Source organism: Tinamus guttatus, unplaced genomic scaffold (assembly GCF_059628265.1).
Source record: "Tinamus guttatus ecotype Peru unplaced genomic scaffold, ASM5962826v1 Tinamus_guttatus_pri_ptg000064l, whole genome shotgun sequence".
Taxonomy (NCBI): domain Eukaryota; kingdom Metazoa; phylum Chordata; class Aves; order Tinamiformes; family Tinamidae; genus Tinamus; species Tinamus guttatus.
In genome coordinates, this window is record NW_028288598.1 from 291,085 (window position 1) to 576,541 (window position 285,457).

Sequence of the window (285,457 nt, forward strand, 5' to 3'; positions counted from 1 at the left end):
GATCGGGCGCCACGTGACCCGCGCGGTGCCTGCGCGGCCCGGGCGCGTATTGTCCGCAGCGGCGCCGGCCCGTGAGCGGGGCAGCGGCGCGCGCGCGGGCGGCTCCTCCCCCCGCCGCGCGGCCTCCTCCCCGCCGCGCGCCCCCGCGGCGCTAAGATGGCTGGCGGTGGGCGGTGAGGGCCGCGGCGCGCGGGGAGCCGCTGCCGGCCGGGCGGGAGCGGCGCCATGTCCGCCTTCGCGCTGGAGGAGACGCTCGAGGCGGACTGGGTGGCCGTGAGGCCGCACGCTTTCCAGGAGCACGAGAAGCACAAGTTCGCCTTCATCGTGGCGTGGAACGAAATCGAGGGCAAGTTCGCCATCACCTGCCACAACCGCACGGCGCAGCGGCAGCGCAGCGGCACCCGGGAGTTGCGCCGCCGCGGCCCCGCGCCCGCCGCCCTGGCCCGCAGCCCCGCGCGCCGCCGCGGCGCCGAGCCCGTCCCGGCGCCGCGGAGCCCACTGCGCGCGCGGACCAGCCCGGCCCGCGGCGGTGCCGAGGCGGCCGCCGAGGACATGGAAGTGCTGGAGCTGGACAGGGAGGAGGCGGCCGACGCGGAGCCCGCGGCGGAGGAGTGCAGCTGGGCCGGCCTCTTCTCCTTCCAGGACCTGCGGGCCGTGCACCAGCAGCTGTGCTCCGTGAACTCGGAGCTGGAGCCCTACCTGCCCGCCTTCCCCGAGGAGCCCTCGGGGATGTGGACCGTGCTCTTCGGGGCGCCGGAGCTCTCCGAGCAGGAGATGGACGCGCTCTGCTGCAAGCTGCAGGTTTACCTGGTGCACAGCTTGGATACGTGCGGTTGGAAGATCCTCTCGCAGGTGCTCTTCACCGAGACCGACGACCCCGAGGAGTATTACGAGAGCCTGAGCGAGCTGCGGCAGAAGGGCTACGAGGAGGTGCTGCAGCGGGCCCGCCGGCGGATCCAGGAGGTGAGACCACCCCGTGCTCCACGTCCTCCACCTCCACGTGGCCTGGATGCTCTTTCCTGCTGTGTAGCTGAAAAATAAAACTTGGAGAGTATAAGAAAATGAGGATTAACCCTTCCCAAGATATCTAGATGCAGATCTGCTTGGTTGTCCAGTGTGGCTCAGCACTTGGTTACGTGCAGTAGAATTTAGAGGTTTGTGACCGAGAACCTGATGGATTTGGCAAGGTCTCACTGCCAGACTTGTTTTGAGTTGCACCAGAGCAGGTTGGAGCCAGGATTTTTCTATTTAATGGGAGCAGCAGTGTGTAGTGTTTGACAGCACAGTTGAGATTTCTTAAGCCAACAGTTCTAGGTTCTAATGTGCTCTCAATCTAGTATTTCAAGTGAGATGATGCTTCCAGTGGCAATGGAATAACTACACTTACATTGAGCTGGTATTTTAAGACTAAGCTACCTTGGAGTTAGGATTTTACGAAAGCAAACTGTCTGGTCCTAGCAAGTTTTACCCTATTGCCATTGCCAAGCAGCATCTGTTACAGTACCTGGACATTTCAAGTCATACTTGTTCGTTTGCTTTATGCTGTTTACAGCGAAGCTGTTGAGGATGTTGGTTGTTCTAACATTTCCTTTTAGACTGTGAGATTTTTTCCCACTTCTTTGTGGACTGAGATACTTGGGGATCCAGATTTTCACAGTAGTTATGAGAATTTTACTCTTGCCTTTGTGTTTGTGTAACCTTTGTCGAGAATGTACAGAGGGTGATTTAGACAAGGCTTTTAATTTTGCAAATGCCATCTAAGTTCTATTGTACGGATATAAACTGAGGTTGGCTGCTCCAGTTGCTCATATATTTATCCTCCCTTTATTTCATGTTCAAAAATAGTAGTGAACTTCTTGGAAATGATTATCAAACTCAAAATGCATTTTTTTTTTCTAGAACCACTGATTCAAAATTACTCTGCAAGAACTGTTTGTTATGTGGAACATTTCAAGTTCTGTTAGCACCAGCGGCAAGGGGAAAAATGGTTATTGGTAGGTTATGCAAGCTTCATCAAGGATCAAAATGTTGAAACTACAGCATCTTAGTCCCAATTAATATTTAGAACTTGGCACACATACGTGTATTTGGCCATAGGGCCACCTTCCTTCTCCATGGTAACCAATCCAGTAGTGCACCTAAAGCCAGTACAGCAGTACTTCTGACACTGTTTATTGTGTAAATTGACACTTCTTTAATTAAAGGTAGTTCATGTTTAAGAAGGGAAACCAATAGAGTGACCTGCTCTTTCCCTTTTGACTCTCGGGTTTCTCTTTTTCTTACCTCTTAGTGGTTTACTTTGTTTGGGATGTCTTTCTTTTGAGCAAATAGTAGTATCATTTGTCATTGCAATTCCAAGAAAGTGAAGCAATGGATGATGGGTATTGCTGGGTATTTCTGACATAAGGTTTTTCTTGGTATCAAGAAACAACTACAGAATCAACATTTAATCTTTTTTATTTATTTACTTTTCTATCTGTATTTGAAATCAGCCTGTTAGCTGTTGAATTCCTGCAATTTTAAGTGAGTTTGCCTCATGTTAGAACTTTGGGAAGAAAGGACTAATGTGTTTTCATTTGCAACTGAAAAAGATATCCAATAATACAGAAGGTCTTCCTGAATGTAAGCTTCTTAAAAGAGCAAGTTTAGACCATGAAGATTTTGGGCATAACATTTCCAAATAGCTTCTGGGCTTCATAATTTAATATATCTGCTTTTCCAGGGCAAGTTTCTCGGTGCAATTAATGCACTTGTAAAATGCTCGCACAGTCAGTTCATTATGTTCTTTGGGATGGAGAAGCAAAGTGAGCAGCAAAATCTTCTGCTTTCATTGTTTCAGCATCCCCTGCTTGGCCATCTGCTGTGTTTCGTAAGTTAGACACTAGCCAGTTTATTTTCACAGCAGTTAATAATTGCTGCCCTTTGTAATAGGCATTTCTATCTATTTCAATTATAAACCTTTAATAAGCCGGAAAAATGTTGCAAGTAGAAACAGATGCAAGATCAGGAAGGAAAAAATAGAGTAACTTTATAACCTGGAATTATTTTCTTCTACATAACTTGCCTTTTTGAAATAACACAAGTTTTTATTTTTTGAAGTAGAGCGTTAATTCTGAAAAAAATAAGGATAGTTAATTTATGCTGAAGCAGAAGCTTTTACCTATAGGAGGAAACTCTTCTCTAGCTTTTTTTTGAATACTAATACACATTTTTTTTGAGTCCTCATTCATTAAGTTTATGCTTCTTCAAAAAATTAATCAGATGCTTAAGTAGAAGACTAAGCTCCCAAATGTAAACAGGAGAAAGAATCAGTTAATAGCTAGATAAAAGAAAAAGTTATTATTTTAATAAAGAGGATGCCACTTGAGTCCCCATTTGGGATTCCAACCTCTTGGTCAGTATTACCAATATTTAAAAGTTCCTTTCTTTTCTCTGTCACTGCCAATTTCCTGGCTGTTACAGTTTAGAAGGAGCTTCTGTAGGACAAGTGTCCCTGCTTGTAATTTTCTCCCTAGCGGTAGCAAAGATTGTGCAGTGTCTCTTTAGCAGTGCTATTTTGGAAGGAGGTTGAATGTGGACATCGTTATGCTGAATAAAAAGTGTTGTTCTTTGTGTAATTTAAAATATGGTTGAGGGGTTGATGACTTAATCCTGCCTGCAAATGTAGCCCATCACATGTTTTTGCTTTTATTCGCTTCTGCCTAGCGAGTCGTGGGTCCTGGAAGCCTCTCTTTGCACTACATGTGTTCTTCAACAGCTCTGAATTAATGGGACCTGTGAATGCCTCTGTTTCCTATAGCTCTTAAGCACCACAGTTGTGTGAAGTTTGGCAGATGACAGTCTATAGGACCTTGAATGCCAGTTACAGAGACTTTGTGTCGTTTTACTGTTGTTTGGGAAAGTCTTGGAATTGTGATGTTTGCAGGCAGACTGAAAAGTCACCCAGCATCTCCTCACTTGCTGTATGTGTTCCTTTAATTGCTTTAATAGAAACACTTTCAGTGCAGGGTTAAATTCTGAAGGCATTCTGAGACCACCGTGTTTTTCTGTGGTTAGTTTAAGGCTGTTGGGAGTGAGGACCTATTGATATTTTTAAACTCTTTCCCTTGTATACTAGAAGGTTTTGTTAAGCATGAGAAAAGCCCTAGAGACTTTAATTAGATGTTGATAGGCTTCATTTTACTTTTGATTCAAGGAGTTAGAAAGATTATTTTCCATTTAACCTCTATGAGTAACAACTCACTGTTGTATGAGAAGAAAATATTATTAGAAAGCAGTGTTGTCACTTTTTTCCCGTTCTTATTTGGTGTGTACACTTTTTTTTTTAATGACCTTTGCATAGCTTTAGTAAAGAAGTTTGGTTTTGAATGAATGAACTAGGATTGTCAAATCATACAAATTGATAAGGAGCTAGTCCACTTGTAACTGATAGAATTGCACAGCTGCCAATTTCAAAGGATGTCAGCACATACTTTGTGTTCATCAAAAAAACCCTAAGTAATAGCCATGGTTGAGCCTTTGAGCCTCTTCTGATATTCAGTGAAAATAAAGTTCATGATGCGCTCTCAGCAACTAAGACACTGCTCCTTGCTTCTGTGCATTCAGTACTAAAATGAATATGTCTATGTTAGGTAGCAGGCCACTGCAAAAATAACGTGACTTTTCCATATTAAAGTAGCTGTTTCCACTGGGTGATCTACTGTTAGGTGCAGTGCAATTCAAAGACTGGGCTTTTTGTTTGTTGTGAGATCTGTATGTTAACTGCAGTGATTGGATTTAGAAAATATATATATATATATATATATATATAGTGAGAAAGCAGAACACTGGTTCAAACTTAACTTTGCAAACACAGAAGGTTAAAAGAAGATGTACCGTTGATATTTTCTTTCTATTCATGTGAATAGAACTAGATTAATACTGAACCTTCTGGAAATCCTTCCAATTTTTGTTCGCAAGCTTTCTGTCCGTGCTCATCAGCTGCAGTGACAACAGTTGTTTTCAGTAAAGCTGTTTTGGTTCTTTCCTGAACACTTGATAAACAAGCTGTTTAAGTAGGTTGTGCTGTAGGTTAGTGCTAACCCAACCTTAGCATCTCTTGGCAGCTGTAGGGAGAGCTGTGTGGAATTGAGAGCAGTCTCCAAGCTCTTAGGAAACAGCCGCATGATAATAATACTCCAGCTAGGACTTCTGTTGCTGTCCGACCAAAGATGTTTTTCTCAGTGTTTATCCTTGCCAGTCATCATCTTTTTATTTATATAAAGCTGCAGTTGGAGCCACTAGCAATTATTTCTGGCTGTTTTGACCTAGTCCTAAGTTAATAAGAACTTTAAAGGCTTTGGCATCTCTGGAGGCTGGAAGTTCGCACCCAGCTTATGCAGTAAGCATGAAAGCCAGCAGCAAGAATACTGTGCTGTGTTTTTGGGTAAGCACAGTGACATGCGCACCGTTTCCAGAAGTGAAGGCAAAAAGCAAAGTCACATAGATATTGTTCTTGATAGAAAGGGTTTTATGTCACTTGAGATTCCTGGGCCCTTATAGCAGAAAGGGTGAACAGAGCAACAGCTTAATCATATGATGAACGTAGAGTTACCAAAAGTCTTAAGATGTGATTGCATACCATTCTAAAATACATGCTTTAAAATGGCTTCTAGCATTAAGTATGTAAAGGAAATCAGACTACATTACCACATTACTCAGTGTTTGCTTCTTTCCTTAGCTTGTGAAGTATAATCTTCTAAGCCTTATGCAAATTACTATTTATCCTTTAATTAGATTTTTTAAATCATTTGTCTGTCTTCTGCTTGAGATCCTCATGATTTTTTTTTCTATTGCTGCTTGCTTTTAATTCTTGTTTTTTTTAGGTAGCATCAAATTGCCTCAGAGATCCATGGACTGGTGAATGTGGGCTAATTAGAGTTTTGGCTACTGATGTTGTTTTTCTCAATCTTTTTGTATTGTCTCTTTTCCAGTCTCAGTGGGATACTTCTAGATTTTATGTAATTTTTTTTTTCCTCTTTCTGTAAGCCACATATGGGAAACATATGTGGATAGACTTCATGTGTTGTTTTATTAATGCCTTGTTAGTTTGATGAGAGCTAGCTGAAGATGATCCCAAACACTACTGTATTTGAAGAGGGTGGAATGCTTACAGTAATGTGCATTATTTTAAGACATAAAGAAGTATAAATGATATATACACAAAAAAAGGAAAACTCCTTGAAGAATTTGCTTGCCTAGCAATACTTAAGTTTCACATCAAAAATAATCGTAGTAATATTAATAAATACATAGCTATACAGCTCAATGTGACCAGTAAGTCTGATGCTAATTTTTAGAAATTAAAGAAACAGCTTGCTAATCTCATAGTTCTTGTCCCTATCCAAATACCTGAGAAGTAGGAATAAAATAAAATATGAACTTTATCTGCACTGGGGTCGAGAGACAATTTCTGTCTTGTGGTCAGGAGAGTATTCTGATGACAAGATCAAGTTATTTCATGTTTCAGATAAAAATGTGAATTGTTTATTTCACAAGGACCTTTTTTCATTTCCTGTTAAAGTTGTTCTAGTTGATATGTAGTTTATGTAGTTGCAACATTTTTATATGCCAGAATATTCTGAACTGGAACATATAGCCCATGTAACCAACACTCTGTTACCTTTATACTGCTTGGAATTTACAGCCCACTACACTTTGTAGTGTTTAGATCTGGTCTTGGCCTTGTGGGTTTTTTTTTTTGTGTTGTTTTGTTTGTTTGTTTTCTCCTTCATATTTACCTTAACTTTGCCTTCTTGCATATATATATATATATATATATATTTTTTTTTTCCAAGCATTATTTTCTTTCTCCCTTATATATGAAATGTCCTACAGGACTCAGGCCATCGGGTCAGTGCCTTTCAACATTGCTTTATTATTTATTTATTTATTTTTTTTTTTAACTTTTTCTACCCCCTTATTTCTGGTTGAGATGGTGTTACACGGGCCAGTTTAGCATGAGGAAATAGATTATTTCTAGTAATTACATCTCTTTACGTTTCTTTTTATAATAAAGGCTTACAGATGATCAGTGGCGATTTTTTAGCTTATGTGTATGTGCTCATATATATAATATTGCTGGAGAAGCAATAGAGCTGGAGAAGCCTCTGAAAAGCTGAAATCACCATTTTCCTGTAGGTAGCCATGTGATCCTTCTTGGGGAGTGCTTTTAGCATCCCTTTCTTTAATATTAGGAGAATTGTAGCATTATAGTCCACAAAGAAATCTCTACTGTACAAGAGAATGCTAGTCCAAGTAGGAACTCTGTCCAACTAAAAATAAATCCGTGGAATTCCTTCTTTTTTTTTTTTCCAGGAGACAGAAACATAACTTTAGGAGATGTGGTAGGGAGAGAGGGAAAAAGGAGCAGGGAGAGGGAGGGAGAATTATGATGTCCTTAAGACCAATTTTGATTAACTTTTTGATATATCACATGAATGCACAGTAGTGGAGGTTGTCAGAGACTTTGGAGATGGTCTGGTCCAGCCTCGCTGCTCAAGCAGGATCAGGAATTGCGTGCATTTGGGTTTGGAATCTCTCCAAGGATGGAGACTACAACCTCTCCAAATAATCTGTTTCAGTGTTCACCTGCTGCCACAGTGAAAAAGCGTTGTGATGAGGTGGAATTTCTTGTTCTTCGATTTGTGTCTATTGCCTCCTGTCCTATCACTCAGTGGGCATCTTCCCACCAGATATTTCTAAACATTGATAAAATTCCCCAAGTCTTATCTTCTGCAGTCTAAACAGCCTTAATCATCTTCATGGCCCTTCATTGGACGTGCTCTGGGAGGTCCATGTCTTTCTTGTAGGGGAGCACAGAGCTGCACACAGCGCTTTGGATTGAGTGTTGAGTAGAAGGAAGAATATATTTGAGCAGGTGCTCAGAATGCTGCTTGGTAGTAGAGTGAGGTTATGTTATGAGGTACCAAGTCTGCTGCTTTAGATGCTGAAGGTATCTTCTAAATGTAGCTCAATCTACCTTGTCCTTTATTTTCTGCATGGAAGAAACAACTTTTCAGATTTGGCAATATTATAGTTCTGCTATGGGGGTACTGAGCAACAGTAGAAAAAACATGGAACATTTATTGAACTTTATTAGATGAATCTGTGCCTAGATTTTTTTTTTTTTTTTTTTCAATTTTGGGTAATTCCAGTGCGAGGTGCTAGTAATATAAAAGCTATTCATCATTTCTTCCTTCTGTCCCAGAAAACAATCAGAAGTAATTACAAAAAAAATCAGATTATTTTTAAATTTTTGTCACAAATTAATGTAAATTTACTATATAATAAACACTTGTAAATAAGATTCTGTTGCCATAAGCATTTCACTATGTTAAAAAACAAATGTTCAAAGTTTTTATACTGATCTTTATTAGAAGACTGAGAATTTTTAAGGAAAGGAGCCAAAGCTAATATGCATTGGAACAGTGTATTTGAATTACTCATGCATCTTTTAGGGTACTAGCATCACTATAACCACTCAGAACAAAGATCTTCGAATCGTTCCCTGAAAACCCCTACTTCAACCGCAGTGCTGTTTAATAGCAACCATGTAAGAAGGTTTAAGAATGGGAATGAAAGAGTTATCGTGTCCTCAAGGAAAGTAATAGTATGATCTCATCTAGAAATCTGATGGTGATATCTGCTAGAGCATGGGTTAGTATTTAAGAAAAATTACTGTAGCCCTTGGATAACTGGAAACATGATTATAAAAGTAGTCCAAATCTTTTGGACAGGAAGATTGGATGATCTCATAGCATCTTCTAGTCATAAATGCTATAAATTAATGTGGGAAATGTGTTTTTGTTTTAGTTAGTTGTTGAAAGTTGGCTGACTTTTCTGAAGGAGATGGGCTTAAATATAGTTAAACCAAACCATTGTTAAGTTATCTTAAGAAACTATTATTAATCTTAGAAGTTTTAATTAAGAGTGCTAAATTCCTCCCTAATATAAAAATTACTTACCCCACCAGTACTAGGCTTTTCACTTGCAATTTCTCCACAAATGTCTCCTTGTTTATTAGTTCTTGCTTTTCATCTGTGTCCTTTCTTCTTAATAACTTCCTGTTAAAGGTTTGTTTGTGGAGTTGGATTTTACTTTTTGATTAGCTGATGTGAAGACAGCTCCCTTGGCAGACTGGTATCTGAAACTCCTCAGCTGTTTAGAGCACATGTAAAATATCTGATCATGTATCTGCTTCTTACTTTGTTGACTGTTACAAAAATTTTTACAGAGGTTGTTTTCAGTTGAAAATCTTCTGTTGGTAAGATTTCCTCTGGATTTTTCTGGATTTCCTCTTCATCTATTTGTTCCTGTTTGTGGTATTTGTACAGTGTAACCACACATTCCACCAGTGGAGTGGAATGGTAAGGCATTTTTTTATAATCTGTGAAGCAGACAAACAGTACCCATTCAAAAAAGTTTGAATGGTTTGTGGACATTAATTTAGTTTTTGGCTACAAACCACTAGAAATAAATGACTTCCGATAGTAGAAAGTAGCATTTTTTGGTCTTTGAAGGACAGCAATATTTGTTTACAATCATGTGGTGTTGCAGAAGATATTTTAAATATTTTTTTCACTTCACAGTAGTATAATTTAGCGAAGATTTCACATGTGGAAGGGAAGAATTTATGATGGGAGTTTAAAAAAATCCAAAGTGCTTGAAATATTGGGAAGAATTTTATTAATAGATAAGCTGTATGTATTTCAACTGTGTTTTATTGTGCTTCTTATATCTCTTTGGCTGCTATTTTTTTTCTTTTACATTTTTACATGAAAATTTATATCAGAAATACTAAGCGCCCACACTAGACATGACTAGGTTTTGTTTTTCCTACTTTTCATCTGTGTATCCTTCCCCTTGTTTTCCTGTGAAAATAGGAACAAAAAAAACCAACCCAAATGAATACCAACACAGAACACAGTTCTGATAGTAATTTAAATTGCTCTCTTCTGAAATGTTTTACTGTTAGAAAAGTGATTTAATAGCTTGCTAATTAATGCTATTTGCTGTTAGAGTGGGAGGAAAAGTAGTGTGCACAATATGGGATTTCAGGAGTTTTTTGATACCTTATTTAGCTTTTTATTAGTTAATAATACTAGACTGTGAATGTAGGGGGTGTTGTTGTTGGGGTTTATTTTTAAAGTTGCATTCAGCTTTTAAAATAATCAGTAGTTTGTAAACTTTCAGAATTTGGTTTAACCGTGCTTGGCATTGTTTCCTTCTTACGCCCGACTCTTCCATGCCTTTGGATAAGGTACAGTAGAGGCTGGATCCTTCAGTGTGCGTGTTGCACGTGCCCTTCAGAGTGAAGGCCATTACAGTCTGTCTTTTCTTGGCGTATTTTATGGCATAGCATGCACATTTACTTCAATGCGCGTTCTCACTCTTCTGGGTTATGGGTGTTTTTGGTCCGACTCCTGCAGGAAAAGTCAGAGCTTATTAGGATATAAGTAGAGTGCAGCTGTTTGCCAAGCCTTCAGGGTGAGGTGTGCCTCCAAGTCTTTTGGTTCAACGTTACTGTGTTTCAACTGATCGGTGATTCATTAATGACTTTATTGTTTAGTTATTTTGCCCATTTCCAAAGGGAGGAATAGGAGTCCGAGAGTTAACTTTGAAATAGTGAAAACTCCTCTATCTCATTCATCAAATTACATTTTAATGTGAATTCTTATTTCTAAGTTACTGACAGCTGGGAAAGAAACATGGCACTCCTGTGGAACCAGCCCCTGTTTGCTCTGATTTATATAGCTTGTTTGTGCTGCACCATTCCAAGCAATGAAACAAACAGCTGTCTTGTATTGGTACCAGTTCTTCAGAGGCCTTCACAAGATAGCATGAAATGTTCTGTGAGAGTGCTCTCTTTCTCTGATCCTAAACCCCTACCCGTATCTTGTTTGTTTGCTCTTTCTTTCATAGAATATCTGCAAACTTTGATGAACTTGTTTGCTATATATGCTTCTGGTTTGGTTTGATTATTTTAATTAACTTAGCGCTTCTGTAAACAGCTGTGCAGAAACCCCCACTCAAACCCAGGCATTCCCCTTTGCTCCGCGTTGCCAGATAGTTCAATCCCCCGTCTTCAAAAGCCTCCTTGGAAAAATTGGACCCTTTAGCATTTTGTCCGCTGAGTAGGTGGATGATTGCGCTGAGCACCAATTATAAACTCTGTGGTTTCCAAATCAGCTTTGTGTGGACCTCACTGGCTGGTCTCTTCCTGAGACTGATGCAGTGCTGCGCCCAGCGCTTTTCAGGCTGTTAATGCTGCCTCATTTGCTTCTGCCACCCCAACTGTCAGCAGCTTTTGCATTCTCCTGGATGGTTTCTGTCCCAAACAAGAAAGTCTGTTTTAGAGGATCTGTATCAGAGAGTCAGGTTTGGGTCATTACCGGGATATTCGGCTGCAAAAGTAATGCAAATATTCTTTTTAAATAAAAAAGCAAAAGGGGTTAATGATAATGCAGTCATGCAGGCAGAAAGCTGAAAGTTCTGGCAAAGCTTGATCTTTCAGCGACAGAAAGTAACCTTTTAAATAAGGGATCCTGTATATAAGAGAGGGGAAATATAAATTGCCTATAACATAGATTCCATATAGTTGAACATGCTGCTGATTAGCAGGAGCAGTGGGTGTGTTTGTTTTTAGTAAGAATGTTTTTGTTTTAAAAACTTTTTAAAAGTTTACTTTTTTAAAAAAGTAAAACTTTTTAAAGAAGAGAGTTTTAACAGAGAACAGAAACACTTTTAAACATTTTCTAATAAATCATCTTACAGTTTTCTAATATATCAACTTACAGTCTGAGTTCACTTGCTGAAATATTGCATTCAAATTCTACACACTCTGGAGTTCTATTTCTTTGGATTTTATAGGCTGGAGTTCTCTGTAGCCTATTGCTAGCTTATCAACAGGAGGATTTGATGTTTTTATACTTAGGACTGCTGTTTGGAAAGGATGTGAGTGTCTTAACTGCTTCATCTACAGCACTGTGCTTCTGCATTTCTTTCAAAGTTTTATAGTGTTTTTTTTTTTTTTAAATTACTGAAGACAGAAATAATCTCTGTTCAATACTTCAATACTTCTGCTGTTAAATTGAAGAAAAAAAGGTGTTTCCTGTGTGTTAGAGTCTATTTGCATAATGCCTGCCCAAAATACATTGTTCACAACTAAATGAATCCATATAACATCTATGAAACAGGATTCTTAAAATAAATGCAATATTGAATGGGTCTAGCGCTAGTTAGGCCTGTAAAGGATGTTACGTTTCCCTCCTCCACCCGCTTCTTTTAATAATATAGTTAAAATGTTGGAAAGTCAGAAACTCATCCTGAGGCTGTTGAAGTAAATGAACAGCAACACTGAATGTCTGTGCTGGGAATTAATCATCAGTGGGACATAAAGTATGCCACAAAAATTGTTCATTTATTTTTATGCTAATACACTGGAAACTGCACAGTTCTGAGGTACCAGGTTGATTTAAGCATTTGGCCAATTTAACTTATGTCTCTGTCTTGCTAAATGGCCCTAGCTGAGTTTGGTACATCTGATATGGTGTTTCCTCTTGGTACTGACTGTGACAACTTGAACATACTTAATAATGGCACTCGATGCAGCTGAGTATACTGAGAATATTTCAGACAGATGAGCATCCAACTTTAATGAACGGGTAGCAGATACATTGTATTTATTCCTTAGTGTCCTTAACCTGTGTTGAGTTTAAGCAAATCTGAATTGTGAGTATGTGCTTTTGAGATGATGATGATGTAAAGGTTGAGAGATTGACCTTCAAAGTCTGAAAATTACATAAGAGGAAAATTAATTTCAGATAGTCTTGCCTTTGTAAGTACATCAGGTACCTTCCTTATATCTCTTCCAGATTAGTTTTAGTAAAAGAGTTTTAGAAGAATTTTTTTTGGAAGTCATAAAAGAATTACAGCTGCATGTGATGCCTGCCCAGATAAATGCCCAAAATAGATGCAAAGCAAACATGTAAATATAAAAAAAAAAAGTAGTAGTGAATTTGTACTAATAGGAATGGGCAGATATTTTAGGAAGCCCTGTTTTTGTTTGTTTGGCTTTTTTATGAATTAGAAATGTTAGTATTTTAAAGTTTAAATTTTGGCAATTTCGTTAAAAAAATATAATGGAAATGTTGCAGATTTGAAGTTTGGCACCTGAACTCAGGTAATGTCATAGAGCGGCAGGTAAGGTTGGCAGAAATGTAGATCATTATTTTGTTTCACACGGGTGTGTGTGCGGTCGCACTGATGTGGCGGGGAGTTCTGTGGGTCCAAAGTTCAGGCAGGCCAGAAGAAAACAGACCTAGAAAGATCAAAATGTGATTTTTCTTGTCTTTGTCTTCTTTCTTATCACTCCTCCTTTCCCCCACCCCAGTCAAGAGTAGGAAACGTATGAAATAGCACATTTGATTAATTTGTCCTGGGTTGCTTTTCTTGCTGTCTGTTTTTGTGCTCACATTTATTAACTTTTGAAGACCCTGGGAAAGCAGTGACCAGTCAGAGCAATGAGCATTTTGTGTTAAGATGAGAGAGAGAACAACTAGAGAGAGAATTAAAGAAGTGCACATACTTGACTGGCTTAGCTCAAGGTGTGGGTGGGTGTTAAGACTTTCTTTGTATGTCTGAGGGATGATTTTGTGGGTGAGGGAAGATAACAGAAGAGGATAAGCAAATACAAGTTATTTTGTTGTTGTTTTTTAGCAAGAGTGTTTGAACACATTCACTGAACTGGGATTTTTATCACTTTACGCAGCTTCTGGAGAAACATAAGAACACAGAAAGCATGGTAGAGCTGCTTGAATTGTATCAGATGGAAGATGAAGCCTACAGTAGTCTGGCAGAAGCTACCACAGAACTGTATCAGTACTTACTGCAGCCCTTTCGAGATATGAGGGAACTTGCAATGCTTCGAAGACAGCAGATAAAGGTATGGACGTATTAATATTTCCACATGAATATGTTAATATTTTCCATATTAATGGTAAAATCGTACCGTTTCTTTAGCTTTAAAATTGTACTCTAGACACTTTATTAATGGAGAAGTTTTATTTTTGAGAAGTTATTGCTTGTAAACTTTTGTCTATTTTAAAATACATCTTTAGACAGTTTGAAGGCCTTCTCTAGCTCTCCGAAACTTTGCACAGAAACACCACACCACACACACCACAAAATATATTTGTGTCTGTGCATATAAGGCTATGCACATATGAACATGTATACACAAATCTGTTGCATTTTACAGTGTGCTGGGATTTTTCCTTTGTCTAGAGAGAAATGAGTTAAAAAAAAACCCTAGACACTACTTTTACTATATAGTAAATGCAGTGAAGGTTTCATCACTAAATGTTGTCCCTGTTCCTTTTGGTTCCTGCACGCAGAGGAGCGTTTGGGAACAGCTAGCACATCTCTACATACGCAGCTGAATGTCACTCCTTGAGCTTCCTGTGTTCAGCTCACTAAACTGATTGCAGAATTGCATACGTGAAGCCTATAACTTTGATTGCTGGAAAAATGACTAATATCTAAAAGAGAGGCACATGCTGTTCTCTTTAAGATTGCTTATACAGTAGCTTATTTTCCATTTTAGTCAGAGATAATATGGTAAAGCATTAGGAGTTGGTGCTTCTCATGTTGTAAAACGCTTAAAACATGGAGAGTGCATTAATAACATGTAATTTGTTGTAACTTAAGAAATAGTGTTTTTCTTAGTGCTTTGAGTATAAAATGATGGAGGCAGGTGGGAGGATTCAAGATTACAAACTAATTTTATGTTGACCTTTTTCTGTGTCTATAACTAAAATAAATTTTCAGAAAGTTCAGCAACCTGAAATTAACCCTGTGAATTTATGTAATGGTATTTGAACTCGTAGCATTTCCCCTGTGTGAGCAGTGTCAGTGCATAGAAATTGTGGTGTCTGTCTTTTTCAGATGTGTTGTTGAGTATTATGAACAAATTACTTAATAAAAAGGTTTGTTCAGTGCATGATGAAATAGTCCCCTTTTTTTTTGAATTTGTAGCATAGAATTTTTTTTTCTGTCAAGCAAGAAAAGATACATATCATATTGAATATGGAACAAAACCAAACTCGTTGATATCTTGATTTTTCAGTTTTAAAATATCTTCCATTTGTTTGTTTCTTTTTATTGTCCTTGTAATAGTAACTTTGGTAAACTTCAGAGACATGTCCTGGGGTTGATTTCTTTAGTAGTAGATTGTTGCATCAAATGTAGATTGTTCTCTTCCTAACTTGGCAATTTTTGAGCTGTAAAGCTTGGTCATCTGTGTTATGTGGTAGAGAAGGATGTCATCTCTTGTTTTTCATTTCACTGTCTGAGAGAAAGCAGTTCTTGTATCTAGGATGACAAAATGTATACTGTGCTGTGTAGCTAGGGTAGAGGAATTGGTTTATAAATAGAGCTTGTACATGAGATGGTTTGTATTAACTTGCAGCATATGTGTTTCTGGAAGGCTTAGAAATGCAACAGAGCTCCACAGGTTTTGTAAACCCGTAGGGCTGGGGCTGGCTCTGTTCTCCGGCTTCCCAGAGGTGCTTCTGAAGTGTCAGACCTCAGTGAAACAGAGCTGTGGACGTACAGAACCGTTTAAATAAAGACTTGCAAGGAGAGAGATACAATTGGATGGTAGGGTAGGGTAAGGAGAGAAGAACGTGCAGAGTGAGTTGCTAAAATCCAAGGAAAAAATATTACAGGGATAGTTCGGCTTGAATACAAAATGCTGTATTTATTCAAGATTGCGTATTAGGCATCAGGAGCTGGAAAACTGGTGATGGAGTATTTCTCCCAAAAGGTGGAAAAAGCTAACTGTGGTCTGGTGCCTTTGAATTCACACAGTTAAAATCTGAATTTTGTCAGATATTCCATTACAAAATTATGGAGGGAACAGGCCACTTCTAGTAGCTGGCATTTGACTGAAACTTACTGACAGATTGAGCCTTAAGCCCTTTACGACCACAATATAAAGTGGTCTTTGATACATGTTACAGGTCTGATTGCTTTTTCAAAAATGTCTTTCAGAAGAATAACTTCACAGGTCAAAATAACCCAAAGCCTTCTACATATGTATGGCTGTGTTCACCACCCTTGAGAGAGAGAAAAAAAACTTTTTTATTTTGGGTTTTTATTTTGGCAGTACTTCATGGACATGGTGACCTAGGCACTGTGTCTCTGATCAAAACCCAAGTGTTGTCAAGGAGTGGCTTTCCTTTGTTAAGGCATTTTTTAAAATGTTCTTGGTATTAGGCTAAAATAAAACATAAGGTAAATTGCTTCACAGCCAACATATGGGTGCCAGCAAAACTTTGCCATAAGCGTTCTTGAAGGGCTGGGTTGAACTGGGTTTGCTCAGCTGAGCACTGCCACAGTCTGTACAGGTGAGAGGCTATGGTCGCAATCACCTCCATGCAGATTTGGGAAATGAGAACATGAAAAGGTAATCATATCCTATGTGCTTAAAAGCACTCCTAGTTTCATTAGAAGCATTTTCTTTATCTTTTGTCTCTACTAATGTTGAGGTTTAACATTGGAATAATAGGCTAGAGCAGTAATTAGCTTGATAAATAGCTTAATATAATTTACTTTTTTATTATAGAATTGTTTATTAGTCTGTGTTACTCTCCCAAGCTCCACAGAAAAATCTAACTTCGGCTGAAATATATACCAGTTTTGTTTTTATATTTAACGGTGAACTGCAGTAGTATTGAACCTCGTTGCAAATTTGACTTTGATTTGTTTAAAATGAAATAGTTTGAAACAAATTATGTTACATTTAGCATTTTAACTGTCATGGAGGAAAGGACTCACACTTTGAAAACAAGTTCAAAGCAAAAGATAAGTTTAATCATAACAATAGCTAAAATGATGAGAGAATATTTTTTTAAAACTCTGATGGTTTACTAGGTTTGAATGAAAACTGAATACCTGTTCCATTCTTATTATGAATCTCATGTGAGTGATATTTATTAAAAAAATCCATTGCCTATGCTTGGAAAATCAACTGAAGATGTTTTAGGGAGGGGAATGTTTTCAAACACTGATAGTCTTAAGTTCTAGCCTTGCTCCCAGACATCAAATAGATGACCTCTGTATTGCAAAATCCACGATCTTTTTTTTTTTTTTTTTTTAATTTAGGTCTAGAATAGTTAATGTCTTAGCTGATTTTTTCAACTAAGGGTGTTCTTAAATGTTGCATTGTCTTTGAGTGTGTACTCATCTTGCAGTAAATATGTGAAAGCAAAGCTGCCTGTAAGACCCATTAGAGGACACTAAAGCAGCAACAATAAAATGTCAAGGTTACTTGCGTGCCAGTAAGCTCAACCTTGTTCCTCACTTTGTGCAAACAGGTAGTTACAGACTGGTTAATGACTTGCTGGCAACAATTACACAAAAAAAATCTAATTAAAAAAACTTAAAGCATTACTCAGAGGACAGAGTAAAACACTGAAAACTTGATAATTCATAGAGTATATCTGTAGTTGAGAGTGTATCCTCACATCATTAGAAATTATAGTTAGATAGATTTGGATTTTGAAAAACTTGCAGAGCTGGGGAGAAATGGTAGTCTAAGTTTATGCAAAATGCCTGGATTTGTAATGAAGCTAACAGATATTTTTTGAAAGCATTCTTTTCTTATTTGAGAAAATTGGTGTAATAGGAAAGGTAGTATGCCAGTCTCTGTTTGCATTCCCTATTGGACTCTCCTGGAGATTTATACAGCTGCTCTTTCTGTGAGTTCATATCCGAATGTATCCTTGATTTTTGAAACTAAGATTTTTTTGATCCTTTTGAGGAAAGGGTGCTGTAAACTGGCAATATGATGACAGGCTGGCCCGTGACCTGAGTCAGTGAGGAATGTGAGCACCTGAGCGCTGACCGCAAAACCCTGGCGCAGAACGGTGTTTGGAGTTCCCTTACAAAAGGCCTGGCAATAAAACAGCAATTTCATTGTCAATAAGTGTAAAGGAATGCATGGGTGGACACTGATGACAACATCTGTAGGTGTTGTCACTTACCCATTCATATGCCCTTAATTAGCTATTACACCTGAGGAAAAGATATGAGAATTAGTGTGTGCTGGGGGGAGCTCTCTGAGAAGAGCTTGCTGTTCAGCGTCTTTTAAAGGAAAGTAAAGGTTTTGAATTATTAATAAAGAACTTCATGCCTCTGCATACATCCAGGATATATTTGCATCTTAAACACTGTATAGTTTTAGTCTGTCCTGCTCAGAAGGATACGGTAGAATCAGAAGAGTTAAAGGATATCAAAAACGATCATAAGGATGTTACTAATAGCCCCAGCACAGAGACAGAATAAAGTAGATCACTTTTGTTTGGAAAGAGGTAATTCATGGAAAATAAGAGATTTATACAATTGTGAAGGAAATACAGAATGATTTCTTCCACAACTTTCTATGCTAAAGGATGCATCCTTCTGCCCCTATTTAAATTTTGGTGCTTTAAAATAGCCTGCAAATAAAAGTAAGCCAAGTATCCCCGTTCTCTTCCTCACAGTGCCCTTTACTAAAGGGACGTTGCTTGGTCTGTGGCAATAATTTCCATAGTTTAATTATGAGTTCAGAAAGAGGCAGCCCCACCAGTTATTAACTATGATTAGTATTCTGCTCAGGAAGCCTCAAAGCTGGTCTGTAATGGAAGCTGGGAAATATCAAACAATCCATCACCTTGTTTCTTAAATTTTCTCCAAGGATTAGTAATAGTTGGAAGCAAGTGCTAGGACAATCTTGGTTCTGATCTAAAATTAGAATATTGGAGGAAATGGAAAGGAGAGATGCAGAGTCTGAGTATGCTTTGAAAAAGTTGCCTTGCAAGGGTTTTAAGCATGTAGAAAATACAAATTTTGTGTGTTCCTGGAGAAGGAAGGAAGAGACCTTCCAGTAATATTCCACAGGTTGTGGAGGGCCAGAAAACAGTTAAGGTCTTCATAAGTTCTGCAGGTCCATGTTATCTGAATCTATTAGCAAAATGAAATCTATTTGTTGTTGTTGTTGTTTGTTTATTTTTAAGCGTAGTTGTCATCTTCCCATATCTTGATACAGATACTGCAAAACCCTTATCGCTTGTACTAGTAGTTCCAGTAAGAACTGTAGACCCTCCAGTGTAAGTGAATTTGCAGTTTGCGTTAACATGGAAGTGAACGTCAGTAAGTCAATTTTACAGCAAAATGCTTTCACTTAATGTAAGTTGGGGCTGTACGTATGGAATTATAATATACTTTGGGAATTAGTCCTGGGTTCCTGTGGGGAGCATCGCTGAATTACAACCTGTAAGACCATCCTGGGGGTGTCTCAGTGCAGATGATAAATCTGAGATGCTGCCTGGCAAATAGGTTCGGGAGGCTGCGTCGTGAATGGCTGTCCTGCCTCTTAGACCGGGTCAAAGAAAGCTTATGAAATGCTTGTGCTAAAACACTTTTTCTAGATGAAGATATTTTTCCTAATATATTGCCTCTGTCATCTGTAATGTGCTCTCAGCTTGCTTTTATTCTTTCCTATAATTAACCAACCTGTTGGTATATCCTATTTTTTCTCCTTTTTGCCTATTATGAGTCCATCTAGGAGAACAGTAATGAAGGGAACTGTTGAAAGGTGACAGATCCCTTCCTAATCACAATGCGACCTATCCTAAATATATTTTCTGTCATTCTTGCCCTTACTGTCCCAGCTGTCTTCAGAAAGTGCCTGGAGGGTGCTGAAGAGCTTTTGTTTAGATATAAGCTATCTGACACGTAACCAAGTTCTGTAGTGGCAGGCCTGTTTCACATGTGCTGTCCATATGCTTACTCTCCTCTTTACGGTGAGTGTCCTTTTTGGGAAAATGATTACCAGAAAGAGAACTAGAGATATGGCTATATGATCTCCGCTGAAGTCGAGATAGACGACATCCGCCACTCTCCCCTCATCTATCCAGCCGGTCATTTCATCATAGAAGGCTATCAGGTTAGTCAGGCAAGATTTCCCCTTGGTGAATCCATGCTGACTACTCTTGAGCGCCTTCTTGTCCTCCATGTGCCTGGAGACAACAGCCAGTATGAGCCGTTCCATCACTTTTCCAGGGACGGAGGTGAGGCTGACTGGCCTGTAGTTGCCTGGGTCCTCCTTCTTGCCTTTTTTGAAGACTGGCGTGACATTGGCCTTCTTCCAGTCCCCCAGCACCTCCCCCGTTCTCCAGGATCTTTCAAAGATGATGGAGAGCGGCTTAGCTATGGCATCTGCCAGCTCCCGCAGCACTCTGGGGTGCATCCCATCAGGGCCCATGGATTTGTGGGTATCGAGGTTCCTTAGGTGCTCTCTGACCCAATCTTCCTCTACCCAGGGCAAGTCTTCCTCTCTCCAGGCTTCTTCTCTTGTCCCTAGGGCCTGGGGCTCTAAAGGGCTGCCCTTGGTAAACACCGAAGCAAAGAAGGCATTCAGCAACTCTGCTTTTTCTGTGTTTTTCATAACCAGGGTACCCACCCCATTCACCAGTGTTCACCCATTTACCAAAGTTTCTTAATTTTTAACTAAGATTATTTTTTACTGAATCAAAAATAGATACGTTATATTTAAAGGAAGTAGTATTTAGATGACAATGTGATTTAGTTTTTCTTTCCGCACTCTATTTCTGTCTTTTGGTACCTTCTCTTAGTCATGTTGAAGTTGAACAATAGTTACCCTAATTATATGTTACTGCTTATTGTATAAAACATCCCATGCTCTTTTTATGGACTGTAAAAGCAAAAGATGCTGGCATCATAAAGGTGCAGTAAGCAAAGCCTAAACATACTCATGTGTTGCAAGCAGTACTGGAATGCACGTAAGAGCTTAATGAGGGTTACTCCCTTCAGATTTATTCATTAAAAGGGATTATTTATTAAAGGGGAATATAGAACAGAAATTTCAAAATTCATGGACTTGTTCATGTTGTTGCTTAATGGCCAATGTGTTTTTCCCATTTCCTCATTAAGTTTGTAGCTGGGTTAAACTGTAGATTTGAGAGTAGTTTCTTCCTGCATTGCACGAAGGGGTTGCAGGTGAAGAGGCAATTTGCAAGTTTGAGAAAATGGATCTACCTGCCAAATATTCCTTCCAAGGAGTTACGGCATCCATAGAAGGGTCTCGCTGTCTTCTCCCCAGCTTTTGTCCCTATTTCAACAGTCACCTTCCCTTAATTAAGGCTCTAGGTCTTACCTTTAGGTTCCTGTAATAAGGCACAACTCAAATTATTTATCTTTTATGTGTAAGGATCTTAATTAAATCTTAATTTTGAATCGCATAAAATGTTTGGGCGTATTTAGATGTTTGCTGCAGTGGTGCTGTATAGGGCAGTTAGTATTTTACCACTGACTGTTCTTCATCTCTTTTTTCCTCTCTTCAATGTTTATCCTCCTGCATAAGGCTGTGACAAGCACAGATTTCATCAGTGACTGAGATAATCTAATTGTCTAGGTAGGCTGCACTTGAAAACTGTTTGTTTTTCCCTCTTCCCTTAAGCAATTGGTGATTGTCTATATATACATTCACAGTATAGCTCTGCTTTTTCTGCCTCTCCAGTGTGTGCCAGGTGCATGGCCAAAAGAGGCTCTTTACAAGCTCTCTATTGCTCTCCGTCTTTCAGTTTGCATTGGTTACTTGGCTTAGGCTGTGAAGAATGCCAGTAGTCACCTTTTGGATGGTTACTCTCAGTATTTTCTTTTGCACTTGGACCTTACTTTTAAGGACTTGGTTACATGTCGGAGAAATTAAATCAGAAGGGAAGAGAAGCTGGGCGCAGCTGGGCCCAAAAGTGGCTGTTTCCAAGGGACCAAAGAGGACTTTGCAAAATTGGCTGCCATTGGGAAAGTCAGTTGCTAATGAAAGCAAAGCTGAGATGTGAGGGCTGCCTTAAAGGACACAGTGCGAAGTGTGTTCATTGAGTACCACACAATGAAATCCTCTCCTTTGAAGTGAAAATTAAAGCAACTTGATTGCTTTCCTTCCCTTGCATTATAATGTGTGGCTGCTCTCAGTGAAACAGTGCTTTTGCTGAGGATACACAGTGCTGGCTCCGGTGGGCTGATAGGCACTTTGCTTCCATGGATATTGTTGATTCGCTTGACTCCTTGCAGGTTCCATGAGTTGAGGTGGCTTAGGCTGGCAGCAAGCGGCCCACTTAATTATCTTATAATTAAGTACGTTGTCCAAAGGGTGACAAATGCCTCACTGAGGACAAATCGCTGGATCAGCCCAAGAGCCTCCTCTGAGCATTTTGCATCCCTTAATTCCCAGGACTCTGTTCCTTAAACTTGCTCCATCCTCCATCGGAGGGAGGCTTTGGAGGCAGGGGCAGACACAGTGTGTGTTTTGGGGGAGATGGGCCCTCTCTCCTGTCTTACCCGAGCTCTCTTCCCTGAGCTTTGTAACGCAAGGCCAGTGAATGAAGGCACGGCTGAAATATTTGGGATTAGAGCTGAAGAAAGAAGGTCCTTCCCTTTCTGTCTCTTGTAAATACCTGCTCTTGGGGACAAAGATACGGTTGTACTTTGTACGTCATCAATCTCCAGTGCGCGCTCTGTGTGAATAATGTTTTGGCAGGCAAAACAGTATGAAGAACTGTTACTTTGAGTCTTTCTATTCTCTTAGAAATAACGACTGACAAGAATGTTACTCACATTACTCAGTGATCCTGTATCACTTCCAACATCAACTTTACCTAGGAATAGAGGAGGAGGATTTTCATGTTTTTTTTTTTTAATTCCTGTTTTTAAATGTTCGTATTTCATAATTTTCAGTACTTAATAAACATTTACTTAACTAGTCATTCACTGACATATACGTACACTTTTATTTGGAAATTTTCCTATCTGTTCAGTTATAGGCATTCTGTGTGGAAATTGTGGATTATTTGTGTTTCGTCTAGTTGCACAATAAGCCGTCTAGTAAAGTCAATGTTCAGCTATTGCATGTTTACATTTTTGTTTTGCCCATTGCCTTACAAAGCATATGGAAAACATATTGCCTTCACAATATTTTAGTCTGCTTTTTATTATTATTATTATTTTCAGTAGTTGGTGATCAGATAGCAGGCACTGTGCATTTTTGCTTCTAAAAGTCATCTTTCTTAGAAATGGGTTAAGTGGAAATTCGAAGGTGGATCCTGAATAGTCACTTAAAACACTTGTGTATGTAGTTCGATTTTTGAGACCAGGTTGAAGTTTTGTAAAATTAACATAAAAATTTGCTTCATTGGAACTTCAGATTAAAATAACAACCTGGATGATGATGATTTTTTTTCTGTTTTGTTAACAGTCTGCATTAGTGGGATGTCTTCTTGAGTGATACTAAATGAAAAATATTCAAAATTAAGGCTTTGGTCTGGCAGGATCAGACTTATTTGTTGTCTGCAGTGGGGACTGCTTAGGGAGAATGAAGATTATAACCTTAACTTGAAGGGACTGTGGGGGGAAAAAGAAGTCAATTTGGGGAGAGAAATTCATCTGTTTAACAATTAAAAAACTGAAGCTTTAAGGACTTTAGATAGTCATCACTTCAAAGCAAAATTGTTTTAGTTTTAGCAATGAAAAGATGTTTAAATTCCCAGTCACTAGGAAAATGTGTGTGTGTGTGTGTGTATTTTCCTTTCAGTAGAAATGCTGGTTGTTTGCTGGTAGTTCCTCCCTGCTCCTTTTTCTCCTTCTTTCTTTGACTTCCTTTCCCTTCCTTTCTCTGCCTTCCCACCTTTCTACTCCCTAACTTCTCTCCTTCCCCTTCTTCCTGAAACAGATTACTGTTGGCAAAATAGCAACAATTCCTTGTGTTGTTAATTATGGATTGCTTTATTTCAGATTTCAATCGAGAATGACTACCTAGGGCCCAGAAGAATTGAGAGTCTACAAAAAGAGGATGCCGATTGGCAGAAAAAAGCCCATGTGGCTGTGCTTTCTATTCAAGATCTTACAGTTAAATACTTTGAAATAACAGCTAAAGCACAAAAAGGTATTTTATTATTTTCTACTGTCCTGTACTTCAAATAAAAGATCTTTATTGTTTAGCATGTTCCTTATTGTCCTATGTGATTCTCCTCCCCCTTCCAGAATTATTCCTCCCCGAGAAAAAGGCAGTCATTGTTGCCTATTATTTTTTTAACTGTGTGTCTACTGAGTCTTTCACAAATGACCCTTCCCAGAACATCACCAGAAGCAGAGTAGCATATTTTCAGTAAAACTTCCAACCACCCCCTCAGTGTGATTGCATTAGCTGCGCTGTTCGTCTGCAAAGGATGTGAGAGCCAAATTCCCTGCTGGATTTTGCCCTCAGTGCGGGAGGTGGTAGACCACCATAGCAAGTGTTCAGTATCCCTATATCTCCTTTCCTTTTCCTGTCTCCTCTGCCTTTCATAGCTGTAAACATTAAGCAGCAACTCAGTTTGTCTACTCAGTGAGAACTGCTCTGTTGTTTAGAAGTCTTCATGGCATTTCTATACTTGAAGAGTGCAGCAGTTTTACTGAAGAGTTGCTCAGTTAAACCAGGGCATGCGACTTGTATGTCTGCACTTTTACTTATATCGTTTTGACTTAAATCCTAAGTTAATTAGGGCAAATAAACCCAAGGATGTCGTTTTGTGTTACTTAGTGTGGTTTAACTGTGCACTCCCGCTGCAAGCATTTGTGTCCCCCCCTCTACCCTGCCTGAGTGCCGGTTCCTGTCTCTTTCTTTGAATTAGTAACAATGATGATGCAACCCAATGAAGGAGCTGTATATACCTGAAATAAAATCTTTACTGATGAATAGTATGCTTCCTAGATCTTCCTAGATCTGCCTCAAAGGAAGCAGTCAGTGCAAAGAAAGAATACTTTCAGTTATACCCCAATTGAAATGAAATGAAACTGCACCTTATTTTCAAAAAGCAACTAAACTAGCCCAAGCATGTTGGAATCCATTTAATTAGAGCACATTTTCAATGTTTTTAATTAAATTGACTCCTTTTCTTCTGTAATGCCAAGTAAAAGCCCTTATTTAGGGGCTTTTAACGAATGTATTTTTACTATTACTTAACTTTCGTTTTGTTCACATATTGTTTTTATGTACAGGATTTTATTTTGTAATGTCACAATTGTTGGGAAAAAGCACAGAGAAATAAAATGCCTGGAGAATATTGACAACTGTAGACCTTTCCCTACCTTTTTTGTTTTGCTTTGCTTTTTGGCCTCCTGCTAGTCTATCACAGTGAGGTCTTACATGCAAAAATAATAATAGAGAGCAGAAGGGAAAAATACAGGTGAGAAGAGTAATGAGTGATTTTTTTTTTTTAAAAAATGATCTTTATTTTTATTTTCTTTATCTTTTTACTGCATATAGTGTTGTATTTTCTAACTCTTAGGGACTAGATGCTGCTCCTTTTGATCATGTGACTTTTATGGCTTTGCAGAACTAAATACACAGAATCACAGGATTGATCTGTATATTAAAAATGGCAAAAACTTCATGTGTGTCAGCCTAGGTGTTGTCTGGGGCTTGAGAAGGGCAGGTCCAAGTTAGGCAAAGGGCTACTGCTGCTCTGAAGTCTTCCTGGAGAAATTCTGCTTCATCTCTGCATAGCAAGGCTATATTGTACTTTGCTTAGTTAGTTAAAATTAATGCTATGAAGAAATCTGCTTTTTGAGTTAAGAAATAGATGCTTTTGTTATTGAAATTTAAATCAGTATTCTTATAGTGTTCAACTTGAGAATCAGCTGAAGTTTTAACTTTAAATTGTAATTCTTATTTCACTCTATTACAGATTTCTATTAAACTCTAAGATTGCACTGTAGAAATTGTCAAGGGCAATTGGAGATGAGTAAGCAGTTGATTGGGGCTCTCAGAAACAGGGAAAATCTGGGGTGCAGTTTAAGAACATATGCAGTTTAAGAAGCATATGCTGCACAGGTACTTGGAGTGTTTCCTTTTTGGTAAAATAAAGCAAAACAAAACAAAAAAGGAATTAAAATAAGATGGCCAACAAATAGCTAGTTGTCTATTTACAAGAATCCCAACAATACTTACATCTTGGATACGAAGGCTTTTAGTCAAATGAGTAGTTTTGCTAAGGGACCTTTATGTGTTTTGGATGCACATGTGTGCAAAGTCTTGCACTAGGATCACTGATGATCTGAGAAGTAAACCGCTAAACTGACTTCCTTTTCCTCCCGTTTTGTAGCTGTGTATGATCGGATGCGAGCAGACCAGAAAAAATTTGGTAAGGCAGCATGGGCAGCAGCAGTGGAACGTATGGAGAAGCTGCAGTATGCTGTTTCTAAGGAGACCTTGCAGCTGATGCGTGCCAAAGAAATCTGTTTGGAGCAGAAGAAACATGCACTGAAAGAGGAGGTAATTTTTCATTCCAATAAATAGAAAAAATGCAGAAGAATATAAACCACAATAGAGAAGGATTCAGGGCTGATGCACTTTGAAATAGAAAAGGCATGTCATTATCTTTCTAAAATAAAAACCTACATTTTTATTCCCTCTTCCCCCCTTCCATGTAGGAAATGGAGTAGCATGACATTTTTGTGCTACTTCTGTATGTTTTCCTTTCACCTTTTCCTACTTACTAATAAAACCCAAGGGCATTTTAACATCTTCTAGAGATACTTTTTTTGCATATTAACAGCTGTTGCATTTTTATTGTTAATTTTTACAACTATGCACTGAAACAAATATAATGGGAAGAAGGAGTGGGAACATAAATCTGCAGCTATGTCACCTCTACACTTGAACTCTGAGGCCTGAATATTTTTTTAGAGTGATTTTGACATTCAAGATAGAAAGTATCTGAACATGAATACACGCAAGCACTTGCCTCCTCTATTGCAGTCCCTTTTTCTGCTTACTATAACCACTAATGCAGTGTCCTGGAGAGATAGGTGCTAGCAAGAGTTTTCACAAGGAAGGAGACAGCATATGTTAAACTGTGTTTGAATATCTGGCAGAAAAAAAAAAGTACACGCTTGTTGGGTTTCATGACATCTACTCTGAAGCAAAAATATTTCTCTGCCTCTTCTAAAATTCTTTATCTTTTGAATGTCATATTCTAAGAATTTATTAGTAATTTATGTTTTATCCATATAGATACTTTGTTTTTAGAATGCTTTTCAAATGCTTGTCAGTCAGCAGAATTTCAGTGAAAGAGTGGCTCTTTTATGAAAAGATAATAGCTCAAGACTTCAACACTGTACATTTGTTAAGCTGATAGAACTGTGTGCTTTAAATGGAGCTTTTGTAGAAGTAAGTGGTTTTGCTTGTGCAGATTTCATAGAGTATATTAATCAAGCACTTTTTCTTTCTTGAAAGTGTTCAACACATTTTCTAGGTACCATGATAAGCAAATTATCTGCCTCTTTCCAACCCGAATGATAATAAAATGTATTTTATTGTGTTGATTACTTTAAATAGCCCTTTATGAATAAATTCCATTTGCAGAAGCTGCATCTTTTGATTTTGATTTTAATATACAATTTTCCAAGGTCTGTGTAAAAAATTCTTAGTTTAGCTGGAGAAGATAGAGATTAGCATAAAAACTGCCAAGTTGATAAGGCCTATGTAAAACTGCAGGTAGGAGCAATCTGTGTTGGAAGGGGAATTGTAGAATAAGATTGAAGGAAAGTTTGTTAGCGAGTTCTTCAAGAATCAGTCTCTGAATTGACCTTCATGTTTAATACTGATGTTGTCACAATAAAGGTAGAATCTGTTGAGGCAAAGCTGGGAGGCTCCTTTATTATAAATAATTGAAATGTCGTAGCATGCTGCAAGAACTGCATAATCCTAAAGACTAACACTCTAGAAACAGAATAAAATTACAAATTGCAAAGTGCAGCATTTGAAAAAATTAATTTAATTAAGAAAAGTTATTTTTTTTAAATCTATGGCATTACATAGGGATTCATCAATTAGCAATAATAAAGAAGTGCAAGTATCTGGAGATCCTGCTTGAAAACAGAGTGATCATGTATATGTATATGCCGTACCATACAGTAGTAGCCAGAGATACTGAGTTAACTCTAAATTTGCCTGTGTTGATAATGGAAATAACAGTTAAAGTCCAGTAGCACTGGCCAAAATCATTAACAATTTCTGAGAATTTTTCTAACCAGTAATAGTCGTGATTCTCCTGGCAGCACTGGATTTTATCTTAAATAGATCTTCCTGCTGCCCCTTTTCCCTGACTTGTTTAAAGAGAAGTCCTCTGCATGCTCATCTTTTACTTTGTTGGATAAAGCAAGCCAAGGTAGGCCCCGTATTCACCTGACTGTCCTGCTGACCCTTCTCTGTAGTTGCTCCACTTCCCACTTGTTTCTTCACTAGAGGTAACCAAAATTACACGCATTATTCGAGAAGAAAAGCCAGTGCCATGTACAATACTAGCAATATCTCTGCTATTTACCTCTTGGATTAAAAACTAAGGAGACACCATGTAGAAATCATGTCGCCTTCAGCTCTAGGTAGGTCTACTGAGACACACGACTGCCTGTTCCTCTTCCTTGCACTGCAAAAATGTTGTTAGGGAATTTTATAAATTAGGAAGATCTACTTGGAATTACCTGTAGCTTTTGGGAAGAGGAGCTGGTTGGCTGCCCTTTGACTTTTTTTTTTTTCTTTTTTCTTTTTTTTTTCCTTTTGAACCTTCATGGATGTTATTTACTGGGTAAAATCCCATAAAACTGTAGAAGTTGGCAGTTGAAATTTAAGGGAGTCCTCTTTTTACTATTTCTCTTATTTTTTACCACTGTAAGAAATTATGTTAAAAAATAAAACAAATACGAATATGTGCTTTTTTTTCTCATATATGACTTGTTTAAATACTACTGCAGTTGCAAGTTTAAAAACTGCTTTAAAAATGCTGAGTGAGTGATAGTGTCTTAAGTTTTCTTAAAAGACCAATTTTAAGATCTTGAGATTGTATTTACCACTGATGAACCTCCATACACAGGAGAATATTGAGCATTATTATTTTCCTGATTTGTACCTCTTAAATTCCATCTGTTGTTGTTGTGAGTTGTGTTTGAAGGGAATGAAATCTTTCCTTTTGAGGTAGACCAGAATCTATTTTTGTGGTCGGGTTGCCAAGTCTTGTTCTCATGACAGTAAACAGAAACATGAAATCACAGTGAGAGCACTTTTGCAATTCTCTGAACTATGTAAAATAGTTGGGACAAATGGAAGTGAATGGCTGGACATTTAAATTCCAACAAGGCCCTTCTTGCAGGCATAGGCTTCAGTAACTCATGTTTTTTGTTGGTTTGCTTTTTTCACCTTTAAAGGTGGGAAGTACTAAAGATTCAACTTTAGGTTTTATTTTAAACAGTAAATATTCTGCAGCATTTTCATAGAGAAAATTATTTTTCATCAAAGTACTTCATTACTTTTTTTTTTTTTTTGGTAGGGAGTACAAAATTCTAAGGGTACACTACTGTAATATGCTTCTTTCCTGTATATTGAGCATGTTCAAAGATTTACTTGCTTCCACTGACTTCAAGGACTTAAGCACATTCTGGAATTCATGACTGTCATTTAACTTTTGCCTGCGTTGAGGCTTCAGCAAAAATAAGAATTTTATTAATAATTCTATTCACAGGGCATGGTCAGATGTCTCTAGCAAACTGACTTTTTTTCCTATAGGAAATGAATAGTGATATTGGTAGAGATGTAATATAATAGCTTTCAGAAAAGTGTGTTTTACTTCTCCTGTATCTTTTCTAAACTGTTTTTGGACAGTTGCTTGGAAAGGCTAACTAGCAAACTGATTTTCAAATTTCAAATAATTTGAATTTGAGGAAGTGAAATAATAGCTTGATTTTTGTAGGTGCTGCATTCTGGGAAATATAATGTTTTTATGTAAGTGTGCTTGAATTGTTATTTTTAAAAAGAGTTTAGGAATGTTTTTGCCTTTTTCACTTCCAATGCTTGAGTTGGCAAACTAAAATTGGCAGTAAATGCACCCTTTTTTTCTTTCCTTCAATGCTACATAAAATGTTTGTATAATATTATCCATTTCAAAGGATTTTTTTTTTTACTTTTTGATTGAGGTAAAAAGAATATTTTAAGTGGTTATTGCCTTTTTTTTTTTTTTTTTAAGGAAAAATCTAAATTTTAAGCACCTAAAGTAAAACGTGAATACATTCGGTAGATAAAACTTCTGGTAGTAGGGGGGTTCTATTAATAAGAAAGTATGAGAAAATTACTCATAACCTGCTCTGGTCTTAATAGCAAAATACCAGATATTCGCTTCTTTTGAAATTGCACAGTTGGAACCTAATTTACTTTTATATTGTTTTTACTGGCTAATGACTAGGTAATTGTTTTTAAAGAGCAGGAAGGAGGTCAAATTCCAGTATTTAAAAAGGCTTTTCTGTTCGGACGACTTTGTGAATCATTGAGGTTCAGTTCCCATTTTCTCAGAGAAAGATGATGATCTAACTCAGCAGAGGTTAGAAAATCAAAACCAAATTCCTTCTCAGGGCAAACTGTTAAGCCCCTTTGTTATTTATTTATTTATTTTCCTATAGAGAGGAAGATAAAAGCTGGGTATTCCTTTAAAGAGATTAAAGTGATGAAAGACTTTCCTTAATAGGAAAGGTTTTGGTTAAAAAATAATAGAAAAACGACCTGTCAGAGGAGCCACTATTACTGTTAAATATGTACGAGCACCGTTGGTTCAATAGGTTGTCTACTCATCATGTTCTGCAGCTCCTCAGAGAGTAGCAGCGATGAGTTAAAGTGAATGCTTGGACTGAGTCCGTGTTACGGGAGGTGCATTAAAACATGACTTTTCGTTTTATCCCAGCAACAGCAGATGACTTAAAAGACTGGATTATACATAATAGAAAATGTCATAGTAGCTATTAATATGAGTAATAGGATTTTTTTATTGTGAACTGCAAGTGAGTCAGGCTGTAGAAGACAGCGGATGAGAATGACCCCAAATGAGCTAATGGCAGTGAAGACCAGTCAAGAGGAGTGACGAGTGTTGATGCTGAATATTGGCACAAGGGAATTGGCTTGGGGCAAACTGATTGTAAATACCCTTGGAAATACCGAAGAAAACTTCTGGCAATGAGAAGTGAGGATTTGGAGCAGCCTTCCAATAGGAATAACAAATACTTCATTTTCCGGAAGCTTTAAAGTTTTAGTTTGTTTTTTACAAAACCAGCGCAACAATAACAATGTAGAAACTATTTTAACAATGCATTTTGTGAAATCAGTTAATTTTAGTTGGATGTTCTGAAAGTGTTCTGTGATGGTGGAGAGCTGGATTGTGTGCCGCTTGCCTCTCTGTGCCATAGTTCCCTGTTTTCCTATCAACCTTGTCTCGAGGTCTCTTGTAGGTGTGTTTATACCTTGTCAGAGACTTTCTGTGTTAATTTCTTTATCTTTGGCAGGTTTGTAGGTGCCATAGAACTATGTTTTGCCATAAGAATGGCATAACCATTAAGAAAATGCCATAATAATAATAATGCCATAACCAATAAGAAAATTAACTTGCTGTTGAAATTCTCTGCTTAATGTGACTGAGGTAACAAAGCCCTTAAACACTGTTATGTAACTTAATACTAGAGAGATTAAATTATTTGCTTGAGTTAATGCAGGAAGTTGAGGCATGGCAGGAAGTTGAACTCAGATCTCGTAACTTCTAGTTCTTTGTCCAACTGCAAAATGCAACTGCAAACAATGCTGAAACCTTCCCCATACTCCTGAAGCTAGAGATTTAACACATATATAATAACTCTCAAAAAGATTTAATACAAATTGTTTGAATCAGAGGTCACCTTCTTTTTTTTTCTTTCTTTTTCCATTCTTTCTTTAGCTTGAGAGGCTATTTTATCGTAGCAGAAAGAATTTCCCATTGCCTTTTCACTCAAGGTGAACCTGGAGTTGTTGTACCCCTAAAACAGAGCAGTCATCTGGCAACATGCGTCCCGTTTGCCTGCGAGGCTGCTACATGGTGGTGGTTGGGCAGCTCCTCTCCCCGGCAGGCAGACACGGGTGAATCTGAGAGAAATATTGAGCTACTGTAACTGGAGTAGCTGATGCTTTTGAAGATGCCCAGTTTGCATCTCTATGCAGTCTGTATGCAACATCTGTGGACTTAAATTTGGGATCATCTTGTTTAAGGAGAAAATGTGTGCTTGCTTTCTCAGCCGACAAAGCACAAGTTCTTGGTTGTAGTAGAAGGTTGCATGGCATTGTATTAATTCGCTGAAAAAAAGATATTTTTGCTATATTACATCTTTTGCAAAAAAAGAGGAAATCCTTTAAAAATGCCAAATACTACGATTCCATGCTTGGCAAATTAATACTGTCCCTCTTTTATGGAGGAAAAAAAGGAAGTATGGGAGGGAAATATTTAAGAGAGTTGGTTCTTTTATCCTCCTGGAAACTAGTCTCTTAATCGCTACAAGCGTGTGCCATCCATATGTCACTTGCTGTCTTGGTCACAACTAGTAACTTAGTAAGGATGCAGAACAGTAAACTGGCATAAAAATATGTCTTTGTGTCCCCATAGATGGACACACATAAATTATGTAACATACATTTATTGATCCTTTTGGGATAACATACATAAAATGCATTCAGTAAATATGTCATGAAGTAAAAGCTTTGGCTTTAAAAACAGTTTTAATTTTAGTACTCCAGATGCTGTTAGCAAAAAAAAAAAAAAAAAGTTTTAGACTTTCTGGATTGAAAATGATACTAATTTAATTTTATTTACTCAGAGGATCAAGTACTGCAGTAAAAAGTTCATGAGATTATTTCATAGTGTACTTACTGTATGACTTGACAGTTGCAAAGAGTGGCCCAATGCCATAGATTCTACTACTATCACCTCTATATATGTATGTACTCTTATATAACAAGTATTAGAGATGTATGAACCTACATGACTGATCAAAAACTGTTTTCTGTCCTTGTGTGTATTTTTCCGTGTTATTTTTAGTGTCCTGTCTAAAGAACACTATCTGGCTAAAGTCATACCTGAGTTGTGATTTTGTTCTTCTGATATCCTAGAACTGTGTGTTTATTTTCTCTTTACGTTTAGATGCAAAGTCTGAAAGGTGGCACAGAAGCCATAGCCCATTTGGACCAGTTAGAAGCTGATTATTATGATCTACAGCTTCAGTTATATGAAGTGCAGTTTGAGATCTTGAAATGTGAAGAACTGCTGCTGACAGCACAACTTGAAAGCATCAAAAGACTGATGTCAGGTACCTCATGTATGATGATTAGCATGTAATTGGTTTTAAAAAAAAGTCTCTTAACAGGCCTCCAGTAAAGTCTGTAGGAATGAAACAAGAAAAGTGGGGGGTTTTTTTGTTTGTTTGTTTTTACATTTGAACAGCACCTTTGGAAAAGGCGTGCTTAATTTTGATACTAAAATCCCTATAGGGTTTGTTTACGTGCTGACTGGAGGAAGAAGCTGAGAAGGAAGGGTGTACCTTGTTGAGGCAGTAATAGCAAACCTTAAGAGTCCTCAGAGATTAAGCCTGTTGTAAAACAGCAAAGATCATTTTTGAGTTGCTACTTAGGTTTTCCTCAGAAGTTTAAAAAAAAAAAAAACCCTTCCAAAAAAACCCTCCAAAACCTGTCTTAAAAGGAAAAAAAAAAATCCCCATTCAACTAATCAGCCAACCTCCTGGTGGCGATTTATTGTTCATTAAACTAGTTTTTTCTTGGCTGTTTTAAATTTATAAAGTATTTTTTTTAATTAAAGGCAGCTGTTTACTTTAGAAGTAATTACTGCTTTTAACAACTTACAGCTATACCCATAGGATAGAAAATGAAAAATGCCTTTCTTAACCGTGTGGGACTTTGTTTGCAGGAGATGAAATTATCTCTTTGGAACTTGCTCAAGGGAGGTAGGGGTAGAATAGTTGTGAAAAAAAGTCACATTTAAAAGGCTGGGTCCAAGCTATTCTGTATCTAGTCTGAGTGAAGGCATCTCTCAGAAATGTAGATCTCTTTTAATATGTTGTATCTCCTCTAGAGTCACGGAGAAGGACTGCCTTGCATTTCCTGCTGCTCTTGCATTCTAAAGCGTAGTTATAACAAGCATTTATTAGCCTGTTCATCGAACACATTTGTATGACTTGAAATATGTGCATCTTGGAGACCTGTAGAAATTGTTGGTGTTCTTTTCTCATTAACTCTGTTGGCTCTGCAGTGATTTATCAGAGAGTTTGGATTCTGTTCTGATCTGTGCAAAATCAGCAGAAGAGCAGGATGAAGTCCTAGCAGAGAAGCCCAAGAGGCACATTTGATTTGCCTGCCAACTTGCATTTGCAAGTTGTAAGTTAGGAATAGAACATTTTCTTGCAAATCAGCACATGGATCTTAAAAGTGCCGAATGATAATAAACTGCAGAGTTAGAAACTGCCGCATTAATCGAGTGCCTGCACTTAAATTCTCAAAACGTAAACTTACTAAGTTAGAATTTTAGATCTTATCCTATCCATGCAAACTATCCTTGCATCTTATAAGATGGATTCTATTTTTGGTAATTGCAGTGCTGTCAACAGAGAACATGGTAGTTGATTGCTGTTTGGTTTTGGATGGCCCTTGTTTTGTTTGGTTGTGCTTTTTTTTTTTCTTTTAAACAAATGCAAATGCAGTGGACCTTGCCTAAATGGGGAATTATTTTATCTGGTTTATTTTAAGTGTTTGAATTATTATCAGTTTAAGCACGTGCCAAATATATATTAATTTCAAAAGCTCAAACACTGTTTGAGGAAAACTTGGAATTTTTGATGGAGGACGCAATAGAATTGCCAAGTTTTCTCAGTTATTTTGGCATTTCTAAGCCCTGTTAACCATCACATTTTAGAGCTTCAATATTGCGCTGGTCTATAGCTAAGCTAGTAGGGTTTCATTTGTAAATTCTTGTATTTCTCTTCTGACTATATGTTTTCTTTAGGAAGGGATCTTTTGTTTTGTTTTTTACTCGCTGATGTCTCAAAGGAGGTTCTAATGACTTGGTTACCTAACTACGGATGAAATAGTCATTTTTATGTTGAATGTATAGAAGTAAAGACTCAAGTAGGTCTGTTTCTATTAGTTTTTACTTACGATTAATATACTCCTGTTCTTCCTTTTCTGTTAGTATAATCATGTCTTCTGCTGAGCTGAAAGTAGCAGTAGCACAGTCTGAATACTGTTCTGTGACTGTCTGAGTTGTGGTAGCAGAAGACACCTTGCATACAAGTAACATGAATGACAACTTTTAAAAATGGATAGGGCTCTGAAAAACAAACCCGCCCTTCTCTCCAAGTTTCCTAGGAGTAGGAAGAAGCCAAAGTTGGAGTTTTTTTGAAAGACAGGTGATTGAGAAGTGAGAAGGTGACAGTGGAATAACACTCTTGGTGTGTAACAGTGTGTAGCCCGGTTGGCTCACCACTGAGATGGGGAACAAGAAACCTTTGCTTCTCCTTCATCCTGGCATCCTGCAAGGATTTCTAGTTCTCATTCTTTTCCCTCTTGGCAAGAGACGAGAAGCCAGCATTAGCATTAGAGATGAGCTTGATGTTATGCTGAATGCTTCACTCGGGAGGCTGGGTATTGATAAAACCGTTAGTATTGACCTCCTTTTCGAGCATGTAATGCTTTGAAGGGTGGCCTCGAAGTTGCCCTCCCACTGCTGCCTCTGAGCAGAAGCAGTGACTGAGAGGTCAAAAACCTCTTAAAAGAGAATTTTTAGTGTTGTTGTGTGGTCTAACTTCCCCCCATGAAATAAGAGAAGGTTGTGGACGAACCTTCCCTCCCATGCCTAAAGTTCTGTGAAGAGCCTGTATGTCCTGACCTATGTAGTGAAGACCAGAATATTACTGGGAATCACAGGTAGCTAGTTAAGAAACCTGAAGACACATACACAAACATATATTCACAGTTGCTTTTGTGTTTTAATAGTTTGAACTTACCTGAATAACAAACTGTGCTTCATTAATGTAGTCCCTGGAGCCTTACCGTTGTTGCCCTTTAGCGCTGTCACTCGCCTCTTTCTCTCGAATGTCTCTAACATTCTTCTGCATTAAATATTGCCACTCAGTGGGGAAGTTTTGCTGTTGAACAAAATAAAATGTTAATCAAATACAAACTATTGATTTGACTTTTTGTTACTGACATTTTTAAAACAGAGAAGAAAGATGAAGTGGTGTATTATGACACTTTCGAAAGTATGGAAGCCATGCTTGAAAAAGAGGATATGGCAACATCTGTGCATCTGCAGAAAGAGGAGTTGCAGAAATTGCAACAAAAAATCCGCCAGCTGGAAGCAAGGCGTGGACGGATTTCAGCCAAGAAAGCCTACCTCAGAAATAAAAAGGTACTTTCAATTTCAAAATTCTATCATAATTTTACAAATTTTGTGAAACTTGTGAGGATTGCTATTCGGATACAGCTTCTAAGTCTCTCAGAGTTTTCATGGATTATACTTATTCAGTAAAAGTTGTTTTACACTGCTAAACAAATACAATGGTATGTTTTTATCAAACTGACTTATTTAGAATTCAGTATATTACTTTAGCTTTATTGAAATTTTTAATGAGTTAGAACTGCGGGAGCAGAACAGGAAAGGAAATCAAAAGTTACTAGTTTCTATTAATGAGAATACTTTCTTGTGGAGATGGTAGCATATTTTTATAGAGAGCAAATATATATTTTTTTTAATTTGAAGACAATCTTCAAGAATATTGTCTTACTAATGAGTCAGTTATTTTCATTCTCTCATCTCTTAACTTAGGTATTGTGCCATTGATTCCCTGTTTTTCTACATTTGTCAAACATTAAATCCAATATATGTTCTTCATTTGTAAAACTAGGTTGTGTTTTAAAGTACTTTGTGCTATTTACTTAGTGCAAAAAATTCTTGCATAATGGCTAATGTTTTGAAATTTTATATCAAGTGTAGGTAAATATGTTCATTCCTTTTTCTAGAATGACTTATTGTTCCCAGCAGTTTGCAATTACATCAGTATGCATTATTAACGAGGAGGGAAGCTTAAAAAATATAATAGATCAAAATTTTTAAGATGGCAGCGTAATCTCTTTTAGAAAATATGTTTTTCACCTGGTGCCATACAGTAAAAGTCCATGCAGAATTCTCTTTTAAGACTACCTTCTGAATTTGGAGCAGGGCCTGGTATGATTGTCTATTCCGAATCCTATGGGAGATCACACTTCTGTAAATACTGTAAATAGTTTCAACAGACTCGGGGTAAAGATATCTCCTCCCATTCATAACTAATACCTCTGCATCTAAATCTCAAGCCTAGCAGAGGAGATAAAGCACTTACTAGAAGCTGGATGTTGCTCCATACTCACTTATGGGGGAGTAAGTAGAAGTACCAGTCACTGAATGCCCTAGTTAGATGCTTAGCTTTCAGCTACCAAAGGAAATACAGAACAGAAAAATTGCAGGGGGAAATCAAAGGTTTGATTTGTGCAAAAAGGATAAGCATAATCAGTTGTTCTGTGACCTTTTACAGTACTTGCTAGAGAGAAAAGAACATAGCCAGTTCTGTGAATATTTATGTTAAACAGGTATTTACTGTAGCTGCTACTACGATTTACCTGGAAAATCAAGAGTCTTGTGTCTTTCCTTCAAAAATAAGCATTATATCTTGAATTACTATTGCAATGGTATGGCAAATCATGTTGTTAATGCACCTTACTTACCGCGGCTGTTGTGCTTAGTTGCACTTCAGAAGCCTGTAAAAAGATGAAGTTCTTGTTCAGAAGAGTTTGTGGTAACTCGCACATGCAGAGCGCTGGTGTCGACGGGTGCGCGGGAAGGTGGATGGCGAGAAGGAGTGAGGCTGGGGGGTGGTGGCCATGAGGAGGAGGAACGGGCTGTTGAGGGTGGATTTGGGAAGCGCGAAGGCCCTGTGGCAAAGCTCCTTCCTGAAAGTATGTCTGTCCCCTGCGGTGAAGGAACGCGTGCTGGTGGGCTGAGAGCCCGAGAGCCTGCTCAGGGCCTTGCAGGTTGGGTTCTGGGCTGTGCCTCATTTAGCAGGCTTAAAATATACCTTAAGAAAGCATTTTGGTGTTGGTTAGTGGGGTTTAGGTGCCCCCTTTACATGCTCTTTCCTTCTGCTTTTTAGAAATTCTCTGCCCTTTTTTTCCACCTGATGCTTTTTATTTTTTAATTCTGTTGTCAAATCATTTTAACAAACTTTTTTTTTAATTATAAGTTTTGGATTAAGCTCTTTTGCTAGAGCGCTTGTTCTGTTGTGATTTTGAGCTACGGAGCCGGCGCTGCTGAGTCGGTGCTTTCACTGAGGTGGATGCCCCATGTTTTGCCATGCCGTGGGGAGCACGGACTTTTCTCTCCTCCTGATTCCTCACCCTGAGCCCCGTTTGCGTTTGTGGAGTGATCGTTTCCTGATCCTCCTGTGTGTCGGTGCAGGCGAGCTAGTTATTCAAGAACCAGATTTCAGCAGCCATCTCATTATCGTGCCGCGTTTCGGGAAGGCCTGTGCAGGGCCTCGCGCACAGACGGCATCTCTTGCGGTCACGGTTCCCCCTCTGCTGGCCACAAACAGCCAAACAGCTGGAGAGCCCAGAAGGAGGCGAAGTGAGGTCGCAGAAGGTGTCTGGGGAAATGTCTGGGCGAAGAGAGGTCGCAGAAGGTGTCTGGGGAAATGTCTGGGCGAAGAGAGGTCACAGAAGGTGTCTGGGGAAATGTATTTGAAGTTGGGTTAGCGCGTACACAGGAAAACTCTTCCTCCTCGTAAGCGGCTGGGAAAGTGGCTGGCTGGGGGAGTCGTGTGAGGTACGTTCCTAGCATGTGCGAGAGCTCTGCACCAGGGCAGAAGGGTCGATCATCCCCCTTTCTGTTTTTCTTTCAATCCTTTGCATTTTGCCAGTGTGAGATTGTTGAATTATGGTCAGCTGGTTGTCCACCTTCATCCTCCAGATCATTCTCTTTCGTGCTGAAGTGTTCCTCTTCCCCTGCTATTTGCAGTTGCTCTCGCCCGCAATTAGAGCCCTGTGCTTATCCCTAGGAAAGTGCAGCCTTTTTTTAGACCCTTTCTGTAATTACTGCAGATGATTCAGAACTCTAATCTCGTGCTGCAATGTGGCTTCAGCCCCTGCCTAGGTTTTTTGCTTCATTTCAAATCATAGAAACCTAATTACATTTATGTAGGTCATTTCTTTCTTAGTATAAAGTCAATATGAAATACGTTTTTGTCCAGCTTATGCTCTTTTTTTAGAGTAAAGTTGTAGCCTCTCGGCTCTTCTGGCCCTGCTGCAGTATGAGGCAGGGGGCTGGTGCCCCCAGTGCTGCACGTGCCCCTGTTTGGACCCAATTTGCTTGCCCAGGCTGCCCAGCTTCCCAGCCCGCAGCTCTGCCCTGTGCCCTGTCGAAGGTCTAGCTCTTGTCTGCTCCTGCGGGTGTCTTTTCTTTGCAGCTGATGCTTGGTGCTGTTCGGGTTTCCTGTGCAGTCTGCCTGAAGCTTGGGTGTCGCGGCTGCTCTGGTCAGCTATTGTAACTCGTCCCGTTGCCTTCTGAGTTTGATCCTGTTCGCAGGCAAGGCAGCAAATGCTTGCTTTTGAACCTGACACCTCAAATGTGGATTTTGTGTAATAAGGGAAGCTGTTTGTGCGTGCATAAAATTCTAACAGTTTCATCTATGTTTGTACTTGCAGGCTGGTGGTACATGCAAAAGATGAACTGACAGTTGTAAATGGGAGGCTGCCTAAACAGCCTTCTGTTTCACAAAAACAGAAATATATAGTGTATTTGACTTTCCTTGGGTTACTATTATTCACATTTACTAATATACGGAGCTGCATGTGGATTTTATGATCCCCCAACTATCTGACAAATCATCAGGTCTTGCCACTTCCCTACTGCTGCTCAAGAGCTGCTGCTTGTATGTATTGTTTTGGCAGTTAAAAGTAGTAAAAGTTTGGATTTTGTCTTGATTTTACGTTTCATGGTGTTATTTCTAAGGTAGACTAATGAGGTTGAACAGCTTTTTTGGTTGTTTTTTTTTTATATATATATATTTAATTTCTGTTTTCCCAAATCTTAGTGTGTTTTGCTAAATGCTGCATTTCATATTGCAAATTGATATTTGAAATACAGTATGCTTTGTAGATAACATGTTGTGTCTCCACAGGAGATCTGTATCGCAAAGCATAATGAAAAGGTCCAGCAGCGTCACCAGGGCGAGGAGCAGTACAGATTGCACCATGCTGTGCACCTGGTAAGTCTGTTCGCCCTGCTAGTTAGGTTAGCCTTGGCTAATTGCCTCTATTCCTCATTATACTTCCATTAGCACTTTTCAGTGATGGCCGTTTAAACAGATGAAGTGTGTCCCTGACCTTTGGACCATGGACTTCTGTACCGTGTTGTGCTGGTGAGAGGATGTATGTAGCTCTGTTAGGATGACACTGAACCTAAGCAAATAAAACAGTTCATTAATAGCAGGTTTGCAGTCTAAGTCATTACTGTGAGGCACTTGCAGAGCTTGTTAACATTTGCACGTAAATGATTCTGGACACCTCTGAGTTCATTATGGATATGGTGAAATGAGTAAAGAAACCTTATGAAATTACTTTTGCATGGTGGTTAAGATTGTTCATTATTTTTCTTTCACTGGCTTTTTAGAAAAACAAAAAATATTGTATTATGTAAAATATGTAGTTTCAAAAATGTACTCCATTTTTCTCTGAGCAGTCTCATCATGGAAAGTAAGCTACATAGTCCAGCTGTTGTTGTGTATAATCAGTCTTATCTTAAAGGATATTCAAGTTCTGGGTGAGGTCCTGGGAGCTCATAGGGTATCAATATTTAATAATGACTACTTTGTCAGAGATGCACTGAAATCCAAGTCTTTTTAATTAACGCTTCAGTTAGATTAGTGAAGTGATTCTGTTTCATTCTTAGACATTTTCAACATTGATATGTTTGTCCAGAGAGTCAACTGCATTATTTATGCTATGAAAAGGCTGCTACTGAAAGACAATGTAAACTGGCTCCTCTTGCAGGAACTTGGAACAATAAAGCAAAGGACTTTGCTGTATAGACTGTAGTTCATTTATCACTTTTGGAATAAGAGTTGCCAGTGCTGGCAACTTTTTCTTACTTCTCAGGCACTACGATTTTTTTTTTTTTTAAATTACTTATTCCATGAACTTGGCAGCTTGCATTATACTAAAAACCCTTATGTCATTTTAAGTTTTTTCATTAATAACTTGACTGAAATTTTCTACTATTATTTTAAATAGGCTTTCAGCCACTTGCATTCATGAAAAAAAAAACAAACAAATCCAAAGAATTGCAAATTCACTGTTTTTGTATTTAAAAAAAAAAAGAACATCAAGATCAAGCCTTTGTTTCAGGAAAGGTTCAACCTGATTGCCTGTGAAACACTCAGGTGTGCTGGTAGGAGCACTAGCCTTTCTTCTTGCTGTGATCTTTTCTTTATGCTTCCTTTGTAACTTTTTTAACCCCCCCCTTTTTTTGTTTATTTTTCACTTTTTTGTCCTGGCCTCTTTTTGTTTTCATATCCTCTTTTCAGCCGTGTGCTCCTCTTTCACTCCCTAAAGCCTCTATACTTACCCCCTTTGAAAGCAGAGAAATTGGACCTTTATAAGGATACCAGGCAAGTCACTGGCCTATGAATGTGGTAGGCAAAGGCTGCTTTTATGTTGGCCAGGTGAGAATGTATGTGCACTAAGGTGATCAGAGCTGGCAGTGGTAAAGATCAGCCTTTAATAGTAACACTTAATGCCATGGGCTTTTTAAGAATTGATGCTGCTCTTTTTGCTTAGAAAGTTTTTTTTACAGTCATCTGGATAACTTCTGAACTCACAAATCCACAAATCTTTCAGTAACTAGTGTCCACCTGCAGTAAATCTGACTGAAGAGCAGTGTTTCCCCTCAGAGATGAGGTAACTTTGCTTACATTTTGTGAAAACGTATGACTAGTTAAAGGAGGTGGATCCAGATGAGTGTTTTCACTGAAGTAGGATCCCCAGACAAGGAAACCAAGTAACTGGTTTGGCTGGGAGGAAGAGCTTCAAACCTTTATTCAGACAAGATTACAGAAAATCAGGCTGCATTGAATAATGATTTGTTCATTAAATACAAAATTTTAGTTTACTATTACAATGTATCTGTAATAATTTTCTTCAAAAAATTTGGTAAATATTAGATTCGGAGTTTTGTGACACTTTGTCCTGTGGCTTCTTGCACTACAAAAACACTAAGACTACTTGTTTTTAATGGGTAGCCTTGTGATTATTATTCTTTCGTTCCTGGCGTGAGAGAAAATGAGCTCTGGTTTGCTCTCTGGCTTATTTGTATCATGTTAGTTTATACTACTTTTCAGAATAATATTCTACCATGTCTTTTGTAGCTTATCATCTCTTAAGGTAAAAGGTTCCAGTACTTTTCAGTCTTTATTGAATTTCGTGTTTCTTTAAGGGTATAAAATATATAATGCATAATAGCTGTTTCCTTTTAAGGAGAAGGGCAAAGCTTCAAAGTTCAGAAATAAGTCTGTTAGAGAAGAGATTGTTAGGCAGTTCCTAACAATTAGAAGAGTTATTTTATTATTACCTTTTTTCATTTTAAAATGTAGTATTGGAAGTAGAGTTTGTTTTCCATTGCTTACATGTTTCCCATATATTTTTTCAGAAGAGAGATCAACTACAAGATGAAGAGGAAAGAAAGAGTTCCTGGGTTAGCCAAGAGCGACAGAAAACACTGGACAGACTTCGCACATTTAAACAGGTAAAGGTTCTTCTTTCTTCCATTGTCTTTTGAAGAAGAAATCTTCACTGCATTCCAGGAGCATAAAAAGTAGTTGAGTGAATAACTGTTCTGTAGAAAATTTACCAAAGAATATGACACTGGTTGCAGTGAAGTTCTCTGTCCATGGCTTCCCAGTGTTGCCATAAGTTTCTGTTTCCTACCATATATATGCACAGTGACCAGGCATTTTGCACTCTTTCCTAGCAGAAGGATGATCCAAAAGATATTTCACACAAAGAGCATTATCATTTGGCATAACCCGCCTCACTCCCACTGATTTTCAGACCTGCACACCAGATAAAGAATAGAACATGGTGAGAAGGAAGGGGAGGTTGTATGGGAGTATGAGGTTTTATTACTGGGAAGTTGTACTGCTCAGCAAAACACCATTTACACTCTTATTCTTTGTAAGACTTTCGAATTACACAACCTTTGTAAATTAAAGCAAGGTTACTTATTACAACAGCACTGTTAATGAATTTACTGTATATATGTGTGTGTGTGTATATATATATATAAAATGATATAAACATATATGATATAAACATATTCACATATGTTTATATTGATATGAATTCTGTTGCTTTGGGCTTGCCACAGTGTTTAAGATTTCTTAAGACCTGACTTTGAGAAACAGTTTTTACTTTTGCATAAGAATGGCTAGGGGTGAAACTCTAATGTGAAAAGACAGACTGCAAATTTAGGAACTGAATTAACAATACTCTGGAAATTCTCAAAATGTTTGATATTTTCAAGACGTACCTTATTAAGTAGCAAGATTCATATTAAAAATCAGCCAGATCTCTGTTGTGGCTTAACTAAGAAAAAAAATTAAGAAAATGACTTATTTTGATGTAAAAACAAGGATATTCTTGCTTTTTTTAACCTTTGGAACAAAATGAAAGAAAATATTTGAGAGATTTGCTCATCAGAAGGGCAAAGCCTAATGACAGTTATTTAATTATCAAAAATAATGTGTTGCATGTACTTATCTAATTGTAAAAAAAAATGCTTCACTTCAGCGGTACCCTGGGCAAGTAATACTTAAATCAACCAGACTACGCCTGGCTCATGCAAGAAGAAAATGTGCAGGCAGCTCAATACCCACTATAGATCAGCCTCAGTCTTTGCCAGCGACCGTCCAAACCCAAAAGAAGAACGAGGAGGTGGAATTGGAAAACACAGTCCAGCCTTTGCAAGCGCAGGAGCCCCGAAGCTTGGAACAACTTGCAGGTGTTTTGTTACCTCCCCATGGCATTACCTCCGAACTGCCCCATGCTGGGACTCCTCCTCACGCCGGCAGTGAGCTCCAAGCAGAGACTGTGACTGTAGTACCCCTTCCTCCTCCTCTGCCTCCGCCACCTCCACCGCCACTCCCACCGCTGCCTTCCAAGGAAGATGGCAGTAAATCCCCGGAGAAGGCGGAGAGCCTTGGGAAGCCGCGGAGCGAGGAGAAGGGCGTGCAGCACACTCCCGGCGGCCCCGCCGCCCACCTGCTTGACAGCAGCCAGCTGGTCAGTGCCAAGAAGAAGCTCAAGAAGACGGGTGATCTGGAGGGTTTGCAGAGGAGGAGAGGTAATGCTCCTTTTGTTACAGTGTGTTTAGCTGAAATGCACCGATTCCCCTTTTGAATTGTTATCTAGAAAAGTGTATGCTCTGACTAGTCATGCAAAAAAGCAAGTTAGAGTTGGAAGATCAAAAACGTGCTGCAGAATCGAGGTGAGTGCATAGAGCACAAGGCTGAATTGGGAGATCTGTTACAAACTCCATATGTGATTCTGTACTGATTACTTTTAACCATCTGTTATCCTTTATCACATATATAAAATGGCTGGAGGAAATATAGCAAATATGAAATGAAATTATATCCTTCCTCTGGATAGGATTGTCAGTACCTCCAGCTGCACTCTATCCATTGCTCTGTTTTTCCGTAAGTTTGGAATAATGTTCCAAACCTCTTTAGAAGTCTCTCTTCTTTGACAAATGAATGTATTAAGACCTTTCTTCTCCCCTTCAAACATACAATCCTTTTCTTCTTCAATTTCAAGGTTTTTTTATCTTGTCTATTCCTGTAAGTACCCTTAGTCAGATGGACAAAGTCCACTCACAAATGCAAAGTGTTTTTAAAAAAGTATTGTACAACAGACATAGAAGAACTGGAGATGGATACTGATCTATTGATTTGATACGTTGCATTTTGTGTGTGCTGTCCTGTGCTATGTGGTGTGCAGTGTTGCACCGTGAGTATTACGCCACATTCTCTGACATAGAGATCTTCCAGCTCTTCAAAGAGCTAAACCTTGATTTTATTTCTGCACAAACCTAGTTTCAGGTTGGTGAGAAAGATAGTGATAAAATAACTGTTACTTTTCTGCTTTCAATAATTATGAGGGATTTGTTTGTATAATCCACTTTTCACTTGGTAATGAGGAAGATAAGTGTGGAGGCTAAAACCAAAATACGACTACAGAATCCTGAAATTGAAAATACTGGTTTCCTTTATACTTACCAAACTATTAAATTAATTGCACGTAGCTACTTTTATTTCTACAGGAAAAATAACTGAAGACCGTGACTGAATAAATTTAGTAAAAATAATACTGAAAGTCTTTTGATTTACTGCAGTGAGTTCCCCGATGGATGAAGTATTGGCTTCCCTGAAGCGTGGTAGCTTTCACTTGAGAAAAGTTGAACAGAGAAGTCTCCCTCCTTTTCCTGATGAAGACGATAGCAATAACATCTTGGCACAGATCAGGAAAGGCGTGAAACTGAAGAAAGTGCAGAAAGATGTTTTGAGAGAATCTTTTACAATTCTGCCTGATACTGACCCTCTGACAAGGAGCATCCATGAAGCATTGCGACGAATTAAAGAAGCATCACCGGAATCAGAGGATGAAGAGGAGAGTTTGCCTTGCACAGACTGGGAAAATTAACCTGTAATTAACCTAAGTTTTTTTTTTTAAAAAAAAATATTTCTTCAACACTTTTTGTATAACAATAGCTGCTAAGCCTCAGGTTGTGCGTTCTAGAAAACTTAGTATGAATGCAACTAAACTATCCCTGACCTCCAAACTGATAAAAAGTGCAAATATGAACTTAGTATCACTGACTTTTTGGAAGAGTTTAAGATTTGTAGTAAGAAGGAAAACTTCTAAGCACTATCTTAGCCTTTTTCTTTGTCTGAGCACTTTTGCTGAATATTAACAGATCTGCTCCTGCGAAAAGCTCTATTTAGTAAATTGAAGGAACTATTTGCAGCTTAAAAAAAAAACTTTAAAAAGCTTTTAGGTGACCATGCAGCACAATCACTCTTGAACACACCCTGTACTTCAGGTATTTTCTAACTGCTTCTGGCACTGTAAAAGACATAGTGTGTTTAAACACTTCAGTCTGAATAGTCCCAAATTGAGGCTGACTATATTCGACCACTGTACACACTGAAATCTCCTTGGTTATCATCCTTTGTGGCTGGCTCTTTGTTTTCAAATCTGCCAACGCTTTGACTTCATTGAATTTTGGGAATATAAACAGTAAATTTGCAAATACAACTTCTACTTCTGCTGTTCATGCAAATCCCACCAGCTTACACTATATTGAACTTCAGTGCCTGAAAGTAGAGATACTCGACTTGAGCAGATTAAGTTAATGAGTTCAGAACAAACCAAAAATTGGCAAGGGATTAGTTTTCATAATTAAAGCAGCACTAGTAGCACAAAGAGACTAAATTGCAATGCATACACCCTTCCTCTGTGGTAGTTCTTTCCTGCTACTGGCACCTGGATGAAATTAATTGTAAATAAAGAGTTCCAGTAAACTTTTCTGCAAATACCTAAATTTTGGAGAAAAAAGAGATGTATGACAATCTGTTAAGAATTTAAAAAGCTGTTTTTAGAAATCATAGAATGTTTAGAAAGAATGGAAAATGAACATAAACATTGCAAAGTACCTAGCACTAGGAAGAAGATAAAATGTTTCTGAATGTTTGCAGGGAGGCAGTTCTACCCTGGTTGGTTATTAGTGGAGCTGGGGAGTTACCGTGTAGAGTGTACAGCAGTTGGATGTACCCCATCATCTCTGGTGCTTTGTGTGGATTTTAACATCCCATGTTTCAACCTGTCCATTGGTATGCTATTTCAAAACAGCATTCTAATTTTTTTAAAAAGGAAAATAAATGGTGTGTTGAAGTAGCTGTTGATCATCCTAATACTTTAATGCTGTTTAATTACAGCATGCTGCTGCTGCTGCAGCAAATGTACTGCTAGTTTGGAAAATCCAGGAGTAGAATAGTATTTAACTCTTGCTGAAACTCCCAGTGGATCTAAAAATGCAAGAATATATCCAGGAGTGGTATGAATTCATTTAATCTAATTGGTGGGCCTCTGAACATTTTCCAGTGGCAGTACATTCTCGTTTAGAAATCTTATGTATTCACTGCTGGATAATACCCCTGCATGCGGGTTTGGCCTTTTGCAGGCCCTTAGGAGGAAGTGCAGGCTGAAAGGGGCTGCTGTGAGGTGCCTCCAGGGCCCCAGTAGCTGCCTGGTTTTCAGGACATTTCTGTGTCGAACGTCAAGTGTTCTGCCAGGCCTCAGCTTGGGCCTTTTCCCCCTGTCCTGCTGGTGCGGAGGTGCGAGTGGGCTCCCTGCAGGACTTCCACACAGCTGAGACTTGCTTTCTCTCACCAGCTTCATATGTTGTTAGGGAAATATGGGTCATTTAGGTTATTTATTCTTAGGTTATTTAACAGATAGTGCAGATGATTAAAAAAACATTTGGATGACAAGTCAGAAAGTAAAGGCTTGCCCATGAATGCAAGTGCATGAAATAATCTGATTTTTAGAAACAGACTGAAACACAGTCCTAGTGAAATTCAGCTAAATAAATACTTTTCACATAAGTGTGTGCGCTTGCTTAAGCATACAAAGTGATTACCCAGAATTCATTACAAAAGAATAAAAATCTATTAAGTTTGTTGTAGAAATGTTGTTGTGGTTTTTTTTTTTTTTTAAACTTTAAGGTTAGCAGTTTAATATCACACTTTATTAAGAAGATTGTGCTGATTTTTAAATCATATGCTCTTCTGACAAAGAAACACTTCTATAGAGATTTTTAGAAAACTGAAAAGTTATACAAAAGTGTATGGGCATGTACATTACATAGTTTAATATATATGTTTAATATTTATACATCCTTCCTGGCTAAATATAGAGCAGTTATTTGCCTTGAGAATTAAAGTTAAATCTGGTTTTTGATGTATGTTTATCAATGCAGAAAGGGTCTTCAAGTACGTGCAGCAGTGGGAAAGGAGAGTATTAGTAGTGCAGGAATGAAGTGAAGTCTTCAGTTACTGAGATGTGAAGACAGAATAATGGTAACTGCTCCAGGCAATCTAGTTATCCCCTTTGTTACCTGTTTTAGGGAGAAATTAACTCACAAAGCTACATGACTGCCTTTTTGAGGCAGTGGAGCAGTTTGTTCCTTCAGTCACAGGTCTAGTCCTCGGATGAGGTGTGGGAGGCCTCAAGCTCCAGCCCAGGGCTCTGCTCCGCTCTGCACTGCATGCCCGGGGTTGCCTGGTGCCTGGAAGGAGGGGGTTTGCTCTGCTGTTTAGCTTTTCAGCAGTTCCTTCTGTTTTGTTCTGTTTTCTTAAACAGGTGATTCACAGCCACTGAAGTGAGAAAAGCAACCCCAATGGAAGATTACTTTCCCTCTTCATTTCTGAAAATTCAGACCCAACAGTTTTGACCATCAGTTCCACAGTAGGCTTTCTTTGGCAAAGAAATAGACTTTCTTTGGCAAATGATTCAGTATGTGGTGGTGGGGGGAAAACAGCCTGAAATATGGATTTTCAGGTCACTTTTTTCTTTAGTTTCTTCAAAAACTCCTGGGTTGGACAGCAAGCTAAGTTGTTTAGATGTGCATTTTTTTTTATAAACAAGAGTGGAAGATGTTTGGGATGCTCACCCAGTTCTTAAGCACTTTTAATATTTGTGTGAATAATGAACGTATGGCCAGTTAAGCGAGAAGGGCTTTTGGAATGGGGAGAAAACTTGTTGTGAGAGTAACTTCAGTTAAAACATCAAAACAGCTGTCACGCCTCCCCTTCACTGCACTGAATACACTATCTGCTTGAAAACTGACTGAATAGCTCCTTGCAGCAAAGCTTGCTATGCAGCAGTGCAATATTGCAGAAAAGAGCAAAACTGCTCATTTACCAGGATAGTTGCACTACAGTAACTGAAATTCAGTATTGTGCAACTACAATGTTTTTTCTTCTTAGTGTGAAGAAGCATATGTCAGTATGAAAACTAACAGGTTACTACAGTGTAAGGAGAGTTAAGGGTTGAATTCAGTATGTATTCAAGAGCGTGTTGTTTCCAGTGTGGTGCATTTTGCAAGGCATACTGCAGCTCCTTTCTAAAGGACATATGTAGTCTTACACCTTTTCAAAGTAGACATTTTCATGCTTTTTTTAAAAAAATATTTAGCTATGCTGAACGAAGTTAATTATACTTTAATCATTTGTTATAAGAAGCAATATTTTGTAATTTCATACTTAAAATTATTTTTCTGTCTTGGTTAGAAATGGCTTTTGTTTGATTATTGTAAGTAGCCTTCTTTAGAAAAGATCAAAGCGCTTAATACTTCAGTTGTGAAAATTATGCTTCCCTTGTTGGTTTTTATTATTCCCTTTAGTGACCACAAAAATATTTCTCTTTCATACCCCAGAGCCTGTTGGCTGAAAAACAAGGTCGCTTTTGATCTTGGATTTTTTTTTTTTTTTTTTTTAAGGAGAGTTGTACCTTCCTCTGCAGTGTCTACTTAGTCATGAAATTTAAGGTTATTTCTAACAGCTGCAGGCAGCTACTCTTACAGTATTACAATTCTAAGAGTTATATCAGTACAAAGATAAAAGTAGTCATGTATCATCTAGAAAGTCATCCTCTATTAAGAATTTTTAAGAAAATTAACTTTTCAGTAACATTTTACTTTTACTAGCATGGCATACACTGCATTTGAGAAAATACCATCATTTCCCTTTAGAGGTGATGTTCTATTCACTGTTCCTGTTGTGAAAGACAAATTGCTATGTGGATTTTTTTTGTTAAGTGGAATTGTGTATTGCTGCTGTCATATAATGAGCATGTACAGTGTTAATAACAGGAGATTTCATGTCTTGCCATGTACTCTTTTTAAACAAGAACAGGAGTACTTACCTTAGCAATAGGTTATATAACCTGAAGGAACTTCAGATCTTGGACCCTTCAGCTGTTTTGCTGTGGCTGTCCTGTAATTAAAATTCTATCAAACATCTCAAAAGGATGTCACCTTGCCCCTGCTAGCGACAGGCATCGTCTTTACATCGTGGCCTTAAAGTTAGTGAGCGCCCGTGAGCAGCGTTACTGCAGAGCTGTCGGTTCTGCTCTGTCACTTGTCAGGTCTGGGTTCTTCTCTCCTCCCAAGACCGGCGCTCTGAAACATTTGGGTGTTCCCCGGCTTTCCAAAGACCTGGAAGTTTATAGCACTGCCCCCCTGCTCCTTTAACCTGCTGATACGCAGAGGGAGTTGCATGGTGTGGTTGCAAGTTGTCTGTCTGTATTTGGGCAGTAACACACAAATTTTTCATAACCATTTGACAAAGCCTGTACTGAAGGCAGTGGTGTATTTCCACTCTGCTGTTGTTTGTACTTCCAGTCATGCCACTCTTTACAACTGAATGAAAATTTGGCCATAACACAGAGCAAATCTGTGCAGACACTGGCAGAATTCCAAGTCAAGGGAAAGCAGGATGATTTAACATAGAGCTGTAGCAGTCCTCATGCACAGTGTTTGCATCCACAGTTCATCACGGTGTTGTGCTCCCTCCAAGTGGTAGCTCCATGCTCTAGTGTACTGCAGGGTTTTGAGATTTAGTCACCATGTGAGCTGTCAACTTTGCCTTGAAAATGTGTGCATGATTTCAAAAAAAAAATGTTCTTGGTATGTTTTATACCTAGCTAAAATGTTTAGATTCCTGTAATAGCCTAATTTATATAAGTGTATTTCTCCTAGGAACGTGTATTTTATGTGCACACAAAAATAAGTCATGCTGAGCGCAGCGGTTTATATCAGTTCCGTTTGCCATCTTCAGTGGGAAAGTACATTGCTTTTTCCCACAGAACACTAAAAAAAAAAAAAAAATCCCAGTCCTCCAGGAGTCACTAGATGTCACAATTTCACATAATACTCCACTTTGGTGCAATAATTGTGCATATGTAGTATATAGGCTAATGCTATTCCCATCCTTCTTGGTAATGGGAAAATTTGTAACGGGAAGGCTGGAGCAACGGTGGAAAAAGTCCAAGCATATTCACAGGGATCTAAAACTATGACAATCCTGCATTGGGTTTGGCACCTGTGTAGCTGAGAAAAACTCTGATAAATGTGTTGGTGCTTCAGAAATCATAGCAAGCATCATTACAAAAAAGGCGCTTATTCTTAAATACAAAAAAGGCACTTATTCTTAAATACAGAAAAGAGCCTCCATGGAAAAGTCCTTGCTACAAATTTCTGGTATTTGCCCCTTATGGTTGAATTTCACCGTTGGGGCTGGACTAGTTTATTGCTAGTCATTTATCTTCAGCAACTTGCCAGCTTTCAGGATCTTTCCATGCCTAGCAACTTGCTTCCTTTGTTCAAACCAAAACTGTTTTAGTTTAGTATAACAGATCCAGTGAGGCAGAGTTAGAATAAATAACGTTGTTCTACAAATGCATGTGTGTGTGGGAACAGGAAACGAAAAATTGATTTTCTGCTAAAATAACCAAAATGTAAGGTAAACAAGTGTGGGAATCATCGAAGGAGCAGGGACTTAAGATTTAGGACCAGAAGCCCGAAACCATTTCATGGAGCATCAGACCAAACTCACATCCTCGGAGCACACGTGAGCAGGCGCTGTCCCCGCGCTGTCCCCGCGCTGTCCCCGCGCTCCCTCCCCTGCCTCCAGCCCCTTCCTCGACCCCGCTGCCGTCCGGGTCCGATCCTGCCACCGGCCAGCACGTGACCAGCCAGGGACCGGCGCGTCCAGCCTGTGTTTTAGGTTTCTCTACCTGTTATTCCCAACTTTCACAGTTTCTCACTCCTAACTTTCACTGTCCCCACAGCTTCCCCCAGTTTTTCAGTTTCCCACGAACAACGATTGATCAGAAATGGAAATTGCATCCATGTGAATTTCATTCCCTCCTTGATAGAGGCTCCAGCTCCTTTAAAAATAACCCATATTATTATTTTGTTCACTTTCTTGCTATGCTGTCATGTTTTAGTTTAGCTGCCTTTTTAGGGTAGAGGAAAGCTTTATTTTTCTTAACCATCCCTTTCAAGGTTAAAAAAGGGAAAAAAAAAAAAAAAAAGTCTGCATCCTCCACCAGGTATCTGTAAAAATAAAGTAGTCTGATCATATGTTGTGTTCTTTTGTGGCTGCATCAGGGGTAGAATTCAACATACTTCACTGTGTTATTTGTAAAGAAACATCGTGGCTCTGAGCACAGTATTCTGTAAGTCTACTATTAACGTAACAACAGGAGTATTATTGAAGATGCAACGTCATGAGAAGAGGAAGCAGAAGCTCTTACTTGTTAACGTAACCCTTAATTCCATATGTTGCACTGAATTTCAACGAGCGTAATTTGTAACTCAAGGTTACTCTCATGTGTAAGCAGATACTATTTTCAGTGTGATGGTTATACAATTACGTTACCTGTGTTGATTTCTGGTAATGATTCCATAATAAACATGACCAATATATTGTTATGGTTAGTCCTAGAGAAAGAACATTAAGGGCAAGTGAAGATTATTGCAAGAAAAGGAGTAAACAGAAGCACCTTACTGAGAGAGTGTGCTGTGTAATTCGACTGCTGCTGGAGGTGACGCAGTAGCACAATCTAAACTTGATTGCAAATTGCTCTTTGGTGTTGTAAGCACATTGACATATTGCTGTCAATGCTGTAAAAAATACAGCAGTGGCTGTTTTTAATCTATAAATATACTGTAATTTAATTTTTTCCTACAAAATGGATTTATATTTAATTGCTATCTAGTATATGTACTTAAAATTAGAGTTTTTAGGAGGGGCGAGGGTGGGTGGGCATGCCCGTACCGTCTGCGGAGGGGCTGCTGTACATACATTTCTTTGCACTTCCCGTTCAGTCTGTCTCAGCCCCAGACTCTGGGCGCTGCCTGCGGCGAGTCTGCGAGCCGACACTTAGGTGTTTGTGTTGTGAGTTTGGGCCTCTCTCCTCTGCGCGTCACAACTCGACAGAAAAGGTCTTTCCACTCTCAAATGTGAATGCTCTGATGTACCTCTAATATGGAAAATGACCAAGCAACGAATTTTACTCTGCAGAGTGTAATATCAATGTAGACTATTATTAAAAGCTGACATCTAAGGCTACTAACCAGTAGTGTGTCCATTTGGAAAAAAAATAAGAATGATGATTGCTGTTTTGATGAGTAATAGTCTAACAGGGCAGAGACTTTTATTCAAGAGACCTTCACCAGTTCAGTAATTAATTTGCCTTAGACTAGCTTAATTAAGATTCCTTCAAGAAATGTTTTGGTTTCTGAATTGGGGAATAGGTGTTGGAACTAGAGACACTCACTTAGCATCTCCCAACATGTTACTGCAGTTGCTGTATATGTTTTGGATTTCATTTTACATATTTACAAATAGCTTCATCATAAGATGAAAGCTCAAGAAATAACAGATGGTTGCAGATTGTCTTGCATGAATGAAACTAGGGAGGGTTAATGAAACTAACTTCTTTTTAAGCCTGTTGAATAAATGAGAAATAGTCAAAGGAAAACTGATTTGCCATTCACTAGTCTTGTGCAATACTGTAGGTAGAATCAAACACTAGCACATTGTGCTTGGCTTCAAGAAAGTTCTTTCACACCATAGTCAAAGGACCTATTCAATGCATATGTTATTGTAAATGACTCTGCAAATTTACTATACCTAATAATGCTCAATGTTCTAAAGTATTAAGCAAAAAGTGTGTTTTAAAAAAAGGTAAAAAAAAATTTAACATTTCTAGCGATACCTAAAACTAAAAAGTTTAACTGTTTGCCTTTTGCTCATTTTTTCTTTAGTGCAGCTTTTCTGCAATGCAAGTTTATTGCTGTGTATTTCGTGTTTTTTACTATCATGACTCAAGTTTAAACCTGTACACAAAGTACTGAACTCACCTGCTTGTACATGCGATGTAACATCATACTCACAGTTTTGGTGCTTAAACATGATTCCTTTTTTCTTTATTAAAGGATATTTATTTGACCACTGTCTTGTTTTAAACTCAAAAGCATGCCTGCCTTTAAAAAAGATTTTAGTAGAGTTTGGTTCTCACAGAGATTTTCATCTATCATTAATTTACGTTTCCACCGTTACCGTTTTTTAACTCTTCCAAGATGCCTAACTTGGTATATGGCAGATGGTTGTGCCTAAACTCTCCTGGACCAGAAAAACAATTATAATTAGGTAACATTTTTATAAATTAAGACGTATAAAAGGATGAGAGTTTATAGAAGAACCTTGCTTTTAAACAATACAAAGTGGTTGACCTTAAATACAGATCAAAACCATTTTCCATGTCTTAATCAAAATAAAAAACACTATATGAAAAGAGTAGAGGTATTAAGAACTTAACCCCCCCTTACCTTTCCCAAGAGACTTCCCCAAAAAGGTAACTCTCTTACCTTTTTGAACCAGCTATTGGTGATACTATAACATGAAGAAAGAGCAAGTCTCCAAGTACTCAGTTTTAAAAGATGACTAACATAATGTAACAGATTAAAACACCTGGCTTCTCCAGCTTGTTTTTGTACAGGTGTAATACAATCATTTGAAAGCAACTCAATTACATATAAAGGACTTACATTTGAAAAGGTTTGACAATACGTTACCTATACCACCTCAGTTTAGGTGTTCAGTGTGTGTTTTGAGGTTTACGGTAGGAAGGGCCTCGTTTGTCCATGAAAGTCTTTCCTGGTTTCCAGGGCCGCAGGTGCAGGTCTAGGTGGGGGCTTCTGCGATGCCAAAGTGAGCAGGAGATTTATTGCGTGTTGACACACGTCAGTCTTGGACCCCTTACGTTCTACCAGATACCTCCCGGAGGAGGAGATAATTTATAACTGACCTCATGAAATGCTGGTTTGAGTTGACTGAAGTGAAGAAAATAAAACCCCAAAGCCTTTCTCACAGATATCTGATGCAATTTATGGATAGTCTTTAGCGCTTAACCTGGTAAGAATTGTGACAGCCTAAACACAGTCATCGTGCCGTGTACCTCTGTAACACTGTATTGATACAATAACTTTATGAGTTTTGCGAAGCTTTACCTTTTTTTTTTTTTTAATGAAGGCAAATCAATCAAAAATACACAGTTGATCATTTCCCAGGCTACATTTGTCTTTTGATTTATCCATCTATCTATATATCTGTCTCCATTTTGTGCTATCACTAACCTAGACAGATTTTATTAAAAATACCCATGTTGTGTGGGAATCTGCTGGTATTGTGCATCTTTTTCCTTTCACACCTGGGTTTCTGGTGCAGGGACTACGCTGCAGGTAAGTCAGGGTAGGCCAGATTCAAGGCTGCTACGTCAACATCAGAAAAAAAAATGACCAATATATTTTCAGGAGACATCTTAAAAAGCCCCACTTTGCACGCATAAGCCTGAGAAAATAGGAAGAAGCTACTCCTTGAATTCACATTTTTAAAACCAGTGTGAAACACATTGTATTTCTAGTACAGCTGAACCGGGCTGGAAGTGCTATTCCCAGGTCTGTCTCCATTTCTCAGCTCAGATGACAATGGTCTGTTAAGTTTGGACTGTGCTAGAACTAGCAGGAAATGTGTGAACTGCCTGAAATTTAGTGAGTTCTTAATCATTACTCTGGCAGCTAAACTTAAATTTAAGGAAGTTTGTTGTCATCAGCTGGTGTCTACCTTGACAGTGACTTGAGTAGCTAAGGAGCGGCATTTTATGACTTACCTTTATGGATATTCTTAACAACTTGGAAGTATATTTGAGGCATGCACTGAAATTGCAAATTAATGAATAAACCAATATGTTTAGAAGGCAGTGGTTGGTTACTCACAAGAAGGCCTAAATGTTTGTACGACACATAGAAGATGGCGATGGGTAGAACCACCATTTATTGTTTTTTAGTTACATATCAAATGTAAAGGAAAGGTACATTGTAAATAAATCCTCATTGGGCCACCATCCTCCTCAAAGGAAGGAAACAACATCTCTTTCTCACAGAAATCATCGGCTTATTAAGGAGTATTTTCTTTCACATCAGTTAATAGTCAGCAGAGGGGATGGGAGAGCGCTAAAAAGGGGAAGCGAGTTTGTCCCCTCCCTTCCATCCAAACCCGGGAACCGCAGCTTTTCCCAGCGGTCCTCCTGGTGCTGCCTCTCCGCAGGAGCCCCCTTTGGCCCGGGCTGCCCTGGTGAGTGAGGAGGTGGCACCAGCCTCCACCTGTGACAACCCGCAGCGTTTCCCCACCGGCAGCACAGCCTGAGCGTTCTGCTTGCGTCCCCGAGAGCGCCCCGGTTTAACACCACTGTGTTGATATCCTTCAGGAATGAGGGATGCCATCACTATAAAATGTCCCCTCTAAGCTTCAGGGAACGCCATGCAGGCCCGTTAATTTACCTGTTAGCTGCATCATGCTGCTGACACAAACCGCACGATAGCAGAGACTATTTTGAAGGCCTTATCAGTCACTGCTTATACTGCAGCATCACCCGTCTTGTTCAGAGAGGGGTGTGCCCTCCTGGCCCTGTGTTTCTTGTCCTGTTTATTACTAGTGAGAACCCTTCTCATGCTCATTCCCTTTACTCCCAAGCCTGTCCCTCTATCTGTGCCTCACGCAGATCTACACCACTGTCACGTTTCCTGTCTAGACTTCCACACACTTAATCAAAGCTAACCCATCTCCCCTGGAGCCCTGCCTCATCCTGGACAGGAACGGCCAGTGGATAAAATCACACACGGGTTCTTATCTGTGTCACTGCCACTGCAGCCTGTCTGCATCAGGGCTGGGGCGCCTTCTCCCTTGCTCATTACCAAAACCTCTAGCTAAAAAAATACTTAAAATAATCAGACTTTACTGTCTTGGCTAGTCCCTATGCTTGCCTTCTCCTCCCTTCCTTCTTGCTATATCTGTGTCCTTTGGACAGGTTATGTTTGCCGGAGACTGTTGTGAATGTGATGGTTACCTGTATAACTCCTTGTCACTCCTTCTCCTCCTCACTAAAGATGTGACTTTTCTGAAGCATCCCACTGTGCCCCATGTGGCTTATGTGAGGTCAAGGACAGTCATGGTCCTTCAGACCTAACTTACAGTTTACATCATTCTTTTATCTTTAACTTCTGCTCTAATCTGCATCACACTCCCTCCACATGCTATTATCTAAAAGTCACAGAAATGAGAAAAAATAAGAATCATGCAATTCATACAAAGCATTTATATTAGCTTAACATTTTTTTCAATAGAGCTTTTACTTTAATCCCATTAAATTTTTGTAGGAATGTAACTCAGCTCTTACAAAGTCATTGCTGCATGCTCCAACTAACTGCCATGCATGGTAACTGCACAATTTAAACAACACAACAGATGTTTTATGGATCAGATTTATATGAAGCATCATATTTATCATCCCTCTCCCCACCCTCCAACTTACTTGCTGCGAGTAAACTGATTGTGACCTGCAAAAGCAACGGGACTGAGAAACCACTCAACAAGTGCTTGTGGTTTCCGACTCCAACCTGAGGCGAAGGGGGCAAAAACACACAAAAGCAAAAAGCAAACAAACAAACAAAAACCCCCGTAGCACATCCCCTTGTCACAGGAGGACAGATACGTTTATCATTCCTTCTGTGGTCCCTGAAAGACTACGCTGATGATCACAGCCCGCCTAGGAGAGCCAGTCCAGTACTCGCACGCAGAAGGGTTTTTCTTTTCTTAACTGGAACAAGAGCTCGTTACATCTCCTCCTGCCCGCTACCACCACATGAACACATTATTTCCATCCTCTCTGCAACAGCCCTTAATGCCCTCCTCCCCAGAAAGCTTTTCTTTAAATTAAGCAACCTGGAGAGGTTGGGCTGTCATAAGCCCTGTTGGTCGGGGCTGTGATATTAAAACTCCTTTTGAGAGGTCTGACCAGTCAGTCCCTGCTGCACGTGGACTGGATCAAGAAAAGCAACCTAAAGAACTGATGCACAGCACCTATATACTGTAAGTAAGTTAATCACTTCTGGGAAAGAGCAGGAATGCTGCATTTCCCTAGTCAAAGCTAGAATTAATTAAAAATACCATTAAAAATGACCAAATCTCTGTGGAGCAAATGCATTTTGTTACTTTTCTGAAAAATGTGTCTATCCAGGCAAAAAAGCCACCTGAAAAGCTACTGTGCTTTGCATGCTATAGCATGCTTTGCTAAGCTTCACATACATGCTAACATGTTTATAACCACAGCAACATTTTACCAAAACAAAACCAAAATTTTCAACATTTCAGGTTTGTTCTCAATTTGCAATACAACGCCTTTCTCTACACACCAATTCTGCATCCCCAGCAACATCTGTCAAAACTCTGTGCGCTGTTAGGGCTAACGCTGGGTTCTGCACCCAGCCTACAGCTGACCAACAAACCAACCTCTTTCTGCCTCACGAGGGCCACATCCATGAATTTGCTACTCAGCTATGACAGAGCTGTGTGACTGGATCCTTTGGAAGCATCCAGTAGTGTCCCTACCAGCTGGTTTAAAGCACTAAAACAACCCAAACCGGAACCTGCTCCCTTTGGGCTCAGCCAAGAGGAAGGATGGAACGGAAGCCCCAGGACACTCATCTGAGTTTCCCATTACTTCATCAGCACAACATTGCACTAGCAGGTCTTGTATTTCCTTAACATGTGTCATAAATATACCACAATACTGCACATTAAAATTTCTTCCCCTGTTCCAAGACCCCTAAGTTGAACATGGCACGAAGCCCTATTGCTCTTATTGACAACTGGTTATTTTCCAATTAGCTCCACACCAGTTTTTACCTGTAATAAGACCGACCTGTACTGAACTGCACTTGTGGAAGCCAGTCTCCAGTTTCCTCAAGCAGTGGCTGCCTTTTCTGGTCACAACACATTGCGTCACTTTCAAAATGTCACAACAAACTCTGCAGCCACCTTGCTATTCCTGAGCTTCTGATGGAGTTTAACACCTTGTCATTCTATCCTACAAGTACGTCCCCCTTTCCAGCAGGGTGACAGAAACGAGTGCCTGCGTTTGGATGTAGACTCTCTGGTGTGCCTGATTGCTCCTCACATGGCTGATGTGACTTGCTCTGTGCTCTGAAATGTCTTTCTGGAGGTTATTTTTAGATACAGACGTCCTTGTTACAGCTTCACGATTACTCTTTGGCATTTTTTTCCTCTCAATTTCCTGGAAGACTTTGGACCTATAGCACAGCCTGCTACAGTCCTGCCAGTCCAGATTGGAAGTCTCATAATCAAATCTCACAGTCTGATTCAGACACATCTTGCCTGCTGTGCAGAAACTTGTTCTGATCTTTGTACATGTTCTCTCAGCAAAATTTCCAAATTTTACTTTAATTCCTTTGCAACGCATCTATCTCTTATCCTAGATATTCTTCTGGTTTGATCACTTTTACTGTCTGGCATCTAGTGCCTTTCTTTTAGCAGGATGATCAGCTAAGTTTCTTCCTTCTGAAAGCAGCCTGCTGATCCTGACACACTACTGTATCTTCTAACCTGAGGAGTTAAACAAGTGTTAGAGGAATTTTCTATTAATTAGGAAAACTTGCTGACAGCCAACTGTTTTCACAACGCAGTCATCACAAATAAAGAGCCCACAAACTCCTGTCATCCCCAAATACTTGTTTTGCTCACTATTTTAGCCAGCTCCGCCTCAAAATACTTGGAGCTTGCTTAGAACATTCCTGGTGCTTCCTTCACACCCATCCTCTCAGCTTCCTTGGCTTTCCCAGCTTCTGCTCTGAGGTAAGAAATGCTCAGAAAAGCAATGGGCAGCTGTGGCGCCTGTGCTTGCCCTCTATGTGCTTTTGGTTGGGGTTGCTGATGTGCCTGCTTGGAGTGGAAGGCACTGTGTTTTAATCTGTCTGGTTCCACACTAGAGTTCAGCACTTTCTGACACTTACTGTAAACATGTGCTTGACTGCTCCAGGTTTAAAGAAAAAAAAAAGGGAAAAAAGTATTGACCTGAAGATGCAAACGATAACAGTGACCACTCAAAATAATGCTTGCATGTTTTTTTTTCTTTCAAAGAAGTGGGGAAACCTTATGCTGCTTATATCAAACCAGCACATTATTCTCCTTTTTCTTGTCTGCTGAACGAAATTCTCCCTCATTTTCTCCCAACATGCAACATGCTCTGGAGCAGAAGGGCTGGATTAGTAACTGCTGCTACAAGTAGAAATGGGAGTTTCTCTGCACAGGAGAACCAAACCCTCTGGAGATACCTCAGGGAAAGCCAGTGAATGCAGTATGTATAGCCACACCTGAGCCGCTTCCACACGTGTAGCACACTCTGAAGCATGTAGCTTGTATAAAAGACCACATTTAGTTTAGCTCAAAGGGGGAAACTCCCAGCCACAGAGTATATTTAAACATACCTTGTCAGTGTGGCCCTTCCTCTCTCCTTAGCCCCTGGGTGCACGCACTGGCTGAGGTCCTGCACTCTGCCTTCTGCTTCACTTACGGGGAAGATTCTTCCTCTTCCAAAAGTACTGCAGCCACAGAAACACAAGTTCTCTTCATAGAAAACTTCTGGCTTGCTATTCTGTGTCTAGCAGAAGCAGAAGTGATCGACACACTGCGGAACTCATGCAGTGAGAAGAGAACCAGAGAAGAATTCCCCAGAGCAGAGATGGACAAGATCTGAAACTAGTTCAAAGGTAAAAAAAGGAAGAGAACTCCCCACCAAATCCAGCTAAAGACATTGTTACTCCACCACCACAGGGGACAGGCACTGATGGCAGAAAAAAAAGGGGAAGTTTCTCCAACCACTACAGATGACTAACACCAGCTCTCCAGAGCTGTGAAGATACAAGAGTGAAAGGAAGCGGGGTGTGCAGAGTGCCAGAGCTGCTTGTGGAGCAGACCTTCTTGCGAAGCCTACAGCAGTCTTCTTGCTCACACCCGTGCTGGGAGGGCTTAGGGGCAAGCTGAATGTGGTCAATATTAGTATGACGTGAAGACCTAAGAAAAGTAAGGCCCCTTTCAACAAACCTTTTGCTGTTGATGCAAGGTTCAGGTGCTCTGTCATTGTGGTATAGACTGCTCTTGCCCACCCTAGAGCCACCAACGCCATGGAAGGGGATCCTTTTGACCTCCAAAACTAGACACATTTGAAGGTTATTCCTCCTTCCCATGCCTACCTGTGTAAGTGCTGACATTTGAAAATGACACAGAATGCCAGCTGCCTGGTTCCAGCTGAGCTCTGCTCACGCGAGACCAGCCGACGAGGGAGAAAGCGGCTGTAATCAGGCTCGTGTGTCTTTGGTCCTAGGATGAGCTGCCAAGAGCACAGAGGCAGTACTGGCTGCTGGAAGTCCCTGAGAGGTTGTGATGAGCAAGCTGCAAGACCCTGTACGGTGCAAGAACTCACTGCACTATCTACAGGCTCGCCTGTGCAGGGGGCAATGCGGTCAGAAGAGCCTGCACAGCCCAAATGGGGGAGATTAGCTCAGCTGGAAGCCAGGATCTAGCCCCAAACTCTGTTCGTTGCTGCCAGACATTTAACATAATGAGTAAAAATGAATCGTATCTATCTGGCATAAGTGGAGTAAAGCAAGGAACTAATACTATTAAGTGAAAACAGAGATTTTAAAAAATCTATTATTCAGTGATATGTTCTCTGCTTAGCACCATTCAGAGGTAGTGCACACATGCAGCATTATTAAGAAAATGTAAACAAGACAGTTCGAACATCGCTTCACACAGGCCCCTTTTCTGAAAAATAATCAGTGTGGAACTGTGCACTTAAAGCACATGCATGTGCACATGCTCACTTACTGAGAGTACATGTTTTTGGCCAATGTTTCTCCATGGTTGCTTTCCTTTTTTTAATTGCCTTTTAAAATCCAAAGCTCATTTCAAACCAGATTTACATTTGGCCTCAATCTAATTCAACATTTTTGTAATCAACAAAATTAAAAGCTTTTATTGTCATTCACAGTTTGCAGAGAATTAAGAATTAACATTTTCCCATTCCTCTTCCATGATGTATTTCTGTAAAAGCTTTGATTTTGCCTCTGAAATGAACTTCCTAGAGACTGTGGTGTACATAGACTGTTGCTTAGTAGCCACTTCAGTAAAGAATACAAAAGATGATTTAAAAAAATGAGGTTCAGACCCTTATTTAAGTTAAACCTGAAGTTAGTTTCTGGTAGAAAAGTGAGCAGAACGCAGAAACCTTCCACAACTGAAAACTGAAAAGGAACACCTCAAAACATTCATCTTTAATCAACACATTGTTCATTCTCACAGGGTTTTCTTTAAAAGAATTATCCCAGGAATGCCACCAATAGCATTAAGCAAAACTTATTTGTGTTGCATCTGGTTTAGCCCTTTATTTATTTTCATTTTACCTGAAAATGTTTCTTCTTAAAGACCTTATAACAATTATTTCTGCATTATCACTTGGTTCTCCTCTTCCCTGGATATTAACCAGGAAAAGGAATTCCCAGTCTGTAACAGATAGATTAGTTCACATGTTTTAATTTGTACACATAGAAAAATGCAGTTTCTGGATCACTGAGGCATATGGATTATGAACAAGACACTCCAAAAACTAACTATCCAGACGGGGATATTCTTACAAAAACCTTTTATGTCAAAGTCAGGATTTCACAACATAACATGCTAATGCAAAATCCAGTAGCACCTGAAAGATTAAGGTAGCTGCTGCTATCACTTGCACATACTTGGAAAAGAGTTCAGAAAAAAACAAAAAGTACATTCTCCAGAGAACAGCAAGTGTACTTCCAAATAAAATTTTTGAGTTTTCTTCCCTTTGTTGGATATTTTTGTTAGTTTAGTTTTTTGTTTAGTCTTTTTCTTTTTTTTTACATTCTTTTGCCTTTTTTTCCTACATGACTCCATACTTGCCACATAACAAGATATGCACAATGCAGCGGACTGCTCTCCTCTACAGGAGAAATTCATGTAGGCATTTTCAGGATTCAGTAATCAAAACTCTTCTGGCATATATATATATATATATATTTTTTTTTCATCTAAAGAAAAATACAACGCACAATACCTGTCCTTGGGAAAAGTCACGTTTCAAAAGGGTAGATCATTATCACAAAACAAAAGTAGAGGAGCTACAGTAGGTATAGCCACCTAAATATGAACTTTGGATTAAAATTTCCAAACACCTACCTACTTTAAATGAACATTTAAAGTACTCTTAATAATAGGATGTTATTTATATGTGCACGTATGTCTACCTTATCTCGTATATATCTGTTTGATGACTATTTGGGAATTCAAAGGTGCAGCCCTCAGTAATTGTATTATTTAAAAAAATGAAATGAAGCATCTCTACTGCATGAGAAAAGAAATTCTCAAATATCAATTTCCAATTTTAAATTTAATTTCAATAGGAAAATATTAAAAATGTGCACATTTAAATTTTTCCATGTTCTGTATATATACATATGTGTGTGTACGTATACATAGAAATACTCATGTACCACACATATACACAAAATTTAAGTGGAAATATTTTTGTCCACTATTCTCCCACATGTAAATGACATCATATCTTTAAAAATGTCAATAATAATATCATTAAAAATAATATTACATTTATTCCAGCATCAACTTTCTATTGTTTTTATTCTTTCTTCCTCCTGATTATGTCCACTGAGCACTAGCTGGCCAGATTCTCTATACACTTTCACAAATGTGATACCAACAAAATGTTATTGACATCACTAGGCATACATCTGGTCTACAGCAGTGCAAGTGACAGAAGAATCAGGCCCAAATATCCTCAGGTAAATAAAAGCCGGTGGCATCTTCTCACCTGGATCTGATGAAGCTATACACATCACCATCTAAAATCCACCAAATGAAAAACAGGCAGCTCTCCATAAAGTTTTCAACCAGTAGCACGCTGAACCAAGCTCCCCTCACCCCTTCAATAAATGAAATAGGTGAGAAAATCCCCTAAAAATATGAAGGAAACTTAAATATTGTGTGTAAACATTTCATACAGTATAATACATGATGGTTTAGCATTTCCTAAACCATTTTCCTGACTAGTCAGGAGACACCTGATAAATCACTGGTAAAGAAAAAAAAATGTATTTTAGAAATAAAGCATGTATTTCTAATATAAATGAGAATCTGTGTGTATTATATGATACATACATACAGTACACACATAGCAACAAACCTATCTTTTCTAGTTTTGAAGAGCAGTCTCTAAGTGGAGAAAATCGTATTATACAAATTTAACAAGCAGCTAGATTTCATGTCTAACATTCAAATCAACTTGGGGAGCAAATATAGGCCAGTGCATCCTTCGACTCTTAAGTCTGACACTCATTCATACATTTTTAAAAAGCCCTCTTCAACATTACAAGCAATTTCTGGCAAGAATGTACTTTGATGCAAGACACATGACACTTGGCTTACCTTTCAGAGTTTTTTTTTTAAATAAATCTATTATATAAAGAAATGCATGTTTGCCAAAAGTCTGTTAAAATTACATCAAAATAACTTTAAAACCTGCTCACTGAGGATAATTGAATTCAATTTCCTGTTTTTAAACATTTAGTTAACAGTTCAAAATATTGCCTGGTGTAGTTTCAATAAAGGTGTGATATGAAGACCCATAAAACAGTAAACATGTCTCCATTTCAATTTGTTATGACAACAATACTTCTAGAAAGAGCTTTCTCGGCTGGACAAGTTCAATGCACAAGTAATCCCTTGCAAAAGCTCTATGCCCTTAATGATCTCTATTATAAACAGTGCTCCCCATAAGCCATTATCCACAAAACCTGAAATCCATGTGACATAACGAAAAAGGCTCCTCCAAAATAGGTTAACGGTTAATTGAACATATATATTTGATATTTAAGAACGCCAGAAAATAAATCACTGGCTATTTCTTTTTGTCTGTCCAGTCAGATTTTACATATAATTTTTTTTTCTAAAGGAACTCACCTGCCATCATTGGTTGGCTTCAAAATATATAGTAAAGTGGAAGATAGTATTTCACTGTAATTACATGGAATTTGTATGAAAAAGTAAACCTTACACTGGACAATATTGTAGAACACCAGAGTAAACTTCATAAAGAAATACGTTATCTTCCAGTGTGTGTGTACATATATATATATATATGTGTGTGTATATATATATATATATATAAAATATATATTTAAAAAAAGAAACACAAAAAAAAACAAATGAAAGAAAACAATCAAAAAAACACGAAGGAAGAACTTTATACAAGCAGGTATAGTAACTTTGTTTCAACTAAAGATGCAACTCTCTCTCACTCCTGGCAAGAAAAAACTGGCAATGGCACTGCGTCTCAACAGTGCAAAGTATCCTGAGAAATTATTAGGATTACAACAAAGTACAGGGCTGTCATCACTAAGTTTTTGCACAAAACACAGCAATTAAATACCTTAAATAAATAAAACAGCAGATAACCTGTAGTGTGTCTAAAACAAAAAGGGGATATGACCTGGGACACTGCTAATTCTTCCATCACTAATAATTAGAAAAGGATTGCATTCAATTACTGTTAATATCTCTCAAGTTATCTATGGCCAATAATATACATGGAGGTAATTTGTAGTTCAAGTTTTTTTGTGTGTTTTTTTCTTCAACTAGCTACACGCCAAGTTCTAAATTTTACACTCAAATATGACTCAAATTTAAAACAAGCCCTCTTAGAGGAGCATTTCCTAATTTTGTGCAACTTTGATGCAGAGCCCAACACAGTCCTATGAAGAGAGACAGTGCATCTTTAAGCTGATTGGCACTGAAATCCCATTTCCTTTAGCTGCATTCTATCAGCTTGGCCAAGTTATCTCGTAATTCTGTTAGTTCAAATATTTTTCCATCAAGAATTTCTAAAAGTGTCTTCAAGTTATTGCGAAAAGCTTCTTGCTCATTCTGACTTTTCTCCAGACGTTGCTCTAGATCAGACAGCTGTCCTTCCAGGTCTTTGTTTCGAATTTCTACTTCCTTCAGAGAAAATACATAATATGTTAATGTGTTGTCTGTAAACAGTCTAACCTTCTGCTGGCATTCATGTGCTACTTTGTCTATTCTGTTTTTTAAAAGAATTTGTGATCCTTCAAGGTTTCCACTAAACCAAAATCAGAATATGAATTTTTGTTAGGATGAAATCTGTACTCTCAGGAGTAACTCATTTCTTCCATTTTTCCATTAATTTCCATGAATTCATCTAAAGAACAGAAACTTTCAGATATGGATAAAACTATTTAGTCAGTGACTTGCTCAAGGGCATAGTCAATATTAATTGGTCTCACAACTCACAAACATCACTGCTTTATATGGGAACAAGTACTGCCTTAGTACTGTGTGCCTTTTCACACTGAAAATTAAGACTGAAATACAAACTAGCTATACTGATCACAAGGTGAAATCAATTATATCAAATTTAAAGGAGCAAACACCAGCTGAATATCTTGTCTTGTCAGGTTAGGTCTTTCAAAGTTCCTCTGCTCTGAAGCACCAGTCTGCAATGTCTGTAACACAACAGCTGCCGACGCACTGAGAGCATGTGAATTAATAGTGAGCTTCTGTACGTACAGGCTGCTTTAAAGTAATATGTGCAAAGATGAAGCAGCAGCACTCGGGAGGCAGCCGCTGGGATGTGACACGGAGCAAGTTCTGCTCTCTTTCATGAGGAAGAGGAGCCCACGACCGCAGTAACTGCACAGCGCCACTTCGCCCCGCGCCAGCTCGGACGCGGGGGAGAGCTCTGTGCTGGGGCCACTCGCAATGCTGCGTTGGGTATGAAGGAGAAGTGAGGCTACAGCTGCTCTCATTTATGTCTCCTCTCTATGCAGATTACCAATATAGCTGGTCTGGAATAGCATACCAGTTTTTGTAGTTGCACTTGTTGTACATTTCTTAATTTCATAATGAATTTTCTAATTTCAGTTATGAAAAGCACTTGCAAAGACAGCACAGGGACTGTGCTCTTACTATGTCATATACTCTGAGCAGTCATCTTCTTGAGATGTCCATAATAAATTAGTATTTATGTACATTAACATTTTTTAATCACCACTTACCTTTATAGCTGCCCTTTGTGCCACAAATGACTACTATAAAATTGTATTTGGATCTCTTAACGGTGCTGCTATGAGCTTTTACAACAACTTGTTTCATTCAGGCACTAGAGAGGGCTATTTGGCATTCTGCTGCCACTGTTTCCTCCTGCTTCGAACAACTCTCCCTTCTGGCCTCCTGCTCTTCTACTGTTACAATTATTTTATTCTTCTCTCTTCCTCAAAGTGAATGCACAAATTAACACTGGAGTACATCGCAGGAGACACCCTGACCCATAGGGAATATGTATTGGGACAGTCTGTATTTGACAAATGTAAAAAGGCAGCTTGGTGCCAAAGTCAGTTGCCTAAAATGTATTTCTACTCGCAAGGGGTGAGATGGCAGTGTTGATTTGCTCCTGTACCTCTGGTCAGATGAACAGTAAGGCGACATGACCAATGCCCTGTGCTGGTTCCCAGTGCCCATCGCAGGGGTGAACTCTGGGACCCGGCAGGTGGAAAAGGCAGAAAACATCAGAAAATCATAAAAGAGCCAGGGAGCACAACTCTTAGAGCCGTGGTGAGACTGGGAGCCAGACCTGATTTCCTCCTGCCCATGAATCCTAGTAGAGTCAAGAGTTACATCCAAATTAATCTAGAATATTTAATTTGCTTCTCATTTGGAAATGGGCTAGTTAAAAATCACTGAGTCTTGATCACTGGTCTTGAGCAGCACAACTGAAAGGAGGAATTGCCTCTTGCTTTCAGGTTCAACAAAAGAATTACTTTAATTAGTTTAACATGGAATAACATAGTTGTGGATGCATTAAAAGAAACTTATCAAAAAAGAAGCAACTTAAGTTAAAATACATTTACTTCCATAATGAATAAGTAGCCCACAGTGGCTATAAGTGACTGATTGCAGCTGAGTTGATATCTCCTGCAGGTTCTCCTCCACTGGGCCAACTCTTGCACTTCAAATTGAGTATTAGACAAGCCCTAAATTGACTGCACAAAATCGAGATCCACGGTGGCATAATAACTGTAGCCGAGGACAAAAAGGGAAATTTAGGGGAATGTCAGCCCTGTAATAATGAGTCATTCTCTTTTTTAGCCACACATTACTGATTGCTGTTTACCTTCCCTCAGGCTTCCTACTTCTCCTGTCAGTGCTCCTCTTCTCCTCACCAACCTTATGTGCCTGAGAGTTCTCCTGGCCACCGTTCTTAAACAAGGAATAATTACTTGCTCTAAGTAGGGAAGCCACTGATAAATGGGATTATTTTGCAACAAATCCATGGATATGAACATTTTATTTAGTGGCACACACACCATCTTGGTCTGAATAACAGCATTCAGACCAACATTGCCCTGTATCTAGCACTGAACATCATCTTTCCCTCCATGAATGCTTTTAAACTTAGGAATTGCTCTGCTTTGAGGTTTTAGGGTAACAGCATCCAAGTTAAAAAAAAAATACAAAAAAAAGAGCTTTATTCTAAATCTAGTAAGTTCCTTATCCATATCCAGCATAAGGCTTTTCCTTCTAATTCTCCAATTGTATTGCTTGTTCCATGTCCTTCCAACTATATGAGCTCCTTTCTTCTCTTTGCATTTCATAGAATCACAGAATGTTTAAGGTTGGAAGGGACCTCTAGAGGTCATCTAGTCCAACCTCCTGCACACGCAGGGTCACCTAGAGCACGTGGCACAGGACAATTTCCAGTTTGTGTATGCCTGTAGCAGTTTATATTCCATAGTTAACTAGTTACAGGAAGTAGGACTAACTGAAATATGCCCTAAGTTTTTGCTCCTAACTTCTGGAAAAGTCCAATTTCTACATCAGATCCTTACACACATGTATCCCAGATTAGTACTAGTAACCTTTGCAATGGCATTGCATTACAAGTTCATACCCAGTTCATGTGCAGTCTACTATCACAAGTCATTCAGCTTCAAAACTGTTAATTTTTGATGGGAAGCAATGAAGAGCTGTTCAGGCAGTGTATTCTGTTCCTCCACTTTTGTCATTTCATTTTATTTGCTACTAATCTTGGATAATAATCTACTCTTCTAATAGCTTCAGTGTCTTTAGAAGATTTATTTTATGCTGTTTTGCTCAGACTTCTCTGTGGACATCATTTCTTGTATGTACATTTCCTGTATATTTTCTTCATTTAGAAGAGACATAAATTGTTAGGCAATTTGTTGTTTTTTACACTGTAATAAGTTCTTGTAAAAATATACACGATAGCTATGTTTTGGAATCTGCCCTGATTCATGGAGAGTCATACTGCTCATGACTCACTGATATGTGCCTTCTCTGCGCTGCTAATGAAATTCTTAGGGAACAAGGGCCTCAATCACCTTTCCTGTGATAACATACTGCTCCTCACTGGAGTTTACCAATGATGGGTTTCTAATTCATTGTCTTATACGCGTGTGTCAGAAATGTAGTACATCTTGAGATAATAGTTTCTTTGTATAGTGGTCTTCATACAGGCTGAATTCTAAAATATTTTTAGAGTTACGTAATCTATTTTCAAACACAAGAGGGAAAAGTAAAGCCTAAGAAAAAAAGAGGAGGATGAATAGATATGGACCCTGGAGACAACCACTCTGAAAACAAATGATGAGTTAACTAAGTGCACAGATGTGGGATGGTTGTCTAAAGCTATAGAATGAAACGCTACTGCCCAGACAGTACAGATAGAGGGGAAAGTGGCTCAGACAGGGCCGGCGTTACCAAAGCAGAAAGAATACAAAATGCAAGGTCTTCTGTAGTGGCTGCCTCGGGACAGTAATAAAACTTTAAGATGAAGAAAGACAATTTTTAGCTTGGATCTGACAGCTTTAAACTTTTTTTGCATAGAAGCATTTTGAAAAATTATTACTTACAATGTAACATATGGACATGCATACACACTATGCTCACTTCGCTAAGAAAGATATAAATATACAAAAAAAAGCCACCGGACTCTGTAAAGTATAATTTTTAACAAAGGCTTAAAATTTTCTAATTCTAAAACCTCTTTAATGTTTTACTACTCTCATAATTCTGCTTGCTAAAGACGGCTGGTTCCCAGCTCATTACTACATTTCTTGTGATCTTCTACTGCATTTATTGTATATGCTACTGTTAGATGAATTTCCAGCTTTTCCCTTTTGGAATCTCTCAAATAAGTTCCCTTGCATCAGAAAGCTTCCATGCTTGCTCAAAAGCCAGCAACAATTTTCAGAAATGTTAGACCAGGGTAGCTCAGATATACTGAAAATAGTCTTTAAAGAAACACCATCATAACACATTAAGAACATGGAAAAATGATTTACTCATTTTATGCTTATATGGTTTGAGGGATAAAATGAGATTCAAGGAAGTCTGAATTTACAAAATTGGTTTAAAAGGAAATCTGCATAATAGTTTGGTCTGATGAAGCTTGTTTTTAGCATGATTTAGGTCACTGGAACAAGGCTGGTCATCTTTAAACACTTCAGATTTCAAATTACTTTATCCCTGAGTTTCCAGCTGTGTCATAACTCTAAAGTCTGAACACAGAGTTTAAAGTCATCTAAATTTGGGGCCAGAAGGCTGGTGTTTCCCAAAGAAGGCATGTCTGTGTTGGCTAGTTAGCCCAGTTGCTAAAGGAGAAGGGGGTGGTTCAGCTGTACTGACTCACGATGAGGAAGGCTGTGTACGCTGTTTCTTGTAGGCTAAGTTGTCTAGCTTTGCACACAGACAAAAAGCAACCCAGAACAACAAGGAAAACAAAATGATTCTAAGTAATTCCAAGAAAATGTCAGATTTGGCTTTTAAAGCCTGTATTACACAAGAACACTTTAACCTTTACCTTCTCAGCCTATGTTTAAAAGCTAACTACAGACTCATTCCAACAGATGATACAATGCCTGACAGCTCAGTGGCACACCAGACCTGCGGGAACAACACTACTGTGAAAGTGAGATCCAAACTGCCCAGAATATGTATTAATGAAGGACACGTGCTAACAAGAGAACATTCTGTGGAATTTTAAATGAGATTGGAGATTCTTTCCTCAAGAAAAAAATATCACCTTGCAACAGGTGGAAACTGTATTACAAGTATGAGAGGAGCATCTTGCTGCAACGCTTTGCAACACAATTGAACTTATTTATCTGGCAACATCAGTAAAGAGACTATCAGCTGTTCATGTGAACTGCTCACTTGTTGATCATTTTTCCCTTCTAACTAAATTAGTACAATGCCCTGTAGCTCACCTGTAACTTCTGGGTCAGAGAATCCCTCTGTGCCTGGAGCTCTCTGGCATTGTCGATTTCTTGTTTCAATCTTTCTATTTCCTGGGGGAGAAGGAAAGATCTCTTTAACAACACCTTAGCTGATACAGCTCAGCACAGGTAGCTCCTGCTCGTGCTTCTCCTGAGCAAACCACTCCAGCGACACCAAAACGGCTATTGCCTAACGTGGCACAGGAAGATTAAGTTCTGCTCCCCATATTCTTGCATCTCAGTCCCAAAAGAACAGTATCATTACTATAAAAGCCCAAGACTCACTCCCACACTTTTTTTTTTGGTGGAAAATTAAGAGTGCTCATAATTACAAAAACAATTTTATACTTTAAATTCTGTTTTAATCTACCCTTAAGGATCTTTCTCCAGCCAAAAATCCAATTTTCATCTGTGAGCTATTATGTCACTAGCAATGGGACTGAGTATAAATAAACATTGTCTGTTTTGATTTCTATAAAAGGAGTCTAAAATGAACATTATTTTTAATTTAGGAAGCAGAAAGTAACAAGGCAGAAAAACAAACTATAGGAAATAATGAGTAACGGAAGAGAACTTTGCGTGGCTTACCTTGAAGAGAAAAGAATAAAAACAGCTTATGAAACTAAAAAGCTAGTAAGTACTTTCCCAAAGACGAGTATGTTTAAGTCCTAGAACTTATTTCTGAAAGATATCTTTGCATCCAACAGCTCAGCTTCATTCAAAATAGCACCAATACTGGCAACATTCATACCCAGATACTAATCTCTTAAGTGTGAGGGAGTCTGGAGAAGGCTTTTCATTTTGGGAGGAAATTCTTTACAATCACTGTGTTTCCTGAATCCTCCTCGGAAACAGCAACCTAACAGTCTGTATTGGAGACAAGAAGTACATACAGACATGCTGCTCATCTGAACAAACATATCAATACCTGCTGTGATTCCAAAAAAGTAAGAATAAATGTTAGCAAATACCTCTTCTTTTTTCTTCAGTGTAGATTCTAACTCCTGTATTGTCTGGTTTAATTCTGTTTTATGTGTGTGGACTGCATTGGCTTGACTGCTCACACACTCTAACTCCGTCACCTGTTGAAATAAGGAGAAGCAAGACATACAGAATTGACAGAAAGAATTTCAAGGTACTATCACTTCTTTGGATAAATAGCTGCATTTGAAAAAAAAAAACATTAATTCTGAGTGGCATACATCTATTAAACTGGTGAGGATGTTTCTGTGAAGTTAGCGTAAAATTCCTTAACAAATTGTTTTGCATAAAATGGTTGTTATGACTTCTAATGTTTACTGTAATATCCTGGAAAGGATATACTTAATATGTTGCTGTATAAAAGCACATTAATCAAAAGTTACACTTATTAATTGTTGAAAATTTTATGGAAGAAGCTGAATTACCATTTCAGAACCAGCGATGCCTAAATGATTAACCATGCATCTGTCAGTCTAACTAGCCTCTCCGACACTTTTTAATGTTGCACCATCTTAATAAATGAAGCCACAACGCTCACTCGCTTCCTAGCAAGCCAATTAACATTTCACAGACTCAATTTCTGACTCTGCATCCACAATGTAACAGCAGATACTTAGTTACCAGTGTACAGCTGCCAACTTCTTTCTTATCTAGTTCCATATCTGTTCACTCAGTCACAAAACCAGCAGCTAATGGCACAATTTGGACTTGTACAATTCCTGTTTATTAGCAGGCAGCACACTATCTTCATCTGCCCTTGGAGAAGATAACATACCTGGCAGTGGCATGCTCTTTTATTTTTTAAGTCTTTTATTTTTTAACTGAAGAGATGTTAAAGTCTGTTATTCACAGAAAAATGGTCATCAAAAAATAGCTTGTGCACCAGTGAAATGCAATTCATGCTTATGTAGAAAAATCTTTGTTCATGTACCTCTCCAACTACAGATAAAAATATTAAGTATTTTCACACCACAGGTCTGCATGAATGTCTGCAATAAAAGTCTTGTTTAATAACAAACTGTCAAACTAGTATGAATACTACTATTTAAAACCAAATACCTCTTTTTTTTCCCCCCAGAATATATGTGCCTCTCAATCTCAGCAGCATCTGTCTACAGAAACAAACAAATCTGACCCAAAACTTTTTTGAATAAAGTGCATTATTGTGCTACCCAGTTCTGCAACCAAAAAGCCTTTAGGTCTTCATTTAATTTCTTTAGAGAAGGAGCCCTTAGGCGTGCATACAGCAGGTATTCTCCATGGTAATTTTCTTTCTTAGAGCACAAACACCATCTTGAGGAATGAAGGTTGGTGCACTCCATGCAGCTAAGGAAGCCACTGTGATGACAGTGATTTCAGACTCCAACCTCTTTGTGAGCTCCAAAGGGAGATTATTGTGAGGAAATGTCAAGATGAAATACGAGAAAATGAAAACAAAATCCCTACCAGCTTCTCCTTGCTGAGATATGGGGTATAAACCTCCCCACTGTAATGGCCATGACTAGTCTAATTTCTTCTACTGGAAAACTCATTAGGCTTACAAATTAAGATTATAGCAAATTCTCAGGAGGGATAAGGAGAATAATTTGCTACAAAAAAACCCAACTACCTTATTTGCTTGGAATTGTCCCAAAAGGAACAATATCTGTGCTCCCAGAAAAGAGTAACAGCAGTCAGTTGAGTTTTATATGACACTGCACATTCTCGCTACCTAGCTCAGGATCTCAGATCATTCTCTCAATTTGTTTAAACACAGACATATCAATTTAGATTTTGTGACTGATACCAATAGAAATATTTCACTGCTGTAATTACACAAAAACAAACAAGCGGAATTGCACTACGCAGACTGGGATAAATCTCTGGCTAAACAGTGTTTGAACCAACATCCAGAGACACAACCGGAATCAGAGAATTGCTGAATAATTTAGCCCGGAAGGGAGGGACTTAGCCTGAAGGTCACCTGGTCCAACCCACTGTGCAAAGTGGGGTCAAATTTGAAGCCAGAGTCCTTTACCTTCATCCCGAGGTGCCCACACGCACATGTAGATCCCCCCATCCTGCCCTGGGCACATGGTGCCCTAGCTCATTCCTACGCTTTGGAGCTCTCAGACTGCATCCCTGCTTGAGATTGACCTGTTAGACCTCTTCTGCTGAAATGAGTCTCAAGTTAAAGGCAGAAGCCTCTGTAAATCCAGACTTAGTGTTGGAAAGCTAGGTTCGAGCCCTCTTCTACCTGTTAAGTAAGACAGATTGGAAAAGAAGCAAGCTAACTCTTGTTACCCTCAACAAATTCTGACTTGGGGACATACTGCAAGCCCCACATAGCTTAATCTCTTGGTCCAACATGTGGCACATAGCATGTTGGTCTTGGCAGGCACTGGCAGAGTGAATGCTCCTTTACACAAAGTGGAATAACTTCAGCAGGATGGACAGGGAAAACCCAGTCCCTCAACCACCTCTGTGCTTGGGTCTAGTCTCTGACGTGTGGCAAAGGACGAGCTTGGACCTCACCGATCTCTGCGGTGTTTTCATCCAGGCTGGTTCCAACAGCAAGGACGCACATGCACCAACAGCACAGAGGGAAGCACCCTCCATCGGAAGGGCCTTTAATTACCCCTGGTTAAACAGGCTGGCAAGCCTTACACTGTTTTCCCCAGGCAGACAGCCACCTCTCACTGCTTATGAAAGAAAATAATGTGCTGTTCAACTATTTTGTCCCCTGTTCATTGAAAAATCAGTAACTTGAAAGAAAAAAGAAATCAATTAAAAACAAGTTTATTTTAACCACAGTCTTATTTAAATGCCCGTTCCTACAGAGTTTCCAAAAGATTTCAAATATCTTCATCATGTTCTCTTCCTGAATGTCTCTATAAAGGAGAACAATGTATTGTGACCCTTTCAAAGAATCTGTGCACTAAGATGGGTTAGAAAATGATGCAACATAACGAATGTGCGATTGAAAACAGAAGTAACAAAAGATAAAGCTCTAGGCAAAAATCTGGGTTGCTTTTACTTGCTCTATTTACTTTGTTTCAAATTGAACTTATTATTCTCATGACTAGCAGTCCAAAAATCATTAAAAATAATTGTTTATACATGACACACAGGAGATGGTATAAAATGAAGCTAAAAAGCTTTAGTTGACCCCCCCAGCTGCTATTTTCTGGGACATTGTCTCATTCATTTTTTCATGTTGAATAGCAAGGCTCCATCAATCATTCAAGCATTTTCACAGCAACAGTAAGGAAAGTAAATGTGATTAAGCCTTGTTTCCAGTACAGAACTTGGACTGAAAAAACAGTCTTTGAACAATAACTGAGGCAAAGATTTAAAAAGACTGTTGTTTTGTGCTATTATAAGACTGCACTGACTTGCATATCCAAAATACTCAGTACTGTGCCTTCATATTTGAGGGGGAAAAAAAGGATTGTTCATTCTGCTTCTATTTCCTGGTTTTGTTTTTTCATTTTGCATTTAGTATCCAAGGACGGATTGTATGAAAGGAAAGAAAGTCTGAAAAGGTTTTTTGGTAACTATTAAATGAGCTAATTCTTCCAGTATACGGCCATTATTATGTTTAACTGCATACTTCAGTGAGAAACATAAGACAGCCAAAACAGGACAGTAAGCCAACTTGATCTGGCAAAGCCTAAAATCTTCTCTATTGTGGCTATACCAGAATTTATGGAATTTTTCATCCGGGCCATCAGCCTATAAATATAGAAGGCCAGCGAGAGGTTTTCACTGCAGCATGCAGCTAGCATACGCAAGCTACTAAGAAGACTGGAGGAGGAGGGAGGTCTTGGACCATGTAATAGAACTCAAAAAAAAAGCAGCTTCGATATGAGCTTAAGACAGGGACAGCACAAGTGTTTCAGAAGACTGAAGAATCGTTCAAAGAAAACAAACCAAATCAAAACACAAAGAAAGAAAGGGAAGAAATTGTATCAAATCCCTGCACAAATGACTGCTCAACAACTGAAGAGTTTGGTTAGACAGAGGCAAAGAAGAAATGGGAACGACAAACATATGAAGAGTGGCCTCCTTCCCAGCACAACAACTGCCTGAATGAATCTGAGCTATTTTTGCTGCAGGTCATTTCATTTTCTCAAACCATTTGCTTGAGACCAATTTATGCACTTCTGTTCTCAAACAGTAATATGTTTTATTTGGTATCTTAAATTCAATAACAACACATCATAAATTTCTTACTAAACTTCATGCAGGAATTACGTCAACTATCACAGAAATGCAAAGAAGGAAAGGTTGAACTGCATTTTCAGCAGAGCTTTGACCCCACCTTATGCTGTTAACGTGTTCTCATCCTAAAGATAGATTTATCCCTTGTACCTATTGTGGAACACCATATCAGGAGCCCACTGACCCAGACTACAGCGCAGAACACAGAGCTCAATGCGCAAGACTGAATGCATATATTAATTATGCACTTTTAGCTAGTTCAGTTACATCCCTAAATGTTTCCAAACTATTACTGCAATAAAAATATTGCATCAGTAATTCAAAACATACCCCCTACAAGCCTTTTCTACAATGAGAAGAAAAATGATGTTGCATGGCTCGGCAAATCTAGGAAAAACTGCATAAAGGTTTTGTGATTTATGCAGAAGCTTCTCAGTTCTTCATAGTGGATAGTGAGACACAAGACAGCATGCCAAAAAAACCTAATCAGAAAAATAATACCAGTATAGCTTAAAAAAAAAAAAACTAGAAAGATTTTTGGTGCTAAGAAATGTGAAAATGCAGGAAACAAGGAAAATTGCTTTTCAAGGTTGCTGCTGAAAGAACAAAAAGTACACCACAGTATTATTCATATACATCATTTCTGACAAATGAAATATTGTAGTTTTCCAAGATTTACCCATAGATAAATGATAACCTGAGGGTAGGGGCAAGTTTTGTACATTACCAATCATACATTTCTCTTTTGAACTGAGAAAACAATTAAAAGATTTTGCTGCAAAGGACACATTTTCCTCTGTGGGCACTGACGCCTCAAGTCATGGAAATACCAAAATGTTTTCCATAGTTATTCATTACTATAGAGATGAAAGAGGAATAATCCATCATCTGTCTGATTTCTGTGAAGAAAACAATGAAATTTCAGTAGGAATATTTGAAAATATATGAAGTACATTAAAAGCAATGGTTCAAGCTTCTGCCATGCATGATTGCATGCAACTGATAATGCCAAGGGACATCTCTTTTTTTGGTCTACAATCTAATTAGAAAAATACTTTTTGCAGCTGTTTGACCAGCTCATAAAATACATGCAAAAGCAAGCATGATATAGATATGTCACCATTTCATCCTGAAGACTTAAGTCTCATGATTTCCTCATTCTCCAAAAAAGTTTTAGAACTATAAAGAGATACTTCATTCTATCAAGCCTTGACTACAGGAAAATGTCGTGACAAACCTCCACAAAATATGTTTTGTAATTTACAGGCAGATTCCTTAGCTTTTTGAAAAAGGTGATGAAGATAGACACAAGGGACTCCCAGTGAAAAAACTTTCCCAGAGTGACAGTGGCAAGCTTGTTTTTTATGTTTTTTTTCTTTTTCCAAATGAGAATTTTGATTATAACACTTCTATGAATACCATAGAATATGAATGCCATATTCAGTGAAGGTCCATGCCCACACAAAGAAAACCTGATGAGAGTCTTGAGCCATAAATGCAAATTTGCTCTAAAAACAAACCAAGACAAACGGAAACTCACTGGAATTCAAGTTACACTTGAATTCAAATTGAATTCACACTTCGATTTCAGGAAAAAAAAAAAGATTACTGTAACCTGATCCACCTGCTTTGTTCAAATAAAATATAATAATCTTTTTAGGAAACGGCAACACCTTAGGGTTTAATCTTGACAAAGCATAGATCAGGGATCGAGCATACAAAGAAAGCTGAAAATATGTGCTACGATTTCATAAACTTGTCGTAGGAAAAATTCTGATATCCTAACCTCCAGACTGACAGCAAACCTCATTTTGAAAACAACAGACCTACCATAAAAAAATAGCTTATTATAACTAATGCAGATGTGAGAGAAAAACAGACATCACTTGAAATAAAATGATCTTATTTTATCTTTGGTCATTTCCATATCCTATGCAAAGGAGAGGTTTTCAATCTTCATAATGTTTTCTGGTCTCGACAATTTTTAAAATATTAGTCCAGATTTTTTTTTTTCAGAAGCTAGTTCCTCTAAGAGGAAGATCAGTATAACAATCCTAGTATTCTAAAACACGACACTTTTTAAGAAAAGCCTGTCTTACAAAACTAACGAACAAATCCTCTATTTTCCCGCATATCTTCTAAAAACACAATTCTATCAATTGTTAAAACAATTAGCCTTTCCAGATCTTGGAATCACATTCTAAGTCTCTATATTATATAGAGAATTTCTAACTCTAATATTCCTTGCAAACATTTCTCTGGAAGTTTGGTTGATCTTTAACATTATGACCTCATTTATAGAAATCACAAAAGCCTACCTATGCTTTTTAGGGAGTATTTAGTGCAATAAATATTGTAATAATCTGGACGGTAAATCAAGATTAATGGACTATACACATAAAAGCATGGATTTACTAGTATATAACTGCAGCCATTTTTTATGGCTCATGATTTTGCCCATTCACACACACACACATACACTTACTTCAAATAAATAAGAAGTCACAGAAAATGCATAGACAAATACTAGCAAAAGACAATCCCACTATTTTGGCAATAAATTTACAAAATAACAATGTTTACCCTGCAGAACACCTACCTATTTTCTTTATAAACAAATGGTAGCAAGCTACCGCCTAGCTATATGCTAATTAAAATAGTTTAGGAAGGAAGTTTCATAACTTTTTTTCTTCTCAAATATAACAAGTTCAGACAGTTCAGGTAGGAGGGACACAGACCTGAGGGGAGGATGCGCATCATGTAATAAAAGTTATGTTTTCAATAAATTATTGGATTAAAAATCCTTTTGAAGATTTTTAATTACCATGTTGTCACCTTAGTTTAAATTTCCATTTTTAGAAAATGTCTTTCCTCAGTCATACAAGACCAGACGGAGACATATTAATGGGCTCCAATGAGCAGTTATTCACATAATTAGCACAGAAGTGCTAGAAGTTATTCAACAGCACTGACCTCTCGGCATTTAAGAAGTCACAACATGGCTGTGATTCAACAAGACATTTTATCACATCTGCATGTCCAGCATTGGATCTTAGTTCTTCTATTACTAGTTCAGATAATGAAAACACAGGGGTTAGTGCTAAGGGATCTCAAATCCTTTAAAAGATCTTTAAGAGATCTTCCACAGCATTTTGGGATAAACTGAGCAGATGGGTCCCATAACTCTGTGGAATTGTCTAACTGTATTTAAAGACACTTGTTTTCTTTAAGTAGACCAGGAAAAGAACTGTCGTTTTATTTCTTTATGCACATGCACTCTTAAATATCCACTTCAAACTTTTTAAGAGAAGTGAAATCAGGGCCTTTTTTTTTATGACCACATAACATGGCATGATTTTTGTTCCATTCATGAATGAAACAGATGGATGAAGAACCAGTACATAATAGCTAATTTTGTCTTATTTCCTAGGAAATCATAAAATAACAAGCCAGAAGTCAAGAGTTACCTATCTATGCTTTTTCGCAATACCCAAGAGCTGGATCATCTGCCTTCATTCTTCTTATCTTAGGCTTCTTTTCCTGCAGATGAATGATCTTCAAGGACTGCAGCTCTTTATTATCCACTGGTGTCATTAATCTGTGCTATTGCCCAGTGTCATAGGATGATTTACTTTAACAGTCAGCATGCAAGAAAAAAATGCAGTTTTCTTTTTTTATATGACAGAGATGAAACTTTGGGTTACTTTGCATAATTCATATCCATTCAATCCTTTCCTTTCCATAGTATTAGGATTAATGTTAGCATGAAAGGTATTAAATTTGTCTGAAGTAGCTCACTTCAGATTTTTTATATCTGTTACTAAGCTGTTCTAAACTCATGAATCCCTTTTGACTTCAAAAAGCTATGGAGGGTAAGTAGGAGTCCTCCCCAAGCCCGTTTAAGGGAAATCCTTGTTGTTAAACTGTCTCTGAGCAGATTATTGTGGAGAAGGCTCACCACTCTAAGTTAGGCTCTTGACCGGCATCATATGTTCCTAAAATGGTTATCTGTTTTTTAGAGGAGACAATGCATATATTAGGGTATCAAATTTTGGAAATGTAGTATGCGACAAAGTAAGAAAGTGCAGTATTTCTGACTTGAGTTCACAGTATATCAAAAAAAGAGCACAAAGTTTTAATTTTTTGAGAACTCTGCACTCAGTCACACCGAATCTGTATTCTACTTCTTCTCAGCTTTAGGCACTACTAATGCAGAGAACATACAGGAGAAGGAAGACAAAGGTACAAGAGATAGCAAACAATGTAGCTTAATGGGAATGACTGAAATGACAGACGAGGAAATCTTATACTTAATCAGAAATAGCAGATAATAAATTAAATTAATTTAAAACATGCAATAAAAACATTCAGAGAGAAGCATTTTAGCTTTGCTTCTGTGCCTTACAAGAGGAAAAACATATACATAATATGGCATAGAGAAAAAATGTTGCAGTCAAATTTGGAACAATTATTGAATAAAAAAGGTTGGAATGAAAAGAATTTAAAATACCTTAAAAAGCAGCACTACATGAAGTACTGTGTGGCTCAAAAGACAGTGAATGAGAACAATGGAAAACAGGAAAAGAATAACTGTAAAATCAAAGTACATTTAAAAATATGACTAAACTGAAACTGCAGAAAAGAGTATATAACTCATCTAACAAGATATTATTAACAATGAGAAATATATTTCTATATTTATATAAAAAGGAAACTATACAAATAAGGCTGTTTCATAGAATCATAGAACGCTTAAGGTTGGAAGGGACCTCTAGAGATCATCTAGTCCAACCCCCTGCACACACAGGGTCACCTAGAGCACGTGGCACAGGAATGCGTCCAAGCGGGTTCGGAAGATCTCCAGAGAAGGAGACTCCACAACCTCTCTGGGCAGCCTGTTCCAGTGCTCTGTCACCCTCACTGTTAAAAAATTTTTCCTCAAGTTCCTGTGGAACTTTTGGTGTTTCAGTTTGTGGCCATTACCTCTAGTTCTGTCACTGGCCACCAGTGAAAAGAGGCCAGCACCATCCTCCTCACTGCCTCCCTTGAGGTACTTGTAGACACTGATTAGATCCCCTCTCAGCCTTCTCTTCTCCAGGCTGAACAGGCCCAGCTCCCTCAGCCTCTCCTCATAGGGCAGATGTTCCAGGCCCCTGATCATCCTTGTGGCCCTGCGCTGGACTCTCTCCAGCAGCTCCACATCCCTCTTGTGCTGTGGAGCCCAGAACTGGACACAATACTCCAGATGTGGCCTCACCAGGGCTGAGTAGAGGGGCAGGATCACCTCCCTTGATAAAGAGGAATCTAAAGATCTTTTTTTACTAATTGTTATGTTTTACTTCCCCCACATACACCACACTTGACATAGAGGGAGTAGGACTGAGGATAAAGAGTGGAGATGGACTGAGGGTAAAGAGGGGGAGTAGGTCTGAAGGTAAAGGGAGGTTAAAAAGGCAGGTGAGGAGTGATAAAATCATCAGAATCTCATAGGCCTTAGAGGCCTTAGAGGTTACAAAGAAATGCCCTTAATTTGCTTTACATTTCCCCAAAACTTTTTCAATATTTTTGTGAAATAATTATTGAAAGGAGGTAGAATTATTGTGAGTTATGTAATCGGAAGGTAAACATTGTCCTTGTTTAGGACATCTGCAGTATTTGAGAGCTGTTGCTGTCCCTACTTCGTAGCAAGGTCAATTCTGCCACTGCCATCTGGATGTCTTTCCTCAGCATCTGTCTAAACATGGTTTTCCCTGCGAGCAGGGACCCACCCTGGTGCCTTCACCTCCCGCTTTATTCCCTGTTGTTCTCCTCCTACTGCTTTTCAGTGTATTTTTCTTAATTCATCTCTCTCATTCCATCATTTTATGGAATTCCATCAGTTTATTTCAGAAAGAAAACAAAGTGGGTAAGCCCACTCCAAAGCACTATTTGCCTTTTCTTTTCTTAATTATGTTTAAATTGTTTTAGGTATTCATAACATTTGTCTTAAGCAGTATTTTGATATGTAGAAGGCACACAAGTCAAAATGTAAGGGGAATGCCATGTATTCTCCTGAATATCTACTGAGTGGGAGTAGGGTGAGAGTAAAGGGTGATTTGGAGATCTTCCAAACCCGCCTGGATGCCACCCTGTGCCACGTGCTCTGGGTGTCCCTGCTGGAGCAGGGGGGTTGGACTAGATGATCTCTAGAGGTCCCTTCCAACCTCAACCACTCTGTGATTCTGTGAGAATGCAAGTCTGCTGTAGCTTGCACATACGATGACTCAGACACCAAAACCTTTATATATATATATATATATATATATATATATATATATGCATATATATGTATGCATGTACATGTGTATATATGTACGTATATTATACACACACACACACCCCTAAAGCACACAAGGAGTGAATATCACAAACACATTACATACAAATCACATAATATATTATTAAATTGAACTAAACATAGCAAATAGTGGTGGAAGACCTATTCTTCCTTCCGGAGGCTGATCTACTTCGTGCAGCTGTGCTCTTATCCAGCAAGCATTCCACTCTAACACATGGACACATACGTTATTCCTCTCCTGGGAGGGCCAGTTTCTGCCTATAGAACAGCAATTAGATTACAGTTCACCATGCAAACTGATTTCAAACTTCCATATATTCTTTAAATCAATGTTCCTAAGTGTATTTCTAAAAACTTTTTCACATGAAAACGGTAGCACAAGCACCCAAGAAACTTGGTGCTGCTTCCTACCACATACACCATAGTTAGCAGTCTCCAAGTCTGTCCTATTAATCGCACATTTTCTGCCCATGTTAATGGACAAGTATCTGACTTGCAATTTCTTGTTAAAATCTGATAATATTTCACATTTGAAAGATCAACCTTGGGTTAGATGAGTATTGCATTATATGGATAACAGAGTGAGATTGATTTTTTTTAATATGATCTGCAAACTCCTGACTAAAGAGTTTGACTTACTGGGCTAGTGAAGTCTATCTTTTTCTAAAATCAATCCCAATAGAGGACAGTGCTCATGATGAACTATCCTGTAGTAATTTATAGGCATGCACAGAGATTCATACGCACAGAGCTTTACTATATTGCATGTGACAATTCAATAAGTGAAAGATTTAATAAAAGTACATAAAAGATGACCATAACAGCACAAGACAGATGATGCATATTACAAGATTTTGTGCTTCATCAGAAAAACATAATAAATAATTGGAGGAAACTTGCTGGGCAAAGGTTGTGAAAAACAATCAGTTTCTGGCACATAGCCAGAAAGTCTTGGTTACTACTTCCATTAACTGGACTATGAAGTACAAGGAGAATCTCATTTTAAATCTTCCTATATTCATTAACTCTAGTTTCCAATAACAGATTTTAAATAAGACAAAACTAAGAGTGACTTTATCAACACATAAAAGATCTTACACCATACTGCCATGCCTGTCTTGTCTTTGCAACAAAACCTATGAATACATTTTGTTATGAAGAATGCTACCTCACTAGGTCTGCTCGAGTGATGCCTTCTTTACCAGAAAACTTCTGCTGGTGGTCAAACCTATCCAATCTTATGCACTGTATTAATTAGTAGGCTATAAATTAATTGATATTGTCTACAAAGGACAGCACTAAAATCTATTCACAAAACCGGAGCAATATGGTTTGAACTTCCACCCTTTCAAAGGATAAATTCAAATGTGTCAGCAAAGTGAAAATGTCTCTTTATACAAACACACATGCCAAGTCTGTATCTTGCTGGGAATTTTCTGAGCACCTGGCAGTTTCTTGAAATGAAAGCACTTTTCAAAACCATCACTCTTGATTACACTTCATGCATTTCAGCCAGACATCACACATGCAGTTAGGGCCCACCAGAAACTGTCATTCCTCCCTATCAACTCATCTGACTGGGGCTTCAAGATCCTTGTCTTCAGGTCAGTTAGGCATAGGGCAGCCCAACAATCTGGCATTTCCCCAGTTTTCCAGGCTCAAAAGAACTCTTGCTACTATTCCTGACCACCAGATAGATGCAGCCCACTGAATGTCTCGTTCTCAGACCACTAAAATTCCTGTCTCTGTGACTGCTAACGAAGTCCTAAGCCATGACAGCAAATTGATATGGATAACAGTGAATAAATTATAACAATACATAAAGAATTACGAGAGAAAAAAAAAAGAGAAAAAAATCATATACTTGTTTTTCTAATGCAGTTCTGATTCAAATACTCATTGCTGCTTCCACTGGAACCTAATTCCTGGTCTGCAATATGACAGTGAAGGGAATGGGACCCAGCACCTCCTGTATGTATGCAGGAGCAGATCTTTAACAGCATATGATGAGCTTGATTCTATATTTTTTTTTAGGAACAAGGATGAAAAGAAGGTGGTGTTCTTTGGAATATGCGGAAGCTGGAACACGGTTCCTTTAACTTACAGATCTGGGGTGAAGTTTCAGTGCACTAGAATGCCAAAAGGAGAACGTTACTGAGAAGGTTGTGAAGCAGATGTGACGGAGCTCACAAAATGAAGAGTATTCAGCTAGCCAATGTGTCCTAAGCATCATGGCTTATATAACTCCTCCTGCAACAATAACCTCTGCAGAAAAGAAATTGCTAAAAAAAAAAAGAGTATTTCCTAACTGAGGGACATGCCTTCCAAAACTCCTTTCCACCTCCAAGGGACACACCAGCTTCAGCTACTCTGTACCTCCAGCTGGAGATTTTGTGTGAAAAAGATATAGCTTGGGAAATGAGCGGAGCTCTTCCATCCACCTTGATTTTGTTCTTTGCAAGCTTTTCCTACAGCTTACCTAGTCATCAGGCTCCAGGCTGGATCCTTGGTATGGAGATGAGTTTCTAAGTCCTTTGTGTCATGCGGAAGAAAGGATATTCACAAGAGCATTTGAGTGTGTTAAGGGGTGACAGGTATCCACACAGAACAGTGACATATCAAATGAGCGTCAGCACATTTGGGTGCATTTGACCATGCACTTTGCATGAGAATCCTGTGTATGTTAAAGTGATCATTAATTTCTGTCTCAAAGATTTAACTAAAGCCCCAACATTAAGGTTATTTGCTTTGCTCCAGAATGAGCAAATACAGTTTCCAGCACCTTCCATGTCCTGATCTTTTAAAGATCCTGGCTGTTTGTCTTTACTTACCCGCTTATGAAGACGTTCTGCTTCCTCCTGATACGCAGCAAGCTGTTGCTTCCATTGTTTGACATTGGCAGTGGACTCCAGCAAGGCTGCTGTGAGCTTTGCATTATTACCCTTGAGTGTGGCCAGTTCTGCCTCCCAATGCTTGCTGATTGTCGAACTGCACAGAGAGAAAGAGAATGGGCAGATTCAAATGAGAATCAAAGCACATAAAAACCATCAAAACTTGAAATTCAGAAAACACTCATCACGAAAATTCTTAATACAGGGACATCATTTTGGCAAAGCAAACTATAACCTTCCAGTTCAACACTGCATTTTATTTTATAAGATGCTACGGATAATAAAATTCACATCAGCTTCCCAAAAGCAACAGCATCTAGTTCTAGAATATGTAAATGATTAGTCATTATTTTAAGATATCTGTATTGTGTGTTAGAACTTATTTCATCTATGACTTTATGAAATATATCTTAGAAAAGGATTTGTCACCAAACTGATTAAAAAGAACAAATGTAGTATTATTTGTAGCCTTTTATGCCTAAAATATACTTTTACTATTAAATACCATATCTGATTTGTACTTACAAATTCAAAGACCTTGAATTTCACCATCATAAAACTATCACTGTTAATATGCCTTTCTTCAGCAAGATCAGCAAAGAGACTAAAGATTAAGGGGCACAGAGCTATTATTGCTTTATTGCAAAGACAGAGCTGAACTTGGAGCTTACTGGAGCAGCCTTTGCAGGAACAGTTTATTCTCTTACCAAAGAGGGGGCTTTAATTTTCACAGTTAAGTAGTCTGCCATCATCCAGTCTGTACTTTGCACCCAATAAGCAAAGTAAAGCCATCTCAAACACATCAGGTGAATACACCAGCATACAGACAGATCACTAACGTTTATTTGTATAGTGCCAATGGAATGCGAGGTGCACACATATCTGGAAAACACATACAGAAAACCATTCATTTTGCCTAATTAGATTACTAATAAAGGCATCATTGAAAACTGATGATCTCTAACTCTGGCAAAAATTATTTTGCATATGAATTATTTTGCATATACATTTATAGCATGTGATTTGAACTCTGTACACATTAACAGCTAATCAATCATTCTGTCACCATTTTACCCACCAACTTCCCTTTTTTTCCACTTCATGCATCTGCAAAGCCCATCCTAGAATAGCACATTTCAAAAAGATTCCTGTAAAAGATATGAGGTATTCAAATCCAATCAGCCATTATGGAATAATCATTATCAATTCAGATCACATCCACTGTTCTACTAAAATATGCGGTCTGATTCTGCCATGCTCTCTATCTCCTTCCAAACACAAACTTGCAGTACTAGTGAGTTTTTTTTGTTTTGTTTTGTTGTTGTTGTTGTTGTTTTTCTTAACTCCTATAGCATTTCATGATATATTGAACTAATTAGAAGCTCACCACTGGAAATTTTAAAACTTACATGACTAAATTATAATAATGATAATCCTATTCCAGGGCACCCTAATACATTCAAAAAGGTAAGGAGTAATTTCTATAACAATGTCTACTCTTAAATTTTTCTGATCATTTACTTTTAACAAATACTGCAAAAAAGCAAGGTAATGAAAACCTAGTTCCTTATCATACTCCCATTTCCTCCCTGGGGTTCTCAGCCTGCAAACAAACACCCACACCAGATGTTTCCTGCAAGAGGCTAGTTCCACTTGGTAGCCCTGCAACAGCAGAACTAGTCACCAACGCTGTGTGTGTGACAGGTACACGTTTACCAAATGTGCCTTGTGACCCATCTTTCCTCACAGAAGAATGACACGTAGAAAGTTTTATATTTATGTAACAAGATTTTATATTTATGTAACACAGCAGATCTGTATCCAGTAGAGTTATTGGCTGAAAATCCTTTGATCATTTAATATCATAATTTAACATGCAAAAAGGGTAGTGAATGGATTTCTTTTTGAATATAATAATTTATATGCCCACAGTGATACAAGGTAAACGCGTAAGTAATGAAGCTTGTGGAAGTCAGATTTGTAGTTGTTGCTTAATAAAAATGTAAGTTGGATGCATTGCGGTTTTCACCTTTACGTTTTGCCAGTGTCCTTACTACTCCAACAAAAAAAATCTCGTGCTCTTAAATCATTGCTTAATGTCAGCATTAAATATTACTGCTAGGCTACCCATATTTAAAATTCTGAAGTTGTCTTTTGGGATATTTATTTTTAAACAGGTCATTTTCAACTGGACTCTACTCATATAATTTCTCAAGCTTACTTACATCCCTAGGTAATCTATATAGTGGACATGAAAACGTCTATTGCAATGAACACGTTATTTGTGCATGACATCTATTTTTTTCTATAAATAGTTCTACCTCACCTTCCACAGATTGCACCACAAATATAAAAATATTTACTTAAGTCTAGCATTATACCTGATAATACATAGTTCCCAAACTTGTTCTGCTTTTTTCTTATATCTTTCCACATTCTCCAAAATACATATATACCATACAAAACACCAAAGACTTTGCAAAACTGAAGTTTTGCATTTCTATGGAAGACAAAACAGTCTTGTTCAGTTATTTCAAAATCAGTTGAAATAACTTTTAACCAATTCTAGCACTGAATTATTTTCAGAACAGGTAAAAAGGACATCTACAGCAGGCTGTTCTTGAGCCACATTGAAAGCACCTGCATTTATGCCTATACCTACAGAGAACGCTATGTTGGTTCAAATTGATAAGTAACTCCAGAAACATATGCTTTTGGTAAAACAAGAATTCTCCTTCAGTTATGAAAACACCAGGGCTAACATCCAGCAAGAATTACACAAATCCAGAAACTGAAAGCACAGGCATGGAAAATTCAGAGGACCCCAAACCACTGTCCTATGGGCCAGTATTTTGATTATGAGATGGCTGTAGTCCTAAGGAGAGTTCCTGAGGACTTTAGCTTACTTCCCATTTGAAATGTTTTTATTAAAAGGAAATTGCTTTTCCTTTTACTAAATGGAAAAGCTTTTTATTAAGAGAAATCAACTTCCCCTTCAAAGCATTAGATTTTGTCACAAGAAATACAGAGTTCTGTCAGATTGCCTTGAAAGTGTCAAAGAACCATCTAAATGAAAAACAACCATCCTTAATGTGTCGTGAGATTATTTGTCCTAAAAGTACATGAAACATTTTACTCAGTAATTAAAGCGATCCAAACTGCAACATAGCTTCTACCAGAACACCTTTCAGGTTTACACCACGGGGCAAAAAGCAGAGCTGTTTGTATAAATAAGGGACACAAGGCACATTTCGAATCCTGAAGAGTTATTAGAGTTCAAATTATATTGTGCTTTATTCTGAAAATTGTGCACCCTTTTCCTGGCAATATCACTTATTTCTTCAGACTCACCAAAAGCAATGTCACTGACTTCCTCATATGCTTTAGGTTTCAAAATGTCTTTCAAATCAGAAACTTTCTTAGCACTTCCACTTCTTGCCTGTTTCCAAGCATGAAAATTCTACTTTAAAAAAAAAATATATATATATATATAATGTAATAAAAACCCTGGTCATTTTCCTTATGAAACTTCTGAACGTCTGAAAATAAAGTAACAAGCTGCTTTTCAAACATAGCCGCAATAAATATAAGTAAGACAAATAACAGAGAAAAGGAACTTGTGAGAGACAACAGGAAAATACAAGTTTTATTGAACTAACTGATAAGGGCTTATCAAAAAATGGCTCCATATCAGAGGTTTAGGTCATATTGATTGCTTGTAAAATTATCTTTAGAATGCCACCTACACACAGAGGATCAGAACTTGCTAGTGAACAAAGCCTAGCTCTCCCAAAATCTCAGATCTCTGCCATACATCATGGTATTTAGTTACCATGGGTTAAATATTGCACGTGTCTACAGTCTGAACCCTGTATGGTATGTATTTAGATAGCTGACATCGGTGACAGAGTACTTCAATCACTAACAAAAAACGCTCTTAGAGCAATTGCTTACTAGCATCCTATGACATAATTGTGACAGCCCCTTAAAGGTAAAGGAGAATTCAGTGATCTCCTATATTTTTAGGCATTCTGACCACTTAATATGGAGGCTATCACCACTCCCACTGGCCATTAGTTACAACTGCACTAAGTCACTGAGGAATGGCTTTGCTATCTGTCCATCTGTGACCTGAATAGCGTGCCAGAGGCTATAAATGCATGATTATCTTTCTCAGCAAAGTAGGTCACTTAAGGAAAATTAATCCTAAAAGCTCCAGTCACCCCATTTAGCCAGTTGGAGAAGAGTTGCAACAGCGGGAGTGGGAGACACACATTAATGAGTTGCATTTAGATAGAAGGCCTGAATGAAATAAAGAAATGAAAGCAGTCCCAATCAAGAGAGAATTTCTACTCTTTGAAACAGAATCAACAACTTATCCAGCTTCCTAAATTACATTTTATACGAATAATAGAAAAGATGCTTTAAGTTTATGTTAAGATTTATAGAAATAAATTATGTGCAGAATTATGCTTTATTAATTTTTTATGATCTTAATATTGGATTGAATAAAAATTGCTGCTTAAGAACAGAATAAATTTTAAACTGAACTCTATGGTGGCTGCAGTTGCAAACAACTTCAATTACTCAAGAGCAAATTCTTAAAGCGTTGTCGCGATCTGCACTGCAGATAACTGATGAGCAGTATTATCAGCATTATCTTAGGATGGCAGAAAGGAGGAATTCAGTTGAATAGAGACGGGAGTGCTTCTCCACAAAATTTGGCATCTGCTGTAGCAATTGAATCCGTAAGACTTGACAAGTATGAATGGGGCACACTCCTCGAAGCTGTTGTGCAGATCATAAATAGTGGCACACGCCTCGGAAGCTGGTGGTGTGAGCGTTGCCACCCCGCAGGAGGCGTTTGCCAGCCAGCTGGTGCCAACGCAGGGGCTGCGCTGGCAGCCAGGGGTGACCCCGTCTGACGCTCTTGCTGGTGAACCTCATGGTGCAGCTCTTCCCCAAGCTTATCGGGAGCAGGAAGGGGATGGCGAATGATTTGGTTCTATTATCTGAGTATAAAGACAGCTCTAGTATACCAAGAGGTTTTTTTCCTCCATTTTTGATGTGCAAAGCAATAATTTAGGTTCATGTAGAACTCCCAGGTGAATCAAGGAATGAATTCTGCACAAGGTCTTTATAGAGGGCTCCATATGAATTAAGGCCACAAAAGATTTCTTACACAAGGGTTTGAAACTGGATATTGTTCCTGGCTGAAATAATGAAAACTTATTCTTACAGCAGCGCTTTCAGAGGGTAGCTTTGGAAGTAACACCATAAGCTTCAGATAATGCTGAGTCCCCAGCCAGGAACAGTGAGAACTCAGCAATGGGCCGTGCTTCTTATTGTGTACCTCCAAGTGACATGACTATCCCATTAAAAATGATCATTTTCTTGGTACAGAGGATGACCGTTGCATTCCTCAAGTTATTTTGAAAAACTCACAAGAAGCTTCCTCTCTCACTCACGCTAGAACAAAATCTAAGCTCCTCACTTCATGTCCTGATTTAGAAGAAGTTTTAAACAGGCATTTGGGAAATTTTATCTACTTTCATATATTAGAAAAGGCATTTACTGTGACTATTAAAATCAAAAAAATCAATTAATGACAGAGAGGATTTAAACATGATGGTTTAAGAGTTTTTTCTGTAGTCAGTTCAAAGTATCACATACCCTTGGGCACAAAACTGGAATTTCTTAGTTCCTCTCTGCAATAAAGCAGAAAAGGGTTCTGCCATTTGTTTAATTCTTCCTAATTAGGAAGCCTAGAGTGAGTAAGAATGAAAAATGAGCAGTGGATTGGGCAGCCATCAGGTCCTATCTTGCTGTTCCCGGAAGGGTTAGGAAAGAAGTCTTGAGTTGTTCTGTTGTTTTTGCGTTTGTACAAAACTGTCTGCCTGTACCAGTCAAAAGACTCTGAGCTTATGTGCATGAGGGACATCTACAGTATACACAAATTAATCAAGTAAAGGACCAGGAACAGAGGGAGACCAACGGTAAAATGACAGCTTTTACAATAAGGAAATTTCACAAAGGCAAATTACCTCTTAGTGGCTACTACTTGTCGCTTTTTATCTGTAGTCGTGATTAACTGGACACATGCAAAAGGAAGTCATATTGGGAATTAACTAAAGTTTTGGCAAAATTGATTTTTTTTTTTTTTTAAAAAGGGGAAAGTCCCCTCAAAGTTATAATCAAGAGATAATTACCAGGAAATTGCTTTGAGTTAAATATTTTGAGCAACGCCAATGAAAAAATAATTAATATTCAAAGAGATCCTTATCCTTAATTAGAGTATTCAAAAGAATTTTTAGTAAAGGAGGATAGCTCCCCTGGGGAGAGAAGTAGGAACATTAACTGAGCATGAAAGATCTGTTCTTTCCTTTGGGATAAGGAATATCTACTTGATCTCAGTGGAGTTATAGCAGCACAAAACCAAGGAGAAATAGTTGTAAATCAAGCTCTTCAGATGGAATAATGTACACAGCTCAGATGACAGGTTTGATCATAGGAAAAAAAAAAGACGGAAGGAGGCTCTGGAAGGACAGCCTACTTGAAGTGAGGACACTAATAACAGAGACACACACCCCTACTGAACAGTGACAAAGGCAGCTGAAGAGCTGACATCACCAGGCAAGAGCCTTCAGCTGAGAGCCTACTGATATACAAACATTGGAAGCTTATCCCATTTTAAGATACAATTCTTTCGCACACCCCTTTGCTGAGCTCAGAGCTACAATATGCTTGAATCCCCGCTTCTCATGCCGGTGTACAGGCAGGATGGGAAGAAGGTCTTTCCTGCGAAGTTTGGAGTGGGGGTGCAGTCACTACAGAGTTCTCTTCTGCGCTGTTTCACATATGTGATGTTTCTTTGGCATTTAGCCTTTCAGTTTGACCATGATCTCAGATTTTGAACCATTTGAAGTTCATGTGCAGCCTGGAAACAAGATAAACCTAGACCCGTTATAGAGAGCTGTGTTATTAGATGCGCCTTTTCTTACACTTTGATTATTAGCTCACTGAGATAGGCTCAAAATCCTTGCACAGGAAACTTGATGGATGAGGCTGACCAAAGAGATTGAAGAAGTATACAAACTCTTCCAGTGTGCGGCAGCCTACACACTCTCACTACACAGGGTGAAGAGATGTCTATATCACCAGCACGTAAATCAACATTCAGAAAGGTGTTTCCAACTCATCTAAACAGCTCTTCGGAAAACAGCCTTAATTCAAGGCTTGCAGAAACCACTACACAGAGGACTTTCCAATATGGAAGCCTGTCACTGAGGCACAGACAGAGAATTCAATTCTTCTTAAGGAGGGGCAGTTTCCCGAAAATACCCTGCAGAGCAAGCTGGCTTGGCATTCCAGCAGAAGAGAGAAAAGCCAGAGACAAATGCTGCTAAGTGTGGTGATCACTGCCTACGAAACCCTCTGGGCCAGTGACAGTGGAAGAGCTCTTGAAAGGCACCCGTGGGACGCAGAAGATTGAGTGTTAATACATGGGGATAAAGAAGTTTCAGCTAACATCGTTATCAACCAGGGATTTAGATCCCGGCCTTCCCAGGGTAGGGTGCAGGGAGGAGAGGAGTCCCTTTCCACAAGAAACAAGGAAGGATGTTTCCAAGCTTCTTGTAGTGTCCACTACTGTGTTCTGGGTCTAACATTTACATGGGCAATAGTCAAGCTCTGTTTTTTTTTTTTTTGTTTTGTTGATTCTTTTGGCGTTTACAACATTTTTACATACATATGCACTGTCACAATTCAAAAAACAAAGGAGTTGTATTTAGCCTAAATCATCAGAGTAGCACTAAGAAAATCCATGACTTCTCTGAAGAGGCTCAAGTTTTATTTTTACTACTACTTTTAATAAGATCTCGTTCTTGTCTTAGTAATTTAATTTTAGATAGTAAATCTTTTAGATGATAAAAACCCACTAGGCTATCTTTTCATTAAGGCCGTATAGCATAAACCAAAAATCATTAAGTCTATTTTATAACTTTTATCCCTTCACAATCACAGCTAATTAATTTCTACTTTTTTTTTTTCACTAAGCACTAACACTAATCATTCCACCTTCACTGTAGTTCCCGATAGAAGAATTTGCTCTTCTCTGTGTCTCAAAGGATGCAGCAAACAGAGGAACAACTCTGTTCCTGGTGACCACAACTCCCCTGTTAAGCAAAGTAGGGCTGAAGAGCATGAGCATCTGTCCATCCACGAGGCAGTTGCCGTCTTCTCCAAGGCTGCTCTAGCCTACACTAGCCATCCAAGACAGACTCGAACATTGTTCGTAGGATAAAACACACACAGAGCTTCCTGCCATCTATGCAGCCTTCCACTATCACCCTCTCGGCGCTTACACAAGCTGCCATGCCCACCTGAAAAAGCTCAGGCCATGAAATGGGCATCCTTGCTTTCATGCTAGGAGGATACCTCTCTCGCAAGGAGTAACACAGCCCTCAAACCACTGCAGATGTCTGGAACTGAAAAAGGACTCTACACAAAACACTATCCGTGCCTGAGGGGCACGAGGCACTGGGTGAGCCCAGAGAGTTTGAATGCCGTTGCTAGAACCGGTGGATGTGGTTCAGGCCATGGTGCTTGGCCTGTTTTATTCAATAGTACAGGTAGGTGCCAGCAAGACTGCTGGGATGAGAGCTCGATTCTGTGGGGAGCAGGGAGAGGCTCAGGGCGCAGCAGCTGGGATCACGGCGCAGAGCGCGGGTGCCACAGGGACGGGGCCGAGAGGAAGGGTGGGCAATGCTGTCCCCTCTGCCCCCACAGATCGGGCACATGCCACATGCACAGGGCTGAGATCCCCTGCCCAAGTCTCTGCTTGTGTTTCTAAGGATCTTTCACAGCTTAACCTCAAAAAAATTGCTTTGGACTTCTGCTAATGACAGCGAGTATTATAAATGGCTCAAAGTGGAAGATTTACAAGTGTTTTACATGAGTATTTGAATCTTCTGAGATATCCTGTAATATCTCTGAAAACCTCCAAGATTCTCTAATGCCTGGTTCCATTTTACTACAGTAACAAATACTGAGTTTAGCAGAACAGTTAGTATAGCTATGGGGCCTTACAATTCCAAGATGAAAAACAGAAAGACATTCTATAGAAGGACCTACAAAATATTTGGATAGACAGTTGGATGGAGATTCCGACTGATTACTCTCTGGCCCCAGCCCAGCTGCTACATTAGATTATGATTTGTTATAATATCAAATAACAACTGTGGTGCTATTCATTGTCGCGTTACGGTTGTCAATTTGCTTATGCCAGTAAATACAATGACACACATTAATCGCACAGTTAGTGGAGGGGTTAAATTGTCAGTTCACATACTGACAACAGTATAATTTTATTCCATTAAGGAAGCAGAAGCTATGCGAGATCATAGCAAATTTAATTAAGCTTCATTTATTTCCTATGATAACCACACAATTACTTAGAGTCAATAGCCTAAATATAAAGTGCAAATGAGATCATCTGCTGAGCTATCAGAGACACTTTAAAGGCCAGACATTATGATGAATGAACTGTAAAATTATCATTGTTCATATATTGTGTCTATATAGTTTAAAAAATCTTGCTAGTGAGTTGCAAAACTTATTAGTAAATACTACCACTTGTATTGTTTTCCACCTCCATGTTTTACAGAATGGAAATATTAAACTTCTTTTGTTCAAAGAAAATCTGAATCCCACGGGAAGAGATTGAATTTCTTGTGTTGATTCTTAGAGCTAAATTTTCTAAAAGGCAAAACAAGAGAAATTATGATCTACAGAAAGTCCCTGATACTGGAGCTTTTTCTATAACCTGTATTCTCAGGTGAACCCTGAGGAAACCATCCTTAAGCAACTTCTTCCCTCTACCCTTAAACCACAGCCAAAGAAACAAAAACCTGCACAAAACAAAATGAAAATAACACAATCTGATCAAGAAAAAACTGATCATGGCATCTTCATTCACTGGTAGTTGCTAGCTCTTAACCAGTCTAGACTAACAGTGGGTCCTAAATGATTCTAAGAGCCTGAAAGAAGCCAACCTGGATCAGATAGTTTCTCTCATAATTCATTTGTAAGTTTTAAAAGGAAAAGATTCACAGAACCACCTCTTCCCAACTAAATGCTCAACTGAAAGTCTGAAGTCCCTCTGCAGTTTAATGAACTCAGCTCAAACCCAACTGGGATGCAAAGAGTAAACGGCATCACATGAGTTGAAACTTACGATTTCGCAGAGAGCAGAACGGACAGTGAGTTCCTATCCTATTCCAAGGCTACGTCTACGTACACTAACTGAGCTATATTACACTATTCTCTGGCATGACTATCCCTCTTTCACCTTCATGAATGGCATCTAGGATAGGAAAAAGAGAAGGGAAAACAGTGTGACGCCAAGACACTAAAAAGTCAGCTTTCCTGAGCCTTCCACCATACTGAATATAAAGCCCAGCACAGATGCATGCTAAAATGCTAAAGTAAATAATAAGAATAAAATATTTAGCAAGTGTATAATAAGCAGTGTTCTCATGTAATTGCATTAGTTTGAATTTGCAGAGTATTTCCTAAATAATGTGAATACATATATCTCAGTCTTATACAGTGACCTATTAGATGACAATCTGTGCATGTAGGAAGCTATTTTAGTCACCCTCTTGAAATTCAAACCAATTTAAAAATGAATTTCCTACATAAAAAAGCATGGGCTTGAGACAATCCACAGCTTATTCTGTAACATGCATTCTCATTTTAGGAAGAGAAAAAAAAATCTCTGAATTGCTTTCATTTTTTCTTTGGCAAACCACAGAGTTGAATAACTTACTGGAGACATGAAGCACAATTCAGTTTTTTGTTTTTATTTTTTTTCCCTAAAATCATATTGATTCAATGAAATGACTTCTTGAATTTGACAAGTAGCATGAGTTGATAAAAAACAAAACCTCTTATATTCTACTTCACTGTTGATTTGTGCTAACTCAATTAATTGCTGACAAAACTAGATGACTGTTCAATATCACTGTGTTATCCTCTGACAATGCTTATCAATTAACAGTTGTCCACATGTCATCTATGTTCTATTCAGCAGCTTGATTTCACCTCAGCAAAGATCCCTGGTATATGTTCAAGACATTGATCAACACAAATTACTTTCTGCCTGCACTAAAAATTGTTGGTGGCATCTGCAGTGATATTGAAGGAATTAAAACCCCTGCCACTATAGGTACTTGAAACCTCCCCTAAATCGTAACCTTAACAGAAAATTACAGATGCTGGTCTCCATTTAGCTGTATTTTATTCCAGCTAACTCTTCCCTCAGTAAGAGTATGATATATTCAGTACTTCTATTTTTGACGGAGAAAATATTCTGCCTCATTGTTAAATATGTTTCTGCCCCAAACCTCCATGTGTGCAGGAAGTGGGGTGATGCTACTGAACTTCCACTGCAAGATGACTGCCTACCCCAACCTCAGAGAAAACAATCTAACATGACGGCCCTCCTGCCACAATTACTGTCAGTATCACAACTGCTACACAGGCAAAGCCTGGATGTTTTATACATATGCATTCTGATGCACTGAAATTGCTTATAGTAAAGGGGCTGTGGAGTTTTATCCATTAATTCTGAAACGAACCATCATCAGGAGAGCAGGAAGAGTGAGAGCAGACAGAGCCACTGCAGGGGGACAGAATGCCAGAGAATGCAGTGCTGGGTTGCCTCCATAGAAAAGGAGGAGCCCAATCCTGAACCATAGTGTTGCTACAAGGCACTAGTTCATGCTGGACTTGGTAAAGATGGCTTAGTGGATGAAAACCGTCTTCCCCATGTTTAGACGTTTAAAACTTAAGAGAAACAAGCATCTTCAGATGGCCAGGCATCTGACTCATCTTAGCTGCCCACCTAAGGCAAAAGGTGCCAATCCCTGTGGAAGCTCCTCAGGCATAAATTTTGAGCATCACATCACATGATAGAGCTAGAGCCTAGCATCACATGATAGAGCAGTTCATCTATTCTCCCTCAGAGACCCTCCCACAGCATTCTCCAAAGTATTATCACCTTTCCCAGCCTTTTTTTCCCCCTCTCCTCTCTTCAAAGCATACTCCTGCTCAAGCTACACTTTCTAGTTAGCTTTAGCAAGAGCAGCAAAGGATCAAGAGTTGCAGCCACTTCCTCAGCTCGCTCTGTTACTGCTTTCTCCATACCGTGCAGCACCTGGCACAGCTGAATATATACCTTACATCTTCAACAGAAAAAGTATCCATAACTTAAATTAAATATTTCTCACCAGCTATCCTTGGCTATGACTTTTGTGGTCAATCTCTAAGGAGACAGTTATTTGATTGAAAATTAACCAATTTGTGAGTCCACATGCGCTTCATTATGCAACAGTATTATACAACTGACAAAATATTTCTCTCTGGAACTATCCTGTCTATTTTAGGTGAATCCACAATTAACAATTCACAGTGATCGAAAGTGGAAACACACTATGCCTTAAGGTGTTTCTAACTGAGGTGAGATTCCCTTGCCATATATCTAAGAGTGTCCTTACAAACACAAAGAATAAAACAAGTAACAAGGTCTTAGGTTTAAATTGCTGAAGAAGACGGTGCTAGTCAAGCTGTCTTCTGTTTCCAGAGTGCCCCTTTTCCCCAAGGGCAGGGGACAGTTAAGAAAATAACATAGAAAGCACCAGAGGAAGACAGAAATACATATAATAAACTGATCAATTCACCTCCGAAGTACGTTGTTAAGGACCAAAGGTATTTTTATTTGTAGTCATGGAAGTTATGGAAAAATTGGTTTTATACTGCTTCAAGAATAACTATTTAGTCATTAACTTGTACGTTTATCATCAGGCATTCCAGAAGGCTGCAAAACTATAGTTACATATAAAAGATTTCAGAACTGGGTTTCTGTATCTTTACGCATATATGCAACTATAACTAGAAAGAAAAAGCCCCTGAGAAAATTGATCTCCCAGATTCCAGGCAGCTACATTGTCATTCTTATTCTTAAGATTCTTAGACTGGATGGTCTGCCCAAATATTAACATGCATTTTTTCTAACTCCATATGAAAAACAATGTTTGATGCCACCACCAAAGAACAGTGTTTTAAAGAGCTGGTATTTACATTTTCTGTTACTTTGAATAGGAAGCAGGTATGGCAAATCGAATGGCAAATGCTACTCCTGTAAGTATATTTTATAACCACACACAATCTAATACAAGAAGTCTATATCAGACGACCCACAGCTACAGCTGAGAGCATACAGAGGGCAGTGTGACAAATTGCTTTCAGTAATAGAAGAGCTAAATTTATGTCAAGCAGACTCACTCAACTGAATCTCACCTTCAACCATATGTATTTGGCTACAGTCTTTTTTTTTAAAAAAAAAAAAAAGGAAAGAAAAGAAAAAAACACATTTCCTCAAGTTGTCAATCAGGATTTAGGCCTTTCTGCCTGAAGAACCTTATATACATCTTTTCTCTTTGAACAGAATAAAACAGATGGGCAAGTTGCGATGACAGAAGAGTTACCTTTTAGAGAGCAGGTGAAGGGAAAAGAAACCCACACCCAATACAACTAGAATGTGGCAGAAGGGCCAAGCAATTTGGAAACACAGCAAACCTACACTGAAGGGTGAAGAGAGCCACTGAAATGACTAGTGGAACAGCTGCTTATGTGTTTAGACATTTTTATTTATTTTCCTCTTTTAAATAGTTTCTTTATTTCATATCACTTCATTCTACCTCTTTCCACCTCAGTAAAGTAGATTTCTGGCATATGGATGATGTTATACAAGTACTGAGCAGTTGGACAATCTTCAGCAGACAAACACCCTTTGCCTTTCTGAAGTATGGAATAAGTTTTCACTAATTTTCTGTTTTTTTTTTTAAAGCCGTTTTTTCAGCCTGTAGACTGTGAACTCAAAGTTGTTCAGTACAGGTTCATTTTCCTGTGCTTGGAAGGAATATGACAGAGGTTTTTTTCCATGACTACAAACATGGTAGAAGTTATGCACATTCATTCCTGTTCTGTACTCCCATTTTACAAAATAATCTAAAGCTGACAACCATTGAACCTTGAGATAAGTAGCCTAAACAATAAGCGAAAGACAGTGATACAATTGTTCTGCAGGATACAGTGACCTGTAGGCCATAAATCTTCAAACCTCTTCAATTTTCTTTTAGAACTGTGTGCTCCATTTCAATAATTTCTGTGGGGATGGGAATGGGTAGCTTGAAACATGGGTCTACACTATTCTCCAGTTTCACAGAAGCAGACTATGATTACAAAGTCTATCTGGATATAGAAAACAGTAAATGAACAAATCTGAAAAAAGTTTTTATTTGTCTACCAGAGACAGTTATATAAATGCTACATTTTGTGTCAATAAAGACAAGTGTACAAGGCCCTGAAGTGGATACTAGTTACTAGAAATTTTTAAACTTTTAAACTATTTATAACTGTCTATTGGGACATAAACTGGTCAGGTCTGTCTTTGGAGAGGGGCAAAGCATGTATGCAGATGGGGACAAACTGGGTACAAATCTGCAGAACAGATTGCAACTGGCAAACCTTGTTGCAAAAAGTCTAAACTCCAGACTGAAAAGAGTCCTTCACCTCCTTATGAGGAATGAATCCCAAATTGATGGTAAGAGTGTTAACATTTCCTGGATCCTGGTTGTGAAACACTTTCACTGACCAACATCCCTAATGAACCAGGATGAGACAGGGGAGCTTGAGTTATCAGGCTGCGTTAGAAGTGTTTGTACCTGACCTGTAAAACACCCCTCTCCGTTCTTCACATGAGACTTTTCACAAATCATGACTGCCAGAATATTCACTTGGGACTAGCAGTATCAATAGTGCTTCTTGGCTTTTTTCCTAGTATCTTCAGGTTTTTGGCTTTTTATTTCCATAAATAAAATATTTTAAATGGATGGCCGTAAAGTATTTAACAAGTTACTGAACCTTCCAATCCAAACAAGACATAACATTGGTACTTTTAAAATACAAAGCCTTTTCACAAATGATCTAAAAATAAGCAATTACATAAAGTGGCTACTTCCCCTTAAAATTTTTGATTGTTATTTTATCTGAAGAGCAGTACATAGGGACCTGCAGCATTTCTTTAGTGCCTGTTCACTTTGATTCTAATGAGACCTCAGTTTTAAAAAATGAGGTTTCAAAATACACTGCTGGAAAAGATATCTGACAGCTGCAAATACTACAGACAGACCTCTGCTTTATTAAAGACAACATCTTGGACTTCATGCTGTCCTCAGAAAGTTCATTCTGCATCTTAATCCTATTCACTAGTTAAAAGGCTTTTCTGTGAGGTCTCAAAAATGCAAGACATGGAAAGATGCAAAAATGAGTGAAAAAACACAGGAGGTATCAACTGTCTACATAAGAGCTCATACAATATAAATTCTTGCACGTCTGAACCTAAAACTCACAAAACTGGATATTCTAAATAATATATATTCACCAATCATCCCATAGAAAAACCTCACAGATGCTGCTCACAAATTAAAACAAGCACACACACATGGTATCAAAACTTACAATAAGAAAAAGAGTTCATTACTCAACTAATTTGCTAGGAATATCTAGAATAAAAATAATAGTCAAGAACAAGTATAATCAACCCAAAATCCTGACTATTGGTGAAGGCAAAGCTCCTCCACCAATGCCTGAAGACAACAAGTCATTATGTGTTAAGAGCAATCTCCTAAAAGTAACACATTTCAAAGAACAAGATTGATGAAAATGCCTAATAAATTCATGACTGAATTTAAGTCATGACTGACTTTTTCATGACTGAAAGAATTAAGTATCAGAGGTCCCAGTTTAGAGAGCTAGTTACTGAAGCTCTATCCCACAACCTTTTAAAGTCATCCAATTCTTCGATTGGCTGGAGACAATGGATATACACTTTCGGAAAAGAAAGTTTATTCCTTAATCAAGTTAGTTCAATCTTTTTTTATTTTACTGCCCAATTTAAAAAAATATTCCTATGTGATTAAACAGGAAAATCATATGTCCCACCTTATTCTTTTTCTTTTCTTTCCCCTCCCACCTTTTATTAATGCAAGTTATATAAGTATTATGTCCCTCTTCTAAGAATGTACTTGACAGACATGTTGGAGGAGTGCTCAGTTGTCCCTGAGGATGGTATTTACATCATCTAATTTCAAAATACACAGCTCACATCACCTGAATTACCCCTTGGAGTTCTGGCTAAATAAACAGCAGGAAGTAGGTAATTCAGATGCTCCAAACAAGAATGTGCTTAGACGCACAGGGGAGATCGCATAGTTATTCTCTTAAGTGTTCAGCTATTTTTAGTTTTGGGTCTAGTTCATTCCCGCAGCCTTTAAAAATAGCTCTATCAATTGCAGAGCTGCTTCATTTTAAAGAGCTTTGCAGCATTCATCCATAACAACACTTCCAAGAGTAGTACAAGTCTTTCTCTATCTTTCTGCCATATCTAGAGTCATCTTGTGTTACAGCATGAGCTCTTTCACACTGTTTGACATGTTACTGGTTTGAAAGCATGTAATGGCTTATTGCAAACCTATTGCAAAGATTCCTCAAAGAGCTGACAAATTGTCACAATCACAAAAGATTTAGCTAGCAAGTTAGCATCTATTAGCACCTACCAACAGCTAAGTGTCAGCAGCCAAAGCAAATGAATGAGAACCGGGTCATAGAAGGAGGGGACTGCAAGGCCTCAACGCAAGGCATCTTCGTGAGACCAGCCCAGGACCTACCACTGCAGCACAACAGGCAGAGCTGCAGAGCTGAGACCTCCACACCATCACACAAGTCCTGGTTGAAGTGAAGCTAAGGCCTGCTTTTAAGCAGCTGTATACTAACCAGTTCTTTGCATACACTGAGAGGGGAAATAAGCCACCCTTGAGTTTCTTCTAAGTGTGCCTTTCTCTGCAAAGTAATTGAATTTACTACAATTTTTCTAGTATGCCCTAAAATCTTACACTTCATTATAGTACTACACAATTTGAAAAACATTATTTTCATCTTTTATGTTATAGAGAAACCTTTCTTAAAAAAGTCTGGCTTTATCAATCTTGGTTGTTCCAGGATAAAGCCCTGAGCAACCTGATCTGCTCTCATTGATGACCTGCTGCAGCAGGAGCTTGGACTAGAGACCTCCTGAGGTCCCCTCCAACTTAAAGCTACCCTATAATCGTGTCAAACAGCCTTAAAAAAAAGGAAGATACATATATAAAAAACACTATACAGAATATCCAGTTACTAGGATCCAAGTATAAATTCAAATTGCAAAATACCACACCGCAAAGTTATCAACTTAATTTCTTTTTAAAAAACAATTCAACATGATCCATAAAATACTTCACTGTAACACAACTAAAATATTAAAGTTTGTAGATATGAGTGGCTTTAATACACAAAGTGAAAAATCTACTAAACAGATTTCTGCATACAACCTTTAATGAAAACTCAGTGCAGAAACATGAACTAGCAGCAAGATTCTGGGTATTTTGTTTGTTACAGCATTGGATTTACATGCAGCATTATTAAATGGTAAGCTATCTAGACAATAAAATATCTAAAATAAAAAACATAATTTGAAATAAGTCAATTTTCACTAAGGCAACGAGTCAAAATTTCATATTAAAAACATGTTTGTATACAAAAATAGGAATTTTAACAAACAAGCAACGAGCACACATACATATTGTTTGATCAAAACATTATGTAATCGAAATTCCAAGTTTCATTAAGTTAAAATGGAACACTATTATGTATCACATGAAAAATGAAGTAACATGTTCCAGTCATGGCTGACAGAAAATTAAAGATTTCCAAGATTTGTCCCAAAAGAATTCTCTTATATTTAAGTCTTGTTTCTGAAAATACATATTTTATTCCAGCACTAAGATGTCAAGAGATGGTATAAACCATTTATAACATTATAAACAAATGTATTTATTCTCAAGATTGTAAAAACTAATTTACCAAACAGTTACCAAAAAGCCCAAGCAGCAGTAGCAGCATTCACCAGAAACACTCTCCAGTTTTACTTTTAAACTATATTCTCAGGCTCATTAAGCTTAGAATATTATTCCTTTGGGCTTACACTGAAGAGTAAAAATTGTACACCATGCACCAGTTCATGCTTAATGTGAAAAATTACACTTAAAAGCAAGGTGCAGTCACATTGGAAGTGGTTACAAATGCTTGAGCGACTTCTTTTCGTCTTGAAACACCATTTTACAATCAATATTTTTATTCTACTAAAAAAAAAGATAAAGAAAAAATTCCCCCAGAAAGGGGAAAATTTCTGAGAAGACGGAGAGTTAGCTAGAAAAGATTTATGCTTTTTTCAGGTTTTTTTATGTCTTCCTTATTTTAAATATTAGTTTTGATACACTAGCTTTTGTTGCAAACAATCCTACCTGCACTAATCACCACTCAGGAAAAAAAAAAAAACTCAGCCTTGAACAAGATTTTTAAAACTTTCTAATGCCTGGCATGGGCTCCTTTTTAATTTTCATTTATTCTGACAACATTTAGTAATAAAAGCAGTACTTAGTGTATACTATAAGAAGCAGGAGTTGCCAAGTAATATTCCTCAGTAATTCAACATTAAACAGCACAATTACTTAAAAAGGAAAATAGTAAGATGCTTAATTGCAAGAGTCTATCTTTCTGTGCAATGTTCATAACACTACTTAATATCCTTTCCTCTCAAATAGTTGACTTGAGTCACACTGTTGTGAATTTAAGACTTTCATATTAAGGGTAAATGGAAGCAGCTAGACTGACTGTTGCTCTGTGCTGCTTGTAGGATATGAATGGAATTATATGTATTTACGAGAGTTATAGGCAATACTTAAAATTAATTACTGAAATAATAAGTCAAAGTTCTAATGACAAAACTCCGGTGACTGAAGTAATGCTTCCTGGATATAAATGGTCAGGAAACAACTCTAAACACTACAGCAGTCTGTGCTTAGCTTGCTGGAAGAGCACATGCCACAGCTGCCTATGCTCACACACCCAGAGGGCAGGACAGAACGACTGCGGAGAACAACGTGTCTGGCCAGGGAGAATGTTATAACCAAACAAAAATCAAACACTTTCCAGGTGTGCAGATAAAAGATGACTAATAAGACGCAGACTAAAGTATGACCTCCACATTGCTCATTTCCAGCTTTGTTAGTTCCTATTGATCCCTTCCAGCTCATACAGCCTCCTCCGAATCGGCCTTTGCTCCGAGGTGCCCACTACTCTCAGCTGTGCTGACCGCCCAGCTCAGCAGGCAGTGCAGCCCCTGAGGTCCTCCGGGCAGGGGACACCGGCCCTTGCGCAGAGTCTCCTGGCCAGCCTTGAGCACAGCCCTGGTGCTGCGGCTGCCCTGCAAAGCCTTTATCCACCTCCCTGCACTGCAGCCTACTCTAAGGCCTGCTCCTTTTGATGTCGGAGAAAATGCAAAGAAAGCCCATTTTATGCCCTTCTAAACACTCCTCTTTGCTCAGAAGCACAAACTAATCACTTCTGCTCACACACTGGGTGCAAGAGGAAGATGCTCAGTGCTTGGCAGGAGTTACATGGCACCCAGGGAACGTTCACCATGACACTGTCTTTCCATTGAGCATGGAGCACTGCTGAGAGCCAGTGGCATCCAAACAGCTGCGCACACAGCAGAGCATGAGCGTTTCCATACCCTGGGAGAAGCCCAGGGAGCCTGATGATTTGGGTATGGGGATTAATATATACATATATTTTTCCTAATAAAAGCAACTAGGTATTGATTAAATATTAGTATATGAATAGTTTCAGTTGGGCTTTTCAATAGAGGAGTGGCCAATACTTCCTTTATTATTATTATAAAAGCTCCACCTAGGCCAAAATGCAGTGGAGATCTGTGAATTTCCAAAAGATAGTTGCCCTTTCTTCAGTAATAGCTCACTGACAAACTAGTACTTTCCATTGGCAAGACAAAACCTTGGGTCTTTTGAGACACACCAAAGGGTACCCTCTAAAGGTGGCACTGACATCAAAAGACCAATTGTAAGTAAAAGTATCAAACAGAACAATAAACCAAAAATAGGCATATCCAATGCATACATGAAGTAGAAAAATGCCAAACACGAGTTTTTTAACCTATATTCTAAACCATGAAAAATTACAAGTGGGCTGTCTCAAAGAATATCTAGTCCTTAGTACAAAGTGCATTTATCATATTGGCATATCAGAAAACATTTACATATAAAAGATGAGAGGGAAGATCTTGCAGCTATCCATTTTTATACACTATTAATGTATAGACTTGTAGACTTCATCACAACTCACAAAAATACCAATAGAGAGTTCCAGCACAGAAACAATTTCAAATGAAATCTTTACAAAGCTGATAGATGTGCAACATTTGTAATATTCCTTCAACATGCAAAAGAGCTCTCTTGCAAAGCACCATTTCTTCAACAACATAGAGTCGATGCACTAGCAACAGTTGTAGTATAAAAATAAACACAATCACTCTGCTAAAAAAAATAGTGCAAAACTATGTTTTATCATTTGATAATGTAAGTTTTTTCTGATACATTCTCTTACAAAATATGAGGATTCTTGAAAAATTCTGATTCCATCGCTGCTTCTTCTGAATTATTTGCACATTTTCAAGTTCTAGAGTTCCCCAACTTTTGAGACACTGTGAGATACTGATCAAGAGCTCTCAAAATCTATTGAACTGAATCAAGACCATGCATCAAAAAAGTGTTTCTTGGGCTTTGGTAGCTAATTAAATATTGAAGTCACTCTCTACGGTCTCAGTACTTCACTTGTTTTATTGAGAGCACCCCACTTTCAGTGGTATCTAATATGCAAGAGATACCCTAACACATTATTTGTATTGTTAAGTAAGAAGTCTCAGACTTGAAGAACAATGAAGCACAACTTTCTCAGTACAATGAAGTACAATTCAGTCTGAAGCACAATTGCACTTCTCTCACATTTTTAAAAAAGTTGAAAAATGTTTTCAACTGTCAAGAAATTGTTTTAATAAAAGGCTGCTTAAAATCACATAATCCTGAAGGGTTGCAAGGGTCCTTTATCCTCTGATAACTCATCAGTGGAAGGCTGACATCCAGTACCATCCGTCATTTAAATAAAATTCACAAAAGATAATTTAATTGAAACAAATTGAAACGTAGCAGTTAACTTGACTAAGAGCTCAGACATTTAAAAATTGCTTCCTGTTAAAGGGACATCAGCACTCACTAGTGTCCAAGTCCTTGTACACATTACAAATTATTAAAAAAAATCCTTTTTTTGTGAGGAAAAGAGATTATATAGAAAATCTGAAGGCCAGGCCTTTATATATTTTATTTTAAATCAACTAACTCATAATTGTGCTACTTGAAAACCACCTAATGGAAGAAGGTCCCTTTAACAAGGAAGGAAGCAGGTATCACTTAATCAGGATGTGGGAACGGAATCCGTACCTATGTGTAAATGGCAATGCGTTCTGGGTTGGTTCAGCCCTTGGTTCTGAGTTCTGTGTCACTTCCGGCGTTGCTCTCTCATCATCTGTTCCATTAATACTTTCCGGCGTTAAAGGAGACTGTATATCCCCTCCAGCCGATTCCTTGGCAAAACAAATAAACAACAAGTTTCAATTACAAGCCGATCTACTCAGGCAATGTGCATATAAGCTCTAACATTAAATGATAAACGAGATAAAAAGATTTCAGGCAAAAGTAATGTGAAGCTCGCAGATTTATGGTATGTCTTACATTCATGTTTTATCATGTGATAAACTTAGTGTAGACCATGAGATTATCACACAAAAACCACAACTGACTTATGATTTATTTGCAGGTATCCAACCTCCTGCTTACTGGCTTTGTAGACCTCTGTCTCTTATCTGATACAATATTCAGCCCTCAGGTGGCTAAAGGACTGGCAAATATTCACACCCAGCATTCTTATCTCTTAATTTGTATTCTAAGAAGGAGAAACAAGCAACCTTGATATTTATTTCAAGATCTAGCTGTAATATTTTTATTAGCCAAAGTGAACAGTAGAAGGGTGCTGAGGTTATTGACAGTTTCTCCCATGAACCATTTGTAAAGAAGACATGTCAGCCACAGCTGGGCCCTTGGCTCTTCACATGTTCTGCCTGGTAAGAAGGCATCTACATGCAGGCAGTTTCCTCTGTTGGATTTAATGGCTGGCAGGAAGGAAGGGGCAGTTTTATTATACCTCATCACATCAACATGTGTGTTTTGACCATCAAAGACCATTTGCTGATTTCTCGTCATTGATTATATCTCATTCTTAAGAAAAAACAAAGTCTCAAAGAACACCGTAGCCCCCAAGCCAAGTACAAATACCATGTGCTTTTCAAAGCACAAATATCATGTACTTTTCTAAGTAAGAATTGTTGCACTGTTGGACATGAATGAGTCATACAAGCCAGTTAGCTCAGCTGGATTTCAGAATGTCTTGGTGGCCTTTCAGTAACCAAGAGGTACCATTTAAGACAGAAGGGCAGCATGAACAGTGTTCCATAGATGGCAGAGAGAGATGCCCACACAGCAAAGGACTGTTGTACTCGCAACACTTTCAAAAGTTAAGCAGCTCCTGCAGCCTTGCAGGCTCCTACTGTGTGCATGGAGAAGACATTTTTAAACTGAAGCACGAGCAAAATCTTTGGAAGTCTGTCTGCTACTCTTCTCAGCAGCTTGACACTCTGCATAGGAAACTGAAGAGCAGTCATCTCAAAAGGAATTGAAAACTGAAAGTATCTGGAGATGCTCAGTATTTAACAAAACAAACCACCAAAAAAAAACATTTTCTAATTCTAAACCTTTAGTTGCATTTGTAACCTCCAACTAGTTTAAAGGAATAGGACTTTTTGAAAACCAATACTGAATCTGATCTACATCTATAGAAAAAGTTGTCTTTGATTTTAAGGATTAACCAAATGAGAAAATTCAGGTAAAGGAAACAAGGTCCACCTGTTAGCACCTTCACAAAGATTATTTAGGTTATTTTAGATTAATGTTATCAGTTAACCTAAAACAGTGTAGTTCCAAGTTTTCACTACACTTTAAATAGTATTCCACATTTGCAGCACAGAGTTCAACAGTTACCAAAAATTTTGCTTTTATTCCCATAGAGTATTACTCTTACTTTACCGCTTGCATTAGTGGATGATACAGAATTAAATTACAATATTTTAATACTAATCTAAAGTTTTATTATATTTAATATTCATGAAGTTATGCAATGTACATACACAAGTATCTCCATTCCGTGCCTTCCTATTCCATTCCTGACGATTACAAAGCAGAACCTTTCACTGATTTATTACATAAATGCAAATCATTCACCATATAAATGTTAATATTTATTATGCAAATGTAAATTGTTTCAGAGGCAAGGTTGTTATTTTATACTCAAAAATCTTTTCCTAATTGTTATTATTTAGAAATCAAAACGAAACCTTGATTTCCACAAAACTGAATTTTACAGAACTGCAACTGAATTGAAATTAAATGCAAAAGCAAAACAGAATTGGCAAGATAATCAAATTCATGTATTATTCCATTAAAAATGATTAATTTTGTCTTTTCCTCTTCTCCAACCACATTAGATGTTCAAAAATAAATACAACTTCTCCATAAATCTGGTTTACTTATCTTTAAGCTAAAATTCCTACAGCACTGTTAGATATATATAGCAAGAGCTTATCCATAAAAAAACTGTATAAACACATAAAAATGATTTCACTACAAAAGAAATTAAACTGCAAGTTCCAACCAGGTTTGTTTTTCAGTAAGGCCAAAAGACTGACAGACTTCTAATTCAAACAAACATCAAATGAAAAATCAGTGCAAGGAAACGTCTTTGTCTATGTAACGTATAAACGCTTCCTGCCTGCAAATTCCTGAAAGATAGATTCGTATGCATAAGAGAAGCATTAAGTTCTAGCATGTGTTCTTCCAATAATACAGATTAATCAGTGCTCTCTCAGACTCAAAGCTATCCTTACCTGGTAAATGATTTATCTGCAGACAACAATAATCAACCTGAATAAGCACCAAATACAACAGAATAAAAGCTATAAAAGTTAGAAAACTAAGCTAACAAAACTGAGTTTGCAAATAATATTTTTATATTTTATAGTAGTTTAAAAGTGTAAAAGAGTTCTAGAAATATTTTTGGGAGATGTTTGCAAGTAAAAAAGTTTTATTAGTTTCTTATATCTACTTCAAATTTTATTGAGTTTGGGAAGAAACTTAATATATAAATTTTAAACTAAGCTTTATATTATATGTATGTATTTTAAGTTGACCTGATATATATCAGGGTAACATAAAACTAACATTCATCTGTATAGAAACTGCATGGAAAAAAAAGTTTTTAAAAACACATTAAATAAAAAAAACAAACCACACACATATTCACAAACCTCCCAGTAAACCCACAGTATACTTGAAGACCTAATATTTCTCACTCATGAGAATTATAAATAGATACTTTTGTATATTTGACAAAAAAAGAATAGTCAGCTCTTCTGCAGTACAAAACCACTATCAATTCACAGGTTTTTGGAGGATATTGATCTTCAGATCTCTCATTTGCCTTTTATATAGGCTTAGGATTTTTTTTTCCCACTTTAAATAGTGATAATATCATCAGGAGCATTTTGATACTTAAGAGTTATTCAGACTGTCAAAAGGGGCCCTGGCACGAGTAATCAGTAGGTCAAAATACTGGTAATACAGAGTAGTATAAAAAGGACACTGCCTAGAGTCTAGAAACTAAGCACAGGAGAGGGGAATTCATCAAAAGACATCCCAGTATGATTTCAGAACCTTATAAAGGAAATGTATGCATGCCAAAAAAAAAAGTCTCTAAAGTAAAACACACAGATCCTGTAACAGGGAAGAGGCCTTTTACCAGTGACAACAGGAACAGAAACAAATATGGAGTAGGTGCTTAACGATTAAGTTGGCCTCCAAAATTATGAAGAAAGCAAACCCGTTCTAGATGGCTATACTAGAAGCCTTCCTGTTAATTCCAGTTTGTTATACTTCGGAAATTTTCTCTGTTCTTCCCTGTAGTCACTGTTCTTCAGACAGTTTGCGTTTAGCATGCATTAGTAATAACGTAAGGCCAACAGCTATGGATGCAGATGCCATAATAGGCATGAAATGTTTGTTCCAGGACACAAATTCATACAGTCCTTTAAAAACTTTGAAAGTGAACTTTGTATTTCTACAAAAAAAAAAAAGTCAATGGGTGATAAAGCCATGCCTATTTTGCCAAAATCAGTCTATTCTTTGCTCTACAAAAGCGCTGTGATACCAAAACCCCCAAAATCAGCCAATTGCTATTCCTGCGAGTCTGCATTCTCCCACACTGAGACAAGAGTCCTACTATTGGGAACGAGTGACTCGCCACACAATTTCAGATATTAACAGGAGTCTTTAGCTGAAATCCACAGTCTTGAGAAAGGCTTAATGACAGCTTCTACCTAAAACAGAATAGACTTCTAGACTGCAGTAGGTGGGAGGCTCATGGAGGAAGGGTGCACACCCACAACTGAACTCTTTGGGTGTATACTTCAATCTGATTAAGTTTAAACTTGAAAATGAGGAGACAGAGGCAAAAAGCATTCCACCGACCAACAGTTATGTTTACAGCTAAGGTGGTTGACTTTGTATGCTCCTCAATAAAAATATCCACAAAATACAGGCCATAAAACAAAAGGGCATATCCAAAAATACACCTACATGGACCTGCTTCCTCCTGGTCACTAAGCAAGTCTGCTGGTGAGAGAAAAATCTATCAAATAATACCAAGACTCTGCTAAAAACTCAATACAACTTAAAGAGATAGTCAAACTTCAGTGAACTTTAGGTAAGATTCTTGTTCAGAAGTTATACTTTTAAACAAGGAAAATACTTGAGTTCTAAATACATTTTCTATTTAAGTAAGGTATCTGTTATCTTCATTTGTTTGCTATTAATCCTTAGCTTCACTTCAAGTTTTGGTATGGACACAATGCAGGACATTCAGAATCGAAGCTTACACATGCAGGGTTATGTCAAAGCTGAATGGTAAATGCCTTATGCCAGGCTTTGTTGCACTATATATGGAGTATAATAAAGCTATAGAATGCAGAAAAAGGCACATTATACTTTCTCTAGAACTGTGTAGCAAAGAGGGCGACAATGTGCTGCATCTGGTACTTTAATTAACTAGTAAATAGTAAGAGGAGACTTTTTAACGAAGTATCAAGAGAAGCATAACACATTTTATATAAGCTTTATATGTATCTTTGCCAATTGTGAAGTGCAGTATCTTCCTACTTATTCTTAATTAGATGCAGAAGAACTCGGTAAAAGCTAAAGAGAAGAACTGATGGTTGCAGGTGACTGTGCTAGTGTTAGTAAGACTCACTTACACAATACCTCCCAATGTCTTTCCTGTCAAAAGCTTGCTGAAAAGTCATGTTCTTAGGAAATCTTGGCTGGCAAGAGACTACCTCTCCTTCCTCTTTTTCATTCTCTTTTGGCAAATCATCACTACACAAAAGGGAAAGAAATGCTGCAAAATGATCCAGAAAGGCAATACTGGCATTATGTGCCTTTACAGCCACTTTTGGTGAGGTGACCAAAAGCAGCAAGTGCTCCTACAAATGTCCCTCGGGTCCTCTCTGCCAAGCATCCCTCTCCCAGTCACTACCCTCTTTGAACGAGCCCCGGTGCCTTGAAGCACCCAAAAAGTGCAGCAGTCTGCCATGAAGCCACTGCTTTTCAGCTGCTCCCAACCCAAAGTTCCTGATTCATCTCCTTTCTCCTTGGGAACTAATGAGAAGCATTACGTATGTGAAGACTATTATGCTGATGTGTCAGCACTTGCACTAACTGTAACTTGCACTTGGAATAATACACTAACTTATCAATATGGCTAAAAGCCAAGAGATGAAAGGTAAGGTCGGAATACAAAATTATTCCTAAGTGCACAGTAATTAAATTGCAGCTCAACATGCATTACAGAGTTGCTCCAGGTAATATTTCTGTAACTGCCTACAGTGTAAAATATTAGGCTCCAACATTAGGTATAAACAGCAATCTGTACAAGAAAATGAACTATATTAATAGCTCATATAGATTAAGATGAAAGCTTTAACTCTGGGCATCCTGTCTCCGAATAGTTTCAAAACAAACAAAAAACCCCCCCACAGAATCATAGAATGCTTAAGATTAGAAGTGACCTCTAGAGGTCATCTAGTCCAACCCCCCTGCACATGCACGTGGCACAGGACTGCATCCAAGCAGGTTTTGAAGATCTCAAGAGAAGGAGACTCCACAACCTCTCTGGGCAGCCTGTTCCACTGCTCTGTCAGCCTCACTGTTAAAAAATGTTTCCTTAAGTTCCTGTGGAACTTCTGGTGTTTCAGTTTGTGGCCATTACCACAAAATTAATTCACTCCATTTGACAGTGTCAGCCTTAGCTTGAGTTCAGAGTATTACTCAATGTGTCAAAAAAGAAGTACAGTAATTGTTTTGCCTATATTAAGCAAGTCCTCTACAGTTGCTTAAGCACTTCACTGTACCAAGCCAAGTATATACTAGGTTATAGTACTGAAATTCTTATTTCCATTATCAATATTTATTTGTTATTTTATCAACATAAATAAAATATAATCTATGGAATTTTTCAGGAGGTTAGAGCGTCAAGGAAACTAATGAAAAAACACTGCCTCATTTTTTCCTGTTGCCATTCAAGACATTGCAAGCAAAGGCAAGCCATTCCCTTTCAATGCTACAAGCCAGTGTAGCACCTGGGTATCTTGCCTACCAGGAAAAAAAGTAAGGTTAGCCTCCTTGTATATTTTCTTGTGGTTGCTGCCCTGACTTCTCTTGGAAGGGCACCAGATGTAGCTCTCCAGTGGCAACAAACCTATTTGCACCATATGTTGCAAACTGCCTGAAATCCTGGATTCATCAAAGATTAGGAGCACACTGCAATACAAAGCTTCAAAGAGATGCACTGAGTCAGTAAATGCAGATGCATTCTTTGGAGAAAGAGGAGAGGAGAGGGGAGGGAGAAAAAAAATCCTAATCCCTGCTGAAATGTTAAAGCTGTTTCTTCCTTCAAGAGGAAGAATTACATTTGCCCTTACTACTGCTTAAAATAAAACAAATGGCTACACCCAGAGCCAAAAACACTAAGAGGGAGAGGCATAAAAGTCCCGTGTAATTTCTTTTTCCAAAGCAAACTCAAAATATATGTGCTTTCAGGTAAATTAATTTTAAGATTGGCTGATGTAGTATGACTATATTAATTTATCTTCCTGTTGGGCTGTTAACCCAGTTCATGGGTTTTTTGTTTTGTTTTTAATCTTTTTACAACATGTCCAACTGTGGTAAAACTTCAGAATCTCCACATTAATCTGTCCTCTTGCATCAACACATTTCACAACTGAATACTAGATAGCATGAAAACATTTTAAGTGGTGCTTGGTATTTTAACTCTGACTTTTTGTTAAAAGAATTTTTTATAAAGTTCTTTACTATGCATCTCCTTCAGTTTCACAGATACAATAAAAGAAACACTTAATTTTTTTTTATTACAGATTCACTAAAATAACTGCTCACCATCTTTACTCAAAATCTTTTTGGGGGAAAGCTGAAAAGAAGGGGAAAAAAAAAGTCCTAACTTTAGTTTACAGAAGCCCCTTTGACACTTCCATAGTGAATATTTTAACACTTCTAGATGACTGTATAGAGGCTTTAGACTGAACAGGGAAGCATTCTGATCACTTTAAATAAGACATAAGTGGATAAGATACAACATAAATTCTTAAAACAGTAAGTAGCACAGACTATGCGCTTCTAGGCTTCAATCAGGCAATTAAGACTCACTTGCGAGGGCGTACTTGTTAGCTCCATCTTTTCTTGGGATTTTTCCTTTGCTAGTCGTGCAGCTTCTTTGAATTCCTGAAATTTGTCCGCAAACTGAAGGTACATATGTTGAAAGAGTGAGAGAGAGAAAGAGAGAGAGAGAGAGAAGAAGGGAGGGAGATAGTAGGCGTGAAGTAGTTACATTACATGCAGAACAGAATGTAATACTTAACATTTTACAAAGTCAAATTCTGTCAGTAGATTTTTTTTTCCTCCTTATTAGATACTCATTTAGGTGAGTTACCTTTCAGATAGTATATACTGTTTATATGACAGAAAAAAATAGGACAAAACAAAAAAGTTTTCTCCCTGATAGCATAAAAAACCCACAACCCCTCAGATGTGGCTAATGGCAGTGGTAAATTGCCTTCAGTAGCTGTTTTCAGGTTCAGATTTTATCGCCTTCCTTACAATGGGTGATCTGGCTCTGAAGCCTGAGGCCACTATTAGCCTGAAGTCTTCAATAGGTTTCATTCTTTGGTACCTGAAACAATACTGGTTTCTTCCAAATTTTAACAGCATTTGTAATTTCAATAGCTAAATGAAAAAGCAGCAGTAGGAGTCCTAATCCAATTGACCTCAGCCAAGATAAAGAATGAATTTGTTGAATTTTACTCTCTCACATACTGAGCTCCACATTCAAGAATTACACACTGAACTCTCGTATGAAGCGTAAGGTACCTTCTTCCAGAAAATAGCTGAAGCAATTGAGAAATGTGTGTGCCTTTAAACTTGACAGATTTATTAAGATGGCTTAGATTCTTTCCAGAGAAGAAACTAGCCTCATATACACTACACACTAGAGTATCCAAACATTTTTTTTTGATTGCTACTGCTTTTATACAGAACATATTTTTTTACTATCATCAGCTAAAGATAAAACTGATAATGTGAAATTATAAGAAGTTCACCGACAGTTTCTAAACTGTGGTAGAATAAAAAGAAATTGCTTTGCACTGCAAGCATATGGAAGAGATCAAGGCTACTTCTGCATGTCACAATCACCTCAACTATTTCAATCAAAACTTCACTCGCTCAATCAAAGCTCAGTACTTGAAAAGCCCTATTGTTTTTAAGCTTTAAGAAGGATTCACTGCAGGATTAATAACTTAAGGAAAAGAAATATTAATAATTTAAAGAAAAGTTGTAGAAGGAGATTATGAGAAGATCTCACAAGTACCTATGATGGTGCTATGGCTATTTAGCATATTCTTCAGTTATTTGGAGTAAATCAGCTCAACCATCTCAAAGAGACAGCACATTTGAGAGAGTTCTGCTGTATGGAAAGAGATAATCTATCAAAAGCACATCCTTGTATTGTGTTTGAGAGATTATGTCTCAGCAATTTTATGTGAATATTATAGAACATTCTATTCTACTTACTACAGCAGCTAGAGGAATTCTGCTAGCAAACTATGATTCAGTGAAGGAAAGAAACATTCTTCAACAGAGGAATAATCTTTTAGGTATCACTGACTGCTGCTTCACTTTAGATGAGCAATCTTGTGGTGGTCTGATACACTGAGCAAAGGTCTGATGAAGAATGACTATTTTTCCACCAAAGATTCTCACCCAGCTAATTTTCAGTCACTATTATGATAGAAAAAGAGGTTATCACTGTTGTAATCTACAACAGTGAACAGTATCAATTTAGAAGGACAAGGGAACATGAAGCAAAAAAGAATAGTCCATGAGTTAAAACCTTACTACAAGCTTTAGAAATGATCTGCTTAATTAGTGACACAGCTGAGCTGACAATGGTGTGAGAACATACAGCTTCCTACAAGACATAACTCTTACTCTCTCTGCCCTGATTATTTGCTTTATTCTCTGAGGCCCAGAGATGCTATGCAAACCAAATTATATATAATAGGGCTCTTCACTTAGGGACTTTATTAAATCAAGTACAGAAAAGTAAATCCAAAACCAATTTTTAGGAAACTTCTAGGAACAATCTGTTTCTAAATATACCCATGAATACAGTTTGCTAGCACTGTTACTAATATCGAGTAGTACATTGAGCTTTGAATTAGATTTCATGCCTTACAGTACTAAATGTATCAAAGTGACTACTTTGGTATACTTGACTACTATGCTAGTGCACACAAATGAGAATTAGTTGTCTTCTGTCTTGTCTGTCTGCTCAGATAGATGTGATTTGTCTAAGGCTGCACAACAGATTCAGGGATTATATTTCAGGTTTTCTGATACCAAGATCATATGTACCAAGCTGATGACAAAAAGTTTCCTTTTCCCCATCAAAGAATTGTTTGGGTTGTTATTATAAAATTAACAGAAAAAAAAAAAAACAGAAGTTTTACCTTTATGAATTTCAGTGGCAACAATTAGCTATTTTAACTCACACTAAAATAATTCAGATAAAAAACTGTTTGCTGGTAAGGTCCTGTGGATTAATAATCATAAGCTTCTGAGGAGGTCTGTGGCTTGATATTTTTTCAGAAAGATATAAGAATTTGTCCAAAATCATAGCAACATGAATAACTTCTATTCAAAGAGGTACTTTTAACAAAGTATCTCCTTTAGCTTTTCAGATGATTGTTGAAACAGCAATATAAAGTTTGAAGCCAAGAGCATATGAAGAACTCTTATATGTCAGTTTGAGAGCAGCTAAAAAATGAAAGAATGAAACAACTGTGATTGAGAAAACAGTATCACTTGGGGAAAGCAATGAAAAAGTTAATGAAAGGACAAATGCAAAAAAAAAAAAAAGAAAAGAAAAAACGAGAGGCAAACTAAATTAGCACTTTGTTAATATTTTAAAGCCATATAGCATAAGTTATTGCTATTTTGGTGAGCAAGGGCCTCTAGCACGTATTTAAGTCAATTTACACAAATTTAAATAAATGATGGTTTCTAAGCTTATTGATGCAATGACATATGCATAAATACACAAGCATATATGCACTATTAACATTATTCAAAATTTCCTGCGGTTGTGTTGTTTTGTAGAAATGAAAGCTATCTCATTATGAAAGAAAGAATTTCTATAAATGAATCATACTGTTCAATTAAGTAGATGTACCAATTTTTTCAATGGTTCTTCTAAAAGGCCCATGTTTTGTAGGCAATTACTACTTTCTCAAATGTGCTGCCCTTTTAAAGAAATAAAGCAATTGTTATTCTTTATATGTTCTGTAGATTACTATATATTCCTTTCTATTGCATATGGGTTTCCAGATCTTTGGTACAAAAGACCTCCGTTTAAGTTATTCCTTATTAAGTAATTCCTCAAACAAAACAGAAATTCTTCATCTGCAAAAATTACACTGGTTTCTACAGGTGGTTGGAGTCATCTATCATAGGGGTATCAGTAGCAAATGGCATTGCAGAGCAGTGCTCACAGCACTATGCTATCAGTTCATTAAAGAAAAGAATAACTAGTTTTCTTGGATTAGAGCAGACTTCCTACACAGACAGATCAGAAAAATATTTACATACATCATAGAGTTTCTTTATTAATCATTTCAACTTTTCTACCCAAACAAGAAAATTAAGCATTTTTCTTACTAGCTTACGCTTAAATTTGCCAACATGATAATATGCACCATATAGCAGAAAAATAAAGTGAATGTGGCTAACAAAAAAAAAAACCCAAACTGAAGTTCATCTCTAGTTTTTCCTATAAGATCTAAATACATAAGAAACTAAGTTATTCAATCCTAAATTCCATCATGAAAGACTGTAATGGCAGAACAACTTTTAGAAAGGGAGAAAATAAATGATCAGATAAAGCATTAATATCATGCCCTGTAATATCTTAAAACTCCCTCTTCTCCTCATTGAGTTTTTTTTTTAAAGTGCAAAAACAAACACATCACCCAGATATCAGAATGTTAAAACCTTACTGCCATTACTTCTTACCTTGTCTTTTTACCTTGCAAGGATTTATATACAAAATTTGTGAGTAACAAAACAGTAGTGAGTCAAGATGCAAACATCAATAATGAAAAATTCTTAAGGTCACCTGATTTCCCAAAAAGTTTTCATTAGTTACAACTTACTTTTGAAAGATGATGTTCAGAAGAAAATCCCAAGCCATAGACTGTATTCGCTCTGCTGTCTGCCCACTGGCCAAACTTCTGGGATGTTTTAGTAAATGTCATATTGGGGGTGATAGTGCTATTTATTATTGCCTGAAACAAAGTAACAGTTGTAAAAGTTGTTTTTTTTAAGATTAAGACTACTCATAACTGAAAATTACAGACAAGTACTTGTGCATCATGAATGATCCATGCACTGGCAACTAGGGAACAATTTTCCTTTAATCCAATCACAGCTACAGTCCAGACAGCACGAAATGGCATAGTTTCTGGAACAGAAGCAAGAGCTGGGTGGACCACCTGTTTGCATCTGCGAGTAGTAATTTAGTTAGCAAGCCTAAAAAGGGTCATGAAAGCATACACACAGGCTAATGAAATGAAAAAAGCTAGAAATTCTTTTTTCGCCTCACAAGGGTATTTCTTTTTCCCCTAAAACAATGTCTCTCAAGCAGCACTGCAAGTTTGTTGAATTTCTGCATGTTGTGTAATGTACTCTCACTGAAAAGCTATTTCACAGGCTTCTGTATTGCAAGAATTTTCTTTTGTAAACACACACCCCTGATGACAAAAAAGGTCATGCACCAAGTACAGAAGAACCATCCTGCTTAGAAATTTTGCTGCTATTGTTTATAATATCAAAGTACATCTTTCTGTCACATATTTTTGCTAATGTAATCAGAAAACACAACTGCTGGATGGTTACTTGATTCTAACCAAACCCAGTTGAAGATTTCTCATGAATTTTCAGAATTCTACCTGCTCTTTCAACACATTAAAGCTTGTCTAATATATTCTAAACTTGTAATGTGAAACTGTCCAGTTAAAGTACGTTAAAGTCTTACATGATACCAGTGGGTTCCATGTCCCTAAAAGCTGCTGGTTACATTGTTCTTACATGTCACTTACTCTATTCCAAAGGTTATTGTCAATAAAACCTTTTGGGCGTTAAACATGTACATGTGCCTTGTTCTTCTTCCATGAAACCACAGGCCCCCTTATTGCCCTCATAGTTCTAAGCCAGTGATTACTGAGGAATCTCAGGACAGCAACAAAAATCCATACTATCCAAATCAATTTCTTTGTTGCAGATGAAGATACTTGTTTTCTCTGAATAGAGGAAACTGATGTGAAGGAAATAACAGTCTTTTCTCAATATGTTAGCAGTGAGAAACTTCACTTTCACAGAAACCAAATACTGCTTCCCAAAGCTTGAGATCTTCTAGAAACTAAGTCCAGCCTATAACATTTCAGTGACATGTCATTTTGGACGGAGACTAAAGCGGGTAGTTACGGAGCTGAATCAGCGGCATCCTTTGCTTCTGCTGTGATTTGTGTAGCACTGCAGCATGGCTACGATCACCCTTTTTGCCTGAATCCTACTGGGCAAGATTGAAAAATTCACAGCTAAGGGGCCAGTTAGGGGTCACAAACATCTTCCAATGCGTATATGCCAATTCTTAGCTAAGGGCGGGGGAGTCCTGCAGGAAAGCACTGCTCAGGAGAGCACTCAGTATTGCAACACGTAGAGAGGCAAACATGTTGCATAGCAGCACAGGGGATTTTAACAAAACTGGTATCTGCCTCAGTGGCTTTGCCAGCTCTACTATGCTCAAACTAAACTGCAAGAGCAAATCAGGACTGAGCTCAGGATATCAAACAGGTAGTTCTCTCAGATCATGCTTGCCTCAAAGTGAAGGTTTTGGGTAGCTACTTTGTGAATAATTCCTGCAGAATTTTGGGATGCCTGAAAACATGTTCAACAAAGCACACCTCAACAGGTAAAGGCTAAATCCCCTCTGTTAATAGAGACTGGAGTGCCATCTCCAGCATTAGGTTTCCACAAAGTTTCAAAGTTTCTTATTGCTAAAATCATCTCTGGAATTTGTACTACAGCCTCTCATTGACTGGGCTGTCTATGCTGCACATGACTGAGGAGAAAACATGAGACAGTGGAGACGAACAGTTCTCTTGGGAAGGTAGTGTTCTGAAGCTCTAATTTTCTTATATGCTTCTTTTCTTCTTATGTACTGTCACTGCTAGAAACCTTCCCTTTGAGGGCAAGTCCAAACCAGAGACTGTTTCTCATCTGCAGGTGGCTTCCTGGATGTACGCTAACCCAGCAGGAAGAGCGGGAGGAACCAGCCAGTTTTCAGGTGGCCCTGTGTGCGCCCTGACCCACTGCCCACGAGGACATTTGTGCAAGAGCTGCCCAGGCCAGAGGGGGGTATCTGTGTTGTCAGCAGTTACAGCAACTGCCAAACTGCCTCCAGCTCTCACTCTGCCCCCTTTCTTCCCCTCCAGAGGAGGAGGTGGAAGTATTTGTTCTAAAGAGAAGTTTCTCATTGTCAAGATTACACTGAGATTGATACAAGAAGAATCCTTCATTAAATAAAGTCATTTTATAAGGAAATGAGAGTGTTCAATTCTCTCTAAATAAAAAGCTATGCTTTTAGATATGCTACATCTCTTAAGCACACTTGTTAGGCAATAAAGTGCAATGCTAGAGCATGCTGAAGATACGCTCTACACTACTAGTAGTGTCAGCTACTTCTGAAAAACACTAGTTTTTTTAAACTCATATCTTCAGTATTTTTAATTAGAATTTATAATTAGATCTGTATTGCTGGCTCAGAAAGGTAGCATTTTAACTGCTCTCCTTTATACAAGGAGATTTCACTGTTGAGTCACCAGTATAAGAAGTGTCAGATATTTCACCAACTTTTAAGAATGTTGTTAGTATAAATGTACAAGGATATCTTAAAAAGAGAACAGAGTGGATCTGACAGGCAGACATTTAGCCTTTGAAGAAAGCTGATTTTATCATCTCCAAATTTTTCTCGAATAATAAACTAGCTTTCATGTTTTCCTTTCAAATAAGTTTAGCTATGAAAAAATAGGGCACATGCTTAAGCTGTTCTTTTGACTGACTGCAGACCCAACAGCTGCAAAATATGCAGTAGTAGTCAAAAATGATTTTATCTTGTATGAAAGATGATAATATCAACATACGGACCTTTCCTTTTCAAAGGAAAAAAAAATAACTAAAGACCTAGTTTTAAAAGTCTTCCTTGAAATCTATATTTAACATTACGCAGATTACCACTTCTAATGTGTTAGCTTAAACTGTTGTTAAAGATCCTCTATTACAGTAACATACATTGGTGACTTTTGGCTCACAACACGCACGCATCTGCTGGAACCTACAGATTGAAAAGCCACTCTTTTCTACAATCTTCCTGTTCTGGATAAGCACAAATTACTTTTGTAGTCTTGCATTTATGCAAGCATTATCAGAGAGTTAATTAGTAGTGCAAGAGTATCTCCTTCCTTTTCTCAGAGGCTGCCAGGGACCAAATGGAGAAGAGAGCAGGGCTATTGGAATAATCTTTACATCTATCAGCAGTGTCAGTGGAGACATCCTGCCATCATCCAGGAGAAAGAAATACTAAGACACCTTTTTCCAAGAAGATATGAAATGATTATATAATTAATGAGAACTGAAAACCTTAGCAACAACTGCTAAGTGTTGTCATGTCACATTATATAAGAGATTTTATTTTTCAGGCCTCCTGACAGTCCTTAGAGTGGTATGAGAAAAAGGTTGCATTGCAGATATTTACTCAAGAGGTTACAGTAACCAGCTTCAGGTAACACCAAGTTATTACTTCAGATCAGGATCTGCCTGACATGGGCCACAGGGATCAAGATATCCTATATGATTGTAAAATAAGGCCCATACACTGAACACCTTAGGGTCCTCAAGTTAGAGGGCAATGCATTTCTTGCATGAGGTATTTTAAGAGGAGATAATGTCAGAGAACAACATTATAGAGAGGCAGAAATTCCTTTGGAGTTACTCTTCTAAGATTCATAAAAGGACTATGTGGATCCCTCAGCCAAGAGGGAAGATCACATCATAAAAACATCCTTCTGTTTTCAAGAAGATCTGTTGATGCTCCTGACACAATCGGTGCACAAGTTAGTAGAAAGAAATCGTGTGTACCTTGTGCTTTTCCACTTCAAATCAGGAGGTAAACTACTTTGTTTCAAATTATTTTCTGAATGGTAACTGGGAAAGTTTTTAGTTTGGTTTATAATCCAGAAAACCAAATTTAACGAAAACTGATATGGAGAAGAGCTCTTCACAGCAGATTACTTTCTGCTCTGACTCAGAACACTCAGCTTCTTGCAGAGCAAGGAGTACCTAAGGCTTCGATGTCCTCCTCCAGGGCTGTACAAAGTAGGCTCGCAAAGTTCCCCTAATGCTCTATCACGCATCCTGAGGCGAGAGGAAGGAAGGTCTCAGCAGAAGGCAAAAGAGGGGGGCAGAAATGTGATTATAATTCAAACCTCAAGTATTTCTCTCTCAAAGATGCCTTACTACAGTCTGAATGGGCACACCCTTGAGTTGCTATCACTTACTAACTCTATTACTCAGCGCCTCAGTCGCAATAACTGAGTGACCACAGGCACTTCATTTTCTCTAAAGTACCAATCCATAGGATGCAATAAACCCACCAGCACCGAGGATTTCAATAAAACATAGCAGGATCATATAACCATTGCTGATGAGCCAGGCACAAGAGAATTGCAAAGCAATAAGTGTGGCTTTACAAATTTTTCTGGCAGATGGTAACATGTTAATTTGAAACATTTTCAAGATAAAATTTGTTAAAAAAATCTTTACTCAATTTCACTTGAAAACTCAAAACTGGGGAATTAAACTACATAGCCTTTACGCCTTTGAAAATTTAATACTGTCTGACCAATGGACAGTAAAAGGCATTGCAGGCTCTGATGTCAACAGTGTTACTGGCAGCCAACTGTACATCACAGAGCACAGAGATGACTTGGTTGTGCTCTGAATGCAATCCTTTATATTAGTCCACAGAAATGTTAAAAAACGGTGCTATAACTAGAGAAAAAAAAAAGCCCTCAGGGAAATATACTGAAAACCTCCTAAAACTCTTTTATGGGTATCTTAACACTTTGCATGTTACACCTTAGAGCAGGGTACCTCTAAAGAACAGGCTTTACCTAAAACAACAGACCTTAACCATGAGTGGGGACCTAAATCCCAGTTAGATACTGCTTTCTTCTGAAGCATAACACATCAAAGTTGTAGCAATCACAGTGAGACAAAATAGGAGGGACAGATTGCATTATCAATATACATTGCCAATAGTTCTGGAAATGCAGAAGAAACGCTTCAGCACACGAAGAACAAACAACTAACAGCTGCTTAACAACACTATTCGGCAACCACTTTTAAAGATTTGCAGTTTTCAACAAAGGAAAAATAAGACAGTGGATATCTGAATAAAGATTGTTCAAACTGCGCAGATCAATTTAGATATGACAGAACACAACCACTAGCCTTGATTTCATCTAGCATCTTGTCTCAATCCCAAAGTCTTTCACAAACAGTTGCACAAAAGGCATTATTTGGCAGAATCCAAAGCCATTTGAAGAAAGGTTAGAAAAGGAAGGAAAAATAAGAATTAAACTTAGCAAGAAATTTTTGCCATTTTGGTATCAGCATTTCAAATGACCTTAAGTACACCGTATAGAGATCTGTGACTGAAAATTCCTATGTCCTTCTATATGCCAGAAATTTTCCTTCCTCATTTAAAATAAACTCAGTATCAAAAACAAAAAATCTTTTTTTTTTTTTTAAAGCTTTCAGTAACAGCCAAGAAATCTTTATGAATGCTGCTATACTCTAATAGAGTGTTTAAATTCCAAACATCAGGAACTAATACAACTCCAGGAGTTGCAAGTAAAAATCTCTCGAAGGGATTAGAGCTTTTGATTATACTTGGTATACCTTTAATGCTTCTATTTCAGAGATTTCTGAAATGCTGTTTGTAAAGCTAATTTTAATACCCACTTTAAAGATGAGGACAACATCTCCACTCAAAGGAGTTTTAATAAAAGCCTACCATGGACAGCTTCATTAAGAAGGAATCATTACAATCTCTACGGGAAATAAAAAGGAAGATTACATAACAAAGAAGGATTTACAAAGTGATTATTGGCACCAAACAGATGTCTTTCATAATGCTGAAACCAATGATCCAAACCAAAGATGAACCAGATTCTTGTAACCCTATTCGTAATTTTTACCGCTCCTCACAGGGAATACCTTTTTAATTAAAGTAACAGGCCATTGCTAAAGTTTGGTAATACATTTATTAAATGTGAATGCATAGAAAACACCATTTTACAGTGCACACAAACACTTTTATCAAGTAAACTCTTTCTCAGGTATACACTCACAAAAGCATCTGAGAAAATAAATGAAGGACAGCAGATTGGAAAACAAGCAAAAAAGCAAAAAAAAAATCCATCAGAAAACAAGTTCTCTGAAACAGAATTTACCTTTGAGCCATCCAAACTGATTATCCTGTAGACATTTCTTGTGCTGTCATAGAAGTAGGACACAGTAACAGCATGCTTGCTGGTGGGAACCCAGTTCTTCTTAGTGTTTGGGTCAATCTGGAAGACATGAGCTCGGGTGCTGAAGATGGGTTGTTCCCTAAAAGAGTAGAAAGTAAAGTGATTCAGCTGATTTGGATGTAATCTCGTTGCACGCAAGTGATCTGCCAGCTCTGCTTATTAGGATGTACACACCTATATTTGCATATTTTTTTTTCCCCTCAAGAACTTAATGTGCTGCTGCATACAGCAGATAAAATGCACTGAAATAAATATGCAAGCAAAGTGCAAGCCTTCTTAAGGAAAAAGTTAGGGTACGGCTGTGTAGTCAATAGACACAGACATTGCTGAATATAAATTAAGCACATCCATTACCTCCTCAGCTCCTCCCTCTCTTTACCCTCCAAAATATTGTTAACACATGTGAAACATGAACTGATTAATATTGCAGAATGTCTGTGTCTTTAAACTTATTTAATTTTTTAAAAAGTTCTCAGAATATTCCATTTTAGGTCATAAGCTGAAACTAGACCAGCCAGTTCAATACAATTATATTAAAACTGACATTCGTTAGGCTCCAAAATATATGTTATGAAAGCCTTGCTCTTTGGAGCTTTGGGAGCACCTGCATATTCTCAAAGAAAGACTCTGAATACATTTAATGTACATGGTTCAAAGATAATTTTATTCTCTAACTAGTTATGTAAGATAAAATAACAACCGTGCTTCAGAATTTGCAATTTATTTTTCTCCCCCATGATCATTACAAAGATGTATAGCATTGCATAGAAATTTCGTAGTACTTCAGTATCACTATTTAACTACACTTTACTGATCAATAGCATAGTGAACTCTTCAGGGAACATTGCTAACATTACAGAATTTTAAAATGAATTAACTTTGCAGGGTTTTGTACTGTTTTGCTTTCTCCCCTTTCTTGGATCTAAAGACACAAATCCTTTGTTCCTGCCCTTCTCTCCCTTTAAGTCAGAAGTAACAAATAGTTTTTAATATATTTCTCTATGCAAAATAAAGACAAAAGAAGTATTTAGAATTTGAATGTTTCCAGTCAAAAGCTTTCCACCTTGCTTCAATTTGTACTCATAGAATGCTATCTATTACTTAGTAGCAAGAAGAGCCAGGGCCAGCTGTCTTCAGAAACAATATTACTCAGCTGGGAGTTAACAGTCCTTGAAGTCCATCTGCCAGAAAACAAGGTGATCTGTGGTGGGTGTGAGGAGGAAAGACAGGGCAGAAGGGGCACAGGCCAAAGACTGCTCTGCTCCAGTAAAAACTAAAGGAAAAGGAAGGAGGGCCAGGGTGATGGATCCACACATTCACTGCGTATGAATGTCAGAGTACCCTCCGCAGCAACTCATGTTTGCCCTCCAAACCATCAAGCTATGAGGTTGGACAAGGGTTTTCCTGATCCCAATCCCTTGCACAATTGCAAAAGCTGCACTCAGGTGACTTTGAGAGCTCTTTGTTTACGATAAACTTAACACCAATTCTTTACACCCTTTGGGTCTCTATACCTATTTCTTCAGCCATATTCTTTTTTGTTTCTCTCCTCAATATTAGACATAAGCGTGTTCCATTCACCTCTCAATTAAATATACCTGTAACCCAATGTATATTTCCATAACTCAAACAGTTCTATAACACTGGTCAGAATAAAAAAAAGGCCATCAGAATAAAAAAAAAAATCATAGAAGCTTCACAATTGTTTGGATTAAGACTGACATTTATCAAAAGCAAAAAAAAAGTCCCTGAATACTTTAAAAAAATAAGCTGAATACAAATATTAGATGTGTAGTTAACACATACATATTTGACCTGAACTACTATTCAATTCTCTTGCAGTACAGAATAGAACTAGACCTTCAACACACCTCAGGTCATAATCTTAACATATAAAAGGTAGAGTAATAATATGCAAGTAAAGCCAATTTAAGTCAGTAGAAGTTCAGCTGTTCAACCCTGAGGTGATGCTGTCCTTCACTTCTAAAAATCTTCTATAGGAGAATAAGGATCCTCAAGCTGTGTGGCTGGATGGCCTCCCCATGCCTGCTGACTGCTCAGCAGTGTTTCTCAGAGGCAAATAAGAGGGCTTTGTAAGGAGGTGCAGAATTGCATTAGTGAAGCTTTCTTGCACTGTTTTCACTGCTTTCAATAAACTAGAACTACAGCCCATCCATGGTGTAATTGCACTACAGGTCTGCTAAATGAAAAGCTCTCCAAATAGTGTGTGGCAAAAAGTGTAGCCCCTTCAGTTTAACTAGTCCGATAAATAATGACTGTGACTCTTTACTGACTTGTATAGGGTATTTTTTCCTACAACGATGCTAAACTTCAGATATTTTTACCGTACTGCTACATAAAATGTTTCAACATTTAAAGATGAACATTTATACCACCTATTTCTTCAAATAAAAGGAATTCGCCCAAGTTTATGTCTCCAGGATGAAGTTCATTATAGAATCAGTCACTGATTTACATTAAAGACTGCCAGAGCTACTGCAAAATTAGATCATCTGTACTCATCTGTGGCAGCACACTACAAAGCTACTTGCATTTTATATCTACTAAAACATGCAGATACAAACAGAAGCTAGTATATAAAATATACTTCAGCTAATCAATCTCTGAAAATTTTTATTCTTCATTTATCTATACAAAGCCTTCCTAATCCAGAATTATCTCAATTCAATTGAAATTAATACAGTTGAAATCATATTAGTTTATTAAATGGGAGACCAGCTTCCCTTTTCTTTTGGTAAATGTCCAGATATACATGCTTTTTTACACATTCACATACACAGATAAAACCACATACATTCAACATGGATATGAGGAAGAAGCTTTCAATAAGAAAAAAAGTCCTGTAGAAAGACTGGCAAACTTTTGTGTCTGTTATCATCCCTTTGCTACCATGACGAACTACATTTAATACAGATTAAGAGAGAGTAAGAACTAAGAAAAGAACTAGCTCCTAATTATGAAAATAAATCATTTTTTCTGGAAATATCTTGATGCCAAACAAACAAACAATCTGACAGACTGCCGTAGTAACACAGTTAGGCTAGTAAAAATGTCCACTAAAGTACAGTGGAAACATTAAGGCTAATATGCTGCTCTATTTCTACGCTCTATTACTATTTCAGCAATACAACAGCCAGACTGAAAATGAGTAGTTGTGCAATGGCTGAGACTCACAGAGTCCTGTGAGGACTAAAGGCAGGCAAGCACCACATGCAGGAGACGCAACCCACTTTTCTATCATTCATTGCTATGTGATCAGGCCTAGGCCAGGCTTAGGATAAGGTGTCGAAATAGAAATAGGCTTTTAACAGAACAGTTTCAAGAAAGTGCCAACTAATGCATATATGCATCTAGACATTTATTTAGTTTCAAATACAACAAAAGGAAGTTTTCACAAAAGAAGCTGAAGTTAACAGAGAAAGTTATGAAGAACTTTCCTTGATAATCCATAATTAATATATTTTTAAAAATCTGTATAATTCTTATATGTCCCCTGTTTCCACATCTTACCAACACTAGAAATAAATAATACAATTCTAAGCCAGATCTCCTTCCCCCTTTTACTCATTTCCCCACACTGGTATTTACCATGACTTCCAAGTTGTTATTTCTGTTGTCACAATAGCTACAACTTCTCATGGTTCTCATCCTTAAGATGTCAAGTAACCTTAGAAATTTCCCCTTGTGTTCTACAAAATTGATCAAAGAGCTTCTACTATTAAAGGCAATGCAAATAAGCAGAAGGATTGCTGGACTCTCATCTTAGGCCAACTGAAGCGCATAATGGTGACACTCCTGTTAATCTGACTTTAAATCACAGCTGTTCTCAGAATTCATGTTAAGTTAGTAGCTTTAGGCCAGTGACCAGCAAAAAAAAATCACTATATGCTATAAGTTAGTGCTGAAGTCAGAAAGGTTATTCTTGTTTACTATTGGTAATGATACTGTGGTGGGTACTCCTGTTCATACGAAAGTTCCTGAAAAACACCTTACAAAAAAAGACTTCAGAGCAGCAGTATCATTTCTAGTGAAGGCAGACAATTACGCCTATGATTTTGGCCATGCTGACCATAAATTTATCACATGGATAATGTGATAAATAAACAGACATGAACCATGATTCAGCTTCAGAAAAACAATCTGAATACCGGGAATAATGAAAGCTAATGGGCCTGTAAAAGAGAGAACAAAAAAAGAGAATAAAGATATAACAGAAATACTGTGCTACCTATTCCAGTGGAAAACTGACAGCGATTTCACAAAATTTTACACTAGCATGATTTTGTTTCACCCTAAAGAAACAGCATAGTTCCATGCTATGTTCACTTGTTTGCTTAATAAGAAGCTGCTAATGATGACAGTAAACTCTCTCCCTCTTCTTTGCCAAGGATTTTTAAAGTATTAGTACAAATAGCAGAACTCATACAAGTCAGTCTAAAACGCTATCTCATGGTTGAATTTCCACTGTCCAGCTGAGTCTCTCCTGGCGCTTGGGTCAGTATCCAACCCAGCAGACTATGAGCACAACTTGAGTTCTCATTCTTTCAACAAGTCCATAAATGAAGCCTTTTCGAACTAGTTCTTTAGTTTCATAAAACTCCTCAAAATCCATTATCTTTGAGATGTTAATGTCCCTATAAAAGCTGGTTGAAATTTGAGAGTTATCCATGCCGGACAGGATTTGCACTATACTCAAACATCTTAGAAGGAATCTTTTTTTTTTTTTTTTTTTTTTTTTTTTTTTTTTTAAAGAAGGACTCAACATTTTATTGCTAGGTAAGAAATATATACAAGACTTACATGTATGCATCTAGGGATAAAGAATATAGCTGAACACAAGAACACAAGCTGGACTAAATTTGACACCTGTGAGCAGATGGGACTCCAAAGCAGTCAGCGATGACAGACTTCCACCAGTCAAAAAAAAAAAAGGAAAAAAAAAAGTGTCTCCTCATGACTATATGCTTCAATGAAGCCAAGTTTCTGTATGACATGGCATGTCATACAGAAGGCATGTCAGGAAAGCAGGTAACTTCAAAAACTATGACAGGAAAGATTCTTCGAATCTGATTCATCCTGATAAATAAAGTTTTGGCAGATTCGCTGATGTGGATGGCATCTTTACAAGTATCTTATAAAGCACCTTATACAAGTATAAGCAATCTTATATAAAAAAAGTCCATTTGGGAGAAAAATTACTTACTAAATATGTGCCAATCTCAGGTGAATGCTTGAGAAGCCCACGCATTAGACATTTCAGAGAGGGAAGGGAGATAGAGTCAGAAGGGTATCCTTTAAGTGTGCACTGTAAGATGACTGCAGACAGCACTAACAATTTATAGTCACCATAAAATCGCAAGAGCTACAGTTACTTTATCCCAGGAAAATAGGACTCATGTTAGAAAAAGAAGTCCTGATTGTGAAGAGCAATGAGAAAGTTTACTTAAACTCATTCTTCTTCTGCCTGAGCTTTCCATTCAGAAGAGATCAGTGAAGGATAGCAGCTACTGGTAAAATTTAGAATAATGAAAAGCTTCTTGTGCAGCACAGATTTAAAATTAACTGGAGCACAGCACAGACATTACAATCTCACAAATTTAATATCAACAGCATGGAAGCTGGCAGATTTGAAAGCACAGGATAAATCAAAGCCTTGATTCCCACTTTCAACCGAGGGCAAGAAAAGCCAAGCACAGTTATTTTATTGTAGTTACAGCGGCGAAGAGAGGAGGGAATATTGCATGTGCCAACACTTCCAGAAACAGAAGGCAGCAAATCTTAGAGCAGGGCCTAAGTGCCCAGGCCATGATCCTTGTCACAGACTTGTCTTCTTGTCTTAAGGCAAGTCATTTTTTTGACCCAAATGCCTCCTGCTTGGGTCCCTCCCTCTTAGAAAATACTTCTGTTAAAGCATCTCACTGACTGAAATCCTACAAAAAGCAGGGAGAAGAGTCCTAGAAACAGCTGCCCCCTCAATATTCTTCTCAGAATCTTTTTGTCCAGACCCTAATTCCATGATCCTAATGTCAAATTCATTTTGACAAATTCTATATAACGTTTATGGGTGTATGTATATGTATTTAGCACATATCTCAGACATCTCCCACAAAGCATGTTAAACACTGTTCTCCAGCCATGAGAGTATTACTGGGAACTATCTCAGATTTATTAAAACAGTATAAGATTCATGCAAATTCAAACCAAATTTATCTGTTAACAGTAATTCAGTCAGCAGACTTTGAGCCACACCAAGTAAAAAGTTCTGCCCTGAAAATCTTGTAGCCTCCTTGCTATCCACTTCCCCATTGCCAGATGGGGAAGACGCAGAAATCACTGAGAAGCCAAGAATTCTCTTTTTTCTTATCTCCTCTTGAGACGTCTAACATTAGGTGGAGAAAACTTTGACAGATTAATTTAAAATTTGTGAAACTGATGGAATAAATTACTTTAGTCAGCAACTTCACTGTGTGCACCAATTTTTTTCAATTTATTTCTTTTTCATTTCCCAAGCAAATAGAGAGATTTTAACTGAACCTGCCAGCTGCATTACTATTTCTCAGAATAAAATGAAAATCTGAATGACAATGTTCCATTCATATTCCTTCAAACAAGCAATGAATCAAATATCCTTGATGGAGTGGAATAACTAGATATGCTTAAATTTCAGATTAACAACAAAAACTCATGTTTTGGTTTCTCACAATCAAAAGCAAAAGCTGTTAGTAGATTTTGGGAGCATGAACATTTTATGGAGGAAGAGAAAGATAGACAGCAAGATTCAGCAATTAAATCCAACATTATTTTGATGGAAGTTATTATGGCATCTGTAAATCAAGCACTTCAGCTTACTTTCTAGATAGTATCTCACTAGCTGTTTGGTCCTGCCACACTGAACCTCAGCCAGAAGGCACTCTCCTAACTGCACAGCTTGTGGTCTAGCACTGCTGCTTGCTGGGCTTCCCAAGGCTGTAAAGGACTGCTACAAACCTGCCTGGGTTTGAAAAGCACAGCTTTTAATATACCCCAAGTCTAGTCAAAATAGAAGCAATGCACACTCAAATATATTTCCCAGTTAAGACGGAAGTGACTATTCTGAATAATATGGATACCAGATAAAATTAAAGGTTTATTCTCCAGAAAGGACAAGAAGGCAATAAAAGAATCTCTCAATTTCTTTGGCAGAATGTCAGTTATCTGGATTAACCAGCTTCATAGGCTAGCTTTTTTTTTTTTTTTTTTTTTTTTTTTTTTTTTTTTTTAGAAAAAGATACTTCTAGGATATGTAGAGCACACAGTTAACATAATGGAGAAAAGGAAGAAAAATAGAAAAACGCACAAGTAAGTGGGCAATGGAACTGAAGTACCTTTTGTCTTAAGTTTGTTCTAAAATTTTTACAGTTAACTGCAACAGCAAAACAAGCACTACTCTCTCCAGAGAGTGAGCACAGAGCCGCCTTGGGATCCAAAAAAACTGCTTGTGAGCCAAAGCTCTGTGCTCTGCTTTATGAGCAGGTAAAATGCAGGTACAGCATCCAGAGGAGAAGAAAGGCCCCACTAGGACAAGGTGTTAGTTTTACTACAAGTTCCATAATACAAATCTATTGCAGTCAGGCACATTTTCTTTTTAACGTTGCACAAACATCCTAGAACGATTTCATGGACTCCCCAAGACCTAAACTTCACAAAACTGTTTTCACTACAGAAGTCACTGCCAGTGCTAGAGTAATCGGGTCAATGGCGCTGACTGAACAAGGGGGGAAATAAGACAAACAATATGGGGCCACTTTGATGCTGTCACTGAGAGTCACAGAATCATAATGATTGGAAAAGCCCAAACGTAAATATAAATAAGGAAAAGCTGCAAGCACATGAACACTCTTTGAGGTTAATCATATTATTTGGTAGGATATAAGGGTAATAAGTCAGCAGTGGTAGAAGTGTCAAGCACACTGGAACATTTAAACTGTTAACAACAAAGCCTAAAACCGTCCAAAAACCAACGTACTCTTCTGAAGTTTGGACAGATGAATTCAGCTACCACCATGAAATCCTTCAGCACCATTGACTTGTATCTACAGGTATCACTGTAGGAAGAGGGAACCAAGAAGAGGGCTTGCACTTGGATATGCTGGAAGGAAAGCATTTGGTCATGCTGACATTATGGAGCTTCTAGATAAAGTTTGTAACTAGAAAAGGTTTTTTCAGATCATCTGTGCATTAAGGAGCAACTACTCATCTAATGCCAAACCTCATTTTGCTTAAGTATTTTGACAAAATTCAGTTGCTGGAGAAAATAAAAATCTCAGCAGCTTGTAAGAAAAAAAAAAAAAAAGTCTGTTTTGTTTATTATGAGTCACCTGGAATTTGTCTCTATTTTAGTATTAAAATATGGTTTCCTCCCTTGGCACCAAAGTTTGTAACAAATCACTTCTTACCAGTTCCTTTCTTTGCCCTCTTTATCAGCATTAACCTTTCATTTGCTTCCTTGGACATCTTCATACAGAAACAGTCAAACCTTTTTATCACTTCTCACCACATCGAAATTGTCCACCTTTATCTCCAAGTTATTAATTTCTATATTTATTCTACATGTGAAAATCCTTTTTTTATCTACCAAGCTTGTAATTGCTATTTCCTTTCATTTCCAGCTTAAAAAACCTACAAGGTTACATTAAGGAGTCACCAGGTACCCATCAGTTCTGAAAGCTTTTACACAACGCTCAGAAATACACACATTGAACTCACTACAACAACCTGCACTTTGACTACAGACATGTCATAGTAGAAGTTGCACCTTCTTCAAGATCAGTGAAAGTATTATAACTCATGTATGGAGCAAAAACCAAAATTAAACAGCCTGAATAAACTTTCATCATTAGCATCATCAACTAATTTCAAACAATTCACATTTCCTTCCAGACTGCTCCAGTAGCACACTAAGTTTCAAAAATAATCACCACTCTGCACCACAAGATGAGAATTAGTTTACTTCATTTGTATCAAGGAATTGAATTAAACTCCTAGAAAGGTAAACAAATTAATTTCATATTCATAACTAACAAATCAATTTGAATCATCCCACTGAGCACTGCAGGAGCTATAAAACCTCTTTAATTCACTTCGAGTATGCTGTTACCATGCCAGCAAGTCCCTCCCTTTTCATAATTTACAGCCTAGTAAACACTACAGAATTTTGGAAGCAGTAGTTGCATTTATATTGAGCCATTACTGGAATGGCAGATCTCCATTTCCTGATCGTTCACACCACACAGATGCCAAACAGACTCCTTCTAGGGCAGGACAATCAGACCCCATTCCTGACGGATGTGCAGGGCAGTTTGCTCATCAGATCACTAAAGGCTCTGCCTTAGGATGGCTCTGAGTCCCAGGTCCCCAACAACATGCCCTGCTCTGCTGTGTCCTTTGCCACAGCTCATAAGGTGCTCTGGTTTTAAAACACAGCAGCAGACCGCGCCGGGCATGGAGCAAATGATGCCCAGCACAGCCTGCTACAGAGGCTGCTGCAGGCACACGGATACAGCTTCCCACAGTAAACATCAAACAGGGGATCACACCTTCCATACCACAGAGGAGCCAAGAAACAGAGCCACTTGCCTCCCCCACTCCTCTGCTGAGAAGTGGCTAGAAACACGCAGGGTTCAGCTTTCAGGAAAGCTGTACTGCAAAATATTTACTCAAGCATGCAAAACATGGTCTTACTTAACTGGAACTTCAGTGCCCACATCTACATCCCAAGGCAGCTTAATTAAACACCAAATAGAAGTTGATGTAGCATAAATTGATATTTCCTACTTTCAAATAGGTTTTATGTTTAGAAAGAGAATCCATACTAAGCTATGAACTGTCTGAACTAGTGAGCAATGTTTACTAGAACAGTGGGAAGCAGAAACACCATATTTAATTGCAAATCTTAATGCTTATAAACAAGCAAGGCCATTTTTTAGAAAGATAAGCAGCATACATACAATGGTTTCAAACAAAGTTGTATACCTGCCAGTAGACTTTGAAGCATCAGTTTTAAATTGTTACTTAATCTGTTCTGTGTGAAGTTTTATCACGTGAGCACCAATCTGCCATACAAAGAAATACACTCGTAAGGCAGAGGTAAGTTTGAAGGCATCTGACACCAGAATTTCAGTCCTTTTATTTTCCCCTCCCCCCTTCTTCCCCCTTTAATTGCCTTTGTTAAGATTTCAGGTGACACAAGCAGATCAGTACCATTATCAAGTTTCAACTGAGGAGGTTAACTGCTATTGTGCCACAGCATTCTCTTCAGGAATACTTCTTGTTCAATGAGTTTTGCATAAAACATTAACTATATTTTCAAATGTGAAAGATATTTGACTTAATGATCACATCCTGCAGTGTTAACCTATGCTCTAATCAAGATCTTCATTGGAGCCAAGAGCCAACTTCTTTGCAGGAAAATTGTTATTTCAATTCAACGACCTGTTTTTTCAGAGAAAGGTTCACTTACCCACAGCACCAAAATCATGATTCTGTCCCTGCCACTACTCATCCTCCACACTGAGGAGCTTAGCATGATGTTCTATACAAGGCAGGGACAGAAGGCTACTTTAATAACCAGGAAAATATCATCCATTTTCCTCCTGAGGAACCTGAGAAAAGTAGTCTTGTATAAAAGTCAGGGGATCGCTGAGCCAGAAATGTTTAAGGATTAGACAGACTCATTAGGACTTGTCTAGAGCTAGGACATCAAACCAAACTTCTGTTTCAGATTTCTCCTACGTAACAAGCTTCCTAAAGCTGTAGAACTGCTTAAACAGTTTAATTTTATAAAATAGAAAGCACCCTTTAATGAGACCCAGATCTGGGTCCTATCTGTAAGGCTTGAATCCATGCAAGTGGTTTTTAATACTCAAGAGTAGCAGTATTCTTCAAACCTAGACTTGAACATGTTACTGGAGCAGAGGAAGACCATTCAAACTTATTTTCAGGCTAAGTAAAGACAGTAGTTTGGCAGAACCATTGGGGAAATTGCAATCTTCCCCTTTTCCTGGAAGCTTAGCTCTAAATTCACAATAATTTCCAGATGATATAAGTAAGCAAATCATAGCTGTTAGAGAAAAGGTCCCTAAAAAAGGTTCATTATATTCCAGTAGAAGAACTGATCAAGCTTTTATTCCAATTTGATTTTTAAAACACTAATTAATGTGTACCAAAAGGAAGGATTTTTTTTTAATCCCTCATTGTAACCTAAAATCATCAAATGCATAATTACCAGTAAAAGTAACCTGAGATCTTGAGCAGTCTATTGAAATCTGTTGTAAGTGATACAGAGATCATTTGCACCTGAACTTGAGGTAACTTGGGCCTCTAAGAATTTAGTGCCCAAGACTCACAGAAATCCCATAACTCTAAATTTTAGTTGCACACAGAAGTCAGTCAAAAAAACCAGCTAGTGCAAAAGCAGCATGTGGTGATCTACTTACAAAGTGAATTAGCCCAGTAAGCTGCTTAGGGCCCCAGATACTCCATACTGGAACTTGACAACAGACATCTACCGCATCCCTCATTCCCTGTGCATTTCCATGGGCATGGAAAACACTATGCATCCTAATAAATCCCCACCTGGCAACATACTCCACAGTAAGTCATCTGGTGAAGAAAACATGACTAGTAGTCTACTGAACTTTGCTGCTTCAGTTCTTAAGTCTTGAACTTCTTTAGAACCAACTAGAAACTCAAGAGTCAGTTCACCTGCATTAACATAGGAAAACAGGAGCCTCTTCACTGGTTTCCTGAATATGCCACAGTAGATTCTTATAGGTCTAGCAGATTAGTGGGAAGAAACTGACACAAGAAGTAGGAGTTGTGAGAACACGTCAAAGATGAGTTATTTCACTGAAACTTCACTGTTAAGTGTTGACCATTTAAAGGTCATTCTTCAGTCTTCAAACTCATTATGGAAGATCTCATTATATATACTGTTAAAAGAATAGTTTCAGGATTAACTGTGGATTCAAGACTATAGCATGCTGTTTACAGAGCACCGGCAATGGCATAAGAGTCATTTAAAAGCATTAAAAAAAAAAAGAATGTTAACAATATCACCTATTACAGTTTTTACCATGAAAGACGGAAATGAGGCATTAAAAAAAAAAGTCTCTTCTGAACAAGCTGAAACACTCAGCCTGGTGAAGTCTCAGGAATATATCGGAAAATACCCAGACTTCAGCTTTGGAAGTGAAGAGCAAACTAGACCAGGTAGAGCCAGGACTTTGTTTCTTTTTTATCCCTCTGCCCCTTTCGAGCCCTTCCTTCCTGGATAAACAAGCACTGCTGCAGCAAAAAGCAGCCCAATCCACCTGTAACGCTACTTCCCTCGTGGCAGCCCAAGTATTTGCACAGCAGAGTAGGCAGCGAGGTTATGGCACCCATTTGGCTCACTGAACAGTTGAAGGTCTGTGCTGCAATAAGGCCAACAAGAAAAGCAGGGACAGCAGAAAGTGGGAACTGCTTGTTTTTAGTGGTGGTGACATTGGGGTTAGCTTAAAACCTGATGATTAAGGCATTAGCACTGGAATACAGCCATGGAGGTGGACAAAATGGTGCCTGTGAACAGTCTGCAGCTGTAGGGAAGAAAAGCCTGAGAGGAGCTATGCATGCCAAGTTCCTCCCTCTTCAGTTAGGTAAAACCATTAGTCAGAACTAGTCATGCCGAATGCTTACCTCAGCTAGCTTGATATCTATTGTTTAAAACAAACAAAACCACTAAAAAATACTGGAAGTGTCATTATATGTTTGCATCTGGCAATCAGGCACGATCTACTACATGCTTAAACAGTGTATCCCTAGAGTAATTTTTTTTAATGACGACTGACATTTACCAACATTTGCCATGAGAAAAAAGTATGTCCAAATGCAGAGCCTTGCCAGAAGCATGTTTCTGATGCAGTCCCAGAAAAATCAATACCGTATTCAAACACAGTTCCATTATTTTACAGAGCAAAGCAGACAACATAAATTACTACTACCAGGGCTCTAAAAAAAAAAAAAAGAAACAGTAAAGCCTAACGTTGCATGTGCAAGGCCCACAGGTCCCTCTAATCTCCCAGTCTTGGGCACAATACTATTCTGGTGGATCCCAAAGTGCTCAACCGTGAACACGAAACATCTAAAGGCATTCACAGTAGAACAAGGAAAGAAACCTACTATCAAAATAAGATTTAAAAAAAAAAGAATTTGTTTTCAATAGTACAGTGTTTCCACACACACTGTGCCTTACCTTTAAGGCTGAGCCTATCTGAGGATGTCTTGCAGGGCATGAAACCCTGAACTAGAAAGCATTCTCTTGCAGAATTGTCTCTGCAGAGGGCTTTCATGTAAGTGGGGCCTTTAAGTACAGTGTCTTAAGAAAACGAGAGGGAATGGACCGAGCTGTCTATTTTTTTAAATAATACAGAACAGTTTGTCCATTAGCAGTTTCCTACTACTTTGACTATAACCACACACGTGGAAGCCAGAGATTTCAGAGCTTCTAAGTATCCAAAACCCATTTTCTCTTGACAGAGCGATGGTTTTCTCAGGTATGAAAAGCACGTTGTTAAAACCAAAACACAGTGACATTCCATATTTAGATGACATCCAAATCATGCCTGCCATGAATAACAGTTCCAGGTCTGATAACAGTCTCTTTGGGTGTCTCTACATGACATTCGTCACCCTTAGAGATGCCTCCAGGTTTAATTTCTAAAAGAGAAGAGCCATTACCCCTTGACCCTTACTGTAGGCCTAAGTTACCTTTGATTTTTGAAGTTAAGTGAGGTGGAAACTGTAGCCAGACATAACTGAACAAGCCACGTTTTTCGGCTGTAAGAAGCGCTCATATTGTTTAATCAGTCATTCATTGTTTAGTCAGTCAGTCATCTGGAATACATGACAAAACCACAGGCTTAGCTGAAAACATGTCCCAAAGACCTATATTAATGAGAAACTATCAGTAAATTAATATTACATTGCTAGATAATGCTGTCCTCTTTGCAGTACATGGATGCACAGATTTTAACAGCTCTGATTTAAACACTGAGCAGCTAAGAGTCTTCAATCAAATTACAGCCTCAAAAGATAACAATAAATATTTTCCAGTGAACCTTCCATGAAGTGGTATCTTGCTAGCAGTTTAGTTCCCACTTTCTTCTACTTACACTTATTCATTGCCACAGTTAAGCCTTTCCCTGATTAGAACCATTATTTTGTTACAAATTATTACAGTCTCACTAGCTTTAAGACTATATATTTCTTCAAGTATTGGCATGACATCTAGCTACGAGTCCTGCAAGAAAATGTGCTTGGGACAGGGCAAACATTATATGGGAGCAACAAGAACACATGCACAAACCTGATGTTTGTCTTGAAAAATCTCAAGCGGAATGAGAAGGATTCTGATTTTGTGAAGAGCTAGGACTTCACCAAAAGAGATGGTTTATACAATCTTTATAATACCTGGCAATATGGAAACAGATCAATTGCAATCCTAAGGCATTTTTAATACCATTATTAAATCTGCATGGAGGCCAACCACATGTCAGTCAAGAATCAGTTTATGCACTGCCAGGCCAGAAGAGCTGTTTCATTTTTCTGATGCTTATTTCACGGTCATTAAGTCACTGTGACAGAAAATAATTTAAGCATGGTAGAGGTCTCCACATGTTACTGCCTGCCCATTTTCTGTTAAGCATTTCAAGCTGACAAAGAAGCCATCCATCCAGGTATTTACACCTTACTCATTTAGCAATTTTTTCGCTAATGAAGTTTTGCAGGTGCTATGTATAGAAAGTAATGTTGATCTGTTTTTGTTACACTCTACACACTGCCACGGAGGACAGAGTAAACAACTCCGTGGCCATAGCTTTCCACCCCAATAAGTGCCTCACTTTATCCTTGAGTTGGTAAAATGACCGTGAATTCCAGTAACACTAAACTTCTGCCAAGAAGCCTTCTACTGCATTATCTGCAAAATTTGTGTGTCAGAAAAGCACAACTGATATAAGGGACTGTTTTAAGAGGAAGGTTTGGGAGGCCTAGAGCTAGATGATTAATCTATATGGGAAGAAAAATGCAAGATAGAAGAACTTGAGAGAGGTTAAATTCAGCTGTTAGCTACGCTTCTGGCTCCTAGCTATATAACATTAGGCAACATCTTTACTGCAATAGGCAAACCCTTCTACCCTACTACCCAGGTAGAGAAAGAGAATTGAAAATTTTAATGACTAAATGTTGTTTAGGAAGATCTAAAAAAGAAATCAACAGGTAGCCAAGCGAGAGATGAACTCTTCAAAGTACTTCTACATAGCAGTTTCCACAGCAAAATTAATCTGTGCCACATGTGCAGAGTAGCTTTTCACACTTCATTTTAAAGCTTCAAAAGGGTTTTATAAGTTTTGTACTTTTGTACATTCTGAAGTTCAGAATCAGTAAGCTTTCCCAGTTCTCCTACATCTCTACTATCTATTCTTTAGAATAGCATCCTACATCATATATGCCTTTTAAATAAACACATAGGACTAACACTCCCATGCTTCAGCAACTGTAAGAGTAGCAGACCAACTCATAACAGCCATTTTCCCCTCATTTACCACCCCTCTTATTCCTAGCTTGTAGCCAGCCACAAGCCTAAAAAGTACATCCTAAAATACCCATCCTCCACGATATTCTCTAGCCAACTTAAGAATCCTAGTACGCTAATTCTGCCAGCTCAAACTGACAGATATCATAACCATTTTTATTAAGATAACATACTAAAAATAGTCCAACAAAAGTAAGGAGTAGCTAAAGTCTTATAAAAGACACCTTGATTAACATGATGTGACAGAGACAAGTACATTCTACAGAAGCTTTTACTTGGAAATGCCTCCATCATTCAGCATAAGCAAAGGGAAAAGCTGGCAAGGTAAGTTTGGACATTTGTCCACTGCATAAGGGGCCACTAAGGAACACAGTTATGGAGAAACTCCTCATTAATAAACAAGGACTTAATCCATGAGATTTAAATTTAAAAGAACACCAGATTTTCAACCTTACCAGCATTCATAGGTGTGCAGCTTCTATTCTGCCCTTAGCATGCAGCTTATTTATCCCACTCTGAGCAATGACTACACTGTAATCCACAAATACTAATCCTGGATTCCTCTGCCCCTGACTGAACTGGAAATATTTCGAGGATGAGTAAAAGAAGGTAGTGGATTGCAGTTTTCAACTTTTTTTTTTTCCCCTTTGGTCTGTGTACATCAAGGGCATAATCTGGACTACTAATACACATTCTAAGTATTTTCACTTAATATTTCTTTCTTTCAGATTTTATAATATAATTGAACTTCTGCTCTGAAAAGTCTAACTGCTCAAAATCTAACTGGTAAATTTTGCATTGTTCAATGTTGGCAATACAAAGGACACACATTGTGAATTAGGACAGAAGATACTGAGGTCTTCCAATTTACATAAAATCTTTTATTTTTCCTTGCTGAAGAACACTGTATTCACTGTCCTCAACCCAACAGAAAGTCTGCACAAATAAATGAGCTTATCACATGACAGTGATTAATGGTAAGAATTTCTTCATGCAGTAGGGATAAGGAACTGGGTAAAAAAGGGGAAGTCTCAGGTTGAGGTGGTGAAATTGGACATGCTATGCTGGAGTGTATGGTCTGCACAGTCCCTGAGGTTTGACTCACTCACTTTTTCCGGTGGAATCAGAGAAACCCAAGGGGATACAAGGCATACAGCACGGACAAGAATTGCTCCTAAACTGCTAGACCCTATACATCATGGTGAAGTTTCAGGTTTCTCAAAATAAAACTTTAATAGCAGCACAGTTTAAGAGACCAGCCACCCACAGTTTGGTGTTCACCACATACATAGCACACGGTCAGCTTGCTCGCCTCGTGGTATTCGGTGAGCTGGCCAGACTGAACTACCCTGGCAGAACACAACATACCAGGCTAACATGTGCTGCCATTTTGTAGCCACTTCCTTGCCCTCATCACAAGAGTTTTGTGTTCTGATTATTGCAATAGGCAAACCCTTCACACAGGCAGCTACTACAAGCTCAATATATATGCTTATGAGGGATAGTAGTACCTATTGAATAGCGAGTATTCAATAGGTATTCACTCACCCTTTTGTGGCCAAGCACTGGGATTATCAAACACTTCACAGTGCAACTTATATACAGGGTTCGGTTTAAAAAACTTTGAATATAACAAGTTGGGTTTTTTTCAAACTACAAAGTTAAGAGTCTAGTACATCTTGCTCTCAAGCCACCCTGAAATCCACAGGCAACTGTATTTAGACGCTAATACAGAATAGCATTTGAAATAATATCTCTGAGCTTTAGCAAGTGACTCTTTAACTGAGAGAGCCACACGGCTGGTCTCTACCCTGCTTAGAGACACTCGCTTACAGTTAAATAACAGATGGGTTACTGGTAACACATACTATAGTACAGATTTTATCATTCTCCATAAAAGATGGTCTGTGAAGAAATTCTATATTACAATATCCAATGCTTACTGCCTAAAAATTCTTCATGATATTTGCCAGCAATTTTTGCCTTCCTGACCACATTAGGTAAAATACTGCTCGAAGAGCACCTTACAATAATTTAATACTATTCCTCCAACGATTTTTTCTTAATATACATTTGGTATTTAGGAACATTTCTACTCCTGCACACTCATACTCATTTGCACTGCTTGTTAAAAAGCTGTTGTATGATAACATCAGAACACTGGAACTTGGGAAAGGGTGTAAGTCATATTTTGCTTCTAGAAGTGCTGAATTAAATTCCGGAAATAAAAAGCTTCTTACTCTTCAATGATTCTTCAGTATTAGCAATAAAATGTACTTAATCAACTTGCCTGTAAACACAACACCAATTTGAAATAAACAAGAAGTTTTTCAATATTTGAATTAAATAAGCTATATAATTGTGTCTGCTTAGCAGTTTTAAGAGAACTTCCCATAAATAGTATACGGTAATTTGGGCTTTTGAAGTGCTATATTATCACTTACTTGTCTCTATGTAGACACCGGCTAACAACAGTTTGGGCTTATTCTGTTCTTAATCATTATTATTTTTGTAATGGAAGAAGAGACAATCACAGAATAAAAGCTAGCCTAGGAAATCCTTCCTTCCTACATCTTGTATTGTGTGCCCTGGTGACTTGGACAGACTTGGTGACTTGCTGCCTCACAATCAAGAAAGTTAGAACTCTGAGAAATCCAAGTTTTTTAAATAACTCCTGAAAAGGGAAGAAAAAAAAAAAACTCCTTTCCAGATAACCACACCAATTTTACAGATTTCTGAATGACCAAAAATACAAAAGACATAAATTATAATTTTTAATCTTTGAAGCTTGTGTCTATATAAATAATATACCAGTCTTAGAATTTGTTAATACATGGAGGATCTGCCTCCACCTTGCAATCAGCCAAATCATGACTGGGTTTCTGCTGTTTTTGAGTATGGATGAGTTCCCATCCCATTCAGGGGTTAGCAGGCAAGCACAGTAGTAAGGTTTGTTCATCAACTCACTATAAAAATCACTGAAAATACAACTTTGGAAAGTTTTCACGAGCATCTAGGTGTTGGTCTGATATTTACTCAATTAGGTGCCATCCATTTCCCTTTTTTTTTTTAAAGGCTATTTTTTAAGCCTGAAATGGAAGTCTCACAGTACCTAGGGGCCCTGTTACAATGCAGATATCTGTAACAGACGCCTTCTCCACTACACCGACAAATTCACACATTTATCGTACATTCGCTGAAGACCGCGTGAGAGCCAAAGCGAGTCCCGCTGCCCCGAAGTTTCCCCACGCCACCACGAGCTCGAGGCGGGTGTTTCCAGGCCCCAGCACCCCTGGGAGCGCTGGGCAATTCCCGCCCGCGCGGGGACTTACGCGGAGGGCGCGGCGGCCCTCGCCGTGGCCGCGGCGGAGCGCGATGCCCCCGCACGCAGCCTCCCGCCCGGCCGCGCGCGCCCCGGCGGCACCTGCTCGAGCGGCAGCCGCTCCACAGCCCCCGCGCGCCCCGTCGAGCCCGGCGGCCGCGAGCTCCTTACCCCATGGCGGCCGGCGGCGCCGGGCACCGGCGGTGCCGCGCGGGCCGCGTCGCCGGGGCGCTCCTCGCCGCGCCTCGCCTGGTCGGCAGCTCCGCGGCCCCGTGGCGGCGGGACGCAGCGCTGGGCTCGCCGCGCCGGGCAGGCCCGGGGAGCCGCCGGGATGAGCGGGACCGCCCGCGCCCTAGGCAGCGCCCCCCGCGGGCCGGGCTCCCATGGCCGCCGGCCCCGCTAGGCGCCCGCAGGCAGCGGCTCCGGCCGCCGGCGGGCGGCGGCTCCGAGAGCTGGCGGCTCCGCTGCTGCGGAGGGTCGAGGCGGCTCTTGGCTGGTCGGCGCGGGGCTCGCTGAGAGCGGAGCGGCCGCCCAGGGCTCCGTGCGCTTCAGGGGCGGAGCGGGCTGGGGCTGGCGGTGCGCGCAGAGCTCCGCGCCGCCGCTGCCGCTAGCACCCGCGCCGGCAGCGCCGCGGCCACCGCTGCATTCTCCCCGGGAGGCAGAGCGAGCCGCGGCACCGGCGCTCGCATCAGGATCGCGGCGTGCGGCGGCTGGCGGCGGCCGCGCGACACCGCGGACACCGGGGGCCGCGCTCCCCCGCTGCGCCCGCCCGCCCACCCGCGGCTGCGGAGATGCGCGGCGCTGCTCCTCCTTCCCACGGCGGCGGGTTCGCTCCTGCCGTCACGCCTTCCCCTGCGGCGAACGGGCGGGCATTGCCCTGGGGCGCGCCGGGCCGGTGGTACCGGCGGGAAGGGCCGCCGAAACCCGCGCTCGCGGCTCTGCGGCGGGGCCGCGCGCTCAGCCCCGCGCTGGGACGGGAGGAGGGAAGGAGGGAGGGCGGGAGGCGGCGCCCCGGCGTCCCCGAGCCGCTTGCAGCGCCCGCTCGCTCCCCCCGCCTCTGCTCGCGCCTCCGCCCGGCCCCTCGCGGCGGGCAGGCGCAGCCCGCGCTGCGCCGCTTCTCGCAGGGAGGCCTCGCCGCGCCTAAAGCCGCCCGCGGACGGCGCTGCTGCTCGCGCTGCTGCTCGCGGCGGCACCTGCCCGCTCTGCCTCCATCCTCCGCCCGGGGCGCTTTAAATAGCGCACGTCACCGCGCTCCCCTACGCATCGCGTCACCGCCGCTCCCGGCGCTGACGTCACCGGGTGCGGGGGATGATGTCAGAGTGCTCCACGCCGCCGGAAGCGCTGCTATAATAGGGCATGGCCGCGGGGAGGGGGCGGGCGGCCCCGCGCCACCGCCTCCGTGCGCCTCCCGGGGTGCCGCCGCCGCCCCCCCGCCCCCCGCGGCGCCGTCTCCGGGCAACGCGCCCGGCCCCGCCGCCGCCCCCGGCCACGGCAGCCGTTCCAAGGGCACCACCAAAACGCGGGTCCCGACGCGCCTCGGCTAGCGGGACAGCACAGAAAGGCTCACCCCATCGCACTCTGTTGTGGCTCCCTCTTCCAACGGCACCGAGCGAACAGACAACACGTGTTGCTCCTTCTCCCTCACGAGAGAAGTCCGGGCTCGTTGCACCCCCCAGGACTCGGGGCAGCTGCTTCATCTTGGGTTCAACACATTTCCATTAGCTCTCCGGGTTTTGCCGAGCATATAAGCACGAGGTGTAATCACTGCTGAACACTGTCATGGCTCTGCAATGTCAAAACCAGAGTGTGCATCGCAGCTAATTCCTGCTTCTAGGAGCAGTCCAAGCATTTTCCCAATATTTTCCTGTTTAAGCAACATTGTGGCCATCACAGGCATGCTAAATGTCTCTGAGAATGTGAGAGGCCGAGCCGATAAGATGCAAGATACCAAACTCCAAGTGGAAGGCCAACTTTGCAGATGGGTTGTTTATGGCTCTGAAACACAGCAAACCACACGCTGCTCTGTTCATAGCTGCTGATTTAACAGCAAGTTCAACCTCTCCTTCTACAAGAGACCATGTGTATTCTAGGCAGAGGCTGGATGAAACGTTCCGACAGGATTTACACAGCAATCTTCTCTCCCTAGAGTAACAGCAGCCATTTTCAAAAGTGATTTTAGTTTCTATACGCATGTGTGTTTACAGTTCCTTGCCTTAACACATTTTCACCTATAGAAGGAATTGGCTACAGTAAGACTGAAGATGAAGATGACAAAGAGCAAGGAAAATCTCAAAACAAAAAAATAAGCACAAAGAACCCTGGCATGAATCATTCCTATTAACAGCAGCTAGGTGTTAGGCAGATTGCCTCACAAGGGAGAAAACAACAGCTTCCTCAGTTTCACATTTTCCACATGCTACCTCATAGCTTCAAGTGTAGGCGCAGAGCTACAAAAATTTAACTTTAGACTCGGTGACATTAGTCTGAGGTTTGTTGTGGGCACTGCTCAGAACATGCACAGTTATCATTAAGCTGCATTGCTTTTCTAGGCTGCCACTGTCATTTTTCATTTATGTTTCACAGGTTAACTTTGAAACATCTGAAGCAATCTGCATTTTCCACCAAAATCAGGTAAGATCTACAGGCTTTTAGATACAAAACTGCTTGTATGCCTCCCCTTTGCTGTTTGGAGAAACATGAAGATCTACACCCATTCTTCCTTCCATATGATGATAGTGGTAAGAGTGAAAGAGACCATGAATAAAAATTCAGCCTATGCATATGTGAAACACACAAAGCTTATAAATATATTCCTTGCTGTCAAGTAGTTAGGAGCCTAGTTAGATTCACTAGCTTCTAAAAGTCCCCCATGACATTTTGTATGCAGTAATGGTAGCTCAAGAGCCAAGGCTCTGGATAAGGTTCTAAATCTACATGAGTCGCTATTGCATCAGTTTTAGTCTTTAAAAGCTAATAAAAATGCTTTAGTATTTCCTGATGTCCAAAGTGTTATGTTTAGATATCCTAGAGATGGCTCCATCTGTTTCTGTCTTTCAACTTGTTCACATATTTGAATCACATGAAGATGTTCCACTGCATAGATGCAAAAACAGAACCCCATGAATCTAAACATAAAACATACAAAAGAAACCAAACACACAAGCCTGATTTGCATGTTCACATGAGAATCAGAGGTGTGAATAGATTCAGGGGCAAAGAAAAGCTAAGAAATCTCTAGAACATCCCTATGTGAGCTACCAACAATGTCTTTACTGACTTGTGAAATGGCATACATATTTCATGCTCTTCTATGAGTAATGAAATATGAGTACTGGGACAGTTAAGATCCTGTGTGGAGGAACAAAGCTATAGAGTTAAGCTTGCCAAGTTTATTGAAATCATTTATTTATCTTGCCATTCTCCAAACATGTGACATCAATGACATCCATGAGCTAGGGTTGAACCATACATGCAGGTAAAAAGAAAGCAAGCTAGGCAACTAAATAATGGACAATGTATACAGCATCATTAACAGGAGAAACAACACAGAATCACCTCAACTTGAAAACCAAGGTAATACAAACATGGTGACTTTTAATAGTGACAGTTATAAGTTCAGCTTTAAGTTGTTTCTTTCTGGGTTTGTTGTTGTTTTGTTTTGTTTCAGAATTTTTAGTTTGTCTGGAGCACTCTGATAGAAGCAGTCTTGAGCCATAGAGCACACAGTCTAGTGCAAACTAGGAGCGTGTAAGCATCTGTGACTTGGCAAAGCTGGTAAGAAATGTCACCACCAAACAAATGAGACTGATGGCTTTAGACAAGGTAAAACTTAAGGGCAACATATGCTTGCTATATATTTTCATAGCCAATGACTGAGCTTCCAAATGATGTTCTGAAACCCATGCCCTAGATGGTCACCCCAGCTGGGCAAAACCTGTAAAAGTGGCAGCAGTGTCAATACCTCTGAAAGGGGTGCTGGGTTGGACCTCCTGGTGGGATATCTGTAGATGGGACAAAAGAGATGGCTTGTGCCTCTGGGTCTCAGGCCTGCAGAGTCCTGACATTAGCAGAGGCCTGGAACAGCACTGGAACAGAGCTGCAGAAGCAAGGAGCACCACAAAGATCTGCATTTTGATTAACCTTACACTGTACCTCTGCATTCTCTATGCAAAAGCAGATCTGTAGTATCATGCGGTGGTTATGAACCACCATTATGATATTGCTATGGCATATGTGCTAGTACAAGAGACAGGAATATCCCATTTTACTGGCTAAAGCCTTGAGAAGAAGATTTGATCTGTAATACAATGTTCAATTCTAATCAGCACATTCCAAAAAGGGAACTGTAGTTGCACCAAAAGCAGGGAGAAGCTATAAGAATATTTAGGGAACCTGAGAGCTGTTATTTGCAAATAGAGAATTAAAAAATAGCTTGTTTGATCTATCAAACTAAAATCTGAAACAATATACTATTATGCTTTCTAAATATTTTGGGTAGGAACAATACAAACAAGGGAACAAAGGAGCTATTAAAGGGCAAAAGAACAAATCAGTATAAATTTGCTATAAACAGTTGTTCCTAGCAATCCAAAGGTTTCTGATTTTCAGAAACTGGGACAAAAACAGCCTTCCAAAATAAGTGTTGTGATCGAAACAAACAATGACTGGAGAGTAATCATGGGACTCTGGCAGCAATCCTCACTGCCTCCAAGTGGGAGAGGTGAACAAGCTGGAGGGATGGAGCTACTAACTGCCTCCAAGGCTCTGCGCTGTGGATACTGCTGCTGGTGCCTTCGATCGGCGGCCATTTGGTTTAATTCCAGATAAGAATCAATTCCCAAATCCTTAAAGAAGCTAAGTGTATTTTTTTCCCCATGAAGATGAGGGAACAAGCACTTAGCTCTTCCCTCAGTTCTTTTAGTACATCACTGTTATTTTGTGTCTATTCCTTCCTACTACTCCTTTATGCCTTTTCCCTGCCCTCTTTTCTCCTGTCTAATCACAAATCTCTCTCCCCACACACATGCTTTTTTCAGTGAGTGGGATCACTTCTCCCTCATTTTGCCTTGTAGGATCTGTGTTTAAATGAAATAGAGAGAAGATGGGAAGAGAGTAAATGGTCTCATCTTCCTTTAGCCCAAGATTTCTGTCTGCATTAGTCTAAAAAAACCTTCATTGTCATATGAGATAGAACAGTGATTTAAAGGCCTGGAGAAATTCTGGAGGCATTTAAATTCACCATTCTTTCTCCCAAAATAGAAGAAGAAATATACATGCTGCCTTATATTCAAGTAAATGTGGTACTCTTAAAATAGGACTAGATTTGTTTTTGAAATCAACTGTATGACATAATTCCCTGAGATGCCTTATGGTTCAATATTTCTAACTCTGTTCTGTTGCCAGAGAATGCTAGTTTTCCGGCACCCACTTCCAACATCTCATTGTCTTCCCACCAGAAATAGATTACACATCTCCTACACAGCTCTGTGGCAGTACACCCCTACAGGAATCTTTTAAAGAGACTGAGCCCTGAATAATGCTTTCATTTTTTAGTCAGGTTTATTAGTGGCTGCAGTTCCCTCCCATGTTTTTTTCTGACCACTGAAGAGGCAGAATCAGGCTATGCCAGCAGACTGATTATGTCAATTTGTCATTTCTGTCTAATTACTCCAAGTTTATCTAGATTCATTACTCAGCACTTGTTCCCGAAATCCTTGCAGGTATTTTGCCCAATTTCAGCTGAAGATGCTCAAAATATTGAAAAAAGTAGTTTTACTTACAAGTTTTGAAATGTAGCAATAATGGTACTGTGGACCTGAAACTCCCCAAGAACATTTCTTTCTTGGTAAAATTGTGCTTGAAAACAGAGCCATCATTTGTAGGTACATATACTACAGGTAAGGTACATCACTGCATGTACTTTGTAGGTCACACCTGAGAAAATATATTCTTATAAAAAATCTTCAGTCATATTTACATTACAAATCATGTCTAAAATGTCAATGTGTCTATGTCTATAATGCCTATATTTTCAGAAAGACTAAGTCATAGCAATCATATGGCATTTTTCATTTTGATTGGTTCCATAAAACCAGACCAAGTTTGATTTCCTATAAGACTCCTAATAAATGTCAAATAATGTCCATGATTTCTGTATCCATTCTTTGTACTATTCCTATTTTTGAAGTAATAATTTTAATATTTTAAGATTATTTCTCAGGGTCTGAAACCCTTTAGTATGTGAAGCATTCATTTACTAGTGAATATGAGATTGCCTTGGAATAATTAACTTTTGTTTTTAGCAGTTCTTTCCTACTTCTTTTTGAAAAAAAAATCCTGTAGAAATTCTAGCAATAGAGCCTCTCTGTGAATATTTGAAGAAACTGCTTAATTTTCTGCCTTTGTTTTCCTCCTTAGAGATGGCTGTATTTTTTCTTGAAACTTTGAAAGAATATCATAACTGGATAAAATTATCCTGCCTTTCTGTATTTTTTTCCATAAAGAACATTGTGAACTTCCAACTCTTTCTACAGAGTTTTCATGCACTGAATTTCACTGATTGCATAGAATGAAGCTCTAGCATGTTCGTAAGTTTGTGCATGTTATAAAATTTTGGCTGAGTTTTCCTTGAGAAAACTGGAACCGTATGATGCCACAAAGTGGGACTTATCTTTTGTGATTCACATTTCTGAAGACATTTTGAGACATTTAGATAGAGTGTTATTATAGGCACAGGAAGCTCTCAGGAGTTAGAAATGCTGGGATTGTGGATGCACAGGCAAAGTTTATCATCACTTTATGCATATATATTATGGTAAGGTGATTACATGTCTAATACTTTTTTTTTTCCCACAGAATTCCTACCTTATTCAATGCGTAGGACGGACTTGCTAGTAAGGGATGGATTTGCTAGTAAGATAGATCTGCAGGCTCTAGGAAGCCAAGCCTTGTGTATTGCATTACTTGGAAAACATGCATTTCCTTGTGGAAAATTTCTCTTTACTTGTCTGGAACAAAACACTTGTACTATAAGATGATAGGAAGAGCCACAGAAGCAGGTTTTAAGTGAGAAAAGCAGGAAAAACAAGCAGTTCTAAAAGGGATAGAGAGCATAACTATAGTTTTAGCAGTTTAATGCTGTTTGGGGGAACCTAATTTCTCCATGTTGCATTGCAGTTTTCTTTTAGTTCAATTACACTCTTGTTTGTGCTTGTCTAAATGCCCTTAACAAGCTCCATACCACCCCTATGTCAATGCCCACTGTCTTGCTGTTCCACCAAGCAGGACACTGCTGCCCTCATACTGCTTTCACACAGACCAAGTTAATATCTGTTTCTCCTCTTCTCCTCCTGACTAGTTCAAATATCTCATTCACTTCTTTTCACTGCTCTGTCCTTTCTGGTTTGTCAGACTACTGGCCCATGGGCTAGCTACAGCCTTCAATGCAGTCCCATTCTGAGTCGCTCTCCTCTGGCTGTGGCCTGCAAGGGCAGGGGAGCTGCTAGACCCTACATAATATTGTTACATGCTTTTTTCTGGGCTTGTATGCAGCCAGACACTTGAGCTCATAAGCTACTATTTGTCCACATACCGTTGGGTACCATTGAGATGTATGCTCTAAACCAGCGCAGACAGGGTTGAGTCACACCAACTAAATTTTTTTTCCCTTAGGTCCCTTAGGTTTCCTTAGGTGCTATCTCATACTAAATTTAGCCATATAATTGTAGACACTCCATTATACATCAACTACATAAAGTCATCTGTACATGTAGTCTGAGGCTGAAAGTCAAAACAGGCCAAAATATCCTCACATACGCTGTAAGGAAGATGCACACATGCACACACACCTCAAAAACAGTTTTCTATCAGTGGTAGTACTTCAAATTTTTATAACAGACTAACTTACTTTGTAGGAACTATAAGCACCTTGGGAAGTCTTCGAGTAGGTGTCCTCCTCTGATAGGAATTGCCATAAGGAGCACAGCTCTCACTTCAGGAAATTTAAAAAAAGAAAGAGAAATGGAGATGGAAGTGAAATCTGATTTTCAGAACCAGCATGGTTTAGTTATTTAATTAACTGCATTATATATATCCTTGTGCTTGTCTCAAAAGGAAATCTAAAACATATATCTGTACCCTTCAGTTACACTATGCAGCAGCTTCAAGGTTAAAACATGTCAGTTTGGTGGTTCCACAGTTGAAGAAACTGTTTTTCTAAAAACACAGATTTCCCACCCTTCCACCCAGACTGTCCTCTCAATGAGTCATTATAAAACAGGTTTAAGCTGTTTCTATTTGCTCTTGACTTTGCATATGGTATTCCTGAATTTCCTGAGGTTTAATGTACTTTATTGTACACCAGTTATGGGCTTACAATAACTTCTATGTTGATCTCTGATATCTACTCTGAAACAATTTTTGCTTTGATTTTTTCAGCTTAACTTAGAATATATAACAAATTAGAGAGACTTAGGGATTTATTGCTATATCTCTAATGGCATAGGGTTATGACATAACTTTACAAAGTCTTTTTTATAGACGCAATGGCCACAATAAAACTGAGAAAGTGTAGCAGGCAAAGCATGGGGGCCAGTTAAGTGATGCTTACAAATGTTTAGACTCTCTTTGTCTTGTGCTCTTAGATACACCCAATGTCTTATATATGTCTGTCTGTCTTCTAGGTTTTACTAAATAACTCCTTCTTTTCTCATATACTTTCTCTGGAAATAAATCTGTCTCAACATGTGACTTTTGAAAATAAGTGCTGGGGCTTAGGGATTCTTTTTGCTGATTTTCATAAAAAAGGATAATAATTCTTAAAAATAAAAAGGCAAAAAAACCCCCTTAACCTTAAGTAGTGATAAGATTTAGTGGTAAACACACCCACAGATGTTCTTGGATATCTAAGTATGCCCTCAAATTATGAACACTTACGGACATGAATTGTTTAGTATTTATGATAATAAAATATCTACTTACCTCTTTGTGGTATCCAGGTCTGTGTTATTTTTGAGGATGAGCAGTCACTTATTTCATTATTTCAGTTCTAAGAACAAGCAAATAAAATACTCATTTTTTCCATATCATTGACAGTTGCTTATCCTGTAAAAAGTTAAGATTTATCCAAAGATTTGACATAATATATAAATGTGTACAGAAAAAAAAAAAAGCCTCGCTTCATCCTTTACTAGTATTACATACTATCTAACAAGAAGATATTAGGATATTGTTTCCAACATCTCGTCACCTCTCAAAAAATGGATGACTTACAGAAATTATATGTAAAATTAGTGTTTACCTGTTTACCTAACAAAACTGTTTACCCTACTGTTTACCTAACTGCTACTGTTTACCTAACTTTACCTTTTATCTGTTTTTAGAAGCATATTTTTTATTACCTTATCCTGTTCAAAACCTTTCCCTGCAGTTTTGAGTTCCCATAGTACGAGCAAAATACACTAGTTTCCCTCACTTCCCACTTCTAGTTACAAGCACAATCTCTCATCAAAGCAGCTTTCATAGATAGGTTACAGCATTAGTATGGAACAATACTGGAGTTTGCTTTGGCCCTTTGGTGGCAAATCTGATATAGGGAGAATAGGATTTATTGTTTAATAAATGCTATCCAAAATGTTCTGGCTAACTCAATAGCCTGCAGCAAATTACTAGCCCCTTGAACCTTGTTGTGTCAGGAGTAGGAGTATACTACACTCTGCAGTCCTCTTTCATTGTCCATTCCTATATCATGGAAGGTTTGAAATCTTCATTAACCCCAGACACCAGTCCAGGCTGGGGACTGACCTTCTGAAGAGCAGCTCTGCGGAGAAAGACCTGGGTGTCCTGGTGGATGATAAGTTGACCATGAGGCAGCAGTGTGCCCTCGTGGCCAAGAAGGCCAATGGGATCCTGGGCTGCATTAAGAAGAGCGTCTCCAGCAGGTCGAGGGAGGTGATCCTGCCCCTCTACTCAGCCCTGGTGAGGCCACATCTGGAGTATTGTGTCCAGTTCTGGGCCCCACAATACAAGAGGGATGTGGAGCTGCTGGAGAGAGTCCAGCGCAGGGTCACAAGGATGATCAGGGGCCTGGAACATCTGCCCTATGAGGAGAGGCTGAGGGAGCTGGGCCTGTTCAGCCTGGAGAAGAGAAGGCTGAGAGGGGACCTGATCAGTGTCTATAAGTACCTCATGGGAGGGAGTGAAGAGGATGGTGCTGGTCTCTTTTCAGTGATGGCCACCGACAGAACTAGAGGTAATGGCCACAAACTGAAACACCAAAAGTTCCACAGGAACTTAAGGAAAAATTTTTTTAACAGTGAGGGTGACAGAGCACTGGAACAGGCTGCCCAGAGAGGTTGTGGAATCTCCTTCTCTGGAGATCTTCAAAACCCACTTGGACACAGTCCTGTGCCACGTGCTCTAGGTGACCCTGCGTGTGCAGGGGGGTTGGACTAGATGACCTCTAGAGGTCCCTTCCAACCTTAAGCATTCTATGATTCTATGATTTTATGATTCATAGGTGATTGGCAAGGAGATAAGAAGGAAACACACGTAGCTTTTGCTCAGTGAGAAAAAAAAAAGAAACTATAATTTTAAGTGGCACAGAAATGCCTTTAAACAACAGAATTGTATGAAAATGAGTTATCTATTTATTCTGACAGTAGCTTGAAAGGCACTTTGCCTGTTTAGACCTAGGTATCCTTGTGTTGTGAATCATGCCACCAGCGATACAGAGATGATGCATCCCTTACACAATTTACTACTTAGTTTTGTCTGGGCAAGTGGATGAGAACTATGCTAAATCCGTAACACTTTCATAACCAAATTTCAAATGTAAACATTTTCCTGACCTACCATATGCAGTTCTTGAATCAGGCATATCACATGCAGAATGACACAACTGCTGTCAGAGAAATGTAAGAAACTGCTTTCTTGCCCATGTTGCCGCATTGTTGTGCAGTGTTGCAGCTTTTCTATCATGGTGGGAGTCAAAGCACCAGATGAGCTGGTGAGAGGCACTAGGACTTTGTGCTACCACTACATAAAAGGCAGATTCCCCAAACCTGCGTTTTATCTCATACCAGAGAAGTATGTGTGGCCATAGTTCATACGGTCTTTTAAACATGATGCATAATTATTTGTTTAATATATTTATTCTGGGACACATTAGCAAGTAAGTCATTACCTTCTGAGGTAACCAAAAAACTGCAGGCCAGGTTAAAATCTGTGCAGCAGAAAGAGCATTAACAGCTCTTCTACCCAATTTCTCCATCCAAGCAAGGTCCTTCTGAAAGGCAGCACATTGATCTGTTAACCTTTCCTCACAGTTCTGTATCATCTGCAAATTCGCTGCAGTGCCCTGTATCCCTTGGTCTAAGTCATTAATGAAGATGCTGAACAGTATTGGACCCAGCCTCAATCCCTGGGGCACACCACTGGTGACTGATGTCCAGCTGGACTTCATACCCTGATCAAAACTCTTTGATCTCAGCAGTTCAGCCAGTTTTCAAGACACTTCACTGTCCACTCATTCAGTCTGTACTTCATCGGTTTGTCAGTGTCTGCTGTCCACTGCTAAAAGAGAGAGAGAGAAAAACAGAATAGAGTCGAATAAATTGGCTTCTTGTCTTCTTGGATGTTTATTGAACGAGGGGAAAAAAAAAAGGGTATTTCATGGATGACCTGCTCTATAAACAAACAAACTCGTAAGCATCCTAGAATTGACTGATTTGAAGGAGTGGAGAAGAACACAGAGAGACCCTCTGATGCATCCTTCAGAACTCAGTAGAGTACTGGTATGCAGTGAGGGTCAAGACAACACTGTGCTGGTAGCTGATTCTGATTGCTTTCCCTTCGAGTATCAGGGTACTGGATGGTATTCACTCTTTTTTTCCACAGTAGCTATTCTTTGCAGTTCGAAGTAATGGTGTAGAGGACAGTGTCCCACAAGAGGAAAAGAACTTGCCGAGGTTACAGAATCTTCAAACAAAATTTTAAGACAATTAAGCCATTGATCATCAAGCTTGGAAACAGTCTTTCAAACACAAATTGATGTAACTGTATAAAACAATAGAAGCTGATTCAATTCATTTTATATTTAAACATATTCTACAATTTTCTGAGAACTCAAAGGCTTTGACAACTTTTTATCTTTCTCTCACGCCAAAACAATACAGGAGAATATTAGTCTGCTAAACCCAAATTTTGCTACTGACTTAATTGCAATAGCATTCTTATAAGTCAGTCATTATGGAGACAAAGAAGAAAAATAGTGTTTCTTTTGGGGATAAAAGTTACATATTTTTTCCTAATACCAATTAGGCAAAGGAGGAGAGGTAACTAACAAAGAAATTCTCTATTTCAGGAGGTTAGTCAGCACTTCTGTTCCTACATACATTGAATTAAATAAAAATAGAAATAAAAGAATTAAAATTTAATGTTTTCAGTGACCCTTGCTAAAGTCCCTTGGAAAATTAGAAGAAAGCAGAAATAGCAATTGCTTCTGAACAGAAATCATGCCATAATTTAATTACATTTTCTAATAATGACTCCCAGATGCAGCTTTTAATCTAAATATTTCAAATTTCTTAACTCTGATCTAAGTATCACTATTCCATAAAAATAGGCAGATAAAAAAAAAATCACAGAATGGATAACCTTGCAAAAGGTCATCAGAAACCAAAAGGCAGATCTAAAAATAAAACTTTTTGTTTTGGAGGCCCAATGCAATGGCCTGCCAAATCCACTAAACTACTTCTCTTTAAATGTGTTTTCTGGCTGATGTGTACATTGCTGATATTATTTCTTTGTAGGCTTTTCAAAGATTTTATTAATACAATAAACCATCTGGATCACATCCAAGTTTAGATCCATTTAATTTCGCCAGAAAGAAATGAGTTTATTATAGAGGAAGCATATCAGTGTCAAAAGACAGATGGAGCATATGCTATATTTTATTTTGTTCTTTGTGCTGATTGTGAAAAATTGTGGATATACACTTGGAAAGAGAAGTTTGCACATCACTAATAGTGGGGTGATGCATTAGCTGCGTGAAACACTTTCTGTTAAAGAACAGGTATTCACTGTGCATCTTGTTTAGTGACCTAGAATAGACCATTAGAAGTGACACAACTTAGGTATATATAAAATGAATTGTATAAAAGGAATATTTTGAAGATCCTGGTCTATTTATTAGCTTCAGATATTGACTCTGGGATCATTAAATAGAAGAGTAAAATATGCAAGGATTAGTGTAGGAGTCCATGACACGCAATAGAAAAACTTGGACACTTTATAAACTCTGTCACTGTAAACATGTATTTTATATAGATTGATGCATTGATGCTAGCTTTGTGCATGCTTTTGTAAGTGTACATCAATTTTGTTCTTGTGAAGCTTGTTTCCATAGAATCTCTCTCTTGTTGCTGGATAAAAAGAAACTCTGCCATGGAGGAAGTTCACAACATGGAGCTAGGTTAGGCTTCTGCTCTGAAACATCCTTTAGAGAAACATGCTCACTGCAGATGCAGTATGGGGACAGTAATCTTTCTGCAATTGTTTTCCTCCAGAGGCTCCGATGCAGAATTTTGAGTTGCCATGGGACATATCTAAAGCAGACGATCTGAGAGTACTTCCTAGATATCACTTGAGGATAGACATATCCCCTGGCCACTGCCAGCTACCTGTTGGGAAGCAACATCTCCTCCTTTTCCCTCTCCTGCTCTGGTTTCCTTTAGAAGAAAATCTAGGTGTACAGACAGCAAGCAAGCAACGGTGCCCTCCAGCAGGACCTCTTTTGGAAGTAAGGCCTGCAAGCACATTGGAATGCATTTCGTCTCCTTACGGAGTATAGCTGCAGTGCTCAAATTACCACAAAGATGACTGGTTGGATACTGTAAAGAAACATTATTCCTGTGGAAGATGAAAACTTACTTAACCTGGCCATAATGCCCGCCTGCATTAATTCTGGAAATACATTTATTATTACCCAAACAGTGCTGCCAAAAGTCTTACCAGCAGTCTGAGAAACAATGAAGCATGTTTAACAATCTTTTCACAGGCATCTTTTTGCTATATTATTTTGATGATCATCTTTCAAACTTTAATCTTTCCAAACATACTGGGAAGTTTAACTGCAATAATATCCTCTCCTGAAGCAGATTCTCCCAAACACCATACAAACTCTTTGCCCTTGCTGCTGTCACGGACATAAGACATCCTTCTTCTGAGTAATGTACTATGCATTCTGCTATACTTTTCGAAGTACCATACTAAATAGGTTAAATGAGTTGCTGCCATGTGTCTGGACTTGAGGAGTCTGTCTTCCAACACCTGTACATCAATTACATATGGATATCAGGTGTTATGTTTAATTAACTGATTAATTACCTGGTGATATGTTTAATTAACAAATCAGATGTTAACTAAAATGAAACAAAACTTCATCTAAGATGCCTTCTGGGTTAGGCAGAAGCATTTGTAGTTTAGTAGGTAAACGCTTAACTTGGCAAGGATTCCATGCTGCTTGCCATTTTATTTTGAATGAAAAAGGAGGAAAATGAGCAGAGTTATGTCCTTGTAAGTACAAGCTGGAGTTAGGAAACAATGCACATTTGTAAGGTACTAATAATTTCATGCTTTGCTGGAAAAGTGGACCATTATCCTCCATAAACTTTCTAGAAAGTACCATTTTCAGTTTACCTCCCCTAAATTGCCTGTGGTTTTGAAGATACCTCTCTACTTGTGAAGTTAAGTCATACTGTGCTACTCTAACTTAGAAAAAAACACTCACAAATGCCTAGGCAGATAAGTTAGCTTTTCTGGATACATATGATATAGTTACCTCAGTATCACTGGGCAAGATATTTTCATCAGTCAGGAGCAGTTAAGGTCTGTTTTCTAAGTTTTACAGAATAATCAATGTAATTAATAGGTACTCTAATTAACATTCAGTATCATTGGAATCCTTATAATAAAAGGAGGGCATCTATAGAGTTGTGTAAAAATGAAGTAATTAAAAACATAGCATACTGCCTACCTAGAGGTGTAGAGTTAAGGTTGTCATGGGAACCTTAACTCTGCATTTCCTGCCTTTTGTGTTTTCAAAAGCTCGGCTTCAGTGTTGCTTTAATATAGTATTTTGCACTGAATACTTTTACCAATAGAAAGATTATTTTGAAACCTGACATTTCTAGGCCTCCCAGGACTAACCTAGTTTGCACAGCAACACTGTAAATTATTCAGAAGAAACTATACTAATACATAGCTCACAAGAAAGCCTGAACTTGCCTCAAGCAGGTGTAATGTATTATGGATATGTGGTAGCCTTCTCATAGATAAGGTGCAGTCAGCTTCTCTTCTAGAGCCCTATTTCATTTCCTCTGTGACACTGGCTGAAAAAAAAAATGTCTGCAAATGTAAAAGAAGAAAATCAAATTACTTGAAATACAATTCATTACAGAAAATATATCAAGTGTATCTGGTTGTGAATAAAAGCAATATTATGGATTAGTGCTGCAGTGGACAGTATTGTTTCAGTTTTGAATTTTTGACAGACTTCAGTAACTGACTTCATTAGGAATACATATGGTCATTCCTTGCCCGCAGATATCTGTCCATCTGTTGGCTGCATGCATCTTAGGAAGAAAACTACTTTTATATTTGGCTAGAAGCACAAATTCAAGTAACTTGAGAGAAAGAGGCCTGGGTTTTCCATTCCAAAGTACTTAGGTCCTACTCTGTACAGTCTGCTTTACTGAATATCTTAATGAAAAACATGTTTTTTGTTATTCACATTTTGAGACTTCATAGAAAAGCCCCAAAGAAAACAGATATTATCAGTGATGTAGTTTCTTGAGCAAAAAATCTCAAATATTATAACATATTATTTCAAAATGTTTCTACTTAAAATGTACCTCATTCTCTCAAGCATTTTATAACTTCACAAATAGCTTTTGTGTAGGGAAGCTTATAATATCCAGAATAGTATTATCTTCAAAAATCTTTCAGGAAGGATAAGAGTAAGGAATTGCTTAATAGCCAGGATTAGTGCTCAGATACCCTTTTTTTTTTTTTTTTTTTTTTTTGTCAGCAAAGCCACTAGAGAAAAAAAAATTCCATAAAATACTGTCATCTAAACCTAGCTGACCAAATGCAATTCTCAAACATGGGAGAACTCCAAAATCAAATAAACTGGCTGCTTAGCTGCATTTTCCACAAAGACGTAAACAAACAAAAATAGACATAAAGACTTGAAGAAGATAGCGAAAAAAATGTGATATAACAGATTTCAAGTTGACCACCAACAACTAGATCGCACCAATCTACCCTGTGAACTTCGGCAGTGCACAGATCAAACAGTAGGAAAAGGGCTCACGCTGCAGGCAGCAAACTATGTTTTATTTATGAGCCCAGAGCAAGCCCTTCCAACATGTTCAAGCCTCAGTATGCTGGCTGAGACCTAATAACTTCTAACTTCTTAATTTAGTAAAGTCAAGTATAAAATAAAGGTAATGCTTTTCCGTCTCCAGCAAAGTGGTTAGTGCTTTAGAAAAGCAGATTGTTCTGTCCATTGCCTACCTCTTCCTCCCCTCCACCCCTAGTTGGGGTTTCTAAGGCACAAAGTTAAGTTAATCATTAGGTATATCCTCCAGATTCATTAACTTCTTAGCAAAAAAAAAAAAAAGAGCAGCTAGGTTACAGTAAAATATCAGCTAGACTTTCATAGCAGTAATCAAATTCTCTGTTAAAGGACTAACCTTCAGAAATTGGCTTATCATGCAAACCTTTCAAATACTTTACTGATTAATGCAAGGGACAAGGGATCATTCACAGATAGACATTTTTAAGTCACCCAAAAAAAAAATCACCATACATACGTATTAAGCCATTGATCATCAGAACAGACTTACAGAATCTATATTTTATAATTTTAAGCTATAATACATAGATGTAATATGCATATTTGTATAGTTAATATACACTGGCATACTTATATATTAATTGATTTTTTAGTGCACTGTATGTTAATGGTATGCATATATATTTATATAAATTAACTTATAATAAATGTATCAACTGATTTCTCCCTTGAAAAGCACTAGAGAAAGCAGGTATGGGCATAAAATAAAAATCATTGATAAGTCAGAAACAACATAAAATAATTTGTATTTGTTTAGTTAAGAAAACTATGAATTTTCCCTTCAGGATTTTCTTGCTAAGCTTATGAATTTTGTAGGTAAGGTGGATGCTTATATGTTTATATGGACCTCTGCCAAAATCTAGCAAGTAATTTGTTTTTGTTTTCTTTAACACAGTTTCTTAACACACATCTGATTTAAGTTCTTTGTATTATTAATAAAATCCAATATTGTTTTCATGAATAAAGTTGTTTTTGCCTGGTACAGAAGATTTATTTTAGATTTAAGTCTTTGGTTTGGCTTCAATCCCAGAATATCCTGATTTCTAAACAAACTGCAAAGTGTATCATATTTAATCATATCATGATTAAAAAAAACTACTATCTTCACTGTGGATCCTGAGCCATATTAATCGCTCTTACAGCTCCATTTATTTCATTGGAAGTTATATTTCTTATTTTAATATACTTGCCATGCTCTGTGTCAGTGCAAAATATGAAAAAGCATATATGTAGAATGAAACACTGTGCTGATGCAACTTTCATTATTTCATATCTGGTCCCGGAGTCGGGTTAAAAAAATACATTGTAGCCGCAACCCAGACTGAAAAAATGTTTCAAGAAAAATATTTCAAGAAAGTTGAATAGTTTCCCTATGGAGAAATATCACAGATAACTGGGTAAATGTTTATTATTATTAATAATCAGATAACACTTTTAAAGGCTGTAGCATGCATTGTTTTTTTTTTATAATGCTGAGTTTCCTATCATAAAGTAAATTCTAAACATTCTCGTGGACCAGCTCCAGGTATTGTCTGATGCAAAAGATAAAGAAAGGAGCCTATAGACTTTTTAAGATCAGCCAAAGGTTTCCATAGAAGATTAGCCATTTCTCCACTTTCTCTACTTTTGCTGTTAAATGCTGAACTACTTTGATCAAATTTTCCACATTCAGAGAGCAACTAAGCTCAGAACATTTTGGTGCAAAAAGAGTTTCAGAAAATTATGAATAAGACCAAACAGGAACTCAAATGTTGTAAAATTGGCACCCTTCACTATTTTCAATCAAAATTCATGACCTCATTTCTATATTTTCAAACCATTCTATGACTGAGATTGTAGCTGGTGTGCCAGAGACTTCTTTTACAGTGACTTGTGGAAGCCATTTTCTTCTCTATCTTTCTGGACTAAATATTGTTCACAGTTTTTAAAGGCTGAATTCAGCCTCTGCTTCTGTTTTACATCACAAACTTCTTTCACTCTTCATTCAGATTCTTTGTTGTTGTTCTAAAAAGTTTGTCCTACAAACTATCTTGTTACAATAAATATTCCATACCAATAATTTGTATAAACACAAGATCATTTCTAATGCTATTCTAGAGAGATCTGCTGAAATCTTAAGCGCTACTTTTCAAATTCTCTGTTGCTTAGTGCTTAGATTGTTCAGTAAAGTGTCTTTTGACCAGCAGCGTGATTCTTTGTCAGGAATGTGTAGAAGTAGCTGTAAAGTTTTGCAGATCTATCCTAGAGAAAAAAAAAAAAAAAAAAGAAAAGAAAAGAAAAAAAAAAGGTGTGTAAGCTATCTATTACCGTTATTACCGCCATTATTTTCTGAGTTCACCGTCAGAATTAGAAAGCAAAGAAAAAATGCATATACTGGAAGAATCAGAACAGTACGTCATGCCATGTCATAGATATTTGTCTCAGAAGTCTGTTGGTGACTTGGAAAATACCAGAGTATTTAGATGCCTCAGTGAAATTTGTGGCTATTTTGACAAAGAGACAACAGGCATGACATGCAAAAGAACCCTTAAGTGTGGGCAGGCTATGTCCCAAATGGTTCAATATGTAGATTAAAGCAAACACAAAATAGCAGGCTCTGCCTACTAGTGGAGTGGAAAAGCAGACAAGTGAAAGCAGCAAAACATGTTAGGTATTGAGAGCTGTAAACCTCTCTCTTTTGTGTTTTTCATTGTACAACAAATGTGGAGCTTAATACACTGCTACAAGTACTGCCTACTGTCAACACACAGTTTACTGAAGGGCTGTGGCAAATATGAAAAGCCTTGAAGAATGGCATGTTCCATTTTGTTCCCAGCTAAATATGATAGCATATGAAGAGAGCTGAGTTCCAGGTGAAAAATCAAGTTGAAGTGGCGTGAAAGTGCACACTGGCATAGGAAAAACAGAGGTCTATCATACTGCTCGTTCTCTGTTAAAGCTCCCTTGGGGTTCAACACCTTCACAGGGCAGAACTGATTTCCTATCTCGGCCCTTCCATCGCAAACTCTTACCAATGCTCAAACAACTCCTGTCTTCTAAACCATAGCCTTTATCCCAGCTCTAAGTTTAACCGTGCGCTGATCTGCAAATCTCTGAATTCTGCATTTTTCAGGGAACATCCATTTAAGGAATTCTTGACACTGTCCCTTGAGATTTGTTCTAGCACATCTACCATCTCTGGTGGCCAAATCTTCACCTAGTTACTCAGATATTACCGCTTTGACACACTTCTGCACTGCAGCTCTGTTAGAAACCACGGGTGAGTTTAAACGTCAAGGTACCTGCGGCGCCGTTCCTGTCTCTCGGCTTTAGCCAGTACTGCTCGTCAGGGGAGCCCCGGCCGCTGCAGCCTCTTCCCTCTACTCCCGACGCCGGCGGCGGGCGGGCGGGCGGAGTTTGGGAGCGCGGGGCGGTAACGGCCGCGCAACGGCCGCCCAACGGGTGCGCGCATGCGCGGGGCCGTGCCGGCGGCCGGCCGCGGCCATTTCCTGCCGGCGCTTTTGCAGATCCGGGTCGTGCTTGCGCTCAGCTGGAGAAACGGTTCTTCCAAGCTCCCGGCCCGCGCGGAGAGCGGGGCCGAGCGGAGACTGGGGCGGTGTCTCACGTCCCGGCCCTGCGAGCGGGACCGAGCGAAGTGGAGGTGGGGAGGCTTCTCGGCATCACTGGCGCGCCCAGGCCTGGAGTGAGTGTCGCGGCGGGGGGAACCGCGGCCGTCGCTGGGGCGCGGGGCAGGGCAGAGGCTCGCGCTCTGTGCGCGGCGGCGGAGGGACCGGGGCCGCCTCTCCGGGCCGCCTGTGCTGCTGCCTGGCTGCGCTCCGGGTCTTCACTTGGGGAAAGTAACTTCGCTTTCTGGTGGTTGTAAAGGCCAAAAGGCCATTGCTTTCCAAACTACATCCCGAGTTCCGGTGTGCGGTTCTACTACAGCTGACTATGATCTGTCAAATCCTTATGCCTGTTTTGGGTAGTGCTGGTAGTGCTCAAAATGCCCAGGGCCAAATGAGGTGCATCAAGAGTTACCTTGTCTACCCACTACCCACTTGGAAAAGCCCAAGAGACTTCTTTCTGTGAAACGTGGTTTCCTTTTCTTTAACAAACTATCAATTTATAAATGGAGTGCTTACTATGCCGTTCTTTTTTAATGTGAGTGAATTAGCGCTTCTGTGTATGTGTGTTGCGTTTTGTTTCGTACTGTTGAACGTTGTTAGAATCACATGTAAATGTCACTCAGACTGCACTTAAATATCAGGTAACTTTCTCATTGTGCCGTGTTGTTTTCTCTCTTTGGTAAAATTGGAAATAAACACCTCGGATGTCCTAGCCTAGGGTGTGTGTTGATGCCGCCTGACGTTATAGCAGGAACTACAGCCCCTCAGTGTAACTGCTAATACTTTTTTAAATGTGATTCTTTCTTTGGTAACTGAGAGTTCTGAAGCTTATTCCAAGTTAGCCTTCGATGTGTTAATTGGTTTTCCATGCCAGTGCATGGATCTACCAGTACTTTCTTTTTTTCTTTTTTTTTTTTTATATACATATATATATTACTGCAGCCTTGAGTTTGTAAAAGCTTTATTATTATTTTATATACAATAACTAGGAAAACAGTGCCATTGGTCATAGGACTTCTGAATGTTCCCCTTAAAACAGCAGTTTGATTAAGCTCCCTCCTTTGTCTTTGAATCCCACTATTGCTGTAACTGGGTAAATATTTACATTCAAAGTACTAAGATCAAGCATGAACGGCAGTTATAGTGGCACGGCTTATTTGTTTGCAGATTTCTGATTTAAGACTGAAATGAAACTGGTTGGTGAAACTTGAAAATAATTTTGGGTTTAACCCTGCAGCTAAGAGATTTATACAGGATGGGTAGCTGGATTTTGTGAGAGTTCTGGTATTGCCAGATATATGTAGGAAATAAATTTCACATATGAAGTTGAGTTTCAAGTCAGGAATACTATATATAATACCATATCATTCTACTTCAGTAGAGGCAGATTTTTTTTCATTTATTTTTTCTGCTAATATATAGTGATGCAAGATCAAGTCATCAGTTATGTCAGAATCAATTTTAAAATTAAGAGATAAAAACGTAGACTTACTGTCAAAGGCTGTCCATTCTACAGGCATACACACAAAACTACATTACTAACGTGATATTCTTAAAATGTGAGAAGATTACTTTCAAATAACTTTAATCCTTTAGCTGCCTATTTGCCTATCATACTATGAAAATAAACTAATTTTGCTTGCAGTTTTTGATCAGCTGTATCATGTTCTTGTGGTGTAGTCAAGTGTTTCTTTAGGTACATTGTGAGCATCTTGGGGGAGTTTTTGGAGCATAAAACATACTCTATTAAAATACTAATTTTATTTGAAACAACGAACATTATTTTCCATAACTCTCCTAAAGTAAAAGCTACAATTGAGAGATTTTTGAGCAAAATTAACTTTTTTTTAAAGTAAGTGAATAAATTAATAATAAGTAGTAAAACTTAAACAACGTAGTGTTTTCTTTCCGCATAACCTGAAAGGTTATGCATGTCCACAACCACTCCACAATTTATAGAAATAGATTTTAGGTTATAGCATCCTTAACCCCAAAATTTAAAAGATAACTAATTGTTATTTTGTTGCCTGATATATTTTCTTTTTTTAAATATGTTTTTGGTTAGGTAAAAGGATGCATGTTTGCTTTCAGTAAAGAAGAGCATGTTCCCAAATTTCTCCAACTTGGGTCATCCACCCTTCCCTCCAAAAGATCAGCAACACAGTGCCTTCTTCAATAAGCTTCCTCTGAACATACCATCTACTCTTCTCTCTCACCAGCAAATTACTGATGCTCAGTTTAACTTCCAGAATGCAGCGTAAGTATAATAAGAATTGATTGGGTGCAGAGGTTTGTAAAAGACAGCTGTCTTCGGAAAGAAGTATTTTTGTTTATGGAAAATTATTGTCAGTATTTTAAAAATTATATTGCATAAAACTTGAAATCCAAAGAAAATATCTTGTGTGTCTTCAAAAAACAAACAAACAAAACACTATTTCGCCTCTGTTAGCGATCTGCAAGTTTTCACGCTTGTGTGTGTAATGCATGAGATACTATTTCATTAGTTAACTAGTTTACTAACTAGTTAATTTTTACAACAGTTTGTTAGTTTTAACAAATTCAGTTGTGTATGCTCACTGGGGAATGATAGGACTTAAAGTTTGCTTTTCTTCAGTAAATACAAATCAACTAAAAAAAAAACTTTCTTGGATATTGTATGAGTAATAATTATGGACTGTAGTCTTTCTAGGACTCTGAGTGGGAACCTTGCAACTCTTCCAACTGTTACATCTCAGCCACTGATTTATGGAAATGTTAGTTCAGTACATACATCTGCTGCCCCAACGTCATTCCGAAGAAGAAAGTAAGTTCTTTAGTGTGTGTATAGTTAACTTTGTGTAATAATTAGCTAATGAATAACTAATTCTGATCATAATACATGACATAGGCTATATATTGCAGGCTTCTTTTGTGACTTAAATTTTGATGGAGCTTCTAAGAACAGTGAATAAAGCCTTTCTGATGTAGTCCACAATTCATGTTATGCTACTTTGTAGTGTTCTTTTACTTGTTTTTGATAAATTTATTCATTTAATAAACTTTTTCTCTTGCAACAGTTGTAGCAGAACAGGCTTGTTGTATTTTAATATTGCAGTAGGTCCTAATCTATGTATGCTTGACTGATAGAAGGTTTGTATCAATGTGTTGAATGTTTTCTTGTTGATAAACCAAATTGAGAGTAAAAAAGCTCATTCGGTGTTTTGAGGGAATTGTGATATATTTCTGATGATGGACTAGATATTTCTCCTGTACTTCTTAATTATATGAAGTTTTATTTTTTTCAAATTTGTTTTTTTCACATGGGAAGTTCTAAATTCAACCACTTCACCTTTCAGTGTAACCCTTTATTAAGGAAGGATTTGGATGCCAAGGGGCCATCCATAAGATCACAAACTTTTTTTAAAGTACATATGAATTTCTGTGACTAATGAATTAATGTGGGGATAGAGTTTGTTTGAAAATGAGATGTTAGGTTTTTGACCTACATACCTTAATACAATCATTAGTTTGATTTGTCAAATGAATAGTGATTCTTTTTTGCCCAGATTACACATTTTACTGTCTGTACAATCTAAGCCTACACAGACAAATGCTACATTTTGAATGGCTATTGTGGTAAGTTTTTTTTCTTTCATTTTTATTTCCCCACTGCTGAGTTTCTTGTTTATCACTGGGTATTCGGAACTCACAAAACTTCTCATTGCACTTCTGTTGATTTTGGTTCTAAAAATATATATACTTAGTCTGTGTGGGTGTGTGTGTGGCTTTTTTTTGTTGTTGTTTGTTTGTTTTAAGAATATATGGTCACAAATATAGCATAACCAGTTTTTATCTTTTTTAGCTGTTCTACTTGACTGGACTTGCCATTTGTTTTCAACTGATTAATATAAATCCTCTTGTTAAGCAGTTTGCATCAGTCCACTTCAAGGAGAGCTGTACTTTTGCAGTTGTATATTCTCTTGCATTTTCCAGTCCAGATTTATTTCACCTAATATCTAGGATGGGGCATGCCTTTTGATTCTATAGAATGCTTCGTCTTAGTGAAATAGTCACAGTAATTAATCACGAGTATTTCGTACTTTTTAGCAAGTATGCTTTAATCATAAGTAGGAGCTTAGTAAGCTTAGAAGAATTGTTTTTGTTTTATTTTGTAGGAGACTAAGTCAGCAGAATCTTCCATACGACGTTAAACGGCTGCGGTTTTATTCACCTCATTGCGAAACAACTGTAGCTAACCGAACAGTGCCTTTAGTAGAAGAACGTAGATACTCCTTCCCAGGATCCACTCCATCTCAACTGTTCCATGTGCGTTATGCTCCCAGTTTAACTGGACATGCCCCTCTGCTGTCAGACACTTCGTTTTCAGACCCTGTAGAGATCACGCTCCCCGTGGCCAAAGATAAGGTAACACTTATGTATGCCTGTGCTTTATGTTGCCCTGGTGAGGAGGTGAGATTTGTGATGCTGTGGAAGACAACAGAAATTTTAATGGGGTCATTAAGTCTCTGCTGCTGTGCCTTATTTGTAAGGAATAGCAATGTATCCGAAGGAGAGAAAAGTTATGGTTCATATGTGTATATGCAGAAGAGGATGTCTTCAAGTGGCCAATGGAATCGGAACTGTGTCTTTTAAAAAAAAGGATTGCAGCAAATCATTTTTTATATTTCATTTTGCATCAACATGATAGGGTTTTTGTCGGCTGATTATAGTGTATAGAGATATTGACATTAAAGAAGAGACAATTAATACCTGCCTGCACCAAAGATCTGACTATTACTTTGATTATTTGAGTGAGGTTGAAATAAAAAAAAAAAAAAAGTAAAAAAATAAGAAAAAAAGCTATCTTAAATCAGTTTTTAATCTGTATTTTTATGCCTATTATAGTTACTCAAACTAGTGACTTTAATACTGGCGAAAGATGTCTGTGATCTTTCACTGCTTGTTCCCTGAAAAGTGGCAAATGCTAATGGGGCAAAGCTTATTTTATTTGGATAGATATATTTTCTATGATTGAACAAAATAATAGAAACTAGAAATTTTGTGTGGGGAGGTGTGCAATATGTATTTAAGTAGGATAAAATATCAAGAAAATAGATTATGGGAAACAATGTTTATTTGTTGTTAATGCAATGCCTTTTTTTATTTATTTTTTGTATAATTGCGTTTCTCTTAAGAGAAAATCTTGTACTGCTCCTTACTTTTTTGAATGTATGTGTCAAGTTAAGTCAGCAGGTTTTGGAGTTGTTCCAAGCATGTCAGCAACAGACCTGTGACTTGAACAGAAAAGAACTCTGCAGAACAGAACTCCAGAGGGAAATTCAGCGAATTTTTCCACGTATGTTTTGAATTTGACCATTTGTTATCAGTTTGAATGTACTTGACATTCCTTGTTTTCCCTTCTTTCCAAAAGAAGATACTTCCATCAGTTTTTCTCCTGTGGTTCTCTTGTTACAGAGAGCAGACTCGTTTTGGTTGGATCCTCACTGAATGGCTTTGGCACTCGTAGCAGTGATGGTGATCTATGCCTCTTAGTTAAAGAACCAGTAAGTAACTTAAATATATTTGAAGTCTATTTGCGTGGTGCACTCTCTGGAACGTGAGCACTTTAAATTTGGCAACTATTTAAACTATTTAAAAAAGGTATGTGCTTTAATCAGGTGCTTGATTCTAAAATAAGAAATAGTCAAATCCTTGGATTTAATAATATATATTTTGCACTAATAGTAGCTATGAACTGTGGCTCCTGTGCTATTTGTTATTGCAAATACAAATTTGACTTTATAAACCTTTTAACCCAGTATACTCTTTGAAAATTATGCAATACCTTAATTACACAGATGGAAAAAGCACAGAGTAACAAGGAACATCTAATTCTTTTAGATGCAAGACCAACCTTTTTTTTTTTTTTTTTTTAAACTCATTTAGGTTTTTACCTACCATGTTGAAAAAGCAAAACCGGACATTTCCATAGTATATGTTAAATAATTTTTGTCCTGAAAACTGTTACCCTGATAAAATTGTGATAGGAGAAGGCAAGGGCAACCTTTCTGCTGAGCGGCTGGGGGCTAGCTTCAGAGTTCTAAGATCTCTGAATGTCTGCTAAGTACTTTAGGTCTAAATCAAATAATTTGGGAAAAGTAACATAAAATATATTGACTGAGGAATGTGTTGGTATGCATGTTTGCTGCTTATTCTAAGGCTTAAGAGACTTTCCTTTTTTTTTTTTTTTTTTTGAAAAATAAAGCGTACTGGTTATGTAAGGATAAAAAAAAAAGATACAGTATCTTTAATCTTTAACTTTAATATCATGTTTCAGGTGAATCAGATGACAGAAGCAAGGCATATACTCAGCTTAGTCCAAAAACTCTTCAGTACTAAACTTTGTAAGTTCCAGTCTACAGCGAGGTGGTAAGATTACTGGCAGCTCTGGAAGTAGTGTTGACCTTCAGTTTTAATGACCTGTGTACTTTCATGTTGTCTAGTTTCTAATCTTAACTGTCTTTTCCCCCGACTTCAGAAAAGTTGATCATAGTAATACTTCTTATTTTGTATTGTTAATCTGGTGGATAATTAAAACGACCTAAGGGATACCCTGCAAGCTATCAGATTTAAACAAAATGGGTAGCATCAAAAATGATTTTTTTTCTTTTTTTCTAATTGTGGTCCATAATTCAAAAGTGGATTTCTGTTTGGTAACCTCTGCTAGTGAACTGTTATTTCCTTGGATGTCACTCACAATAGACTGTGGAGAAATTTCTTATGGATCTTGATACTTGCGAAATAGTTAACTTGGGTATCCACTGAAAGAGATATTGGTACCTGCACATATAGGAGAAACAGGTCTGAACTATGGTTCTTATAAGTTGTTTAGACTCCCTTTAGATAAAGAATTCATAAGGACTGTTCTTGTGAAAACCCCCTACTTCAGAGGTTTTTGTACCATCCTTTGAATTATTAATAGATAACAGGTTCTTTTATATCAATGATGTCTGCTTAGTTTTCAGGCTTGATATATTCTTTGATGCAGCTTCTTTTGTTGCTGCTCTGAATTGTCCTGTAATGGTAAGAGGAAGAAACCATAAATTTCAGTGCAGGTTTCAAAACATCAAAACTTCACTGGGAGGTGTTTGCACCTAGATTTTGACAGCTCATTTGAGAAGAGCCTGATGTATCCATTTCAATATAGACATCTGATATTTAATGACTTACTGCCATTGTATACAGTTGTTCGCATAAGCAACCTAGAACTTAGTCTAGCTTGCATAGGATACAAGTCATTCCAATACTTTCTGGGGAGCACAGTGATAAAGTCACTGTGCTTTTAGATGTCCCTTTCAGGCCCCTAAATAAATGACGACCATCTTTTCTTTCTTCAAGACACTATGTTCTTGGAGATGACTTTAGATAAAATCAAGTTTGTGTGCTGGGAAACAGAAAGACCTCACTGTTTTGGGAATGATTCCTCATGGGTTTTTTTGTGTCATGGTCCATGTCTGATGCAGGACAAGAGGGAATTAGGAAAGCAAGTACTTTTCCCGAGTTTTTTTTGGTCAAATATTCTTGAGAAACCTTCTGCAGAAGGTGAGACAGGACAAAACATTATTGATCTTGCAGCTCCTGTGTGACTCCATCAGTTGTGTTATCTACATTGTAGATCATCTTTCTGTAATTCTAACAACTTTAAGGGCATGGGACTCTTATTCCTAATCTCCCTCTTTCTTGTCCTCCATTGTAGTATGAATGCTTTTTGGCTAGAATTCATAGCCAAAAGTTGCTTAGTATTGTTTTACTTGCAAAGAAATATTTTCAAATGTTTCAAAATAGAAATGTTTTTGCTTATGGGTCTTTTCATATGGTTTGTTCCATTTGCAAGCTATGGCTTGACTGTGCTGAAGTTTAATAATCCTGAAACAAATAAGTATGCTGATCACTTTGATTAAAGCTTATTTAGACAAATAAAATTTTAGAATGAGAGAAAGTACGGTTTAGAAACTTGGGAGAAATTTTTTCTATATATGCTTCTTAAAAGCTTCATCTTCCTCTGTGGTAAGACAAGACTAGACTGTGTGTGCAGGTTGCTAGAAACCTTTGATATCTACCATGTTTGGGATTAATATTTTGTACAGTAGCACTTTTTTGAGAAAAGAAGAGATTTAAGATGTTTCATCTGAAATTATGCACGAATGGGTTTTATGTAAAAGTGTTCAGTTTTCTTTGAAGTGATTATGCTCTTTTTCACTACAAATAGCCACACTATTTCACTACAAATAGTGTTCTGAGATGCTGGAGCAGGGTGTTTAGATGCCCCTGTGGGTGCAGCTAGGGAGGGGGTCACTTGTACTGAGTTGTGCTAGGTTCTGCAGTCAGTAAATGTGGATTAATATCATAATTGGCTTTTGAGAAGAATGTTATTTGAGCTAGTGACATTATCCCTTTCCTTTGATTGCCAGATTGCTGCATGTTACTCTAGGATCACACAGTGAAATCAAATTTAGATAAAGGATTACAAAAGGGCAAAACCAACCAAACATGCATCTCCATAACACACTTCTAGAAAGATTCAAAGATAAAAAGTTCCTAGCGACAGATTTGAAGTGTAATATTCAATTATCACCCAAATGCACTGCTTAATCAACTGAACCTTAGAGAAAGAAATGCCTCCTTTTCTTCCCAAAAGGAAAAACTATTGCTTATTATTACTATTATTATTTCATAATCTACACTACTTCTACCTTGGTCATGCTCACTCATTTTAGCTTAATTTCCTCAAATGAGAAAAAAAATGGGTGATGTTAAATATGGCCAAATTCAAGGGGCTCTACGTTTTTTGATTTAAGTTACTCAAACTGTGGTGCCGGCCAGATTCATACTGTGAAACTGTGGACTCTGCTTTTTCTCTCACTCCTTCTGTCATCTTTTTAGGTACATTTTTTGTTAAGGATTGTGGTCAAATGCCATTTATTTTGTGAAGAATTACAAAATCACAGATAATATGGCTGCTGCAGGAGTTTTGGGGAGCTCAGTGCAAAGATGCATTTGGGGGAAGTGCCTGAGTCTGGCAGGACTTTATAACTTTTGAGTTGGGTGGCCTGGCACTAAGTCTGCATGTCTGTGCTGTGAGGTTGGTCAGCTGAGATGCAGTCATATGATTCTATATCTCTTACATGTCCTATCTCCATTAAAGCAAAAGACAAATGGAGTTTATCCCGTCTTTAATTGAAAGTGACACCATTGCTGCAAGTCTGATGCCTTGTTTTCTGTGCTAATACAATAGGAAACATCTTTCTTGTTAGGTATTTTTTGTAAGTTATCAAAGAGTTTGCAAAGGAAACTTTACGCCTAAACTGTGTAGTGAGAATACAGTAAGGGGTCCATATTTTATCAGTAAAATACATCATTTAAACTGTAAGCACAAGACATTATTAAAAAGTAAGCAGATGATCATGTGTTCACAATGCCAGGCATGGGTATCTGGCCGTTTAGGATGTGTCTGGTCTTCCCTACCTTTTGAACTGTGAGTATAATTATTCAGGAATTGAATTACAACAACTGCTCAGTGAAGGCAGTGTAGAACTGGGCTCCTTGTGTTTAAAATTCCTGAATATTCTTAAAATCCTTCAGTAATGCTTCACTCTAGCATTTTATGCTTTCATTATTATTATTGTTATTGTTGTTGTTGTTGCTGTTACACAGTATACAGTATTGTATTTTTGTTGCCGATTGCTAAAGGTTACTTAGTTTATCAGAACACTTTGAGGAATGCTTTTTGTGTTACTAGTATCAACAGTGAATTTGACTTCACTCTGTTTTGGGAGTCGGGTGAATCGCTTTTGTTGCTGAGGTTTTCTTTTTTGAATTGTTTTTGGTTTAATATCAGAATTTGGTATGGGACTTGATTGGGTGTTTTCTCCCTTTCAGCAAGCTACATTGAGCGTCCTCAACTGATTCGAGCAAAAGTGCCAATAGTGAAGTTCAGGGATAAAGTCAGGCAAGTAGACTGTTCAACATCAATTCTTAGCCTTCCTTACAGGAAAATAGTTATGTACTGTGCATGTGAGTACTTCCATTGAAGTCATGGTTTGTTCTTTAACCTTGTACTGCAGAGAGATTGCAGATTTGTGTAACTAATATGCAGAGGTCATGAGTTTACCTTCCTGGTAGCTTGCCACAGCTTTTGTGTTTGGGAGTTTCTATGATGTGAATTAGTAGCATTATTTGGTGTATTTCTGTGGTCAGTTTTGGTGTAGCCAGAACTTCCTTGCAGGAGATAAAGATGGGAAGAAAACTGCTGTGAAAGGTGTTTTAGCTTTCTGTGGAAACATCCTGAATACTGAGCTACTTGAGAAATAACTTACAGCTTTTGTATTGTATAAACACCATAAACCATATTTTTTTGTAATAACATTATTTTCTTGCTTAAATGTGCAAACATTCATTTTAGACTATATTCTTTTTTCTAGGGAGATGTTCAGGGTTTTAACAATGTGTAGTATAACATGCAGTTCACAGCATAGGCACTGTTTTAGTGGCCTTTTGTTTTTGGGGAGAAAGTAATTGGAAAGAAGTGGATGTATTGCATGTTATTGTACTCATACTTCATAAGCAAAGATGTGAAAACAATTGTGAGAGGTGCACTAGAATAGAGAACTGCATAATTGTAATCTTGTGGAAATCATCCTGAGTGTTTTTTTTTTTTTTTTTAATAAACAAAGAATAAAGGTTCAAAACTTTATGTAGTGTAGTCCTATAATATATAATATAGTCCTTATCTCCTAGGTAAGTAGCCCTCTTTAGGGTTTTCCCATATAGTCTTTCATTTACCTGCAGTCCAGTATGGCTTTGTTTGGCCTCCTTTTTGATCTTGGAGGCTTCTTAGTGTTCTAACCTTAAAGGAAAATTACTGACACTTAAAGATTTATTATCCCTATTTTTTTGGTGTCTTTCCCAGGAAATAATTCTAACTGGTAGCAGGGCTGGTATTAGGTCTTTGTTTAAAAACAATTCCATAGTGTAGAGGATATAAAAGCTTTCTGTTCTGCTGCATTTGATGTGCAGTGACTTCCCCACCCCATTATTCCTTTGGTAGAACTTGAGCCAAAACATCACAAATCCTTTTTCAGTTGGCATAACTGCAACACTTATCAAGTGTGCATATTGAAGTACAACAGAACTATGATAAAACTTGTTTAATCAACACCTTCTAAAATGTAATCATGCCAAATGGAGTTGTCAGGCAGCACATGCAATTCCAGTTAATTTTCTTTACTATATTTGCACCTATAACTAATGTTCTTACTGGTGTTTGTACATAGTTTAACAACTATCAAGCCATAGCTCAAGTTTATTTTTTTTCCTCTGTTGTTATTGTTTATACCCTCTCAGAATATCTAAGTCATGTTTAATTCATGCTTTAAATTGTATAATATTTTTGATACAAAGGATATTTTAGTGTAGCTAATTCAAAAATCTATTCTGTCTATTTATGTATAACTGTACATAGCAAATCCCTGCTGTCTTGTCAATGAGGCCATTCTTTTTGCAAGTTAAATGTTGTAATTTATTGATCATAAATTTTGAATATAGTATCTTGAGGACTGTATTTAAGCTGCATGTGCAATATGAAATTATTGGAATGGTAAGTTAAAGCGAGTAATAATAGTTTACTATGTTCTTGTTTGTTATTAAAATATTAAACAATTACTAAAATTACAAACTCTGAAATAGTTGACTTTTACAAAAAATGCTCTGATTACTAATAAATTTATAGTCAAAGTGCTTGTTGCTTGTCTCTAATCATCACTGCAGAATTGAAGTAGGGGTACTGAAATGTGTTGTTAAATTGGAATATCTCATGGATAAGAGTAGTTAAATTTAAAATGTGTAAGGAGATTCTTATATTCTGAGCATTATATATGTCAGTTCTCTTTCTCAGATTATTGGTGTGAAAAGCTGAACTAAAAACTCAGAATCCTGCCTGATATCAAAAGAGGTTTTATAAAACGCGCTATCAATAGTGAATCATGTATTTGAAAACTAACTTGGAAAAACATTTGTTTAAAAATACAGCAATTCAGTTGTCCTAAGGTGTAAACTCAGTTCAACTTGAATCCTTTATATAAATCAGCAACCACATTTTGTTAACAATGGAATTCAAGTCCATAATTTTACTGTATGTAGATCCAAAATGGAAGCTATAGTCTTAAAACTCTTCCTGTTTGAGGAAGGCAAATCTTAGAATATTACTTTACAGTTGCACTTCTTTACTTCTCTTGCTAATAGGTAGTAAATATTCTGAAACTGAATGTGATGACATTTGGTTCTTTTTTCTGTTTCTCTACAGCTGTGTGGACTTTGACTTGAATGTAAATAATATTGTAGGAATAAGAAATACATTCCTTCTGAGAAGCTATGCATACAGTAGGTTTTTAATATTTTCTTATTTCTTGATTTTTTTTTGCCTGCTTGTGTTTTAGTCTTAATAGGCTAGCAAATTCAGTTGAACTTATTATATTAAGTTACTAGGTATAGTACCTAATTAGATAGCTCTATTAGATAGATCTAAGGTAATTTCTTGTTGCTTTGAATGTATGGAGAAAAACATTAGCTCACTATGTTTTTAAATGAATATTATAATATTCAGAAGATAATAAAGTATCCTCATGTTAAGGTCCACACTTATTACAATGACTGCTTCAGTCTTCTGCAGATAATGAGATGGGGAAGAGGAGCAGAACCAATTACATTATTGCATTATAATATATTTGTATATTACATTACCCATGATTATTATGTGATACCATTTAGGGTTTGTTTGTGTTATTTTTTTCCCCTCTCCTACAGCTACTGATAGGTATGTGTACTTGATAGCTAGCTGAGGTTCTTTCTTGTAATACAATCTTTCATTGGAAAATCTGAAATAACAAATTTAGTTTTCAGACTAACCCTAAAAGAAAAATGCATTGTGTCCCTTCATTTCAGTGGGATATCATGAAACAGATTTATAAAAGGGAAGTAAAAAAAAAAAAAAAAAAAAAAAAACCACTCTCTGAGAAGTTGTGGGTTTTTTTGTTTGTTTTCTTGTTTAGGTAAGTGTATAAGGAGCAGACCTTGCGCTGGTGCCTTTTGGCCACCTGCGTTTTTTCTGCTTTCCAGCACCTTGAGTTCTTGCGTATATGAATTCCTTCCATTATAGGGTAGGAAAGCATTGGTACAAGTTCTACTTGCTAGCTACTTTTGACGAACAATTAGGACGGTAGTTTAACAATGTCCCATATTCATGGTCATCTTGTCCTGTAAAAGTTGTTTAGCTCTTAATTTCCTCATATACCCAGAAAGGCACTAACCTAGACAGGGATTTCCTTCTAAGCTCAAAGAAGTATAGAAAAATAGTCTTTGTCATTCACAACTACGGGCATGGGGTCACTTTACTAAGTCTAATGTTAACATCATTCCCAGCTTCTGCCACTGGTTTCCATGTTTTGACACTTATTTCTCTCAGCAAATCACTGTGGACAGGCAGAAATAGAGATGTGAAACAGGCAGTGGAAGGGGTCCATGTGGCCCAGCTTAGTTTCTTATTTTTTTTGTCCTGGCACTCACCTTTATAGCGTTTGCAGGCTCCCTAATATGCTCATTCAAAATTATTATCTCCTGATGATAGTACTAAATGCTTCTCTTTTCTTGAGGTCAAGGAGGGAGTTACTAAGGGAGAGACTTTTGATTAAAAAGATAATCTCCTGCATGTGCAAGACCTTCATAAATAGGCAATCTTTATCAAACGTAGTCTGTCATTCTTCTTTTGTATAACAAAACTCTCATATGACTTCAGGCAAATAAAACCAGATGAAAACTATTGTCAGACATCTAGTCTCTTTACATACTTTTAAAAGTCATGAACCAGGACAGCTGGCATTAAAAGTGTTAGCCTACTAACTTAAAATTTACATGTCTGAAGGGCTTGACCCTACAGGCAAGGGGTGGGGAGGGGAAAAAGCTCTCTTGTATAAGGTATACAGATATTTTTGTATCATGGATTAAAAACAACCAGACTATATCTCTACCTGATTTTTGAGCATGTCCTCGGCTCGTGAGATGCACAGAGAGGGTTGGACTAGATGACCTCTAGAGGTCCCTTCCAACCTTAAGCTTTCTATGACTCTATGTAATTAGATGCTCAAGCAAACAAGGGACTGATTAACTTTGTGTGCATGATAAAAATGTTTATAAATAGAATATACGGATATTTTTCCGTCTTTTCCAAGCCAGCCCTTCTATATTGGTGCATCAGGTGTGGTAGAGGAGATCGAAGTTTAAATAACTTAAGTGGAGCAGAAGGTTCACAGAAAGAGAAAATGTAGGTAGATTAAGTAGAGCTAATAGCTGGAATCTATTGTTTTTGTGTTATTTGTTGGCCATCTAAGGAGGCATGTCTGGAATTCGTAGGTGGAATTTTTCAGTTACAGGGCAAGCTGGAAATTTGTGGCTTTGAACAAATGATATTACTATGCATTTTCTTGAGGGATTAGATTGTTAACTGTTGGAAAATGTTGGGAAGAAAACTTAGTGGCAGTGTTACTTACTAATTTTGTTATATATTAATGATGAATGCAAGCAGACGCAACTTGATCTCAGAATGAGTTTAAAAGGAAATCCTTTCTATTGTGAAATGTAAATGCATTTCTCAGAGCAAAATCCATCTTATAATTTGAGCCTATTTGTATTTGTCTCGTGAAAAAAGTTATGCTTCTATTAGTGAGAATGTTATTGTTATTTTCTGTATACTATTATGCATTTTACTTAGTAACAATCATAATTTTTAATCCAGCCAGTAGTGAATGATGGAGAGCATCAGGTGACTGGTCATAAGGAGTTTTGTTTTTAAGAGGTCTTCTAGATTTAAGTTGGAATCTACAAGAAGAGCGTGCTGTTCAGGGACATGTCTACTGAACCATTTAAATAGGTTGTAGGAGGCAGCTTCTTTGATGGAGTCTCCCAAACAGCAGCATTAGGGAGACACTGCTATGGAAAGTATCTCTTGTCCTGGATGAAACAGTTGCCAGCTGACAGGTTCCTGTCTTGATGTGCAGCATACAAAACTTTGCATAAAAATGGCAGGTTAAAAAAAAAAGGTGCTCCAAGTTGCAGGATTAGCTAGTCCGTAGCAAGGTAGCTCAGTGGTTTGAGGATTAACTTCCACATACCTGGAAATAATCAATGAAGTATGTTGTGAGCTCAGTAGGAGATTATGGTTAGTGATATCTCCTAAAATGTGTTAACCTTTGTGCAGGAGGCTTTACAATTCTCCTGTGACTCTAAAGATCAAAACTGGAATGTGACTATATTGATGTCTTTCATGATGAAATGGATAACTTGATCTAATGTGATATTTTATCTAATAGAACTCATCTGTTAGATGAGTTTCATCAGCTTCATCAGAAGCTGCTGAGGACCAATCAATTTTAGAATTAATGTTTGGATACCGTGTTTACTGCTTTCATTTTCCCTGAGGGAAAATTAAGCATGAGCTCTGTATTCTCCAATTGGAAGAATTCTTTTCTGCATTCTCAAAGCTTTTATTATCTCAAACAAACAAACAAAAAACTTAGATTTGGTGTGTCCTGAAAGCATTTAAATTCAGGAAATTAGTACAATGAACTAGAGGGAACTGTTCCATTGAGTGAACATGCAGTTTTGTCTCCTCTGAGAGCTACCTGACATGGCCATTTTGTAGCGCATCTGTGGCTCTTCCTACTCAAAAGATATTTTATAAAAAATAAATCTAATTTGAAAAGTGTTTTTTATATAATGGATGGTAGTTGTAGGATAATTAGGCAAAATCTATAAATGGTCTATGAAGAGGTAAAGTCTAAAAAGAGGTAACTTTAGAGCACAAAATGAGTGTCACTGATCAAGTGGGAATAAAAATTTGAGCACTCTCTAGTTATTGTACGTTTTTTATAAATACTTGTTGTATTTACAGTTGAGAATCGAGTTCGTCCATTAGTACTGGTTGTGAAGAAGTGGGCAAGTTTCCATGATATAAATGATGCCAGTCGTGGTACTTTGAGCAGCTACAGTCTTGTGTTGATGGTTTTGCACTATTTACAGAGTAAGTATGTTTGTCTTCTGAAACTTTTTTTTTTAAGTTTGTATTAGTCTAGCTTTTCAAATTAAACATCATCAGGAATCATTTTACACACAGAAATATCTGAAAATGAAGTGCTGCCTTTATTCCCCTAATGGTGTATTTTTGTTTAACAAATGGATGTTTTTTCTGGAGTCAGAATTGCAAGTTTAAAAGAAAAAAAGAAACTCAGTGTTAACTGCAGAATGTTGTGTAAATATAAAATAAACTCAAGCTCTTGTTTTAATTAAAAAAAAAATTGTTGGATATCCACTGTACAGTGGGTAAAAAAATTTAGTTGTTCCAAGGGAAAAAGCTAAACATCACTATTACAAGTTTCTTTTACTTGGGAACTTCCAAGAAAATGGAAGGCATTACAAATGCTGTGGGATGCTAGTTCGCTGTTTTGATAATCAAAGATGAATCATGGGGCATATATATGTGCAAGACTGCATGTGTAGCTAGGATATTTTTCTGATTACTGTCTGCTGTGAAATGACTGTCCAATAAGAAGCTGGAATATTTGGCTGCCACTGGCAGCATCTCATGTTGTGACTTTAATACGTTAAAACAGTGAGCTTTTGTCAGGAGTTTCTTGTAGAGGTAAGGAAGCTGTGTGGTCCAGAAGTGTTGCTCAAGAATAGACTGAAATGAGTTTCTCCCTGTTAGTCTCTGTTATTAGAGAAATCTGTGTTTGTAATTTTAAATTGCATTTCTTATTTAAGATCTAAGGAATTGAATAAGAGACCATTTAGGTCAGTATGAGGTGTTCATTTATTAGGAGATGGGTGATTTCAGAAGGGTTGGCCATAACCCCTGAGGTACATGTCTTATGCAGTAACATGCCTGCAGAAATATTTCCTTAATTCCTGTCAGCTCATATAGGCTTGGTATTTTGCTGCTTATATACGTTCTTCATTTTTTTGTAACATGCTGGTTGTTCTTGTTTGATGTATTTATTTTAGAAACAGTGTATTCTTAGTATTTTGTGATCACATCTGTAGATAAGCTAGACAAACTGTATAAGTCTTCATTTTGGCTTTTTCCTTTTGTCAGTCCGTGTAGTGTTTTTGTTTGTTTTGGTTATTTGGATGAAGCACCAACGATTCTGTTTAGCTCCTTTGACAGCTTGTTTGGCCTGGAATATAGATACCCACTGTAGAGTGGGTAGCCGACTATTTAGTAGCTCCAAGATCATGCTGCACCCACTCTGTATTAGGATTGAAAGCTTTTATGACAGCTGGCTCCAGCTGATAGTTTTCTTTCAGCTGGACTGTATCGGTGTTATAGGAACTAGAAAGGCAGTTTGTATGTGTGAGATCTAGTTGGCTGAGCTACTTCTGAGTTCTTTGATGTGTGTAGTGTAAGCGTATCTCTCATGTACCAGTCATGAGGATAGCAGAGTGCAAGTTAGTGCATCCTTTCTCTGCATTTCCTTTGATAGTGTTTGTTTCAGATTTTTTTCTGTGAAAAGAAGAAATAAAAAATGGCTGTTACCACAACTCTGAAATGATATTGTAGGTGCTAGATCTTTAATATAGATTCTTAACAACAATAAGAAATGAATAGTTGATTGGAAGAGATAAAATGACATCCACATAAAAATAAAATGGTTACAGTGATTATTAGATACAGGAGTGAAACTGGTGAAAGCTACTGGGTGCAGATTGCTCTGCAAGTGTGAACCACATGCAAGAGACGAAGAGTTCCTAACAGTCTAGCAATTCCTGACCATCTCAACTGTGGCTTGATAAGTATTTGATACTGCCGCTATTAAGATTTTTAGTGGAAGTAGGCCTTTTCATTTGGAAATTTATTTTCAAAGTATATTTTCAGGGTATTATAGTAAATCTGGAGACTGGGAGTAAGGCATTTTCTGTATTAGATGCTGGGTGCTGTCAGGAATAGCCAATTACTGAGCTGTGCATGAAAGTAACGCACAAAAAGAAGAGAGCGGGAGACACAAGCAGATATAAATGTATAGGCTTGCAGTGATGTTAATGACTCTCTGGTGCCAAGTGTTGGAATATGCCTTTCCTTAAGTTTTAAATCTTTTTCTCACTCCTGCTGCTTGTATATGATACTACTGAAAGCCGCTTGTGTCCTAATCGTAGAATTTGCTATTAGGACTTTTGTTGGTGGTACTGGGCAGCAAAACAGTTAGGAATAACTGCTTTCTTTTAGCAATAAATATCATCTCTCTTCATTAGGCAAATTTCTGTACTACTTAATCTATTTCAGTATTCTTATCAGACTAGTGTGGAAGCTTTTTGACCTAAGGTTAGTGTGGCTTGAGTTTATTTTGTAGATACATCAATGTATTGTTCATGAACTTTCCTCCAGGTAACAGGTCTAACTATCTTGTACAGTAGGAAAAGAAAAATTCAGATGGTAAATACTAGTGGTAACTTTTTCCCCTTAACTCTATTGTCTTAATGCACCTGGTAGACGTAAAATATCTTCATTATTCATACTGCTCAGATTTTTTTGCCTGTTCTTTCAGTAAAGTGGATAATTGGAAAATATTCAAGATTTTGAAATAAGATATTCCTTCATATTTTCAAACACCCACAAACAAAAATGATTATTAAAACAGCTGTGATCATATTATTAGCACTCATGCTAGTTAATATAGTATACCCTTTGCAAATATCCCAAGCATGTTCTGAGAATTTTGTCCCTATAGAAAAAAAAGATGCTTGAACATCTCTTTGTCTGTGAGACCTTGATTCAAAGGTGAATTAAATGCCATGGCAAGCTCCCACATTGAACATAATTACATTTTCCCTAGTGAATGGTATAGACCAATTATGTTTAAAAAACATGCTGGTGAAGTGCTGAAAACATGCTGATATTTAAACCTTCCTACTAGGGATGATCTAACAATTTTGTAGCTTCTGTAAGAGTTTACTGGGATGTGAATGTTTGGGGATTTTTTTTCTGTCTGTGTATCTATAGCACCACCTGGGCTTGTGCTACATCCACATCCATGGTTCTTTGTCTTGTTACTTTTAGTATGCAATATGGCTTTCATGAATGATTGACTAGTATTTTTAGTGTCTATATGAACTTTATATTCTGGATTCTTTTTAACAGACCAGCTAACAGCATTAGATGATATCTACTTTTTCATAGGAATTTTGTTAGCAATACTGACTGAGGATGTTGGGCATTTTAACTGTAGTTCAGGTTTACTTTTGGAGACTCTCAACGTCAAAAAAATGTTGAAGCCAACGAATATATGCTTGTCCAGAAAGTAATCAGACTGTATTAAATGATTTAGAAAAGAAAAGAGAGTTTATGTGAAACTATGATTGACTTATCTTTAGAGTGAGTTTTCTGTGGCCTTGAATTAACATGAATTTTAAAAGGCAGGGGGTAGCCAGCTAATGTAGAGTTTTTCTTGTCTTCTGTAAATAGCAATATCTTAGCCTCCCTTAACTCAATATACTTCTTATTCTGCCATAGATAACAAGTAGTATTAGAAAGATTTGGGGAATAACTTATTTTACAAAATGCATGAAAGCAAATTTCTGGGCAGATGTTTCTAACATGGAATTTCAGTCCAGCCCTTTGGTGTAGTTGATATGTTGTTTCCTGTGAATTACATGAATCACAGCAACTTTAAACTTTTTTTTTTTTTTTTTTTTTTTTTTTACAGCCCTACCGGAACCCATCCTTCCATCCCTCCAAAAAAATTACCCAGTAAGTGTTTCTTATGAATTATTACTGCATCATATATGTGTATGAAATGTATCTAAAATATATGAATTCTTAAGTGTCTATAACAAGTTAAGCCTGCACTGTAAATATAGTCATTGATACACTAAGCTTGAATATGGTTAGTTGCTACTGATGATCAATTCTTTAGTGAAAACAGCTTTTTACATATGTGAAAACTTCGCACTCAGTGACTAGTGCTGTTCACCAAATTCTCTCTGTTCTAGGCTGCAAAAGCTCCAGTGTCATCTCTAAATTTGACTTATTTCTTAGTATATTAACTACTGTTGTTTCCATCTGATTGTCATGTATCAGAATTTTCTAACTTCGGACAGCTGAGTGCTTATATCCTCCATCAGATATTTCTTGATTCAGAGGATTAATTGTGTATGTACCTTGTGACCTCACAAAAGTGCAGTACCTTGCAGTTTTATCCTTACTTTGTAATCCTGTATGTGTATCTTTTTGGGTTTTTTTTGTTTGTTTGTTTGTTTTTTAAATTTTGTTCTTTATTCTACTGTGCATCTAGCTTCTGTATCTCTTTGTGAGAATTATTCAAACAAGTTTATAGTTTGAACTGTGTTAATGTTTTTAGAGTACTTCACAAATGCTTTAAACAGTTTAAATGACCAAATCATATTGAAAAATTTGAATTTGCACAAAATGCAAGGGTTCTTGTTATACCCCATGACAGTGGTAGAACTTGCAGGTTCCTGTGTGGTTTCTCAAATGCTGCAATAAGTAACCTTTTGTTTTAACATGGATTTATGTTAGTTGTGTTTGGGAGGACAGACTGAATATTCTAAGGTTACTAATAAAATAAAAATATAATATATTTGCAAATTTCCAGCATAATTTTTTGCTTTTATAGTAAGTAAGTATAGAGTACATAAAATATGTGTTGTCTCTATTAATATAAGCAAGTGCTTAAGTGTTGTAAAAGTTAGAATTTCTGAATAGTGATACAATAAGTAAATATAAAGTTCAAAATAAGAAATACACTAGAAAAGTTCTGGATTTACACCTAGCTTACAATAATAATTAAAAAGCATGGGAAAATGTCAGTGTCCTAAGAAATGATGCATTTTACGTCTACTTGCAGCTGCTCAAAGCCGTGCTCCAGTTCTCATGCGGCCCATAAATGCTGCATCTCCCCCTCTGAAGCAAAATCTCTCTACTTCCGGGCAGCTTTCTTCATACACAAATTTGCAGTTCTAACTGCAGCTTGAAAAGATTTCTGGGCTTCGAAAAAACTGCATATTTTAAATTGCAGGTGCAATGTAGAAGTGGGAACCCCTTATGTTGCAGGTGCCCATCTGGCACATCGGTTAAATCCAGGTGGAGGTGGCTTTCCAGCTGTGCTGGTTTGGAAACTTCATTGACTGGCCTCAGCATGCCTGTCATTCTGCTGCCTCCCTTTCACGAGCAGGGGAAAGGGATAGGGCGGGAGATGGCTTATGCTTAAGCTACTGTTACTGCTTTAAAGCATTGAGCTCATTCTTAGAGAGGTACAGTTTGCTCCCCATTTAAAATTGTCCCCCCTTTTTTGATAAATTTTGATTAATTTTTTTCTTTGATAAATACTAGTGAAATTTAACTTATAAAACTGGAGAAAAGTAATTTTTGTAAATATATATGCATCTATGTGTGCATATATAGTTATACTTCTTTAAAGAAGATTCTTGTACAGTCAGAACTAAGCTGATTTTGCACTGAGTATCTTGATGTATAGAATGTGTATAGTTATATTGCTTTTCAGTGTGGAAGTGGAAAGGAGAACATATGTGAGATTGATGCGTATTGTAGCTTGAATATGGTGCGTGCTTCTCTATGCTAGTGTTTCCTTGAGGAACCAGACAAACAAAATAAGAGGAGAGGTGTGGGGTGGGGGGAAAGGAGGAGAAAGAGGAAAAAAAAAAGAGAAGGAGAAAAAAAGCTTTGTGGTCACTTTTTTTTTTTTTTTTTTTTCTAGAGTGTTTTGAAATGATGGATAGCTCAAAAATAATGGATAGCTCAATTATTTCTCTTACAGTTTGTGAATTTCTTTTTCCGTTTCCCAGAATGTTAGGAGGCAAATATGCAGCAGGCAAATGAAGGACTAGTTCTAAAAGAAATTGATTTTTTCTTTTGCCTTCTAGAGCAAGTTAAGAAGGGAAAACCTGCAAGTCTGCTTGAAACTGAGCTAATTTTAAGGATGCTTTGAAATTCTGTCATTACCAGCCTCCTTTAGGTATATTATCTGTATTCTATACCTTGCTCCATTTATAGTTATTCGTTAAGTTCATCTAGTAGTAAGAACTAGGCTATTATCCCTGTTTTAGAATCAGTGAATGAACTATAGACTGGGTTCATGGGTTGTCTGTGGCAAAGCAGAAAATCAGTCCAGATTTCCTGTGGCCAATCTGATGTCTTATTCACTGGACACGGAGCAATCGCACTGTTAAATGGCCTTATACAGGCTGCATTGTAGGTTATTGATGTATCTTAACAGAAACTTTAATTAAATCTTCCTTGTGTCTTTTCTCAGGTTAAATGATATTAATTATTGCTTTAATGTGTAAAAAAAAAAAAAAAAAAAAAAATTCTAATCTGGTAATGATAATTTCCTTTATAGCAGATTTGCTGTGCGTAAGAAGGACAAAACATTTGTTTTTTCTTCGCTACACGAGGTGATTAGCAATTTTTTAAAATAAATAATTCAGAAAATTTAGTAATTGCATTTCTTCTACCCGGAGTGGGAGTCTTTGAAATGTGTTGTTTTCTGCTCCTCAAATGAGTGGTTCAGGTTTGCCTCTGTGGTGCTTACATGACTTTGATCAACTGTAAATTCAATGGAAAAACAGACAAGCTGAATATTCTGAAAAATGCCTTCATTTGGACTATATGTCTATAACAATCACCCTTTAAAAAATACTTTTTTAATTATAAAACTGCATATTTTTCTAACTTCAGGTTGTGTCAGCAAATCTTACCGATAAAATATTTTTGGATAAAATGGTGCTTTGTATCTTTTTGCTGTTTTCCTTTCCACTGCATTTAAGCACATGCACACAGAGGTATGCAGGTACATCTGTCTTTTGCTGTAAGTTTTATTACAATGACAATGGATACATTGTCTTTTGCTATTTTACTAGTTTATTGCTTTCTTTATTCAAATTCAAATCAATACAACATTGCTATAAATTAACTAATCTTGACTAATATACAAAAACATAAATAAAACATAGACAATATCCTTGCTTCTATGTTTGAGTTGCACTTAATATCAAGATTACTAAGAACATGCAACATCTTTTCTAAATTAGGAATAGTACTAAAGAAGATAGCTTATTTACTCTGAAAAATAATAACCCATAATCTAGGTTTTTAGTTGCTCAGTGTATTAATGGCCTTGCAGTGGCAGTTTTTTCTTGAAGCTGAGAAATTTTCAGCGATTTGAAAACACAAAGCATAAAGAAAAACTTCTGCTTCTTAAAAGTGTCTACTAACACTACTAAGGAGTAAGTAGTATCAGTAGACATGGTATCAGACGTGTCATGGTAACTTCACTGCATTCCTGCTTTTATTGTTGAAGTTGGAAGTTCTCATTCCTCTTTCTCCTGATGCATGGGCAAGGAATGACTTTTCTGACTCCCATTAGGTTTATAAAAGATCATATATCCTGCACAATCCAGGGAAAGCATCTGTTTCCCTTCTAGGGGAACAGCCATGTATCTCTTCATATATGCTTTCAACACGCTTTTCATGTCCCATCCATGCTTTGTTGTGTTCTGCTGGGTTGTAAGCTGTTAAATTCTGAGCTCTGGTAACTATAATAATACCTCATACAAAATTCTGTGCTGTGAGAGCAAAAGGCCAAAGGCTTTTACAGCTGGAAATAAGACTTTTTTAATGGCAGATATGTTGCTGAATTTACCAGAAAACTTTGCTGGAATTGACAAAAGAGTACAAGATCTTACACATCTTACTCGTTTGATCACTAATCTCGTTTGACTCAGAAGAAGCATGTGCGGACATGGAAATAGTGTACAATATTTTCAGTATATTCTAGTACTGAAAAGTTAGACTCCTGCCTGATGTTACTTTTTAAACCAACAAAACGGGGAGGGGGAGATGCACTGATACAACTAAGTAGGTTTCTAAGTTTTCGTGCATCTTGGATTTATTTTCCTAAAAAATCATCAGACACTGTAGTAAAATAGAACATCCTGGCATTATCACCGTCTCAAAACCAGTTTGTCAGCGGAACATAAATGATATGATGAACACTTAAGCAGTGCAGCAAATTTAAAACAATATTATCTTAGTCCTGAGTAACTTAACTATGCTGCTAGTGGTGATTTTTCTTTTTACTAAATCTGCATCTTTTCTAAAAGAAAAGCTTACTTCAGCTTAATTGATGGGGTCTGTTATATAATTCACTTCTTATTCTTTCAGATAGCTGGGACAGAGGAGGTGCTACCACAATCTTTGAACTCATCATATGGGAAGGCACAGATTTATGTTCAAGCTAGTGGAGTTGGCATCAAATTGAATTCTGTCCTGTGGGAAATAAGGCCTTCCTTTTGGACTGAGTGTTTCTGTACTGTGGTTATGGAGATTTAGTGTTAGCTTCACATACACCCTGTGTCACCTTGACTGCAGCCAGCTCGGTGCAGGCTACCTTACTCTGCTTCTACTCATGTGTTAAGTTCATGTCAGAGGTGGTTCTTTGTTAAAATTCTTAAGCAAGCAGAAGGTAAGGGATTGTCTTGCTCTCCTGGGCAAGGTGATCCTACTCGAGTTCAGTAGGAGTAAGTAGTATCTAGCACAGCAGCACAGGAAAGATGGTGCTTTTCTCCTTTTAATTTGTACTTGCAGTTTTAATTAGAAAATGATGGGCAACCTTAGTGTTGTTATAAATAAAAAATACATACCAAGTTAAAGCTCTGTGTATGTATAGACTCTCTGATTTTATTTTGACAGGACTCTTTTGATCCTACTATGCAGTTACACCTTGTTCATAAAGTCCCACGCACCATTCCTCCTTACCTCTCAAAAAATGGATCAAGTCTTGGAGATTTGCTAATAGGCTTCTTCAAATATTACGCCACAGAATTTGAGTAAGTATTAAACTCATCTTACAGTTTTGAAATATGTAAGACTTTGCTTTCTTTTGTTTGCAACATCATCATTTTAAGCCTCTTAAGTAGGAAAGAATAGCAGCAATGCAGAAGTGATAACTGATAGAGAGGAAACAAGTGAAAGGAATGGAGGGCAGTGGGAATGCTGATATAAAAAGTGTTATCTAAAGTCTTTTGATTAACCAAGCTACTTATTCTGTAAAATAGCTGTCGAAAGTTAGATACCTCTGGCCTTCTGAAATAGCTGAATTTCAAAATGTTTCAAAAATGCATATCTCTGTGCAAAAAGATCTATTCCTAGTTTTAACATAAGGTATATCTTATTGTGTGGAATTGCTTGAACTCTAGTAGTTGCAGTTGTTTTCTGTCAGTGCAAGTAAGTGAAGGTTTTTGACCAGATGTCTCCTTAATTTAACTGTTGGTTATATTTTTGCTTAGGAATTAGTTCACTAATCTGGTTGGTTTCTAGGATTTTGGCATCCGATCTTTCTTGTGAAACAGGAATAGAAGGCAAAGTTATAAAAGAATCTGAGAAAACCATAGGTTATGAACACTTTACCAAACTGCTAGTTGAGAATCTCTTACAAAGATTGCATCTGCATATAAAACACTAGATGTTTGTATTTAAATAGATAAAGTTTTTGAACAATCTTTAAGCTCTCCTTTAACATGTTTTGCAGATGGTGTTGTCTTTTGTTCTTAGAGATTCCATTTGCGTTGTTCCTTTTTAGCTGTCCAGGTGTGCTGCTTGCTAAACCCATAAATTATAGGATGGAGCAATGTGTTCCTTAAAAGTACATCTCCAAATTTCTAATGTGTATAGGACACTAGATGCTTCTTTTGCTACTCATAAGTATAATGTTAATCTCATCAGAAAGTGATCTAATTAGTAAATAATTGTCCATGGTGAAAGAAGCTTCTGGTTTGCCTGCACAAACTACCAGGTAAGGTCGTTGTCCAAATCTGCAAAACATTTGACTCTTCTCATTCATGTGCTTGTCAGCATACAGTTCGGAGCACATTCTCGGGAAGTTGGTCTCTGGTTTTTGTTGCTTAAAGTATCATTACCTGCACTGTTTGTAATCCCTAAATATTACTTTTTATCAATGATCATCATTTAAGGAAAAGATGTTATCTATATTTTATTTTAGCATTATGGAAGAACTTCTGTATTTTTTTTTTTTTAAAAAAAAAGGCTGAAAAGATTGAGGGGCTTAGTGTAGGTCTAGAAGCAGAAGAAAAGAGACTCAAAAGGTCTTTGAATCCTCTAAAGAAGACTGGACTGCGAATGAAGATTTGATTGTGTGGATATGAAAACTTACTAAAAGAAAAACTAAGGCTACAGGTACAGAGTGACAATAGGATAGTTCCTGAAGTCAAGAGAAGAAAATATTTCAAAAACAACAGTGATGAACATATTGCCAATTTTTTCAACATTAACTACCTGTTCAATATTTAAACTTCTGACTAGTGATATTATGCTAAAAAAAGCTATAGAAAATACTCAAACTTCTGTGCTGAGAATATTATGCTGAGATATCATATTAGGAAATGATACACTTACTGGAGCAACTTGTATTACATTTAGCTATTTGTCCTATGGAAATAAAACTTAATGAGTTCTTCTCATTATTTGGCCATAGTCGTCCATATATCCCTGGCAACTTTAAAACCTGTTTGAAAGAAGCACGATGTAGGTCTCAAAGACATTAGAGTTTCTTAAAGTTTTAGGAAAACTGTTAATTGAATGGAGGAGAAAAACCCAAATTAGTGCCCATGTGCAGAAAGGCAAGTAGAACATAGTGTTTAAATATTTTTCATTTGTCTGATAGTCAATCACTAAGAACAAATGTACTTCCAAGCTGTTCATAGTGTACATTATCTTTGCTTTTACATTGCTGATGGAAACCATGTTGGACGGACAGAAATATTATTGCAAATAGGGATTAGAATGAGAGTTAAATACACATAACACAGGGCTCTTAGTTCTGCTTTTTATGGCATTCATTTTTATTCCTGAACATGTAGAATATTTTTATTGCTGTAATCAACTTTATCATTCTTTGCTTTTCCTGTAAGATACTTACCAGGGTGTCTTTTTGTGCAGAATTCTTGAGATTCAATTCCAGATGATGCTAAGTCAGGTCACATATTTATATAATCTGTACTGTGCCAGTGAACTTCATGCTATTGAACTGTAATGTGTTTTGATAAAAAGATTACTAAGGAAAATGCTACTACAATAGTCACACAGGTGACTTGATTAGATTCCTTCCTATCAAGTAGGACACGACTAAAAGATTTGATACTTATGATGTCTTTTGCTGAAAGAACAACCTGCAGTCAAGAATGATCAGATAATGTGTAAAGATCAATGTTTGGAACAGAATAACTCACTGAAGTTACCTGCCCGCAATGCCCAACTGATAGGGATCCACTTGCATGTATTGGTTGGGAAGCTAGAGATGAATTATTTTAAATTTCCCCCTTGGTCTAGCAAAGGCCAGTAGGCGTTTCCATTAAAAACTATTTTATTTTACTTGATGCAGTAAGTAATACTTACTGGCAAGATGGGACCAGTGAGTAGGGCACAAAGGGAGAGAGAAGATCCTTGCATGCTGTGCAGCTTCAAAGAACTTCATCTCTGTGTGTTATGTTTTTCTCTTTTGCTATTTCATCTCTTCCATTTATTTAGGGTATAAGTTCTTTCAGAGAGACGGACTACCATGTGCTTACACAGTGCCCATCCAACATTCCTACTCTGATTTTTTTCTTCTCTTTTTTTGCTCTCTGTATAGAAAGTAACTGTTCTTCCCTTCATAAGTTATGAGTAGCGTTATTTGGAAATGGCTGTGTCTGTTGAGCTTCAACATCACATCTGGCCAAGCTCACACAGTTTGCCAGCAGGCTTGTGTAACTAACCTGCCACAGAGTTCAAGCAACAGTGCCTGTATAACATTTCACATGATTCAGCAGGCTAAAAGTATGCGTTTAGCACAGTTCTACCATTTAGTATTTCTCGTTATCTGAGTTCTGCTGATTATGCAGTGAATCTGATACATTTTTCTGCTTTATGGAGTTATTCCCAAAAGAACATATTTGGAAACTTGTCCTATGTTTACCCGGCCCTCTGAAGAGTGTCTGATTTCACTTGTGCAGCTGTGAGTGAAGGCAGCAGGTTTTTGCTTGGCTGGCTTTTTATGAAGTGAGAACTCAAAGCAAGACCTTGCTTCTTGCTCCTGAAGATATTGCTAGGGAACTAGTGGTTATCATTAGGGCACTTGGGACCCTCCTTTTTTATATTTTTGCAGCAAAGTGCAAGTATATCTGATTCTCACAAATGTGGTCTACTTTGGGAATTAAGAAGAGGGAGCATAATGAATTAGAATGAAAATTCCCTTTGCTTTGAGTCTTCGAATGCTAGAAGTGGTTATCAACATCTATACCGATTTTTAAAGAGTACATCAAGAGAAATATAAATAGACACAGAGATATGAATAAGTAAGATATCCTGATGTATGCTTTGTGCTCTGCCCTGCAACATTTTGAAGTATGAAGAAGAAGAAAAAAAAAACACTATTCATATAATAAATGGAAGAATAATGCCTGTGTTTTGCTGAGGAAGTGCAGTTATTCAAACAGCTGACTTTCATAAGCAGCTTTAATCATGAGTTGTTTCCAAGCTAATTTGTAGAATCTGTGGGGGCAGACTATTAGCTGGTGCAAACTCTTATCACCATAGACTTAATGGTGTTATGACAGCTGAGCCATGACCTAAGAAGCACAGAATTCTTCCAGATTTAACTGATGATTTACAGATTGTATTTTAATTTACAGTGGATATTTACATAGCTGCAGGAATGTTACTCAGCCAGGTTCTTCCCTCTTTGCAACATATCAAAAGATCTGTATTGTCAGCAGTTCAAGTCAGCTGTGAACAAAAGATTGCTGCTGGCAGCAGTGCTGCCCCCTTATTTCTAGCCCTTATCTAATGGATGGGAGTGGTGACCCACTCTTGGCATTCCCGGCCTTTTGCTGGTATGGCGGTTTCCTGGTTTAGTTAAAAGCAGCTGGGAACTGGCTGTATAGGGTTGGTTAACATCACAAAACTGTAAGTGGTTCAGTTTGGCTGCCATTATTTTTAACCCACAGCTGTGCCAAGCACATATATCCAGTATTTTTCATTATTTCCCTCTAAACTGTATTGCTCTTCCCTCTTTGGTAAGATCACTTTCTATGTTTTCACTTCTAGAAAATTGTACGTAGAAAGTAGGTTATCTACAAATGCGTATTTGCTGTACTGGCACTGCATCTGTAGAGGATCTAAAATTTGGCATATATGAAGCCTGATTGCTTTCTAATAGGTTCCTTGCAGCAGAAATGCTGACCTGTAAGCAGGGTATCTTTATATTGGCCCATCACATACTTTGCATTGAAATCCATTAAGTAACTTAATCTGCATTTAAATTCTTTACCTTCTTTTTTGGCCACAGAAAACTGTGAGAGATGGATTTACAAAGTGCTGATTTCTTTTATGTTTAGAAAAAAAAAGTAGTTTCAGTGTTCAAATTGACAGTGGTTTCTGGAAAAAAAAATCATAAATGTATGCTACTCGTAGAAACCTGTTGTATTCTGTTTAACAGATGTTTTCATAAATAAATGTGTTTGAAAAAATGTTTCTTGTTTCCTACTCATTTTCATTACTTCATATTGTGAAGATTAAACTGTTGTACTCTGTTACAGGTTATTAAAAAGGATTGTGCTATCCATAGTATTTTGATATCTTTTTAATGCAAACTGATGTTACTCAAAATGAATAATTTATAAGGTCACTAAACTATTTTTTTGCTCTAGCTGGAGCCATCAAATGATTTCAGTTCGTGAGGCCAAAGCTATTCCCAGACCTGATGGTATTGAATGGAGAAACAAGTATATTTGTGTGGAAGGTAAAATGTAAAACTGTGTTATTATTTTTGACTGTTAATACTCCAAATACCTGAATCTGTCACTTGGACTTTACCTGTCATATTTAAACGTGATGTTTTTGTAGAAAACAGTGCTATCAATGTAGATTGTTCTATAATTATGTAACAGAATATCTTTAAAAACATCTGAGAAGGAAGCTTTACGTTCTATAATGTTTAAAAATAGTTCTCCTGACCTTTTCTTCATTTAGACTCATTGCTCTTTTACTTTTGGAACAGAGATTGGGATTTTGAAGAGTAATGGTCTTCATGACAGTAATCTGTTTTTTGCTGTTCTATAAAAAATAGTGATCATTTTTTTCCAAGTTTGAGTTCCTGCAGAAACACAGTGGGCGCAGAATCATATTCCTCTCTAAGACTATACTTTGTTCTGGTAATGCTTTGACATCACAAGTTGTAGTGACTGAATGTGCGTATGTTGGTCCCTTTGTGGCTACTTGGCTTATACAGTTACTGTGGTGACATTCGTGATGTTCTCCAGAACATCAACAAGGGGTCAACTTGGGCTTCCTTTTAGAGCTGCAGCTCTTGAACACTAGCTTCACTATATGTTTGAACTGTACTGTGCCCTCTTGATATCTTAGAGCTGCCATAGGGAGCCTCCATGAAGAAGGAATATGAACAGTTTGTAGGCATAGGAGATATGAAACTTGGAACAGGAAAAGAAAAAATATTAAGAGAAGGATTATGATGTTGTAAGGGAGAATGAAAAGGAGGAATGGGACTGGGAACTACAATGTAAAGAGGAAACAGTTAAACAAATAAGAAAGGGAAGTGAGTACTGGTAGGCAGCAATTGAGTGGAAATCAACTGGACAAGAAATCATGAATAAGGAACCAAGGTAGAGTGGAGGCAGAATTAGAAATGGTGGCTGAGTATACTGGGTTGAAGAGGAAAGGTCCAGAATGAGGGATGGAGCCTTGGCCCTGGATCTCAATGGAAGACCCAGTTAGGATAAGGAGATCATGAGTGAAGTTTTAGGATAAATAAGTAATGGAAAGAATTGTTACAGAGTAGGAGAACTTGGGAAGGAAGAAGGCAGAAGTGTAGTGGCTACAAACACATTCCTTAGTTTTTGCAGATTCATGTGTGCGCATGCACACAATTTGCTCCATTAGTGCTGCTCTCTGCAGAGCATACTTATCTGCTGGCTGTTAGTCATTGTGCAGAGAAGAGCTATTGAACTTGGCAGTAATCACATGGATAAGGGTGTGGAATCATGTGGTAAACCCATTTGCCTTCTGGAAAAAAAGATGGCTACCAGTCATAGGGAAAAGTACACTGAAAGCTGTTAAAAAGGTTGAGATGGCAAAGTCAAGCATGCAGAGTTAAGAAATGTGAGAAGTGGAGTGTCTGCACAGCTGAAATGAACTGGGATAGTGCCATGCAGACATTGCCCAGGCACTGCTGTTTCCACTGTGGGAGCTAGGAATGCTCCACAGCTGCCTCCACTGCACCCACGTGGGCTGAGCCAGGGGCTACCAGGGGCTGTTTCAAGCTCACTGTCTCTCTGAAAATTAGAAAGTGGATGAATAGTTGGTCTTTTCTTCAGTTTAGTTGGAAAAAGAATCTCAGCACAGAAATTCAGCATTTTAGAGTGTATATTGAATGTGCTTGATCAAACATAACTCTGAAGAGAGCACATTTTGCATTTGAACTGTTGAGCCAGAGATGAGCCAGCAACTGTCTGTAGCTGGTTCATCTGATTCCTTGCTGTTCCCACATGCTTCAAGACTTTATTAGTGTGGACATGATCCTCACATATCAAGTTTCTATTAATAATTCTGAAGGAAAAAAAATGATTTCCTGTTTATATTCAAAAGAGGCCTCATCCGTAAGACCTAATACAGTGAACTAGTTTAACTGGAAATAGGTAGATGAACTCTTCACTGAGAGGAAGAGAAGCTTTGAAAAGTTAGATAAATATGTTGACATGTTCTAGTTTGAAAGTCTCTATAAGCTTTATCTATTTAGTGGACTAAAATTTCAATAGTTGTTATTACTTATTGAATATTATTTATCTTTAAAAGTATAAATTGTATAAATCTGCCTGCAAGTTGCCGACATTCTACATGTAGCACTATATTTTAGTTTGCTGAAAGGAGGAAAAAAAAAGGGAGAAAAAAAGTTCTTTAATTTCTTTTAATATGCCTTAATACTGATTCTCACTTGCATTTCTGCTGTTTGAAAAATGAAGGTAGCATTAGTGTTATGGTGATATCAAGAATGGCCACTCTCAGTGACCTTTTGGGAACTTTCCTCATCAGAAGATCTAAACTGTTAATGACCATTCTGGTTTAATTTAGCTCTTGTCTACATCAGACAGTATCATATCTTTTTGAAAAAGACACATTTAGGGAAAAAATAGGAATTTGGCAGTTTTGTAAGACAATTAATTGACAGTCATTTAGGGAAAAATGTCTATGCTGTGCCCGATTCATGCCTGTATTTATAAATCTTCTATCTCCATGAGAATTTAATACATATATTAAATTCATTTCTAAAAATAATTCTTCAGAGCTTGCTCTGTATTTGTATGGTTTCCTGTATTTTTATTTGAGAATGTGATCTCCAGTATCATACTGCTGAAGTTGTTCAACTTTTCCTCTAAAACTGTCAACAAACTACCTAATGAAGGATTCTCATTGTCCTCAAGCTTAGAAAATGTTAATGGTGTAAATCATTTCTGATTGCAAAATTCTTGCTGTATCTCAGGGAATGAATGTCTTTAGAGACTTAGTAAATATGCAAAAAGAATAAAGGGAAGATGCGAGTCAGCTTTTGTAGCTGGGAAGAGTGCCTTTTTTCCCCACTGTCAGTTTTAGAAGATGGTACAGCTTTGCTCTTGTTACTTTTTAAAAACATTTCTTTGATACAAGATTAAATACATAAACATCCTAGCATTGAAGAAATATCAAATGTAGGAAATGCAGAAGTGCTCTACTGCTTCACGTGGTGAGGGATATGGAATTCTTGTAGCAGTATCAAATTATGCGCCTGTCACTGTATCAAATTATGTGACTAGAATTAGAGAGCTAGATACTTTTTTATTATTTGCTTGCCAGTGTTGTGATCCAGTGTGATGCTGCAGCATACAATGTACTCTAGATTAAAATAAATCTGTGTGTAAACATTCATTAAAATACTTTGTAGGTAGTTTAAAGAAAACCTTCTAGGAATATGCTAAATGCAGCTTTTATTGCTTGGAACAATCTCTTTGATTGAGAGTTTAAATAGCTTTCATATTAAAAACCCAATGTCATGGAACATTTTCCAGATTTAAAGCCCCAGTCTCCATAATGTCAAAATCACTTCTGATGTGTGAATATTCATTCTATATGTCTTTAAATAAAAGCAATTCATAACCAACTCAATATAAATGCTACCTGATATAACAAGGACTGCCAGTTTAAAATATGCCACATTTATTTAGCATTCTGTAATATGTCAGGAAAATAAACTGTATAAAATCTGTTTGCAGTGTGTTGCAACGCATAGTCTTTGCATCTTAGTTCTTTAGTATTGGCTTATTGGTAAGGTAGGCAACCATCTCAGTAACAAGGAGTACTTTTAAATCTGTCAAGATATTTAAAAAACAAAACAAAACAAACAAAAACAACAACAAAAAAAAAACCTGTCAACATAACTGATTGTGCTGGCAAAAAAATGGTAAGCATCATATAAATTTTTAGTCTGTTGGAAACGAGAAAAGCCTCCAGTTGTCAACTTATGAAGAGATGAAGTAGAATAGATTTTAGGTAATAAAATTTGTATTTTATAACTAGTTAATAATTTTTACGTAAAAAGTTGTGAATATTTTACTGTAATTCTTGTATTTCACTGATTATTGAATGACATAGATCTAAAGTGAACAGTTTCAAAGAGATCCCTCTTACATGCAGTAAGTTCCAAAACACGTTATTATGCCAAATCATATTCTATAGGTCAGAACAAACTATTAAACTATCACAAATAATTACAAATTCATGAATTCAGCACAGCCACGGTATACTTTGGAAATAATAGGCTGATTTTTATTGTGAATTACATAATATTAGAGTGTTTAAGGGGAGGAATTGATAATATGTACACAGAGAAATGCAGAAGCAAAGTGGACTTAGCTGCTTAAAACCCTCTTGGGATGTAATGATATATTAACTGCTTTTTTTTTTTTTTTTTTTTCCTCCTTCCTCTTCACCACCAATTGCTTGTTAAGTGAAGACAGGCTAATGCTAGTGTTCCTAACACTTTTAATGACTATGTTTGATCTTACAGAGCCTTTTGATGGGACAAACACCGCTAGAGCTGTACATGAAAAGCAGAAGTTTGACATTATCAAAGATGAATTTATGAAGGTAAAACCTGCACTCAGTTTAATTTTTCCAGTCAATTTGATATTCAAGATATGTGATAGATATGTGAAAGCTAGTCAGTGGCCCTATAAATGTCTCCTTATGCCCACCCCTTTTTTTTTTTTTTTTTTTTTCTTCTTTTTTCTTCTAAACACTAAGGAATCTATTTATCTCATTGCCATTGAGATGGGGTTTTGTTATGCACTGTAGCTCAAATGGGCTCTGCATTAAGAAAGGAGTTTTGGTGCAATTATTTGTAGATTCATGGTCTAGCAGATATAACAGAGTTACCCTGGAATCCAGGACAGAATACAGAAAGAAGTGGAAATAACCTATTTTAAAGACCTACTTATAAGCTCTGGAAATATCAGAGGATAACTTCTTATATCAGGCACTTCTGCATATGTAAATTTGAAAAAATCATTTTTCAATCAGAATATCAATGTTAAGATATGATCATTCTTAACATAAAGAATGTTAACATTTCTGTCTCCACAAATTTTCTCTCTTCCTGAATAGACATATGTTTCCCAATGGTTCATTGCCCTTTGTGCATCTCTGAATTCTTCCTCCCTGAGAAAGAAATTTCTTTTCAAGAGAGGAAAAAGTACCAACTTTTTTTTTCTTGTGGAATTTTAGGGCTTAATGCTTACAATGGTATTTAAGTATTAATGACCCAGAAGAAGATTTAGTCTTTTAAAACCTTGTACTTTTTTCCCAGTCTTGGCAGATATTACAAGACAAGAAAGACTTGAACTATATATTACCTTTAAGAACAGCCATACAGAAAAGATAACCGAATTCTTTCATTTCTTCCTTATTGGATCCTGCTGAAATAAAGAACAGTATCAAATCAAGATGCAGTTACCCCATCATTTTTTATGATGTATTTTTCTCTTTAAACTTTTGTTAAGAAAATCTTTATAAGACAGATTGCATATTTTATTATTGCCATTTGTTAATAGAGCTTCAATGCCAAGATATGTTTTCTGAAAATGCTTGCATTGTTGACTTCTAGAAGAGACTGATGTGACTCAAAAAGCAGCCCATAGCAGTCCAGAACTATTTTAAGGAAAGTATTGTAATATATTGACTTGTGGCTTCTGTAGTCTGTGTAATTGTTAATTCAGACACACTTAACCATGAAATAAAGGAATTCAGAGCTAAGCAATGTATGAGTCCAACTGTATCCTTAAGGCACTGCACACAGTACATGCTTTAATGAATATACAGCCTGGGCTTTTCATCTACTTAATGCAGTATGCACTTTTGCTCAACTTGGCATCTTCCAATTCCATTTCCCTCTTACATGGAACAACAAGCATCAGTTTATGAAAATTAAACCAGATTATATTTGACAGCATTCTGGATACCAGGAACAGTAATCTAAACTGGAATTTTCAAGCAGCAGATCTACTACAAAGAAGTTGAAATAAAAAATGACAAATCAAAATATGTAAATAACTCATATTCACACAGAATCATCCAGATACCTTTTCGTGCTTCCTTTTACCTATTTGTAGTAGTAGTGATGTTTGTAAACAAACACTCTGCACTCCTACAACGAGCTGGGCTCTTGTTCGAATTTTGTATAAATATTTGTAAATTGGTCAGCTACTGTAAATTAAATTTAAATAAGTAATGTTGAAAATTTTAGCTTTTCCAAATAAAGTTGTGAGACTTCTTTTAGATCTCCTGTAGCACAGTTGTGCCTGTCATGTATTTGTTATTGAAGACCAATTAATTGTCAAATTGTACTTCCTGTCAAATTCATATTTTCTAAGTTTAATATTTTGTATGGTATACTGTTGAATAAAATTTATATGGAAAATACAGCTCCTTTTTCTAGTTTGATGTTGTTTTGTATTGGATATTTTTAAATAATTGCCATTTCTTATAACTATGTAGAAAAGAAAATGCTATGTATAGGTCAAGATCCTTTTTAAAATCATGAACTTCTATAGGTCTGTTTTGCACTGCATGTGTGTACAGGTAAATGTTTTACCACTGCTGTTTCTAAGGAGATTCTGAAAGTCTTAATGATGTAAAGTAAGTGTGGTGAGGTTTTTTTTTGTTTGTGTCTTTATGTTTGTTTGTTTGTTGTTTTTTGTGCAGATCTTAATTTTTTTCAGGGTTCTGAATATAATGTTTAGAAATTGTAAACTCTGCATACTGTGAGGCTACTTAGTGCACAGCCTTTATTGCTATCTGGTCTATCTCATGTTTTTTTTGGCTTGCTTCTACAGAGAAGCAGTCTTTTTGGTTTTATTGGACTCTGGTAATCCACAAAAACATTCTCATTCTGTATCTCTGCTCTCCCTCACTAACTTCTCTCTTAGTAAGGTGATGGACTTGGTCTTAATGAAATTTTCACTTTATTAATGCCCTGTTCTATGTAAAAAGCAGCCAAAGTGTGTGTGGTAGTTTTTTTGTTTGTTTGTTTTTAGTACAGAATCATGTCTGGATTCTAAGATGCTCTGCAAACCCAAGATGGATTTTTGTAAGTTTTTTATAATGTGCCCTTTTTATAAAAGATGGTGATGGGTCTTTGTTTGCAAAATTTTCTCTAAATAAGATAAGCCAGGCAGGGATATTCATATTTAAACTTGAGAAAATTGCATTTAGAGTGAACTGATGTGAGGTGTGAAACTACAGGTGCACGTATGTCTTTCTTATAAGACTTTGCATCTGAGAACTTTGCAGCAGAAAAAAAAAAATAGGTGCACCTTAGGTGCACAACACACTTCAAATTATTGGTCTATATTTAAAATTGCTTCTTCATATCTGTTATAAAATAGATAAAATTATGTTTTTCCTGCAACATGATAACTTCTTTATGTCTCTTTTGCAGCCTATGCCTTACCAGGTCAGTGATTCTTTTAATACACTGCAAGATCTGTGACTATACCAGCCTGTGCATTTAAAAAGAATCTTATTGCAATTTTGTTCTTAAATTCTCATACTTTTGGTAAGCTCTATTTATAATCAGAAACATGAAGACCAGATGGTAATTTTTCCCAAGCGTAGGGAGATGGGCATGTTCATCGCATCCTCTAGCAACAGAAAACTCGCTGCTAATTTCCTGTGTGCTAGCTGAGCTGCAGCCGCTCTCCACTGACAAATGCAAGGTGTGTGTCTTGGCCTGGCCCAATGGCCACAGAGTACTGCCATAGTCCTGTGTAAAATAAGATCTTTGTAGCTACTGGCAAGTGGTTCATCTGGCAAAAGCACAGAGTGGCAATAGTCACATATGTTAAAGAGCAGCCTGAATGACCGAGAAGGTAAATTTTATCAAATTCATGTTGTAGTATTCTTCCTTCAAGCCAAAACAAAATCAGCAGCATTTCCTGTGGAAGTGGCAGACCAACAACCAGTGAGCGTAATGAGAGTTGTTGTGTAGTGGGCTGTAACTTTTGACAGAAAGTATAAAATAGAATATCACAACATAAATTCTTTTGGGATTGGGTGGATATTCTACATAGGCTGAAGGTCTGGGGAGAAGATTTAAGGACCTGGATTTTTGTCTACTCTGGGCAGGTATCCAGAGTGAGAAATCCACTAATAGCAATCATAAATCTTACTGTTAACACAAAGTTTTCCCTTTCTCCTGCACTTCAAAATCAAAACTTTTGTGTGTTTCCTAAAGGGATCAAAAAATAGTCTAATGGGAGACCTTCTATAAAAGGTCTTTTTTTTTTTTTTTTTTCCCCTCTTCCCTCCTTTCTCCTGACTGACCATGGTCTTCGTGTTTGTGCAAGATGACAACATCTCTGAGGATGCACTGGTGTGAAGAAAAATGCTTTAGTTCAGCTCAAATGTATTTTGAACCAACTTGGGAAAGGAACAGGAACACAACATCAAATAATGCATGCATAATGTAGTCTGTGTATTTAAAATTATTTTAATATTTTAAGAGGTAGTTTCTAAGGAATCTGTTATGAAAAAATCAATGTATAATAATTTTAAGAATCAAGAGTGGCAGAGTGATTGGGGAGAGATAGCATGAAATGTTTATCTATCAGACATGGTAAATGAACGCAAGAAGGAAGGGTAGTCAACTTTAAGTAGCCTTTGTGTAGAGCACCTTGAATGCCTATTTAGAAGCTATGCTTTACTCGAACTTAGGTTTCTGGACCCAGTTCTTGGTTTACTTAATGTTAAATGTAAGTCTATTGAAGAACACTGGTCTTGATCCAATGGATTCTTGCTTTGGGGATCTCGTATATGTTTTGTAGAGTTCTTGTTTTTGTTAGGAATCCTGTTGATCTGTTAATCCCTCTAGGTACTGATATACACCTTTCAGTCTTACATTTATTGTATAAAAAACATGATGCTTGTAAAAAGAGCATGCAAGAGCACATTATTTTGGTCTAATCACAGGTCAAATTAAATTGAGAACTACATTAGCTCTGAAAATAACTTGAATGAGTCCTGGTAAAAGGTTCGTCTCCTTCCTTTGGTTGTGTTCAGGATGAAAACAAAACTTGTGTAATGTACATATTTTTCCTTTAAGCATTTCTGCAGGACTGCAATACTGTGCCTTCCGTAGGTAAGGAATACCTTAAAAGCAAATTCTCCATTGTGCTGTGTTCCCTTCCACTGTCCTTGAGAGAAAATCTGGAGTGTCACTCTAGTGTCTGTTTCTAGCATAGCTGTTGAACAAGTGATGTTTGGATATAGAGTATGCCTTGTAAACTGTGCACCGTAGGCCTCAGTTGGTGAGTTGGGGTAATTTTTTTTTTTTTTTTTTTTTTAGTACGTGCTGCTTAGGAAATATTTTGCAATGTGTAAACTTATCAAGAAGATTTTAATTTTGCACTGTAGGAAAGCTTGTACGTGGAAATACCAGCTTGGGTGTTTCTATTCTTATGACTCTAGGACAAGTTTGCTGATTCATTTACAACCACCATTTATCTGAAGATCTAAAAAAGGAAATGGGAATAGAGTTATACTGTGTATACAAAATTTATACTTGAAAGCGTGTGGAAGTTCTTTATAAACTCAGTATGACTGTGTCTCTCTAATTTAAATATATATAAATTTGATTAGTACAGTTTGGAAATGTTTTTATTTTGTCTGTGGAAAGCACTGTATTGTGTATGAAAATGGAGAAAAATAAAGAAAAAAAGGTGACTTGACTTAAACTCTACCTGGAGATACTGGTTGTCTTTGCTTCCAGCCCCTTGGAAGGGGAGGGGAGGGAATTTGAAATGACCAATGACTTAAAGTTTAGGGCTTCAAATACCTTTAACAAAGTGCAGGGAACGTATCCGATAACACTGTAATTTTTGAGTACTGTATTAACCAAACCCATGCATGCCAGGCTCATCCACTGGTAATTTTATGCACCCATTCTGTGGAGCTGAGCCCAGGAGCCCGGCTTTCCTGAGCCTCCCGAATCTGCCGCTTTGTTGGTGCCCCGGCCCCTGCGGCTCGGCGGGGCCAGGCGCCCTCCTCCCCGTGGCCGCGGCGTGGGTGGCCCTGGCACGCGCCGCCCCGGGCCGCGCCAGGCCAGGCCGCCTGGTTGGTGCTGGGGCGCAGGGCCGCGGCAGGCGTGAGCCGAGCCGCTGCCGTAGCGCTGCCGCCTGCTATTTAAAGCCTGCCCTGGGTCAGGAGCAGCGAGCGCTGCCGGGCATGACAGTTGCTTCAGGCAACCCTGGGGAGGACAGGGTCGGGGGTAAACATCACTGGCGCGGGCCTGAGCTACCGGCAGCATGGAGGGCCGCCGCGGCGCCGAGTGCGACCGGGCTTCCGAGACCTCCTCCATCCTAGAGGATGAAGAAGAAGAGGAGGAGGAGGAGGAGGAGGAGGAGGAGGAAGACGAGGCTGTGGATCCCGAGGAAGCAGAGGAGCTGACTAACAGGTACGGCCTCCCTGGGGAGGCAGAAGCCATGGATGGAGCGGATGGTTGTGGTACCAAGCACTGCTCTGGGCCACTGCTCGTGTTTGAGCCTAGTTTGGATGTTTCACCTTTCTAAAAAAAAAAAAAAAAATCCCCCCTTATTTATCCCTCTTCCTCTTTTTCCACCACAACCATGAACATGCATGGGTGCAGCTAATGGGGCAGTTTCTGATGAACACAGCTGTAAATAAGTCTTGGGCAGTAAGTTCTGCCCTTGGCTCTGGGGAAGCTTTGCTATTTCGGGAGCCACACAGTGCCAGCTTGCGCGGCGGTGCCCCCCGCACCTCCCTCCCCGGCAGCTCCTTGTCACGCACCGCTGTGACGCGCTCCGGAGAGCTGCCTGCTGCGGGGAACGGGGCCCAGCGTGGGAAGGGAGCGTTTTATCTCATTCCTTCTACTGCCAGGCTGTGCTTCCCTCCCCTTTCCCAAAAAAAAGGTAATTTTTCTCTCAGCGTTCCCCACTGCCAGTGCAAGTTTGGGCACCAGACACAGGGTCCGCGGTGGGGACCCTCAGGCCATGCTCTTGCGTGAAAGCCAGCTGTTGCCCCCGTGTTGCGTCCCCACCATGGGGGAAGCGGCGGCGGAAGCGGCTCCCATGGGAGCGCGTGGGTCCCGGCTCCCTCTGCGGAGCTGCTGCAATCGGATCCCTGCGGGGGCCACAGGAGGCGGCGGGGCCGGGGGTGCGCCCAGCCGTATCACATTGCACGGCTCTGCCATGCCCTCAGCAGCGCCTGCCTGCTCGAGCTGGCCTCTGCATAACAGCCCAAGCAGCCGTTCTCATGTCTTCCTGTAGAAATAGGGGCCATGCAGTTCCTAAAATCTCTTGAGCCATTCTTTATTTCCAGCCCCTCTGAGCATGCCACTTTTGGAAGCTGTTTCCAGCTCTACCCATCTCTGGTGGCAGCGCAGGAGGGCAGGAAAGTGGTGGCCTCTGCACAAACCAAGACATGCCAGGAGCTGCAGGAAGGGAGATGAAAGTGCAGTGAGAAGGAAGCGCTAATTTTCCAGAGAAATGAGTGAACATTCCCAAAAGTGAAAGCTAATCTTTTTGTGGGATGCTTTGCTTTTTTCGGCTGCATTCCAGCAGAAGATGGTCTACATATCTGAAAAAGTTAATTGCACACGTGTGTAAAAATAACTAAGAAAACCAACTGAAGCTGAGAGAAAGCAATCGCTCTTAGCAGACAATTAAAACATGGTCAGTCAGGTAGATATTCTTGATGCCAATTGCCATTAAATAGCAAATACTCCGATTTAAATTTAAAACACAGGCAGGAATATCTAACACTTTCAGCAGGCGTGCTCACTGTCAGTTATAGCCAGCTCCCCGCCAGGCCCGGAGGGTGGCTTTTGTTCAGGGCCCACATGCAGCCCTCCTGGCCGGGAGCGTCTGCAATGTGGGCTCAGGCCTTGCTTTGCAAGGACATTAAACTTGGTGGTTGACTAAATCACAGTAGTCATTCCCTTTATTCTCAGTATTGTTTTTGTTATCTATCCTTGCTCAGTTTGGTGCTGAGTTATGTTGGAACTTGTTAGAGAGGCTGTGCTCTGTGGTAACTGAGTGTGTTTAACTGTATCGTGCTACCGAGCTTTGCTTAGTTTAACTAGTCCGATGGAGATAATCATCATCATAAAATCGTCAAGGTTGGAAGGGACCTTGATGTAAAATGTTGAGTTTTGGCACAGTTACGGTAACTGTTCTGAGAGCTCAGAAACAGCTTATTAATGTTAAAAAAAGGAGATTCTCTAAGGCTTATATTTTGTGGTTGCAAATGTCAGTTTGTTGAGCTTTAGGTCTTCTCCAATGCTTGCAGTTCTTGCAGAACTTGGAGGAAGGACTGGCCAGGCCCTAAACATGTACTTGTTCAGTCTGTAAATTAATTGTTAGTTGAGAATCATGTTTTAAAGACTTTATTACAGAATGGAATTTCTTTAGTGATTTGAAAACACATCTTGGAGGAGATGTAAGCAATATCTAAACTTGGCTAAAGACAGTCTGTGCTGGACCCTGATGTCACCGGTTTATTTTTAAGCCCTTGGAGCTGCCCGCTGCTTGGCTGTTCCCGTTCTCCACACAGCTGAATAGCACCTGATTTTGAAGAGCTGCGAGCAGCAGGAAACTGCTTGCTGCCGCCTCCAATTTCCAGTGAAATGGGTGTCATCTCTCTCAAGCATGTTAAATATTCCCGTTCTATAAAAGCATTATGCCCCAAAGCAGAGGCCCAAGGTCACAAAGTGCTTGCAGGGTGGCATGAGGGGAGGCTCCAGGACGCTGCTCCCTCTGGGTCGCTGCCAAACCCCAGGGCCATCCGGAGCCACCGCTGCTGCTGCTGCCACCCCCCTGCCTCCACTCGGACTGCGATTCGCCTCGCGCACGGCCCTCTCCACTGAGAAGGTGCCTTCCTCTAGGAAACCTCTCATGATCCGGAAGTTTCTTCCGAGTGTGTGTAAAAAATATATACATTTATGTATGTGTATATATGCACATATGTATATATACACATACATACACATACCTACATACATACATATATATATATTATAAAATGATAAAAGAGTGTTGCAGCCTAACTTAGGAGTTTCCCAACAGTTACCATATCTGCCTATAAAGAGCAGAAAAGTTGGGGCTTTACCGCTTTAGCAATCGTTTCAATGTAATCTTTAAATCGTGTGCATTTTCTAATGCAGTTTTTCAATCCAAACAGCGAGGCTAACATGGGGTGTCAGAAGTGGTTAGGAGGATGGACCGAGGCGTTGCGTCCTTGTCTGCACAAATACCCGCCTCCATGTTCAGCCTGGTCTGGCCCTTGGGTACTGTCCTGTGGGAGATGATCATCCTGACGGATGTCTGTTGTTTCTAGTGCCACCTGGAATTAATAGTTTAAATTGTGAGGATATTTTGAAAGGACGTGTGGTATATTTTTAGGGCATGAAGTTATCAGATTTTAATTCTTGTCGTCTTAACTGTGAGATTAAAGTCCACCTTTAGAAAGATAATACCTACCCGATTTACCTCTCCACTAGAATATCAGCCTCTCTGAAATTTATCTGATTTGCATTACAAGACAGCTGATGTTACATAGTTCTGTCTCTTACACCTTTATACGTTTACAAGGGAAGGTTTGCATACCCTCTCCAAAGGGAAATAAAAAAGATGTGGGGAAAGGGCATTTCACTTCAGTTTTCTCTCCCAGGGATCTCCTAAATTGGGTTAAAGCAGCATTTCTGCAAGGACAAGGACAATTAGTGCATCCCATGGGAGTGCATCTCATTCAGATGCTGCTGAGGTAGAGGTGGTTTCTGTACGCTCTATTGCACAGAAAATTAATTAAATTTGCCAGCCAAAACACTTGGGGAAAATCCCTCCCCTCTGTATATTCAAGCTCTGAGTACTGGATGAAGAAAAAGGAAGGCAAAGTAGGTATTTCTGGCTGTAACTGTTTAGGAAGGACTGAATTTTATGCACATAATTTTCAGTTATTTCAAGCAAAGAGGCCAAATGTATTCCTGTAATCAAGGGTAACACAGGTCTTTTGCGCTATATTTGTGAATGAAACACATGAAAAGCCTTGCTGTACACCAGGTACACCAGGTAGTATGGAAAAATAGTTCAAGAATGATTATATTAAAAAAGAAGCAGGCCTCTCAAGAGTGGACTCAAGCCCTGATGACTTCCTCAGTACTAATGCTATTTTTGTTTGTTTGTTTTTCTAATACACAAGTCAAGGGAACATTGTCAAGCCATGTCACTGGCAAAGGGAAACCACAGCAGCGAAGTTGGTATGAATTTATTTGCTTTATATTATCTTCCCTTTTGGAGGTAGGTCGGCGACTGCCTCTATCTACTGCGTTTTTTTTGGCCCCTGTCTTTGCTGGCAGACATTGTGCTTTTCTTTCCACCAGCTGCTAACCTAACTTCCCTACATGAATTACTACAAAATAGGCAAAGAATATTGAGTTTCAGTTTGTTATTGGTAACCTTTTCTATGCTCTGCTGAAATAAGTACTGTTTCTATAAGAAGACATTTAAAAATAGTATGGTGTTTTTAATGTGTTTTAATTGCTTTTGCCATCCTTTACACTCTTATTTCTAAGACTTTTTTTTCTAAAACTGTTCACAAAATGTTTCTTTTTTTTTTGAGAGCAGATTTAATTGCAGCATACGATAGTATATTGCTTGCATGTCATAAGGCCTAAAGTTATCTTCATAAAATATGATCGTTTCATAAATACCTGGGGACTCAGTGTATTTTCATTGCTGAGCACATTATGAACTACTTATGAACAACCACATTTATTTACACCTCGGCAAAGCAAGTATGAGTGTTGTTAAAGTGCTGACAGTATCTTTAATGCAAGGTTTAAATTACACTGTGAGACAGCCAGGCACTGGAGAATAGAGCTCCAGGATCAGTTCAATCTCTCAGTGGTAAAACAAGGTCAGGTGAAAGACTTTTTTCTCCTGCATTCTCAAGAGCATTTATACATCTCCACTTCATAGAAACAACCTTGTAACATGAAGTCCTGCAAAAATTTATCTAAAGTACATTTATCAGATAAAGTATAATATAGTTATTCCTCATATTTTTAACTTATGCACATGCAGTAGCTTTACAAGTCGGAGAAGTATTTTCTCTCTAATGCATTGGATTCTACTGCAATTTTTTTACTTGATTATTTTTATTTGATTTTATCTCTTTTTTTTTTTTTTTAGTTTAAAGGATCTTATCCAGAATGAAGATGTGAAACCCAGGCTGCAGTATATCATGACTAACCCCTCCTTTTCTATGGTGACAGTTCAAAGTGAAGATAGTGGAATAACCTGGGAAACCAGCTCAAGCAGATGTTCTACTCCCTGGACCTCAGAGGCTAGTGCAACTTCTGATCTTTATAGTATGGAAAGTTCACCAGTAGGTTCTCCTCCAGGAAAAGTTATCTTTATTATGGATGAAGGTAAGATTATTCGGAAAAGGAAGCATCACCCTTCAAGTAGGGCAATGATGCCTACAAATCTGAAGGGAGGTCAGGGAAATAAAAAACGTGACTTCTCTGGAATGCAGAGGCAAGAACCAAGAACTGTTCTAGCAGATGTGCAGGGCTCAGTATTAAATGTTGAACAGATGGAAGCACAAGATACAGATGAGGAAATGTTAGAAGACCAAGAAGATCTGGAAAACATTGCAGGAGAACCAGTAAAACGTGCTCCAATCAGATCAATTTTTCGAGAAAGCAAACTGAGAAAAGTAGGGCCAATCCTTGGAGGACCAGTAAAATCTAGAATCCAGCTATTCAACTCAATTTTTGGAGGAACTGAGCCCTCTCCTGAAACCCTAGAAAAAACTACAATCCAGAGGTCTAGTTCAATTTCAGGAGAATCTGAACATTTTCTTGAAACATCAATAAGAGAAAGATTGCAGAAGTTCAGTTCATTTTCAGAAGGAACACATCCAAAACCTTTCCAGAAAGCAAGGAGTCAAAATCTTGACACACCATCAGAGAGAAGGAGAGAGCAAAGACGGCAGCTCTCGTCACAAACAAATCAAAGTTATTCGTCACGTGCAGAGCCCCTTGAAAAAAGACTTCTTAGCAAAGGTGGCATTTCATCTAAAAATATTAAACCTGTTCAGAAGAAAGATAAACCTAGCACATTTTCAAACTCTGGTGCAGAAATAACCCTTCAGCGTGAAGAAAGAAAAGAAAGGCGAGCTTTATCTGAGGCTCCAAGTCAGGTGTCAGGATGGGCCCTGGAGTCTGGCCTTCCTGAGGAGGGAATAAAGCAGCAGAGTTACCCATATTCACCTATGGCCAAAGGAGGAGTAACGCAGAGGCCAGTGGCCCTTCCATCAGACCCTGATGATAAACCAGAGAAACAACCGCCAGCTGGGGCTCGAAACCAGAAACTAGACCCACCACTGCTGACTGTGCCTGCTCTTCTGGATGAACGGAAGGAGCGGGAAGTTCAGCCACAGCCTGCTCCAGCAGATCCTGCTGAGGAATTAGATGGACAAGCCTCCCTTCCAGCATCCACGTCAGAACATCCTGAGAAAGAAATTCAGAAGTCAGTGATTCAGTCTTACTTGCCTAGTGCTCCATCAGCTAAATCCAAATATTCCCTGCTATCTGAAGCAATACAGGAGGACCTGACTCCTCCATCATCCAGAACTGCACAGTCAGAAGCTGAGCGTGTGTTTTTGTCACATTCTGGAGATGAAGCAGAGAAGCAAGAAACTGAGTGTCAGTTATCAGCAACGGCAAAGTCAGAAATCGAGTACACATCTTTGCCCTATTCTGCTAAAAAAACAGAGAAACAAAAGACCTCAGTACCAGAGACCCCAAACGTCCATTTAGAGAAGCAAAGTCTTCAGACTCACTCTGTAACCACTCAGCCAGAGTCTGAAAAACAAGACTCTCTCAGCTTTGTTCAGGAAGCAGAAGAGCAAGAAATTAAACCATATTCATGTATTCCTGAAAAAATAGAGTCGAAATATTTTGGCATTTCATATCCTGTTCATGCAGAAATACAGGAAACTCAGAAACTTTCACCTGAAAGTAGAGCAGTGGATTTGGATCACCACATTATTTTCCCTGAACAAAACAAGCAAACAGAGAGTGCACAACTGGAAACGGAACATGCAGATTTCTCATACACTACTGAAGTAACTGAGGAATCAGAGAGACCGCAGTTGGAGCCAGAGTATCTGGACTTCTCTTTTTCCAGAGAAGAAGTAGAGGACTCGGAGAGTGCACAGCTGGAGATAGAACATGCAGATTTCTCGTATTCAAGGGAGAAAATGGAGGACTCAGAGAGTGCACAGCCAGAGATGGAGCATCCAGACTTCTCGTATTCCACAGAAGAAATGATGGAATCGGAAAGTGCACAACTGGAGATGGAACATCCAGATTTCTCCCATTCCAGGGAAAAAATGGTTGAATCAGAGGATGCACAACTGGAGAGAGAGCATCCAGACTTCTCGGGTTCCAGAGAAGAAATACTTGAATCAGAGGGTACACAGCTGGAGACAGAGTATCCAGACTTCTCCTATTCCAGGGAAAAAATGGTCGGATCAGAGGGTGCACAGCTGGAGACAGAGCATCCAGATTTCTCCTATTCCAGGGAAAAAGTGATCGAATCAGAGGGTGCACAGCTGGAGACGGAGCATCCAGATTTCTCCTATTCCAGGGAAAAAATGATCGAATCAGAGGGTGCACAGCTGGAGACGGAGCACCCAGATTCTTCGTATTCCAGAGAAGAAAGAGAGGAACTGGAGAGATCACAACTGCAGACAGAACACCCAGACTTTTCCTTCTTAAGGAAACAAGAAGAAAAATTGCAGAGTGCACCACTGGCGATGGAACATGCTGATTTCTTGCATGCCAGGGAAGAAATAGTGGCATCAGAGAGGGCACAGCTGGACACAGAGCATGCAGACTTTTCCTTTCCCAGGGAAGAAAGAAAGGAATTGCAGAGTGCACCACTGGGGAAAGAGCATTCAGATTTCTCACTTTCCAAGGAGAAAATGGTAGAATGGGAGGATGTGCAGGGGCACAGGGAGCATCCAGATTTCTCGTATGCAAGAGAGGAAATGGTGGAATTGGAGGGTGCACATCTGGAGACAGCGTACCCAGATTTTTCATATTCCAGGGAAGAAATAGAGAAAGGGGAGAGTGCACAGCTTGGGACTGAACATGTGGACTATTCCAGGGAAGAAACAGAGGAACTGCAGAGTTCACCACTGGGGATGGAGCATGCGGATTTCTCCCATTCCAGGGAAGAAATGCTGACATCAGAGAGTTCACAGCTGGACACGGAGCATCCAACTTTCCCACATCCCAGGGAGGAAGTAGTGGAATTGGCGAGTGCACAGCTGGACACAGAACATCCAGCTTTCTCATATTCCAGGGAAAAGGCAGAAGAATTAGGCAATGCACAGCTACAGAAGGAGCATCCAGCTTTCTTATATTCCAGGGAAGAAATGGTGGAAACAGGGAATACACAGGCAGAAACCAAGCATCTGGAATTTTCATATTCCAGGGAAGAAACAATGAAGCGAATATCTGCTCATTTGGAACTGGAACACTCAAAGTTATCTTGTTCTCACAAAGAAGCAGAGCAACAAGAAGCAGCACATCTCATACTGGATCCTTCACATTTAACAGGTTCAATGGAAAAAGGAGAGAAAGGAAAGACTATAGGACCTGAATTCATGTGTGCATCTGATGTACCTGATTCCACTGGAAGAGCTGAAACACAGCAAACTGAGTACCTAGGATCAGAACATTCAGATTTGCCATATCCTACAAATCAAAGAAAGTTGCGAAAAATGGCACAAGTAGATTTGGACAATTCTCATTTGTCAGATATTCACGTCAAAGTAGAACACCCACAGTTGGTGGAGCAGAATTCACAGTATGGAGATGAGCTGTATTCCCTTGGCAAGGCAGGGGAAGGAGAAACTACTCAACTGCAGTCAGAGCATCTAGATTCTCCATCCTCTCCTGTGAAAGAAAGGCAAGGTAGAACTTCACAGCTGACCCTGCAACAAGCAGATACATCATATTCCACTGGCAGAACAGAACAACAAGAAGTGTTACAACCGAAGTCAGAACAAGCACCGTATTCCTGTGGAGAAACAGCACAAGAAGATGTGCAAAAGGATTTAGAAGGTCCTGAACTGTCACACTCCATTAACAAAGCAGAGCAACACGCAGAAGTATCATTAGCTTCAGAAAATCTTTCTTTGTCATTTACCACTGGAGAAGGAATGCAAGAAGGAATGAAATCAGGATCTTCCCACTCCCCAGGTCCCACTAGCAAAGCGAAGCCCTGGGAAGTGGCACCATTGGAGCAGAAGCGTTTGCCTCCCTTCTCCTCCACTGCAGCCGGTCAGCAACAGGAAGAGACACCACTGCATTTGTCACAGCCAGATACACTGTACTCCTCAGGCAAAATGGAACAACAAGAAGTAGTACGACAAGAGCTGGAACAACAGAACATACCCCAGCAGAAAGCTGCAGAAATGGAGCTGGAGCATTCAGATTTGACAGAAATCTATGGGAAAGCAGAGCCACGGGAAATGGAGCAAATGGATTTGACCCAGTCATATTACTGTGACAAAAGAGGACAGCAAGAAATGGCTCAGCCAGAGCTAGCACATCCACCTTTGTCATATGCTCACAGGCAAGGAGGAGACATAGAGATGGAGGCAGCGTATCCAGAATGGGCGTTTTCAGCAAGTGCAGAAATGCAGCAGGAAATGATAGAACAGAGATCAAAGCAGCCAGATTTTTCACACTCTGCTGGCAAGATGGAGCTGCAAGAAATAATACCTCCAGAGCTGGAGCGAACATTTTTGCCATTTTCCACAGAAAGAATAGCAGGGTCAGAATATCCAGAATTATCATGTTCCTTTGACAAGGCAGAACAAGAGACATTGAAACATCCAACTTTACCATTTAGTTCAAAGCAACAAAAAACTACACCATTGACAGTGGAACATCCAGGTATTTCACCTGACATTGGTGAAACAAAACCAGGAGACACTATGCAGTGGGAGTCAGAACATTCAGAGGTGTCATATTCTGTAGGAAACTCACAAGAATCAGAATTTCGAAGTTCACTAGAAACTCTGGATGAAGTAGCTCAAGATGAAACTATGCAAGTGGGATCTAAATATCCAAAATTGTCATATTCTGTTGGTCAGATAGACCAACAAGAAACTTCACCATTGGATTCAAAATATCCAGATTTATCAGATGTCAAAGGACAAGCTGCTCTAGAGTCTGAGTCAAAGCACCAAGACTTGCCTAAACTGACCAGAAAAAGGGCTCCACCAGCAATTGCAAAAATTGAATCAAAACATCCCAATTTGGCACACTCCCTTGGCAAAGCAGAGCAGCCAGAAATTGCACCACAAGAAATGAAACATCCTAATTTGTCACATTCCCCTAATGAACAAAACCAACAAGAAGCATTACCATTGGATCAGATGCATAGCGAATTTCCTATTGACAAAGAACTGTGGAAACAAAACACAAAACAACAGTTAGAGCAAACAAAGTTTTCATGTTCTGCTGGCATATCAGAGCAATTAAAACATGCCCAACAGGACTTGGAACAAATAGATTTATCACTTCCGATTGACAAGCGAGACTATGAAATGGCCCGGCCAGAAATGGAACATGTTGATGTGATATATCCTGTTGATAAAACGAAGGTGCAACAAGGAGTGCAACTAGAATCAGAGCAAACGGGTTTAAGTTACTCCTTTGGAGAAACAGAACTGAAAACATCAGAGCCAGAAATGGAACATCCTGATTCGGCACTTTCCGTGGGTGCAGTAGAAGAGGAGGACATGGCACAGACAAAGCTGAGACAACCTGATATATCTTATCCTGTTTCTGAAACAGGAGTACTGCAAACTGCGCAGATGAAACCCAAACACCCAGGTCTAGCATATTTTACAGAGCAAGTGCAGGAAAGCACGCAGCTGAGCATGGCACAACCAGGTGTGTCATATGCCCATGACAAAACAGAGCAGTGTCCACCTACCCATCTGAAACTGGGCCACACAGACTTTTCATCCTCTGCTAATGAAGCAGGACAGCCAAGGAGGTCGCACGTAGTCTTGGGGCACCCTGATACAAGGCATTCTGTTGGTGCAGCAGAACATCCACAAGCTTCAACACTAGGAGGTCCAGATGTTTTATCTAGTAGTGAAAAAGCAGAGCAAAAAGGAATGTCAGAACTAGGGCTGAAACACCTTGATTTGACATATTCCATTGATAAAACACAGCCACAGCTGAGCTTAGGAAAGCCAGATCTCTTATCTTTGCCCAGCAAAGCAGAGCAACCACCTGCTGCTCAAGAGAAACTGGACAGGATGGGCTTTGTGCATTCCTTCAGCAAAGCTGGTCAACGAGAGAAAGCCCAGCTAGAACTGGAACATCCACAGTTATCTGATCCTGAAGCAGAACAAAAAGCTGCATATGAAAAATCTCACCGTTCAGATTTATCATATGCTGTTGGCAAATTAGAACACCATGAAGACATACAAAGAGACAAAGAACAAATTGATTTGTCACAGCCAATTGCTGAAATGAAGCAGCCACAAATTGCTCAGATGGACTTGGGATATCCAGATTTATCATATTCCTCTGGGACAGTACAGCAACGGGAAAAAGTTCAACCAGAGCTGCAGCAACCAGCTGTTCTTTCGTCATCTCATGACAAAGGACAGCAAAGGGAAAGGGCAAGAATGCAGTCAGGTCACCCTGAGTTGCAGCACTCTGTTGGGGAAGTAGCAGGGTTACAAATGTCACAGGTGAAATCTGAATATGTAGACTTGTCATTTTCTGTGGACACATCAGGGTCTCATGAGATGACACAATCGGAGTTGAAAGAACATGATTTGTTGCATTCCTTTGTCAAGACAAAGGGATCACAGGCTGCCCCACTGGAGTCTGAAAGTCCAGACATCTCAAATTCCTTGGGCAAAGTAGAACATCCTGGTCTGTCCTCTTCCATTAGTAAAGAAAAGCAAATTGCGCGTTTGGAGTTCAAATTGCAGCCAGTGTTACCACGTTCCTATAGCGAAGCAGAGCAGTCCAGCAGTGCCCAAATGGAAGTGGAAGCCCAGGAATTCTTGTATTCCTCTGACAGAACAGAGCAACAAGAAATGGCAAAACAGATGTTCAAGCATCCTGATTTATCATATTCACAGGTGAACCTTGAACAACCAGTTTTATCACATACCCTTGGCAAAGCAGAAAAGGAAGCTGCACAAACAGCATTCCTGCCTTCCCATGTTTCATATTCCATGGGGAAAGCAGAACAATTGCAAACTGAACAACCGAAATCAGGATGTCCAGATTTGTCATATTCTCTTGGCAAAGCAGACACTCATGGAAAGAAACAACCAGAGTTATTATATTCCTATGGTGAAACAGAGCAGCCAGAGATGGAGCTGGACCAAGCAGAGATGTCACCCTTAGCAGGAGAAGGGGAGCGGAGGAAGGACATGCAACCTCAACTTCAATGCACTAATTTGCAGTACTCTGTTAGTGAAACAGAGCAACCAATAACTCCTTCTGGCTCTTCTATCTTTGGCAGGACTGAGGAGCAGGAAACTGCGCAACTGGAGCCTGAACAATCAAATTTATCAAGTTCTACAGACAAAGCAGAACAGCGTGAAACTGCCCTACTGAGAGCCAGGCATTCAGAGAAGCAGAACTCTGAGATTGCTTCATCTCTAACTACTCATTTGGAAACTGAGCAGCAAGATATACCCTTTTCTGCTGAGGAAGCAGAGAGTCGGAAAATTCAGCCTTATTCATCTCTTCCTGAGCAATCAGTGTCTGTACCTTTAAGTGTTTCACACACCGTTTCTGAAATAAAAATGGGAGAAAGTCAGAAGTCTTTACCCGTAACTGCAGGACTGTCCCCTGAGCACTCAGACTTATCTTATGCCCTCTGTAAAACACAGCAACCAGAAATGGTACAACCTCAGTCAGATTTCTCTTTTGCAAAGAATACCGAAGTTGATGTATATTCAGCTGTGGCCATACAGCCAGAACCTAAACCTGTAATTTTACCCAAAAGAGGGAGAGAGCAAACTCCGCACTACTTTCACACAACTACACAATTAGAATCTGAAAAAATAAGTACATCATATTCTATAGATAAAGCAGAAGCCCTAGAAAATCAAGTTTATTTAACTGTACCTTCAAAATTGGAGTCTGAACCCTCAGTTCCATTCTCTTCAATTGATGAAAAGTATCAGCAAGAAATTCCACCTTATTCAAAATCTGCCTCTGAATATTTGATTCCTACCTACTCCCTTGCTGAAGAAGAAAAGCAGAGCATGAAGCCATCAATTCCCCAAACAGCACAATCAGAGTATGAACATATAATTACGCAACATGGTGAAGCAGAACAGCCACAAATTCAGCTTTATACATCTGAAAGAGTAAGATCAAAGACTGCACAATCAGAGAATATGACTCTAAGGTGCACACCAGACCACGACAAACAAGGGGCTCAAAATCAGTCACTGGACACAGAATATTTGTCATCAAAGCAGCTAAGAATTCCCTTCAAATTCACGGCTGAACAGGATGAACAAGAAATGCAGCCTGATGTGCAGCAAGTGACAAAGCTGGTGACTGCAGAGTCCAAGGCAGCTGCTGTAGCAGACCAACAAGCACTGTCATCGGATTCATTTGTGTCTGCTCATACGTTGCCTGAAAAGGCAGTATCACTGATTTTCCCTGATGATGATGAAGAGAAACAAAATATTCCATTGTCTTTATCAGGCATAGTAGGCATGCTTGGAAAGCAATCAAAAATCATTTCAAGCACCTATAATGAAGAAAAGGATAGGCATGAAATACAACCATATTTTACAGATCAAAAATTCACATCCTCAGAGCAACCAGATGCTGTTACATCAGATCTTATTTATGGGAATATTACACACAAACCTCACCATTTTTCAGGTGAAGGGGCCAGCTTTTCTTCAGTAGAGTCGAAATCCATTAGCTCCATTTCTTCTGATGATGTTCCATCATCTTCTTTCGGGTTAGCTAGCCGGCTGACAGAAGAGGTGAAAACTCATTCCATTAGTCCAGTAAGAGCTGCAGAAGCAGATAAGCAAAGAATTCAGTTTTCTGCAAATGAAGCTTTTGATTTGGGATCAAAACAAATCCCAGCTGAAAGTTGCAAAGAACTTACAGTTCATGGTACTATGAAGAATAAGCAAGGCATATTTAGAGTTTCTGATGCAGCATCAAGTGGAATTTCCCACAGATTGTCCTCAGAAACTAGTCACAGAATTCAAAGGCATGATTTACAATCTCTGGAAGGAGATAATCCAGGTTCAGAAAAAGTTCCAAAGAAAGAAACCAACATTGGAAACCCTTACGAGAGGGAAGCTGTGCAATATCCAGATGTGGACAAAATACACAAAGTGCCTGAGCATCATGTGGGAAGAAAAGAGGTAGAAATAGAGCATGAGAGAGCCGTAGAAGATAGTCAGCATGGTCCAGAACCAACTGAACAAAAAGATTTATTTAATATAATTTCAGAAGGTTATGAAATCCTGAATATTCATGCTCCCACGCATATTTCTTCTGTTGATCAAGAAGAAAGTAAACACATGCCTGATAAACTGGAATACTTGGAAACAAATCCTTCATTTAAGAGACAGTTAGCAGAAGATGGCCACAGAGCCTTAGCTTCTGGAATAACTACAGAAACTTCAGGAAGCTCGATGCTGGAAAACCTTGGAAGTAAAAATCATGAAGTAGAAGAATTGGTCAAAGATGTTACTACTGAGGAAACTGGAGAAGCAGAAATGCCTGAGTCCACGTTGCCAGAAAATAAGAATGACACAGTGTTGGACCCTAATAATGGTATGGCTGATATGGATTATTTTGAAAAATATACCTTGATTGATGACAGATCTCCAATTAAGCTGGCTTTTGAGAGTCCAAGATCATTAGTTTCTGTGACAGAACATCCTAACGAACCTGTAGAAGAAGATCCATCTTTTAAAGAAAGTTCTGAGGCAAATACTTTGGAAGAGGATTTTTCCTTACTTGAGGATCTGGATGAAGTCTTTTATGGTACCATAAAAGGAGAAAGGATGGATTCTTATGCAAGTGTTTCAAAACTTTTACCCACACAAAAATCAATTGAAATTAGCAGTAAAAAAGCTATGAACGTAGAAGATGAACGGAAGTCACCAGGGACCCCACTGTTTGATTCAGAAGAAGGAGTGTTAGAACGATCTCTGTTGTTCCCTACCAGTGTTGCTGCCGTTAATCCAGAGCTTCTGGAGGAGCCACCTGCTCTGTCATTTCTGTACAAGGACCTCTATGCAGAAGCAGTGGGAGCAAAGACAAAGGAGGAGACTCCTTCTGATGAGGAAAGTGGTAATTCTAATGCATCATTTCCTAGTAGAAATTCAGACACAGATGATGGAACTGGAATATATTTTGAAAAATACATTCTTAAAGATGAAATTCCTGTTAAGGCCATGGGCCAGCCTCAAAAGGATGAGATACCAGAAGATCTACCTGTTAGTGGAGATATTTCAGATCAGAGCTCAGGAGACAAACACGAGCAGCGATCTAGTGATGTTTTGGATATCAGAACTGATGTTCTGCCAGACTGGGGAGTTGTGGAAAGAGAGAAGGTCCGGGTTGATAGTGACATTAAAGCAGCAATTTGTAAACCAACACATGCCATTCCTTTTGGAAGCAAAGTAAATCTTTTAGGTGCAAGAAGTGCTACCAGTGAGCAAAGAGAAGAAGAAAACATACCTGTAGAAACAACTGAAGAATTACCAGAAGCTAGTCATCAGGAGTGTAGACAAAGAATAGATTATGAGGGAGCTGCACACCAAGAAGCAACCAATAAGCAGGAAGAACAACATGAAATAGCAGCAGTTCCTCAAATGGAAAAATACATCCCACATATCAGAACACCGGTTGAAGACAGTGAAGATGATCAATATGCCCAGGCAGATCTTTCATATGTCCCTAGCACTCAGCCAAAAGAGAAGCCAGAAACGCAGAGAGAGGAGCAGCGCCCGGATGTTTGTGAAGATCTTGCTGAGGCAATGGACTATGATGTGATTACGCAAGAGGAACTTCTACAAGATGAAATGTCCTCTGAACTAACACATGAGGAGCTATTATTTGAAGACAGGGACTCTTTTGAGCATATTGGTGACAGTTATGAATTTGTTGAGGAACCAGAGCAAAGAACACCTGTTGAACTTGAAGATTCAGGTTTTGTCATGATGTATCCTGAAAAATCGCCAACAAACATACCTCAAGTTGAGAGTCCACAAAGAGAACTGAAAAAAGCACAAGTAGACACATATTGTTACCACTGCAAGTCTCCAATATCTGCTATTGATAAGCTTTTTGGAGAACACAAAGACCATGAAGTTACAACACTAGATGCTGCTGCTACCAAGATGAAGGTAAGAATTAATTTTGGTGAGGGGAAGCAGCTGAAGCTAATTTCTCTAGGCCTCTTCTGTGAAGTGGCCTTCAGAGAATACTGTACTGGCTAAAGTCATAGCCATATAATATAAGTGCCTTTCCTAAAAATCTGTGAGAGATCTGGAAATGAGAGTTTCTTATAATTAAGATATTATCTAGAGTCACAAGTTTGCCTGACGTTTTTATTTTTCAGGTGTTTGAATGACTTTATTTTTTTAAGGACTTGCCATTTTTTATCCTTCTTGTTTGTGTGAGTTCATCTGGTTTGAATGCACAGAAGGAGAAATGGGAGGAGTGATGTCTGCTTGTATGAAAAGTGAGAATTTTAGTGAGAGCAGCTCATTACACCTGACAAACTACAGAAACCTCCACATGCTGGTACCAACATCACCATAAAGTGCTTCTCATCCCAGTTATGTGTCGGTTGCTCAGAGGTATCAGACTATTTACACAGTTTACACTACACTGTTTTGTTATAACTCTGTCCTCATTTTCTATTCAGTTCATGTTCAGCTTCCCTGATAGTATTTTAACTGAAGTACAGGTAAGGGTTTAACACTTCCTACTTCTTCCCACCATTTTTAAGCTTTGCCATTCTAAAAGATAGTTACAATGTCATTGATTTGAGTGGAGTATGCCTTCAGTAGCAATGCTGGTGAAAATGTTTTCACTTTCACGGAAGCTCAGTCTTCATTAAATCGCTCTTCTGCTTGTAAAAATGGCATGTTTGTGAAATCAAACTTTTGCCACATCCAAACTGATCATGCTCCTTCCTTATTTATCAGCTGCCAGTGACTGAAAGGGGAGCTCTTTTCTGGCTTATTACCAATAATGGAAGTTTTATAACTTCATTAAAATTCTGGAAAGGTTTGTGACACTGATTTTTAAGTTATTTTTATGTTAACTCATTGGCAGGAAACAAACATTTCAAGTAGAATAAGATAGGTACCACCTTCAAATATCACTATTTACAACGTATCTCCGTGGTGTGCAGAGCTGTGACAATGTAGTCATGTTTTGTGTATGGCCATTCACGTTTCACTCAGAAGTGCTAATTAGCCAACAGTAAATGAGCAATAAAGTCACAAATCCCAGTCCTCTCTGGCCTGTAACCACATTGCAGCAAGCAGAGGTAAAGCACAAATAACTGTCCTAGCAGATCATTCCCTGGCTGTGAAACGTGGACATGGAGCCAATAAGTAAATCTGGCCACAGTGCAGGCTTCACTTCACATGATTGCTAACGCTCGCGGCTCTGGTTACCATAAGACAGCATTTGTTTCTTGTTACCTTTGTATAATTCCAGAGAAAACATTAACGTAGCAAAACACTTGCCACCTGCATCTTAACTTTAGCAGCACAGTTTCACCATAAGAGAAATGACCTGTGGATGACATCTGTCAGATTATGTTAGTTATCGCAACAAACAGAAGGTTGTCTCTGAACTTCAGTTATTGGCCCTGAATATTTATTATATATTATATTTATAAATGCAGCCTTCAGTTTTACAGCCCAGTATGACGTTCATAATTAAATGGAAAGTCATACGCTAGTTTTCAAGCAGATCTAGCTGTAGATGTTTGCCACAATAGGAAGATGTTACCAAAGCCAGTCAGCTTTATGCTGTTAGGCAACTTTATGCTAATTAGCCAGTCAATTTATGCTGGCTAATTAAAACAAAGTATTTTTGTAAATTATAAATTGCATCTGTGCAGATGCTAAGCTTGTTTTCATGAACGGTCAGGGACTGCTGTCTAAGAGAAATTTCTATGTCATCTTTCTGGTGTCTGTGGTTCCTTGGACTACTGTTGTTTGCATTTCTAATTCAAGCAGTGATTTCGATATGAAATTTGGCTGTCAGCATTGCCAGTTCAAGATTCTGGTTTATAAGAAGAATTGTTAAAATTATAAAAAAATATATACCCATAAGCTACGAACCTGATCATTTCCTGCATTTTCTTCCGTTTTATGTGCCTGTTTCTGCCATCACTTGGGGACCCTCATGAGGCTCTGAGTACTCTCAACTTCCAGCATAGCTGTTGAAAGTCGTAGTGTTCAGTAAACTGCATAAGTACTTCGTACCCTATTAAAATAAGAAATTGAGCTTTTTTGTTTTTGTTGTTGTTTTCCAATTGCTTTGGAAACAATTTGGTGACTGTTCCTGGTGTTATTTCTGTGCTTGTCTTTGTAGCCAGGAAGACACTTAAACTTAGTTTAGCAATTATTTCAATGGCAGCTTCAAAACGAAAGTATTCATCCAAAATATGTTTTATACAAAAATGTCATAAAATAACATACTCAGGTACTGAAACTTTTACAATTTCAGGATCAATTAGATGAATTGCTAATGGCTTTGGAAGAAAAGTCAATGAAGATTGAAGGGTTCGTGAGCGAGATTGAATCTCTATTTAACTCTGTTGAGGTAAGTCCAGTGTTCTATCATGCTACATTTCATCACAGAATTACTTTTGTTTCCTTGGTTTTTAATGTCATGCTTTCCACTAAAATAGGCTGTTTCTCCAGTCCTCAGCCTGGCTTCTACTGTCTCAAGCAGTTAATCTGAGAGGAACAAAGACGCAAATGTTTGTTTTTTTGTATTTTACTGCTCTGTGGAGTATATTATTGGAGGAAAAAGTTCCCTTAATTTTGTTTGCGTTTTTAAAGAACTTACATTGATTTTATATCTGAAGTCCTGTGTTAAACCTAAATATGTTATTAAATGTCCAGAAGTTCTTAAACCTTGAGGATTCCATTAACTTCAGTTAGAATTATAGATTCATAGATATTTTGTAATCAGACTTCCTATCTCTATGCTAATCTATAAAAGTTTAATCTTAAACACAATACAAAAATCTGACTTGTTTCTAATGTATTTCATTAGCGTTATTTCTCCTAGATTTCTCCTTTGCCTGCAGAAATAAAATTCTCTTATTGTCAAGATGACAGTAGGAGTCCGGTAGATGGCTCACGTATGGGTAGTTGAGAGTTTCGGTGTATTCATTAGCTGCTGAAATTTTATTCTGCAGTACAGTTTTCATCTGCTTTATTTTCCAGGAAAACTGTAAGAAAAATGCAGAGTTACTGGAAAAGCAGAATGAAGACATGATTAAGAAAGTGGTAGCACAATATGATGAGAAATCAGAGAATTTTGAGGAAGTGAAGAAGATGAAAATGGAATACCTGTATGAGCAGATGGTTAACTTTCAGCAGACTGTTGATTCAGCAAAGGAAACCCTGGAGACAACAGTAAAGGAAATGGAAGAACTTGATGGATTTGTTTTCCTAAATGTAAGTATAAGTGACTGTAACAGTGCAGTTTTTATAATACTAGTAAGGAAAGCATTTATATAATGCTAAAGCTGAGAACAAGTTGCATATCTCTGAGGTTTTAAAGGACAACTAAGTCCTGCAAGCTCAGCTATTCCCTTCTGAAACTCCTGTTCGAGTTGCTTTTGTCATGTGAATGCTCAGGGAACTGCAAAGGTGATACATGCAGTGGGAACTTGCATTATGCCTTCTGTTAGACTTTGTGAAGACAAGGCTAAGAGACTTCTTGAAAATATATCTAGAATTAACCATTCAAGAATGTAAGAAAGAAAAGTGAAACAAGAAAGTGTCTTTGAAAATTATCCAAGTGAAGGATAAGGGTTTTGTTTGTTTTATTTTGTTTTAAATGAGCAGACACTAAGTGTAATTATGCACTCAAATTGTTGAAGCTAAAGTAAAAGTTTGCTGCTGAAACATTTTGAAATGTGCTAGATTTAGGAATGTGCATGCAGCATGCATGTGTGTAATGGTCTTTTCTGGATTTAGAAAACATATCTTATGAGTCTGCATGACTCAAGTTACCTGGCTGACACAATCCTCAGTCAGTCTTATCCTGAGCTTCATTTCACCATCTTGTAGGTGAAATATTAATGGCTGTGGCCTCCGGCGTAATTTCTGTGCTGCAAAAATTGTTTATGATTCAGTTGTGGCACTTACTTTTCCATAGAAGTGCATCAGCAATTCTGAAAGGGATAGGATTTCTGGGACAACAATCTTTGCCTGTTATGGAATTAGCCAGGAGTTTGGAAAGCACAGAAATTCTCCTGGGATTTCTTCCTAAGAAACAAAGAGTTTGCATTACTCATTAAAGTAAATTTTTAACATTCACACAAAATAGTTCCCAAAGCAGAAGTCCCCAGCTCATATATCAGCAGTTACAGAAGCGGTGAGCAGTCTTTGGCATTACCCACTCTTATGAGTTACCCGAGGATTTAGTGTCCTTTAAGCAAGTGAATGCCTTGGGTGATATGCTATTTTGGGATGAGTGAAAAATATATCATATTTTCCAGAACTTCACTAGGTAATGGAGCAATCCTTTGGCAAAAAGAGATCTATATAATCTCTTAACCTCTTTTTTGGTGGGGGAAGGAGGGATTTAAAGTTTGGAGTTGTGATTGAAACGTGTTCTCGATGCATAAGTGATTTCCTTCTGTAAAAGCATGTGACTGTAAAACAACCTTCATGGCTAGATATTGCATAATGACCCCTCAGGAGTTTAAAGTCAAATACAGACTTTAATTGCTGAGTCAGGGCTTTGAAGTGGAATGTTCTTAGGGGACCAAATTCTTTGCTGGTGTGAATGAGCAGAATCCCAGCCAACATTAAGTCAATGAAGCTGTGTGTATTTTATGCCTGTGGAGAGTTGTCGGATGAGTGACTCTTCAGTATTTTCAGGCTTTTTGAAAGCTGTTAATACGTTTCTCTTTTTTTCTTTCCTTAGTCATCTAAAGAATTGAATAAAAGGTATATGAAGTAGTCACTAAGTGCCATGTAGTGAGTACTAGGCCTAGCATGCTGGATGTTTTACTGTTTTCAAGCTTTGAAATTGCAGCACAGTACTGGTAGCTACTTCTGCAAACCTTGCAAATAAAATTAAGGGAAGAGGTTTTGTGCTTTTTACAGTAACTGTCTGGTTTGAAGTGTTTGCATGTGTTCTGTGATGCCTCAGTTAAATTTTTAAAATAGTGTTTTAAAATGTCAGCTCAACTTTAAGTTTCTTGCAGAGACGCTCTTAAACAGATGTTCTTGGCAGAAGCCCATTAGCAGCACTAGATTCAGGACATGTCGGGGAACTTGTGTCTCCCATGACTGCATCCTGCCCCAGCTGCACAGAGATGCACTTGGACACAACTCTGTGCCACATACGGCTTGCCTCAAAAGAGTCTTTTTTGTGAGACCAAAACCTGATAAGGGAAATGTTCAATTACAAGCTCCTCTGCTCTCCACAATTTTTCCGGGGCTCTGGGCTCCTCCTGCACTAGCAATCCTGCCCCCTGCCCTCCGTCCGCGCAGACGGCCGCTGACCTTGCCCGTGGCGCCCGGGCGCTGTGCGGTGCGTAGCCGGCATAGCACGCACCCGCGGATGGTGCTGATGGACGGGGTACAGAAGCAACGGCGCGGCTCCAGGCAGGAGTCGGGTTACAGCTCTGGGAGAGCAGTCCGAAGAGGTTGTGCCAAACACCCTTTCATGGTTCCCATTATTTTGCAGCATTAGGGCTATAAAGTTGGACTTCCCTGTTGTATGCCAAGATGGGACGCTCTGGCCACATATCTGCATGTAGTTTGCTGCATAATAACATGGTTCTTATAGAACAGGAGTAATACGACAAAATAGTTTTCCAGGGTTTTTTGCATACGCCATCTTTATTTATTAACTTACACACTAAACTTGGTGTTTATTTTGTTTTGTGCACGGTTTTGGTTATTATTTAATTTGAAAATACCTAATTTTCTAGAAAAGGGTTAAGAGCAAGGTTTATATAACAATGCATGTTTTTCTAAAGAAAATGTATTGGTATCCAGTGTGCTTTGTTAAGCCTGTACACAATTATCCGCTTCAGTGATTGAAAAAAGGCAGGGGGTGGAATTCGGTTGCTTTGAAAAAATAATCTTTCATTTCCTTAAAGCTACTTCTAGCACAAAGTTAAAAATACTCATATAATGAACTCATAAAATGTGGGCTAATTAGGTGGATCCATTTTCCTTCTTGATTTTTTTGCTTGTCAGAAGCAGCTGCTTTACACTATGTCTCTGGAATCAGCTGCCTTAGCTCTAATGTGTGTAACCTTTAAAGGCACTGTGTTAGTAAATCCAAATCACTGTATTCTTGGGGATTTTGATATTCTGGAGATTTTGGTCATTCCTATGGATCAAACACACAAAATGTGTTCATTCTTACTATGCTCCTTATGTAAAACCATAATGCGTGCTAAATATTCAAAATTAGGAAAACAGCTTCTCCTTGCTTGTTGTCCTTGGGAAATATTTAGAGGAGTGTATGTCACGTGTTCTTTGCTTTTGGCCCTTGAACACTATGCAACACTACAGGGATATATGGGTATGTGTTTTGTTGTTGTTGTTGTTTTCCAAATAGGTTACTTTCTGCGATGGATACCACTCTCTCCTTAGAAAAGGTGCCCAGTTCATTTTCACTTTTTGAACACTATGCAGACAGCCCAGGAAAAAGTGACCAGCCCCCCTTAAATCACCTGGCTGGTAAGAATCTCTGAATATCTTCTTTGGAAAAGCTAATGTTTTGGCAACGCTTTGGAAATTTTAGAAAGCTAAAAACAGAATCTATTTGAGAAGTATAAATTTGCAAACCGTATAATTAGCAATCAGAGTTGAATGTGAAATGAAGTCTAATTGTGCGCAAGTGTTTGGCTTGTAGTAGGACACTAAGATGAGCAGCAAAGGGGAAAGTGCTAAAATGTGGGATTGCATCAGTTTAAATATCTGTTCCTTAAAATGACAACAAGTTCCTCGCCAGAGGCCAGAGAATTTGCTCTCTGCTCATGGGCAGGTAGACATGAGGCAGAGGCAAAGTCTGCTGAGCTGCTTGCGCAGGGAGGCCCCGTGGAGCTGGTGTGGGCAGCAGAGCTGGGACGAGGAGGAGGTCGATTCCGCTGCGTGAGCCCAGGCACCCTCTATTCCCTCCACACGGGCACACGACGGGAAGTGGTTGCTCTATAACAGATAGATCCCATCAGGGAAGAATTCTGCAGGTTCTCTGGAGTCTCATACAATCCGAGGGCATGCTGCGGTCTCCACATGGAGCACCACTTTTCTCCACACAGCCATTTACTTTTATTAGATTTATAGGTACCGAATATCTCAATACCTTTTCTTCCTTGACAAAGTTATGTGAATTTCCCTGAGGACTTCAGAACTTAGCCGGTGAGCTTGGGTTGACACTCATGTATCTGAGCTTCATTTCTTTTGGAAGTCAGACTAAGAGATCTTTGTAACCTGCTCTCAGCCACTGTAAATGGAGTGAGGAAAATGTGCTATCTATCATGGTTTGATTCTCCCTTGCAGTCTCATGGGTTCTGTGAGTACCAATCTTTCCTCCTCTACTGTTACCTTCCAGCAAGGTCATACGTGTGAACAGACTTGTTTTATCTTTCTGTATTTCCTTTTCCCATGGGTCATTTCAGACATTTCCTCCCCATACTCCTGAGATCTGCTTTTCAGTGCACTTTAGCTACTGTGTTTGCGGAACACAAGTGGCTCCAGGCTTTGCTTTGACAAACTGAAGATAAATGAGTTTGTCCACTAGCAACTGACCTTCAAAACTCCTCATCTTTCATACATTCTTCTCTTTTCTTTTTAAAATACATGATTTTCATCCTTCTCTTCCCCTACCAGGGGGATAATTGCTATTGTGATTTTGATTTTTATTTTGATGAGCAGTGAATTAAAAATATATACTTTTTCAACTTTCTGCCTTTTTCCTGAAAGCAAATAGAGGTGAATGCATACAGAAAGCTTTATTTGGATTTGAAAACCTTGAAGACATCATTTGTCAAATGCTGAAGGCAAATGCCAAGCTTTCTCAGAATTTGTTTTGACTGAAACCTGTTAATGAAACAGATGTGAATTTACCACACTTCCCCAATCCATGCATTTTTCCTTCAGAAGGAACAATCTTTGAGCAATTTCATAGAACTTCTATCACTTCAGAAACATCTTTCTTCAAAATACCTCCCATTTCCAACAGTGTTCCAAATCCACAAAAAGTCCTTTTCCCTCAAATCCTTCTTCTTTTTATATATATGCAGCATGAATTACTGTTGTTAGTCCATGCACATCAAAAAACATGCCCTTGAACACAATAGAAATTAATGTCTGTTAGACAAATGGCGGGAATAATTTCAAAATCAGAACATTATTATTTCCAAAGCTTGCCATGAGGCCTTCCCATTTACAGAAGATGATGATGACCTTTGCTGATGGCAACAATCTTCTATTGAAGTCATCAAGGAACATAACTGCAGTCCTCCTTCAAATCCACAAAACCAAGTAAATGGTATAAATGTCTCTATGAAATATTTCAGACTATAATTTTGCCCTCTTGAGTGCTGTGGAGAGCAGGTAGACAAAGGAAGAGTGCCTTTATACCCCAATACTTAAGTGAAAACTGAAACTGATCAAAGTATGACCCACTTTTCTATTGGAAAATGTCATTTGGTCAAACAAACTTGAGGTGAAAATGTTTCCATTCTAAATTTCCTTAAAAAGGAGGATCAGCCTGTTGATAATAGAGAAATGTTCTCTTTCTGAAGAGAACAACTCAACTTCTTGCTATAAATTGCTTCTTTCAAAAAGTTTATTTCATATTATGCAAAAGAAAATTAGAAATCCTCTTTCTTTCAGTGTTTCCAAACTTAATTTTGATGTATATTTTTTTTTCAGAAGTTCTTCTGAAATCTTCTGGAATAGTACATTTCAAGTTATGGGATGTCTGTAATCATAAACAACATTTTACGCAACTTCCCGGGGGAAAAAAAAAAAAAAAAAAAGGTCTACCACTGGGTCCATTGAAAGGAAGTCCTTCTCTAAAGATTATCGATTTTTAAATTGGTCAAATCTAGACACAGTTAAGAGACAAAATATGCTTTTTTTTAGCAATGAGAAGGATTTTTTTCAATGGGAAGCAGATGTAATGTTACTGTACTTCAAGTTCTTCTCATAAATCATAAGGAAACATCCAGCATCTACATTTGCCTTGCTTGTGCCACAGAGGATCATCATCATTATTGTGAAGATAACTGAAAGAAGCAAAGCTTTCTGATCGGTGTCTACCAAATGCACACAATATGGGTGTATTACTGGGTGATGAGAGAGCACCATATTTTTGTTCACTGCAATCACTTTAACAGTAAACAGGGGGAGGTGTATGGAGTTGGTTCTTTCTTTCCTGTCCTTCTGTCCTGTCCAAGGATGGATCTGTGCAAGTCAGAAGGCAAAGCCCAGGGTGTTTATGAGAATTTTAGGGAGTACTTTATTGAGGGATGTGCATGGGGGGTCTGGTGAGCTTTAGGCTTCTCTGGCCAATAGAGATCTCGGGCTCTGCTGCCCGCGAAGGTCCCTCTCTCCTGCAGGTCTCCAGGGATCACTGCTGTGCTGGCAGGAGCCCTGTTCCTGAACCTGCACCCTGCACACGGTGGACCTGCTCCCCAGAGCCTCTGCCCCAGCACACAAAGTATGAGAAGGCTGGGCTTCTTTTTCCTACCTCTTTTCACAGCCCTGATGTGGCCAAGGTTTATGTGGATCTGACAAACTATTTCCCCCAGTGTGCTGGTTCCTTTTCCTAGCCACCTCTCTGGGGAATGGTTACATTTGCATCTGCTGGAGACTCCGTTCTTCTGCAGGCTTGCCCTCTCACCTGGGAGGCATCTTACACTATTTGCTATGAGCAAGGAGAAAGGATAAGCTCCTTTCCTCACACACCACCCCTGAGCCCCACTTTTGTCTTCATCTCCACTTCATCCAGCTCAGGCACATGGCTAAGTATTCTGGTTCAAGATTATTTTGTCAAGCATTACCATTACTGCATCTTATTTGGGCAGGGCTGTGAGGGGAATGGGCAATCAGAATCCCATGCTGAACAATTACATTTTTTCTTCCTTATTTTATATGAACATATTACTCAAAAACTTCACCAGTGTTGACTGATTGTCCTCTCAAATGCTGGTAGTTGGGTGAAAATAAGGATTCTGATTGTATCACAATTAATGTGTAGTTAATTTGGCCCAAAATATGTGAGTATGAATAACAACTAAAGGTTTTTTTTTTCTTTTAGTTCCACAGACTCCAACTCTGATAGCTCAGGAACCAAACTCAGCCACAAGTACCTCCATCGCGGTTTACTGGACTGTGAACGAAGGGGATGCTATCGACTGCTTCCAGGTCTATTGTATGGAGGAGCCTCAAGCTAACAGAGACCAAAGTGGTGCGTAGCCACCTGCCTCTCACCTATGTGGTTGCAGTCCTTGCTGCCGTGGTCTTATTTAAGAGCAGAGTCGGTTGTACAGGGCAGGGACACACAGCTGAGTGATAAGGGGACTGTGAATAAATTCTGCATAGGACTAAGGGCAAGTAATTGAGGAGAAGAGCATAAACTGGATGCCATTCCTCCTCCTCCCCTTCATTTCCCAAAGTAAAAGGTAAATATTTTGGTCCACAAAGTGCAGAATGGTTCCTGGCAAAGAGGCTGCAAAATCTCTGTTTAGGCACTTCATGGAAGTGGCCCAACTGTCAGAGTGGATGTGTCGCCATTGCACTTTTGATACTTACAGGAATCAGAGACAGAGCTCCCAAAAGGAAGGGCTTGATTAGGAATTTAGGTTCCTGCATATACTTTGGAAATGTATCCTAATAAACTAGGACAAGAAAGGATAATCAGAAATGCAGTATTTCTACATGTGGGTACAGTGTCATTTAAAAATGACATTAAGATATTTTAATTCTTAAGTATGGAAATTGAGAAAAGAGGATTTGAAATGTTTGCTCGTTTGAAAGCTTAAGCTAATCATAGAATCACTTAAAGCACCTGGGTTCTGCTTAAATCTGTGTGTGCAACTGTGCACTGAAGGATGCATCGGACAAGTTCCATCATGAGAAATTATGTTCCGAAGAGGGGAAAACAGAGTTGACAATTCTTGATTGCAAGTCCCCAATCTGCAGCCTATCATACTGAAGACTACTGTGGGATTTGAGGGCAACAAACTCAAGGGCAGATCAAAAACTTTCTATCCAAACTGATTTTGAGAAAAACATAGAGTAACACATTGGCTAGTAACATCTTCTGGATTTGCAGTTAACTCTTTTTTACATATTAGTTGCCAGGAGAAATCAGAGGCCCTGCAAATGGAGTCCATGAGTATCATGGCCTGGCTCTGTGTATGTGTTTCTCGTAGCTTTGGTGGAAGAATACAGAGTGACGGTGAAAGAGAGTCACTGCATTCTGGAGGACCTGGAGCCAGATCACTGCTACAGTGTGTGGGTCATGGCTGTGAACTGCACAGGATGTAGCTTACCCAGTGAAAAAGCCATTTTTAAAACAGGTATGTATATATTCTGGCGTTTGGTTATTATAGGCTTCAGGTTTCTCAACAAATTTTAGGTCATACTGTTAGTAAAATAGAAGTTCTCTCATTTAGTCCATCTGGCAGATCATAGGAAACATATAATAACGTTTGCCTTTTTGTGAAAAGATAGCAGTAAAATTGTTCTTAGGAGGGAAGTTGAAAATTTTCAGATATGAAGACATTTTAAATCCCAGGCCTCATGCTGGGAGCATTGGAAGGCATGTTATCAATTTTCCTTGTGTGCCCCAAGGCTGTGGGGCAGCTCCGGGAAAGCCACCCAGCTGCTCCATGCTGTCACCTTGCCTTGGGAAGATATGGGAGATCGCTGCGTTTTTTGCCTCCCTGCCATCCTTCCAAGTACATCTGTGTTGCCTTGATTTAAATGATGAATCTCCTAGGGGAAGGCCTGCTTTATAGCCGCTCTATGCAGCGTCTAGCGCAGTGGGGCACAAATCTCAGGTGTGGCTGAGAGACTCTGCTGCTGTTTAAGTGGTATAAATTATGATGAGTATTGCTTAGGAGCTTCACTTGACTGATTAATTTTTTCTGAGATTTAATTTCTTAAGTAATTTGTATTGGCAAAACTGTTGCATCTTGAATTATGAGTAGGGTGAAGTAGCCTATGTTCTAGACACTGAGGCCTCTTGTTAGATGATTTTTGGGGGTTTTTTTAGTGCTGCAGAGTAAAAATGATCAATAGGTTCATGGATTTATAAAACACGGACAAGGATATTTAACAATTTCATAGTGAAGTAACTCTGTAGAGCACTGAGAGTATTGCTAAAATCATTTGAAAGCAAGCTATCTTCAAATCTTTTGCTTGATCCATTGGACTTCATATTTTTGGGCAGTACTCTGTTATTCAATTTTTAGTTCATATTTTTAGCAAATACGATTTTTTAAAACACTCAAAAGCAGAAATTCTGATTTTACTATATATCAACAATGAAGAGCTTGCTGCAGAAATCTCCTCAAATGGTCAAAAATGAGTCATTTCTAACATATAAATAGTTTTGAAAGGGCTGTCACCTCTCTGAAGTCATTGTTTTTGGCCTCATATTCACCCTTCTTTTCCTCAAAACTCACGCCTTCTGAAGGGGTTAGTTTCTTAGAGTCTTTGGCATGTTTTGGCCTCTTTCTTTAGGAAGACAAACAAGCTAGTTCAAATTAAACTCATAAAACCCTCCCTGCCAAGCTGCCAGGTAGATCTGTGGGAGCATTGCTGAAGCACTGACAAAACTGTTGTGTCCCCTTAACACCAAAGGTGGAAAGATGAGCAGTAGTGACTGAAACCAATTCTTCAGTGTGTTGCTACAGAGGCAAGCTGTTTTTGACATTAATCTAGAATACTCTGATTCTTCAGGTAACCAAATTACTAATATTTAAGAACTCAGAAGAAAGAATTTAAATAATTTATTTTCAGTAATTCACTGAGAAGACAGTACATACAAGCAAATGCTTTGCTGATACATTCAGTTATGGTCCATAAATACATTATTAGTGGATTGAAGCTGGATCTTTTCCTGTTGTTTGGACCTTTCCCCATAGGAATGCCACTGAGCAGATGTGGTGCTCACCCAGTACCATCAGCATCTGGGGACCATATAGGTTGCCCCTACAAACTCTCTGTGGGCACTCTCATCCTGCCCTCGTCTGCTCGGGTGTTTTCTAACAAGAAATTATTTGTGCTACAACACAGAATGTAATTCGAAGGTTGGTTGCAAATCTGTAAGGTTATCTAGGCTAATTTCCATTTTTGTAGGCATCCTGTTTGAAATCTGACTTTAAAAACAAAATAACTTCTCTGTGGCCTTTTATTTTAAGTCATCAAATTTATTTTAAGAATTGACTTAAGAATGGACAGTTAAGGCTGTTCATAGGAATGTCAATAACAGATTGTAAGAGGGTCATGTATGTTGCTCTTCCCTGGGAAGAGATAAATCATGTGAATATAACACCCCTTTTCAGGCTACAATGTCTGACGTGCTATTTCACACAATAGCTTTTGATTGCTTGCATTCAGTGTGCTATTTTATATTCATTTGCTATCTTTGCAGTTGGGCCTGTAGTTCTCAAACTGAGGCTTTAAAAAGGAGAAATTATAGGTCCAAATTTTAGTATCTGCTTTGCAAATATATAGGGGACATAATTAAGCAGCAAGTCAATGTTTCAGCCCAACTTCTGCAGCGTCACATCTGCTTCTGCTGCATTTCATGCAGGGACTGCCTGGAATGGGAGGGAGCTAATCTGGGGGAAGCTGTCCTGGTCCTGCCTTTCTGCTCTGTTCCTTGAAACGTGGCAGAAATGGACAAACATGCTCAAGGAAGGGCAGAAAAATCTGCACAGATAGGCTAAATATGGGCAGAATTGCACAAATGCACACAGCAATGTTCCTGGCATGTTTTTTTCTTCCCTAATGTTGCCCTCTGCCTTTGAACTGTAGAGGAAAATGATATTGAACCACAAATAAGCAACTTGTCCTTGTGTCCGCAGCACCTGCCGTCCCTGCGATCAGGGCTGAGGACTGCACCGTGTGCTGGGACACGGCCACCGTGCGCTGGCGGCCCGGCCCGCACGCGCCGCGCTCCTTCACGCTGGAGTACTGCCCGCAGCGCTCGCCCGAGGGAGAGGGCCTCAGGTCAGTGCCGAGCGCCGCACGCAGCGGTCAGATGGGTGCTGAGGAGCGCGCTCCTCTCCACATTGCAGCTTCTGCATAAGAGATTACTCTGTCTTGAACCGGGCGAAGCAGAAATCGGCTTCTGTGCACTGGTGACTTGAGAGGCCAGATGCTAATCTATGAGCTTAAGCTGAGAGACCTAGAAATACTTTCGTTTTATTCTGCATAACCAAGGAGCGCCTTGCACTAGGGGTGAAGCCTTGAAGACTTTGTGCTGTCTGCAATCAGCCAAAAGCTGCAGTACTGTGCTCCCCAGGAGAGAAATCCCTCCTCTGCAGTCGCCACAGCCCCCAGCTGTGGAGGGCAGTGAGGACTGGGATGGGATGGGGTGGGATGGGGAAGCCTTCACTTTGCTTGCTGTCTTCTTCCTGGGAAGTGAGAGAGGAGCAAGCCTGGTGCATAATGTGAGTGATAGCAGAGATTCACTGCTGTTGACCTGGGCAGAGCCTGTGCCTGGCACTACTGAGCCTTCGTTGGAGAAAAGAAGATCAAGGAGCCTCTGGCTGTTGATGACCATACGTAGAGCTGAAGAAGTGCAAGAAGCTTGAGGAGTGGAGATCAGTGGGAGCGTCAGGCTGATTTCTGCCTGTCCCCACCCTGCAGACACTATCAAAGGTCTTTTTTCCCTCAGATAGTCCAGTTTACCTGACCTTCGCAGAAATGAGATAGCTGGGGAAGAGCTCTGCCGTTTGTGATCAAAATTAGTTAAGATGGACTGAAGGGTTCGCGAGCTTCTAGTAGGTGTCTGTGACAGTGCAATGTTGTGAGCCTTGCTCCTTGCAAAAGTAGGTGAGAAATTGAAATAAAGGGGGCCTTGCACAGCTCCCCTGCTCTGTAAGGACAGCCCTGATATGCTCCTTTTCATACACATTTTAAGAGGCCATCAGGTCCCTGTCAAGCTGCCAAAGTTGCTGTCACACAGGGACAGTGTAGCTGCTCCCAAGCCCTGTGCTGTGTGTTTGCACTTAAGTATATTTTTTGTTAATTGAGATTGCTTCTTCCCAAATCTGAAACAGAAAATGTGTTGCTTTCTGCAGTCCCTGAGCGAGGTGGCATTAACACCAGACAGTTTGCTTGTGTGGAGATGACTGTCAGATAGAGATCCCTGTCAGAACTCATACATTTCTTTCTCCAAAGGATCTGGGCAAAAATGAAAATGTTCATGACTGTATTGAGACACATTTGACTTGTCTGGCCTCTCTGTGGGTAGAATCCAGCCTTTACTGTGAAAAGTGTGAAATACTCAGACAGGACAAAATTATGAATTTTCTCGGAATTTCATAGACTGAAATCTCTATATCTGGAGAAGGTTTCTCGCCTCTTTTCTTAGTATCAAAGGCCACCTTTTACCACTTTTTTCCCCTCAAAACTATGCTTCTCTCCTTTTCCAAAAGCAACCTGCATATGAATAACCTTTAATTCAACCTTTAGTAGTACAGAATGAGAGGAGACAGCTTTTCTTAAGATTTGTAATTATTTTTTTGCATGAAGCCAAGATAAAAAAAAAAAAGACCATCGACAGTATGGAGGATACTGCCCGTATTTCCCCTATCTAAGGTTCCTGAAGTGCAAGCTAGAGCTAGAAATTAATTCCTTCTGTAGCTGATAAAGTGAGACAAATAGCTCCAGATGGAGAGTGAGGTTTTAGATAGGCTATGATGCTTTCTGGAGCTGCCTAAGTATCTTTTTTGGTATAGAAAGAGCTTAGAGTCACTATGCTGAGTATCTCTATTAAGTAGAATAAAACTGTGTCTTTATAATCACCTAGGAGCACTTGGGCCTGGAAGTAGTATAGTTTCTTCCAGCCTCTTTCTTTGAAAGCCTGGAATCTGTCCCTCCAGAAGAGAGACTGGGAACAGATTTCCTGAGCTGGTCTTGGGGACCAGCCAAGCATGGAGCCCGCTACAGAAAGCAGATATGATGAACGAAAATCGAGGAAGGTACTGGCAGAGATGATCAGTTGCCTTCTGCAATTCACCTGAAGAAAGCAGCATCCTCCCAAATTGCTCCCACATACAACATACCATCATTTTTGCTCTTCTGCAACAATGAATCCCTTGCCTGCTGCTGTGGTTTTAAAGCTCCTCCATGAGTTGCTGCTTTTTGCCAGGTTAGAAGCCTTTGAAATATTTCTTTCAGAGCTCTGCTGTGTGCTCGTTGTTCCGCTTCTTTGTGTTGAGAAGTCAATGGAGCTGTGGGTGGAAGATGGAAAGCTGAGAGCAATGTAGTCCAGGGATTAGCTGTGTGGGCTGCTCAGATGGAAACCATGTATCACATCATGAGAAATCTGTAAGACTCAGGGAGGCAGAAATTAGTACAGTGTGTGATGAATTCATAAAAGTGGAAGTGTGGTTCTTCCGACTGAGTGTCCTCCTCCCCATCAGCGGTGTGAGATTGACACCACTTGCAACTGAAATTCTCCATCTGCCCATGGACCAGCTCTAACTTCTGAAAGATGAGAGCAAACCCCTCTCCCAGTGCTTTGCCCAAATGACTGTCCTTCCAGCTCAGGGGGCAAGGGAGGAAAATAGGAACTCCTCATCCTCTCTGCTCTGCCAAGTTTGCCATCTAAAACAGCAATGAGGACCTCTCGGTAGTTGGTGCTTTGCTGCTGTAACAGTCAGAATTACGATTGGGACAAACGAGAGGAAAGGAAGGATGTGGCACAGCTGGAAGGGAACTCAGAGCACCTTGTTCTTTATTTTTAGCCTCAGGAGCTTTCTCCAGCCTTTGTGTGTGCTTCTATACATATCTTGAAAAGCCTTCATGCTTTCACTTCTAATTTGACATCAGTGGTATCAGCACAGGTCTAGTAGTACAGTTTTGGTAGGATAGTGGAGAGAAGAAACAATTATAACAACAATGTAGGGGGCATTCTGAAACACTACGACACATATCATTTGCTGAGCTGAAACAATATTAAAAATTATCCTCTAGGTGTATTTTTCTTGAAATTAGGTGAAAATGCTGATGAGAGATATGCAACAAACGACAGCATAAGCTTTCCTGAAAAACAGTTAAATCACAAGTCTTACAGACAATTACTGATTTAATATTGCTTGGCAATTTAAAGGTGAAGAAACAAGCATTTCCTTCCTGCTCTGGTTTGTACAGAAAAGTATCTGAACTTTGGAGACTGAATTTTGAGACTTACAGATTCTTCTGTGAGCCCCCATAAAGTGAAGGATTAAGAACAAATACGTAAAACATTCCACTTCAAATGTTTCTTGAATCTTTATGCTCTGAACATCAAATAAGGATACCAAGATGTTGTGGGAACAGTGTGGAAACATTAGCATTGTGGCTAAGAGACAGGATGCATTGTGCTTTGGCAGTAACGTTATTGCATTTCCATTCATCTATAAAATAGGCAGGTGTATTTTAAGTCAAAAATAGGTGAAAAAATGTTGCAGTTGGATTACTCATCCTTCCATGATGGAAATTACACAGTTAAGTGCTTTAGACCCAAGGAAGATTTGAATGCAATGCTTGTTGTGAGCACTTGGAAATGAAACAATCTTCCCCCCAACACAGTCAGGAATATATAAATGCATCTTCCTTTCCCTCCTTGTGTGCTTGTCCTGTATTGCTTGAAGCAATCTATAAGGCTCTGTTCATACTTTCTCTTCATCCTTAAGTTTTTATTACTGATTGCAGCAGTAACCGGGAGCATGACCAACTACAATGATTGCTGAGAGCCTGGGGAGCTCTCAGTATTCACTTTCCCTCTCACTTGTATTCTCCAGATAGAAAGAGAGGCAATAGCAAGACCTATTTCTTCTTTGTACTCAACCTCCTGTGAGCTTGGAGCTGGCCCAGGGTAACAGAGTGTTGCAAATGAAATTCCTTCTTGTTGGCATATTCTGTTTCATTAGTTGGCAGCAGCAGGATTGGTTTTAAGCCTTAATCATAGCTAAAATTGATGGGCTCTTATTCTTAGGAAGCTGAAAGCTGGCAAAAATAGATTACCAAGCAGAGAGCATTATTGGAAAATCTGATCACTGTTTTACTGACCAGATCTACTTAAAGTCCAGCCTTTTCTGTGTTGCTATTAAAGTGGAAAAGACGTATGCTGTTGCTCTCAGCTTTAAATTGAAGTTAACACCTTTACTTGCCCCTCTTCCTTGAACCTCCCTGTAAGAGAGGACGAACTTGCCAGAGTCCCTCGCTGACATGTTCCTCGGTCAAGGATTTGTTATTCGCAGGAGAGAGAAGAACAACGTAATTGCTGTCGAATTTGGACAACCCCTCTGCTTTTATTTACTGCATCAATTGTAGCACCAGACAGACGTTGTGAAATTCTTCCAGATTGAAAGATCACAGAAGCACCTGCTGCTTTTTTTTCTCTCTAGTGTTTTCAATCATTTTTAATGACAGCCATCAGTACAAAATAGCTGTTACAGACTAATGAGGAAGGTGAAGCATCCAGAAGAGCCTCTTTTCCCAGCAGAGCATCCTACTAAATGAAGCATTCTACATGGAGGAATTAGGAATAGGCAGAGCTGTGGGATTTTGCCTTTATCTGCTTGCAGGAGCAGACGTTTGCAGAAGAACCCTAGTGGATGAGCACTGATTATTCTTCAGTTTGCACTGCTCTCTGGTGGGACAGCTGGGGAAAAACAGTCATTGTCAATGAATGGCAAGGATCTTCTCTGACTTGTCCACCTCACCTCTTGTGGAGTCACAGTAATTGCTGGTGGAAAAGGTGGTTTGTTTAATCTAGCTCACCACAGAGGCATTAACCCTCCTGGGCTCCATTTCCAACCCCCACTCTGTGCCCTTCTCCTTCTCCAAAGTCCTGGCCTTCATCTGTCTGCATCCAGGCCCAGGGCTGAGGGCTGAAGGCAGTCCTGCCTCTGCCTGCAGCGGCAAACCTGCAAACCAGAAGGTATTTCTGCCTGCTCACGGAGAGAGGCTGTGCTGTGCCTCAGCCCTGGCTCTGCATCTGTGTTTGAATAAATCCCCAGCTGTATCCACGTATCTCCCTTTCGTGGATTTGCTGGAGAGCAGAGCAGGACTCCTCCATTCAGCCCATCCCAGGACCACTGAGGTTATCTCAGCCTGGAGGGCAGGGGGTTGTCTCAAAAGATCTGCATTGCACTCGAGGATTAAATACTTCCCTGAAGACACCTACGAGCATTCGTGAAGGGAATTTGTCTGGTCTGTACAGATAAACAGTTTTTACCTCCTCGTATACAGTGCAATCGGTATATGCTCTTTAACTTAGTCATTATTATAGGAGGCAAAAATGAGGGCAACCAGGATCCCACATATAAGAATATGTTAAGCCAGTCTCTCATATTTGCGATAGTATATATTAAAACAAAAAGAAAAAGCCAGCATCTTTCTAGAAATCCAGAGTACTTTCATTGGCACTTCAAAGTGCCTGTGGAGGAGATCGAGTGGGTGCTGACTCTCATTTTCCTGGAGTGTGCCAAAACATCAGTGACTGAGGATGCGAGGGCTGGAGCTTTTGAGGCAAGGATTAGATGTAGTCAAAGGAGGGCACTGTGCAAAGGCAGTGGCCCTGCTGCTGCCTCTTGGAGAGCTCAGCGCAGTGAGGGAGTCAGAGCCAAATCTGTGTCACTGAGCAGTTTGTGAGCAAGGAGTTCAGAGTAGGAAGTGCCTGGCTTCTGTGCAGCCTCAGATAAGAGCATCAGTTTCCGTGGATTTGGAACTTGCACTCCTATAGCACCAGCATGGCAAGTAGGTTCACTCCCATGCAGCTGAATTAACTATAAGCTTTTTCTTCATAAGCTCGTTCATTTTGTACTGCAGGCATTTTGCAGGTGGAGGATGAGAATTTGATTCTGTGCTGCTTGCATTTTGTGTGATGACTTATACTGCAAAATGTACATAAAGTGAGCATTGCACCAAATGACTGCACTGTGTGACAAGGCAGTGCAGGAACAAAGGCCTGAAAAATTATCAGACTAAGGCAGATGCTGCAGGTAAAATGGCAGATCTTTTAAATAAAATGATTATTTGTGAAACAGCTCTCACCTTTCCCTATTGGAGTTCCCCTGTGATGTCTGTTGTTTCAGTAGTCAACAACAGTCTTAGGTGGCTACGTTGCATAGATTATTCTTTCCTGGTTTGGACTTCTATATGAATTTTCATGTAGGAAAATCTTTTCCAATTTGCAGATCTTTTGCTGGAATAAAGAGACGTGAACTGAAAGTATCCCTGGAGCCCAATGTGAACTATTTCTTCTATCTGAGGGCTGTCAATGCATTTGGGACAAGTGAACAGAGTGAAGCTGCTCTTATCTCGACTAAAGGTAGCTTACCTTCTTCTGCTATCAGAACAGTGGGATGGAGGGACAAAGCAGGTAGAGATGGCATTTTTCTAGCGAATTTCCAGCTACAGGAGTAACCATGCTTTTGAGATAAAAGGAAGCAGATTTAATCTGCGACTACTTCATTTGAAATTGGTAAATTTATGTAGAAGTTGTGCAAACTCAGAAGCAAAGCTGTTGGATGTTGTTAGTGATACAAAATGAATTAATATTCTTCAGGGATCTAAGTCTGAGTTTGACAAAACACGTTCAAATAGAAGATTCCATGATTTAAAACAAAACCAAAAGTAAAATAAAAAAATTACAGACTTTGGGGCTCAGGAATGAGAAACGAAGCAGAACACATTTTAAAATGTAATAACTGATTTAAACTTGAAGATTTCCAGGTAGATATTGTTAAATTATATATGGCTCCAAATCAGCCTCAAAATTCAGATCTGCTACTTTGAAAAATCAATTGATTAAAAAGGATTCAGTCTTCTTTAATATGAAAGACATCTATGTCATGTCACCTAATAAGTTTTCTAAATAATGCAACCTGTTATGATCTATGGCGTAGTTGCCATAAGACTGCAATCTCACTTTGAACTTTGAGTCTTCTCATTCTCACCCAGTTTTCTGTCACTCCTACCTGTCAGCAAGTACAATTCTGTGCCACTAAAGCGGTAGTAATCGTTACTTAACATTTTGTGACTGATCTCAAGTTAGTGTTGCCAGTGTCTCAGAGCTAGTGTTTCTTTGTCATCAACTGCGCACAGGAACTAGATTCCATGTACTGAGGGACACAGCTCATCCTGCTTTGCAACTCTCCCACGATGGCACCGTCATACACCTTCCTGAGAAAGCCCAGTTCACAGGGTGAGTAGCCACCAAGTCAAGCAAGTGCTCCTGGCCTGCCCTGATGCCCTGACTTCCACCTTCATCTATGGGTAACTCAACCAGGGCTAGCTGATTTGTAGACAAAAGCTAATTGTTCCAGTCATGCAAACCCTGGATATTATCGCATAGACCCCCGAATTCAACATCGTGTCCCCTCAGTAATGCCAATTGTGCACTGATAGAGGTGTTGGAAAGAGTCTGATGTTGCACTGAGAAACCTCCTCAGAAGGTCAACACGGTAGTCAAAAAGCAGGACAACTGGATTTGCATCAGTCCATAGTCACTGTTTAATCCTTCAGAAAACTTTAGCCTTGAAGCAGCTTTTTGCTGCTCCAGGCTGATCAAAATTGTAGGTTTATTTTTGAATTGATAGTGGTTAGAAATAATCAGTCCTCTCACTTTGCTCTTTCATTTAGAGCATTGCTGGTAACATTTTCAAAAGCATTTGTGGCTTCAGAGAACTCAGTAGGAGATGAAGAGGGTATGTTAGACATTGTACCAAGCTAGCTCCACCTATTGCAAATATTTTATTTGTTTATTTTGGCATACTATTCGACTACAAAGAGAGGTCAGCTCGCACGCAGTTGTATCACATACATATGGCTTTTTAAAACAGAACGGGATATTACTGGTTTAAGTACCTTTTTATTGTTGCAATTGAATCCACGTAAGACTGCCACTGTCTCTACTTACAACACCTATCTTTTCCAACTTGAACGAGCTTCTTAAAATGTAATCTGGAATTCTAAGTTCCTATTTGACTGTAGATTCCCACTTCCCACCACCATGCTTTGCTAGCTTCATTTGCTTTTGGGTCAAGTTTCATAGTTCTCAGTTCTCAACATGAGTTTATCTCAACATGAACATGATCTGACTTCCAGGGAGAACATTTAAATCTGCGATAAAAATCTGTAATTAAAGAACAGAGTTTAATTCATTAGTAACTTTTGGTGCTGCTGCATGATGTGTTTATAAGAAATATCACAGTATTGTTGGTCTACCGCCAGACTCACATTACTGTATACCTTTTCACATATAGATTTCCTTCAGTTCTGGGTGAACTGCTGCCTGCTCGGGGCCGTCATTACTGGGAAGCTGTTGTCTCTGCCTGCAGAAGCTACAGGATTGGAATTTGCTCTGAGGCTACATCACAGGGCAATGTATTGGGGCTGAATGATACTTCTTGGTTCATGCGGTGCTGTCCTGCACAAACCAGGTAAAGCTGAATCAGTCTAGCTGCTTGGGAGGTTACTTGTCCTTCATGTGAACAGAACTGGTGAGGTTCAAGAATCATGGCAGTGCAGAGGACTTGTCTGCTTTATTTTTGCAAGTTGCAATAGCAAGAAAAATACAACTACAGAAGAATTTTAGACAGCCTGTGCTGCTTTAATAAATCTTATAATGCACCTTAAAATAACACAACAACCCAACATCAATCTCAAACAAGAGCTTTGAAATAATGGCACATTTGCTCAGGTAGGAGGGTTATATACTGAGCAAAACCCTATTGCCACGTGATACACTGCTATATGCACAACCTATTAATAGGTGTAAATGGAATGATAAGGAATTTCTGATAAATGACAAAGAAGGTGCTCGCTGTAATTTGGTTTCCATTTTCTTGCAGTTTTCTTTACAGATTTCTTCACACCAGCATACTGAGCGACGTCCGGATGACAGAACAGCCTGCCAGGATCGGCATCCTGCTGGATTATAGCAGCGGCAAGCTGTTGTTCTTCAATGCAGAGAGAGGACTGCTGCTGTGCACCATCAGGCACAAATTCACGGATGCTGCTCACCCGGCCTTCGCTCTGGAGAAGCCTGGAGTACTTACCCTGCGCATGGGAATGGAGCTGCCCGAGTTTGTGAAGCACAGATAATCCCGTTCTCCAAGCAACGCCAACAGTCACAGCATTAGGGGCAGGGAGGGTGCCAGAGAGGGATGACTACTTTTCACTAATGAGTACTATGTGCACAGGTATCCCCTGCACAGCGCCAGTAATTGTACTTAGCACCCAGTCACATAATCACCCTGAGCTCGGAGAAAAAATCAGCTCCTTTGGGTGGAGCGTGCATCTCATGACATACACAGAAATACTTAGGAGGAGGAAAAAGGTTGGTTATATCTGACCTGAGATTTCAGAGGTGGGGGGAAATATACTTTCCCTGTGAAAAAAATGAAAGTACTAGCTGTCTTTCTAAGTTGATGATGAGCCTGTGTATGAAATAAATGCATCTCTCACTGCAATATGTGACTTTTTTTTTTGTCAGAAAATGCCAACGCTTCATCATTTGCCAGGACAGTCAGAGCCCATATCCAAGATGATGAGTTTGAAAAATGTCCAGAAATTTTTACAATTGGAACATTCTGCAGGTGAATGTATCTTGTCCTATTGTTCACCAACTCTTTTCTTTAAATATTCAAACCAAAGAAAATCTGGAAATGTAGAAATCTGTATTTTTTGCAAAATCAGTGATTTCTAGGCTACCCTGTTGCCTGGAACCATACAGCACAGTCAAATTGTCACCTACCTTCTTGTGGCTAGCTCTTTTTCCCTTGCTGCTGTTGTCTTTGAGCTTACAGAGATGATGCTGCTAATGTCAGGTATATGGATGTTTTTCAGCTTCCACTCTGGTCTGTCCCACCACCTGTGCTAGCACCAGGATCATACGGGCCAGTCGCAGTGTTTCAGAGCCACTGAAATAGTCTGGCTAATAGTAATTTGTGCCGACAAAAGCAGGCCGTGCAGCTCCCCACTCTCCTGTTCCAGGGCTGAGCCCGCGCGTGCCCATGGTGCTGAGGATCACTGCGGGGAGCTGAGGAGCGCTGGGGGAAATGAGCCTGACGGAGGATAGGTGATGATTTTCTTGGTGTACACACTCTGGCAGGTTGCACCGAGGGGGATTGCTCTGACAAGTTCATTGCTGAGCTCAGCTGCAGAGCTTTTCTCCCTGAGGTTAAGCAGGTTTCCCAAGTCTAGTGGAGAGGTTTTGCTTCTGATACAGAACTTAAATGCCTTGACATTAGGGCTGCTCCTCTTTATGCTCAGAGGAGGCTGCCATTTTACTGATGGTTTGAACCACCTCAGCATGTGCTTGTGCTCTAGCTGGCTGTGCCGGGTGCGCACCAAGCCCTGAAAGAGCCATGCTCTTCACGTGTTGCAGCAGGGTGAAGGCAAGACAAACAAGGTATCTCGGCATTTTTATTTGAAGCTAGAACTTCTGGTATGTCAGCTAAAGTACCACTCTGGTGTCTCTGTGGAGGGCGGTGGGAGAAGGGCCAAGGTTAACTGGGGAAGAAAGGGCACTTTCTGCTACCCCGAAGGCTGGGGAGGAGGCAGCAGGCTAGAAACCCACATGGGGCAGATGGTATGTAGGTACTACTGCAGCATATGAGCTAGGCAAAATGTTTTTCAGAAATTCACCCATTCTTAGAAAATACTTGAGTGTATTTTGAAGAACTGTCTGATGTCTGTTGTTTAAAACTTGGCTCTTAGGTTGGGCAGCATCAAAAAGTTTATTTGCTGTATATGTGAAAGTTGGATAAACTATTTGCTATCAATCAAAGCAGTCTTAATGATGCCAATCTGAATGTGAAAATCTGGTCTGCATTAAGTTTTGCTGAATGAAGATAGAGAGACTCTCCAGGTTTGGGCAGATGGATCAAAAAGCAAAAAGCTTTGTACAAGCCTTGGCAGTTTTGGTATAGGGAGAAAATTCTGCTAGTGAGGAAAACAGATCCTGAAAGTTACAACTAGACTGTGAGGCCTTACAGGATATGGTGCAAATTCTGTTGTCCTTGGAAATTCTGGAGGTGCATCCACTGTGATTTTTTCATTGCTCTGATGAAACAAAGTGGAATCACATTTGTCACAGAGCTTTGAAAGTACAGTGCAGCCAACTTACATTCAGATGAGTTGAGATTCTGAGGCCTGTTGCATTTATTTCTTCTGGGTATTGTAGTTTGCAACTATACACTAGAAAAGAGAAAGGACAAAAAACTCCTGGTATTGCATTTTATTGCAGTTTTTCTTGTGCTGGATGACTTTAGCGTTTGGAAACATATTAAAAGCAGTGTGAACAATTTTTTAAACAAAAGATGTTAATTTGGCTGATAGTAACTAAGACTTTATACAAATGCTAAAAGGGTTATGTAGTGTCTGCATAGTCTCATCATTGTTCCAAGCTTATAATTACACGGGTGGCTAAGAGCTAGAGCTATATATATATGTATGCGTATATATATACATAAATGCTAGATATATAAAAGAAAAAAAAACCTAAATATTTCAGGTTTCGGCAATGTTTAAAGGTGTGTTGTTGTCCTAACAACAAATTTATGCCTAACACGGTAAGTGCTGATAATAAATATTTGAACTGTTCTGAAACACATCGCATTAGAAGAAAAGATTTCTTTTCACTTCAGTGGGCTTTATATTAGGCTCGTAAACCCTTGTGCGCTGAAAGGAGAATGGAGGCCTGACTGTAAGTGAGAAACATTAATTTCTACTGTCAAGGCAGCACTGGACTGGAATACTGCTGGTATCAGCAGTATCGATCCACAAACCTCCCTTTGTTTTTTTGCTCCATAAAGGGTGTAACGCTCCTGCTCAGCATCAGGCTGAGCCAACGTGTCCTCATTCCACAAACATGTGAGGCAAGTGCGTAAAGGGATGATAGCTTTGCTCTTAGCCCTTTTTATAAAGGAATTCATTGAAATGTAGTTTTTTACTGAAGATGATCTAATGACACCCTATTTTAGAAAGGCATGCATCAGAAATCCACCACCCCAAGCATACTGTAAAACTTCATGACCTGTTTTCACTGCGCCTGTTATAAGACAGACCCAGTAAGGCACAGGATCAATAAATTGTGGCTAAATCCACATGTGGTATTGTCTGGGATATACACATGAATTAGACTTTCTCACCAGAAATTTTGAATTTTTGAATAGGTGTATGAAGATAGATTCAAGAATAACATAAAGTTATGATCTTTTTGAGCTGCCCTAATTTTGGAACAACAAATAGGATGGACTTCTGCTGTGTAAAGACTTAAATTCCATGTGAAAAACTATAATCTGTAGTGGAATCACTGTTGCATTTCTGTCCTTTTTGATAAAGGAATGACTAGCTCTCATGAAGCTAAATACCCTGAGGTTGTTACATAAGCATCAAAAAGAGGGGGTGTCTCTCTGCTCCCAGCAGCATGCTGTGAAGCGGGGGTGAACTAGAAAATATTTTCATTTTTCATGTTGTGTACATTTTCCTGAGCCTTGGAAGGTAGGGTTTGTTGCTTAGGGACCACTCCTCCATGCAATTCCTACACGAACACAATCCAGAAAAGGAAAGGGAGCAGATTTCTACCCCAGATGCCGCAGCAATTTTGCCAACAGCTGAAAAATGTGTTAGTTTACGTACTTTTCTAGAAAACATCTGCGCAGAAAATTTACACTTTCCTTTTCAGGACCTGTAGTAGAGACACACTATTTGTAAGTGAGCTCTTGTCAACCCTGAAGAAACAGTGCTGTAAGCAGAGAGTGGAGCAGCCTTTGGGTTATCCCATGTTGTTACTCTAGGATTTGGCTGGACTCCATGACCAGCAGGGCTTAGGAAGAACCATTTAACAGTTTTTAATGTACGAAGTCAGGACTTTTCTTTCCTTTTAAAGCAAGGAATATGTATTCAAAAAGTCTGGTAAGGAATTTTCTGTGGTGCAGTTAATATCAGCATTGCATAGGAACAGATATTAATAGTCTTCCCAGGTAAAGAAAAGGAATTACCCTCTGGAGTATTAAAGCACATTCTGGAGGTTAAACCAGGGCATTTCTGCAAGTTAAAAGAAAATGCCCGTTATGTCACTGAAACGGAGCTCAAATTAGCATATTTAGCTCTAGGGCCTATAGCCCTGCAAAATGTGTCTCCAGAAGAAATGTATGATGCATTCCGTGATTGCAATGCAGCAAGAACCAGCTTTCCTACATGGCACTGCAGTTATTTTGGCCTGTGTTCAGGAAGTTCAGCAGAGCCTGTGTAGCTGGGCTTACATGGCCCTCATCTAGTCAACTAAAGAGTAATAATCAGATGCTTCCTCAGCATGGGATTCCCCAGGCAATGGTGCAGCCGTGGTAGGAAATTTCTCATGCCAAAGCCTGATTATGTTAATTCCTCTCCCAAAACTTGTGCACCTTAGAAATCCCCAAGGAAGGAGCATAGCAGTTAGGCTCCAGCTGAACAAAACCTCTGCTGGAAATAATGTGCTGTTGTAAGGGCCTCATCTGAGCCTTCATCATGTCTGGAGCACATCTTCTGCTGCAGTTGCAGGGCGGGTTTGGACCCTGTTAGTTTTGCTTAAAAACTACTGCTTGAGGACTTAAACTCTGCCCCTGAAGACCACATTTATGTTACAAGGCAAAAAAGGAAGGCCTCATCCCCTGTTTTTGTACCCTAAATAACACAGGTATGTGGCCCACTTCCCCAGCAGAGGGAAAAAATGAATGTTCATTTTCCACCCACTTTGTTGTATTTTCCTATCCTAAAAAAAAAAAAAAAGAGAGAGAGAGAGAAGAGAAGAGAGCATGATCTTGGCTGAAAGCAAAGTGAGATACAAGAAGACTCAGATCTATCACTACTTTATGCTGCTGTTTTCAAACACTAGAATTAAGTCCTTCACGTTAGTGAAATTCTCCCTTAATACAGTATTGATCTTGAGTTAAACCACTTGGCTTAAGCTTGTCAAGCTTAGGGTAGTAACCTGCCTTTTATAGATAGGTATCTGTCTTTTCAGATGATACGGATGGTCTAGCCCTACTATCTTGGACTACCCTACTACATACACAAATCTTGGGAATGTTGGAAAATAATAATCAAAGGACCACATGAATACTGAGATTTACTGCATGCATTAAAGGCAGAATAAGAAAAAAAAACAAACATTAGTGGGATGTTCGTACTAAAGGAATTTATTTTTGTCATCCATGCGTAACAGCGTATCTAACATTTTAAATGCATATTTAATTAAGCTTTATAGGAATCCAATGGACAACACGCATAAATACTGGAAAAACAAGTGTTACGTATGTCAGGCTCGTAATACAGAGAAATAAATCCAGAACAACAGTTCCCACAATGCTGCTTGACGTAATCAAGCTCCTTGGATACTCTCTGCAGCTTTGAGCTGTAGAACAGCAGTCCTCAACTCGCTGTTTGTTTCAGCTGAGTTTTCTAGTCTGATTTGTAGACAGAGGAAAATAAAACTGCAGAAATGAGGCTAGCAGGGAGAGCAAAGCCGAGTGCTGCCAGCAGTGCCTGCTTGCTCAGGATTGCTGCCAAGGACACCAGGGAAAAGGACAGTGATTCTGTGGGGTAGCAGTGCTTAGCAGTAGATTTGTTGCCAAATCACCCCTTTCAGCCCCTTGCTTTTACACCGAAAGGAATGAAAAACCATTTGAAGTGTAGGATGCTGCACTTCAAATCAGCTGGCAGAGAGACTACAGAAGGAGTTGCCTCTGGCCCGTGCCTGGGCTGCTTGTCTTGTCAAAGGAGAGCTCCAGCACGAAGCCTGCAGCCTGCGTGGCCGCCCGCGCCTCGCGCTCGCGCGCCGGGAGCCCTGGGGAGCGCGAACGCTGCCGGCGCCGCTGGCTGCCCGCGAGCAGCGGGGTGCGACGAGAGGGCTGTCCCAGCAACTCGCAGGTCAGGAGTCCAGGGTCCCGCGGGCTATGCTCATAAAATATCCCAGCCTGGAAGAATGCGTTAAGTCCGTTCTATAGTAAATCTGAAGTGTTTGGGGCTTTTTTGTTTGTTTGTTCTGTTTATTTTTTTTAGTCTAGATCATTCTCTTCTCTCTACTTTTTACTTTTGCTGTTCACCTCATGTGTAATCATGAGCCTGCTGTGGGCATGTGCTCCAGCTACATGTCTGCTCAGCTCTGCAAGGTTTGAAGTGAAGCAGCTCCACTGTGTCACACTGCTGTAAGATGGTGCTGGAGAGCCCTGGAGCTTCATCATCCCATGGGGGCCAACGCTCAGGCATGCTAGGCCCTGTCCACTCCTCCTTCTTTTTCCCAGTGCTCCCAGGAGGGTTGTTCATCATCCAACGGCATCAGATGCTATCACCAGCCCTCTTGCCTTTCTCTTGGAGGCTGGCTCTTTGCACAAAGGCTTTATCTCCACATCCCCTGAGCCTTGCTCCTCCTCCTAACTGAGGCACTCTGGTTGATCATGTGCAGGAATCTGTTTGCTGCTGCTCTCTGGCATTGTAGAAGATTCCCCACTTCAGGATGGAGATGGTCAGTGCGGAACATCACTGCTGGAACACTAGCTACATGCAAAGTGTACTTGTCTCAGCAGTGTTACAGCTACGTGTCTCATGCTGTAACACTAGAAGAGAGAAATTATCACTGTGTGGGTCTCACTGAAAATTACACAATTCTGTGAATTATTTCTGTTTTGACAAGCAGACATTTTTAAATGAAAAACTGCTTCATCAGGAAATTCCTGACCTACTCCATGTAGCTCTCTAATCCCTTCTGTGTGCTCCCTCTGCTCTCCAGTGCGGTTTGCTTGTCTTTGTAGTAGGAATCTGTAGTAGGAATCCAGGCCAGCTCTGAAGCAGTGCTGCTGTGTTGCCTTGACTCAGACTGCTGAAAAAAAAAGCCTGTAGAGAGATAAGAAAGGTAAGCATCTGCCAGGAGTTGTTGAGAACAGTATTAGTTATAGACAGGTGCCTACTAAAGGATTCAGGAGTGAAAACACCAGTATGGAAACATAAAACATTCTAAAAAGAAAAAAAAAAAAAAAAAAGAAACCAGTAATGTTGGTCAGGAATCATCCATTCTTTGGGGTCATCACCTTCTCTGTGGGTCAGCCAATATATCATTTCTTTATACTCTTAAAATGTGTATATATTGCTTGCAGACTGTCCTTGAATGCACCAAAAGTGAGCCTGCACTGTCTACAAGCAACTTCACCAGCAGCCATAGCAAGCGCCGTGTTTTCTCCCTCATTTCTCCTGCAGCCTGTAATGACAGCACTGAATTATGCTTTTGCAAGCGGCTAATTTAGCAACTGCACCAATGTGAGATGCCTTCTCACTTCTCCTACTGTAATCCACAGAGTCAAACATGAGTGTGTGGGAGTGCATCAAACACGTATGGCTTCTTGAGAAGGACTGAAAGAAATGGAAAGCGCTCCCTTTTCTCTGCTCTCACTCCTGGGATGGCACCCTCTCTGTCACTAAGATTTTAAGCAACTTCATGCCAAACACACCAGACCTTGTAATTGAGACTGAGGGGAGAGGAAGGGTACTAAGCATTCAGAAGGACTAGCTGTTTGAGACATCCAGGAAGGACATCAGAAGATAGGGAGAAATATTTAAGCCTCATGATTTTACTCCCTTTCTACTGCAAGTTACTCAATAACTCTGATGTGATGGGTCCATCTTTTTATTGTATGTGACTGCTTTGGAAGATAGTGTCATTTCCTCTTGAATTGCAAAAGTCTCTGAGTCTAAAAGCCGCTCCACCTGAACCCACTTGCCCAAGCTTCCAACAAAATTCCCCTTCCCTGTTAGGAGAAAAAAAATCTACTCTAAGACTTTGCGATAGAATTAGTTATTCATAGTGGAAGCTTTGAATGTAATCACACCTCAGTGAGATGTTTGAGCTTCACCATTACATTATGGTGAAGCAGATCGCCAGGATTGTGTGGAGGTCTGATTGCCCACATAGTTATTGCTTAGCAACCAGGATCATCTTCAGGAGGGAGAAAATCCTCGGCAGCTTGGGAGCTGGTTGCTGTGACTGCCATCCAGGAAGGAGGAGGAGAGCTGGAGCTGTGTGAAGTGAGTGTCTGTCAGAACATTCATCTCCAGAAAAGCACCAACGACTTTATTCCTCATACCATGGTCTGTGCCACTCACCTGGACCCGGTGCAGTTCAGAGCTCTTCTGAAATGTCCCTTTTACCCAGTCAGACCAGAAATTTTTTATAAGCACCGGCAAAGTTTATTTTTTCAGTCTGAGTAGCATTAGCCCAGCCTTGAAAAACACTTGCCAAGCACTTGTTGGAGCTGAGGCTCAATATCTGCTTGGTGCGGTGGGGATCTGTCCCACTCACACTCAAAATTACCCTAGGAGAGCCGCTCTGAAGTAGCAACATCTACAAACCTTCTACACCCTTCCGTGGAAACTAAGGCAGTTACACCCAGCATCTCATATCGTCTCTGTGGCAACATAAAGAAGCTATATTTAGACCCACAGTCTTGAAGACTGGTAGCAGAGTTTATCTTTGCTTTGCTACCAGAGGTTCTCCTGTCCAATAAGATTTTAAGCTCTGCACGTCTGAGACTAGCAGTGCTGCGCTTGCTGTTCTTGTGGTTCTATTTTTTTTGCCCTGTGCTGAATGTAAATGTTGTGTGACCTTTTTTGCAAGTGGCACACAGAAAGGTATATTTCTTTCCACTTTGCAGATACTTTTTACTTCACCATGTCTCTGTGCAGTCTTTTCTTTGCTTAACCCCATTGTTACTCTGTTTGCTTAGAAGTAGTATTTTCACATCTCTGAACAATCATCATCTCCATTTCCTTCTTTGGATGCTCTCTGACAGGCCTACTTTTTTAATCTTTCTTTTTTAAAAATGTCTACTGCCTAAAACAAGAAACAGCAGCCATCTCGTATTAGTCAAGATGTTCCTTAGATCTTACTTCTGTGTACATGGCCCAATAAATCTTTGCCTTCTTTTCAATAACACGAAGTTGTTCATCTTATGATACAAAAAAAAAAATACAGAAAAATACAGAGCCATTCCCAAAATTCTGTTACAAACTAATTGTTCCCAACTTAAGGGCACGTAACAGCATATTTTTGCCTAAGTTCAGAGTATTTGTACTTGTTCTTCAGGAACTGCAACCTCTTCCGATCACTAAGGTCATTTTGCTCTCTATTTCTGCCTTCAACCAGCTCTTCTCTCTCCAGACTCCACTCAAGTATGCTCCTGCTCCAGCATCCGGACGCTTAAGGTTGCCCTGAAATAGCAGTGGTTTCACAGCATCCACCTCCAGGCCTTCCCTTCCTACTTCTGCAGATGAGCTCTGTTTCGCCTGGGTATTTGTGAGACAAACACATATATTTCCAAATAAGTAATTTACAAATAATGTTATTATTTTAAGAATCCATTTTATTGTTGTTCCTGGTCACCTCTTGTCCATAAGGGGGCAATATATGGCAAGAAGAACAGAGTTCTTGAACTGCACAGAAACTTTGTGGATGCAGGCTTAAGTGTGCCTTTGGTTTTCCCACTGAACATCTCTGCTTTTCTCCAAAGGAAGTTGAAGGATCGTACTCTGCAGTGTTAACATTTTCAGTACAGTATTCTGTAGTACAGACAGTATTCTACCTGATGGCTGTTGAGGAGATGATTTTAATTTGTATGTATACGACCTTTGATTAGGATAGTTATGATTTTTTTAATTTTTGTTTTCCTGTAGGGGAAGAGAAAAGCTATTTTGATGGAAACAAAAGACAACATTTCTGCCTGTCTGATGTGCCACATTGAAGAGCTAGTATGAAAATCTTGCTCAGATGGAGTTATATAATTTTGAAAAAACAATGTATCGGAAATGAATCTCTGCTGTATGTACAATATGTGACCCGCAGGACTCCTGCCAATGCTAGAAATGGTCTGCAGGTTTTTTTGGTGCAAAGTAATAATGTGGTGGTCCTATGTGTTCCAGGAAGGTACCATTAGTTTACACTGGGCTTTGTTAGATTAGAGCAATGATCATTCCCCTGTCCAGAAAACCATACAGTTTGCGGTGTGCAAGAAAAGCTGAACATTAGTTTCAGAAGGAAAGAACATGCAGAGCAGGGAAGACCCCTGCCATCTCACCTTCTTTTGTATGAGACACAGACTGGGAGGTCTGAGATGAGTATCCAGAGATAGTAGACCAGGAACTGTACCCAATAAGTGAAAACCTAGTCGTTTTTGGTTGATTCTGCCTGTAATCATCTGAACGTCCACTCTGACCAAATGGTACTATTTAAGTGTTTTGGGGTCTCGTAGCGTTTCTAAATGCATGCTAGCAACAGTAGCAAAAAATACCTTCATTATGCTAATGACTAAAGGCTTCTGCAGGGGCCAGCTTCCCAAAATTATCCAAATACCAGGCAGACTGAGTCAGTTCTGATCATCTGTTTGGGAGAACAGAATTCACTCCTTTGCTGAAAAATAGCATGCATGAGAGAGGAGTGATCTCACAGCAGCTGCCTGCCATTCCCCAGGCTGGGCATCCTGCTATGCATCATAACACCAAGTCCCTGGTTTGAGAAGTCACCTTTTTTATACTCCAGAAAAGATATTTGGATCTCCATGATGATCTCCTTTGCTCTCTGGACAGCCTAAACCTCCTCTTCTTCTGTGCTCCTCTTCCTTTCTAGGCAGCAGCATCCCCATCAGCAGAATTCAGACTATTTCTCTGCTTGGGTCTCTCTTTATTCCATTCATTACTGGATGGCCCCAGAAAAACACATTTTAGTCAGGGCAGGTTCTGTGCTGACAGCAGCTGAGCCCTAAGGTAGAGATAGGGGATTTGTATTTGTGCTGCTCATCTTGACAGCTTTAACCTCAGTAAAGTTCCATGTTGGCAGTTCCTGCTGCTTCGTGGGCTGCCTGTGTCAGACGCAGTCCCCTGTGCTCACGTCCCTGTGTGCGCTGCAATAGCGGAGCTCAGAAACCCTCCTGGTCTTGGAAGGCCAGGGGCCAAGCTACTCCTCACTGCGACATGTTCCCTGAATTCTCAGATCAAATATCGCTTTAAGCTTGAGCTAAAGAGCAGACTAAGGAAAGAGGGAGATAAAATGATTTAAAATTCTAAACCAGAAAAGGTCTTTCCCTTACAGATTTGATATGCAGAACAGATGGCCCATGATAAAAAAAAAAAAAAAAGTTCAGGCAGAAGAAAGGATCCTCAGTGGAGTCTGTACCTGCTCCTGCTGGGGCCGCTCCGAGTGGGGCCACAAGCAACTTGGTTATTCTGCCAAGTGGAAATATCCCTCGTTTGGTAGTTCTGTCTGCGCAGGAAACAGATCTGTTTTGTAAATCCAAGTTCTTTCTTTTCTTTTCCTTTCTTTTTTTTTCCCACCGAACAGTTTGTGACAAAATCACATCCTTCCTTGTGTTATTTGCGCTATGTTGAAAAATCCTCTCGGTTGGAAACCTGAGGTTGCCTTCTTAGGGTTCATCTTCATTAATAATCTATGTGTGCGAGAACTAGAGCGTTTCTCTGTGATGATGTTTATACTGGGTTTGCTGCTCAAGGGAATTTGAGAGGAAGACAAGGCAAATAGTAAGATCTCTAGTTTTCCTTATGGTAAACCGTGTTCCAGCCCTCCAAACATCTGCTTATTAGTAACACCAATTGTTACTAAATAAATCCATAGTCTGCTAAATTTAAAACTCTTTCAAATGAATTAGAACTGTAAGAAAGTGATTTGCCTGCTTCAAGAAATCAGTATTTTTCTCTCCTTGCCTGTAATGATGCACAAGTGTTAACTGATGGGACCAGTAGCTCCTTGCACTGTCTGCCAGTCTTCTATCGCAGGAGGTTTATTACCTGTCCTTGCGGGCAACATGCAGTTGAAGAACAGTCGAAAGCATCTTGCTTTCTTTTCTGCTGTATTTATAGCTCTCTTAAGCTCCTTTCTAATCACTTGGAATAATTTTGAAAGTAGGAGCTAAGCAAGCAGTTCTCTTGTGGTGCATTTTTATTTCAAGTAATAGGGTTATCAGCAATTTCTGCTCTCTGATCTCTTGCCAGTCTCCTGCGTCAGACTTGCAACAGTGCATTTGCAAGGAGGGTTAGTAACATTCAAAGCCAATTTCAGACTGGATCAGTTAAAATTTTAATGTTTAGCAGATGCAAAATGGGGGATATTTTGAGGCATTTCCTACTAAAAAAGGGTTTAGCCCCTTCCTCTCACTGATCAAAGGATGGCTTCTCAAATGTAAGGGCTTTTTTTTGCAACTTTAGCACTATGTTTTGTAGTTTCCCTTCAATTTGTTTCGCTCCACAGTACTGTAATTACAGGCCATCCATGAACATGTGTTTAGCTGGGGCCAAGCATGGAGAGTGAAGCACTGGGGTCTGGCTTGACCTTTCAAGTAGCCTTAAAATTCAGGGAAATGCCAAAGTGCTGCTTTTGCTCATTGCTTCTGTTTGAACTAGTCATAATCATTTTGAGCGGTGCAGAACGAAACAAGTCCGTTTCAATCATGTTCTAAGTAAGGGAAAGAAGGGAAAGTCCTCACAGCTTCACTCAGAGGCACCTGCCAAGTTCAGCCTGAAGCCATTAGAAAAATGGATATTCAGAAACTATTCCCTCCCCTTTGACAAAATTCGACCACTTGTACCCCATTTATGCCACATAAGACTTAGTTGTTTATAGGCTACCTCTTCATTTAAGCTACTGTCAACAGTAAATGTATTCCCACACTCCCATCTGATTTCCTGGGAGCAGCAGGCAGTAAAATAATAGAGAAGTATGAAAAAGAATTAGAAAGTATCCTATTAACAAGAGTATTCCTCTAGAGGTAGGGCTAGAGAAATCCAGCTCTACCGAGGAATTGTTTCTGCATATTCTCTGGTTTTCAATCCTTAGCTGCTCCAAGCACATATTTGAAAACGGCCTTTGTGCTCAAACCGAAGTGTTCAAAAATTGTGCTTCAAAATGTTATCACAAAATATTTCTACATACTATAAAAGTTTCCACACTGTATAGGCACTTACTGCGGTTCCTGTCTGTGATACTTCTGCATGAGGAAAGACCTTTTTTGTCATTAGAGTTAAATAAAAATAACACTTGAATGTGAATGACATTTGCTGTTTTTTAGAACATTTCAATTTCTGGAAACAGACCACCTGCTGCATAGGACCCCTAAGCCTCCTAGCTAATAATCTTCTCTCCACTCAGACTAATTTTAGCTGTTGCCACTTGAAACTTTTAATGGTTTCAGCCACCTACTGCTTTAACGCAACTCTTCCAGCCCCTCTTTTCCACTCTGCCTGTTCATATATTTGAGGATTATAAATAGCTCTATTTGGAAAATGGTCACTGGAGATGGAGGTGGAGAGACAGGAATCATCTGAGAGTAAATAGATTGTTAATTCCCTTCTGAGCACTGAGCTGCTGATTCACTCCCAATCAGTTCCCACACAGCCTGGGCTGAGTCAGCCCAGAGGGTGTTGAATAGTGAAGAGCAAAGACGATTCAGAGCATAATGGTTCTGCAAGGACCAAAACAGAAAAATGATTCAGAAGGGGGAACTAAAAGAAGAAAAACATGTACTGAAGAGAGGGCAAAAAAAAAAAAGTCAAAAAGGAAGTAAAAATAGACAAGCAACCCCTATGCTGCCACCTCTGTGTGGGAAACAGAGGTGTTTAAGGAACTTATAGAAGAAACAGATGAATGAAAGGAAAGGAGTAGATGAAAGGGGAGAGAAGATATTAAAAAAACAAAAATAGTATCAGAGTGAAATCATCAAGAGAGAGCCAAGAGGGAAAAGGATTGTAGGCAGAAAATGAGCTTGTAGAAGGGAAAACTTTCAGATGTCCTCAGCCAAGCCATTGACTCCCCATCACGTAAGCTTGCATTCATAAAGATCATACCATATATGTCCATGCAGCAAAAATAGTGCAAGTGGAGCCCTGCGGCCAGGGACTCTTCATCTTTTACAGATCACAGAACACAAGATAGAAGAAAGAAAAAGGTTCACATGAGAAATGGACACTCCAGAGAAAAGTGAATGTACAAACAAGCAAATCCGTCCAGACTAAAATTGGGTTTGACCCTTTGCTTTCCCTGAAAAGTTAGTGAAGAATCCACAAAGGGGTCCTGACTGAGATGCTCTAAATCAACCTACAGGATATTTATCTCATCCTTTGATTGCTCTCTCACTTCTTAGATCTCCCTAGACCTCATACTGCCCTTCTCTTAAGTCTCAGGTGAAGCGCTACCATCCCTGGAAGCACAGACTTGGCTCTCCAGGGAACACGTTATCCGCGGTCCTGCCAGGAGTCCACGCTCCGAAAGCATTGTTCATACGAAAGCCGAGGAGCTGCTACCGGCCTGCGCCTCCCACAGCAATGAGCTCACTGCTTGCATGAAGTACAGTTGAATATATGTTCTGCCACGGCATTACAGCTTTAATTTCTTTCTCCCAGAGCTTCTTATTTTGAAGTGCTATGTATATATTTAATCTATTCCAGGTTTAGGAGACCACAGGGAAGGCTTGTCAACTGCTAGCAGAAGGAGTTTGTTAGTGAGAGAGTATTGACTTGCTTCTGGTAGATTTTCTGTGCAGTAATGGTTAAGGTTTCATGGTGTTAATTTCAAAGACTAAGTGTAAGCATCAGGAGACATATCCCTGGACATATCACTATTGTCTATGCAGAGATATATGGGTGATGCAAGGCCTGGATTTAACCCATTCGACTGAGGTGCTTAAGGTAGAACTGTTTTTGTCCTGCAATACTACATGGTGAGTGGGGAGAGGTGGTAGGTGAGAGATTTGCACAGTTTTCTGATGGCCTCACTTGTCCTCTGCAGCTCCCTGCATCTCTACAGTGATTTTATGAGAAGTTGAGGAGTATAGAGTATATATACACTTCCATCTTTACCTCCTTAGCCAAACGATTGGAGATAGGAGGAACTCAGCCCAGATCTAAGTATCTCATTCAGGCACTAACATTGCTGTGGAAATCAGGTTGTGGAAGACCCTGTCAGTGTATGTTGATCCTTTATATGTGAGCACAAGTGGTAATTTCAGGCAACCATGTCGTGAATGCTTGCACAAAAATCTCACACCCAGAGCTGACGAAAAATAAAGCTAACAGCTTTGATGTAGTTCATTCTGTCACCCTATCTCCCAGAAGGAGAGACTTGTATGATGGTAATTTATTTTCTGGCAAGCTCTTGGGTCTTGTCTGGAAAAGGTTGTTTTGCTTTATTTTTGCTGTATTTTTGCATTAGAGAAGGCAGACTCTAAAAAAAATGCTTTTTACACTTTGAGAAGGAATGCTGAGCTTTGAGGTATCCTCTAGCTACTGGCATGGCTGAGGAGCAACTTCCAGGGTCTCAGACTAAGGCTTGAGAAAATTAAGTCTCCTGAAATGGGAACAGTAAATCTCTGAGGCGTGGAAGTAGACTTCCACAGAGGGTATTCTCACTGCTGACTGAAAAAATCATCCTGCAGGGCTACAGCCACGGAGTAAATGGCTATGTGGCAGACCCTAAATGGCAAGGCCCATCAGCCTCCTAAAGCTTGTTACTGGCACTATATTTAATAAACATTTACCACCTTTTGGCTATTTTTGTCAAAAAATCAATTGCTTTGAGTCCATGAAGTAAAAATAGCTGGCTGGAAAAAATAAATAACTACAAGATGCCCATAGCAACTTGGTCTGAAGGGGAGGGAGAAAAATGAGAGCATTTCCTGTGCCGCTGGTAGAGACAGTGGGCACTGCAGCTGCCCATGCCTGCGCCTTTGCTCTGCTGCAGATTGCTTAGTGGGTGGACACAGCAACAGAAGAAAGAGCTATGGATCTGGTGAGGAAATCCTTCCCAGCTGAGCTTGAGTGCTTGTGTCATGGGACAGTCGTGCCAGAAAGATTCTTGTAAGGGGATCTTCTGGCTCCACCTAGTCCTGCCAAACCACAGGGTGCTGGTGAGCCAGGAATAAATGCCAGACAGATCTGAGGTGATGGGTAGCAGATGGGACTGAGATGTCATGTGCTTCCCTTGCAGCGCTGCCTTTGCTAGGGCAGCTCTGAAGGGCAAGCATGGGCACAACATGGCAGAATTGCCATGGCAGAATTGCCATTGCTACGGGTCAGCAGTCAAATGCTCCACAACTCCCGCCTGGCGCAGACTCCCAAGAACCCCGTAAGGAACCCAAGAATTCCCAGAGCTGCTGTGAAAGAGCCCTACACAGCCAGAAATGCAGGCCTGATGCCAAGCTCCTAGGGAGCACCGGCATCTGCACGCTCCAACCATGTCTTCTCCAAGGGAGCAGCAGCATCCTGCCTCCAGGGAAGCCCCCCAGGGACCTCACAGTGCAGTGAGAAGGAAGTGAGTGAGTTTTCTGGTCCTGGGCATCATGTTCTGCTAGATTAGTGAATAAGAGATAGTCCAGACAAGTGCAGGTTGGTAGTGTCAGGCTCAACTCCGAGTTGCCTGGCATTGACCACAGCGGTGACTGCTTTGTAGACACCACTCAGCTCTGCTGCCAAACATAAGACCTGGGCCCTTCTCTTCACACACCAGGATGTCGAGTGCTCTATACCACTACCTAAAGCATTATATGAGATTTCCTTCCTTGTTCCCCTGGCAAAACTGGTCTGGATTAACTTACCATTAAATTGTGGCATGGCAGCAGGAGTAGAAAAGGTGATATCTGCACCTTTGGGAAATGTTACAACAGTAGGAAATGTGTCAGTATGAATTTTAATCCTTGCTTCAGAGAGCCTTTGATTTTGTAGCTCTTGCTCTGAACATTGCGTACATTTTATAATTTGCATGTTTATACTCATGCCTGTTTGCAGTAGATTGTTCTCATTACTGGAGTTAAGTCTTTGCTTTGGTGAATCGCTTAATCAGTGACTGGTGGTTAATACAGGAACATTGTTTCATTATATAATAAGAATTGCTAATACCTTAGCACACTAATAAATTGCTGTTTGGTTCATGCCTATCTGCACTGATAGGATTTAAGACAAAAACAGTCCCCTGGCAAAACAGTTTAGGAACCTTATTAAACAGAATTGAGTGGACTTGCCTTAGCTTATTATGCTTGATTGCAAAAAATATATATATATTTTAATTGATAGTGCAATTGACTGTGTCCGTGTTAGGTGGAAAGCTTTCTAAATTTGCCAGCCTGTCAATGTGCTGAAAAAATATTGCAAGCAAGTTATTCCAGTAGCTCACTGTATGGTAGCACAGATCTGTTCTGGGTATATGCTTCACAGATGTGGACCTGGAATCCTACTGGGGTTTTCTTTTGAAAAAAAAAAATCAGGAATGAATAACAATAAACAGATTTTTGTATATTCTCCCCAGAAGGCACAAAGATTTTGTTTACTAAAAACACTTTCTGTTCGAGAGAGCCATTTTGAGAGATAGGAGGGATGCAGGCAACATATGTAATTTAAGAAACTTGCATTTTAGGACTAAAACAAATGAGGATCCCAGACAGACTGAGGAGAGAAAAGAACTGCTCAGAAAAAAAAAAAAGAAAAAAAAAAAAAAAAGGAAGAGTCACAAAAGAAAGCAAGGCATCGCTGAATTAACTAATGTGTTGACATAACCCCTTGTCTACTAGCAGCCTTCATCTGGAAAAAGCCAAGTTCAAACCCAAAGCCCATTTTCTGAGAGGATCTGACTTGAAATATGTTTTAATCCTATTCAAAAGTGCAACATTCTGTGTCAGGATGGTGTAAGGAGTGTCTTAAGTTTTATGACCAGGGCAGTGTTTCAAATTCTTCTGCAAAATGGCAGATTGACCTCTAGGAATTTGAATTTGCTACATCTAAGATGGTCTATTTTCTGGAAACTTGACGAACACTGTCAACGCTGGAATAATCTTTCTTTGCCAAGTGCTGAGCATTCTGCAAACTATTTTTCCTACTGAATCACAGAATATTGACTAAACTACTGATGTACTCATCTCGCAAGGGGGCACTGACTGGGGTGGTTATGAAGCAACGATTTCCTCCCTCTGAACTGGTACAATATACAGCAGGCCCTTTTAAAAAGTTCTGCTTTCAGAAAGCTACTATTCTGGAGAAATATTTTTTTTTTTTAGGAAAAAAGAAAAAGAGTGAATGTTCTCCATTGTACTTATTTATTCATTAGCTGTGCTCCAACTCAAATTACAACAATTTTTCTTTTTTTTTTTTCTTTTTTTTTTGAGTGTTGCATAGCCTGGGCACTTTCTATACATTCCATTCCCCATTTAATCAGGAAAAGTTCCTAATTGGAATGCCTCCCAAGGGAAGATATTTAAGGATGGTACTATTTCTAGCAAAGAAAGCTGCCTAATGGAGCAGTAATGCCCCCAAATGGGAACACCAGATGCTTATGGCTTTTATTCGTCTCCCATTCCTGCTAGTGCTGCAGGTTCCTGCCTTTGCTCCTCTGACACCAGCCTTCTAGCTTGCCCCAGCTCTGAGAAAAGGTGAGAACAGCCAGTGGCAGTTCCTTTTTCAGCATGGGCTATGCGTGCTGGACCTCTGTGCTAGGGATCTTATATCAGTTACCTGGGAGCATGAGGAGCCTTGGTCCCACAGCAGCAAGGGCCTCCACGTAGGTTCACTGTTATTAAGGATATCACACACTACTCAGTGGAGCCAAAGACCGCTCATGGGCTGCTCTGCTGAGAGACCCCCACTCTTGCCACACAGGTTAGGAGCACTGTTACCCTTCCATGCTGTCTTTCTCTCCAGTGGGAATGAAGATGTTTGGAGCAGGATACATTGTGAAGAGTCTACCATGGCCTTGGAATGTTTTTTTGTTGGAGGGCTTTTATGGTTAAAAAGTGATTTAATGTTGAATTTCATCTCTCTCATCAAGACGGGCCACTTACCTCATGGATCAGATTCTAGTCCTACTACTTCAGCCTACACAGGAGGAAAACAACATTTATTGGATTGCCTAAGATTTTCATTAAAATAGATGGGATCCTGAGTCATTAGAAATGCTTAATACAGTAACAGTAAAGTGAGGGCAAGGTGAAAAAGAATGGTCTTAGAAACTGGCACTGAGAGATAACACTCTTAAAGAAACCCAAAAGCCTAATACATTGTGTCTGCTAGGGAGAAGAACACACACTAGGAAAGGAAACCATATTATTATCTTGATAAAAAGAACTATGTTAGAGTGATTGTGTGCAGACTCTAGCATCAGAATTAGACTAAATCATTCCTTTTCCCAGAACAGTGAAAGAACTGTTTCCTCCACATGAATAATATGTTTACCAAGTATTTTCTTGTGCTCTGCATTACTGAACCACTGCAGAAAAGAACTGCAGATTTTTTTTTTAATTTATTTTTCATGGAAGCCAGTTCTTGCCAAAGTAACACCTGAGGCTTCCCATGAGACGGCCATCTGGAGATCTGTACATTAGTGGAGAAATTTGATGTTCATAGTCTGATAATACTCCTGGGCTCATAGAAAACTACAAAGCTTTTCCTCTTTGCATGTGTTCCCAAATGACCGACCTTTATAAAATATGATACAGGCTGCTGCGAACGAGCAGCTCACGCTGAGAAGTAAATCTGGATATTCTGTAGCAGCACGGGGATGTAGCAGCCTCAAACAACTGTCTCATTTTAGTTCATGATTTTGTAGTAGCCAAATGAAAACACTCAAAGAAAAGCACTTAAATAACTAGTTCTAGAGCAGTCTTTGAAATCTGCACATAAATGACCTGCATGGCTAAACTATAGCTGGTATGACTGGATAATTGCTTACATGTGCATGACAACACAATGTATGCATAGCTTTTGCTTCTGGAAAGTCATTTGCATGCCCATGCTTCTGTATTACACACCAAGCACCTACCGGACAGTCTGCTTAACTTACAAGTACCCTGCTTAAGCTAGATTCCTGAGCTGCTTAAATGTTGAATTAAAGTGCCCCAGGCTCCTTGTTAAAATCCAGAACTCGCAATCTCCTTGCCCATGAGGTTTGAGAAAATTCTGCACAAAACAGGGACTTTCTGGATATGAATGGATGTCTGTACACATGTGGAATTGCGGGGGGGAGCTTCCTCACTTTTCTACTCTGCAAAAATGAATTTCTCTTATGCACTCTAATTATTATTTTTCATTTTTTTGACTCTGATTTATGCCAAGAAAGATGTTCTCCTGCTGAAAACCCCCTTCTTGGATCCTGCTGTGGATTGCCCTTGCTGTCACCTCCACCCAAGCTAAGCAAAAGTAGGAACAGAGGAATGAGAGCGTGCAGATGTTCTTCTGAGTCATCGTAAAGGATTCACTTGATTCTTTTAGCTGCTGCCCATCTGCTTAAACTAGTTGTTTTGTTTTTTTTTGTTTTGTTTTGTTTCCCTTTATCTCACTTCACAGGTAGGGAAATATTCTGATCACAATTCTGATCTGTAAATCTGAACTGATTTACAGTTAGGAGGAAAGTAGAATTTCATTGCTCCTTTTCCAGGAGTCAGAGAAAAGAACATCTGCCTGGATAGCTTGTTACTTCTGATACCAGCCCAAAGCTGGGCCAAAGCGTTCAAAATGATGACCTGCTCTTCATCTGGCCTCCTTGTTTGTGCCATGACCAGCAGGTATTATGGGCTGCTAGGAAACTGTTTTCTGAGCACAAGCTGGAGAGAGTGCCTGAAAACTCAATGTTCCTTTACATTTTTGTATCGTGAAAAGTGCACCAGCCCAGACTCACACTGTGTAAAATTTGTGTTCATCTTAATCCTCATTTAGCATACAGTCCTAAACCTATTCTGTGTCTACTTTTCCATCTTTTTCTTCTGGTTTTCAAGGGCATTTTGACCAAGGCTTTCCCCTTAGGAACATTATATGAAGCCCAGGCTTTATGTCATCCACAGTTTGCTCCCTGCAGGAATATGACCTTTATTAGTCACTAGCCAGCTGGATTTCCTGCCTTTGCCCTTTGCTTTTTACTGTGTAGAACTCCATCTGGATGTAAACATTAAAAATATATTGCTGTCCTACAAGTACAGGTAGCTAACTGCCTTGTAAACAGACATGGTAACATAGGAATAATCAACTGCATCATACAAGTAAGACCTGGATTTAGAACCTAGCAGAGGATATGAGAAGGTATAGTTAAAAGATACGTGTCTAGGCAAACAGAGCAAGATTAAGTTATTTGGGGTCTAAAAGGTACCAATAAATGGGGTTGTCTTCAATAGTAATTGCTCTCAATTTTCATTCGAGTTTGAATTCTTATTATGGAGAAAGAGATTTGGAAAGACTGAAAAACAGGAAATTTTCTGCAATTCTGCTTTGTGAGATCTACAGAGGGTATCAGAAAGACGAGGAAGACTGAGCTTTTTGCACTCTGTGTATTCTAGTAACTACTTTTTGTGCAAGACTTGAGAAAAAAACAGAGTGGTCAAGATAGTCTGTGTAAAATAAATATGCTGGAATTCCTCAGGAGGTCAGGGTCTGCCTTACTGGTAGTATATGTATGAAAAGGCTAAATTTTATCATAGTTACATAGCTGAAATTTAACTGTGGTGGTCTAGCAGCAAATAAAGCATGTCCCACACACCCTGCATGTTCCAGATGCAGGATAGTAACTACAAGATGTTAGAAAAGGAGATTGTCAAAATTTTGGTCTGAGACATTTAACCATAGTATGGCCCACTATTTGGTAGTGACTGCCTGATATCCACAACGGGACTGTTGCAGACCATGTTAATTCTATTACCAGTTAATTTTGTTTTTTGTGTTGTCATGTTGTGGGTGATAGAATACATGCTGTTTTTCAAAACTACTACTAATGATTCCATTTCTCTGATAGCAGATAGATACTACTGTTTTTAAACAATTTTAACGCGAGTGCTGTTAGTTGCAAAGGTGAGAACTGATACTATTAATGATATACAAACCTCCAGCATCCCATGAAAGGGACACTGATTGGCTTGGACATGCACTATTGGCTCCATATCTCTTAAGCAAGACAGTCCCTGAGAATTCTGCAAATTCCTCTGAGGCCTTGATCCTTTAAAAATAAGTCTCATTTTAGAAGAACCTGGACTTAGAGTCTTTAGAAATCAGGACATGACTTGCATTTGTAGCTAAGAGAGGGGGAAAAACAGTCAAACAGGATATTGGAGTGCATGTATGGCAGGACATACTGTGGCAAACGCAAGGACACAGACTGTGTGTCCTGACACTTGTGCTGACTTCTTGTCTGCATTTCTACATCTTCTAGCAAAAACAGAGCTGTGCTCCAGGATTAGGGTGTGTAGAGTGCCCTCTGCTATACAAGCAGTGATGCTTAGTTTGGTTATTTGCTGAGGCCTCTGAAGAGCGGCCATCTTTAATTGGAGTCCATGTTTTAAAATGATTTATACATTCCAACGAATCATCAGCTTCAGACATCGTTCACATCTAATGTTTGGCACTCAAAAGAAATTTCATTTGTCTTTCAACTATCAAATCCTGAAGGTGTCTGATTAAAGTCTTCTCAAAATCTTCCCTAAACTAAGTCTGTGACACTGTTGCTGGGTTACATTCAACTGTATTTAGAACCAGGTAAAGATTCCTTCTATTTCTATGATATTCTGTGCTGATGGAAAGACACATTCTTTTTATCCTCCTGTTTTTTTATTGTTGTTGTTGTTGTTTTAAAAATATTTCAGTGGTTTTCCTGTTCCGCACTGAGGTGAAACTAAGATCTTCTGCATGAAAATGAATGCCTCATGCACCTAGGAATTAATTTAACGATCACTAGCTCAGCCATATATCTGCAATTCTAGACCTTGGGACACTTAGTTTTACAAAGCTAAACAGCAAGAATAGAAGATGATTGATCCAGAAGATTAGAGATATTTAAAATTCACCTGGACACAGAACCTGAGCCACAGTTGAGGAGGTGGCCCTGCTTTGAGCAGGTTTTGGATCAGATGAGCTCCAGCAGTCCCTTCCAGTCGATACTGTTTGATGGCATTATGGCTATAAGAACAGTGGGCAGCTGAATTGTCATCTTTCAAGTCCTATAAGGCAAGAGCTTGGACCAACAAGCTGTTGGCTACTCTGAAGTGGGCAGGTTTTGAGAGAAAAGATATAATCAGAAGATTCCTCTCTAGCTCTCAGACTGCACAGCCAGACAGGTTAGACCAGCTAACCAATTTTGACTAATATATTTCCATCACCAATCAAAATCTATTTAAGTCTGATAGGTCTCACTCTGCTGTCTGACAGTTAAATATGACTCACCAGTTATTTGACTCCTTGCTCTATTTCTTGGATTCCTCCTTTTGATGACAATGATCTTTTGTACGCTTCAGATGCCAAACTCTTCCTATTCTGGTACAATCTCTTATCCTAGGACCTTGCTTATCCCAGCCTACAGGAACCATTTTGTCCGTTTTGTTTCCCTGTTTTAGATATCTTTGGGCTGTAGTCCATTGCCTTGTTGGAAAAGCAGAAGAATAGCACATGCACTCAATGGGAATTTTGTTGCCCTCCTCCTGTTACCAGAACCCACCTTTTGCCGGTGACTCACTCGTGCTATGGTCTCATCACAGTACTGTGCTTCTCTGCATTTGCAAGCTTCACTGCTTACAATCATGTCCCTAGTTATTTATACAGGTCACACTCTTAATCCTTGCTCTCTTGTTTCCCCTCATGCTTTCACACATGTATTTCCATTAGCATTTCATCTTAGAAACTGTGATATTTCTGTTGAAAAACTCTACACCTGTCAGCAGATATCAGGATAGCCTGGAGGTGGTGATTTACAAAAGGATACCATACAGTAGGTTTTCTCACTAGCTAAACTTCAACCTGCAACACACAGTAATGTCAGCACTGCTTTTATTCTTTAAGCTGTACAGTTGAGCTACTTATGGAAGGGCAAGGCATGGAGGATTTTGCTCTGTACCAAAAAGCAAGCACAAGTGAACTTAAACATGTATGACTGCAGGAAGCCCCACTTCCTGGTGATTCGGTGTCCACCCTGGGCTGACTGTCTGCTGAGATTTCTGGTAGGATATGGAGAAGTAACAGCTGCCTTTAAGATGAGACCTGCTTGGGCTGAGACCAGCAAAACTCATTTCATATACTGAAGGCAACAGCCCCTGGAAAGACAGGCACCCTGGGATGTAACCTGCCTCCAGCTCAGTGCAGGAATGCTGATCATTTCTTTGGCAAACTGATACGTAGGAGTAGTACAGACAGTGGTAATAATACTTTCTGTCTGTTTCCAGAGCTTTCTTCATTCTTCCTCTTTTTTGTTTCTTGCCTTAGTTGTTTTGGAATCATCACTGGGCCTGTCTTTAACTAAGAAATTACTCGTGTTTCAGTGCAGGAGCACTGCTCCAGTTCTGTATTGCTCCAGTATATGTCTAAAAGCATATTTCTTGAATGCTAAGCTCCAAAGATCTATTTTTTCCCAAATTTCTAAAGAGCATCATGATAAAGTCCTTATGAGGAATGCTGTCTAGAAACCTTACGTAAGATATAACTGCTTTCTTTTATTACGAGTAAGAGTTGTTGGAAAAAAGGACATCCGACACTAAGCATAGTGTAAGTAAACGAATTGCAAGCAAAGAAAGGATTCTAGATGTGTAGTTATTTTATGGTTTTGTATAGAAACATATAATCTTTACTAGCTGTAAAATCAAAATTAGAATCATCTGCAGGATTTTGCAGTAATTCATTTAATTTCCTGTTTTCTGCATTATTTGACTTCTGTATTGTGATTGTTAAAAGGGGGGAAAAGCATCAACTGCTTTTCTTTGAAGATGGCACAGAAAGCTCAGGAAACTTAAATTTCAAAGATTTGCCAGTTCATAAGAGGAATATATTTTACCAAGCTCATGTACATTCCAAATAGTGAATTGACTTTCAATAAAGTTGTGTGACCAGCAGCCTCCATCTGTTTCGAAAAAAGGAAGAAACAATGTTCTTTCCATATGTTGAGGGCCAGGGGAAAAAAAAGTATGTAAGATGATTGTGTAACAGTGTCAGAAAATAGACACCTGTCACCTCTAAAGTGACAAAATAGTTGAGGCTTTCTCTCTCCCACAGCCTCCCAGTCCCTCCTCCACCTCAACATCAGTCAGGTCAGACAGTCAGGACTTCACTGTTGAGTTCTTCCCCATCACAGCATTGCAACTGTTCTCCTTCCCACAACCCAAATCTAGAGCCAGACAGCTCCCCTTCAGGGAAACACAAGTTTCTTGCTAAGGAGTAGTGAAGCCACCATGAAAGGTTCGCCCACTGGAACACAGGTAAGCGCGTTATCTCTCAGCCTACAGATCTTTGGTAGGTCTGCCTAGTCCTTCTCGTGTCCCTGGGTGTGTGTAGCCCACAGGCTTGCTCCCATAGTTAGACTGAAACATCTTGAATTCTCTCTTATTTATAGGTCTGGTCCCTTGGGCAGTCTACCCACTCTGCAAGGTTTTCAGGACCTTCCCAAACCAAGCCCTAGCTGTATTGCTTCAAAGTAGACCTAGCATGTGCAGAAGAGCTGTAATTTCAAGGAGGATGTTAGGCCAGGCTACAAAAAACACACTGTCTTGGTATTAAAAACCCAAAGGAGATGCTGCAACTATCCAGCCTGAGCTCTCCTAAAATATATGCCAGAAAAATGTCCTGAATCAGTTCCTCCTTGTATTGGAGTAGCTCTGCTAGAAAACCACTCCTCTCAATTTTATTTCCAGGGAGGTGGAAACCACAACATTGCAGAGATGTCCCAAGAATTAAATATTCTCTCCATTAAGAATACAGTGCCATATTTCTGGTCATATTTATCATACTTCAAATTCTGGCCATTATATGTGACATCATCATTCCTGGCAGGATGATGAAACTTAATATCCTATTTCTGTGCCCTTGTGAGTATTCCTAGATGGTCATCAAGCAAATCCAAACCCCTCTTTTTTTTTTTTTTTTTTTTTTGCTGATCTAAACAGAGTGAGCTCCTGCAGGTCTTTACAAGAAGGCATTTTCTATTAATCATTCTCCAGCTCTGCTCTGCCATCCTCTAACTCACCACTGTCCTTCTCGACCTGCAGGCAGCAGAAATAGGCTTGGCACTGCAGGAGTCACACAGACGTCAAAGCAGGGATGCGATGACTTCCTTGCTCACCTGCTGCTTCAATCCTTGTGTCCAGGGTCACACAGAGAGGTCATGTTTAGCTGAAAACCTGCCACAATCTCGCATCCTTTCCAGAATTACTGGGATGGATTCCCCTAACCTGCAAACACATGCTCTAGCCTACGTTCTTCAGAGGATGATTTGCCATTTAGCTGTACTAGAGTGTACTCTATTTGCTTACCCCACACAGTCAGCCTGTCTAGGTTCCACATGGTTATATCTTTATTTTGCTCTCCTTCCCATTTGGGGGTATGTTTTACCATCTGTGCTGCTAACAGGCAGTGTGATAGAATATAAAAAGAATATTAGTTATTCAGTCCAGGAACAGCAGGGAGGGTGACTACTCTCTTCAGCTCCTTCCTTTCGTTCTCTCTCTCCCCCATGATGTAAATGCTGTTGCCCTGACTGAACATAAGGATTGTTGCAAAGAGGGCAGTGCAGTCACACAAAGAGCTTTGCTTTACGCTTTATCTGGGCATAAGCATGTGGGGTTTGCTCCTGAGCGTACCCTCTGCCCCCATCTCCGTAAGGTCCATGTGGAAGGCTGCAGGGCTGCGTCTGAGCACAGAGCTGGCTCTGCATAGACAAGGAGTTCGGGGTTGAATCTTTCATGCTGCACTGGCTGCATCTTGCACAGAAATGCCTGGGCTGGTTTTAAACTAGCTAACAGGTTAGCTTCAGCAGTTAAGCCACCAGGCTCTTCAGTAAGTCCTAGGGTGCCATGACTCCTGTACTAGCAGTATCCAAGCTAGTCCCTGGTGCTAACATGGCCTCAGTTGTATGTTACGTTTTCAAAGGCCACTCCAGGTAGCGTGATGTTTAATTCTGAAAGTTTGCAGAATTAGAGCTTGTATAGCATATATCAGCATCATTTCTCCTTTGCTTTTTGACAAACTCAAGATTTAATTATTTCCAGCCATGAGCATAAGAATTATGTAAAGCAGAACTAGTTATATGAACTTGCTCATGCCTGTTCAGTTTCCAGGGAGTTAGGGGTTGTTTTTCTTCCAAATGTCACCCTTGCTTTATTTCTTTCAGAAAGCTACTATCCCTATGTGTTTAAAATGATCCTGCGGATGTGTTGTTCATCTGAGCTAATTAAAGCTAGACTAACAGGCACGTTTTGCTAGTTTTTCTATCAACAAGTGCTGGAGAGGCCATATGTGCAAAGAAGTGTGATAGATTTGGGAGTTATTTTGTGACAACTATACTTGCAATAGAAGGGATAAAGCTGAAGTAGTATTTATTACAAATCTGATTTTAAGAGTTGTTTTTATTTTGCTTTTTTAAAGTAACATACTCAATTTTCGGGGAGGAAAGGGAAGGAGGAACACATCACATTCCCAGCTTTTAAATTTTTCAGTCTCATAAAATGGTAATATAATGGTATAATGTTGCCATGTGTTTTATTGACTTTTTCAAGTAATCTTTGGCCAGCTTTTGATATAGTTCTTATTTTAAAAATCTCTTGGGATTATGTCTGAAGAATGCTAGCTAGGCATTTACTGTGTTTCTTCCTTTAAAATTTCCAGCAACTGCTTAACTAAATCCATGGTCTTGAAAACTCATTCTTTATTCTGTGCAATGATCTACTGAAAAAGCAAATGAAATGTCTCAGAGGTCTATTCTGGAAAGTGGTTGTATGCTCTATTACCGTTTCTTATTGTTACCACTACCTTCATAACTTATTAAAGGAAGACCGTATTGATTGAGTGGAAATACATTTAAGACTTTTAACACCAAACTCAGAATCTTGCACAGCCCCATTTCTGATAAGATTTAGGAAATCCATTGTTTAATCATTGTTGTGTTAGGTATTAGCCCATCTCTAATCCTCTACTATTTGCCTGCTGATTGTAAACTCTTTTGAAAAGTATCATTTTCTGCTTGGAGAATGGCTCAGGCTGTTCTCATAGTATAGATTAAGACCATATTGGAATGAAATGTCTGTGTAACAAATTATCTACATAGACAGATGGATAAGACAGGCAAATAAATGAATTGGATAGAGATACAGTCCCAGGTGACATATGTTGAATCAATATTAAAATAACGGTGTTAAACCACATGACTTTTATACTGTGTATATTGACAGTAGTTATGGGTGGAGAATGAAAGCAAGCTAACAGGACTTCTTTTTCAATGATAATCTTGAATATATTGGCATCCCAAAGTGGTCGACCTTTGCTCTTTAAGAACAGGCAGATTTGCCAGGTTGTCCTGTAAATCCAGAGTGAATAAATAATGAGAGCTGGATTAAGGGAGGGCAATACAAAGAAAAATCCTATTCCTTCTCTTAGTGCTGAGAATACTTGCGGCGCCCAGAGCAGGTCTCCCCAGGCTAGACTGCAAGGGGGATTTGAAAGACATATCCTGAGAGGGGCTGGGCTGTCGTGGGAGGGAAGAGGCATTGCCACGTAAGGACTCTAGCTGCATTACAAGCTCCTGTCTATTTTGAGATTTGTCTCATTTAATTAGAAACTCCTGCTGTTACAATGTTATTCATGGCAGTAATGCCTTGAACAGCTATGAGACTGAGGTCCTTTCTCACTAGGCTTTATACAGAACTACTGCAAATTATAGTCTCTGGGATTTATGACCCTGATCATCTACTGCTGCACTTAAGGGAAACTTTCCTTCTGGGGCCAGTAGGAACTCTGTCATATCTGTCTTTATCAAACCAAGCACATCCTCTGAGGTACAGTTCAAAAGTAACAATATATTGCCAGGGACTGATATCAGCAAGGCAAAAACCTCTGACTGAAATAGTGGGATCGGTGGCTGTGCTAAGGTAAAATAACCAGTGAAGAGACAGGAGAAGCAGTGGTAGGCATCTGAAGACATGTAACCCTTCTCCAGATCTTAAACCAGTGCCAGTGCTTCTGCATTGACTCTGTGGAATTTCCATCAGTAAAGACTGACCCGGAATGTTACATTTTTATAGAACTAAAAAGCAAGCAAACAAACAAAAAACTTAAAGAGCCATAAATTTTAAGGGCCAACTTTCAGAATGTGTGATGCAAAAACAAAAAATTGTCATCTATCATCTAAACAGCACAAATCCAACACTGATCAAATTGTTTGCCCCTTTCCTCCTCCTCAGGAATGCAGACCAGATCTAAAAGCAGGCATACATAGTCAGTTGGGAACTGTACAAACATCTGGTGGTGATCAGAGGCCGCCGTATCACTAAATCCAGCTCTCAGCTGGATTAATTCTAAGGAAAACAAATAACTTTCACAGCTACTGGACTGTTGAACAGTGAGGAGCTGTATAGGAGCTGAGCCTTAGCCCAGGCCTGGCCATCAAAGGGTGCCACGTGACAAGTACTTGCTCATAGAGAAGTCGTTCTCCCTGAGCACCACAGCACCAGCACGGTCCTGCTATGCACTCTCTGGTGCAGAGCCAGGAAATATGTCTGGATATTGGAAAATTAGGGATCTTTAGGAAAAGCAAAAGGGAGGTCAGCTCAGTCTATGAAGGACAGTCACCCTTTGCAGGAGGTGTGGCTTCTCAAGGCAAGCTGAAGAAAAGGGCGGTGCCTTGGCACGGTTAAAACAGAGGCTCATGACCAACTTCTCATTCTCTTTGTGATGGAAATGGTGGATCATATCCCTTATCTGCTTCTATTTTGCAGTGACATCAGTATGGGGATGGTCTGGAAAGGCCTTAGTTTACAAAATCAATCTTAGCCCTTGTTACAGGGTGCAGGAAGGAGCTCAGAGATGCTGAGTTTGCCAATGCAAAGCATGCACCTGACAGCAAATGCCAAAAAAAAAAAAAAAAAGAGGGCAGATGAGTATTTTGAAGAGGCAGGAGAAAATGGGGAGCTGTCTTTGTCCAAGTGACTTACTAGGGTCAAGAAGCACGTCGAAGAAGAAAGGCCAACTGACATGACATGAACTCCCTTGTTGAGGTACTTCAAGTATGTAAAGACTCTTAAACCAGTATGACAATACAGGACAATAGACACTCTCCTGCTATTATTTTTGGCCAGTTTCATACTGGTGAAACCTTTTAGCTACAGTATTGGCAAACAGACTATAGCTCACAGAGCTTGTGAGGAATCCATGTGCAAAGGAGAGTCACAAGTGGCCCAGTGTGGTCAGCTTTAGTAGCCAGGTATGTATTTGTCTTCTTATTTTCCTTAAATGCTGAGGTAGATGGAGGAGATGTGATGACTGAGGAGGCTCATTGTGCCTTATAAAACCTAAAATCTCATGTTTTGCAACATGTTTTCTGATTTTGCTTTCTATGAAGAGTTTTAACAATGTGAGAAATAATTAGAAGTAAATATGGAGATTTTCTCCATCTGCTCTTATTTTAAACCCACAGTTGGTCAAACTAGGCACACTGATTGCAGTAGGTTTTTCTTCCTGCTGTGTACAGTATCAGCCACCTGAAGTTCTTTCTAGGCAGAAGGCATCGCGTAAGCAGACCATCAAATTGCTGTAGCACTGATCCCCAAGCCCTGCTGAGTGAGGAACGACAGGACAAATTCTGCCATTTCCAGAGCATGTTTTCCAGCAGTGGAGACAGCAGGTCTGCTGCTAGAGAACATGGCAGGTTAGGGAACACACTGGGTGCTGTCTGAGCCCTGCTGTGGGGCTCCACGGCTGCAGGCAAACAGGGCATAGAATCATTGAATGCTTAAGGTTGGAAGGGACCTCTAGAGGTCCAACCTTAGTGCAACCCCCCTGCACATGCAGGGTCACCTAAGGCATGTGACGAAGGACTGCGTCCAAGCGGGTTTGGAAGATCTCCAGAGAGGGAGACTCCACAACCTCTCTGGGCAGCCTGTTCCAATGCTCTGTCACCCTCACTGTCAAGGAATTTTTCCTTAAGTGCCTGTGGAACTTTTGATACTTCAATTTGTGGCCATTTCCTCTTGCCCTGTCACTGGCCACCACTGAAAAAAGGCCGGCCCCATCCTCTTCACTCCTTCTCTTAAGGTTTTTATATACACTGATCAGGTCTGCCCCTTCCTTCCTTGGAGGGTGGATAAGCTGCTAGCTCCATGGTTTATGGACACCCTGCAATGACATCTGAGGCAGTCCTGATCCGACAAAGGAGTATGTTCCTTTCCTTATTTCAGTGTCCCATCGGGGTAACAAGACAGGAAAAATAGCTTAGTCCTAGTGATTCTGGCCTATATTTCTGGGGGACAAAAGATAAGGGTTTATAAGGAAAAGGCACGTACTTCAGATCACCTCACAAAAACATTCTGGATGCCTTTTCAGTTGTGCTAGCTTTCCAAAATTTCTAAAATTGCTGATGTTTGAGAAGTTTGATGTTCTTGCCTGCGGCAGGGACACAGCTGAATGGTTTTGTTTAGGAGGAAGCAAAGGGTGTTTTTGTCGGAAAATGCTGAGTTTTTGTAGAACAATCAGCCCTGCTCAGATGGCGCATCTGCTTTTTTTCAGAGAGTGGCAGAAGTGCTGTCATAACAGCAGCATTTTGTCCCCAGAGATGCTCAGAACAGAAAAGCCCCAAAGCTAGTCACTGTCCCCATCTGGAGGGCATAGGCAAGTCTGCTTGGCACAACCAGCTTGAAAAGCCTCTCTTTTGTGTAGCTGATGGAAGACGCCGCTGGAGTGGAGCAACAGCAAGGGTCAGAGCTGCTGAATTTCCTGGAGGGGTTCTGCGGAAAAGTGCAGCAATATGTGAAACCAGTGAATTTTAGCCACGTGTTTGTGAGGACTTGCCCTGCTGGTTTGCAGCACTGAGAGGCAGGTCTGGCTTGGCATGGTTCTGGAGGGACGGGGCAGTGATAGGAGATTCATCATAAGCTTTGTCATGAAACAGGAAAGAAAAGTCCCCACTCTTTATTGCTGTCCGCTTTCTCTCTAATAAAGCTTTTGCATCAGGATGTTAGCTTGGATTTACTGGCTGGTTTTCAAGCCAGGCAGTTACACTATCTACCTCTGCGAATTTTCCATGCCATTTTGGAGGGCTACAGAATGATTTTTCATTTCATGTTCAAATCTGTTTTAAATAGTTACTTCACACAGTAGAGCAGTTCCTTTATTTCACACCCAGTGGTGAGTGAAAGGACATTCTGTAGCCCATACTTGGATCCACTCAGCGGAAACTATTACCATCACTGCTGGGATTGCGGTGTTGAATGAACACGTGCCGGAGGATGTGAGCCAGCAAAGCTGGAAAATACTTCATTTGTCAAACACAGTGCATGGCTTATAGTGTCCTACTCAATATACCAGCAGCTCCTGGCAGAAGTCTGTATTCTAAATTTTATTAGTAATAAAGGTTTAGTTCTTGAAAAATTAGTTGCATTTATACTAAGCATAAGAAATGAGGTATGTCTTCATTATAAATAAGCCATTGAAACATACAGCTTAGCCTATACTGCAGTGGCTGGGTCCTACTCCAGATGCCTGCATTTTCCTTACACCTAGAGAGGAGAGACTCCATCTCAGCTACTTGAGTTCCCTCATTTCATCAAGTAAACTTTTTTCTTCATTTATATTCCAGTTGTTGGAATTCATTCGCCACCCTCTGCCCAAAACTCTATTTATCCTTTGCCTCCCACTTTTCAGAACTGTCATGGTTATCAGCTCAGCAATGTGTAATCTAGTTTCTTGAGATCTGATGTCATCTTGCTTGGCATATGTTACACCCTCAAATAAGCTGTTGTGCTGAATAATGTGCCATATGTGTATTTCTAAGGTACCCTGGCATTGCAAAGGCATAAGTGTGCTTTGATTATTTGTTGCTTGAACAGGGATTTTTTCCTTGCCATGCAGAGCTTCTGAATCTGGTGCTTCCAGCTAAAATAAAATCCTCAGTTCACCCTCCCTTCTATGTAACATGCTCTGCCTACCAAGGACTGAGAATACATTCAGAGAAAAGCCTGCTTTGAAGATCTTTTGAAGATTCAGACTTCTGATGCTTTCTGATGCTAGGGTTGCTCTGTAGCACTTGACGTGCTTCCTCAGGTGAGGTGTTTGCTTACATGTGAGTTTTCAGCATCTAAGATACATTGGGAAGTGAGGTGGAAAGGAATATACTGCACTAAATTTGAGTCTTTTGTTGAAGATTCAGTAAAGGACAAATCCTCAAAATGATCCTCATCAAATAGGACATTGGGTTCAGATGGGGTGTTAGGAGAAACCTCCTCTCCTGGAGGGCAGTATCCAGGGAAGATGCTGCCTCCTCCATGACAGTGTTTGGGACTCGGCAGGATGCATCCCTTCCCAACCTGGTCTGCTATCCATGACACTCAGAGCAGCAGCACAAAGATAAGGACACTAGGTATTTATTGTCTGTGGGACATCAGCCCGTAACCTGTGAAGGTCAAAAAACCCCATGCTCCCTCCCGCGGTGCACAGGACCGCAAGGTGCCATGGCAAGTGCCCGGCCAGAAGGAGGCTTTCGTTTGTAACTGAAAAATTCTCTAAAAGATACCCCACGCAGCGCAGCTTGGAGGAACAGGATAAGGAGAGCACTCAACTCGTAACTCATGGATAGGAGCTCTAATGAGCCACCTTCACTTTTCACCTTTAATGCTTTTGGCATGCATGTTACCAGAGGAGTCACGTGTTTAACTGATTTAAATGTAAAGACTCTGAAGCCAGTACAGGGAGCTGGCATCTGATCACCATAGTGGTTTCTGCTTTACAGTTAGCAAAACATTCTTCTTTTTCTGGATTCCGTTTGCACCCTGGGAAAACACTGGGAACAGATGGTTTTCTAGTTGAACCACACAAGTAGTTCAGGCAGGAGTGGGCACCCTGTGAGCTGCAAGTGTTTGCAGAGGTGAAGGATAATCAGTTCCTGCAGTCCCTGCCAATTGCATTAATGAAGTTGCTCGTGAGTGTGGGGAAAGTGCCTAAGGAAATAATTTTATGAACATATTACATTATTCCACACAGTGTTTAAGAGCACAGCTAAAGAGCTGACACAGATGAAAGACTCCCATGTCCAAAGCAGAGACAGACATTTCCATTATAGATTATTTACCAGTCCTGGTGACTATCAAAATAAATCTTTCATTTCATTTCACCCTGCAGATGGGAAATGCTCTTAAAGCAGTAGCTGCAGAGGAACACTCTGCTTCCAGTGCCTTGCCATTAATGCTGATTAGTACCAGGAGAGACCTAAGGGGGAGTTTTTGTTTGTATAATAGCTATTTTGTGGCAACAGAAAAGGTTCCTGGGTAGTCTTACTTTCGTCCAACATCAATCAGACTTTATAAACCTCAGTTCTCTTTCACTGAGCAAAACATTGTGTGAGAGATATTGTTCAAGATTTGCAAAGATCCCGATCTGTCCATTGATAAGGAGACCTAGGACTTCGTCTGTTTTGAGGGCACCTTAGGGGCAAGCTAACACTAAAGCCTTCTTTTGTCCTACAGGTGTTTGATTTCTAGGTATATTTTTCAAATCCAGTAATAGCTGTACAGCTGTACAAATAGCTGTAGAGAAGTGACCAATAGTCAGCAGAACCAGCAATCTATCAGGTTTCCTTCTTGTTAGTTCAAAGTGAAAAGTCTAGTGAATAGCACTCTCCCTTTGTCCATGAAATATTTCCATATATATGATATGTTATATGCCATACGTATTTCATATTATATTTCCATATATGTGAATATATAATAGAATATATTTGGAAATATAATATAGAATATTTCCTCTTGACGACTCTAATATATAGGATAGCTTTATTCTCAGTCTGTTAAAATCATAATAATAACTCATTTAATGGCCCAAGCAGATCTGCAGATCTGCTCAGAAATCACTACTACTCATAAAAATGAAAGGTATAGGCTCTCTTTCATTAGTCTATAGGAAAACTGACCTGGTGGAAAAGATTTCATGTTAAATGTCACTATCTGAGAAGGTTATAAAAGTGTGATTTGGATAGAAGTGGTGTAACAGGCTCTGGGCTTCAAACAGACTTTGTTACACAACCATTAACTTACATTTTTAAAACGTATGCCACGGCTTTTTGTGTCTGTAAGATGTGCTATGGAAGGTATCTTGGTTATTTATAGGGTTAGTGATTCAAAAGAAAAGACCATTTTATAAGTACTGAAACAATGTGACTCTTTAGTTTACTTTTAGGATATAAAACTTAGAGCCTGATCATCTGATCTCATTTACATGCAATCGATCTTTGTGAAATGAGTTTTAATATAGCTGAGAACTCAACTTCTGGAATCTGAGCAGAACCAAAGTGCATTCACTGCTCGCATTATGACAGCCAGCATTTTGTTTCATGGGAAAATCTGCAGCCGCTCTGTCTGAGGTTCCCTGAGGACTCTGAGATTCGTTGTTGTGACAAGACGTCATCAGCTTTGGCACTTTCACAGCAACCAAAGTTCTGCTCCTCTTTCCAAAGCCTTAAATACTTTTAAATGCCTTCTAGAAGAGTAAGAAAGAAAGAAAGAATCCACAGGTCTGCCTTATACACTTGTCTCTTGAAGAACATACCATGTCTGAAGTCACAACCATGTTCAGTTCTGGATGAAGTAAGGGGTTTAGAAAGAAATGGAATTAAAAATAATTTATGCTCCAACACAACTAGTGTCGTTTGATGAAATTTGAAGGGGAAAAATTAACTCATTTTGAAATAACAAGGTAAGTGACTCTGTCAAGAAATAATCCTTTTGCTTCTCTCTCTGAATCACTTTGTTGAAAGCCCTGGATAATTCTTGCCATTAAATGTTCTGGAAAAAAAGATTACTGTTTTAGTTCAATAAACAGAGAACACATGGTTTAAAGGATATATCTGATAGCTCCTTTGAGGAATCATCCCAAATTTCTGCTTCACTTTCTGGTACTCAGAGCCAAAGTATTTGGGAAAAAAAAAAAAGGAAAAGATGCACTTTTAAACTGAGGACCTATAGCAGACCATGCTATAGTGGGAGGAGGAGTGGGATTATAGAGTAGTCTGACTCCAAGTGATGAAGGTGCTGTCGGGTCCTCATTCAGGGGTCTTTTCATACTGATGGCCATGCTGGCTGGCTCCCAGTGCAGCCCCCTTCAGCTCGTGCAACTTCTGGGTAGAAATGCTGTGTGTGTGGGGGGGTAGCTGCTTTCGTTTCAGCATCGCCAGGCACAATTCAGTGATGGATGAAATGACCTCACTGGTGACTGGGCACTGCTGGGTCCAGCTGCACCTGAGGCTGGGAGGCACAGAAATTAACCTTTGGAAAAGATAAGTCTTGTGCTATCTGACCCACAGCTCTAGTCAGGATAGATACACCTACGCTCTGAATATTGCATTTTGTCTTGCCTCAGTGTCCAAGGATATCAGTGAGGAGGAGTTAAAGCACAGCTAGAAACAATGTAGGTGGATCCTTAGCCATGTAGGCTAATTATTAATATACTCTAATATTAGAGACTATATTAGTTTCAGTCCCAGACAAGATCGTCCCTTTCAAAAACATTCCTCAAGCTTTATGTCTAACTTATGATGTCAAAACCCCTCTCATTTTATTCTGAGAGTTAAAGAAATGCATCAATTTCTTTTCTTTGCAAAAATTATTTAGCTCACTCAATCCTAATCTTTACAGCAAACGACAACCCTGGAAAATACACCACTCTTCTTCAGAGTGGCAAGATACCAGCCAGCCCTCCTTCCTGTGATGCTCCTAAGGTCACTGGTAACTTCTTGCAGGATTCAGTGACTAACTGAGAAGGTCCTGGAAAGGATAAAGAGCTGAGGAGCATAAGTAGGGCAGCTGCTTATGCTGGGTCAAGCCACTCTCCCCTTATTTGAAGGCAGTGTTGATGTTAAACCTGTGACAGCACGGGAGCTTCTGCAGATGGGTATAAGGAAAAAGAAAGGTCTTTTAAAAATGCGGGGGGAGAGAGAATAGGGGAAGTTAATATATCTGCCATAAGATGCAGTGAGAGGAAACAAATGAATCTACACTAATATTTTTTCCAGCTTATGTCACCTTCATATACTACATTACTAAACTTTTGTGGGATTTATCTCAAACAAGGCCCAGGAGAGACATCTGGTAAACCTATGACTGCAGGAAATGCTACTAAAGCTGAGAGCACACAAGAACGTTATTAAAATTTCAGGCCACACCGAGGTGCCTGAAACAGAATGGAAAGGGTATCATTATCATTAAAAGCTAGCAGCTAATTGCTTAATGAAAATCAGACGGTTTGTATGCTGTGGGTAATGTTCAGGAGGGCAGCCTATTTTATTTCCTTCACACTTCTTTGAAAGAAATGTGGTCTGCTTTTGTCCTGTGCCCTCCCCCTTGTGGCAATGGACCATTTTAATGATGCAGTGAAATGACATGGGGTCTGAGGTTGCCACAAACCCCTCGCGCTGCCTGACAATTCAGAGAGCAGATGTCTCCCTGCACTCACCTCTCCTTTCTGCAAGTGCACGTTCTGGGATATAAGAAATACAACAATTTCATTTATGTTGCTGGGCAATTTTCTTACTCAAATGGCGAACAAATCACCTCTCAAAATCGATTTTTCACTTATGTCGGGCTTTGCCAGGCACAAGTAACCAACAGGCATACAGAGACTTTGGATTCCAGAATTATGAGTTACAAAGTTGAGGCGGAAAACGCAGCCTTATGCAGACGTGGGCAAGACTTTTCTGCACGTGCAAGCCCTTCCTGTGAGAGAGGTAAGGAAATCTTCCTTTACTCTGCCAGATAAAACAGCAGACTCATATTCTGCAGAGGTTTTCCAGACAACAAATCACTTAAGAAGCTTCGTGTGTGCCATAGCTCAGTCCTGGAAACCAGCCCCTCTCGTGGCTCAGGAACACCCACCTCTCAGGAACGAAATGAGTCACCCAGAATCCAGTTCTCTCCTTCCAGGAACGTGGCCTGCTTGGATGCAGAGCAGTGAAGTCCTGACAATAATCCACGCAGAACACGGGAATTATCTTGCTAAAAGAGAAAACACACCAGGCAAATATTCTTTACAAAGTCTACACTGAGCATTATACTAAATGTCCCCATATGCCCTGCTTCAGCACATCACAGTGATGCTCTGCCTTCTTAACCGGGTGCTGTTGGTTGACAGCTTCATTTTAATGCTTAGTCTTCTCCCTGTAAACGCAGCTGCCTGGCTCAGTTAAGATAAGGAGAATCCCTGTGGGTAGCCAGGGAAGCAGATCGCAAATGGCTTTCCTACCCCATAAAAAAATCTTGAGGGTTTCTGAGTTTTTCATATCCTGCACTGAGATAAAACAGGGCCTTTCAAGGATGTGTGAGAAAAATTAGATTATCTCCAGACAAGCAACTACTCAAACAGGTACAACACTTGCTTAGAGTGGTGAACAGCCAGAATGAGCCCTCACTTTCCTTGATTCAGTGCGGAAAGTTGAAATTCCTCTCCCACACTGCAGGTCAGTGTCAGTCATCACCAGCATCAGCTAGTCCAGGCTAATTTCCTTATCCATCTTCTCTAAATTCCATTCCATGTAGGAGCAATCATTCCCACCTGAGATAGTAGATTTTTAGTAGAACACATAATAACATATCATATGTATATATGCATGTATATGCAGATACATATGCAGTAACTTGCATTTTCCAAGAACAATAGTTCCAGCAAAACACGCGTAGCTGGCTTTGGAGGTGCTGCAGCTCTTCCCCAAGGCTGGTGCTGAGCAGTAGGATGTGCTACTGGAAGATTTTCTAGGCACCTTTAGCTGTGATCTCAAGTAAATGCAAAACCCATTGCGAAATCCTGACTTGAGTATATATAGCCCAAGTTAAACAAGTATTGGTCTCATCTTCCAACTGTGAGAAGATATTTTTTCTTGTTTCTCAGAACACAAAGACACCCCATAGCTGTACCCCACATGAAAACCCAAAGCCCTTCCTTTTAGCAGCTGACTCTTTAATGCTATAGCACTCAAGTATAAACTGTTTATAATCTGGGGGGCAATAACTGATGGTGGAAATGAAAAAGGTTTGGAGAAGGAGTCCTGTTTAAGAGTTAAAATAAAAAGAATAAAAAGACATAGGGAAAAGAAAATTACCTAGGTGTGTTTGAAATAATTACTTAAATATGCATGAATTTGGTAGCACCAAAAACCCTGCAGGAGCACAGTTAGGCGATTGAAGCCATGTAGAAGTCAGTAGTGCAGCATGCACGATAGGGCAAGCAATGGAGCAGCTTGCAACATGGCAAGGAAACTTGCCTGTTCCAAGTGCAGTTGCCACAGTAAGTGCTATTACCAGTTGCACGAGGACTGTTGGGTCCAGCAGCTAAGTCAGCAGGCAAGAACTGCAATGAGATCACTGAGGGCTACAAGAGGCAGTGCAGGAACAGCCGGGTTCCCACCTCCTCTATCTGAAGGGGACTTTGGGTAGGGGAAAGCTCTGCAGAGCCTCACATCCCCTGGCCTGCAGACTCCCATCTTTTACCTTCATCCTCTTGCGAATGGAGGCCACGAGTTGTTCGTGTAGACTTGCCCCCATCTGGCCACCTGCAGCAAAGTGGGTGACTAGTAGAAGTAAAATTGTCCCATCATTGACTGTTGGTCTCAAGGTAGCTTTTAATGATACCCCCAGCAAGCCCACCTTGCCCAGCCTTGCCCTGGCGCGGCCGCGGGCCAGCCCAGCACGTCACAGGTCACCCGCGCTGGCCGAAAGGCAGGCGGAGGAGCAGGGCCGCAGGTGGAGCCGCAGGAGGACAGTCGTGCAGGAGGGCCGCAGCCGGCGGAGGAGCAGGGCCGCAGGTGGAGCCGCAGGAGGACAGTCGTGCAGGAGGGCTGCGGCCGGCGGAGCAGCGGGGCCGCAGGTGGAGCCGCAGGAGGACAGCGGCACAGGAGGGCCGCGGCCGGCGGAGCAGCAGGGCCGCAGGTGGAGCCGCAGGAGGACAGTCGGGCAGGAGGGCCGCGGCCGGCGGAGGAGCAGGGCCGCAGGTGGAGCCGCAGGAGGACAGTCGTGCAGGAGGGTCGCGGCTGGCGGAGGAGCAGGGCCGCAGGTGGAGCCGCAGGAGGACAGTCGGGCAGGAGGGCCGCGGCCGGCGGAGCAGCAGGGCCGCAGGTGGAGCCGCAGGAGGACAGCGGCACAGGAGGGCCGCGGCCGGCGGAGGAGCAGGGCCGCAGGTGGAGCCGCAGGAGGACAGTCGGGCAGGAGGGCCGCGGCCGGCGGAGGAGCAGGGCCGCAGGTGGAGCTGCAGGAGGACAGTCGCGCAGGAGGGCCGCGGCCGGCGGAGGAGCAGGGCCGCAGGTGGAGCCGCAGGAGGACAGTCGGGCAGGAGGGCCGCGGCGGCGGAGCAGCAGGGCCGCAGGTGGAGCCGCAGGAGGACAGTCGGGCAGGAGGGCCGCGCTCCCTGTGGCCGCCCGCGGCTCCGCGTGCAGAGGGACCCCGCGCTGCGGCCAGCACCTCAGCGCTCGCCCCCTCACAGGCACTGCCGAGCACCACCCCGCAGCACGGAGTATTTCGCTGAATCGGCTAACCACTAAAAACAGGCTGAAATGATGAGTGGAGGAGGATGCTAAAATCATTCCATTTATTTTTAATGCAGGGCCTTGTTAGGCAACAGGGAATGATAAAGCATGAGGTTAGGGTTTGGACAACTTGCCACAACAGCACAGACCAGCCAGGTCTGATCTACAGCACAGAGCCTGTCAGGTTAACAGAAACAGATGACTAGGGGTCTGGCTTTTGGTAGGAAAAAAGGCATTATGAGCAGTTCCTACTGCAATGCCAAGAATAGCACCAAGTAAAAGAGGTAACCTATTTAAGTCAGTCCAGAAACTGTTTTAACCAGGAATCAAATACAGTTGGGTTATTTTCTTATTGTAGTGCTAAGCTAAATTAGCAAAAGCGGCATGACTTTACCAATGCAAAAGTATATATTAAAGCCTAAGGTATCCCAGCACACTTCCAGAAAGGAAAAAGATTTGTTTAGATAACTTAGAAATATTAAACAGACCATACTTGCAGCAACTTTCGTAACATTTTTCATCTTACTTCTTTAGCCGTATTCCTGCAAGCAGCTCACCAAAAGACAGAACTGCCATAACAACATGTACATAAAAGCTTATGCTACATCCCTCTCTGACAGCAGGGATGTTAGAGCTCATCCCACTTTCAACAGACAAGTACAGGTTTTCTACACACAGGAGCACAAAAACAGTTGAGTTGAAAGAAGAGAGCAGTGCCTCTTAAGGCATAATTAATAAGATTATAAATAATAAGGTTATTAATAAGCTTATAAATAAATAAAATTTAAAAGCTGATATTAGAGATACATTGAATAGTTTTGATCTTTTGTTCTAGCAGTCAAGTATTTTTATTCCTTTTTTTACGGAGCTATTTTACAGTCGAGAAACTTTCTTAAGAAAAAAAAATGGCTAAACCCCCAAAAAGCATCTATTAAGAAGAAATACGCTACCAAAAGTCTGTTAAATATCCAAAGTTTTAATCTCAGAGTAATGAACTCTTTACAAAGAGATTTTAAAGATTGTATACATATTGTGTACATTTTGTGTACATATTCACAAAAGCAACAGACTAAGGCATATCCCCCATAGCTGTGTTCAACAAATAAAAGACTTAGAAAAGCCACGTGACATGATTTCATTTAAACCTTGTCAAGATACAGGCAGCAAAAAATTCAAATAATTGACTTTCTTTTGCATGTACTGGACTGTCAGTTTATTCAATTATCATGAGCATGGGCTAGATCCATTTCTAATCACTAAAAAAAACATTCTAGGAAGAACAGGAAGCATAAACCTTATTGTAAAGTGCTC

General features: G+C 39.2%; 4 protein-coding genes and 1 long non-coding RNA gene across 8 annotated transcripts; 3 read left to right on the forward strand and 2 right to left on the reverse strand.

The window, feature by feature from the left end:
* The first annotated feature begins 210 nt into the window (after positions 1 to 210).
* On the forward strand, positions 211 to 48,901 carry JMY (junction mediating and regulatory protein, p53 cofactor). Of its 2 annotated transcripts, XM_088519616.1 has the most exons (11): positions 211 to 963; positions 13,811 to 13,984; positions 23,893 to 24,043; positions 26,244 to 26,413; positions 33,120 to 33,285; positions 36,208 to 36,395; positions 40,198 to 40,284; positions 42,723 to 42,818; positions 43,862 to 44,414; positions 45,465 to 45,775; positions 48,494 to 48,901. In XM_088519616.1, the coding sequence occupies exons 1-10, from the start codon at positions 226 to 228 to the stop codon at positions 45,770 to 45,772; spliced, it is 2,631 nt and encodes an 876-aa protein (XP_088375742.1). In that variant the 5' UTR covers positions 211 to 225; the 3' UTR covers positions 45,773 to 45,775; positions 48,494 to 48,901. The 2 variants fall into 2 exon arrangements, with proteins under 2 accessions (XP_088375742.1, XP_088375741.1); XM_088519615.1 differs by lacking the exon at positions 48,494 to 48,901 and having other exon boundaries at positions 45,465 to 45,795.
* A 13,460-nt stretch (positions 48,902 to 62,361) lies between these two features.
* Positions 62,362 to 65,065, reverse strand: LOC148595769 (uncharacterized). Its single transcript, XR_015913077.1, has 2 exons — positions 63,342 to 65,065; positions 62,362 to 63,079 (listed from the first exon to the last, which is right to left on the reverse strand). It is a non-coding gene; the product is annotated as an uncharacterized LOC148595769 (long non-coding RNA).
* Positions 65,066 to 65,370: 305 nt separating this feature from the next.
* On the reverse strand, positions 65,371 to 152,334 carry HOMER1 (homer scaffold protein 1). 2 transcript variants are annotated; one of them, XM_088519621.1, is made up of 9 exons: positions 152,251 to 152,334; positions 125,314 to 125,470; positions 118,894 to 119,025; positions 114,833 to 114,925; positions 107,390 to 107,532; positions 85,818 to 85,974; positions 72,437 to 72,547; positions 71,457 to 71,537; positions 65,371 to 66,147 (listed from the first exon to the last, which is right to left on the reverse strand). In XM_088519621.1, the coding sequence occupies exons 3-9, from the start codon at positions 118,993 to 118,995 to the stop codon at positions 65,959 to 65,961; spliced, it is 876 nt and encodes a 291-aa protein (XP_088375747.1). In that variant the 5' UTR covers positions 118,996 to 119,025; positions 125,314 to 125,470; positions 152,251 to 152,334; the 3' UTR covers positions 65,371 to 65,958. The 2 variants fall into 2 exon arrangements, with proteins under 2 accessions (XP_088375747.1, XP_088375746.1); XM_088519620.1 differs by lacking the exon at positions 152,251 to 152,334 and adding an exon at positions 144,516 to 144,580.
* Positions 152,335 to 164,373: 12,039 nt separating this feature from the next.
* TENT2 (terminal nucleotidyltransferase 2) lies at positions 164,374 to 200,094 on the forward strand. 2 transcript variants are annotated; one of them, XM_088519613.1, is made up of 15 exons: positions 164,374 to 164,443; positions 166,432 to 166,623; positions 167,056 to 167,169; positions 168,521 to 168,770; positions 169,587 to 169,701; positions 169,821 to 169,909; positions 170,683 to 170,749; positions 174,285 to 174,354; positions 176,707 to 176,783; positions 180,346 to 180,474; positions 184,151 to 184,194; positions 189,175 to 189,311; positions 194,187 to 194,278; positions 198,593 to 198,672; positions 199,391 to 200,094. In XM_088519613.1, the coding sequence occupies exons 2-15, from the start codon at positions 166,469 to 166,471 to the stop codon at positions 199,463 to 199,465; spliced, it is 1,494 nt and encodes a 497-aa protein (XP_088375739.1). In that variant the 5' UTR covers positions 164,374 to 164,443; positions 166,432 to 166,468; the 3' UTR covers positions 199,466 to 200,094. The 2 variants fall into 2 exon arrangements, with proteins under 2 accessions (XP_088375739.1, XP_088375738.1); XM_088519612.1 differs by lacking the exon at positions 164,374 to 164,443 and having other exon boundaries at positions 166,438 to 166,623; positions 167,047 to 167,169.
* A 4,289-nt stretch (positions 200,095 to 204,383) lies between these two features.
* On the forward strand, positions 204,384 to 243,735 carry CMYA5 (cardiomyopathy associated 5). The gene is made up of 13 exons (XM_088519614.1): positions 204,384 to 204,532; positions 209,286 to 220,560; positions 222,908 to 223,003; positions 223,636 to 223,869; positions 225,350 to 225,372; positions 227,003 to 227,124; positions 230,714 to 230,863; positions 231,831 to 231,977; positions 234,495 to 234,639; positions 240,825 to 240,958; positions 241,735 to 241,834; positions 242,895 to 243,071; positions 243,483 to 243,735. Exons 1-13 carry the CDS (start codon positions 204,384 to 204,386, stop codon positions 243,733 to 243,735), a joined length of 13,005 nt encoding a protein of 4,334 aa, XP_088375740.1.
* The last annotated feature ends 41,722 nt before the right edge of the window (positions 243,736 to 285,457 follow it).

What these genes read in the sequence shown, in the direction of transcription:
- JMY (XM_088519616.1), top strand. Translation starts at nt 226, where the DNA reads ATGTCCGCCTTCGCGCTGGAGGAGACGCTCGAGGCGGACTGGGTGGCC. An exon ending in AACAGCTAAAGCACAAAAAG is followed by an intron (nt 24,044 to 26,243) that starts GTATTTTATTAT and finishes CCCGTTTTGTAG; the next exon opens with CTGTGTATGATCGGATGCGA. An exon ending in TGCACCATGCTGTGCACCTG is followed by an intron (nt 40,285 to 42,722) that starts GTAAGTCTGTTC and finishes ATATTTTTTCAG; the next exon opens with AAGAGAGATCAACTACAAGA.
- HOMER1 (XM_088519620.1), bottom strand. An exon ending in TCAGTTTGGATGGCTCAAAG is followed by an intron (nt 119,026 to 125,313) that starts GTAAATTCTGTT and finishes ACTTTGTTTCAG; the next exon opens with GCAATAATAAATAGCACTAT. An exon ending in CAGAACGTCTTCATAAGCGG is followed by an intron (nt 72,548 to 85,817) that starts GTAAGTAAAGAC and finishes TTATTTCAACAG; the next exon opens with GTGACGGAGTTAGAGTGTGT.
- TENT2 (XM_088519612.1), top strand. Translation starts at nt 166,469, where the DNA reads ATGTTCCCAAATTTCTCCAACTTGGGTCATCCACCCTTCCCTCCAAAA. An exon ending in GGTTTTGCACTATTTACAGA is followed by an intron (nt 180,475 to 184,150) that starts GTAAGTATGTTT and finishes TTTTTTTTACAG; the next exon opens with CCCTACCGGAACCCATCCTT. An exon ending in CAAGTATATTTGTGTGGAAG is followed by an intron (nt 194,279 to 198,592) that starts GTAAAATGTAAA and finishes TTGATCTTACAG; the next exon opens with AGCCTTTTGATGGGACAAAC.
- CMYA5 (XM_088519614.1), top strand. Translation starts at nt 204,384, where the DNA reads ATGGAGGGCCGCCGCGGCGCCGAGTGCGACCGGGCTTCCGAGACCTCC. An exon ending in CTCTATTTAACTCTGTTGAG is followed by an intron (nt 223,004 to 223,635) that starts GTAAGTCCAGTG and finishes TTTATTTTCCAG; the next exon opens with GAAAACTGTAAGAAAAATGC. An exon ending in AGCTAACAGAGACCAAAGTG is followed by an intron (nt 230,864 to 231,830) that starts GTGCGTAGCCAC and finishes TGTTTCTCGTAG; the next exon opens with CTTTGGTGGAAGAATACAGA.